The following is a 288358-nucleotide window of genomic DNA, read 5'->3' as shown; positions in this document are numbered from 1 at the left end:
TGCCAGGTATTATTTATATCTATGTTTTTAAATTTTGGTCCATGACTGTAGATTGCAATGAGCAATAAATAGGTTGTTTATTTGAGTATGTGTTCAATATAATGAACCTATTTGAGGTAATATCCCATTGGATGATTAAGTCAGATGGATTGTATTGCGATAGACATCACGATGGAGATGTTGCGACTTAGAGCCATTGAATCAGTGGGATGTATATAATGTGCAAGAAGAGAATATTGTATTCCTATATGCTATATTCTTGCTTTAAAATCAGTCTGCATATGTATTTAATGTTGTGTTTAGATATAAATGTTCGATGAATTATTTATTTAAATTATTCACTGGAATTACATAGTGCCCATATGAAGGTCTAGACTTAAGCAACATTTTGAGATGATTATGAATTCATTAAAAATACATTTCAAGGCTATTGGAGCCTATACAGGACATGGAATTCATTTTAAACTCCCTATTATTTTGTACCTTAAGATTGTTTTAGATTTAATTCATTTCATAATGCTGGTATGTTCCTCTTAAATTATCATTTATAAAATAGGACGAATAAATTATTTCGGTTTTAAAACACTGGTTGGTTTTGCTTCTTTCCGTTTTATATTTTAAGACCATAGAGACGTAACACCAGGGTACTCGAAGTACTCTCTGAGTTCAAAGGACAACAAGAGACCAAAATGGGCCTGATATTGCTCCCCCGGGTTGATGGTATATGTCAGGTTGTATATGCAGATTCATGTGTGAATTGAAACTGTAAAAGGGGAAATAAATGAAAGCTAGGGACACACTGTAGCTAAATGGTATATTAATGTTGCTCTCATTCATATATATATATATATATATATATATATATATATATATATATATATATATATATATATATATATATATATATATATATATATATATATATGTGTGTGTGTGTGTGTGTGTGTGTGTGTGTGTGTGCCTGCGTGCGTGCGTGTGTGTGTCTCATAACAGTCCTTTCAAGTGCATTGGATCCAGCAGGGGATCATGTGTCTCAGGGATTAATGAAATAAACTGACAATGAACAGTGGAAAACAAGTATATATATATATATATATATATATATATATATATATATATATATATATATATATATATATATATATATATATATATATATATATATATATATATATATATACAGGATCGGATCGCTTATTGGCATGAAAAGGGTATGTCATGTATTATACCAGCAGTTTCTTTTGGATATCTCCCTGACTCTTGGGAACTATACACTGATTTATAATTTATAATGGTTCATGCTCCTGTCTTCCTACCTTTTAAAGTCAATATCCTTAACTGACATTCCAAGAGGAGTTAATATGTGCAGGCAGCATCACTCCAGCAACTGTCCCTGCTTCTTTGGCCTCACTCATGGATTAAACTGAGCTTTCCACCAGAGGGAGCTGTGCTGACTCCAAATTTAAAACACTGAACTCTGACAAGACTGTTGTTTCTTTGCTTTTCGTAATTTTGTCTGAAAGTGTTTTCATACGAATGCACATTTGGTTATTGAATCCTTTATTATTTAATCTTTTTTAAAGCTAAAAATACAATATCACTGAATACAAAAAATGTCTTTAAATAATGCACAATGAATCATATAAATTACCATTTTAAAATACTATAATAGGGAAAAAAATAAACGGTCAAATTCTATTAAATAAACATACCAAGCATGCTTGAAAATAATTAAAAGGAAAAAGGTTTTTAGCAATATTTCCTTGTACATAAATCTATAAACATATACATCTGCTTTTTGCATGAAACGTGTTCTGTAAAAAAAACAAAATCTTTTTCTTCACATATTGCTGTGCATCAGAGACACACGAGGTTATTCTAGTATGTTGTTTTATCTAGAGGATATACTACGCAACATTTAACTTAACTCGCAGCTTTTTTTTTCCTTCTTGGAAATTATTTTTGTGCATTCAAAAGAGACATCAGCATTTCTGGTTTGGTTTAACTAAGTCAACTTTAGGGTGTTTGAAATAAAGACTTTAGTTAGCTTTTGTTTGGCAATAAGAGTACATTGTCTAGTCTAAGGACACAATTTAGCAGAATCCTCGCATTCTTCATCGAATCTGTCCAAGGTCTTGATGATGCAAAACATATATTCCAAATTTTATCAAAAATATATCAGATATATGGCTTCCAGAGCGGTCACATGCTCAGACAAGCAAATGAAGGTTAACCTCTTACTTTGCTCATCAGATGTATTGATATAAACCTATATGCCAAGTTTGATAAATACTGGACAAACAACATCGCCTCTAGAGTGGTGAAAGCAAATGATGGCAGATATACTGTGGACACCAGGCCATACTATAAGTTCACTTGGCCAGATGAGGTAATGAAACAAAATTCTAGAATGTTTTGTCCCTTTAGCAACAATCATTATATGTGTTGTCCCTTTAGTAACAATCATTATATGTGTTGTCCCTTTAGCAACAATCATTACATTTGTTGTCCCTTTCGTAACAATCTTATATATGTTGTCCCTTTAATAACAATCATTATATGTGTTGTTACTTTAGTAACAATCATTATATGTGTTATCCCTTTAGTAACAATCATTATATGTGTTGTCCCTTTAGTAAAAATCATTGTATTTGTTGGCCCTTTAGTAACAATCATTATATGTGTTGTCCCTTTAGCAACAATCATTACATTTGTTGTCCCTTTCGTAACAATCTTATATATGTTGTCCCTTTAGTAACAATCATTATATGTGTTGTCCCTTTAGCAACAATCATTGTATTTGTTGGCCCTTTAGTAACAATCATTATATGTGTTGTCCCTTTAGCAACAATCATTACATTTGTTGTCCCTTTCGTAACAATCTTATATATGTTGTCCCTTTAGTAACAATCATTATATGTGTTGTCCCTTTAGCAACAATCATTATATTTGTCATCCCTTTAGTAACAATCGTTATATTTGTTTACAGCTCAACATCATTTGTACAAACTGCAAGGCATCATGCAAGGTCGCTTTTCAAAGTTTGGACAATATTGGTTGTGTATTTTTCAGAATAATTAACTCATTAGGCCCAAGGGCCTAGTGATTTAGCAATTTAATGATTATAAATGCAAGACGTTTGTCACAGTTGCGTATTGTTAAAACACATGCATATCAAACCTGTAAATAAAAGCCATATCCTGCATCATTACCAGAAAAGCAAATAGTGTCAAAGAAATGGCATTCAATGCTCAACTTAATGCAATCACTTGAGTGTAAAATGTGTGTCACTGTAACCTACATGTACTTTTCATTAATACTGAGCAAAACACGAGTTAAATTATTCTGCGTACAACTTATGCCACAAAATGGTGACAGAAAATCGATACATGTCTCCTCCAAACTTTGCATGTAAGATCTTTGGCAAATAAAAAACATTTAAATCACCAGTGAAAAAGAATCCTGCTTCTGCCATTTGCTGAGGAGTCTGGTCCAAATATGGAGGCCAGCCATGACTAAAAGTCGCGATCCGACTGGGCAGTAGAACATGTTCTGCAAACTTAGGCCTGTTATCTGCTTCGGATTGTGCTGATTCCTCCACTGGATGCAAAAGCATGCTTGGATTTGTCTCCCCAGGTCCTGACTTGGGCTCATGCTGCAGTATTAATAGTGGTCCATTAAGTATGAATGATTATAGGAAATATAGTTCAGACTCTCATAATGATCACTCATTTTAAACAAAACCTCTCATATTCAGACATTCTTATCAATGTAGCTACATGTATGACCTATCATCTAGAGCCATATACAACCTTTACCCAGCCAAAACGTTTCCATCTCATCCACTGTATACGTTTCAATGCAAAATGTCTTCAAAAATATAACTGAATAAACAATAAAATACTCTAGCCTTGTTTATTTAATGATATAGATTATTAGTATTATCATAAAGTCATCATGAGTGATATTTATAAGATATTGGTGTTCTAGATTTTGTCCCAATTCATTAACCCTATCCTTCTTTGAAGCCTGGGCATAACAAATGTATGTATCTCTGTATACCTCAGCACAATAATGGCTATATAGTACCAATTAAAAACAGAGTTATAGAAATGTAAAAATTAAGAATTGCCCAAAAACTTCAGAAAGATAAATCCATCAAAAGAAATATAAAACAACAACTAAAGATTAAACATGTACAATCTCTAAAACATCGTGAACGATTTGCTTTGTAACTTATTTTCCCACAAAAGAGTTTCACAGGTGGTACTACATAATAAACATTCTTAACAGAATTCATATCAAAATACTTCTGTCTAAAAGTTGACATGCTCAACAAGAATAGTTTCCACTCTTTGTGGACACTGGCAGGTTAAAGACTCACGCTACAGGCTGAAATACTTTTTTTACCAGACGACGGCTGAGTAAAAGACTTACTGACAAAAGAAACTGTATGAGCTAAGGAATACTCGTCAGCAATACCAGTAGCATTTTCTAATGTTCGGACCGTGTGCTCTTCAAGATAAGTCTAAATGTCACTTTGGACGCATTTCATGAACTTTTCAACTAATATGAGTTGTCTGAGGTTTTCGTAATCTTTATACACTTTCTTGGCTAAGCTCCACCTATCAAATTGTCATGCTTTTTCCCATGCAAATTCAACATAGATTTGGTCAGTTGATATTTTACAATTTCTAAAACCTTGTCAATATGCCTGATGTACCAACTCATAACCCTTCAAGATATATGTCTTAACCACATCGTGATCAGCACTCTACTGACAGTGAAATGTAAATATCACGAGCTATGCCAGTAAGTACACACTGTAATAATAAGTCTAGTGCTGTCTCGGCCACTTCAAAATATTTCAGCAATTTTCTCATCATGAACAAAATATTGATCTACTTCTTTATCCTGAAAAGTGAGTGCTAACTTGATATTCCTGAAAACATCAAAACAATGTGGAGTGTTTTGCACTTGCCAGCTCTAATTCTTTTAATCTAATTTGAAATTCCCTTTCTTAATTTTCTCTTTGCATTAGCATTTGCATTAGCCTACCTTGTTTGTCTTTCTCAAAATGCATTTTTCTTTTATCTTTCTCTTGCAGCAGCTGCAATTGTCTTTCTTGAGGCTCAAGCTTTCTTAACTCAATTTTATTCTTATATTTTAATTTCAATTCCATAACTTATAAGTTAAAGGGGCATGGAGACTTACTAATTAAATCCAAAACACATTTATATAAAATATTCTTTACCACCAAAAATTGCACCAAAATATTTTTTATTTCTTGCTTTGTTAAAGAAGCCTTTCCCTCAGAAAGATAATATTTACTGGCAAGCTGAAGTAAAATCATTCTTTTTCAAGGAGTCTAACTATTCCTGGGTAGGACTTGAAATAAAGAACTCCACTTTAGATGACATTGTAAAACCGTGTTAGTTTCACTAAATATTTCTAAAATGTGAAATAATACCTGGGATTTCGGAAAATTTCAAAACAGGGTGAATTTAAGTTTTAAAAACAAATTTTTCTGAAATGTTTTAGAGAAGATAAATTCTCTGTCGAGCACCCAATTCTCTGTTACGAGTCTATGCTCTTAAAATAAATAACGGAAAAGATTGAAAAGCGACAAGGTTTGTGAATAAACCTATAGATGCTAAGGTCAAGGCTATCTATATTCCCTGTGCCTATCAGTAAAAAGCAACTGATGCGGTTTTGGGGTTTGGCTGGATATCTGAGGAAATTTTTTTCAATTTGTCCATAATTGCTGAACCAATGAAATGTTTATTGAGCAAGAAAACCAAGTTTTGTAGGTCTAAGAAATGACAGGAGGCTTTTGATAAGTAAAGTCCATACTTAAGAGTGCACCAATTCTTTCAGCTCCAAATTTCAGTCAATCGTTCAAAATGTTTGTTGAAGCAAGTGATAGGGTTGAAGCAGTTGATTCAAGAAGGAAACAATGCTGTAGATCATCCATTGTACTATTTTGCTGATAAATTAGCACCAGATAAATTATTTCACAACTGAGAAGGAATATTTGGCTCAGATATTGGCATTGAAATACTCTGGAGTGTATATTAATCCATGCTTCTTCTTAAATTTGTGTGCTTAATGACCACAACCCCCTTGCTTTCATTGGCAAGATGAAAAACTAAATCAAATATTATTAAGGTGGAGTTTGCTGTTACCAGAATAAAACATAGACATTAGGCATGTTAAGGGAAATTACAATTTAATAGCAGATGCACTTTCACGTGTTCAGAAATATATTGGTTATGTATAATTTGCGTCATTCATAAGAATTCATCTTTTGTCATCTTTTATCACATGTATATTTGACTACTAGTAAAAAAAAAGCTTTATTGTGTAAATCTTTTATTTATGAGAGGAAGCGTTAGGTTTATTTAATTTGCAATGCTTGTTTGTATGGTTTTTTGTATTTTATTTCATTACATGTTATTATAAAGTAACATTGTATATTGGACTTGACCTTGTCCAAAATTGAGTTCATTGCTGCTTGAACTGAACTGACTTTTTTTAATTGTATTCCGTAGACAACTAATGCATAGTTAAAATATTCTCTATGTGAATGGGCTTGATAGCAGGATCATTATTAATAGAAATAAATATGTTTATTTGGGTCTAGGTCAAGATTATTGGAATTTATCTGGTATACCTGACATAATCCAGGTTATATATTTTCATTTCAGTAATAGGTTTGTTAAACATCAGGATCATTCTAGAATGTTATTTTCCATTAGGAAAATGCTAATTGTGATAGAGATCAGGCAGAAGACTATATAATCTTTGACTGAAGGGAACATTCATTGGTGCTTTAAGATCTAACACAATCAAGTTGTTTTATATGCTGTGTCCAGTATTTCATTTCAGGCTGGAATCTATTTTTTCCAATTTTTGAATTCAAATGATCATTTTCTCTGAAAATACAAAAGTGCTCAGATAAAATTCTTGGATAGAGACATTCGTTGGAATTTACAGGAATTCAAACCTGAAATTATATTTACTGTGATTCAACGAAAGGATGTTGACACATCAGCCTTATACAGGTTATAACGGACACATCAACACCTTCAGCTTTAGATAATTTTAGACTTCTACTGAATTTTATGCAGGACTTTAAATTACTGGGACTTATTCTGTACTTCTATGATTATTTTGGGATTCAATTCGCAATACTGTAAGTTTTTTTCTCGTGTTCAATTTGTATTCTAGGGAATTAAATTATTTGTTGAATTTTACAAACCTTGTTGCTTTTCACTATTTTCTATTACTTATTTTAAGAGCATACACTAGAAACAATATAATGATTTGACTTCTGTATGGACGTAATTGAAAGAAACTTAATGAATCAGACTGACGGTTACATTTACTTAAAAAGATAGGAATAATTACACAACCTTCATAGTCAACATAGAACAACATAGGTCAGTTTCTCCAACTGAAATTGTTAACATGTAAGTTTTTGCTTTGAGCAAAGACATGATAATATAATGTAAATCATGACATTGAATAGCTAATAAGTGTAGCCATTTTCTTTCCTTGGAAAATAAGCCTAATTATGAAGGATATTAATTATTTCACCTTCCAAAGGGCACTTATTCAAAACTGGTTTTGGCAAGCTATACATATCAAGGGTTAATACAGTATGAACTAGATCAATAACATTTGGATACAGAAGATCACACATCCACAACCGACCCAAGTTTAATCCTCCTCTATGTTATAAATAAATGTTTTGTGTACAAAATCCGTTTGTCTACTTTCAGAGAAAATGACCTTGACCTCTGACCATTTGAACCCAAAATCATAAAGATGCCATAACTTCAAGCCACACACAAAAGTTAGGCCATGTCTGTGATGTAAAACTAATTAAACTGTACTGAAACCAATTTCATTACTTGACTTTACTTCCAAGAGAGTTAAAAACAAGACAAAATACTGTTTTAAGATATCTAGAACTATTCGGTCACATTAATTGCAAAGTTATTTATACCGCCCCCATCATATGCACAATATTGGGAACTTTGGTTTTAATTTAAAGACTATTGCAGTCATTTCCCAAATCTGGAAAAGTGTACCTTTTGGAAATCTATGAAGTAAAGACATTTCATGCAAAATCAAATATAGAAAATTGTTCAAACGTTGTAAATCTACAAGCATTGAACATTAAATAAATTCCATCACATTCGGACTGATTTTTGGCGAAAGCAATAACTTACCATTAGACTGTCATCTTCATTAATAGTTCTTGGCGTTTTTGTTGCTTCTCTAGACACAGCTCTACTTCCCTCAACCTGATTTGGACCTGTACCTGACATAGACAATGTGGTAACTGGAAGAGATGGAGGTGGTATTGAGTCCCTGTCTGCTCTGCCAACATTTCCCCTTCCATCAGGACTCATGGGGATGTTAACGTGCCCTTCTTGTCTGCCATTTAAAAACGGGCAATTGGGAGACAATCTCCGATGAACTTCAGAGGGGTTGTCGAAATAATTCCATTCACTATGTGTCACCCCACAGGAAAAGCATCTGGTCTGTGTCCCCTGTCCTGTATAATAGAACCCCTCTCTCGCAAGACGGTTCGGGCTACCACTAGCTGTAATGGGGTAGTTCTCGAAAGTCTGTAATCGCATCCATTCCACTGACATGCATTCCTCATCACCAGGTGGCGACTCTCTGCTTTTACAGCTAAAAAATTCATTCAAATTGGTAAATGGATATATCAGAATGGTTTGCAATCCCTGAAGAGCTCGTATTGTTACAGGTTGTAACTGAAACAACCATTTTAATGATTCCCCAATTGATAAAGCTGTCATAAGGGTAAAATATAACTGCATTACCTGATACCAATAGCAAACTCTATTCCTAACATGATTTTGTGTTCCTTTACCAACGATCGGTGGTCTTGTAAAGAAAGGTTTTTCATGAACACCAGGTTCTTTGGCGGCCGTATGAAATCTGCCAGCCACAAGACCAAATTCATATGCGCTGACATCAAAAAACTCTTTGGAATTTGACAACATATTCGCAGTAGTTGCGTTTGAGAAAGCAATACCATGTGACGTAGCTGATTTACTTGATAACTGACCTGAAATAATTGATCGGTCTTCCGACTGTCTTTGGTCACAGGGTAATAAGTAATGTCTGAAAGAGCTTGACACTAATTTGTTGTTAAACTGGGCAAACATTTTTGGCGTGACATATAAAGCCTCTCTTGACCTTTCGAGCAAGGAAGCCTCAGACTGGGTTGAATAATTCGATTCACTAGAACTATTAAGCCAAAACTGCTTGTAATCTTGTGAACCATGATACGTTCTGAGATTATCAGACAGGCATGATTCCAAGTGTGTTGAAAAACTTAATTCACTTTGACCTTTCGAGAGGGCTGCCTTTGAATCTTCTGTACATACCGTTGGGAATGAAATTAACTCTGTTGAAGATTGGGGTTTTTCTTTGGTGTCAGAATGGGAGGGTTCAGACTGCGATGAAAACTGACACTCACTCCAGCCATCAGAGAGGACTGGAATTGACTCTTTTAAACTGCAACAACGATATGGCATGGGCTCAGATATAATGATATGGCTAGATTCACTCTGGCTTTGTATATCAGACGGTGATGAATAGAAAGGGTCTTCAAGGCTGCTGGACTTGCATGACTTAAATAGTGATTCTGTAGAACTTGCAGACTCTCGTTCATGGTCTAACAGTTCTGATTCGAACCGAGAGTGACACATAACTTCACATTCAGAATTGGCAGAATCGGACTCTGCTACAAAGACAGAATGTATTTCACCGTTAGAATGTACAGATTCTGAATGCCTGGACTTGACCGATTTTCCTGAAATGTCATACTGCAATGACCTGGTGTTATTTGAATCTATACCTAACGAATCCGTGTTTCTTTTGATACTGTTGTCAGAAGGTGATGAAAATCTTCCAGATTCCTCTTTTTGCGAGGCATTTGTACAATCACAAGTATATTGGTAATCACGACTTGCATAGTTTGTGTTGAAGCAAATCTCTGCATCACTGGGTTTTAGATCACTGGTAACATTGTCAAAACATTCATCTGAAAATTGTGCTGGCAAATTGGTTGGTAATATTATTTCTACATGTTTGCTTGAACCGCTATTGGTATAAATACTAGAAAAAGAATCATTACCATTCCTTTCACAGCCACTGTTCTGAATAAATGGAAGTTCATTCTGTGGATATTGAAAACACCTGTCAGGTACGAGGTTACATTGTAATGCTGTATCCAGATAGCATTCAACAAATTTATCTTCCCGGTTCTTATCAACTTGCTCTGAAGCGGATGACTGGACGTTACAGGATTTATGTTGTTTACGTTTTATTTCTTGCTCTTTCTTTGCTATAAGAAAACCCTGTGAATTTTCATCTTCATGATTCTTAGAAGTAGCATTCCAGATACTCGCCTTACATTTTTCTGTAAGCGCTGACAATGTATTTCTGGATTGTCTGCTTGGTACGTTTTTCATACATGTTTGAACTTTCTTTGCATTCATGTTATCAACATTCAACAGTTCTAAACATTTTACCCTTGATGAATGTTTTCATGACATTTCGTATTCAACAATGCTTGACAAACATTCTGGCTCTTGGATATGACCGCAAGGACCCGTACATTTAAGCTCTGCTCAAACACTGCCTACTTGGTCCTTACAAGATTCTCGAGGATTTAATTCCATTCTGAACTGATTTCTTTTTGGAATCCAGCTAACTCGAAAGTTAGTCATGGGTTTTTTCCAAGTTTCTTTTCTCAAGAAGGGCAATCTTCAAAATTATGTCAATGGTAATAACATTCAAGCCTGTTTGAGAAAAATAATGAAGACAAAATTAGAAAGTAGGGAAATTACTATTTAATTTATTTATTTTTGGGTGGGGAGGAAGGCAGAATGACTTCAAAGAAAATACAAGGTCCCAAATTAGCTGGAAAACAATTTAGACATCACATGAAGGGAAACAAATTATATTGAGATAAAACAAAATTTAAAAAAATATCCTGGTTAAAAAATCTCAGCACTCCTCCCTCGTCTGAAAATTAAAATGCCTGTCTTTAATAAAGATGTCTTTGATTTAGTTATAACAATATATTTTTAAAAGATCCTCAATTTAAAACTCTAATATATAAACCCGGTTCAAATGAAACATTTTCCTCAATTTAAAATTCTAATATATGCAAACTGTTCAAATGAAACATTTTTCTTAATTTAAAATTGTTAAGTGTAGTAACACATTCCTGCACAAACGTCAGCAGGTAAATAGGAATAGATAGTAAAATCTATTATGGTATGTATTTTCGAATGGCATATACCAAAGTTGTATTCCCTCTAAATTACCCAAGTACTGGAAGAAGACAACACAAACAAAAATTCCATATTTTAGTGGGGAAATTCAAATAACCATGCCCCAGACACTAATAAACATGTTTACTTCTACTGATAATGATCCTAATTTTAAACCCACACTCCAATGCAAACATTAACAATGATTGATTTGTTTACCAAATAAGAATTACTGGTTATTTTGGACCTGGTCGAGTAAAAAATACAAATATAACTAATGATGATGTAGACAAACTAACAAGGAACGCGCGTTTATGGACTAAAATTCTCAATGTTTTAAGTGGGATTACACACGGACAACACTTATAAAATATTGCAATGAAATCAAAGCTGAAAGGGCAGAAATCCATAAATGACCCAGCTTTGTAGTTTTTGTAAATTAAAATAATGAAGTGACCACGTCAACGAGTACGAACCACGTAGACCAATGGTAAATATCGATGCATTAAATAGCAAAGACCTGTCTTGTAATGATGTCACTAATTCTTCCAATAAAAATTTGTTCCGCTAACGAGAAAGAACGAAAGCCCTCCCGGTCAATAAATTCCGGTCACTGGTTCAGAACATTTATATTCGAGATATATCAGATAATTAACACTTTTGCATATCAAAATTCATCAACACATGTATCTCCACTAGAAAAAAAAAAGAGTTACTGGAAGTGACTGTGCCACTGTTGGTCAGATGAGAATTGTAGCATTCCAAAAGAATTTAGTTTCATCTGAGATACCCTATGGGTTAGGGTTAGGGTTAGTTTCATCTGAGATACCCTATGGGTTAGGGTTAGGGTTAGTTTCATCTGAGATACCCTATGATAAAAGTACCGTTACTTTTAAGGATTAGCTACAAAATTTCAGCCTGATTGTCTTTGAAATTAATGAGCATTTTATTGATTAAAATAGATTTCTTCTACATCGTGTATTTATATATTCTGTTAAAAGAACACAGTATTTTTTTTTTTTTGCAATTGCTACCCAAATACTGAACAGTTTTGCCCTTGAAAGTGGTATCATATTCCTGCTTCATCTACCTACAGCATAAACAAATAATTATATCCCAGTTTCCACAGAGTAACTACACATTACCATAATGCAAGATCAAAGGGCAACTTATATTAGATATACAATTCATAGACAAAAGAAATACATGACAAAAGTTCACGGTAAAGTAAAGGTGATATATCACATATACAATATCCAATTTTACATCATATATCAATCAGTCAAATTATCTACAGATCCATTCTGAAATGACAAGCTTTTCATCTGGCTGCAGAACATTTGAGGCAACCTTGTTGCATGCATATTAGTGTACAGCAAGTTTCGCTAAATCGAGCTTAAACTATAGAATAGTGGGTTTAACAAGCGGTGTAATTTTCATATTCATGAGTGGAAAGAGATATAAAACTAAACTCTCAACATTATGGTCCAAATTATAGATACTACAGATGGTCCAAATTATGGATATAGATGGTCCAAATTATGGATACAGATGGTCCAAATTATGGACACAGATGGTCCAAATTATGGATAGAGATGGTCCAAATTATGGATACAGATTGTCCAAATTATGGATACAGATGGTTCAAATTTTGGATACTACAGATGATCCAAATTATGGACACAGATGGTCCAAATTATGGATAGAGATGGTCCAAATTATGGATACAGATTGTCCAAATTATGGATACAGATTGTCCAAATAATGGATACTACAGATTGTCCAAATTATGGATACAGATTGTCCAAATAATGGATACTACAGATTGTCCAAATAATGGATACTACAGATGATCCAAATTTTTGATACAGATGGTCCAAATTATGGATACAGATTGTCCAAATTATGGATACAAATGGTCCAAATTATGGATACAGACGGTCCAAATTATGGATACAGATGGTACAAATTATGGATACAGATGGTCCAAATTATGGATACAGATTGTCCAAATTATGGATACAAATGGTCCAAATTATGGATACAGACGGTCCAAATTATGGATACAGATGGTCCAAATTATGGATACAGATTGTCCAAATTATGGATACTACAGATGATCCAAATTATGGATATAGATGGTCCAAATTATGGATACAGATTGTCCAAATTATGGATACAGATTGTCCACATTATGGATACAGATGGTCCAAAAAATGCAATGTGGAATATTCCAAATAATGAATACAGATTAAATTACGTATGTGATGTGGAATATTCACAAATTTGCATCTTAATTTATAACATATCTTGAAGATCTTGTTATCTTTACTATGTTAAAATATATATTTACCTTAAAATATGAACAAAATCTTTGGAAAACAAATTTGGATTCAAAATAACATATGCTAACTTAGTGAACTGTGGGAACAAAATTAAATTAGCCAAAAATAATAATAAAAAATATACTGAACGAAACTAGCGGTAATGCAAACGTCTATATTTACATTGCCGAAGCCATCAAGAAAAGCAGCAGAGAGGGTGAACAGACCATAGAATTCCGACAAAACAAATAAAACAAACAAATAAATCATCTCGTAGAAAGGTCAAGATTTTACAAATGAACTTTCCTTGAGATGTTTATTTTTGCAATGACCGATTGTACTAATAAAACCTAAGTTCGAAATAGTAGCTGAAAAAATAAAGTACTCTACGTGTTTATTTATTTCTTGTTTATTTTTTTGACGACCAACGTTGGTAGGTACCCTCTCTGCTGCTATTAATTTACCACCATACCAAGTTTGATGAATATTTTTCAACGCGTTCTCGCTGTCCTTTCTCCTCATCTGTTTCATCTTCATCTGAATCTTCGGAATTTGTTCTATGTTTCAAGTAATATTCAAGTTCTGATGGTGGTTTTTCTATTTTGGGATTTATGTTCTTTCTGTGTTTATAATAGTTCATCAAACTTCGATATCGATCTCCACCGCAATTTTTGCAAATCTGATATAATCCTCTAACGCCGTTGTTACATCCAACACAACCTCGTGGACCAGCATGAAGGTTTTTCTTTATAAGATAATTATGTTTCTTGCAATATTCTCCACGGCAGCTTTTGTTGCATTTATCTGTTGTTCCTTGACGCAGCCACGCACAGTTGTTCATTATATTAATGATATCTGTTTAATTCAATTTAATTTTATCATCACCCCTGTTACCCAAATATTTTATCAATACCCACACGATATCTTGTTCTTGGATCATGTAAATTTATTGTTATAAATCCATGCGGGGTAGCTTGCGCTCGTGAGAAGAAATTTTTGAATTTAATTATATCCATGTCACCACCACACCAAGTTTGATGAATATTTCGCAACGTGTGTGTGTCTACGCCATTAAACACAACTAAAATGTTGCAGTTGTCTCTGATCACCTTCGGAATTTGTGTATATCGTTGAGTAACATAGATCACGTCTGTATTTTTGTGTCTACCTCGGGAAAATATTCTGGCTGGATTTGATTGTTTATCTAGCATCACATCGTCGTATACAACTAAATTATTAATAAATCCGTCTATGGAATCTACGGATGGTGCTTCATCAATATCGGTTATAAACTCTATAACATCATTATCTTCATCCAGTAATCGCGCGTTTTCATTGAAATCTTTAAGTACATCATAACATCGTTGATCATCAGCGGATGGTGCTACTAAATATAATTTATCCCATTTCAACCATCTCATTATCAGATTAAGTAATAATTGCGTCTTACCCGATCCAGATGGTCCTATGATAATCATTCTGATGGAGTTCGGTAGCGCAGGATGATGCTTAACTGGCTCTCGCTGCCGAGTTGCTGAGAAATCAATTATATCCATATATATTATAACATGAATTTATATTGTTTACGCTGTAAAGTTAAAACTCCAACTATTGATTTAGCTACAGTTACAACAAAAAACAAAAAAATAGCGTACGGTGGAAAATGTTCTATGTGCTGTAGAAAGAAATTTTCGTTTTTACCTAATAAGCGGGGTGGTGATATTGCTAATTTGATGTCAAAGTTTCCAGGTGCTCCATGGGCTAAATACAGCGGAGAAAAACATCTACCAGGATATAATTATTGCGGTCCTGGTACCAGACTTGATATCAGGCTCGATGATCAAGATCAACCAAAACCAGGCGAGGAACCAATAAACGCTATTGATCGAGCTTGTCATGCTCATGATGTAGCTTATAAAAGTAAAAATCTACAAGATAGGCATATTGCAGATGTAAAATTAATTCATTCATTAAATTCTATAAAAAATAAAAATATTAGAGAATCATTAGCTAATTGGTTAGTAAGATCCTCGATGAAAGGTAAATTAGCGATTGGGGCTGGTAATTAATAATGGAATCAATTTATTATTCACCGAGAGGATACTGGAGAGGCAAAGCAGCAATTGGTAAACTCGCTGATGCAGCGGCGGTTAAACATTCTACTGCTAGCGCGTGGTTATCTAAACAAGCAATATGGCAAATTTATCTACCACGTCCTAAACAAATTCAGTACGCGTATTTCGATGTCAGTGTTCCTAATGAAGTTCATCAAGCTGATATTCTGTTTTTACCGCATGATACTGTGCGTGGAAAAACGTACAAATACGCGCTAACCGTAGTTGATGTTGCAAGTAGATATAAAGAAGCAGAGCCGCTATCAGCGAAAACATCATCTGAAGTAGCCGATGCGTTTGAACGAATTTATCAACGAGGACTCGGACCACAAGGTGGTCTACGATGGCCACAGCTACTACAGGTTGATCCTGGTAAGGAATTTCTTGGTCCAGTATCATCGCTGATGAAACAACATAATACCAAAATACGACGAGGACATACTGCAATTCATCGTGATCAAGCAATTGTTGAGCGATTTAATCGAACACTTGCTGAACGGTTATTTGGATATCAATACGCGAGGGAATTTATTCAAGATAAAAGATCTCGCGAATGGGTGGCAAGATTACCAAACGTGATAGCTGCATTAAATAATGAGATCACACGAACAACCAACATGAAACACATTAGCGCGGTCACAAAAAAAAATATACCAACACAACGGAAAGATGCTGGAAAACAAAAAATATTAGGTGATGTCACAGTCAGATATTTATATGAGCCTGGTGAACTTGAAGGTGGTAAAGCGAGAGCAACTGATCCTATTTGGAGTGTTACCACACACAAAATATCTACCGTGACAAGATCCACTGGAAGAAATGTAGGCGTTTCCAGACCTGCAATCTACAGATTAGATTTGGCCGCTCCTCAACGTGGATTTACACGTGAACAACTACAAATAATTCCCGAGGATACACAACTACCACCGCGATCACTTCGGTGATTTCGATCACTTAACTGGCGCCTCTACGTCGATTACACTCAAGACAGGTTAACATGGTATTTTCTCGTGTATGACCGCGACTATTATCTTTTCTATCTACGGTAAATTGTCTTGAATCATTACTCGAATATCGCCATAACATTATACAATTACAACTGGTGCAATGATTGTTCTGCTGCTGTTTTAACTCAATAATAAATTCAACATCAAGATCAAAGTCACGTTTATTTTTTTTGTCAGATTGTTTGTATCCGATTAATTTTTTTCTTATTATATCATCATCGATGATGTTAAATTTATCAACGATTTCAGGAATTATGATTCTACGTAATTGAGATATATTTCTGACCCTCGATACCGCCAAATAAACTAAATTTGACCACTCGATGCGATCGTCTACAATCCAGACTCGTGTATCAGAAATAGTTAATCCCTGTGACGAGTGGATCGTCATAGCGTATCCCAACACCCATGGAGATTTGTCAGCGCGTAATGCATCTTCGACCACACTGATATCAACGGCGACAATATCATTTAATACGAGAATCTGTTTCCTTGACTCTGTCAAGGGTCCTGGAATATCAACATTAATATTCTGTTTTCGTGTATCTGATGGTCTATAACACAACGGTATGGGTAATTCTGAATATTGTTCTTTATGCAGTTGAAATAACTGTTGTTGTAAAGCGTCTCTGATTATTTTTCTACTTGCTACGATCAAATCGGTGGGTCTCCATGAGTTCAAAAAATCACTCATTGAGGTCTCTGAGATCACTCCACGTATTATTTCACACTGAATTTTGTTTGATTGTAATCTGATTAATTTTTTAAACTCCTTCAAATTTGCATCAAGAGCTCTATGATCATCATCTATTTCTTCGTAATAATCAACGAAATTTTTTAACCAATCATGTGGAGATGGTCCAACAAAAGGCGGAGGTTGACCATGATCGCCACACATTATTATGGCGGTATTTTTCGTCAACAACCAATCAAGAAACGTTTTTAATGTATCCAATGAGACCGTGCATATCTCGTCCCAAATAATTATTTTAGGTATATATTTTTCTCCCATTCGCTCAGGAGTCCATGTATCTCCGCGCCACCGAAAGAAACTATGATACGTACACGATTGTACTTGCCGCTGTTTCATCTCACGTGCGAGTCTATGTGTGGGTGTCAGCACGATCATATCTGAATTTCTAAAAACATTAATTGCTCGAGTCGTTTTGCCGCATCCACCAGGTCCATTGAGATATACTGTCTTATATCTGGTTATTGGATCACTCAACGATGGTGCCTTCGACATTTCTGATATTTTATTACCCTCACGATAAAAATCTCTCACTGGAACATCTGCTGATTCTACATAATTGTGTAATAGTTCCTTTTTTATTCTCCACGAACCTCATCGTTCATCATTACTTGTAAATTTCATAACAGGTTCTAAATATTTACTTGAAATATAAAACGAATCTGTTGCGACTCTGACTGCGGTCTCAGGAAATCTATTAATCATCGATAATAAATTTATAGAAACATAAGCCAACATGGAAGATCTTAGATGAGTATATTGCGGGGATACGTCATTTATGTAACTAACGATCGTACCTAATTTTGTTCCGTCGGATAAATAAACACTCTCTCGATTTACAAATGTATTTTTCGCCGTTGTATCAGCGATTATAAAATCGTACTCGGCATCATCTAAAATTAATCGTGCGTGATGTCTTTTATAATCATATGCACCACCTTGAGTAAATTTACCTATAATTTTTCTACCGAGATCTTTTGCGGTTTTGAGTTTATTAGGAATATCATCTTCGGAAATATCCTTAAACTCGCTAATAACTTCAGAATCTGACATGGGCAACCAAACTTTGGTCTGTGCATGATATGATATAATTGCCTCACTGACCACCAACGATGTCAGTATCGCACAATCTAGCATATATCGCAACAAAACTATAGGTGCCCAACGTTTTTCACAAAAATGTCTGCCAAACCAAACATAACAAATCTTGTGAAGATTTTCGTTAAACTCGAACGACTCAATACAGGCGAATCCAGTCAGATCAAAATCAGGTAATGGTCCATTAATTGCCACTCGCGTCATCTCGTTTGTAGGGTGACCAAATCTTTCAAAGTACACAGAACAATCTCCGTATCCCAGAAAACTTCCTGGATAACATGCAACCATATCAACCGAAATAACATTATTGTAATTGTATTTGGTATTCCATAATCCGCCATGTCCATATTCGACGCAACTTGCGCGTACGTCCTCGAGTAAATCAAATCGTGTTGGTTTCCATGAATTTCGTTCTCTGGCGAAATGAGCCGCAACAGATGGAACAGTAAAACAATTAGTTAGTAATTTGTCAGTATTTTCCGCGTGCTTGCACTGTAAAAACGTCGCAAGATTTTTCATCTCGTCATGGAGGGATTCTGTGCGATATATTTCACCGTTCGGTTTGACAAACTGATCAAATTCACCCTCCTCGTTACTTTTAAATAACCATACCGATACAGGATCGGTTTTACTTATTTCGTTGATAAAATCAAACATACTATCTGCCCCAGAATTATCTGGGGGGTAAAATCTAACAGTTCGATCACGTGGAAATATTGTTACCGCGTTAGTCCATGCGTGCGCGTTATGATCGATAATATTTATTGGAGCTCCTTTCGATTTATATTTCGACTGGTACAGTACTTCTCCCGTTATTGTCGCCACAGTTATTGGAAATTTTAATATTTTTCCTAACTCAGCAACATCTTTTATTGTAGCACCGGTATCCTTAACTGAATCAGCCCACGAGTTTATTTTTTCACGCCTTAAATCAGTTAATCCATTTCCACGCATCGCGTTTGTAAAGTGTTCTATTACTCGTTCAGCTACACAATTTAACCTTGAAAATTTCATCGGCGCTAGTTTATCAACGTTGGGTTTTTTATTTATCTCATAGATTCCATAAATAACTGCTGTTACAGGATATGCTCGCTCATAATACGGTTTATCAATACCAGTCAATAGACCCGGTCTGAAATTTTTACTTAATATGATAGTTTTATTATTACCAAGGACAGGATCATATTTGTCACGGATAATCCAACTATCTGTTTCTGTTAATACAATAAATTTTACTCTGAAGAAATATTTTTGATTGCCCTCGTATTCAGCGATGTAGTTAATGATAGTTGCCGCTCGCTTGTCGTTCATTGTGGCGTCCGTGACAGTGTTGCGTATAATCTTGAACGTTGACCATGTATGAGATGCACCATCCGCGTAAAATTCTTTCTTGGCGTCGTGAATTTTCGAGATCAAACTTTTATTTTTCGGATCAACCAGATCTCGTACTGGCAAGTCAGAAGATAATCTGTCAAGGTTGAATTTATACTTAACAGGCCTAGTTTGGGATAATCTCTCAAACTCGTTCATATAATTAAAACAAATATTTAAATAAAGAAAATTATATATATATATATACAATGTCCCAATGTAGATGGTTGATGATCGGCTCAGTAAATCGATGCAACAAATACTGTAGAAAGGAATTTTGTTGGATGCACTCACAAAACATACGACGAGGAAGTCTAGGACCAATACCATGTCTACGGTGTGGTATTGGAGTGCGAGGAAAGACAGAATTATGTGGAAAGTGTGGCGGGAAACGGTTCAGAGAGCTTAAAAGATATTATGACAAAAAAAATAATAGCGGTGAAAACGCTATAAAATCCGTGAGGGATTATATATCAAGATTTCAGACAAACAATGATTTAAACATATAATATTATTATAATGGAGCAAAATATATTTGTCCCACATCCTGTCAAAACAAACTATGAATCAAATATTAATGGTATCATCAGACACTGCAAGTTGAAGAAACAAGTTGGTTATATTACTAATCATGGTTATCTAATGTTTACTGCTGGGAGGAGAAAACATTGTTTGTGTCATAGATTTACGTACGAGTGTCACAAGGGTTTGATCAATGACGGTCTTGTTATTGATCATATTGACGGGGACACTCAAAACAATAATTTATCCAACCTTCGTGTTGTCACATACAGCGAGAATAATACATGTGGTAATACAGGCAGATGTAAGACAATCGGAAAGAGGGCGGTAATTTCCTCAAACATAGAAACCGGTAAAGTAATTATGTTTCAGTCTATGAACGCGGCTGCGACATATTTTGATATTCACCCGCATTCAGTACAAAAAGTAGCAGAAAATATGTATAAAACAGCTTTATCGAAAAAATATAAACAGAAAATTATCTTTAAGTATCAATAACTATCATCACCACATTATTAACTATCATCACCACATTATTAACTATCATCACCACATTGAATTAATTTTTTAATTTATGTCACAGTAGGTCCTCCATACACTACTGAATTTTTGATTACATAAGGGGAGATTACTTTGTAATATATAGTTTTCTTCGTAGATGGTTGGTTTTTTATGATCGTAATTAGTCAGTTTAACTAATTACATCGTAACTAATTACATCGTAACTAATTACTCGTAGAAGTATTATTTATGTTTTTTAAATATTTCCCCATCATACAACACATGATAATGTTATTGATCCGTAGGAAGCTGTGTGTGAAACAGAAACCGTTGCTCATTGTAATCGACCTGCAGTTGTGTGTTCACTGAACTTACATTCTGGAAAGTTCTTTGACTGGTGCATTAATTCCACTGTTATTATTGATTCTCAGTCTACTTAGGAAAACCGCTACAAATACAGAAACTGTTGTTTATTGATTCTCAGTCTACTTAGGAAAACCGCCACAAATACAGAAACTATTATTCAGAAACTGTTATAAATACAGAAACTGTTATTATTCAGAAACCGCTACAAATACAGAAACTGTTATTATTCAGAAACCGCTGTTTACTGTAAATATTGGTTCCTTAGCTATATATTAACTTCCGAAACATATGTTCGTAACAATGTTTGATAGCTCGATCAGTATGGTATTGGACTGTGACGCTCGCGGTCCAGGATCGAATCCCCATGGCTGACAATTTGTCGGTGGTGCGCATAATTGCGATTTTTATAATAGTGGGGGGAACCGCAAGAACCTCCCCGCTCAGCAAATTCCCAACCACAATATTGACTTGTGGTTGATACATATTTTCGTATCACCCACTGGATTAATTATTGTGGGTGTGATTTTGCTGAGCGTACATGTTTGTACTGTCCTTAGTTAGTGCCGTTTCATTCATAATCTGAGCTCGCTAATACACTCGATAGGGGCTCTTCATTCATTGTATATATGTTATATGTATATCCTCTAAGCTTGGTAGATTGCGGTGGCAAGCTACGAGTTTAATGAGGACTGTGCTGTCCTTGTGCTGTCCTTAGTTAGTGCCGTTTCATTCATAATCTGAGCTCGCTAATACACTCGATAGGGGCTCTTCATTCATTGTATATAACCATTTCATTGTATATATGTTATATGTATATCCTCTAAGCTTGGTAGATTGCGGTGGCAAGCTACGAGTTTAACGAGGACTGTGCTGTCCTTAGTTAGTTATATGTATATCCTCTAAACTTGGTAGATTGCGGTGGCAAGCTACGAGTTTAATGAGGACTGTGCTGTCCTTAGTTAGTTATATGTATATCCTCTAAACTTGGTAGATTGCGGTGGCAAGCTACGAGTTTAATGAGGACTGTGCTGTCCTTAGTTAGTTATATGTTATGTGTATATCCTCTAAACTTGGTAGATTGCGGTGGCAAGCTACGAGTTTAATGAGGACTGTGCCGTCCTCCCTCTTGGGCCTCTAGACCGTTGTTTGGCGGGTTAGGGGCTCTCGTAGAGGGAATATTTGCCTAATGAACTTGGTAGATTGCGGTGGCAAGCTACGAGTTCTTGGTTGTGCTGTCCCTGAAACACCCCGACGAACTCGCTAATACACTCGATAGGTGTTCTGGGATATTTTTTTTTTATTTTAAAGATTTATATATTATATAATGAACCATGAAAATATCAATGATGTAATTGTCGCTATTAAAAAATTAAAAAAAGATGGAATTAATATATCTGATGAACTTAATCCTGAAAAAATAGTTTCTGATTTTGAGATTTTACAAGAACGTAAAACCATGGGGACACACACACTATCATCTGAATACAGGCTCATGAAACGGATTCAATCGGCAATGTTTCAGTCGCTAGCTACCGTAGAAGATGATCATGTGAAGGAGTTCGTTCCTCTTTCTACCGCCGTAGAAAGAATTAAGTTGTTATTATCCCACGAGTATGAGGCAAAGAAAACGATTAGTACTCGCATAAGACTATTAAGAAAAATTATGTCAGAGAGTAACCTCGTTACTGGTGAAACGATCCAAAGTAACCTCGTTACTGGTGAAACGATCCAGAGTAACCTCGTTACTGGTGAAACGATCCAGAGTAACCTCGTTACTGGTGAAACGATCCAGAGTAACCTCATTACTGGTGATAATGAAAATGAAAGTTTTGGTAACTGGGGTCCATGTCAACGCTGACCACGTGTATTGGTAGTCAAAATCAAGAAAGTTCTAACCTTGTCAAATTTGTTCCTAATAAATTTTATTTATTATAAATTTTATTTATTATAAATTTTATTTATTATAAATTTTATTTATTATAAATTTTATTTATTAATAATATTATTTTTACTGAGGATTTACTTTTTTTTTACTAAAATCAAGAAAAATGCACGAATTACTTGATTCTGACGGGGTAGTTGGTAGTCAAAATCAAAGAAAAATGCACGAATTACTTGATTTCTGACGGGGTAGTTGGTAGTCAAAATCAGGAAAATTGAGCAATTTCGTTGTATTTTAGTTAAAAAAAAAAAAAATCTCAGTAAAAATAATATTATTAATAAATAAAATTAATTTATAATAAATAAAATTTGTTAGGAACAATTTGACAAGGTTAGAACTTTCTTGATTTTGACGGGGTAGTTGGTAGTCAAAATCAAGTAATTCGTGCATTTTTATGTTTCTGAGGGGGTAGTTGGTAGTCAAAATCAAGTAATTTGTACAATTTCAGTAAAAATCAGGAAAATTAATAAATCCTATTTTTTTTTGTGATAGAAATTTTAATTTTACTTTCATCGACCAGCTTTTTTAGTTGCCTGGGCCGATTAATTTGTACCAAACACAAATTTGTGCCAGTAATAATAAAATATTTTTTTAAGTTGATCGAATTTGATTCTGAAGATCTACGACAAAAGTCCTTAGACAGAAATCCTTACGACGGAAGTCCTTAGACAGAAATCCTTACGACGGAAGTCCTTACGACGGAAGTCTTACGACTTTACATGCAGATTTATTACAAGCTCTTCTTCACGTATGTCAATCAAGCGATTAAGGTGGTCTGTGAGTTTAAAATTTATTCGTGTTAACATATTATTGTGACACCGCAAATACACGGGATTAGTTGGTTCTTGCACGATTAAATTTCCAGGGGGAACTTGTGGTGTGAACGTGTACAGGATGTATCCTTGTTGAGCTTGATTTGATCTTCCGAGATCTATTTGATAGCTGCCATCGATTACGTCACAAACCAGATTGACCGCGACAGTCGGTGTTATATTAACGATCCGCGGAGATACGTGTCTTCCGCCGCCGTGTGGATCATTATCATGTCTAAGAACAGTTGGAGGTGGAATTAATTTTCTCCATGCATCGAGTAGTTTAGGAAAAAACTCATCAATGACATCATTGACAGATTTTCTTAACTCGGTTACACTATACCTGGGAAATTTATAATTTGGTACATCGGCTTCTGTTAATTTATATTTTTCTAACCATTTATATGGATCAGGATTTTTAGGTGATTCTAAAAGACTAAGCATCGCCTGAACTATTCGGTTATTAAAATATTCCATATCTGATATAAGCTGATTTAATATTTCCACACGCGTGATGATTTTTTCACGCGATGACGCTGATATGTCAAAAATATGTTCGTTAAAATATTGATTTAGTTGATCTAGTTGTTTTTTACATTCTTGATTGATTTCCTGAAAATATTTAATAATCGTTTCTCGATAAAAACCCCTAAAATGTCCTGTTTCTCCCGGATTTTTAAAAAACCATGCCTCAATTCCACCGAAGAAGGCAAAATTGTGAAGCATTGATTTATTTTTTATAATACGTAGTTGTTCCCCGTATGATGGATTAATTTCATGATATGATTGTCTATCCGTGACATAATCAGACTTTTTCGGTTCTGGTGGTATCGGTGTTATCGGTGGTGATATTTCAGGCCAACCTAGTACGGATCTTATCGTGGACTGATAAATATCAACGGCATAATCAGGCGAGTTTATTTCAACTGTCGAGGACAACGTCGGCTCATGAACATTAATTGATATTTTTAATTCTTTTCCTGTTATTGATTTTATTCTACGCGCAAATTCCTCACTGATCTCTTCAATCTCGTAACTGCCAGTTGGTATTCCAACAACAACCCAGTCAGGTGTTCCATCGGGTTTGTTGTTGTTAGTAAATACGAGCGAATTATTTGCTGGTGTACCATTAAATGATTTTGATCTGATATTTGGCCAGCTGTAATATACTCGTAATTGCGCTAGTGCTATTTCTTTTACTGGAATTGCAGTAGGAAAATTAACACTAAATTCAGGATTAATTGAACTTACCGAGATCATCGTTATCTTTGGCGGAGTTGTGTTGGTCACGATCTGCTGGAGTAATTCTGTCATTATTGATACTTGTATCTTTAATACCTTCATCGTATATTTTGGTTATCATTGAAAATTCGAAATCAGATATAATTCCATCACTGAGACTCGCTGATAACAACGAGGATAATTTCGAGTATGCTACCGTCGCTGTATGTAATTTTATTTTGTAATCGGATAATTTTTCGTTCGTACAAGTACATATTTTTTTTGTGACGATACCAAGCACACCTGCAATAGTTGTTGCTGCTGAAATACAAATAGTTACAGCTACTGGTGCCATCGTTGTCAACGCTGATAATATTACACCGGTTCCAGCAACAACAGCGGATACTGAATAAACAATCACATCAACGATAACCAATCGTCGTCGATATTTTTTTACTTTTACTGTATATTGATCAACTTGATCTTTTAGCGCAGCCTGCCATTCACGTGCTTGATTGTATCTGTATTGTGCACCGTCCATATATATTTTTATACAGTAACCAATTGAGGTGTTTCAGCTACAAATTCCAAACACCACCAGAAGGATGTTGCGGTTAATTTCTTATCATCTGCTTCCAGAATAAATATTTCTTCGGTTCCGCTATTTAATACAACAGATACAACCCCGGAAAACCTGTCGGTGGAATGACGCCATGGAAACGTTGTAAATATTTCAAATTTTGCAGCACTAAACACAGATAGCCTGTACACGCCAGTGACTGTTGCGGTATATTTGATAGTATTATTTTGCTGCGACCATGTTGCAAATCCCGATGATACCGTGCATACGATGTTTGTAATATGCCCGGGAGTTATTGCAGCTGGAATTTTAATCAAATTGGTTTTACTGACAATCTCAGGAATTCCCGCTACGACGTCTTGCTGTGTTTGTTTGATCGTGTCTAGGTTACTTTTGATATCAACGAGTTTCATGTCAATGGCGCGTGGAGTACCGAAGAATTTATCTATGGTATCATCGATTTTTTGAAAATTTCTTCGAAATCTTCCAAAAGCTCCTGCGTGAACGTCATACTCAGCCCGTAACGTGGATAATTTACCGTCTACGGTGCCATAGTTGACATCGACGTATTTTTTTGTTGCTGCGTCTTCGTCAGATGTTGGATCTTTTAAAACTACTATTTTGTTCCCGTTCATGCTGAGTTCACCCATCATTGTGTCACCTGTGTTTCTCACGCGATTAGCAACACTTTTTGCAATTTCATCTCTGATGGTTTTAAGTGACATACTTGAATCTCTGATTTTGCCGCTATCAGTAAACACGGGAATATTATCTGTAACTGCACCAAGTACTCGCCGGACTATATCATTCCATTTGATATTGCTGGTTTTTAGTTTACCATATCGATCTTGAAAAATAACAACCTCATCTGGATCAACTCCAGCAAGGTTCATAATATCAGCGAGGTCATCTTTAGTCGCATACTTTGACAGATCAACGTCGCCGGATGCTCTCTTAACACGTGAATAAGATCTTCCGTAAATGTCAACCATTATAATAAGATCCGTTGTTTAAAATGCTTTACGCGCAACAAATCGGTTGCTTGTATAATCGTGCACGACTTTATGTGGCGGCTTGGATGATTTTGATATAGCGTCGAGTACATTAATTACTTCACGGCCGCATATTGGCGGATCTGTCATTGTTTGTGTGGGTAGCGTTGAATACCAAACTTTGGAACCTCTAGTTGTTGCATGGAGTGGTGCGACATACTTGATAAATTCAACAGGTGGAGCTAACCCGTACGAATCAAAATAAACGATTCCACGTGGATCAACCGCGTATGATACCCAATGAGTACCAGGTCCGGAACGTTTGTCAAGATTAATAATACCTGTTTCTAGTTTGTTTGGTTGTTTCGGTAATTGATCTCGCATAAAAACACCTCTAAAGGCGGATATTTTTAATTTTTTAGCAGCATCAAGTAAATCAAAATTTGATGCTGGAACGTCTAACGAAATGATCCTGGAAGCCTTAGGCCTCTCCCCCAACGAGATCCCGGTAATCTTAGACCGCGTCCCTTTTTTTTTGTATCCCTTTCCTGCTGCTTTCTTTAGTGCCATTCCAGCGGCTGTTCCAACAGCACCTAACGCGGCCGCTTTTGCTACGGCTGGAGCAGCTGCAGCTATTAATGCCGGAATGGCCGCAAGTAGTGGAAATATACCACCCGTTTTAACCATGTCTTTGATGGCGCTCGGGGAGAGATGGAATTGAACTCCAGTTTTTGATTCTAGGGCTTTATTGAAATGTTTAATCTGATTATTTGTCAACGATAATTTGTTTGGACCACCACTAATATGATCTCGTTTTAGTGATATTTTAGTTCCGCATTTGTTGGCGGTTTTTGATTGAAGCTTTTTTACCTGACCAGGAGTCAGAGTAACATTAACATGACTATACGACATTTTTATATAAAATATATTTTTCTAAATAACACGATTAAAGATTTTCCACCGGTGCATCAACGATCCTCATTCGACCACTGCCACCTTCAAGTAACATGGCCTTGTCGCTAAGTATGACCGCGATCGCTCTGTAAAAGGCACCACCAGCTGGTGGGTTAGTAACATGAGCTCGAAAGTGTATATCAACAACAGATTGTTTGGATAAATCAAGATGTTCTAGTGAAAAATAATAAATCGGATATAGACCTGTAAAATCTAGTTGTGATATTTGCAACCCGGTATCTATATTTTGCTCACGTCCCATGAATGACATTAAACGATGATATGCGCGCGCTACATGATTTTGATCAAAATTTAGTTGTATATCCTCGGCTGGTTCTTGATGTCCATTTATCCGTAAGGAAACTTCATTAACTCCAAGGTTATCAAATATCATATGTGAACGTTGTTGATTATTCGTCCGAGCATTATCTTGTAGTGCAATAAAAATATGTCGTGGTGCAGAAACACCCTGTTGTGATGCTATATGCCATGTAAATAAACCATTAATATTGCTTTGAGCAGCATCTGTGGTTACTGTTAACCATGATAGCAATGATTTGCCGCCTTGATCCATAAAAGATAGTAATTTTTGTTCCTCAGTAATAGATGGAGTCATTACTGGCATCCATAGTGAAAGTTTTGATATATTTACTTTACCAGCATCAGCAACACCAGCACCTCGCCAGATTGCATCATTATCATCACCTTTTCTTACGAGCACAATTGTGTGTTTAGCTCCAAAGATGACTTTTCTAACATTTCTGCAAAATCCAAAGATGTGAGATAATGGAATTGCACACGAAAAATTTCTATCACCTCCCGACAGCGCTGCTTGGCGTGTTGGAAATCCTAAGTTGAAAGTCGCGCTATCACCTTTTACAATATCAAAAGCAGCAGCTGGTCTGGCTGCGTATTCAGGACCATCAGCAACCGGTTGTGGATCAGATGCAGTATTTTGTGGTGTCCGTATTTTAGCATACCTGATATGATCAGCGTTGTCAGTAATATCCTTAGCAAACATCATTGTTGGACCAGCTGATCTTGTAAAGTCGTCAGAATATCTGGCTAGACCAATTATTGTTGTAGCAACGTCGACATCATTCTGAACTGATTCAATATTTTTTCCATCAATCATATATGTGGCGCCACTAAATAATGCCATGATCCCGTTGTTGACAAAACCAACACGTAAATTAGCAGCATATGGCGTATTAGCTACAACATCCGTTACAAGTCTACCTTCTACTTCAATAAACGCTTCAGCGGGCAAGAAATATCTACTTGTATCATGAACCTGTAATTCGATTCTCCCCCGCTGATTTGGTAGTCTTGCGTCATAAGAATAAAATTGATAATCACGTACCGACTCGTACCGACTCGTACTTAAGGACAGGTGCCTCCATATCAAATGCTGGGTCTGATTCGCGCCTGAACATTTTTATTATAGTTACCATTTTTCCAAATGATGATCATCGTCGACGAAGACCGCTTCCTGCTATTAAATTTGCTGTTATATTTTTTCTGCTTCTTCAGATATCGCCGCTAGTTTTTGATTTGCAGCCTGATTTATTATTTTACTTACGTCTGAGGGCATCACCTCAGTACTTGCCAGTTTCACCGGTGGTTGTTGTTTTCGTCGCAATAATCGTGCTAGTCTTTCCTTGATCGCCGAGAACGCCTTACCAGCAACATTGACAATTGCACCAGGAGCTTTATCACGAACAATATCAATAGCCTTCATCGATAATTGTTTTGCAACAGGTGCTACTTTTGGAGCTATCCTCGTGAATAATCCCCGAATGACATCACCAAGTCCATTTCCGTAAATAACACTATAGATTGGTAATCGTGAGTTTACCGCTCTAACCTGTGTGGGTTTACGATGATTATCATGCACAATCATCTTATTTTATTTACCATTTATCTAACAACTAGTCATCAACGAGCTCATCAATAAGTTCTCGGTAAACGCCAATATCCATGATACCACCTTGAAATAGTCGCCGACAAATATCAGCTGCTTCATTGGTTATTTCTGGTGAATTATTTCCAGCACGTTTTCCTCCTATGAGGACTTCTAACCGTGACACGTCATTGATGATATTATCAGGACATAAACCACGTCCTGTTTTAGGTTCATCTTGAGGTGTTTTAAATACTGGTGGTTGCATTACCGGAGTAAGTACTTCAGTGGTGGCCGGGGGTGAGTCACCTTCTCGAAATCCATGTGGTGAACCTGTCGGTGTAAATGTCATTTTCGGTGCAGAAATTTTCTTCGAGGGGGGTGATTTAAGTGACTCTTTAGCCTTTTTAATTTCCGACATCAACCTTTGCTGTGGCGAAGAAGATTGTTGTTGTTGTTCTATTTGTTGCAGAGGTGGAGGAAGCTGATACTGGGAGAATTCTTCTTGTTCTAGTTGTTCCCGTCTCTCTCTATAAAGTCTTTTTACTTCTTCTTTAAGTCTTTCGTATTCTAGACCTCTAGCTTGTTTTTTGTTGTAATATACGCGATATATCCATTTAATGAAATTATCATCATTTGTTTTTTCATAACGGGGTTTTAAAATACTAGATTTATTAGATATACTATTTAATATTGCTTCAGGTAATCTCTCTCTTTCAGTTTTTCTAATTTCCTCAACAACTCCTTCGTTAAATTTTGCAATTAATTCTACGTTTTCTCCTGCTGGTTTGGATTTAGATGCAAGTTTTTTTCTCACATCGGCGACTTCAGTACGAAGTTCTTCAATACCTTCAAGTATTTCCTCACCAACAGGTGGAGGTTGAGCTGCAGCTATGTCAGTTGGAAGGTCTCGTAAAATCTTCTTTGTCTGTTTATTTCTTCTTGCTATTTTTTCTGATACCGGAAGAAGATCTTCTTTGATGACAGTTGCAACTTTCTCAGTAGCTGCAGTGACGGGCTTAAACAGTTTTTTAGTGTCCTCTTCATACTCAACTTTTGTTTCTTGCTGCGCTTGTAGATTTTTTCTAAATGAGTCTTTGACAGGAAGAAATTTTTTAATTGCTTCTAATCGTTCTCGAGCTGTTCTTGCAGTATGAGATTCTGGATGTACCATTTTTATTATAACATAATAATTTAATTAATATCAGCAAAAGAGGAATACAGAAGTTTGATGAACTATTATAAACACAGAAAGAACATAAATCCCAAAATAGAAAAACCACCATCAGAACTTGAATATTACTTGAAACATAGAACAAATTCCGAAGATTCAGATGAAGATGAAACAGATGAGGAGAAAGGACAGCGAGAACGCGTTGAAAAATATTCATCAAACTTGGTATGGTGGTAAATTAATAGCAGCAGAGAGGGTACCTACCAACGTTGGTCGTCAAAAAAATAAACAAGAAATAAATAAACACGTAGAGTACTTTATTTTTTCAGCTGCTATTTCGAACTGAGGTTTTATTAGTACAATCGGTCATTGCAAAAATAAACATCTCAAGGAAAGTTCATTTGTAAAATCTTGACCTTTCTACGAGATGATTTATTTGTTTGTTTTATTTGTTTTGTCGGAATTCTATGGTCTGTTCACCCTCTCTGCTGCTAGAAAATATTTTAATTCAAAACAGTCTTTGCTATTCATGCGCATAATAATTAGCAAACATGGGTCCAAAATGAATCTTGACACAAACAGGCAAAAAGAGATATGCACGGTGATTTCACGTTCATCTTCAAACAAACAAAGCACGGAAAGACAGAGTTGGATTCGGATAATAGTTTTACTACATAAAAATTTAGAATTTATTGGGGAAAGAAAGCAGCGAGAACTGTGCAGCCTACTTAGAAATAAGGGCATCAGTTGTTGAAAACAATTAACACAACTCTAAATACTGGAACGTGAACGTATTTCAATTAAACCAAAACAAAAAAGGTGTTTACGTTTTATTAAAGCTAATTACTGGATATAAAAATGTTTATTACACACAAACTGAAAGTTGAAACAAGTTAGGAAAAGGAAAACGGGCCAATGTATGCATCAATTTATTCCGAATTTTAACAACCGATACATATATATATATATATATATATATAAAACTTATTCCTGAAACACTTTTCGCGGATGACTGTGCTCTCATGGCACAAACGGAAGCAGATATCCAGATCATCTTTATTCGCTTCGCGGAAGCCTAGAGACTCTTCGGACTCACTATCAGTCTCAACAAGACAGATGTGCTTCACCAACCTGTCCCAGGCACCATAGCTCGCCCCCCCCCCCCCCCCCGATTGTGTCTATTGAAGACACCCAGCTGAAAGTTGTCGATTACTTCAAGTACCTTGGAAGCATCATATCTTCCGATGGATCGCTAAACAAAGAGATAACGGCACACATCATCAGTGCCAATCACTCGGACGTGTCCGCTCTCGCGTGTTGAGCCACAGGAATATCAAACTGTCCACCAAGATAAAGGTGTATAAAGCAGTTGTGCTAACAAGCCTACTATATCGATGTGAGACCTGGACAACATATAAGAAGCACATCAAGCAGCTTGAGCGCTTCCACACGAGAGCCCTTTGCTGGATTATGGGTGTCAGATGGCAAGACAGAGTGATGAACCTAGAAGTGCTGGATAGAGCTGGCTTAGCCAGTATAGAAGTGATGGTCATGAAAGTCCAACTCCGGTGGACTGGTCATGTCATCCGTATTTAGGAGTCTCGAATGCCACGTCATATTTTGTATGGGCACAGAAAAATTGGTCGCCCGAAGAAAAGATTCAAAGACTCCATTAAGGACAGCATGAGATGCTGCTCGATATATGCGACAGACCTCGAGTCCTGCACCAAGAATAGATCTGGATGGCGTGCAGCTGTTAGTAATGGGTGCAAAACCTTCGACGATGCCCGCAGAATGAAAGTCACCGACGCCAGGGATAGCAGGAAGGCCTCAGCGTCAAGAACCAACAAATGCTTTCAGTACACACACTGCTCCAGGACACGCGCATCTCGTATCGGACGCGAAGAGCAGCGCAAGATTGACTTCATCGAGCCCCGATGGTCAACCAAAACAAACAAACAACATATATATATATATATATATATATATATATATATATATATATATATATATATATATATATATATATATACAGAGAGAGAGAGAGAGAGAGAGAGAGAGAGAGAGAGAGAGAGAGAGAGAACCGATATATATATAGAATTTGAGAAGTAAAAAATTGATGAAACAACCAGAATTTCAAGATATACAATAGTTTTTGCAAAGTGCTACCTTCCCAACTTTACTGATAAAATATTCGAAATAATAAAAGCAATAGTATGTGATCAGGTTCCGGCAAACTAGAAGGGAAAGAATAAATAGGGTATATTTCACGGGCAAGAGCGATCATTATACGACAAATACGATGCCACAAAGTTGAAACTATTCTGAAGACAAAATCTATGGCAAAAAGACTTACGTACTTATGAAATGGAATGGATAAAACGAATTGTTTAACAACTGGGGACCCCTAGTAAACATTTATAAATTGCGCAATACTGTCTTCAAGGATGAAGTTGGCCATCCTTAATTATTTATTATCATTTGTTGTGCTCCTCAGTCTCTTCACTGGCTGGCATTTTAACAGTATAGGACATAACTTCACTGGCTAACGTGTATCTCGCATTTGACTAATGAAAACATTTTCTCAGTTGTTCAGGATCGGAAAAATAAAATGAGAACACATAGAATGAGGTGATAAATAAGAAAATCGTCATCACTTATACTTCAGGTTTAGTGAAGGTTAATTACTTTACATAGAATTTAACAAATTGGTCTGGTAAATCGATAAATTAAAGGCCATACTTAAATATTCAGCAGTTCTTTTAGCTCCAGATTTCAAGGAACCATTTAAGATGTCTGTTTATGCAGGTTATGTAGAGGCTGATGGCGTATTAATTCAAGAAGACATAATGGTGTGGATCATCCAGTGTGCTATTTCTCTCAAATTTAGACAAGCACCACAGAAAATATTCCACTATTATTGGATTTAAGTTTAACTTTAAAACATTTTCAAGTATATTAATTCAGCTTTTCCGATTATGCTATTCAATGATCACAACCCCTTACTTTCATCAACAAAATGAAAAGCTAAATCAGAGATTGTTTAGGTGAAGTTCGATGTTGCAAGAATACAACATCGATATTTGGCACATCAACTGAAGAGACAAACTGATCGCAGATGCACTTTCACGTGTATAGAAGTTCTTTATTGCTCCAGTTTGTATATATTTTATGTGGTAGTCATAAGATAGCTTCCTGTATAATTGTATTGTTATTATCATATGCTTATTGACTGATATGGAAAAAGAAAACTTTATGAAGGGATCTGTTATATCCAGATTTTATGTAACTCTTGGTACACGATTGTGTCTAAATTATGTGTAATTTTTGTCCATGACTGCAAATTGTAATGATCATCTATAATCAAGATATTAGATAATTAAATTTTGTACATGGGTAAAAAAAAAATCTATTTTAAGATATTAAGAGGGCAGAGTGTGTATGATCTATAAATAGTTGTTGCCGAAGGTGTTTACGATCATTAATAATATTAATAATAAAACCTATTGACAACTTTGGGGGTAATGTCTCATTGGCAGGCGGGTTCTTAGAAGAACTTGGTTATTTTTCCCTGGAAGGACTAGGTAAGGTGGGTTCTTTTACGATGTGGGATATTTGCAAAACGTCACGTAGCTACTAAGAGCAAAATGCATTTTCATCCCTTTTTCTTATATATAAGTCCGTGGACTGGACAATTTTTGTCAGTCTTATCTCTTATATAATTGTTGTAACATCATTCTGAAGACGTAGTTAATGTTGTGTTTAGATATTATTTGAGGGGAAACGATTGTCTGGATTATTCATTGGCACTACAAAATGCTCATTGAACCAAAATATTATTCCGGGACAATTGCTAATTATTCAAGGGACTTCTTGACAATGCCCTTTTAATACATCAGGGCTGTTGGCAGGCATTTGAGGATCTGAAATTCATTCAGAACATTCGATTCTTTTGGACTTGAATAGAACTTTTAAGGATTACTTTGGATTCAGTTCATAATAGTCTAAGTTCCTCTTATTTTCATTTTATAACTTTGATAACTAAATTATTTGCTAAATTTTACAAAACTTTTTTATTTTTCTTCTTTCTGCTACTTATTTTATGGCCATAGAAACATAACAATATTTATAAATAGTGCGTGGGGATTGTAATCAAACGTTGGTGCTGGATAGTTTGGTGTGTGCTGGATAATATATCAAAAACTGTTAGCATTACTTTTCCACTTATGTTCCAGAATACTGTACAATATTAAACCTAGACACATTTTAATATAGGACTTCTCTTATGCCTCAGACTGTCTCCCTCGTGTTAAATTCGCTTATGCCCCAGACTGTCTCCCTCGTATTAAATTCGTTTATGTCCCAGACTGTCTCCCTCGTGTTAAATTCGCGTATGCCTCAGACTGTCTCCCTCATGTTAAATTCGTTTATGCTACAGACTGTCTCCCACGTGTTAAATTCTCATATGCCTCATACTACCATACAATGTTAATTTTATTTTATGCCTCCATGTGTTTCCTACGTTTTAAATCTTTGAACATTTTTAAACTAGGATATTCCGTATTGCTCTAGAGTTGTGCCACGTGTAAACTTACGGCGTAATGTTACTTCCCGTTATGCCCCCGAATGTCTCAAGCAGCAGAGGGGCTGTACAGACCGAAACTTTTTGCACAATAAACCCCTCCAGGAAACTATTCCTCGATAGAGGGCTTATTTCGACGAAATAAACCCTTCTATTCAGAATACAGGACAAAAAAAAATGTCCCCCGAAAATTCGAAGAGTTTCCAGGGACAAACTCGTTGAGTTTGCACTGACAACTTGGGTTACTTCAATAAATCTGAAACAGTTTCCGTGGCGGGGTCGTTATTGAAAAATCCATGGGTCGGGTCCATCCCCTCTGCTGCTCTGGGAAATGAGTTTCCAAGGAAAAACATTTTTATGTTAGCGGAATTAAATCATTGACAAATAAATAATGGCAAATATTGGAGAAGCACATACGACTAGATTAGCTCGAGAACGTCTCGAAGCAATTCAGAAATTTCTTCCTGTCCGTGATAGTGTCAGACAAAAATTACAACTAAGACAGCAAGCACGGGAAGGCTTTGCAGAGACTACGGAGGAATTATTTAAACCCGTGACCAAAGCTACTGAAAAATCCGCAGCTGTTACCAAAGAGGCTTTAATAGAGCAAAGGAAAATTTTACAGGATATTTCAGCTGGACTTAAACCCCCGCCTCCACCCGATGAAGTTGTTGTGTCAGTACCTGCTGGTAAGCGAGTAACAGGGAGAATTACTGACCCCGCCAAAAGATTTACGCCGGATTATATTGAACTTCTTAAAAATGTACCAGAAGAGAAATTACCTGAGACAATACTGTTAGGATTGATTAGAAGAGATGTGTCTTTAAACCCAGAACACGGTTCTATGACAGATGATAATTTTATCAAATATTCGTATCGTATACGTGAAAATAAAAAACAAATCAGCAGGGACGATACAAAATACGATAGACTTGTAGATGCTATATGTAAACTTGAAATTCCACCATCGCAACCTCAAGAAGAAAAATCACCGTTGCAACACACAGAACGACAACAATATCCTTCACGGCGAAGAGCAATAGATCCTGACCTAACTCCGTTAAGTGAATACGAGGCTGCATCTGAAGGAAGTCCGCGGGGCCAAAAATTCAAACAAACTAGGTCGCCGATAATTAGCTTAACAACATCTTCTGAAAGTTTGCCTCAAGACATTTTATCCCCAAGAATTGTACCATCAACAGGGGAGGGTTTAGGATCCGGTTTTATTGCCTGCCCTAATAATATCATCGATGATGTATCACGGTTGGAAGTTCTCATCGGAGGAAGACGTGCCGGAAACAATTCTCCGGAAATTATAAATGAAGCCGCAGATATCTGTCAGAGACTATTTCAGCCTGGCATCATGGATATCAGCATCTACCGGGGGCTCATTGATGAACTCGCAGACGGTTACCACAGCGACTAATAATTAAATTTGCTAGCAAATTCAGTTAGATAAACAATAATTAAATAAAATGATACTACACGATTCTTTTCGCAGACCAAGAAGTGTCAGAGTAGTAAACTCACGATTACCAGTATACGAGGTTGTTTACGGAGATGGAGTCGGTGATGTTGTTAGGGATTTAGTCACAAGAATCGCTCCGAAAGCTGGACCGTTAGCAAAACAATTCGCGATGAAAGCCGCTGATGTTGTCAAGGATAAAGCCATTGGCACTGTTGGTAGTCTTGCCGGGAAAGCATTTCAATCAATCAAGGATCGACTAGCACAGCTGATACGAAAAAAAAACCCAGTCGAGAGGTTGGTGCCAGTAAAACTACCATCCACTGAAGCTATGCCGGCAAATGTTAGTAGCGTAGTAAATAAGGCCGTAAATCAGAAATTAGCTGAGATCGCAACAGCAGGAATTACCTCCAAAGCGTTGCAAGATAGTGTAACTGCTAATTTGATAGCTGGTAGTGGTTTCCGGTGACGATAACATTTTAATTAGATCATCACAAATAATAATAATGTTTGCACGAAAATCCAATGACGCGTTTGATATGTCCAAACCAGTACTTAAAGATGATTCTGTACGTGATTTTCAATATTATTCTTATGAAGCACGTGATCCTAACCAACGCGGAAGAATTGAACTACAGGTCCAGGATACAAGTAGATACTTCTTGCCCGCTGAGGCCTTCATCGAAGTTGAAGGTAGGCTTTTAAAGAATGATAACACTAACTACGGAATCGGCGACCGAGTTGGATTTGTTAACAACGGCATCATGGCGTTATTTAAATCCGCTATTTACATGATAGATGGAAAAGAAATTGAAACAATTCATGATAACGTCGACGTTGCCACAACAATTCTCGGGTTGGCGAGATACTCGGATGATTACACCAGATCAGCCGGACCATCAATGATGTTTGCAAAGGATATAACCGACAGCCCCGAGAACAGGAATGTAACAATGAATAATGCCGGTGACGCAGTTGCATCGATGAACGAAAATTTTAATTTGGGTTTTGCAACACGTAGATCGATGTTAAGTGGAGATGAAGAGTTCTCAGGTGTGATTCCATTGTCTCACATCTTTGGATTCTGCAGAGATGTCCACAAGGTCATATTCGGTGCCAAACACACAGTTGTACTTGTGCGAAAACCTGATGATAATGACGCTATCTGGCGAGATGCTGCTGTTGCCCCTGGTCAGGTAATACTAACTAAACTGTGGTTGTGGATGCCAGTGTTGTCTCCGTCAATCACCGAAGAACAACGACTGTTGTCTTTCATGGACACGGGCGGTAAATCACTGCTATCCTGGAAAACAACAACCACAGACGTTATTCAGGGTGATAATGGTGGGTTGTTTACATGGCATATATCATCGCAACAAGGAGTATCAGCACCACGACATATTTTCATTGCATTTCAATACCGTGCTAGAACAGATAGCCAGGAAAGAAATCCAATGGTATTTGATACACTTGGAGTTTCTGAAGTTTCGTTGAGAATAAATGGGCATCAGGAGCCATCTGAGGATATATTAATAGATTTCGAACATCATCGTGTCGCACGCGCGTATCATCGTCTGATGTCATTTATGGGGCGCGACCTTAATGTAGACACTGGCCTGCAAATATCACAGCGAGACTTTATGAGTTTATATCCGATTTATTACTTTTCGCTGGAACATCTTGATCTGGTTAAACAATCTGTTGTCGACCTACATTTCCGAGCTCGTGTAGGTGTTCCTGCTGGTGGTTACAGAGCGATTGCTGTCATACTCTCCGATAAAGCAATGCTGCTTGAAGGTGTTGGCGGACGAATGAGGGTCATCGACGCTCCAATCGAGAATATGTAACGCAATTAAAATCAAACTTAGGATATAATGTCATACAGTCATGTTAATGTCACCTTGACTTCCGGTCAAACGAAGAAATTGCAATCAAAGAACGCAAGCACGTGCGGGACATCAATAACACTAAAACGAGATCAGATTACTGGTGGTCCAAACAAATTGTCGTTGACTAATACTCAGCTTAAACATTTTAATAAGGCACTAACAGCAAAAACCGGTGTCCGACTTGATTTCTCTGCTGCAGCTATCAAGGACATGACTAAAACCGGTGGAATATTTCCTCTTCTCGCAGCAATACCGGCGTTGATTGCCGCGGCAGCACCAGCCGTAGCAAAAGCCGCAGCACTCGGTGCAGTTGGAACTGCAGCTGGAATGGCACTAAAAAAGGCAACGGGAAAAGGATACAAGAAAAAAAAGGGACGCGGTCTAAGACTACCAGGAACTCCACCATCATGGTATCCAAAAAAATTCTAACGCCGTTGAGCAATTTTGATTTACTCGATGCTGTTAAAAAATTGCGTGTAAAACATTTCAGAGGCGTATTTATGCGAGATCAATTACCGCAACGACCGAATAATCCAGAAACTGGCATTATCAATCTCGACAACAAAGATGGTCCGGGAACTCACTGGGTTGCTTACGCGATCGATCCACGTGGAATTATCTATTTTGATTCGTACGGTTTAGCACCGCCAGTTGAGTTTCTCAAGTATGTCAGCAGATTTTCTAATGTTCCAGTGTGGCAGTCGACGTTACCAACACAAACATTAATTGATCCGCCCATTTGTGGGAGGGAGGTTTTAAATGTTCTTGATGCAATCTCAAGAAATCCAGCAACTCCTCCTCATAAAGTAGTGTATGAATATACCGCATCGAGAAATGCTAGCATTTGAAAAACAGCAATAAGAATAATGGTGGATATTTACGGAAGACCTTTCACACGAGGAGGTAAACCAAGCACAGATGCTGATCTCTCAAAATATGCGACCAAAGATGAAGTCGATAATCTTTTGAATATAGCTGGAGTTGACCCAGATGAAGTTGCTATTTTCCATGACAGGCAAGGAAAACTAAGAACGAGCAACATTAAGTGGAATGATATAATTCGCAGAGTTCTTGGAGCTACCAAGGATAACTTCGTTGCATTTAGTGATGGCGGCCGGATCAAGGACTCGAATATATCAATCGCAAGCATCAAAGACAGTATTGATAAAGGTGTTGATAAATGTGTGAAAAAAGCCGGTGACACGATGACAGGCGAACTCAGCATGAGCGGCAACAAAATAACCGCGTTAGCGAATCCCGAATCCGACCAGGATGCGTCAAACAAACAATACGTGGACATCGTCAACGGTAAACTAAATACGCTGCGTGCAGAGCATGATGTTCACGTGGGCGCGTTTACAAGATTTCGAAGAAACTTCGTAAAAACTGATGAGGTCGTGGATAAGTTCTTTGGGACTCCTCCAGTCGTCGATGTAAAACTCGCTGATGTAAAGACCGACATTAACACGATCAAACAAACACAGCAGGATATCGTATCGGGTATTCCTGATATCGTTAACAAAACCAGTTTGATTAAAGTTCCCACTGGAGTTACTCCGGGGCATATCACCAACATCGTATTCACGGTATCATCGGGATTCGCAACATGGTCACGACAAAATAACACTATCAAATATACAGCAACAGCCACCGGTGTTTACAGGTTGTCTGTGTTTTCAGCCGCTAAATTTGAAATCTTCACAACATATCCTTGGAGACATTCCACCGATAAGTATTCCGGGGTTTGCACTGTAATACTAAACAGCGGAACCGAGGAAACATTTATGCTTGAAGCCGAGGACGATAGTTTAACAGCAACATCTTACTGGTTTTGTTTGGAATTCGTCGCTGCAACGCCTCAATTGGTTACCGCGTAATTGAATAATGTCAACGACGCCAGATGCTCAACAATATCGATACAATCAAGTCCGTGAGTGGCAATCTGAGTTAAAAACTGTCATCGAAGTAACTAGTCAAAAAGTAAAAAAATACAAGCGCCGCATAACAGTGCTGGATATTATGGTTTATTCAGTATCTGCCGTTGTTGCATCTGCCGGAGCAATACTATCAGCGGTCACTCCGGTAACTGCAGCAGTCGCCGCCACGATCTGTGTTTCCGCGGCCACAACAACAGCTGGAGTTTTCGGCATCATAGCAAAAAAAATATCATCATGTGCTAACACAAAATTACACGATTACACGACAAAATTAAATACAGCCACGACCGCATGTCAGAAATTATCATCGCTGATATCATCATCGTTAGACGTGCAAAGTAGCGACGCTACGATATCAGATTCTGAATTCAAACTAATGTCAGATGCGTACAATGACTATTTGAAAACTAAACAAATAAATAATGTCAATAGAACTGCTTCAACAAATAGTCACAAACACAACACCGGTAAGGACCACAATGATCTCAGTGTCCTCGACGACACCAGAATTCGGTATTAATTTTCGAACTCCAATTCCAGTGAGTGAAATCGCGTTAGCAAAGCTCAGTGTGTATCACAGCTGGCCCAATGTTAGGTCGGCATCATTTGGTGGTCTGCAGCCAAATAATTCATTCGTGTTCGGGAAAAGCAAAGCCGACTCCGGCGAACAGGGTGAACTTGACTGGAATACAATTACACTTCCCACTGGGAGTTATCAGATCGAAGAAATCAATAATGAGATACAACGCCAAATAAAACGAATCACCGGCAAGGAAGCCAAAATATCTATAACAGCTCATGAACCAACGCTGTCTGCGGTCATTGAAATCTCAACGCCAGGATACGCCGTGGATATTTATAACAGCTCAATCCGAACATTATTAGGATGGCCAAAGGCCCCCGAGGTTAAACCTCGTCCACCAAAACCTGAAAAATCGGATTTTATGACCTATAAAGAAGCACTACACGACCTCGAGTACAATTATTATTTACTCCTTGCAGATCAATTACTAGCAAGAAAAAGTACTTTAATGCCCGATACTTGGAGTATAGAAGCTCCACGTGTTAAGGGGGGGCAGGAGCTCCGTGTTTACCGTCTAGATGATATAGAATCTGAATTATTTATTCCGATCAATCTAGTACATAAACAACAGCTACAACTCCTGCGAGTATATTTCCAAGATTATATTTCTGATTTAACAAGTCCGCGTGATAATATTATCACAACCATAGAAAAACTAAACAAACTCGCATCGGCCATGGAAACTATAAATCTAAGAATAATTCAGGCTTTACTGGATCTTAAAGACTATATCGATGATAATTATAGACAGATAGCCAGAGCAGATTTTGCAATTAAATATGGTATTCAAGTGAATGATATTTCAGATTTTAAATTTCCTGGATATAACGTGCCCGAGCTGAGAAAATCAGTCTCTGATCTCATCGATCAATCTTTCGAAGATATTCTTGCCGCGTACGAACGAATAAAACCACAACCTGTTATTCTCAAGCACGACAACAGTACAGCATCCGATGGCAGACACATCTCACCCGGGATCGTAAATATCACAGATGTTATTGCGGTCAATCTTGTATGTGACGTCATCGATGGCAGTTACAGCGCATCAGATACTACGACGGCACAACAGGGGTTTATCCTGTATACGTTCACACCAAGAGACCCCCCTGGTTTTCTGATTGTGCAAGAACCAATCAATCCGGTCTATCTACGGTGTCATAACCCGTGGTTGTCAACGATAAATTTCAAACTCACCGACCAGAGGGGGAATTTGTTGGACCTGCGTGACGAGACTGTTAGTATAAACTTACTGGTGAAGTCCTAAGTCAAGGGATCCATAATATTTATAATAGTTTTTTTTTCTGCACTGATCCATTTTCGTCATTTTATCGTGCAAATACCCTATCAAAACCAGCATAAGTTATCGTTGAAAGTGCTAGCACGCATTTAAAAAAAAACGGTTGTGTATAATGTATCAACCCGAGTACATTCATGCACGAGTTCATATTCATGATAAGCAAATTCTTTACGAGGCAATAAAAACCGCATTTCAAATACAGACATTCCCAGAACAGTATTTCCCCGTTAAAATAGTTATTGACGTGTATGGTGACGAAGACTTCTTGTTAACTCCGTCACAATTAACAGAGCTACAGCAAAATCATATGATCATAGTTTGGTGTCAACGAGAACAGATTATGAACTATTCTCATTCCTGTATTGATGTTGAAACGCTTAAGCAAATCCTGAAAATCTGAAAGCGCCCTTCACTTGAGAAACTCTTTGAGTTTCCAAGGGCAAAAAAAATAATACACTTTTTTTTTTACCCGTGGAAATGTGCTTTACACTCCAAGCGGGGGGGGGGGGCGCTAGCGTTCTCAGGTTCTACTTTCACTTTGTGCTGTGAGTCACACGCTATGCGGTTTATACTTCCTTGTCGGCCTCGTAGTCAGAAACACTAGTATTTTTGTCAGAAATGCAAGGCATTTCCGTGTCTAGATTCTTTATATAACCTTTTAACCGTCTCACCCTGGTGCTAATTAATTTTCGAGTCTCATACTCTTGTGACAATCCAAGACGAATCTTCTCAACTGCACGGCACAGTGGAATAAATTCAGATACCTGATTTTCAGTTATCCCGGCAAGTGATCTGTAAACACGATCTTGCAAACCCTTAATGAACCTATAACGAGCAGGGAGATTGTTCTTCCCCAAGCGTGATAGCTCATTCAAGGATTCAAAATCTGACATAATTGTTTCAGTGTCTAGTAAAATATTAAAACCTCGCTGTTGTAATTCTTTAATTTCAACAAGTATGGTATTTATATTTTCGTGATTCATATTATTATATATTTTTATATTTTTAATAGAAACACTTTGCATGAGAAACGCTAGCTTTCCAAAACAAAACGAGACAGTCGGAAACATTTATCCCCTGCAAGGGCCTAGATCGTCAAATAACGTTCTAGAACCCCACGAGGACTGCTTCCGACATGACAATACAACATGTAACACGAAACACTTTATCCCCTGCAAGAGCCTCTAGATCGTCAAATAACGTTCTATAGGCTCAAGAGGACGTGTTTAGTGAATTGACAAGGACAAACATATAACACGTAACTTATCCTAAGGACGGACCCCTCTGACTGCCAAGTGACTCAGAGGCACATTTATTTACAAGACGAGACAGCCCTGGCTTCTAGGATCGAGTTCTCTAGCAGGCCCGGCAAACATTTATTTGACAACACAAACAACCTTTACCTCTGATTCGAGTATCACAGCAAGCAAAGGTACAATGAACATGTAATCTTATCCTAAGAGACGGTACAGAACAGACAACCTTTACCTCTGATTCGAGTATCACAGCAAGCAAAGGTACAATGAACATGTAATCTTATCCTAAGAGACGGTACAGAACAGACAACCTTTAACCTCTGATTCGAGTATGACAGCAAGTAAAGGCACAATGAACATGTAATCTTATCCTAACTTATCCTAAGACCTTATCCTATGACGACACAAACATACACAGGTGGGTCATTTTCTACGGTCAGCAGCAGAGCAAAACCATCCATTGAATCGACCATTGGATGGTGCACAAAAGACACCCGCCATTGGCGGATTAAATTTATGGTTTTGCTTGCGCGTGCTGACTTTCGATCGACCCAAAGGTCTTAGGGAGCGATTTCGTATATAACCCAACTGTTACTTGCGAGTTGGAAATTCGCTCTAGCAGTGGGCGGGACTTGTTTAAAATATTTTAATTGTATGTTTTCTTAAGCGCGGTCATATAACAAGCACAGAAGAGCAAAACAGTCGGATATATTCAGTAAAACGAGGATATTGTTTGTAAAAAAATATATATTCTACGGTAAATAAATGATTACATGTTATGAACTCGATAAAATATTTTATCAAGGTGGCTTTCTTAGGGGGAGCAAATCCTCTGACCAGCAACGACAACTCTGCAAAGCGTTACACACTCTCGGAGGAGTTATCGTCGTTTGTGTCAACGATAAGAGTTATATAACAGAATGAAATCTTCTGTTTGAGCTTCTTTGAAAATGCTGTTTTGTAGATCCCATCTGCGACATGCTGTACAGAAGGTGGACAAATACCGAAATACCTACCGGCTGCGCTCATTGATTGAAATATTATTTCTTCACGAGTCTCAACATTCACAGATTTCACTGCTCTTCTTATAGCTGTTTTACATTTAACTCTTCCTCGTATGGTATTCTTGCTCTGAGTGATCGCTTGAAGGTTTTCAATACTGTTATCAAGTCTGTTCCCGTTAATATGATCAATGACAAGGCCTTTAGGGATCTCACCGTTAAAAACCTCATAGACGAAACGATGACATAAATACCTCCCTTTCCTAACAGTAAATCTTAAATAACCAGCATTATCAACTGTACCAACTTGTTTCCTCAGCCTGTAGTTTCTCACTATGCCATCTCGGTTTGCCTCATAATTTGGAATAGTTGGATGTCGGACGAATTCTTGATTCATTATACTATAAGCAAATCATTGTCTAATTCATAATTTGTCTGAAAACTTATTTATGTAATCACGCTCGCATTTGAGAGCGTTATCACAGTCTGGATTTTTTTTATCATAATACCGTTTTAGTTCTCGATAGCGTTTTCCACCACACGCTGAACATAATTGCGTTTTTCCTCGTACTCCAATGCCGCATCTGATACACGGTATCGGTCCTAGACTCCCACCGCGGACCTGTTGAGCATGTTGTCCACAGTATTCGCCTCTGCAGGGTTTGCTACACGGCGCTGATGAATTTAGTTTGATCCACTTGCATTGGTTCATCATATAATATATTTGTCTATTTAAATATTTGTCTTAATTATAATAATGGGTTTTGAAAGACTATCCAGAATAAAACCCATATCAGGTTCTAGATTCGATCTTGACCGGTTAACCGCTGATCCACGACGAAGAGAGTTAGCAGAGGTAATTGGTGTTATCAAGAATGCCAAAGAAGAGTTTCGTCGTGATGGTGCCGCACACACGTGGTCTTCGTATAAAATTATCCTCGGAAACGCGAGCGTTTCTCGGGAAATGCAAAGCATTTCTCGTGACCGTATCATTGATGCTACCATGAACGATACAATCGCGCGTAACATAATTGGGTATCTCGACGATAGAAGATATTTCGTACAGATAAAATTTATTGTTGGAGTCGGCGAGGGAACGTGGATTATCATAGACAAACTAGACCCTGTTCTTGATGCCAGAGGCGTTCGTGGAAAAACCGTTCTGTTAAGTAAAGACTCAAAACCGGGAGTACTTGTTGGGATTGATATACCATATTATGCCAGAGCGTATCCTGTGACCGCAGTTGTTTATGGAATTTATCCGATGAAGAAACCACGCGTTGATAAACTCAAACCGATGAAGGTGTCGGTGTTGAATTGTGTAGCTGAGCGAGTAATGGAACATTTTAAAAATGCAATGCGAGGAAACGGCCTAACACCGCTAAGACAAACTAAAATAACAGCGTGGGCGACACGAGTAGCGGATAAAGGAGCGTCAATAAATGATGTTGCTGAGCTAGAGCGATTACTAAAATTTCCTATAACGGTTTCATCGTTAACCGGTGAGGTATTGTATGAGTGTAAATACAATTCCCGTGGAACACCAATAACTATTATCGATCATAACAGTCACGCCTGGACTGACTCGGTTAGGATATTTCCGCAAGACCGTGTTGTGAAGTATTATCCGGAATTGCAAAGCAATTCTGGGAGCATGTTTGATTTTATTTATCAGATAAGTAAAACCGATCCAGTGTCTGTGTGGTTATTCAGAAGTAGCGAAGATGGAGAATATGATCAGTTTGTGAGACCCAACGGGGAAATATACAGAACAATGGCGTTACAGCAGGAAATGAAAAAACTCGCAGAAAAATATCATGCTGGCAACACTGATACGTTACTGACACACTGTTTTACTGTCCCGGGTGTTGTCGCGCATGTAGCCCGGGAACGAAATTCATGGAGACCAACTCCGAAAAGTTTTCTTGCTGATATCCAGCAGAGCTGTGTCGAATACGGACACGGCGGTTTGTGGAATACTCAGTATGATCACCGCGGTATGATATCCGTGGACATGACGGCGTGTTATCCAGGAAGTTTCCTTGGGCGTGGAGAATGCAGCGAATATTTTAAACGGTTTGGCCACGCTGGCAATACCATGACAAGAGTAGCTGTCAACGGTGTTTTACCCGATTTTGACTTGACCGGATTTGCTTGTGTGTCGTCGTTTAAATTCGCTAAGGATTTACATCCTGTGTGTTATGTTTGGTTTGGCAGACATTTCGTTGAGAAGCGATGGGCACCGATAGTGTTATTGCGATACATGCTTGACAGTCGAATACTGTTGTCGCTGACGGTCAGCGAAGCGATTATATGTTATTGTCGTCAAACCGAAGTTTGGTTGCCAACTCCAACGCCGGTTACGTTAGAAGAAGTCATCGAAGATTGGTCACGAGAATATCCAGAAACTTCTATCGACGCTATCATCAAGAAAGCTCCTGAAGTACTTAAAAGCAAACTCAGAAATGATGAAAGCACAGCAAAAGATCTAGGACGAAGAATAATAGGGAAATTCACTCAAGGTGGAGCGTATGATCATAAACAACATCACAGTCGATTAATCATGGACAAGACTGAATTGGATCTTATTGTCGCTGATGCAGCCACGAACAACATGTTCTGTAACCGCAAAGATGTGTTTCTGTCAAACGGGGAAAAACTAGGGACTGTTTTTAGTTATATTGACGGAGAATCATCTCAGTACATACATTTGAGATCTTCGATGCTGGCTTATGTATCCATAAATTTGTTGTCGATGATCAATAGATTCCCTGTTGCCGCAGTGAGAGTTGCAACGGATTCATTTTATATTGATAAAAAACACTCAGCGCTGTTGGATAATGTTATATCGGATGATCCATCGTGGGGCTCGTGGAGAATAAAGAATGAAATGTTACACGGATATTGTAAATCGGCTGATGTTGAAATCGAGGATGAGTATCGCAGCGCAGAAATATCTTCGATGGTTTCGTCGGGGGCAACTTCGTTGTTGCCGCCGGTGCACGATCCTGTTACAAGACACAAAACAGTTTATCTGAACGGTCCTGGTGGTTCTGGTAAAACAACTCGAGCGATTGAATTATTTAGAAACTCTGACATGATTGTGCTAACACCCACACACAGACTTGCCAGGGAGATGAGACAACGGGATGTTAACGCGTGCACGTATCACAGTTTTTTCAAATACAGCGGCGGCACGTGGACACCTGAACGAATGGGAACGAAATATATTCCCGAGAAAATCATCTGGGATGAGATAGACACTGTGCCGTTGGATACATTAAAACAGTTTCTGGATTGGCTGCTAAAGAAAAATACCGCAGTGGTGATGTGCGGCGATCATGGTCAACCACCCCCATTTACAGGTGAATCTCCACACGAGTGGCTGAAAACTTTTGTAGATTATTATGAGGAAATAACTAACGATGTTAGAGCACTCGATGAAACGCTGAAAGAGTTTAAGGCACTGATCAGGCTACAAACCAATAAAGTCCAGTGTGAGATAATGCGTGAAATAATTCCAGAGACTTCGCTGAGCGACTTTTGGGAAACGTGGAAACCAGGTGATTTAATTGTGGCAAGTAGAAAGATAGTCAGGGACACACTTCAGCAGCGGTTATTTCAGTTACATCAGAAGAAATTTCCCATGTTGCCAGTGCCGTTGTGTTATAGACCAGCTGATACGCGATTGCAGAATATTGATGTTGATATTCCAGGGCGCCTGACTGCGTCGGGTCCGGAGAAACAGAATTTAGTATTAAATGATATTGTCACAGTTGATGTTGATGCTGTTGAACAGGCACTGAAAATGAGCAAATCCCCGTGGACGCTAGGATACGCTATGACCATCCACAGTTCGCAGGGACTAACTATTTCAGATACAACAGTTTGGATTGTTGATGATCGCATCGAGTGGTCAAATTTAGTTTATTTAGCCGTGTCAAGAGTAAGAAGGATAGGTCAGTTACGAAGAATTGTATTAGATGATGTTGTCAACGACAGCTCAATCGCTGATGACACAATAAGAAAGAAATTAGCCGGTTACAAACAGAGCGACAAAAAAAATGGTAGAGAGTTTGATCCCAAACAAAGTTTGGATGTTGAATTTGTAATACAATTACAACAACAGCAGAATAATCACTGTGCGAGTTGTAATTGTTTATTGCTGTGGCAGTATTCGAAAAACGACCCAAGGCAATTCACCGTAGATAGAATAGATAGCAGTCGCGGTCATACACGTGAAAATGTGATGTTGACCTGTCTTGAGTGTAACCGACGCAGAGGTGTTGCTGCAGTTATTTAAATGATTGAATCACTTCAGTGCGGATCACTTTAGTGATCGGGGTGGTAATTGTGTATCCTCGGGAATCACCTGAAGTTGCTCGCGTTTAAATCCGCGTTGAGGAGCAGTCGAATCTAATCTGTAGATTGCGTTTCTCCCAGTTGATCTGGTTATGCTGGATATCTTATGTGTAGTAACACTCCATGTGGGATCGGTTGCTCTTTTTTTTCCTCCTTCTAGTTCGCCTGGTTCGTATAAATACCTAACGGTGACATTACCCAGCAGTGGGGACGCTAGCGTCCCTGGCTGCGTTGAAACATTTTGTTGCTGTTGTCCGCGTTCACTGACGCGGGGTATATATTTTTTTGTGATTGCATTTACAGGTCTCATGTTTGTTGTTCTGGTAATTTCATTATTCAGTGCGGCTATCACGTTTGGCAGTCTTGCAACCCATTCACGAGATCTCGTATCGTAAATGAATTCCCTCGCGTACTGGTATCCGAATAATCTCTCAGCGAGTGTTCTATTAAATCGCTCAACAATTGCCTGATCCCGATGAATTTCAGTATGTCCTCGTCGTATGGTAACGTTATGCTGCTTTGTCAGTGATGACACCGCGCCCTGAAATTCCTTGCCAGGATCAACTTGTAATAATCGTGGCCAGTTTAGAGGTCCTCGTTGATAAATTCGTTTAAACGCAGAGGCGACTTCGGACGCTGTTTTAGTCGCTAACGGTTCTGCTTCTTTGTATCTACTGGCAACATCAACTACTGTTAGCGCGTATTTGTATATTTTTCTACGGACAGTATCATGAGGCAGGAATAGTATGTCAGCCTGATGAACTTCATTGGGCACACTAACATCAAAATGTGCAAAGTTGATTTGTCGAGGTGGTGGTAAGTAGATTTGCCATATTGCTTGTTTTGATAGCCAATTTTTGGCAACCTCGCATGTTACTGATGCCGCGTTGGCGAGTTTATTAATTGCTGAGTTACCTCTCCAGTATCCGATTGGGGAATAATAAATCGCTTGCATTTTTATTTAATTATCCAGCGCCTAATACTAATTTAGATTTCATCGCTGATCTTACTAACCAATTAGCGAGTGACTCCTTAAATGATTTATTTTTTATGGCGCTTAGTGCATGAATTAATTTCACATCCGCGATATGCCTGTCTTGTAGATCTTTACTTCGATAAGCAACATCATGTATGTGACACGCTGCGTCGATAGCGTTTATCGGATACTCTCCCGGTTTTGGTTTAGATTGTTCATCAAGTCTGATATCTAGTCGGGTCCCTGGACCGCAGTAATTGTATCCTGGGAGATGTTTTTCTCCGGGATACTTTGCCCAGGGAGTTCCGGGGAGCTTTCCAAGTTTGGCTGCAATGTCACCTCCGCTAAATTCTCGCTTTTTTTTTGAAATCTAAATTTTTTTGTGCCACATCGCGTACACTTACCAGAAAGTGCTTGTCTGTTATTTTTTGTTGTAATGGTTGTTAGATCATTCGTAGGGGTTCGTGCCTTACACTTCACACAATATAGATCCATAATTATTATTCTTTATATACAAATGGAAATTACAGATTTTTCTGCGACAAAAAAGAAAGAGCCAGTTAAGCATAATTCAGTGCTACCAAACTCTATCTGCGCGATTATAATTGGGCCATCCGGTTCAGGTAAAACACAGCTGTTGCTGAACTTGATAATGAAGTGGATGAAATGGGATAAACTGTATTTGATAGCTCCATCTGTAGATGATCAACGATGCTATAACGTTATAAAAGATTTTAATGAGAGTGCAAGCGCGCTGAGTAAAGACGGTGAGGATGTTGTTGAATTTATCACTGATATCGAAGAAGCCCCCAGCGTCGAGGATCTTGATGAATCAATTAACAACCTAGTAGTGTATGATGATGTTATGTTGGACAAGCAAAAAAATCCCGCAAGAATATTTTCCCGGGGACGTCACAAAAACACTGATGTGATTTATGTTACTCAGCGTTATACACAAATTCCTAAAGTAATCAGGGATAATTGTAATCTTCTTGCGATATTCAATGGAGTTGATACACATACACTGAGAAATATTCATCAAACCTGGTGTGGTGGCGATATGGATTTAAATAAATTTAAAAATTTCTTCAGTCATGCTCAAAGAAAACCTCACGGATTTGTGACAATAAATTTACACGATCCCAGAACAAGATACCGTATTGGACTTGATACACTATTTGCAACATAAAAATGTTTTTCCTTGGAAACTCATTTCCCAGAGCAGCAGAGGGGATGGACCCGACCCATGGATTTTTCAATAACGACCCCGCCACGGAAACTGTTTCAGATTTATTGAAGTAACCCAAGTTGTCAGTGCAAACTCAACGAGTTTGTCCCTGGAAACTCTTCGAGTTTTCGGGGGACATTTTTTTTGTCCTGTATTCTGAATAGAAGGGTTTATTTCGTCGAAATAAGCCCTCTATCGAGGAATAGTTTCCTGGAGGGGTTTATTGTGCAAAAAGTTTCGGTCTGTACAGCCCCTCTGCTGCTTCTCATGTAACTATTAATATATGTCCGCCTTAAATTTGATGTCTTCCATTTTAATGTGGAATGAAGCTGCTAGCACAGGAGAATATATTTCTTCTAAAGCGCTGACAGATGTAACATCTTGTAGTGTTCAGCATGATAGACAAATATATGTACTACAATTGCCGTGTTAATGGAGGGGACCGGAGGACTGTCAAGAACGCTGTGTAGAAAGCCATGCGAGGGAGCCATTCCGATTAAAATGAAAATCTTCGACATGACCGATATCTGACGGACAGCGATAAAAGGTTACGTTGTTGAGCTATCAATTCAACAATGCTATTACAGCTTTCACGTTTCTGAAAGAGAAGAAAGATTTATTCAGAAGATATCGTTTCTGACGATAACTCCCCGAACACAAAATGCACGCTTATTTCAATAGGTATCTAAAAATTTGTGGATTGGGTTTTCAAAGGTCGACAGAACACGAATCTTTATCAGTTCAGACCGTTTTTATTATAAAACCGAGCGAAACAACAAAATTGTTCTCCAGTGTTCTCTGGAAAAGAATGTTTTGTGGATTGTTTACATGAGGTGGTTAAATATTGATCCCATCCCTACAGTAAGCGTTTACATCATAGAGATTATGACGTTATAAAGTATACGATGCCAACATTTCGCTACTCAGTGCAAAACAAATATGAACCTACAATATTCTTTTAGAGGAACATTTGTATGACACTTTGTTTTAATCAAGAATAAATCTAACTTAATCTCAGTCAACGATGAAAGCTCCGTCGTACGTAACCAAAATTTGCAAGCTTTGCTTCGTCTTCACTAGTCAAGGTTCCAATAGCCCTGTCTACGGCTGGGTGGATCGAACAGCTATATCGGTGCTTTGTCCTTGCGACATCTATCGGATTTCATGTGTTGCCGCCCTTTGTGTGTAATGCCAACTAACCAGTAGCATGGTGCATTGCACATCGGCCGAGAATGGTGGTGACAATGGACCTAAAAAGGATACTTTGTAAGTTTAACATCGAAAGCATGACTATGTACAAGGGCGAAGCCATTACATGAGTACCTAAGTGAAAGGTATTTGTGCAAATACGGACTGGCACTGGAAAATTGCATATTTATCAGTCCATTCAAGTTGTGTGCACCCAAGGTCTCGATCACGTAGGAACATTGTTCAAATTTGAACAAATTTGCCGCCTCATCGACTGAAATTCACAGACCCGAAGCACGTAAATCTCTGCTCGATATGCCTATGTGTAGATAGGGCTGTCAGAATATTCGTTAGCGAAGATGGCTTCGCTTTCGTTGTACTTCGTTTGACCCTTGCTGTAGTTAAAAAAAGGGGATCCATAGACCTCGAAAGCGCATGACCAGTTTCTCAGACTTGTTGTTCTGTGTTTTGTCATACTCTTTCTCTCTCTCTCTCTCATAAAAGACGTCCTTACTAAGAATTCAATTTCATACATCCTGAATCAACTTTTGCTTTATATCCTGTACCCAGATTAGTTTCTCCACAAAATAGAAGGCAAGTACCAAGGGTGTCAACTAATAATAGCCTCTTATCACACACCCAGGGCCATCGCTACCATATAGGCAAACTAGGCAGCAGCCTAGGGCGCTGATTTCAGGGGGCGCATTTTTAAATTTATTTATTGTTTATAAATTTGGAAATTGATATTTTCGGGGGGGGGGCACCAGAATCTAACCCTGCCTAGGGTGCCAGATAGTCTGGCCGGGTCTGGCGCCGGCCCTGCACACACCCTATATAAATATTTCATTATCTTCATGTACCAATTCGTCATATAAATGTCATTCTATTTCTTACGATATTTGGATTCTCAGTTGTGAAATCAACTTAATCGGCCTTACATAAATAAAAGCTAAAGTGTGTGAGTCTCTTGTCTTCCTGTAATGTCAAAACTTAGCTCCACCCACCTCAAGCCAGATCTAGGCGAGTAACCTACATGACAGAGCATTTCAACTTCTTATGTTGCTATATTGCCCCCATTTGAGTCCCACAACCTTAAAGCCAGATCGAGGTGACCAATGTACGTGTCGGAGCATTCAACCTCTTATACTGCTGTAGTGCCCCAACTTGAACCTCACACCCCTCAAACAAGATCCAGATGAGCAACCTACGTGTTGGAGCTTTTACATCTCTTATCAGTGGACTAAGTAATATAAACTCTTTCCTGTAACTTGAACTGTATCTGCATTAATCTGCAAGGTGATATTATTTGCTATAATGTGTTACAAAGATGAGTAGATGAGAATGAAACTTTCATATCCTGCATTTACACATCCCATGGCCCCTACTCCTTTCCCCTTTTGTGGACTATCATGTTGGGGTCAAAGGAGCTGTCAAAGATAAATTTCAAGGATGAATTCCATCTACGCCAACTGAAGAAGGGCGACTATCTTTCGTATTTGGTATGATAGTTAAGGAGGACGACGAATTTACGACACAAAAGTTTATGATGCAAGCTCCAACTATAAGAGTGTATTGCTTGAAACAGGGGTGGTCCGGGGTAGGTAGTTGTTAAATGTATTCCATGGAAACGTTTAAAATGCAGGAGCTTGTGATGTCTAAGCCTGCAGGACCCCAACAGTTTTGTTCAATTCCACAAACCCCTAGACTATGGGACTATGCACCCCCAAATGCTAGTCTTGGGTCCGCCACACTCACTGAGAGAATGTTCTTAAACATGATGAAGGTTTTAGAAAACAACTAAAGCTTCTGATCCTGAATATGGCCGGGGTGGTGTAGATAGGGGTGTTAAACATAAAAACAGGTAGATATCTGCGGCGGCTTCCATCTTTAAATATTTATTTATTTATTTATTTCTCTATCCCCCAAATTGACCATATGAAAGCCTACTCATTTTACTCTGATATTATATATTCTCCAGAAACGCTAAGTGACATGTACCTATATATACAATGCATTCATTTAACACTATAATGCTAAACTTTGCACAAAAATGATACATTTCTTTCAAATATTGTAATAATTTTTAATCAGTCTTCCACAAACACTATGTTATCAATTTCCGACTCAAATGAACTGTATTTTCCTTTATTAATTTCGTGACATCTTAGTCCAGGAGACCGCTCCAGTGGCATAGTGGTTTGAGCGTCCGCCTCGGATGCGGGAGGTTCGAACCCAAGCTGAGTCATACCAATGACTGATAAAAATGGTACTAGCAGCTGCCTCGCTTGGTGCTCAGCATTAAGAGGTTAGTGCAAGGACTGGTCGGCCTGGTGTCAGGATAATGTGACTGGGTGGGACATGATGCTACATGTCTGCAGCGTGATGCCGCAGTGCTATAATACATCGCTATAAACTGTCACACTGCAGACATCGTAGCGATATGATTGAAAAATTGTTACAGCCACGTTAAAGATGCAAATCACACACACACACACACACACACACACACACACACACTTAACAAGATGGGTTGTTCCTATTTAACTTCCTTATTCTCAAACATAGACTCATCCAGTATCTCAACATGCATTTGGATGAACGTTAGTCAAAATTACAAAGAGGAATGTTTGTTCCAAATTCAGGCCACTGATTAACATTATCCAAGCCGCTCACTTGGGTGGCGCTCTACAATTTCGTATTTTGCACAGGGGTTCGAGTTTTAAAGAAAAAGAATTTACCCAGGTGTCCTTACTGGTTATACTGGGTATTTAAAAAAGACCTTGTATATCTCAGGTATAATGCAAAGAACCTTTAATTCCCTTTATTTTGGTGTATGATTGATGGGTGTAATAAGTGTTATAGAGTGTACAGCTTAGCCTTATTCCAGATGTGCACCTTTCAAAATCCTGCAATCTCCACTTGGTCATTTTCACTTCCTGTACTTAGAAATAAATTGTATTTTTCTTTTAAAACGATAACCTTTTTTTTTTACATTTTATATATTTGGTAATTCATCTATTGTACTTACATGAGCTGGTATTGTCTAGTTGGACAAAATTCATGTTCCCTTTTTAATAGGTGCTAAAGATAGTGTACTTTAGACTAATTCAGGCTCATTTGTTAGCATATGGGAGCAGTTATTTTAGTTACCAGTGTGCTAAGATCATGTACAATTTCCATAAGTACAATATTCAAAGAAATGTCAGCCACATTACATTAATATAGCAATGAGGTATGCCAACATTCACTCCATTGTGCATGTTTCAAGTGCAAACAACTTCACCTTGCATACGTCACTCTCTCAATAGTACATAATAACTAGTGAGCAACTCCTTGGAACTGGAACCAGGGGCGTATTAACCATTAAGCAGACTAAGCACGTGCTTAGGGCACCAGGGCCAAAGGGGGCACCACAAAGTTGAGAAAAGGGTGAAAAGAAAAAAAAAACGAATGAAGATTTGTATATAAAAAAAAATTGATAAAACTAGTGCAAATTGATCATAATGTTCTGTTTCTTGATCATGGTGCACCCTAGGGTTATCTTCCCAGGTGTACGTCGAAAGGAGAGGGGCACCAAAATTTGTCAGTGCTTAAGGCACCAATTAACCTTAATCCGCCCCTGACTGGAACGGATACAAAACTGTGTGCAGTAGGACAATTTAAAAATTCAAAATATTTGAAAGAAATTAATCATTTTCACACGAATTTTAGCAGTATTGTAGTTTTATTTAGTCAGGTAAAGAAATGGATTTAATGCGCAGATGTTGCCGGAGAAAACTATAGTAACAGGCTCTGGAAAAAGTGGCTCCAGGATCATGTTTCCTCTTTGAGAGAGAGAGAGAGAGAGAGAGAGAGAGCACTGTAATATGATAACAATATCACACTTATTTGTGGATATATTGATATTAATATAATGATACTTCTTCCTCTTTAGTATTGCACTGAATGCTTACAGGTTTTAAGTAACATAAAACTACTTACCTTTGTACAAGAAAACGAAGTTGCGATACGTAGAACTAAATTCATGACTCATAGCATGGTCTAAATACGTAGGAATGACGGTCGATATAACGCGCACCAACATTATGTAAAAATATCAATACCGCACTAAATAGTAACCCTGTTTACAAGTCCTAAGTACAAGGAACTAGTGTTGACATTCATTTGGTTTCTTTTTCTTTTGTAATATAGAAACAGACTGTGTTACTTGCATTATATTTAGCCTCTTTCTTAAATATATATTTATATAATATATATCAGACTGCTTTAGTTTTCCTTCGTCTCTCATTGATATGATTTTAAATAAAAGAACGACTGAGGATTGTGCATATATAATCACAGCCCTGCAGTATAAATATAATGCATATTGGAAATACGTGCACAGATGCACGTTCCTATATGTAAACAGTTATTGTGTCTATTCAGTAGTAAACAGACAATAAAGCTGGGGTGAAGATTGTATTTACGACGTAGATTGTGTTTATTATTTACCGTTTTTACGTTTGTTTTATATAGAATGGTTTATTCACATTTAAATATAAAAAAGGTTTGTCCTTAAAGGTTCACTTGAACGTATAACACAACAAAGACTCTTCCTTTGTTTGACAGTTCACGTGCACTAAGTAGGTTTGACGCACAATCATCAACTGAATCAGAAGCTATCCCTACTACTTACTACCAAAATAAATGTGCCTCTTTGTTAAACAGCCCAATATGAACTTGCGAGCTCGTTATGTCAGTGGAGAACTTCACAATATGCATTGCAGCGAACGGTATTTCCAATAAAACTTGATTTTTGTTTTGCACAATTTTTACATGTTGTGTATATTTCCATTAAATACGGTTTGTTTAGCAATGACCTGCTCGTCAAAATCTTGACAGAATCGTCACAAAAGTACAATGTATGTGTTTCTTAATAGTAATAGCAAATAAAGATATTCGTCTTCATGTCGAATATTATATTACACAATCCATCGGACATAGTATTGAACTGCCCCAATTGTAGCTCAGCAGTAAACGAACTTCGCACTTGAATGTTGTTGTTGTGGGGTTTAACGCCATATTTCAGGGTTAGCGCTTTAGACCACTCGGCCACTCGGAGCCCCCCCCCCCTTGAATGAATATTGCCCATAAAAAATAAAATAAAATTTATTGCTGAAATGAATAATAACGTAGAATAATTGTAATGATTCAAAGACAAGTAATAATAAAATCGATATTTTTTTATTATTTCATGTTCGTGATGATAAGACTGCGTGCACCTTCTCGTTCAGCTTTCTTCGATAATCCTTCTCTTTCGCTTTTTACCCCCTCCTTCTCTCTGTTATTCTGGCGGTCTGTTCACAATCGTGGTTAATTTGAAATAATAAAATTCACTTTTACCTGTAACGTGGTATCCTTCAACGCATTTTCGTGCGACTGATTACAACCTACCATATATTTCTCTCAGTGTCGTGACTTAAATTCGCGGTGTATTATTTTTTAAATATTTGTGTAAGTATATTAATATACGTGCATCTACGAATATCTTCGCCAACAATGGGACTTTAATACTGGTGTGCCTGCTTCAGACAGACGTGCTTGTGAAGAGAATCATAACGCATTCTCTGTAGAGAAAAAAAAAATTATGAAATATCATCTGCATTTGAAATTGTCTTATCCAATAAACGGTATTGTTTATATAACTTTGAGAGAAAATTCCATGTATTGTTAAAATATAATCACGGAAAATATAATTACGGACTCACGCATCTTCTGCTATTGTCTGGACATTCTTACATCAACGGGCTTGCTCTCTCACTCTGTCTGTCTGTTACACTGTTATGAGACTCTCTGACTCGTTGCATTTTCATTTCATGCTTAGCTGATAGCTAAGTAGACCAGCAAGTTGTTCTCCACCTTTTTTTGTTTTTTGTTTGCTTGTTTGCTTTTTTTGGTTTCATTTTGACTGGCGGCGGAGACCAACGTTATTCTGTTTAAAAAATTCCTGCATTATACTTTTATTGGTCCGTTTTTTGCGGTACTTACTGTTTGATTTAGGGTTACTGTACAAAAAGTATTAAAAAAGCAAGTCAAAATAAATTATAAAAGTTATGACAAGTGTTTAATTGGGTGTTAAAAAAGTTCCGCAGTAAAGATTATACCGGTTCATTTATAAAAAGTGGACCCAAAAAAGTATAATGCAGGAATGATTTAAAACTACTTTATGAACAAGCAAGCACTTAGTGGATTTTTCTTGTATGTGTTTTATCATGGATAACTATTTTGTTCTTTATAGTCGCTGGGAGAATGAACTAATATAGAATAATTACAGTAATAAAAGGCTTCAATGTAAGTAGTATATGGGGTCACCCTAGCGTCAAGTGGACTTACCATGCAAAAACAGTCGATTCACTCTGACGTCAAGGGGAATTTAACATGGGAAATTTTAACATGGATGGAACTGTAGAGCGTCAAGGGGAACTGAACATGGAAATTGAACAGGACCAGTACTTTAACGTCAATGGGACTTTAACGTTAAAATACGGGGTTTACACTTTGTCGTCAATGGAAATTGAACATGGGAATGTCACCTGGATGTCAATGGGAATTGAACTTTGGGTGACGTCATGAGGTTTATAGGGTCAAAACATTTTATAGGGATTTTAATGTATTTGTAAGGACAAAGGGTAGATAGGGACAAACATACAAATACACATTTAAACACACAGAAAAGACGACAGAAATGTTCTAAAACAAACCTCACAGAGCTCAAAAAATGGCTCAAAAAAGAAAAGTCTATTGTATGGGTTCAAAACATTTATTCAAGTATATACATGGGCTCTCTGGCCTGTGCTTTGGTCTAAGCACTATCCATTTAATACATAAACATTTCTACATCAAACAAACCTATTTACTAGTTATTTAGTTCTTGGCTCTAGTAAACCTGTTTACATTTAATGTTCATTTATAAGAAAAAACTAACACAAAACAAGTAACATGCAATCAAATAGGACAAAGTTCATGTTTCTCTCTCTCTATTCGTCTCACACGTTGTTAAAAATCTGGTCAGCTAGCACTTGTGTCCCAGCGTAGATATTTCCCATCACTTAATCCGTTTCATTCATAAATCGGCTGTTATATCCATCGTGCTAGGTACACTTATCAGTAAGCAGATCAAGTGCAGTCATCGTCTTCTTCCCATGGAGGTACAATGTATACCATATGAATGGTTACTTTTCCTTCGTTGATGTCAAATTTTCCTCTCATCGACTGCACGTCTTCAATAGCCCTAAAACGTTTGGACGAAGTTATTTCTGCAGGTGTGCTAAATCCGAGACATACAGGTGAGTTCAAACTGTCGCGATACATAGATAGGCTCAAACGACCTCGATCTTTGACTTGGCAATGACATTTGAGTTCCTCTAACAGTGAGTCAAGTAGGTCCGTAATGAAACCTGCTACTTCCTCGGCTGAAATGTCAGACGCGAAGTCTCTAAATTTCACCGTGTAGGTGTAAGTTGTCGTTCTAAATTTTCTTGAGGTCGCTGTCTGAGTCATTTGGATGCTAAAATACTCCTGTAGGTCTACTGAATCCTTTCCCTTCTTGGACGCACTTTACTGTGACGGTATGGTAGTGAAAGAGGTCAGTGATGTTTGTTCCTTCTCTTTTTTCATCTGCGTAGAGTGATTCATCTTTCTCGTTGCTTGTCCTCGCAATGAAGTGTCGTTCTTGGAAGTCGTCCCTTTTTATACTGGGTGATATCAGTATGTCCATAAGGTAAAGTTTTGTGGTCTGGAAGTTTCACTAGCTGCACGTAGTTTGTCATGGCGTTAGTACATAAATAACTAAGATGTGTTACTGCATTGGTGATGTGATAGTGAGGCAAAGAATCACACCTGAGTTTCTCGTTGGACTTGAGTCTTACGCTCTATACTTGCTGTTTGAAGGGATTCATTTTTTCTCAATTGGTCTTAGTAGTGACAATGAACTGTTGGTCTTGGACGTTGTCCTTTTTTATATGCTGACCAATATTGATGTGACCGTACGGCAAAGTAGAGTGGTTGGGAAGTCGCACTCGCTTCTGGTACACGATTTGATAGACTTTTTCCAAGGGTCGACTGACGATGTGGTGAGTGGGTAAACGTACAATCTTGTTCGGCTGGTAGGTGGTCACTTTAAAGTTTGCATCCTCTCCAGACTGCAATGCTTCTTTCAATACGCCAAAGTTGACCACACGAATGGTACGATAATTCAGAGTCAATCCTTTCACTTTACACTCTGTGTGCACTTCTCCTTGTGGGTCCCGGTATTCGTAGCCGTAATTTTTAGGACCGCCACTCGCGAAACTTAGAATCTTGTCGTCAGGATGTTCGTCTGTCCAGGCTCCTAAACGGTCTCCTTCGATGTTAGGGTGTTGCTGACCCGGTCGATCCATGTAGATGCAACTGTCCGTGTCAAAGTACAGGACGCGATCCCCTAACAGTTCTAAAGCTTCGTACAATTTTAAGCGAGCATGAGCTGTCATGTAAGCCGCAATGATGACATTTCCAAAAGGGTCGTCTTGTACAAAGTCCAGATCTTCTTCGTAATTCACCAAGATCAAATTCTCTCGAACGACGTCCACGTGTTTCATGTATTTGGTTTTGTCGTGAATCATCTGGAAGTAGCGGGAAGGTTCTGTCAAATATTCCGTCTTGGGTAAACACGGTCGTTGTGCCATTTTACCCCACAAGCAATTTAACATCACTTTGGCAAACGATCGCCTGCCTTCGTTTTTCTCGATGTGGTCTAAAGTGATGCCTTCCTGTTCCCGGTATTTCTCTTTGAATTTTTTTTGGTCTTCGGGAGTGTGACACCAGGAAGGATAGCCGCTGGCTTCTTGCTTCAGTTTCAAAAAGGCATCCACGTAGTCTGCGAAAATGCCTTTCTGAGTAGGGTCACCCTTGTGGTATTGTTGTGTCTTGGGAAAGTGGCAAATTTCGTACACTTCTAACAGTTGGTATCCCATGTCCATAGCTTTGAACAATTCTACGCTGACCCAGGTTCCCGTCAAGGCCCGTTCTTCCTGGGTGTGCTGACAAGGCTGATCTTGGTTGCACGTTTCGGCACAAGTACGGCACAAGGGAAACATCAGTTTGCCTTGACAATGGTGAGGTAAGACGGGATGGTATAGGTTCGTGGGAGGCAAAACTTTGCACTTGATCAAGCCTTCGTAATGTCGAATGTTGACCAGGTCGATGTGTTCTGTCAGCAATCGCGGGTGCCCTGTAGGAAAGCGACAATATTTGCACACGTAGGGATACAGCGAACACACATCCAAGTATTTGATTTCTTCTCCTTTCTCTTCGTCGGCTTGGTACAGCAAACAGGTGGCATTGGTCCTTCCTCCGTACAAACTATCCCTCGGGTTCAACGGGTCCATGAACTGGTAACTTTCCACGACACGTTTAAACTCGGGATCGATTTTCAAACGGTGATCGTATTCGTGTACCCACATTTCCACCACTTGGTATCCTTGCTGTTCTAACTTCAAGCGTCGCTGACAAGTGTCCTGGTACAGGTCTTCCATGGTCCGTTGTAAAAACTGATTTTTAGTGTCACGGTCAGGGTAGCAGACGGGACATCCGTGAAATAAGCAACCGTTAAACTCATACACGATCTTGGGGTTTTTTAAGTCCCAGCCATCGACCGAATACGTTCCGATGGTCCTTTCGCCTCCTCTGTTGCGGGCATGCTGAATCCATTTGCCTTCCTTGTCGCACAAGTAATGTAACCAGCGTAGGGCTTTGACCGAGTATTGACGCTTGACATAGTTGGTCGTTTGAGGACTGATGACAGCCACGGTCTTTTGAGGCATGAATCGTTGGCGGTACACTAAGGAACACGCTTTGGCAATGGTGCAAGCTTCTTTCAAAGGATCGACCCCTCCGTGTTCCATGAACAGTTCTCGAAATTTTCCACAGCAACGTCGTAAAATGTCCACGTCGGAACGACAATACTTTAACATTTCTTCCTGAAAGTCGAAGGGGTCAGAGGCATGAGCCTGGTACCAAGCGTAGAAGTCTTCTCGTTGTTCGGTACGCATGTTGTCGGGGTCGTAATAGTGAGCCTCAGGCAAATGGGGTAGAACGGCATGTTGATTGGCTTCCGTATTGAAAAAGTGTGGAAAGTACCCTTTAGCCATTTCTGTCATTCCAAACGTTTTAGGCATTCGACTCAAAGGCATGGCCAAGTAACTCATCGAATCTTTAAACTGCACTTGTCCCACTTGCATGAAAATGATTTTGGCTCCGTTCAAAGTGACTTTAGGACGTTCGGTGCCATGTTCCATATAGTACCTCAAAAGAAACTGTCCATCGTATCCGGAGAAATTGTGAGCCATCACTGTGGCATGGCGATGACAATCTCGGTAACGTTCGATGTCCTCTTTGCTCCATGTCTTGTCGATGGGGTCTAAGACCCATTTGGCAAAATCGTCTAGCGTCTTTGGTCCTCGAAAGATTTTTTCACGCCCTCCAGGAATTTTGCTGCAGTGAGGGCAATAACTGAAGATAGGTTCTTGAATACACATCTCGCACGCTCGATGAGCCACGCAGAAATTAGGAATGTGAATGCCAGTCTCTTGCATGCATTCGAAATCGAAAAAGATGAAATTGCCTTTCTTCTTGTGACCGTCCTCTTTCTCTGGTGGGGGTTGGTATTTTTGCACGTAACATTGGTGTTGCAAGTCCACGATGTGGTGACAAATGTGACATTTTTTCTTTCCTGAACATACGTGTGCCTTGACACTATTGGTACGTATGCCTTGTCCACACGCGGGGCACAATCTCAGCAGTTGACAAGCGCATTTCTTCTGTGAACCTTGCGTCTTCAAATGTTGGTAACAGGTAGGGCTGACAAACGTGCGCAGACAAGTTGAACAAGGCACTGGTTCTTCGCTCAGACAGGGTTGAGAGGCCAAACATCCTGAGCATTTCCATCCACAATGTTTGTGTTGCTCTCGATTATTATAACCATAGTCACATTTCTCACAATAATAAACATATCCCAGGAATCCAGTGATACTGGTAATGGTATCGAAATGTTCATCGTGATGATAAAGGTGAATGTATTTTCCGTCCTTAAAATGTTGGCCTCGAAACAACAGAGGCCCGCGCATTTCTTGAGGGTGCACTTTCAAGGTGTAGCGTGGAGCTAGGGCATCTTGCAATTTTTGCATCTCAGGAATGCCACAGGGTGTGTCTTTGGACAGTCCGGCTTGTTGTAACAGGAGTTCTGCTTCATTTCGTTGTTTGGCTCGGTCGGATTGTTGAATAGTTTTCCAGGTTCTTTTCCATTCTACCGCGTCGTTCTTGTTGGCATGGGTTCGTCCCACCACGATGGCACGGGCTAAACACATCTGGTCATGAGGGTTGTTAATTCGGACGAGACTTGTTTTGGTGTTGCGAAGGTCGTCCACCAATAAGACCTTTTTGCGTCCTGTCCCTTGAGGAAGAGAGACGTGAGCCATTTTCAGTGTGGCTTTACCATCGGTGATGTCAAACTTGTCATTGGATTGTTGCACCTGTTGTATCTTGTCCATGACTTTGGAAGGGGTCAGTTCTGCGGGTCTGCTAAACTCGATCCAAACAGGGGATTTCAAGCTGTCGTGTTGTATGGATAGTGACAAGCGATCGTCTTCTTTGGGTTGACATTGTCGCTTGAGTGTGGTGAGCAAAGAATCCCACATCTCGGTGATGAACCCTTCTGCTTTCTCCAACGGTACGTCGGACTTGAAATCTTTAAACTTCACCGTGTAGGTGTAAGCCGTGGTTCTAAATTTTCTAGAGGAGCGCTTTTCCGTCTCTCGAATGTGATAGTACTTTTCAGGGTTGACTGGTGAACTTTGGTTTGGAGTAGACTCTCTCTGTCTGGTCGCAGACGTGGAAGGTGTTGGTTCAGGTTCGCTCATGTCTTCTATTTGAGCGAACACTTCTTTTCGTGTGTGAGGCGATACGTCACTTCGCTGCCTCTTACGTTCTTCTTCTCTCTCACTGAAATCGTGTGATCGTTTCATCTCGATTGCTGATTCAGAAATGATTTAACCAAGTTCATTCTTTCCATATATACCCTCTCTACCTCTCGTTGTGACAATGACTTGGTATATTTCACAAGGCAAGTGAAAGCCAAGCATATAGGAACCCAACGACAGCGTTGCGTCTTAAACACCTCATGCATCTTGACGACCCTTCGATTCAAACCCTACCACGAAAGAAAATAGTTGCAAGAAAAATAAAACAGACAGTTGGTGTCTTCAAGAGAGCTAGAGACGGCACTGTGTCGCTGGGACACGTACGTACGTACTCCAGAAAACTACGCTACTCGACAACATGAGTGTGCTTGTCAAAAATGTTTGAATAAGATTAAAAATGTTTGTCAGTTTCAAAACGCGAACCAGTACTGTGTCCGTTTAATATTTGATGTGGCAAGAAGAAATGGTACAATACGCAAGAAAGGGTTTGTACGTTTGCACTCCAATCTGTCTGTACTGCAATGGTAACAGCGCTCTTGCGTTGCCATTATTTTGCCACACTACCTTTTAAATAAAACAATGCATCACTCATCATAAACGATTTCATTGGCTATACTTATTTTCTTACCGCTTTCGCTTCGAATTGACTTCAGTACCTTTTCGCACAGCGACAAGATCGGACGTGTTTTTTTATTCTGCGTCTGGTCGCTACACTACTTGCCCTGAATTTACAACCAAACAATGTGTTACACATTGTAATTGACTTCATTGGCTAACCGATATTTTCCACTTCTGTCTCTGTTGATGTGAGTGTGCTTGTCAAAATGTTTGAGTAAGATTAAAAATGTTTGTTACTTTCAAAACGCGAACCAGTACTGTGGCCGTTTAATATTTGATGTGGCAAGAAGAAATGGTACAATACGCAACAAAGGGTTTGTATGTTTACACTCCAATCTGTCTGTACTGCAATGGTAACAGCGCTCTTGCGTTGGCATTATTTTGCCACACTACCTTAAAAAAAAACCCAATGCATCACTCATCATAAACGATTTCATTGGCTAAACTTATTTTCTTACCGCTTTCGCTTCGAATTGACTTCAGTACCTTTTTGCACAGCGACAAGATCGGACGTGTTTTTTAAGATAAGAATTCTTTATTTCAGACTACATAGTCTATACATCTAAATTAAAATATAGATATAAAGTAAAATCACTGAAAACATAAAAGAACATATAGAACATAACACAATCACATCCATAGAAACAATACACCCTTTACAAAAAATATCACAAGAGTGAACTGAAGACGCATGTAATTAAAGAGTGACCACAGAAAAGTACATCCAAACAAGTCGTGCTATATTTCGTAACATGACTAACATAATTTCCATGAGCCGCTCATGGCGTGATCATTTGTGTTTTAGTTTTATTGTTTGTGAAGTGACTAATGGTCAGGTACAGAAAAACGTGTCTGATCATCTCACGGTGCGAATAACAAGTGAAACCAATTTGAAGCTAAGGCGGTGGAAAATATCGACTGACCAATGAAGTCACTTACAATGTGTAACACATTGTTTGATTGTAAATTCAGGGCAAGTAGAGTAGCGACCAGCCGCAGAATAAAAAAACACGTCCGATCTTGTCGCTGTGCGAAAAGGTACTGAAGTCAATTCGAAGCGAAAGCGGTAAGAAAATAAGTATAGCCAATGAAATCGTTTATGATGAGTGATGCATTGGGGTTTTATTAAAGGTAGTGTGGCAAAATAATACCAACGCAAGTGTGCTATTACCATTGCAGTGCAGACAGATTGGAGTGTAAACGTACAAACCCTTTGTTGCGTATTGTACCATTTCTTCTTGCCACGTCAAATATTAAACGGCCACAGTACTGGTTCGCGTTTTGAAACTGACAAACATTTTTAATCTTACTCAAACATTTTGACAAGCACACTCACATCAATAGAGACAGAATTGTAAAATATCGGTTAGCCAATGAAGTCACTTACAATGTGTAACACATTGTTTGGTTGTAAATTCAGGGCTTGTTGACAGTAGTGTAGCGACCAGCCGCAGAATAAAAAAAAACACGTCCGATCTTGTCGCTGTGTGAAAAGGTACTGAAGTCAATTCGAAGCGAAAGCGGTAAGAAAATAAGTTTAGCCAATGAAATCATTTATGATGAGTGATGCATTGGGGTTTTTTTTAAGGTAGTGTGGCAAAATAATGCCAACGCAAGAGCGCTGTTACCATTGCAGTACAGACAGATTGGAGTGTAAACATACAAACCCTTTGTTGCGTATTGTACCATTTCTTCTTGCCACATCAAATATTAAACGGCCACAGTACTGGTTCGCGTTTTGAAAGTAACAAACATTTTTAATCTTACTCAAACATTTTGACAAGCACACTCACATCAACAGAGACAGAAGTGGAAAATATCGGTTAGCCAATGAAGTCAATTACAATGTGTAACACATTGTTTGGTTGTAAATTCAGGGCAAGTAGTGTAGCGACCAGACGCAGAATAAAAAAACACGTCCGATCTTGTCGCTGTGCGAAAAGGTACTGAAGTCAATTCGAAGCGAAAGCGGTAAGAAAATAAGTATAGCCAATGAAATCGTTTATGATGAGTGATGCATTGTTTTATTTAAAAGGTAGTGTGGCAAAATAATGGCAACGCAAGAGCGCTGTTACCATTGCAGTACAGACAGATTGGAGTGCAAACGTACAAACCCTTTCTTGCGTATTGTACCATTTCTTCTTGCCACATCAAATATTAAACGGACACAGTACTGGTTCGCGTTTTGAAACTGACAAACATTTTTAATCTTATTCAAACATTTTGACAAGCACACTCACGTTGTCGAGTAGCGTAGTTTTCTGGAGTACGTACGTACGTGTCCCAGCGACACAGTGCCGTCTCTAGCTCTCTTGAAGACACCAACTGTCTGTTTTATTTTTCTTGCAACTATTTTCTTTCGTGGTAGGGTTTGAATCGAAGGGTCGTCAAGATGCATGAGGTGTTTAAGACGCAACGCTGTCGTTGGGTTCCTATATGCTTGGCTTTCACTTGCCTTGTGAAATATACCAAGTCATTGTCACAACGAGAGGTAGAGAGGGTATATATGGAAAGAATGAACTTGGTTAAATCATTTCTGAATCAGCAATCGAGATGAAACGATCGCACGATTTCAGTGAGAGAGAAGAAGAACGTAAGAGGCAGCGAAGTGACGTATCGCCTCACACACGAAAAGAAGTGTTCGCTCAAATAGAAGACATGAGCGAACCTGAACCAACACCTTCCACGTCTGCGACCAGACAGAGAGAGTCTACTCCAAACCAAAGTTCACCAGTCAACCCTGAAAAGTACTATCACATTCGAGAGACGGAAAAGCGCTCCTCTAGAAAATTTAGAACCACGGCTTACACCTACACGGTGAAGTTTAAAGATTTCAAGTCCGACGTACCGTTGGAGAAAGCAGAAGGGTTCATCACCGAGATGTGGGATTCTTTGCTCACCACACTCAAGCGACAATGTCAACCCAAAGAAGACGATCGCTTGTCACTATCCATACAACACGACAGCTTGAAATCCCCTGTTTGGATCGAGTTTAGCAGACCCGCAGAACTGACCCCTTCCAAAGTCATGGACAAGATACAACAGGTGCAACAATCCAATGACAAGTTTGACATCACCGATGGTAAAGCCACACTGAAAATGGCTCACGTCTCTCTTCCTCAAGGGACAGGACGCAAAAAGGTCTTATTGGTGGACGACCTTCGCAACACCAAAACAAGTCTCGTCCGAATTAACAACCCTCATGACCAGATGTGTTTAGCCCGTGCCATCGTGGTGGGACGAACCCATGCCAACAAGAACGACACGGTAGAATGGAAAAGAACCTGGAAAACTATTCAACAATCCGACCGAGCCAAACAACGAAATGAAGCAGAACTCCTGTTACAACAAGCCGGACTGTCCAAAGACACACCCTGTGGCATTCCTGAGATGCAAAAATTGCAAGATGCCCTAGCTCCACGCTACACCTTGAAAGTGCACCCTCAAGAAATGCGCGGGCCTCTGTTGTTTCGAGGCCAACATTTTAAGGACGGAAAATACATTCACCTTTATCATCACGATGAACATTTCGATACCATTACCAGTATCACTGGATTCCTGGGATATGTTTATTATTGTGAGAAATGTGACTATGGTTATAATAATCGAGAGCAACACAAACATTGTGGATGGAAATGCTCATGATGTTTGGCCTCTCAACCCTGTCTGAGCGAAGAACCAGTGCCTTGTTCAACTTGTCTGCGCACGTTTGTCAGCCCTACCTGTTACCAACAACATTTGAAGACGCAAGGTTCACAGAAGAAATGCGCATGTCAACTGCTGAGATTGTGCCCCGCGTGTGGACAAGGCATACGTACCAATAGTGTCAAGGCACACGTATGTTCAGGAAAGAAAAAATGTCACATTTGTCACCACATCGTGGACTTGGAACACCAATGTTACGTGCAAAAATACCAACCCCCACCAGAGAAAGAGGACGGTCACAAGAAGAAAGGCAATTTCATCTTTTTCGATTTCGAATGCATGCAAGAGACTGGCATTCACATTCCTAATTTCTGCGTGGCTCATCGAGCGTGCGAGATGTGTATTCAAGAACCTATCTTCAGTTATTGCCCTCACTGCAGCAAAATTCCTGGAGGGCGTGAAAAAATCTTTCGAGGACCAAAGACGCTAGACGATTTTGCCAAATGGGTCTTAGACCCCATCGACAAGACATGGAGCAAAGAGGACATCGAACGTTACCGAGATTGTCATCGCCATGCCACAGTGATGGCTCACAATTTCTCCGGATACGATGGACGGTTTCTTTTGAGGTACTATACGGAACATGGCACCGAACGTCCTAAAGTCACTTTGAAAGGAGCCAAAATCATTTTCATGCAAGTGGGACAAGTGCAGTTTAAAGATTCGATGAGTTACTTGGCCATGCCTTTGAGTCGAATGCCTAAAACGTTTGGAATGACAGAAATGGCTAAAGGGTACTTTCCACACTTTTTCAATACGGAAGCCAATCAACATGCCGTTCTACCCCATTTGCCTGAGGCTCACTATTACGACCCCGACAACATGCGTACCGAACAACGAGAAGATTTCTACGCTTGGTACCAGGCTCATGCCTCTGACCCCTTCGACTTTCAGGAAGAAATGTTAAAGTATTGTCGTTCCGACGTGGACATTTTACGACGTTGCTGTGGAAAATTTCGAGAACTGTTCATGGAACACGGAGGGGTCGATCCTTTGAAAGAAGCTTGCACCATTGCCAAAGCGTGTTCCTTAGTGTACCGCCAACGATTCATGCCTCAAAAGACCGTGGCTGTCATCAGTCCTCAAACGACCAACTATGTCAAGCGTCAATACTCGGTCAAAGCCCTACGCTGGTTACATTACTTGTGCGACAAGGAAAGCAAATGGATTCAGCATGCCCGCAACGGAGGAGGCGAAAGGACCATCGGAACGTATTCGGTCGATGGCTGGGACTTAAAAAACCCCAAGATCGTGTATGAGTTTAACGGTTGCTTATTTCACGGATGTCCCGTCTGCCACCCTGACCGTGACACTAAAAATCAGTTTTTACAACGGACCATGGAAGACCTGTACCAGGACACTTGTCAGCGACGCTTGAAGTTAGAACAGCAAGGATACCAAGTGGTGGAAATGTGGGAACACGAATACGATCACCGTTTGAAAATCGATCCCGTGTTTAAACGTGTCGTGGAAAGTTACCAGTTCATGGACCCGTTGAACCCGAGGGATAGTTTGTACGGAGGAAGGACCAATGCCACCTGTTTGCTGTACCAAGCCGACGAAGAGAAAGGAGAAGAAATCAAATACTTGGATGTGTGTTCGCTGTATCCCTACGTGTGCAAATATTGTCGCTTTCCTACTGGGCACCCGCGATTGCTGACGGAACACATCGACCTGAAAAACATTCGACAATACGAAGGCTTGATCAAGTGCAAAGTTTTGCCTCCCACGAACCTATACCATCCCGTCTTACCTCACCATTGTCAAGGCAAACTGATGTTTCGCTTGTGCCGTACTTGTGCCGAAACGTGCAACCAAGATCAGCCTTGTCAGCACACCCAGGAAGAACGGGCCTTGACGGGAACCTGGGTCAGCGTAGAATTGTTCAAAGCTATGGACATGGGATACCAACTGTTAGAAGTGTACGAAATTTGCCACTTTCCCAAGACACAACAATACCACAAGGGTGACCCTACTCAGAAAGGCATTTTCGCAGACTACGTGGATGCCTTTTTGAAACTGAAGCAAGAAGCCAGCGGCTATCCTTCCTGGTGTCACACTCCCGAAGACCAAAAAAAATTCAAAGAGAAATACCGGGAACAGGAAGGCATCACTTTAGACCACATCGAGAAAAACGAAGGCAGGCGATCGTTTGCCAAAGTGATGTTAAATTGCTTGTGAGGTAAAATGGCACAACGACCGTGTTTACCCAAGACGGAATATTTGACAGAACCTTCCCGCTACTTCCAGATGATTCACGACAAAACCAAATACATGAAACACGTGGACGTCGTTCGAGAGAATTTGCTCTTGGTCAATTACGAAGAAGATTTGGACTTTGTACAAGACGACCCTTTTGGAAATGTCATCATTGCGGCTTACGTGACAGCTCATGCTCGCTTAAAATTGTACGAAGCTTTAGAACTGTTAGGGGATCGCGTCCTGTACTTTGACACGGACAGTTGCATCTACATGGATCGACCGGGTCAGCAACACCCTAACATCGAAGGAGACCGTTTAGGAGCCTGGACAGACGAACATCCTGACGACAAGATTCTAAGTTTCGCGAGTGGCGGTCCTAAAAATTACGGCTACGAATACCGGGACCCACAAGGAGAAGTGCACACAGAGTGTAAAGTGAAAGGATTGACTCTGAATTATCGTACCATTCGCGTGGTCAACTTTGGCGTATTGAAAGAAGCATTGCAGTCTGGAGAGGATGCAAACTTTAAAGTGACCACCTACCAGCCGAACAAGATTGTACGTTTACCCACTCACCACATCGTCAGTCGACCCTTGGAAAAAGTCTATCAAATCGTGTACCAGAAGCGAGTGCGACTTCCCAACCACTTTACTTTGCCGTACGGTCACATCAATATTGGTCAGCATATAAAAAAGGACAACGTCCAAGACCAACAGTTCATTGTCACTACTAAGACCAATTGAGAAAAAATGAATCCCTTCAAACAGCAAGTATAGAGCGTAAGACTCAAGTCCAACGAGAAACTCAGGTGTGATTCTTTGCCTCACTATCACATCACCAATGCAGTAACACATCTTAGTTATTTATGTACTAACGCCATGACAAACTACGTGCAGCTAGTGAAACTTCCAGACCACAAAACTTTACCTTATGGACATACTGATATCACCCAGTATAAAAAGGACGACTTCCAAGAACGACACTTCATTGCGAGGACAAGCAACGAGAAAGATGAATCACTCTACGCAGATGAAAAAAGAGAAGGAACAAACATCACTGACCTCTTTCACTACCATACCGTCACAGCAAAGTGCGTCCAAGAAGGGAAAGGATTCAGTAGACCTACAGGAGTATTTTAGCATCCAAATGACTCAGACAGCGACCTCAAGAAAATTTAGAACGACAACTTACACCTACACGGTGAAATTTAGAGACTTCGCGTCTGACATTTCAGCCGAGGAAGTAGCAGGTTTCATTACGGACCTACTTGACTCACTGTTAGAGGAACTCAAATGTCATTGCCAAGTCAAAGATCGAGGTCGTTTGAGCCTATCTATGTATCGCGACAGTTTGAACTCACCTGTATGTCTCGGATTTAGCACACCTGCAGAAATAACTTCGTCCAAACTTTTTAGGGCTATTGAAGACGTGCAGTCGATGAGAGGAAAATTTGACATCAACGAAGGAAAAGTAACCATTCATATGGTATACATTGTACCTCCATGGGAAGAAGACGATGACTGCACTTGATCTGCTTACTGATAAGTGTACCTAGCACGATGGATATAACAGCCGATTTATGAATGAAACGGATTAAGTGATGGGAAATATCTACGCTGGGACACAAGTGCTAGCTGACCAGATTTTTAACAACGTGTGAGACGAATAGAGAGAGAGAAACATGAACTTTGTCCTATTTGATTGCATGTTACTTGTTTTGTGTTAGTTTTTTCTTATAAATGAACATTAAATGTAAACAGGTTTACTAGAGCCAAGAACTAAATAACTAGTAAATAGGTTTGTTTGATGTAGAAATGTTTATGTATTAAATGGATAGTGCTTAGACCAAAGCACAGGCCAGAGAGCCCATGTATATACTTGAATAAATGTTTTGAACCCATACAATAGACTTTTCTTTTTTGAGCCATTTTTTGAGCTCTGTGAGGTTTGTTTTAGAACATTTCTGTCGTCTTTTCTGTGTGTTTAAATGTGTATTTGTATGTTTGTCCCTATCTACCCTTTGTCCTTACAAATACATTAAAATCCCTATAAAATGTTTTGACCCTATAAACCTCATGACGTCACCCAAAGTTCAATTCCCATTGACATCCAGGTGACATTCCCATGTTCAATTTCCATTGACGACAAAGTGCAAACCCCATATTTTAACGTTAAAGTCCCATTGACGTTAAAGTACTGGTCCTGTTCAATTTCCATGTTCAATTCCCCTTGACGCTCTACAGTTCCATCCATGTTAAAATTTCCCATGTTAAATTCCCCTTGACGCCAGAGTGAATCGACTGTTTTTGCATGGTAAGTCCACTTGACGCTAGGGTGACCCCAGATACTACTAATGTAGGTTGTTCCTTCATAGATGTTAGATGGAGTTAGCTTGACCTAATTGACATATAAAGACATTAATGCTCTGAAACAAATATAACATGGCTTACTTGTAATTAGATTGTGCCCCAGGATAAAGTATTTTCTGTTGTTATTGTTGTGGAATTTGACCATGTCTTGCTGTCAAAAGGACACAATTGATGGGCCATCATTTTCTCTGACAACGTGTCTTCTTACTTTATCTTCCATCCCTCTGATGAGAATTGTCTTTGTATACTCGAATTTTCAGTCGACAGTCTTTTCACTTACAGTCTTTTTTGCTCTTCCCTTTCTTAGATTTCCTTCCTGATATCTTTTTGCAATTATAACAGACGTATATATGTATTACGCATGTATTTTTGTATTATTAATACTGGCCGCCATGTATAGCCGATCGTGTGCTGAAAAATGGCGTTAAACCTCACAACAACAACATTATTAAATACCACTGTAAATATTATTAATAAAGTTCTCATACTAATCATGTTATAAGTAGTGTTAAGTATTAACATGTATGTATGTATGTATGTATGTATGTATGTAACGACACAGCTCCCACCCAAGCGTCAGCAAGTTCCTAATGCTATATGCCTCGCAAGACCGTTTTCACGCGTTACTCTTACCTTGTGGTGATGCTGCTTTACACGCATGCGTGGGTAATTCAACTCTGAGGTCAACAGCCGATGAATACAGGTGTTCTGTTCTGACAGGGATTTGTACTAAAAAGTGTGTATTCTAAAGAATTTAACGCTGTGGATCATTAGAAGAGGGATTATACTTACCGTCTGGATACAAAGGTTAGTCTAAATAAATTTATTAATTAATAGCGCGCGGTCCGATCATCCGAAGATACATAGTGCGGACGGCTCAGCACGAGTGGTGCAGAATAACGTTGGTCTCCGCCGCCAGTCTAAAAAAAAAAAAAAACAGGTGGAGAACAACTTGCTAAGTATAACTGATTCATTATATTATTTTGTTCGGGATGCTGAAACGGCGAGGACTCGTACCAGGACCGGATCAGGTCAAATGGGGACGGGGTGTCCAAAATTTTAAAAGGCCCTGACTTTGCTCGAAAGGGCACCAAAGCAAAATGTATGTGTCTATTTACTCAAAGTGTGCATAATACCCAATAATCTTGCGCAAGAATAAAACGATGGTCCCACCCCACCCCCCACCCCCGATCCGGCCCTACATACTGCTACATCCACCAATGACACACATCCTTCCCATGCTGAATGTTACAAGCAGTCAGAAAATACTCCAGATAAGCTTCACACTCGACAACAGATGAACAATACTGATTCGCAATTAAGGGTTCCCTCATTAACGTCACAATCGCATGAACCTGAGTCACTGAAACTGACAAAGTAGTATATATACGTAGGGGAGGGGGATATTTTGACACGTACATTTAAATATCTCGCTAATATCTTATCGCACTGAGTCGACATTTTCAGATGTTGCATATATGTCCATATTTAATATTTTAGAGGTAACTGATATGGAGACATCACGTTTACCTTTAATAGAAACCGTGTTAGCATAATGCGATCATGCAATTAATGTTTTAATAATAATAATAATAATAATAATAATAATAATAATAATAATTATTATTATTATTATTATTATTATTATTATTATTTATTTATTTAACGAGGCTAACTCAATTAAAATATAGATGTATCCAGTCCCCAATGAGGCCCCTTGCTACATTCGTATAGCATACATACATGTATCTTGCTAACAAAACTTGTAGGAAATAGTGAAGTCGCAACATATGAAACGAAACAATTAAGTGATATGACTTTACTCTGCTGTCTAGAAGGAACTGAAACAAACTCATTTTGCTCAGAATTTTAGAATGCTCTATCAATCCGGATATAATGTTTACTAGAACAATTTAGTTCCCGGAGAACCGGTATTTTAAATTTATTATGGCATCACATTTTTGTTCTACCGTATTTTACTCGTTGATCTGCCTGTAATTGGTGTAAAACGTTCAATGAAATGCAAATTTGCCATGTAATTTACACTGAGATCTTTGCCATCTAATTGACACTGAGATCTTTGTCTTGTAATTGACACTAAGATCTTTGCCATGTAATTGACACTGAGATCTTTGCCTTGTAATTTACACTGAGATCTTTGCCATGTAATTGGCACTGAGATCTTTTCCATGTAATTGACACTGAGATCTTAACCTTGTAATTTACACTGACATCCTTGCCTTGTAATTGACACTGAGATCTTTGTCATGTAATTGACACTGAGATCTTTGCCATGTAATTTACTCTGAGATCTTTGCTTTGTAATTTACACTGAGATCTTTGCCATGTAATTTACACTGAGATCTTTTCCGTGTAATTGACACTGACATCTTTGCCTTGTAATTGACACTGACATCTTTGCCATGTAATTTACACTGAGATCTTTGCTATGTAATTTACACTGAGATCTTTACGCTTGAATGAACTCCATTAAATTTAGTGACGGTTTCCATTAGTAATTTACTTATCATTATTATTAACTTTTTTTTAGCTTTGTTTTCATTTGTAACATGCGTTACTGATTGGGGTTAAAACACTTCCCCCATAACTTCCCGATGATCCTTATTATAACTAAGTTAATATTTCCACTCCCTCTATAATGCTCCCACCCTTGCCTAGCCTCCTGAACTTTCGCGCGAAGTTGAACTGATTTTAGAGAGTAGTCTGGAATGAAGCGAAACCCCAATAAGCATGTCCTCCTGAATGATTGTCGTACGAAATGCCGTTGCTACTTTTTTTTTATAATACTTCGGTTTGCGCTGGTTCAGGTGAACTCCTGAAACGCGATATATATATATCCAGAACAGCATCAGTTACAAATTCTCTGTGAAGACTTAGCTGAACGACTCACACCCAACCAAAGACCATTGTTATGGTTGTTTGAAAGACTCACACACCCAACCAAAGACAACTGTTATGATTGTCTGAAATAATCACAGACCCAACCAAAAACCATTGTTATGGTTGTCTGAAAGAATCATACACCCAACCAAGGACCATTGTTATGGTTGTCTGAAAGAATCACACACCCAACCAAAGACCAGTGTTATGGTTATCTGAAAGAATCAAACATCCAACCAAAGACCACTGTTATGGTCGTCTGAAAGACTCACACCCAACCAAAGACCATTGTTATGGTTGTCTGAAAGACTCACACACCCAACCAAAGACCATTGTTATGGTTGTCTGAAAGAAGCATACACTAGCCAAAGACCATTGATATGGTTGTCTGAAATCACACACCTGACCAAAGAACATTGTTATGGTTGTCTGAAAGAATCATACACTAACCAAAGACCATTGTTATGGATGTCTGAAAGAATCATAAACTAACCAAAGACCGTTGTTATGGATGTCTGAAAGAATCACGCACCTAACCAAAGAACATTGTAATGGTTATCAAATCTTTCACCCTAGTCGATTGCAACACGACAAATGTTCATTATGAGTCAAGAAGAAAAACAAAAGAGTATCCGGACGATGTACGGAGCCTTACCTCAGAAGAGAAACTCTTACAAGTGTGGTAAAATGTTAAAAGTGACCATCCCCACCTTCCATTGAATTTTTGGGAAACGAACACATCGAGGATGTCTCCAAAAGAGTATGGAAAATGCACGTCCATCGACTATCCTGACAGAACTTTTCAAGGAGAAAGTCTAGTATGAAATAGTGACTTATCACTACCGGTGAAAAATGAACACGTGGGAACTTCATTACCATCTGACTCTCGTAAAATGACGCTGTACAAAACCCTCTGAATATAAGACAATATTTCAGGGTCATTCATGTCGTCTTTGAAATCGCTGGCATGGATTTGAGCCAACAGTTCCTCCCGTGTGTGAGGCGATATGTCACGTTGTGGCCTTTTATTTTCTTCTGGTTTCGCATTGAAATAGTGCGATCGTTTCGTCTTGATTGCAAAATTTCAGTTGACTAGATTTTACACGCAGGGGTCCTTATATATATGGTTAGTAGTCTTAGACGTCAGAATATTGAGTCAGTTCTCAGACAGTCATGATGGAAAAGCCAACACAGATCAAGCTTCTGGTCAGAGCTTTGAGAGGTATCATTGCGAAAGTTGTACTTCAAGAAAACGACGGACTACTTCTCCTCTTCGGATACTTTCTATATCTGTCAGAAAAAGAACATTGGACTCCAGAATGATCAAATCGTCAAAAACGACAGAAGAAAAGATAGACAGAATGAAGTCTAGATAACTGGTATCATTGTCAGAAGAAAGGGCATTGGTGTTCAGGGTGCCCTGAGAAAAAAAAAGAGAAACAACTAAAGAAACAACAGGATAAAGATGTGAGATTTTCCGAAAACTATAATCCCATGCCAGTCCAGAAAGAAAAGAAAATAATAAGAAAAGAAAGTTCAGCGACGAAGAACCTGTGCCAGTGAAGAAATTCAAATGGAAAAAGAAAGAGTGAAGAAAATAGTCTTATGGTGATGTGTTGTGAAATTTTATTGTGATTTTTAAATAAATATACCAAACGAAAACGTAAGTGGCTCATGATCTTGATTTGTATAATAGGGGCCTACACGCACGCACTCACACTAGCAACATATTCAATCATGATGGGAAAAGGGATTTAAGTTTGACATGATCTGGCAGTCTTTGAGTAGTACCTCTTTTCTAGAGTGATGGATGGTCCTTAAAAGGACTGTTGAGTGAGTTTTGTTTTTAACAAACTCATGGATGAACACGATTAGCTTTATCTGCCTTTTGCCCTTGCAGCGGCCAAGCCTTACTCCTGTTAATGTGGCTGATATGGTAGTTGTTGCTGCTGATGGTCGATCAATGATAGTAAGTGTAGAGGTGATGATAGTTGTGTTGGAATGTTTGATACGTAAGGGTCTTTTTCTCTCGAGTCGAGTTGAAGTCTGAAAGATTTGTCTCAGATACTTTAACTCATCCAAAATGTCTAGTAGCACCGTCAACGTTTGTCTTGCACCGTCCTTCTCTCCTCTTCTTCCTCTCGTTTTCCTCTTTCCTCTTCTTGCTGTTGTTGTTGAATGACAAAGGCTTGCTCTGCTTCTTTCTGTTAACATAATAATTTCTTTAGTTCTTCCTTCTGTCTGTCTAAAATCAGCTACCCTAGGTGAGGAAGAAGAAGGCAGCGAAGGTACTGTTACCAGTACAAATTCTTGCAAAAAGGAAAGAAAATTTACTAAATCCCAATTAAAATCATTTCTCTTCTGGAAGTATGGTTGCGGCTGTTTTAGTAGCTCCATGTCATCACTCCTTGTCTCCTCCCCAAGCGCGCCCCAATAAATCGTCATCTTAGCTTCCGCCATACTCAAACTATGTTGCATCGATTCACTGCGCACGAATGTTGGCACACCTATATTTTGCATGCGACGTCACACGCAGCTCTTTTCTGATTGGAAGAGAGACTCTTTATTCTATCTGAATTTTGTAGCACAGTTTTAGATTGGTGAAACATGTCAAACGTAGACTACAAATACCAATGGCTTGTCCAATGGTTTCGCATCTTCTCATGACAAGATGTGGACAAACGTTGACTCGTCTACCCTAATTTCGGGGATGCTGTTCAGCCTTGACTACCCAATGTGGACTATTGCGAAGGTTACATGTACGGCTATTTGGAAAAGAAAGATTTATGTGGAAAGTCAAGGGTGTCTGAATAGCGTCTTGATGTAAAGTCCCGCTGTGCGACGATGTTTAAGGAAGAGAAGAATTTCCAGCACGCTCTCGCGTATGTTAACTGTGATCGGTTAACAAGCCACAACGGCCCTTTTCAGATACCTGTCATTTTTTTTTTATAAAAAAAATGTTCTTCTATTATTGCACAAAATTATTGTCTTTGTGTTGTATAAGTATTGCCTCTGTTTGTTTACGTTGACCCTATAAACACTTTTGACCTTTAAGTGTCATTCTCATGATAAACATATTTAATCATCTGACATGGGGAAAGGGACAGCACGAATGAAGGGCACAAGTCAAACAATACGACTTGTAAAAACAAGTAATAGAAACATTCTCCCCGCAAAGCTGGCAAGCCTGGATGCCTGAAAGTCATCAATAGAATCAAAACTTGTACAACACTATTTGTCAGCAGTTTTAGAAGATTTATACCATGTATAACACAAGTAGGTCTCAACTGCCCTATCTGACACACCTGAGAGGAACCATTTAATCTCGGCTAGTGACCCATGCAACCAGCTTTCCAAATCTGCCTGGAACAGGAGAAAATAGGCTAGAGGCAATTGGGGAGACGACTGGTAATATCATTCCGCCCCTCCCCCCCCCCCCCGGGAAAATGGTGGTCAGGGTGTAAGCCAATTCCCGTCCTCATCGGTGGGAGCAATTGCACTCCTTTAAAGAGACAGTCAAAACAACTTAATATGCACCCCAGTCAAAGCAGAATTACATCAAACTGAGAGCAGAACTAAATTACAAACTCGCATCACACATTTAACTGACAATTGGTCACATCAGTCTAGAACAGGAGAGGAAAGGTTTTCAGCATTGGGGTGGGGGATTGATTATAGCAGTCCATCTCAAAGACATGGTTCCCAGGATGTTGGCCAATCTCCGTCCTCATCGGCAGAAGTAATTCTACCCCGATAAAGAGAAAGCCCTGATCGAATAATCCATAACCTGAAACAGGATTCAAAACAACAAAAAGGCAAATTAGACCTTAAACAACTACTAAAACACGACTCAATAACAAATCAATGCCAACCACCCCTTCCCCATTAACTTCTTCAACCTTTAATTATATAGTCTTATACTTCTGCTATTCTATTGTATTATATTTTGCATGCATCTCTATCCTACTATAGGAATAATTCTCTAGAAAATAAAATCTTACTTCTTTTCATGGTGACTGCACCCATCGAGATATCCAAGGAGGGAACACCATAAAAGTCAAACTCATGGACCCCATACATAAAACTTATATAATAGAAGGTCGTCCTAAGCCCAGACCATCGTGTACAGCCACACAAGGCGGCTATCTGAAAATTAGACGAAACTCATTTACCTGGCCCACACAAAATTAAGCATATAACGTGGTTCGAAGCCCAGGCCATTAGGGCTCCACTGCACAATGCAGCACCTTATTACTTAAAGACCCCTGATATTGAAGAAATGATAAATAGGCACTAAATGATAACAATAAGGATATTCTTTCTCTACTGTAAAAACGTATCCACTCTAACGTGGTCCTAAACCCAGACCAACAGGCCCAGCTACACAAGGTAGGGATAATTGGTTATTTAGATACATAGTTCTTTGACAGGACCTGAATTTCAAAGGTGGTCCTACACCCAGACCATCGGGGCCCTACTGTACAATGCAGCATCTGATTGCCCAAAACACTCCCTTACATTAGCGAAGCAATAAGATAAACTATAGGTACATATGCTTACATATTCAGGATAAAATAAGTATCTCAACCTTGGACAAAAAACTAAAATTTCTAACCTTTTTAACCACTCTATAACTAATCTCTGAATATTGTGGCACAGAGTTTGTATTCAACATTTATAATATAATCTAAATAGGAGTGCAAGACCCAATTTGTTTTACTTTTGTCAACTAAAATCAAAAACGATCATGGACCGATTGGAGCCCACCTGAGACATCGGGGGGCGCCTCCCACGATACTCTCCACCTTTTCCTCTACGCCAGACGCTTAACAGACGAACAGCTTAAATTTCTCTTCACCATTTTAATATTACATTTCCCGTGTCCAAATAAACACTTTTGTTCCCATAAACACGTTTGTCCCTATAATAACATTTCTATTTTAAGCCTATTGACCAATATACGGTATAATTTCCCTTTTTCGCCTTTATGCTTCCCGCTTATTGGCGCCGATATAATTACTCTATGCTGCCCTCCCCCCCCCCCTCCATCATAGAACTAATACTGTTAGAGGCCTCGACTTTTTGTATTACTAAACAAGCAAAATGATGTACCGAGATTATTGCGAGTATTAGAAGATATAACTATATTTATTCGCCATGCCACAATAATTACGACGCAAACTCTCCAGTGAGTCGAATTTCATCATATGCCGTTTTTCACTACCTTAGCCTTTTTCAATTTGAAATCACGCGACAAACAGACGATTACATAATTCTAAATAACAGCTGCTTTTACCTGAAGCTCACTGTTATCAGACGGACAACATCAATCCAGGGGCCCATGTGAGAGCATCTCCCGTCAACAACTTCAATTTCGTTGTTCAACGAAATGGATTTGTATTTTAATAACAATATAGCGATCAGCAGTATCAAACAGCATTTTGTTTAGTTATTTTGGTATTTGTCAGTAAAGGTGTAGTTGTTGGTCAGTAGATAGTGGTACTAGGCAGTTGGTGTATATACTGGTCAGTAGATAGTGGTGCTAGGCAGTTAGTGTATATACGGGTCAGTAGATAGTGGTGCTAGGCAGTTGGTATATATACTGGTCAGTGTTACGACTTGGTAGTCTTAAAATAAGCAATAGAAAAGAGCGAGAAGGAACGAGCTTTGAAAAATTCAGCAAATAACGTATTTCCCTATCATACGAAATAAAAATGAAAGAAAAGTAACATATGGTATTGCGAATTAAATCTCAAACAATCCTACAATTACAGAGACAAGTCCAAATTGTTAAAATTCTGAATAAACTTTAGTGGAAATCCAAATTAAATCCGAAGTATTCGTGTGCCTATAGTTACCCTTGAGGTGTTGTGCCAAAAGCCTTTTGTTTGATAACAATAATATACTTAGAAATATATCCTTATTTGAAATTTCACTGTAACCTCAAATATATATGTCCAAGAATATTATTTTTAAATGATGACATTGTATTTCCAGTGAACAAATACTTTGAATGAATAAATAAACTTCCAACCCAAATGAACTACTCGATACAAAAGTCATTTTTTAACAATTCTGCTCAGATCTTACAGCAAAAGTTTCTAGACAGATAAGATTGTATAGTCATCTACTTGACCTCATGTCACAATTAGCATTTTCTATAATAATAATAAAAATAGTACCTAAAAAAATAATTTCATCCCTGAAGGATCCAATTTTACAAGCTAAGATCTTAGTTATAATTAGAAGATCATATTAAAATTATAATAGAGAAAGGGAATACATCAGGTATGCCATGTATATTTAATGGGGATTTCTTATAACCTAGATCTAGACCCAAATAAATTGTTACGTATATCTGATTTAATTCATATTTATTTTAATTTAATTGTTTGTCAGTTTTAAATGTTTTATTCTATTATATGTTATTATAAAGCAAATTTATTCACTAGAGATGATACCTTTTCAGAAACCTGTTTGACCTTAACTGTTAGTTTATAAACACCAGGTGTTGATCTAAATTCTGACCTTGTTTCAGAACTTGTAGCTACTTTCATAAACAAGTTCTATTTTATTTTAAATTGATTGGTTGTTTCCAAGGTCATGCTGGGACTACATGATTTAAGATGTAAACATTTTTTTTTATTTTTCATTTCTTGGAGTAAAATGACTGGTTGTCGTCAGGGTCATTGTTGGTGTAAACACGATCACGTGACCCCCACTTTCGATTTCGCAATTCCGGTTTTTCCATTACGCACATTTGTTAGTTTTAATAGAGATGCTTTGAGAGAGCATTCTCAGTTTTGAGCTTATTATACTGAAGATAAATTATTTGTTAAATTTGTTGTTTCCCTCTTTCTGTGTTAGAGTTTATTAGAGCCTATACTCGTAAAAAATATGTTTGCTTCTATTAATAATAATCTTAATAGTAAACCCATCCTCATGGAGAAAATCTTGGCTATGTATTAGTTGTTTATTATATATATATATATATATATATATATATATATATATATATATATATATATATATATATATATATATATATATATATATATATTCAAATCAATGATTCAGGTCAAGAAGAAACTAAACCTTTTTTGACAGGGTAAAGTCCATAATAAAATTATCCTAGCATATAATTTTTTTTAAACAAATAACTAACAAACAATGCAAATTAAATAAGCATAACAAATAGTAGGTATATGTTAAATACGAACTGACCACATAATTTCCTTTGATCCTCTATTCGAAAAATGTCAATATAACTTATAATATTAATTTGCCTTTAAAGTAAATGTCACTATGTCATGTTAATTTCCCATTGACTCCTTACTCATTTGATAAATATGGCACTGTGAGGTGGTAATATTAAAACCCGATTGAAACACAAGTGCCATCATATACTACTGCCGTCATTCATGATGACTTAGTACAAGTTCGCCAACAAATAAAAAGAAACCACTTATAAATAGGATCTGTCTCCAACAACATCGAAAAATAAACAATCAAACGAACTTTAGGGTCAAACTTGAGAACGGCCGAACCGTCTATATGGCTGAACTTCAAAAGGGCCTCAAGATCTGGCAACCAAATATTTTAATCTACTGGTTTCCTACACGACTTAAATTTTTTAAAGGATTTTGTGTTAAAATCCGAAGGTCGATAAAGACCATCGAGAAAAACCTGTCGACCACTCCAGAATTTTCCATGTCAACACAAATACTATAGGCTCAAAGTTTCGTGTTATTGTTCGTGATGTGAAATAAAAGTCCCGGAAGTGACTTGTAACTAGTCTGGTTCTATAATGTTTCAATTGTTCAGGAAGTTGTTCACGTAATATGTAGGCAATGAATCAAATGTCGCTATCGTAAATAGAAGATATACTATCAACTGTCATGAAACGTAGTTTTAACTCCCTGAAAGGAAATCATCAGTAATAATCCATTGCTTCAATATATTTAGAATCACTGACATGGTATTTTAAAAATTGGAATGTTACAAGCCAAAAGACAAACGGTAAGTCTACTGTATGTTGTCAACAAGCTGTTGATGATGCATAACCCCGGGTGGTGTGACATATCTGTCCACTGCACCCATTGTCATTTGAATATTTCTCACATTAACGAAAGTGATGCACTGTCATTTAGAAGCGACGTTTGACTATTATCTGCTGGTATGTAACTATGTGAATTGCGATGCCCGAACCACCACAAAACAAGGCTTTGCAAATATTAAGCGGACGAAATGTTGGGTTCTAAATGTGCAAGATTTTGGGGATTGTAAGAATAGCAATTCAAGATACTAAAATTTTAGTTACATTTACTTTTACATCTGATATGATTCGAGAATGTACTATGCAAAATATCTTGGATGTGCCAACAAGAAATTATGTGTTTATGTTTTTACTCCAGTATACTCAAATGCATCATTTTGATATCTTAAAAGTACATGTATATTTATATTGGGTTATTATAATATTTTTTTTTAAAAATTGTTTTAGTTTGTGAAATATTATTAATATATGTGTTAATAATAGGAAGTGTATATTCGCATGATTGCCTTTAACTAACTTTTGAAAAGACTATTGCATGGTCCCCATGCAGCCAGAACAGAAAAGACTATATGTATGGCAGTAAGTAAATGCCTTAGAGATGAGACTGAAATAATCTGATTCAAGTCAGATTGCTAACCTGGTTCCCAACCCCTACACGAGGAAATGGATTTTGGTCAACATACAGCTTAATCCTTTGATTCCTGTATCCTATGCATAATAGATTGTTTGTTAGCAATAAATCACAATTTGGTTGTTAAAATTGGTTGTGCTATTTAAAACTGAATATTGCTATTTAAATTGTTTAGCTTGCTGTGAACATTATGAATTATACTATTTTAATGTCATCTCTTGGTTAGCTTGTGGTCTCCACTCCATTGCAAGCTTCATGACATTATTTATTGATTCAGTGTCATTATTTGTCTATCAACTTATCATTGTTTGCAAGTACACATAAACAGTAGAAATTCTCTCAAATTCAAAAGGATCACTGGCATTAACAAGCCCTTGGTCACCAAATAAATCATTGTACCGGTAGTAGACGTAATAGTGAAGATGGGAAGCTGTATGATGATGATGGTTTTATCTTTTACAGTGTCAGGCCCAACACTGGTAAGAGTCATTTGTCTCATCAGGAAACATAAAGGTCTCTCTTTACAGTTATTTACTGCTGTAATGAAACAATTTCTGTCAGGCCTCGCACAATACTATTATTATGGCATTCCCTTGCTTTCTCCACATGGCCAAAATGTTATCTTGGCTCGTTTGGGATAAGTCATTGTAATGGACTTGGTGAAAAATTTATATAACAGTGTTCAAGAAAAAGTTGACAGTTTGGGTATAAACCCTATCAGCTACATATTAATTACAGAATTAAGTTATTGCTTTGTAAACAGAATGAGCAATTAAGCAATGAAATATGCAAATCTTATTCGCAAGATAGGTCAGAATTTGCCAATAAAAATTGTCAGTACTACAAAGTTTCCACCATTCAGTTTAAGGAGTTAGAAGTAGAAATTAAGACTTTACTGACAATGCTTGACTAATCTAATAGTTACAAAAACATTCTGTTAAAGAAAGTTAAGGCAACAAACTCTTGTTCCAATTAACTGCATACATATTTTATAGGGGGCAGAGTGGTCTAAAGTGCTCTCCGTTACGGATCACTGCAATCTCACCTCTGTCCTTAGATGGATTTGGCTAATGTGGGTATGTGAGAAAGCCTGCCAGTAGCTTCTCGTGGGTCAGTGGTTCTTCCTGGGGTTTTCCCAGGTTCCTCCTCCACCATTATTACTGGCCGCCATGCATAGCCTATCGTGTGCTGAAAAATGGCGTTAAACCCCACAACAACAACAACACCATATTTTATAAGTATATAACAAACAGATGTCCCATTATTGTGGCCAGTTTATTTTATTGGACTTGTACTCAGAACAATAACAGTATTCTTCTGCCTCATTTTTTTAATTAATTTTGTGTTTTTATTTTTATGGTATAACATTAAATGATCAAAAATAAGAAGAAAACTCATTTAAAATATGTTTACGATATCAATTTTTCTCAACTCAGTTAAAGATTTGATGAATTCCAATTATTATTATAAACTAATGAACATTCAGTTATATTCTTTATTTCTTTTTTATGTTTCCAAGCCCCCATAAAAAGGATTTAAAAAATTGCCCAAGAAAAAATTGTATCCTTTGCTTCATCTTACTATTTATAGATCAACGGCATAAAGCATGTCCAGGTTATTAGATATGACACATGCTTGTAGTCAATAAAAGAATGGAAGCAGATCATGTCCTTATTCAATAACAGAGAGGCAGAGGCTTATAGTATTTACATAATTCAATTAACTATTAAGAATTATATATATATATTGTTATGAGTCTGTGCTCTTGAAATATGTAACAGTAAAGACTGAAGACAACAAGCTTTGTAAAATTAAACAAATATATTATTTCCCTAAAATACTGTGTGAAAAATGAGACAAAGGAACTTACGGTATTGCGAATTAGGTCCAAAAATAATCCAAGAATTAAAAACCACACGTCCTATCAACAAAAAGTTCTAAGTGAGTTCAAATCTTGATGGAAGGCGACGACGTCTGTAATAGTCAGCATTGTACTGATGTGTCAACAGTCCCTTTTTGAATCACAGAAAATATTATTCCAGTTTTTGAATTCTGTATAATTTCCAGGGAATGTATTTGTCCAAGAATTAACAGAACACTATGTATTTCCAAGGAAAATAAACACTTTAAATTCAATAATTTGAAGAAAATAAAAAACTCAGCCCAAACTGGACACAACATAAAACAATTGGACGTCTCAAGTGTTAAGGCACAACTAACAGAATTCTTATCATAACATCAGATATAAAACTGACTACAATGCAAAACAAATTCCTGGATAGGGGTCAAAAGTTCAACTTTCTGGAAGGAATGGAAGCTTGTTACATGATAAATATCATGTCAACCAGCTGTGACCTTGACTCAACTTAATTATTCTTACTCTGAGAAAGAATAAATAAAAACTAAAAAAAGTTGTTTACCAAAACTGTCACTGATTGTGAATCAAGGTCAGCAACTAGATACAGTCTTTCATTTATTTATTGTTTACGTCGAAATAATTTTTTTGTAAAAAAATCAGTCAGAACTGAAGTCTGTTCTGGTCAGTATCAAATCCAGTAAACAAAATTACATTACAGTAGTTTTCCACTGAGCCTGCTCATTATGTTATTTAATGCAGAAGATGAGCAGCTACAATATCTTCTAGGTAAAAGATTACCAACAGGTGTAATCTACAAAGAAAACTCCAAGCTATTTGTCCTGTATGCAGCATACTTTGTCATGCAGTGTGCAGCTATCTTCTGCAAATAAGTTACTGAAACTTGCAACTTATGCAGTTGACGAACACTTTGTTGATTGATATACTGTAAGAATTTGTATTCTATATTATGACTTTTTTTAATTATTTAAAAAAAATTTAAAATTTTTATTTTATTTATTTATTGATTGTATTTAGATGGTTTATTTTTATATCATGTAATCTTCTATGGAAGGAAATAAAGATGATGATGATGGTAAAACTATGGATTAAATGTTATACATTTTCACACACAGTGCTTGTATGGTAAAATTATGGATTAAAATGCTTTAAGTTTATCCTAATATCAATTCTTGTGCAAAACTTGCAATAGAAGGGTATCTTGTCTATCAGAATTATTCATATTTTGACAAATTGCCAACATGTACTGGTTACACTAAAAATAGTTTGTTGATATATTTATATATCTGTATACATTGATGAACTACATTATCACATTGTCTACCAGTACAATTTCTTTCCTATCTGTATTTTAGTAGTTAATTGTTATTTAGACTGCACATGGAATGATTTTCATTTATTCCGATTGTTAGTTGATATTATGAAATAGCACCTTCTCAAATGCATGGTTAGTATAGTCAGGCAGTGTCAGTTTTAGAGTAAGCGAGAACCAGTTCTTATACTCAATAATCATTTGGAATATCCTTGTCTTTTTTCTGATGGGAATCAAGTATCATTGATTCTCAGAAAGAGATGCTGAGGTGGCCATAGTGATACTTCCCAAAATTGGTAAGTTTTTGACACACAAGCTCCGAGGTTGATGTATAAAGAATAGATCTTATAAAATGATAGCTCTTACAACCATCATTAAAATACCTGCATTTTGTTTTGTTTTATTCCTACAACTTTGCAATGAAATGATGCAATAATTTGGTTTCATTGACCTGAAGCGCCTGCATTCATTGTTATAAATTTTGACTTATGATCAAATCTTTGTAATGTCAGTTTAATAGCAACCACAGGCTTGATAGCAGTTCATAATGGCCACTATTTACCCGTAATGTCTTTCTAATTTTAACAGGAAAATGAAAAGGCTGTATACATTGCATTGTTCTGAGTAATAGGCAAAATTCAGTTTGGACTCACTTTGATTTTAAATGCAAGGAAGATGTTGAAATGAATGTATCATTAGGTGTATTTTTCAAGAACCTGAGTTGTTTAGCTTTTGAGTGACTGCTGGTAATCTCGTCATGCCATTGTTTTGACATCCACCTGTGAAAGCTGGTCCTTATACTTAAATCACAAACTCATCTCTTGCCTGGTTATAGACAAAATCATTCTCTCTGTTTTTTTCCCCCAAAAAGTAACAAGAAACCCAGTTGGTAGAATGTGTTATTTATAAAATAAATCTTACAATGCTGACCATATGATTTTTGCAATACTGTTTAAGCTGTCATTACTTATCTTTAGTTTACACATGCTTCTAAACACATATATTTCAGAAAGAATGAGTGCTTTGTCAATTTTTACTGAGGAGTGTGAACTTCTAAATGACAGCAAGTACAGATCCTACATTACTCAGGTTGAGAAGGCATTGAAAAGTTTTGAATACACCAGTGAATGGGCGGATCTCATCTCAGCATTAGGAAAACTAAACAAGGTAAGAAACTAAAGTGTCAGCCAGTACTGTCTCATGTGCAAGTAGTGCCACTTGGTACTGTCTCATATGCATGCAGTACCACTCAGTAATATCTCAACTGCAAGTAGTGCTACTCATTACTGTCTCATCTGCAATTAGTGCCACTCAGTACTGTCTTATCTGCTGGGAGTGTCACACAGTATTATCTCAACTGCAGACAATGCCAAAATACTGTCTCTGCATTTCTATTCACACACAAAAATGTATGTGAATCCCATTTTAAAGGACTTTACGTGTCCTAAACATTGGTGTGATACATGCAGTTCGCATACAGAAATGTGTGTGGGACCGGAGCAGTCATACAGAAATTGAGTGTGTGTGGGACCGGAGCGGTCGTACAGAAATTGAGGCCTGGTGCATGCACTAAATTAAGTCTAAGAACTGTTTGCAGTTGGGGTTCACTGTTACCTGTTTCTCAGTGATAGCAAAGAAAACATGGTTAAATACAGCTGATGTATGCAATTTTTATGACATGTTTTATGATATAGATGATTGGTAACTCTTTTATGGGTGCCATAATAAACATGATTGTTAGACATTCATACATGCCAACCATTATGCTTTTGGTGTAATCATTATACTTTTTTTCACCAATTGCATCTCACTGTCACCTGTGCAATATATGGATTATGCCTTTCATGTACATTTAAAAATTATAAAGAAAAAAAATATATTTCTATTCACATAAATTAAAAGATTTTCAGAAAAGGATGGCTGCTCCGCAAGAAAAGCTTGCATGTTAGTTTGCACATCTGAGACATATATGGAGCTGAACAAATTCAGGAGTGGCATATGGGATTCCTGGTTTGCAAATTATTGGAGTTAATGGCGTCCCAAGAGGTTATTTTAATTAAAGAAAAAAAGAGAACAAAAAGCTTTTAAAATTAGAATTGCTGAATGCCTTACTAATTGAATCTTGGGGTTCTCAATAGATATTTGACCCTTTTCTGAGGCATGGAAATTCCATCCTTTCTATTTTTATGACGCACATTGATTTGGGCCATGGCATCAGTCGTAGTTACTCTTGTTTCACCTTGGGATAGTTTCCTACTGTCCAAGGCAACTCTGTTGGATGCGCCAAATTATCAACATTTGCTAAACTACGCCGTATCAAGCAGGATAATCGCAGTTATGTAAAGTCAGTATGATCTAGGCATGCAGAATTGGGTCAAGGTTTTGAGATTATCTTTGACAATTATGATATTTACATTTATGACTTGATTAGATTAACTTTTGATAACAAATATCATCATTTGTTTGATTGCCCCTCAAATTCTATTCAGTTAAGCAAAACTGGAAAATATGGCAGCTCATGAAGCCAGTTGTCAATGAGCTTGCTTCAGTTGGTAAAACACTTAAAACTTTGGGTGTTTTAATTAATATATCAGTAAATGAGAATTTACCAAATATTATACTCTGTGATTTATTTCATACTTTGGAATTACTTGAAATTGAATAATGAGATGGAATAATTTTGTTATATTTAGATGTATTTTTGAACTGTTAAGTCACAATGACTTATTAAAGTATACTTTCTTTTCTGTCTCGGTCTCATAGATGACCTGTTAGTCATACATAATTAGAAATATAAATATTTTCACAAAAATATGTAATGACCATGTCTGTCTCACTGTCTGCTTGCATGTTTAGGTTTTCTTTATTTAACATGAGACAAGAAATCTTAGCCATTAGTTTGCTTCACAAATAATGAATATTCCCAGCTATGAGCTCATGACTGTCAAATACAAATGACTCTCAAGATTTCAGTATGACTCTTGATATTTTCATTTTGAATCCTGAGATCTGGGGTCAGTAGACTCTTCAGTTTTTAAATCTATTGAGACCCCAACATATATATATTAGCTTTACATTTCTAAGTACTATATGCAGTCAGGTGATAAATATGTTTATTTATTTAGTTAGCTGTTTACTTTGTTGTGTTCCAGTGCAATAATACTGTTCCTTTTTCTTTTCTTTGTAATGCACATAGTGTGTGTTGTACTCCCATTTTAGCTACCATAGATTCTCACTCTGACACAGTAGTGGGAACACTGTCTCATCTGCAGACATTGTTACAACACTGTTTCATCTGTAGACTGTGCCAGACTGCTATCTTATCTGCAAACAGTGCCAAGGTAATGTATCATCTGCAAACATTGACACATCTCAGCATTAGGAAAACTGAACAAAGTAATATACAAAAGCATCACAGAGTGCTGTCTCATCTTCAAACAGCATCAAAATACTGTCTCATTTGCAAACAGAACCACACAGCACTGTGTCATCTGAAAATAGTGCCTCAGAGTACTGTCTCATTTGTGGACAGTAGCACAGTACAGTCTCATCTGAAACCAGTGCTGCATTATTTTCTCATCTGTTAACAGTACTTTGGTATAATTATGATGTTGAACAAAATAAACAAATAATATATAATTGACACAGGTCTCCACATCTTGATGATGAAAGTTGTCATTTAAGTCTTTCATTTTTGGAGTGACCATCTTCAGAACAAGGTAGTGCTCGTCATGTCAGGCAACTCCGCAGTGATGACAGGCCACTCAAATGGGGTTGGTACCAAATCACCCAACACTGCATTCTGGTCTGAGCATTCTGCCATTGGTGCACACAACATTGACATCCAGAGCAGACATATTCCCAGGAGATGCAGTGTCTTGGTTGATTCTTTTAAGCAGGGAGCAGATTCCCCATACAAAGTGGTCCCTCCATCCATAATTTGCCATATTTGCCAGTAATGGAGGCATCTGATGATTAATCATTTTACAGCCATGTGAAATCACAAACTGTCCACCTTCATTTTGCAGTACAGGATCACAAGGCTTGGTCCACTGACACTCTCTCTCTCAGCTGGGAAGATCTGAGGCCATTTACCTACATCCACTCCCAACAGTATTATTTCCTAAGATTATACAAAAATTGAGGGGCTATAAGTACACAGTGATTCTGATTGCCCCTCTCCACTGAGACAAATCCTGGATCAATGATCTTCTCAATCTTGTGATACATCTATGCAATAAGATTCTAGCCGGACCAAATCTTCTCAAACAGCCATGACCCAACATGTTCCATCCTTGCCTTCCACATGCTTAGCTCTTCTTGTCCAGAGAGCCTTGCAGCAGAAACAATTCAATTTTTCAGTCATGGAATGAATTGCATGAGCTGGAATGCCCTCTACTTTAAAGGCTTTTGAATGGAATTAGAAGTCCCATAACTGACTGTTTTTCTTTGCCTGATTACTATTAAGGGCACATAGAATCAGCATGGTAGGGAGGATTTTGGTCATAACAGTGACCAATTTGACTTGTCCAACTTTGACTTCATAAGGCCTAAATCACACATATTGTTTTCCAAAGTGAAATCCTCCCTGGGTTATGACTTGTCAGAATTCAAACAAATCTGAGCCTTTAGTCAGCTCCTTTCATACAAAACCAATTTCCTGATATCATTTTTTCAGCATGTAGAGTCATGCCCTTTCCATTGATGCAGCCTACCTTCACTCAGTGGTCCTTATGTCACAACCTGGTTTCATTGCCAGGAATCGGTTGTCAGTAATGGACAATCGTGGGATTCTAATACACAATAATACAACCTCTCTCCTGTATTGGCACAACCCAAAGGCCTTTCAAACAAGACCTGGTACATGTACTTTGAATTTATCTGAAGTGGCTTCAGCCATTTTGTGGAGCTTAAAGATGCCTTGTTCTCCTACATACAACTGCCCAGAAACTTTTTATGGTAAGATCTCATTACAGATTTAACCAAATTACCTCCAGTTGAACTGTTCGCAAGTTAGGAGAGTGGTTTAACCTTCATATGGGGAATCCAATATTTTTCCTTCAGAGATTAACTAAGGTATAGGTAGGATGATCAACATTCTCGTTGCCTATTACCTCTTCTACTAATGTTAATGTGGTCGGTGAAAGTATTCATTAAAAGAAACAAATTTTTCAGTAAAGTATGTCTCTTCTAAATTACTTATCTGATCACATTACTTTAATACCTCCCATCCTCCCAGCAATGCAGGCATCCAGTTACACGATGTTCCACTCAAGTCAAAACTAATGCCACCAGTAGACAGCAAGGGGAGGTAATGGGCAAGAGTTATTGCCAACTTTTCTATATAATATAGACAGAATGGATGAATTTTCATTTTTGGGAGGACTGGATATGGGAGGTAGTAGGGCTTATATTCCTAACATTAATGTGATCTGGTAAGTATTATAGGAGAAACATAATTTACTTAATAATTTGTTGTATATGAATATCATATGGGTGTTGATATATGATAAAAATTGATGCATGACTTTTGTTCCCACATCAGAAATTGCTCACAGTTTACATTGGGGGTTGGGGGTGTTTGGGCATTGTTTTTGTAATGGGTTGCACTATGAATGTTCTATTTCAGATCATGCCTTAATTTAACATTCCTCTTTAACTCCTGTCCACTAGTATTTTCTTGAATAACTTTTCTCATTCCTTGGCATTTGTCTTATATATGAAAAATTAATGTAATGCTGTACTGAAGATTTTTGCTCATTTCTTTCATAAGAAATGCATGTAAAATATTAATTGTAAAAGTTGTTTTTAAAATTTTGAATAAACGCTTTTCACTTGTGATTGGTAGTTCCTTTCACAGTGAAAATCAGTGGACAACAGAATAAAGCCATGAATATTTAAATGGACAGATTTTAAATTTTAATGGTAATGAATCTCTGCTTGCAATTTTTTACAGATCACATTTGGTGAGCATGAGAGAAAACATATAAACAGCTTTATTTGATACATGTACATGTATATATAAACAGTTTTATTTGATACATGTACATATATAAACGGTTTTATTTGATACATGTACATATATAAACAGTTTTATTTGATACATGTACATATATAAACAGTTTTATTTGATACATGTACATATATAAACAGTTTTTCATCAGTTGTAACTGTTAGAATCTTGCTTGGTTTTAAATGTACTCACTCTCAAGCCTTTCGTATGTATGCTAGACGTTGTTTGAAAACAAACAAAAGATGATTCCCGTTGCTAGCAACTTTGAATTGTGTAATAGTTATTGTATATAGTCATCTAATTATGACATGTATGAGAATATGGCAAGTTTACACATTTTCAAGACTTCTTGAAACGAAACTCATCTAATATTCCTGTGGAATTCACTCTGCATCATTGATCTGTCTGATGCATATTTTGCCTTTTCTAAATAATTGCTTTGCTGTTAATCTTAAATCACATGCTTTTAATTTTGAACAGGAAATGTACACAATATAATACACATTTTTTTAGGTTTTACTTGCTCATGTGAAGTATCGAGTCATCCCAAAAAGAGTTACCATTGGAAAACGGCTTGCCCAGTGTCTACATCCAGCTCTTCCCAGTGGCGTGCACCTTAAGGCCCTAGAGACATATGACATAATCTTTAAATGTATTGGAACCCAGCGATTAGCCCAAGACCTGTTTATTTACAGTGCTGGACTCTTTCCATTACTAAGCCATGCAGCCATGAATGTAAAGCCAGTTCTGTTGATGGTCTATGAGCGACATTTTCTTGGCCTTGGCAAACAGATCAAGCCTGCGCTAAATGGATTATTACTTGGACTTTTGCCAGGTCTAGAAGAGGGGTCAGAGTTTTATGATAGGTATTCAGATCTGTTTTTAAAATCATTGAATTAATGACAACCCTGCCATTTGACTGTCTTATTTTTAAAACTCATTGGTGGGTCTTTGTTTATGGTTGGATGTTGTTGGTGGGCCTTTTCTTTTAAATCATTACTTGTAATTTTATGTTTACTTTTCCTAAAAGAAAATTATTGAACTTTGTCATTTTTATTCAGTATAATGTGTCTTACTTTAAGTGTTTTATTAATTCAGATTTCTCAGTATCTAGTCATACAAATTTGACATCTTTGACAAAGTTAGAATATCATTATAACAGTAGGTCAAGATGGTTTCTCATGATATGTCACCACATTATATAATTTATAAATATGTGCATTGAGAATCTGGTCTTAAAGACAGGTGGTCTGTCATGATATGTCATCACATTATATAATTTATAAATATGTGCATTGAGAATCTGGTCTTAAAGACAGGTGGTCTGTCATGATATGTCATCACATTATATAATTTATAAATATGTGCATTGAGAATCTGGTCTTAAAGACAGGTGGTCTGTCATGATATGTCATCACATTATATAATTTATAAATATGTGCATTGAGAATCTGGTCTTAAAGACAGGTGGTCTGTCATGATATGTCATCACATTATATAATTTATAAATATGTGCATTGAGAATCTGGTCTTAAAGACAGGTGGTCTGTCATGATATGTCATCACATTATATAATTTATAAATATGTGCATTGAGAATCTGGTCTTAAAGACAGGTGGTCTGTCATGATATGTCATCACATTATATAATTTATAAATATGTGCATTGAGAATCTGGTCTTAAAGACAGGTGGTCTGTCATGACAAGTTTTACTTTAACACCATCCATGATCTGGCGAGCAAAAAGTTAATGTTTAGGATCAATATCACTACCTTTGTTGCAATTTAGACAGTAAATTTTACTATGGAACTTTAAAGAAAACAATAAGGCATGACAAAATGATTCTATTTTTATTTTGAAAACAGGAAGTTGTTGTGAATATTGGTCAGAATCAGAACTCTAAAATAAATAATGGAAAGTATCATCATTTTCAGAACCAATCTACTATTGGATGACTTTTGTGATAGTACAGAGCCAGAGTATTTCTACACTTGCCTGTGGGAATGTGTTTACTCATGCCCCAGTGTGAGGCTGCCAGCTGTCACATACCTCCTCAGTCACTACAACAAGAAACAGATCATGGAGGACCAGCTTTTCATGATTGGCCTTAATATCAACCTTATGGTAATTTTCTTTGCGTGCCTCATTTCATAATAATATCAACCTTATGGTAATTTTCTTTGAGTACCTCATCTCATAATAATATCAACCTTATGGTAATTTTCTTTGCGTGCCTCATCTCATAATAATATCAACATTATGGTAATTTTCTATGAGTGCCTCATCTCATAATAATATAAACCTTATGGTAATTTTCTATGAGTACCTGATCTCATAATAAAATCAACATTATGGTAATTTTCTTTGAGTGCCTGATCTCATAATAATATCAAAATTATGGTAATTTTCTATGAGTGCCTCACCTCATAAAATATTCATAAAGCTTCAGTATTGACCCTTTGGTAACTTTCTTTGTTAGTCTCAGTATTATTGATAATGTAACTATGGGCCTGAGTATCAACAGTATTATTGGTAATGTAACTATGGGCCTGAGTGTCAACATTATTATTGGTAGTGTAACTATGAGCCTGAGTATCAACAGTCTTATTGGTAGTGTAACTATGGGCCTGAGTATCAACAGTATTATTGGTAGTGTAACTATGGGTCTGAGTATCAACATTATTATTGGTAGTGTAACTATGGGCCTGAGTATCAACAGTATTATTGGTAGTGTATCTATGGGCCTGAGTATCAACATTATTATTGGTAGTGTAACTATGGGTCTGAGTATCAGCAGTATTATTGGTAGTGTAACTATGGGTCTGAGTATCAACATTATTATTGGTAGTGTAGCTATGGGCCTGAGTATCAACATTATTATTGGTAATGTAACTATGGGCCTGAGTATCAACAATATTATTGGTAATGTAGCAATGTGCCTGAGTATCAACAATATTATTGGTAATGTAACCATGGGCCTGAGTATCAACATTATTATTGGTAGTGTAACTATGGGTCTGAGTATCAACCTTATAATAAATATACCTTAAGCCACTTTGTTAGCCTAATTTTAATTTTCCTAAATATTCAGAATAAATGTCTTGTTCAGATACAGTACACATTGTTTAGGGCTCACTCTACTACCCTGCAAATCTAGAAAAGTGAATTCCATTTATTCATTCACTGATTTTTACTCTATCGTCAATGATAATAATTTTGCTTCTTAGTTTATTTCATGGTACAATGAATTAAACAGTGCTTCTTAATTCAGTATTGTGATGGTTAGTAGTACATCTCACTACTTTACTAAACTGCAGCTTATGATCATTTCATTAATTCTATATTGCATTCGCTTCATTTCTTAGCATCCACATCACTGTAAACATAGCACAATGCTTGATTGACTTTGCTTGAATATGCCATTGTTTTCTTCTCTCTAATTTCAAATAACAGCATGGAGGATTAGGTGTAGGGCTTGCAAAGAGTTGAAGTTGTCCAAGGATAATCACTTCACTTGCAGTGTGTACAGTCAGACTACACTTATGAAATCTGTACACATTTGTCAAAGGACAGATGGGCAATGATTTTGGCAAAACAATTGTGATGGGTCAGTGTGAGTGCTTGAAAACAGTCCAACAAGGATGCAGATGTTGTCAGTCTTGCTACTGATGACACCTTGCTAGCAAATTTCCTGATGCCAGAGTACCTCAAGGCTAAGAGGCTGCAGTAAGGAAGATAATTGAGCAATCCTTGCTACCTTGGGCCTCCCACACATCTCCAGTGTCAATTTTGCCCACATTATCATGACTCACTTCCAGTCATACTAACACTGGATAGAGTTCTGAGTCAGTGCTGTCATAGCATAAAAGCCCATGTGGACCAACTCGGAAGGCACAATACCACATGTATGCCCTGGTACAGGTATGGTGATCTGTCCCATGGTGCCACACCTAGGGACCTTATGCCAGATATCCTTATATCTCATCCAGTCTATTTCTGGCACGATCACACCTTATCCCAGCATACTGCTAACACACAGCCCCAGAGTCATAAAGTTGATGGCCTTTTACAACCAGCATTGCTTCTTTAGCCCTGGTTTTGTCACCAACACATTTCACCTTAGGAGACAAGCTGCAATTATGCCTAGTGTCCCAGAATCTTGGCTTTGGTTATTAAAAAGGACAAAAATTACAATCGTACTGATCTTTTATCAAATATGTGTATCACAGCAGCTGATTTGAAAATCTTTTAACGCCCATTCAAGGAACTCTCGTTAGTAATAAAAGTACTGACCCCCCCCCTTGGTAGGAGCTAGACAAGCTTGATCTCTACTTAGACAGAATTCTCCAACCCCCCTGATCTTCAAAGTCTTGCAAAAAGCAACGTAGTTAAAGTCATATCCTGAGTGCTCCCTGTAAGTGGGATAAACCATCAATAAATCTATGGAATGTGGCATTTGAAATTCCCAGTCAAATTTTGATCATTGACATACAAATGAAAATGGAGATTTCTCCCATTGGTGCAAGCAGAGACATCACCTCATTAAGATCCTCATCACCACAAGTAACAGACTTTCTCCTTTGACTCTTCTGAGAGAAGAAATTGGCTCAAATAAGGGGCCATCCATTTAGTACATATGCAAAAATCTGGCAAAGCTTGATGCATACCTTTTTACACACACACACCTGCATATGTATGCTTGACACACACACACCACACCCCTTGAATTCTATAGAATTGCCTATATTTAATCCAGGCAGAAATGATCAAGGATTAATAATCTTAACGTGTTTAATAAAACATAGTCCACCAACAATGAATGTCTGGCTGCATCAAAGAAATAAGCTGCATAACTTTAAAAAGTTTTTGTCTAGTTTCCACTAAAATTCAAACGCTGACTGAACTGTCGAACAGGTAACATATTAGACTAATTATTATCGAGGTTTCACACCCCACCCATCCACTCCATTTCCTGTGTGTATGTACATTATCAGTAGACCCCCTACATATGCAAGTGTATGCATTTGGGTTATATATAAAAAACCATGTGTACATACTAAATGGACGGCCCCTAACTATAAACCACATATGCAAGCATATGCATTAGGGTTATATATAAAAAACATGCGTACATACTAAATGGACGGCCCCTAACTATAAACCACATATGCAAGCATATGCATTAGGGTTATATATAAAAAACGTGTACATTCTAAATGGACGGCCCCTAACTATAAACCACATATGCAAGCATATGCATTAGGGTTATATATAAAAAACCACGTGTATGTACTAAATGGACGGCCCCTAACTATAAAGGTTACATATCCATGATCTCAGACATGTTTTGCCATCATGAAAGGGGAAGTAATAGATGAAACAAAGATCTCTCCAACCTTCTGACAAACTATGATTTGTCTTGACTGAGGACTTTTGTACTGTTTGTGAATGGAATCTACTTTGGGTTCTGGTATGGCAGATAAAAGAACATTTGGAACCACTGTTTAGGGCCTTATTGACTCACCTCTCATACAAACCTGAATCCAAGTCAGTGTAGCCACATCAGGCAGGACCATTTGATCAAAACTATCTACACTCTTGGGGCAATGTTTCAGTTTCACCTGTGAAAACAAATGTTTTCTTTCAGTATCTAAACACAACATTAAACTCATCTGCAGACTGATTTGAACACAAAGACATAAGAAATAAGAGTCCAAAATAGGAATTAATCCAAAATAGGAATGAATCCAAAATAGGAATTAATTAATTGCTCATGTCTATCCTTATATACATCTCCAAGAGTTTATTACAGCTACCCAATGTGACAGACCTTACTACTCAATCAAATATTTCACAATACATATGACACAATCACCTCATTTTAATTAGCTGACCATAAATAACTCCAAACTCAAAAACATGTTTATTATTAGAAATCTACAGGCACTGTTATATCTTAAATTAGAATCTATACCATTTACAAAATTAGCTGTGTAATATAGATAATTACTACAGTTTACAGTCATGAACAAGACTTGTACAAAAATATAGACATACAAAAGAATAACACCCTCTAACTCAAAAATAGGTGGTATATTTGAAAAAGAAACTAATTTTTGGAGTAAATTGCTAGTCTTGGATAATACTTACCTGATTATAATTCAGGCAGACACTCCCAACCTCCCCACAGTTACAGTTTAAAACCTGGCAGAACTTGATTTTTGATCCAGCAGTAACAGATGTGGATGGGATTCAGTACCAATTTATCCAGAGTGAGATAACTCTTTTTTGCACCCCCCACCTAGTTGGGCAGATGAATTTCAGTACTTTTATTGCTAACAAGAGTCTATTGAAGGAACTGGTGCTCGACTGGGCAAAAAGAATTTCCAGTAATTCACAATAAGACCCTTGCTTATAATTGCTACAAGTTAACTTGTTAGGGCTGGATTTGCATGGTAGTACACCATTTAGTCAATATAAAACTACACAATTCTGCCATGCTGCTATTGTTGGTTCTCATTCTGTAATACTTACTCCTACTGTGCTTTGTATTAGGTTCATTTTCCTAATATTTCTCAATATTGACTCCATGGATATGATTGTAATAGGATTTAACATTAGGCTCATCTAATGTTCCCTAATAGGCTTTAATATAAAAACCTTTGAAGCAAACTAGCCTTAATATAAACCTTATGGTAATTTGGCAAACAGACCTCATTTCACATGTATTGATAATTTGAGATTACAATTTTGTCAGTGGTAAGATTTCGTGGTAATTAAGAACTGTTTAGCAGAACGTTATGTCTCACATGTTAACAAGGTTATGGTGCCCATTGAATTATCTTCCAAAACCTTAACACAGAATCTTAACATATATGATGAGGGAGGAAGATGTTTCCAAATGCAAACTTGTATCTTAAGCTATTTTTCAGGGAGGAAGATGTTTCCAAATGCAAACTTGTATCTTAAGCTATTTTTCAGGGAGGAAGATATTTCCAAATGCAAACTTGTATCTTAAGCTATTTTTCAGGGAGGAAGATATTTCCAAATGCAAACTTGTATCTTAAGCTATTTTTCAGGGCGGAAGATGTTTCCAAATGCAAACTTGTATCTTAAGCTATTTTTCAGGGAGGAAGATGTTTCCAAATGCAAACTTGCATCTTAAGCTATTTTTCAGGGAGGAAGATGTTTCCAAATGCAAACTTGTATCTTAAGATATCTTTCTTTCAGTGCAGGTTTCAATTCTATTAAATCTGATTGTTCTTTTTTTCTTCCATTTTGATAAAGGTTGACGCACTATGCAGTGCAGTGCAAGACACTAGTGTTTTGGTCCAGCGTAGTTTCCTGGATTTCCTGCTCTTGGCATTTCCACTTCATAATGGTCAGCTTACGCGATCAGACATGAAGAAGATAGTTCAGGCAGCTATTAATGTCCTTCTGAGGCGAGACATGTCACTGAATCGGCGACTTTATGCATGGCTCTTGGGGACAATCTCAAGCAGTATGGGCATTGTCAAGCCATTAGAGCTGTCTTCCACAAATTATCAACAGCAAGATTGTGCCTCAGATTCTACAGACACCAATCTTTCATACTTCAACACATACTCACGAGACCTTTTGGTACAAGCACTGAAGATGCAGCTTGCTGAAAGTCATGAGGATGGGACAAGTATGCTTGACAAATCGTCAGTGTTGAAACCATTTAGAATTCTTATTAGTCTTCTGGACAAACCAGAAATTGGACCAGTCATTCTAGAAAGCGTGCTTCTAGGAATTGTGAAGTGTTTGTATAAAGAGTTCAGTAAATCTAAACTTAGGAAGGAGTCAGAAAAATCCAGTAAGAGGAACAGAATGGATGAATCAGGAAAAGAGGCAACAACCTATGGAGAATTGCTGAAAACTGCCAATTTGCTGTTTGGAACATTTGCACCATACTTCATCTGGGACTACATTGCAAGGATTTTTGACCTTGCATGCCAGTCGGGTTACATTCGTAGGTCAAATATTACCACAGTGTCTAGTTCCTCAGTTTCTAGGCAGTCCTCACTTCAGGATCAAACTGATCAGCCCTCCATACCTGAGCTATGTGAACTGGTCACATTTCTTCTGGACATCATGTCACTGGTAGGTCATTTATTAATTTATTAAAGCATATATCCCATTTAAGATAAGGAGGATCCACTCATGTCAGACTACTTTAACAAAACTTGGTCTCTTATAGTTATACTCTATGGATTATTGTGAAAAAGTTGATCCTTATTAAGATTTCTGGTAGTCTTGTGACTTAACAGGCTATCATACTCATACTTAATAGGCCATGATATTAATGCTTAATAGGTCATGATACTCATGCTCAGTAGGCCATGATACTCATACTTTACAGGCCATGACAATCATGCTTAATAGGCCATGATAGTAATGCTTAATAGGTCATGATACTCATGTTTAATAGGTAATGATACTCATAAATAATAGGTCATGATAATCATGCTTAATAGTCCATGATATTCATGCTCAGTAAGCCATGATATTCATACTGTATAGGCCATGATAATCATGCTCAATAGGTCATGATATTCATGCCTAATATTCCATGATATGCATGTTTAATAGGCCATGATACTCATGCTTAATAGGCCATGATACTCTTGCTCAATATACCATGATACTCATGCTCAGTAGGCCATGATATTAATACTTTATAGGTCATGATATTCATGCTTAATAGGCCATGATACTCGTGCTCAAAAATGTAAGTTATGTATATGGTTCTAGCTGTCATTCTCTTATTTGAAAAGTATCACTAGACCTTAATGGCTTTAGATGAAAGAACAACATGGGGCCATTTTCTTTACATGTAAAAACTAAATATGTTCAAATAGACAATTCATGTTGCATTTGTGATATGTATCACTTATTAAGTTCTGAGAATAAAGAACTGATACTCACTGGCTGCATAGTATATTTCAAGAGAAGAAACTTGGTACACCAGAAGTTTTCTATGGGTGGTACATATAAAATGTACATATGGACACCAGAAGTTTTCTATGGGTGGTACATATAAAATGTACATATGGACACCAGAAGTTTTCTATGGGTGGTACATATAAATTGTTCATATGGACACCAGAAGTTTTTTATGGGTGGTACATATTAAATGTTCAAAAAATCTCTAGGTTTGCTTTGCATTTTCAGGAAACCTTTCTGGAGACACAGACAGAGCACCTGCCTGACCTTCTGAATCGCATCATTATCAGTCTGACCAATCACTGTGATGTTGTCTTGGAAACAGAGATCACATGCACACTACAGCTGTGCACTAAAATCTTGTCGAAGGTTCAGCCTATAATGACTTCTGTCAAATCTAATAAATTGTTGGGGGAAGAGGTATGGCTAATGCTGCATGCGCTTTACTACTCATTGCTAACTTTTTTGGAATAATTAAACTTAGAGATCAGGTCATTATTGTCACTTATTTTTCTCATAATTCCTAATACCCATCAAAACATAATGGTCAGTAACAGAAGTTAGTGGCAAAAAGACTTATAGTCACATTGAATAGTTTAACTTTATTCCAGCTAGTTTGAAAAAAGGGGATATTTATTCCAAAATTATGATTCATACAAATAATTATTTGGTCTGTCAGTTCGTTTGTGATTGGGTAATTGTACATTTAATTTTTGCACTGCATCAATTTTTTTTGTGTGATTAAATTTGAAATATCTGTTGCTTGTCATTCAGGGTTTTAGCTAAGATGTATGATTTTGTAATTCCTGCAGAAATTGAAAATATGCTTTAAAATTGCACTCAAAAGGATGCAAAATATATGCATTGTTTATAAACTTATATCATGCACACCTTCTCATGTTATACATGGATACATAGAAGTCTATACTGGCCATGTCTAAAACAAATCAATACATGAGCCATTGATGTAGTTGTAGAATGCTGAGTTCTGATTGTTTGACTGATGCATGCCACGTTCCCCACACCTGTGTTGTGACAAGATGGAAAGACAGTCCAAACTTTGTACAGGTTTCTTTTAGAGATGATTTTAGAGAAATGACTGAAAATTTTCAGGAAGAATGTCAGGACAGTTTAGAAAGTAATGATGTTTTTCATTGTTTTTATACTAAACCATATGGAGTTGGCTGTGCCAATTTCCTGATGATTTATGGGCTAAACTGATTTGCAGGCTAAATAATGTCCAATATGGCTCCCACAGTGGTCATCCTAAAAAATGTGTTATCACTACTTCTGGTAAATGTTTTCCTTACATTGTCTACCTGGGCATAATTCAAATTTGATTGTGTTTTCCTTACATTGTCTACCTGGGCTTAATTTAAATTTGATTGTGTTTTCCTTACATTTCTACCTGGGCATAATTCAGAATGTTGTTGATTGATCTGATTTCCAATATTGCCACCACAATGGCCATCTTGAAAATATAACTACTTGTCTTTAATGACAGGTCATATTGACCTTGGGCTTTTACCAAAAGACTTCTTTTGTTGTCTAGTGGGTATTAAATGGAAATAGTTCCAATCAAATATGGCCATATCTATTTGTTTTGGTGGCTGAGCATCAGTCCCTTTGAGGGACTCTTGTTATAGGTATGTGTTGTATATTAATGTACTTCATTTTTTTACTAAAAATGCCAAAAGACCCATTCAAATCGATGACATTGTTTGACACTTATTCTGCTGATCTGTTAAAGTGCAAACATTTCAGTGACTAGGATGAAGTTGTCATGCTAATATGCTAAGCTATAAGTATTTCAGCGACCAAGATATTATTTATATAACGTGAAAGTGATGAATTTGTTGTTCACCATCCTGTGATTTATTTTTTTTAAATTGTTCCATACTTGATTTATCTTGGCAACAGTGTTTCATGGAGACTTCATTTATCTTGGCAACAGTGTTTCATAGAGACTGAAATATTTCTAATGAAGACAGAAACTGCCCCATAAATACTGTGTATATGCTATGGTCTTGAACTGCAAGCATTCATGTTTGTGCTTGAAAGATACTATTGATCCTGATATACACACAAATGTGTGTGAAAGTTTTGTTTTTTATCTAACTATTTTGATGCAGAGGATGTTATGAGTCATTTTAATGCTTTTGACTGCAGGCTTAGATGTAGTTAGGATAATAAGCATATTCAATGAGCAATGTCTGCAAAGTCACATAGCTGCGGAAGCTTAACGATTTCCTTTTCGTGATGCATGCTTTATATTTAGTAAGTTACCAGGAAGTTTATTGATTTATTTCTTCTTCAAATACATGATAATACCTCAGGAAAATTACTACTTCTAACTCACAAATCCAGCCCTCCCAGGCTAAACTGTTTATTAGAGCCTAAACAAGTAACATAAGAAAGACCATAGACCATAAGGCACCCATATTGGCATGTAACTTTTAGCTTCTAACACTAAAACCGAGTGGCCGAGTGGTCTAAAGCTCTCTTCGTTATGTATCACTGCCATCTCACCTCTGTCTGTGAGGGTTCGAGTCTTGGATTCAGCTAATGTGGGTATGTGAGAAAGCTTGCCAGTAGCTTCTCGTCGGTTGGTGGTTCTTTCCGGGGTTTTCCCAAGTTCTTCTTCCACCATTAATACTGGCCGCCATGTATAGCCTATCGTGTGCTGAAAAATGGCATTAAACCCTACAACAACAACAACTAAAACTAAGTTTAGTCAGGAAGGGCAAAGTAGTAGTAGTTCTCCTAAGGTATAATAGATCAAGTAAGTATCATTGAAGAAACATTTTACTTGGAAAAAAAAGTTTTCATGATACAGGCTTAATTTTAAATTAGTTACATGGATGTGGCAGCTTAATGATTTATTTTTCATTATATTACTTCATTTCTAACAAGTTTTTCAGATCTCTCAGGTGGCCTAAGTGTTTAGGGCATCCACCTCGGATGCAGAGGGTAGCAGGTTTGAATCGTGGCCAAGTCATACCAAAGACATAAAAATGGTATTGACAGCTGCCTTGCTTTCTGCTCATAGTTAAGAGGTTAGTCTTATGACTGGTCAGCCTGGTGTCAGGATAATATGACTGGGTGGGACATGATGCTACATGTCTACATAATAATTATCGAGTGCTATGCATCACTATAAACTGCCGCACTGCAGACATCATAGTGATATGACTGAATTATTGAAGCTATGTTAAAAATCCCCAAAATACACACCCATAAGTTTTTCATAATAAACACTGAACCACCATACCTCACTTGGTTGTTCCCATCCCTCTTTTCTGGAGGTAAAGGGGGGCACATGGCCCAGATTTGCACAAACCTAAATGGAACCCTAATAATATCAAACCATAAAGACTAAGGGCTACATTCAAGAATAAAATGTATGTGTTACATGCGAATTCATTATATTCAGTTGCAATTTATTAGGTTGGCTATCACCTGGTAGCTAATAGAACATCAGCTGTTGGGGGTGGGGGACAGTAGACTGCACAAAAAGCAACAGTAGTTGCACTTAAGAGTCTGCATGGGAAGGTAAATGTTAAATAAGCCTGGCTACCTTGCAACCTAAGTTTTGAAATAATATTCTTATTGAATGCAACCCTGGCTTAATGTTCATTCTAATAGAAAATTGGCCATTTTTTTCTTGTACTAACAGTTTGTTTACAATGTTAAGGTAATAATAGCATGAAGCTAATACAGTTTCTTTTGACTTATTAATTCAAGTTTTCTTAGATTGTAGTCATCACACACAATTGATGACTCCCGAAGCCACACCCACCTACCACCCCTGTCAGTCAAGCATTGTTTATTTAACATTCTACTGGATTGATTCTTCTTGCGACCTAGGCTCTGTTTGACTTATCGTGTATTAGTGTCTGAGGTGCTAAGCTTTTCAGACTTTAAAACATTTTGACTAACTGATAGTCTGCCATCTGGCCAGTTCGCAGCATGTATCAATTCACAGTTATAACTTTCAACCAATTTTCATTTGAACCAAAACTCACTTGCCATAAAGTAGTTCAATTTTCAAAAGAAAATCTTTGATTTTCAAGAAGTGCTGTGCCATTAGGTGTGGTTGTCTTTGATTTGGCAGTTCATCAGTTAGAACCAGAAAGAATTGATTTTTGTCCAGTCAGTCAACTAATCAAGTCACGTGACATTTCAAAAGTTACATTCTGCATAAGCATGCCCTGTTAATGTCCATTCTTTATCTTTGCAGAGTATCGTTGACATGTATTTTGTTTAGTGTTATATGTGGAACATGACATTATAATGAACATATTTTATATTCATGCATTATTCAAGTGGAAAAGAGTAAAACATGTAAGTTCAGCGATGTGTTTCATGGATGAACTCATTAAGCATGCCATGTTTCATTGAGGGGGAAAAATTATCATACATACAAATAGCATGGATTGGTAAAATCATTTCTATAGTAGACATTATATGTTAGTAACAATCTGCTTTGTGCATTCTGTCTGCATATATAGCAGAGTGCTTGGAAATGGGCTAGAAAAGTGCTTTGTGCATTCAGTCTGCATATATTGCAGAGTGCTTGGAAATGGGCTAGAAAAGTGCTTAGGAATTATAGAGAGCTGTGCTTCCAGCTTATGCTGCTGTCAGGGTAAAAACATGGTGGTGGCAAGAAAATAGTATACAGTGTCAAATATATATGATGTGCATTTCTCCAGCCATGTAATAAGTCAAAACAAAGCCTATATTTTCTATTTCCACATATTAATATACAAATCAAAGTGGATTATAAGATGAAATTATGAATAGTAGTAATTAATGACTATATGAGACCATCAACATTGCCTATTTGATGGCCAATCCTCCAAATAATCAAACTTATTGATGTACATTGATGGTTTTAAATAAGCTAAACACTTATGATTGTGGGCTTTTTCTTTATAGCTTTTTCTAAGTATGAATATTAAAAAAGTAGTCAATCATCTGAAGAAAAAAACAGAAATAGAAATTGTATCCTCAGCATTTTTAAATACATTCTCTACCAAGTCTTGGTTTGGTGGTATATATTTGATGTATTCAGGGCTTGAAATTAATTCTAATATGCTAATCCCAGTCATCACTTGTCCGTGGGCGTAATTAACATTTCTGGCAGTTACTATCATTGCAGTTAGCAGGTGGTAGATTATCAGATAAAATGTATGACACCATTCTGTGTGATGGTTAATTAATCTATTTATTGCATTGATTGAATACCTACTAACATCCAGCACTTGATGAGATACAAGAAATCCCTTGATGGAAATGGACATGGTGTTTTGCACTGAGTATTCAGAGAAATATGAAGCTGTGTGGTGTATATAAGTATGATTTATTGATGGTTGTAAAACTTGCTTAAATTGTACCTGAAATCACACTAATAATGATGTATCTTAACTCTGAAGTGCCTAAAGATGCTATCAAGCTGTGTCATGCTGTTGGATCAAAGAACAAGGCAAGAGACTACACCTTTTGGATCCAGATCTAGTGATTAATCAGAAGGCCAGAAACTAGGCCTGATGGATCCAGTTTTAAGTGATGAATCAGAAGGCCAGAGACAGCCTGATGGACCCAGATCTAGTAATTGATCAGAAGGTCAGAGACTAAGCCTTATGGATCCAGATCGAGTGATGAATCAGAAGGCCAGAAACTAAGCCTTATTGATCCAGACCTTGTGATGAATCAGAAGGCCAGAGACTTGGCTTTATGGATCTAGACCTAGTGATGAATGAGAAGGCCGGAGACTAGGCCTTATGGATCGAGACCTAGTGGTGAATCAGAAGGCCAGGGACTAGGCCTTATGGTTCTAGACCTAGTGCTGAATCAGAAGGCCAGAGACTAAGCCTTATTGATCCATACATAGTGATGAATCAGAAGGCCAGAGACTAGGCCTTATGGAGCCATATTTAGTGATGAATCAGAAGGCCAGAGACTAGGCCTTATGGAGGCATACCTAGTGATGAATCAGAAGGCCAGAGACTAGGCCTTCTGGTTCTAGATATAGTGATGAATCAGAATGACAGATACTAGGCCTTATGGAGCCATATTTAGTGATGAATCAGAAGGCCAGAGACTAGGCCTTATGGAGGCATACCTAGTGATGAATCAGAAGGCCAGAGACTAGGCCTTATGGATTCAGATATTGTAATGAATCAGAAGGCCAGAGACTAGGCCTTATGGATTCAGATATTGTGATGAATCAGAAGGCCAGAGACTAGGCCTTATGGATTCAGATATTGTGATGAATCAGAAGGCTAGAGTCTAGGCCTTATGGATTCAGATATTGTGATGAATCAGAAGGCCGGAGACTAGGCCTTATGAATCTACATCTAGTGATGAATTAAATACATAAAATGAAATGAACTTTCAATTTCCAATTTATATTGATTAGAAACTGAAATGACTTTTAATTTTGCAGGATCAGTCAAATTTAGGCAGACTCAGTAAAACATTATGTTATGGTGATCCATTGGGTTATTGAAATAAAATCCTAATTTCAAGCCCTGTGTATAGTTAAGTTGAATTATAAATTGTGTTATTTTTTAAAAGGCAAAAATAGTTCTGACTTGTACACTGAAAACTTTGCTTGTATATGCATGGATAATTTATTCCAGTATGATGTCTGATTTCCAGCATATATTAAAATGATTTGATGTTGACACAGAATTTAATACAATTGCAGTTGTGGTTCATAATTTTTTAATCATGTTTCGGACACATTGAATATGATCAGTTGCTGATTGCATTTAGAAATAATTCATTTAACTTAATATAGCACATGGTAATTGAATTTCTTTACAACAAACAAAATGACAATATTCATTGCCTATGCAAATATTTGTTTGAAGAAAAAATTTGAATCTGTTTTGCTTCTTTTATCAACTGCAATTAATTTGGCACAGCTGTAATAAAGTGCCTTCATTATTTTGGCACAATGCTAGTTGTAACGTCTCAGTTAATTTGGCCCAATGTTAGATGTAATAAACTCAGTTCATTTGGCATAATTCTGGTTGTAATGAATAGTGTTGATTAATTTGGCACAGTGCTAACTCTGATGAATAGACAGTTAATTTGGCACAGTTCTAACTGTAATGAATAGACAGTTAATTTGGCACAGTGATAACTGTAATGAATAGACAGACAATCTGGCACAGTGCTAACTGTAATGAATACAGAGTTAATATGGCACAGTGCTAACTGTAATGAATAGACAGTTAATTTGGCACAGTAATAACTGTAATGAATAGACAGTTAATCTGGCACAGTGATAACTGTAATGAATAGACAGTTAATTTGGCACAGTGATAACTGTAATGAATAGACAGTTAATCTGGCACAGTGCTAACTGTAATGAATAGACAGTTAATTTGGCACATGTTTTATAATTAAAAATTGCTGTCTGTAATGAGTGGTCTCTGCATTAAATGCTGGATCTAAACTTGTTAAAACTTGCAAACGATACATTCAGGACCTTAAAGGAAACAGTAGACTAAATATTATAAACGAAAATATTTTAATTTCATTGAAGTTTAGAAAATATTTAGCAAATAGTCATCATATATATTTATTCAGTAAATTTGCAAAACAATTTTCGGACAGCTCATCAGTATTGTTTTGAATAATTATATAATATTTTAGTAATTTCTTTTTATATGTGAATTTTTTTAAAAATATGCTTGCTAAAGTTTTGTGATGCTGACTATTTGGATTTATTTCTTTAGGTTCATATCCATGTTTCACATTCCACACAAGCCAGAAATAAGTCAGAAGATGGGATGAGCGTGAAATCAGAAGCTTGCGTGAAGAGGCAAAATTCAGCCAGCTCCATTACAAACTCTAAAACCACTGACTTTGATGAAGTTTTTACCATCACTGGGGAAAATATTATAGACAACAGTTTATTCAGTGAAGCAGTTCAGTGTAGCATCAATAAATCGGACAATGTTTCTGTATTGGAGAACAATTTTGAGAAAGAGAGTTCAAAAGGCCAATGTCCGACTCTGATGCAAACTTGCATTTTGAGTTTTGAAACCTTTTTCCATATTTTAATTTCAAAGAAAATCATCAGAAATCCAAAGCTGATTAGTAACTGCATATCAGCAATGACGGTTTCCAGAGAATGTAGTCAACAGTGTGACCTTAACTCTGACCTTGACCTTGGTAATGAGGTAAACAAAGAGGCACAGGAAGAGGAGGAAGAACATAAAGAACTTAAAGTCTCTGTTGATAATCTTGGAGAGGGAAGTCTGGAAATGTTTGGCTGTGCTTGTAAATTAATGGTGGATTTTGCTAGCTTTCCAATATACTGTACTGATGTTGACAGTTTACTGGATGAACGCTCACAGAAAGGTAAGTTCTGTCTTCTTGATGGCATATTTATCCATAAGTAATTTGTTTTATATTAATTAACACTGTTCTGTCTTCTTGATGGCATGTTTATCCATAAGTAATTTGTTTTATATTAATTAACACTGTTCTGTCTTCTTGATGGCATGTTTATCCATAAGTAATTTGTTTTATATTAATTAACACTGTTCTGTCTTCTTGATGGTATATAGGGTTAGGATTAGGGTTATATTAATTAACAATGTTCTGTCTTCTTGATGGTATGTTTATTCATAAGTAGTTTGTTTTATATTTCATTGCTGCTATTACTAACATTTATTAAACTCTGATGAATCCCTTTTTGTAAAGATATAGAGAAGTATAACGTCATCAGTTCACATTTTAGGACTAACTTGTAAAACCCATGTTGTAATGATATTGAGAACCATGAAGTTCACATTTTAGGACTATTGTATGAACTCGCTTTGAAATGTGTGTGTGTGTGATTTGGATTTTTAACATAGCTTTAACAATTTTTCAGTCATATCACTACTATGCCTGCATTGTGGCATTTTATAGTGATGTCTAGCACTGGGGCATCATGCCGCAGACATGTAGCATGATGTCCCACCCAGTCACATTATCCTGACAACAGGTCGACCAGTCCTTACACTAACCTCTGAGCGCCAAGTGAGGCAGCTGTTAGTCCCATTTATTTTTGGGCTACTAAAAGACAATTTCTCTTTGACCCATCTATAAGTCTGAATTAGTGACTTATCATCAGTTAGTCAGAGTTGCTTTTTTGAAAAAACAAGCAAGCCCAGCTAGATGGATGGAGAGATAGAGACAGATATGAAAGACAATGACAGAAACAATGTAAAATACAATTGTATTGTTGAATGGAACATGTCACAGATAAATTAAAAACTTAAAATCTTTCCAAATTAAATCCATTAAATTTCAATACTTTGCATTTTAAATCCATTTATATGATAAATCCATGAATTTAGGTCACATACTGGTATAAAAATAGTTCAGATTCAGCCGATTCACAATATCCCATACAATGGTAATACAACACATCTGACAAATAAACAATAAAAATTAATCCACATTTTTGTGATTCAAAGTCTCCTATAAATGTTACTATCAAATGTCATCTGATACAAAATCAAAAAAAATGTATCATTTGTCTAATAAAAATCCATCATTATCTATTGATTGTAGATTGTTGTGGTTTATTTATTAAATATCATCTGACTTCATTTCCTTGGCTTTACTGTCCTATGTGGGTGCTTCTATAGAGACTGAGCTGGGCTCTATCAGTAACACTTTGATTATACAGTCAGTGACAGAGATTTTGCTAGGATCTTAACACTAGGTTGACTCCTACTTTGGAAACAATAGAGTTCCATCAGCAAAAGTTGCAGTCCTCCCAGAAGCATAATGGACATACTTGAAGAGGTGAGATGTCCAGATGAGAAGAACCAGTGGTTGCCATTGAGTTCAATTTTTCTAAATTCTTTACACCACTGACAAGAGTTCTTGTTTGTCCATCAGAGAGTGACAGAATTTTGTCAGTCCAAGGAAAGGTCTTATTTCAAAAACTAAGGCATCACACACTTTCTTACACTTGGTTACTATTCCATCTGAGCTATCAATTCTAGCAACTTTAGCACTCTTCTGAATCTCATTACACTCTTCATCAATTTGCCATTTAACCCTTAAATACTTATCCAGATTTGCAAATGGCATTTTGTCTGAGTCTCTACATATCTTGATTTTGAAGTCACATACACTACTTATTTGGCTACACTCAGAAATAAAAACAATAATGAAAGCTAAAGTTGTACATTTGATGTACTCTTAAAATGACCACATGTACATCTCTGAGTCTTTCTGCCTCTGAATTCAGTCAATGTAAATGTCACATTTTCCACCACTCAGCGGCTGTTCAAGGCTATTGGGTTATGTTCGTTTGGTGTGTTCTTAAGAATGACAGCATACACATATGTGGGTCTTTCAGCAACTAAATTTTCTCATTGTAAATATCAGCACAGCTACAATGATACATATATCAAAACATTTTCCCACTCAAAAGGTGGTTGAAGCAGGACTGACAGTCCTTTGAATTTGCCACCCACCCATTACATGCATATGGAGGACTCCTGCATAAGTGATCTTCTGCATCCTAGATAAAAATTTAGCATACATCCAAATACATGCGATTAAGCATCTCCGAGATCTCTATGTGAATCAGCTAAATGCTGCAGCTGATCAGTTATGTGGCAAGATGATCGGGAGTTCAACTAACCACCCAACTTTCCTTGACACTGACAGTTATGTGGCAAGATGATAGGGAGAGTTCAACTAACCACCCTACTTTGCTTGACACTGACAGTTATGTGGCAAGATAGGGAGTTCAACTAACCACCCTACTTTGTTTGACACTGAAAAGGTGTCAGACTTGAGGCTCAATCAAGGGTTTGTCACATGGGAAAATAAGGAGAGTGATACCTTTACAAGCTAAAAGGGATTAAGGTCAGACATTCACTGGAAGATGTTGAACTCTACATGGCACTGAACAAGTACATGTACTAAGTTTGTGGCTCAATCAAGGATTGTCAACTCAAACCAAGCAAGGTTTGCCTTTGCAAGCCAATGGCTTATCAGGTCACTGGCAGAAAACTTTCAGTTGGAAATAAAAGATCTGACTTCAGAAAAAAGAAATACAACTTAAATCAAAATTTTTTGTATTGCATCAAACAGTGGTTATACAGCGAAACTCAAAATTAATACAAATACAGGTTGTTCTGACCTGCACAAAATATAGAAGCAATATACATGCTAGTAAACACCAATGGTAAATAGCATTGATTGATAGTTCACTGTGAGGTGGGTAGGGGTAGTATTTAATTTAAAATCCAGCTTTAATTTTAACATAGACTATACATTTTTTGCAAATATAAAAAATGTGTTTTTAAACATAAATTATAATTTGTGAATTCCACCAGATAGTTGTTAGTTACATTCTACTTTCTTGTGTATGTAAGAGTAGTGTCTGCATTCATGTTGCTACCACAGTGATCATAGCTAATAGATTGATCACAGTCATCATGGCAAGTAGATTGATCACAGTGATTGTGGCCAGTTGATTGATCATAGTGATCATGGCCAGTAGTTTTATCACAGTGATCATGGCCAGTAGGTTGATCACAGTGATCATAATCAGTCTATTGATCACAGTGATCATGGCCAGTCAGTTGATCACAGTGATCATAGCCAATAGATTGATCACAGTGACCATAATCAGTCTATTTGTCACAGTCATCATGTCCAGTTGATTGATCAGTCATCATGATCAGTTGATTGATCACAGTCATTATGGCCAGTAGATTGATTGCAGTGATCTAGCCAGTAGATTGATCATAGTGATTATGGCCAGTAGATTGATTGCAGTGATCCTAGCCAGTAGATTGATCATAGTGATTATGGCCAGTAGATTGATTGCAGTGATCCTAGCCAGTAGATTGATCATAGTGATTATGGCCAGTAGATTGATTGCAGTGATCCTAGCCAGTAGATTGATCATAGTGATTATGGCCAGTAGATTGATTGCAGTGATCCTAGCCAGTAGATTGATCATAGTGATTATGGCCAGTAGATTGATCACAGTCATTATGGCCAGTAGATTGATTGCAGTGATCCTAGCCAGTAGATTGATCATAGTGATTATGGCCAGTAGATTGATTGCAGTGATCCTGGCCAGTCAGAGCTTGTTGAGGTTAAGTTTGATATTGCAAGAATACAACATCAACATTAGGCACTTCAAGGAAAAAGAAAATTTAATCACAGATGCATTTTCTTGTGTATAGGAGTTTATATTGCATTATTCTGCATACTTTTTTGTACATTCATTATACATCTTCCTATGTAACTTCATTATTAGTATTTTTTTGTTTGCATAAATCTTTCTTTTCCTTATGATGGGAGTTGTTATGTATTCTATAATTTCTGTAAATTATATTCATGACTTTAAATTGTAGTGATTATCTTTAGTTGAAATTCCATACATACATACATAGGTTCTATTTTAAGACCTTAAGAGCACATGATCTATAGATTCTTTCTTATGTGTTTACATTTATAATAATATAATTATTAGTAAATATGTTGACAAGATTTGAGCTGTTTTCCATTGGACAGGTTGGTCAGGTAGGTTCTTAGAAGAATTAAGTTATTTTCCATTGGTTGGGTTACATAATTTGAGTTGTTTTATGATGTTGGATTTTTGCAATTGGTCACATAATAAGTTGGGCTAAAATGCTTGTTGTACCTTTTATGCCTGTATATAAGTACTTGTCATTGGACAATTTTCTCATTCTTACATCAAGTCTACCAACATATTTTTTAAAATTGTATTTAGATATTATTTGAGAGAAAGCATTTGTTTGGATTATTCACTGGAAATAGAAAGTGCTTATTGGACTATAATATTATTCAGGGACTATTGTGAATTATTCAGAAGGATTCTGTACAATGCCATTTTGACATGTTAGGACTGGGGGTAGACCATTATATTCTTGGATCTGAAATTTAAATGGAATATTTCATTCCTTTTGGGCATTAATATAATTTTTTTCTGGATTATTTTAGATTCAAACATACCATAAGTTCCTCTTAAATTTTCATATTTTTGATAATTAAATTGTTTATTAAGTTTTACAAAACTTGTTTGTGTTGCTTTTTTCTGTGCATTGTTTATGACCATAGAGGTGATTGTATGTTCACACTGATAATAACTGATAATGTCATATACCAGTGTCCTCAACTCAGGTAGGTACCTGCTGATAATGTCATATAACAGTGTCCCCAACACAGGTAGGTACATGCTGATAATGTCATATGACAGTGTCCTTTATACAGTTATGTACTCACTGATTATGTCATAAACATCATCCCAACACAGGTATGTACACAGGGATAATGTCATAAACAGTGTCCTCAGCATAGGTATGTACACACTGATAATGTCTTAAATGTATCCACAGCACAGGTATGTACACAGTGATAATGTCTTAAACAGTGTCCTCAGTATGGGCATGTACACATTGATAATATCAAACGCTGTTTCCATAGCTCATATATTTACACAATGATAATGTCTTAAACAGTGTCCTCAGCACATGTATGTACACACTGATAATGCTTTAAACGTGTCCTCTGCACATGTATGTATATGCTGATAATGTCTTAAATGTGTCTTCAGCACAAGTATGTAAACACTGATAATGCCTTAAACATGTCCTCAGCACAAGTATGTACACACTGGTAATGCCTTAAACATGTCCTCACCACATGTATGTACACACTGATAATGCCTTAAACATGGCCTCAGCATGTGTATGTACACCCTGATAATGCCTTAAACATATCCTCAGCACATGTATGTACACACTGATAATGCCTTAAACATGTCCTTAGCATGTGTATGTACGCACTGATAATGCCTTAAACAGTGTCATCAGCACATGTATGTAAACACTGATAATGCTTTAAATGCGTCCTCTGCACATGTATGTATACACTGATAATGTCTTAAACGTGTCCTAGGCACAAGTATGTACACACTGATAATTCCTTAAACATGTCCTCAGCCTGTGTATGTACACACTGATAATGCCTTAAACAGTGTCCTCAGGATGTGTATGTACACACTGGAAATGTCGAGAACTCTTCACTTTGGTGGTTCATTTTCTCTCTCCAAATATAGTCATACCCAATAAAGTACATATAAGGTCCATTTACTATTTATGAGAATGTTTTTTGTTGCCATTTGGCATGCTGGTATTAAGACGTGTGTTATGATGGAAAATTCTTTGTTAGTTTCATCCAAAACATGTGTGTGCTAATTGAGATATACATAGCAATATAATGTCTTGCTGAGTTTGCAAAGTCACATGTCACACTAGATAGAATCAACTTAATTTTGTCTTTCTGAGTTTGCAAAGTCACATGTCACACTAACTATAATCAACTTAATTTTGCCTTGCTTACTTTGCAAAGTCACATGTCACACTAGCTAAAATCAACTTAATTATGTCTTTCTGACTTTGCAAAATCACATTTGTCACACCAGATGTGACCACCTTAATTATGTTGACATTCTTTGTTTTATTCAATAGAGGACATCACAGTGCTGCCAAATTGGTTGGAGGATCTGCTGACCTGTAGTTGTTTTGTGGACAACTTTCAGATCCAGAGCTCTGCTATAACGACAACACTTGATCTCATCATTCTCACACAGTCCATACAGATGGAAAACAGCACCCCACCACCTCATGACCAGCGAATGTCCAGTAGTGGAGAAGGCACTGTGTCAGTTATGATCCTGCCTACTCTTCACCCAAAGCACCTCAAGTACCTTAGTGATCACATGATGTTTTTCAAGGTACAGTCTTTTTATGCAATATTTTGTATGTACAGTTTCATATTTTGGATTATGTTTTTATAATTTGACTTTAAGGTGTGAGATAAATAATTTCATCCAAATAACTGACTGCTCCGGGGGCCCAGAGTGGCTGAGTGGTCTAAAGCACTCTCCGTTACAGATCACTGCCATCTCACCTCTGTCTGCGTGGGTTCGAGTCTCGGATTCAGCTAATGTGGGTATGTGAGAAAGCTTGCCAGTAGCTTCTCATGGGTTGGTGGTTCTTTCCGGGTTTTCCCAGGTTCTTCCTCCACCATTAATATTATCCACCATGTGTAGCCTATCGTTGCTGAAAAATGGCGTTAAATCCTACAACAACAACAAAAACAACTGACTGCTCTGATGACCTAATGGTTAGAGCATCTGACTCAGATGCAGGAGGTCAGCGGGTTTGAAACCTGGCCAAGTCACACCAAAGACTTTTAAAAAATGGTACTAACAGCTGCCTCACTAGGCGCTCAGTATTAAGAGGTTAGTGTTAGGACTGGTTGACCTGGTATCAAGATAATGTAACTGGTGAGACATCATGCTGCAAGTCTGTGGCATGATGCCCCAGTGCTAGAGATCACTTTAAACTGCCACACTGCATATATTTTAGCGATATGACTGAAAAATTGTTAAAGCTACATGAAAAATCTAAACCACACATTCAACCAAATTACTGCATATTAAAAGAATTTCCGAGAATCACTTCAGGTAAATCATGTGAATTGAATTTAAGATCAGAATAAGATAGAATGCAAATATGATAACCATATTGAATGTTTTAAGTCTTTTCTACACATCAGATGTTTATTGTTTCATGTAAACATATTTCCTATCAGACTGATTCCTAATATAGACAGAATTATTTTGGTAACAATTCATTTCATCAGCACAGTATTTGTCATGCACTAGAAAATCCACGTTTCATCAGCACAGTGTTTATCATGCACTAGAAAATCCAGATTTCATCAGCACAGTGTTAGTCATGCACTAGAAAATCCACATTTCATCAGCACAGTGTTTGTCATGCACTAGAAAATCCACATTTCATCAGCACAGTATTTGTCATGCACTAGAAAATCCACATTTCATCAGCACAGTATTTGTCATGTGCTAGAAAATCCACATTTCATCAGCACAGTATTTGTCATGCACTAGAAAATCCATATTTCATCAGCACAGTGTTAGTCATGCACTAGAAAATCCACATTTCATCAGCACAGTGTTTGTCATGCACTAGAAAATCCACATTTCGTCAGCACAGTATTTGTCATGCACTAGAAAATCCACATTTCATCAGCACAGTATTTGTCATGCACTAGAAAATCCACATTTCATCAGCACAGTATTTGTCATGCACTAGAAAATCCACATTTCATCAGCACAGTATTTGTCATGCACTAGAAAATCCACATTTCATCAGCACAGTGTTTGTCATGCACAAGAAAGTATAGAGTAATTTTCCACATTTGGGTTTTAAAAAGTATTACATTCAGTAATTTAATTTAAAACAAAGTTTGTTCTAAATCCTATAATTAGGATTCCTAATTGGTCTCTTTTTGATATTATGTAGACAAATGTTGCATAAGGCAAGAAAGAGAGGTCTGTTTCCTCATTTGTCTGTTTTTGTCTGTCTATCCATAATTCCAGCAGGTATTAAGTTTTACTCATAGATTTTTTTTTGGGCAAGACCTCCTGTTTTTATTGCTGTAGCTTCATCATATTCGGCACACTTTTTCAAGTGAGCGGAGAGGGAGAGAATAAAGTGCAATGGAATACATCATTTTATAGTTGTGCTTGTGAACAGGGTCACTTTCCCTCAAGAATATGCCATGAAATCATCTCAATAGCACCTTCAGTCCTCTCACTGAGATCAGATAGCTTTTGGAAGAGCCTTCTTGCTTGGCTTATGGTGGGTGTTCCCTTGCATACATGAATGATGATTTGTACAGTTGCCAAAACAGCTGCTGAGGTGCTCACTACCTGTAAAGTACTCCTAGAAGCCAACCGTTTTTGACTTCCTCAGAATTGACTGTTACACTTCAAGCTCCTAGAGTGAATGCATGTCATTCATGGCAGGGGATGCTATCAGGAAAAGGCATAATCATTCTCTCCAATGCATCTCCACTGTTGCAAATTATTTCAATAGGAAGGTTGGGAGGGACAAATCTCCAGACCACAGACCTTTGCCTCCTTTCTGGAGATTTCTCAGGTGGTGTCATCAACATCAGATCCACATTCAAGTCTGTCACACTGGTAGATTTATTAGCAGACTAATTATCTTTCAGAATCAACAAATCCAAACTGAATGATTGAGTCACCCCTCTGTCAAATCTGTACCAGGTGTGGCTGACTGTCTGAGGATCTTTTGGTCACAGTGTGGAATGTAAAGCTGTAAACTTCTGTTTCACAAAGACCAGGGTAGTTGACACTTTTTCCTTATATTAGAATGCACCAACAACTCTTGATTCTAAAAATCATGAAGCATGTTTAGGTCATATGAAACAAGTCATTATGGGTAAACATTTCTTAGAAGTGATGGACATAATAGCTCAGGTGAAAAGCCTCAACACTCTAAAAGTGTATGAGAGAAAGTGGAAAGTTTTTACTCACAGTAGCGCAAGTGGGAACACATCAAACTCCACCAAGCCAAGATCACTATCTGCATCAATCTACTGGCCAAGGATCTCTCTCACCTTCTGGTGATCTTTTACCTATAATCATCGAACACTTTGGTCCAGTGCCTGAAAGGAATCAACTGCAGGTTATGACCTGGTTGAATGAGGCATTGTTAGTTCACCTCTGGCATAAAAATTGCTTCCGAGTCACTCCAGCCCAAAACAGTAGGTAGCATCAGTGAGATGCATGCCTTGTCAGTCAGTCTGAATTATATGTTAACTGTTGCAATGGTTTGATTTCACTCAGCCTCATCTCTCATGGCCAATGGAAGACCTCATTTATGTAAGTCTTTGAAAGGAGAATAGCAGGGATCAAGCTAGATTTGAATTTTAAGGAGAAGTGACTTTTTCCTTTTGTACAGAACAGGGAGAAGTGAGAGCTGAACAGAGAGGAGGGGGAGCAAAGCAAAGAACAATGCACTGTGTAGGTGTGGGGGTGGGGGCATTCTTTTATTTGAATTATGCTCTCTGTTTCCTAGTATGCATATTTGCATTTCACACTGGATTTAAGGAATGTTATTTTCAAGTAAAAAAGTTTCTGAGTTTAATGTATAAAAGAGAACAATAGAAGGTATGCATTGTAATGAATTTTAACAGTAACTAGATTTCATTATTGTAATTGCAAGTTAGTAAAAATGTTTAATCAACTACCCTTAATCAAGATTTTTTTTTCTTTCTGAAAGATTTCTTAACTTTTTAGAAACAACCCCAGTATGATGTACATGAGAGCAAATACACAAGTGTCTTCAGATCATACCATTTGTCCTAATTTCTTTGTTGGCAATAAAACATTTTCATAACTATTCATAGACAAAATGCTGCATAAAATTACAGACATTGCTCCTTTAATGTTGGTATTTAAACTAAAATGTCTTTGCAACTGAATCGACACAGACATGTGAATACATCTGTTTTTTAGAAAGAGGGGTTTTCATAGTGTAACCACTACTTTATAACTTCATTACAATGGTCCATTGATAGGATTGCAAATGTAAGGTTTTATTATTTGTCTACATACTTGTAGTAATGTTATGCATTGGTTAAATAGTATTTGCTTTGCTGCTTTTTTCTGTATTTTCACTAAAATGGGTTGTCAGATAACAACTTTGACCAGTTGGTGTCTAGGAAGATAGTTTGAAGTTTAACATGCATAAGCATTATTTATGGTAATGTTTCTGAATACAGGGTTATCAGAAAATAGGTAGGTAGTATTGACCAAGGGGGTGGGGTAACAGCAGTGTTCGGCAGAGGTTGAGAGAATTTGTGAAAGCCCTGATCAAGTTCATGTGGTAAATTTCCAAAAGCTTGTGAGGCAAATGTTTCCATGGGTCATAAAATATCCATAAAAAAAGAAAAGACAAAAGGTTAATGGCCAACAAGCCAGAATACAACAATATACATCATGAATGAGACAATACATTTTGTATTTTTTTAAAGTTATCAGCAAAGATCCTGTGGAACTATCTTGGAGATGAGACAGCTTTCTACCACCAGCAGACAGTTAAGCTTTTCCACACCCTTCATCAGGTGGTGCCACATGCATGGGTCTGTGAAAATGTCATTGGACAGTCATTGGTTTCAGAAAATGAAGTAAGTCCTAAATCACTTGAGAAGGACTTGAACTTTAATATCAGATGAAGATATAACTGTCATTTGGAAAAAAGAAGAATGATGAGAACTAACATTATTCTTATAAGTAAAATGTATGGCATACTTGAATACTAAGACTGTATTTTGTTATTACTATGACTATGATTTGTTACTAAGACTATATTTTGTTTATACGATGCCATTATTTTTTTCATACTACGCCATTATTTTTTTCATACTATGCCATTATTTTGTTATTGCTAGGCAGTTATTTAATTTATGCTATGTCATTATTTTGTTTATGCTAGGTCATTATTTGGTTTATGCTAAGTCATAATTTAGTTAAGACAAAGCACATGCAAGAAAACTGTTATCTGAACTAATTTTGGTAAATGTAAACAGTTTGACATTAATGCAGTTTATGAGTATACTGAATGAATAACTTGCATAATCCTAAAATTGACTTTGAAATTCAAGGCTATAAAAATAGAATAAAAGAATGTTTATGACTATACTTATTATTTCCATTGCTTCTTCAGGTTGAGAGAATAGAGTCTTTCAAGAAATTCACAATTCTTTGGCATCTTACCAGAGATATCAAAGCTGAGATCATACCAGGAAAACCACTGAGGACATATGAAAGGTAGGGTCAATAGGAAATCATACCAGGAAAACCACTGAGGACATATGAAAGGTAGGGTCAACAGGAAATCATACCAGGAAAACCACTGAGGATATATGAAAGGTAGGGTCAGTAGAAAATCATACCAGGAAAACCACTGAGGACATATGAAAGGTAGGGTCAATAGGAAATCATACAAGAAAAACCTCTTGGGCATGTGAAAAATAGAATTAAAAGATCTTGCCGCAAAAACCCATCTGGACATGTTAGAGGTAAGGTTATAAGTAGATATGGCAAGAAAACCCTTCTGTGCAGGTGAGAGAAAGGTTTAAAGAAAGTCTGACCAGGAAAATCCCTCAAGACATGCAATAGGCTGTGTTAAAAGATGTACAGTGATCCCTGTTTTGAATGGCCTCACCCACTTTTTACAGCCAGAACCCTTAGGTACTGAAAAGTTTTTGTTAAAAAGTACTTTAGTAGGATTACTAAATTCAACACATTGATGTTTGTTCCAACAGGACATATGAAAGGTAGAGTTAAAAGAGGATCATACCAGTAAATGCCTCCAAGGACATGAGAAAAGTGGAGTTAAAAAATCAAAACCTCTCAGGGCATGTGAAATACTGAGTTAAAAGATCAAAACCCCTCAGGGCATATGAAATACTGAGTTAAAAGATCAAAACCTTCAGGGCATATGAAATACTGAGTTAAAAGATCAAAACCTCTCAGGGCAAATTAAATACTGAGTTAAAAGATCAAAACCCCTCAGTGCATATGAAATACTGAGTTAAAAGTTCAAAACCCCTCAGTGCATATGAAATACTGAGTTAAAAGATCAAAACCCCTCAGGGCATATGAAATACTGAGTTAAAAGATCAAAACCTCTCAGGGCAAATGAAATACTGAGTTAAAAGTTCAAAATCCCTCAGTGCATATGAAATACTGAGTTAAAAGATCAAAACCCCTCAGGGCATATGAAATACTGAGTTAAAAGATCAAAACCTCTCAGGGCAAATGAAATACTGAGTTAAAAGTTCAAAACCCCTCAGTGCATATGAAATACTGAGTTAAAAGTCAAAATCCTTCAGGGCATCGGAAATACTGAGTTAAAGATCAAAACCCCTCAGTGCATATGAAATATTGAGCTAAAAGTTCAAAACCCCTCAGTGCATATGAAATACTGAGTTAAAAGATCAAAACCCTTCAGGGCATAGAAAATACTGAGTTAAAGATCAAAACCCCTCAGTGCATATGAAATACTGAGTTAAAAGATCAAAACCCCTCAGGGCATATGAAATACTGAGTTAAAAGTTCAAAACCCCTCAGTGCATATGAAATACTGAGTTAAAAGTTCAAAACCCCTCAGTGCAAATGAAATACTGAGTTAAAAGTTCAAAACCCCTCGGGGCAAATGAAATACTGAGTTAAAAGATCAAAACCCCTCAGGGCATATGAAATACTGAGTTAAAAGTTCAAAACCCCTCAGTGCATATGAAATACTGAGTTAAAAGATCAAAAACCCCCAGTGCATATGAAATACTGAATTAAAAGTTCAAAACCCCTAATACTGAGTTAAAAGATCAAAACCCCTAATACTGAGTTAAAAGGAAAAAAACAATCCTAGTCAAGGAAAACAAAAACTTTTGATGATGTTTTAGTTGCATCTGATGATTAAGATGTATCATACACCAAAGCTAGGTTTGTTTCTGCAGCCTACATTATTTGGTTAATTTATAACACTTAAAGGTAATTACTCAGGCCACAGAAAGGGAGAGAAGTCTCTTGTGAGCTCCAAAATTTTTTAAACTGAAGTTTTTCATAATATTTCAATTTTCATAAATTTTGTTACTGCCACATATCATGTAAGCTTATAGTATGGTCTTGCATCTGCCATGTGTAAGCTTGTGTTATGGTCCTGCATCAGCCATGTGTAAGCTTGTGGTATGGTCTTGCATCAGCCATGTGTAAGCTTGTGGTATGGTCCTGCATCAGCCATGTGTAAGCTTGTGGTATGGTCCTGCATCAGCCATGTGTAAGCTTGTGGTATGGTCCTGCATCAGCCATGTGTAAGCTTGTGGTATGGTCCTGCATCAGCCATGTGTAAGCTTGTGGTATGGTCCTGCATCTGTCGTGTAAGTTTATGATATGGTCTTGCATCTATCGTATGTCTTGTGTAAGCTTATGGTATGGTCTTGCATTTACCATGTGTCATGTGTAAGCTTATGGTATGGTCAAACTGAACATTATCAAATTTAACAGTAAATATCCTGATATGAAGGTCCTTTGTGTTTTTAAAAATGATGTTGAGTTGCCATCATAAAATGTCCTTTTGGTAATATAAATGGAAACAAAATGTTAAGCAGTCTCTTCTGCATAACAAAATTTGATAGAAAGCATTCAGATGGAAAGCATCCAGGTGGAAATCATTCATATGGAAAGCATTCAGGTGGAAAACATTTGGGTGGAAAGCATTCAGGTGGAAAACATTTGGGTGGATAGCATTCAGATGGAAAGCATTTGGGTGGAAAGCATTCAGATGGAAATCATTGAGGTGGAAAGCATTCAAATGGAAAACATTTGGGTGGATAGCATTCAGATGGAAAGCATTTGGGTGGAAAGCATTCAGATGGAAAGCATTCAGGTGGAAAGCATTCAGGTGGAAAGCATTTGGAAAGGATTGAGGTGGAAAGCATTTGGAAAGCATTCAGATGGAAAGCATTCAGGTGGAAAACATTTGGGTGGAAAGCATTCAGATGGAAAGCATTCAGATGGACCTATCAGAGATTACTTGTAAGACAATAGCTAGGCATACTAGTGTGATATATTGGGTCAAATTCTGCTGCTGGAGAGTTCATGTTGCTAATTTGCATAGATAAAGTACAGAAAGCCAAATCATAAGTACAGTACATCAAAGAGACATGCTGATGATATTACATCATTGTGTTGAATGAGACTGTTGGAGCTAACTTTCATAAAGTTTGTGATCAGCGGCAACATTATTTTAAAGTTCGGATTTTACTCCATATATAAAAAACGCAAAACATAATTATTTCATTTGTCAGTATAATGTTCAGTTGGGATTCATTTTTGAAGGGTGCATTTCAGGAAGCAATATGCTGTCGACAAAGCAAGCAAAGCCCTACAAAAATAAACTGTGAAACTGCAAACTCGAGATGTAGTTTTAGTTTGTGAAGCACAGCACCACTGGGAGCATTTAATTTATTGCACATTCTGCAGACATATTACATTACTCATTCTGAAGTATGCGACATCCGTCAAAATAGGGGCACCATCTTTATGTACCATATTCGACTGAATGTTCTGATTAGTTATCTTTGTTCTCAATTCGGTATCTTAATCTTTTTAAAATACTTTTAACTGACCCTTGCTTTTCAGGATGACTTTAGCTATGACAGAGATTGATTGAGAGACAATAATAAGCATATGCTCGTGTTTGCACAGTTGATTTATGTTGGTAAAGCATTAACACCTGAACTTGACAGACATTTATTACTGTTGTATTACCTACAAAGACCCTTTTAGTTCAATATAACATGTTCTCACCCTTCCCATAATGAAATAATGTTCAATTTTTTAAAAGAGGCAAACAAATCGCATGATCTAACTGCATGAGATACAGTTCTGACAATACTAACGTTATGTACAACAATTAAGTTCTGACCAGGATTCGCTCTGAAAATTCTACAAGTAAGTTTGGAAAACAGTACCATCCAGTCTCCATTTGGTGCAAAGATGAACACCAAGAACATTTGCATTACTCTCAAACTCCCTATGGAACTATTGAAAGCAGCAAAGACTGCATCATATTAAGCATATATTTTGCCATCCAATGGATTTTAAAAACAGAAACTTGATGTATATTTTTATTTAATTTATAAGTGTATTAAGTGCTTGATTAAACAAATTTTTTTAATATTCTGATTTGAATTTCCAGACATTTTCTATAGGCTTAAATGAAAAGATAGGGTGTTTGGATGTGGAAGCAAACCCTCCCATCTGTTGGTGTGTTCAAGTCACCTCCCGTCCCTGACCGGTTTTGTTACTATTGTAACTTATCAGAGGGGATACTATGGGTTGATTCATTTGTTTGGCTCATCACTTTGTTATGTCAGTGTGAGGTTTATGTAGCCCTTTGTTAGCGGTGATGTCGGTACAGCTGGTATAGCTTCTTGTAAGGTCATGTGACTAGTGTTGTTGTGACCTACAGTTGTAGCATCTGGGTTCCGAAATATGATTTAAAGAGGGATATGAATAAAGAAATGACTAGCAAACTCTTATGAATTTTTAATTTGATTTACAGAAGTTTTGTTCTATAAAGTTAATTTCTGTACTGCAAAACATAGTACTGCCATGCTGTTGTATTAGACAAAGAGCACTTCAGTTTATGATGAGATCGATCTTCTTTTTTCTGCTGTCACTTCAAGATATTCGGCTACCTAAATTTGTGATCTTGACATGTCGTGCTAAAGATTGGTGATGTTTAAATTTGAAATTGCAGTACATGCATTGGTTATTCATTTTTCTGTGTAGTGGTTGCATAGAAGAGCAATTGCATCATAATTTGTGATGCAATTTGAAGCTGGGGCAGTATCTTGATTTTCTCAGAAGAGTGGAATATTCCAGCATAATGATTGGTTTCCTCAGAAGAGTGGAATATTCCAGCATGAATATTGATTTCCTAAGAAGAGTGGAATATTCCAGCATAATGATTGGTTTTCTCAGAAGAGTGGAATATTCCAGCATAATGATTGATTTCCTAAGAAGAGTGGAATATACCAGCATGATGATTGATTTCCTAAGAAGAGTGGAATATTCCAGCTTAATGACTATGGGGCCAATACATCCTAGTTTGCATTAAGTTAAAAATGCCTGTACTGCTATTTAGATCAAGATGTTAATCCCTACTGGCTGTAGAGTATGTAATTGGTATTATATCCAGTAAAGTTCTGTAGAGTATGTAATTGGTATTATATCCAATAAAGTTCAGTAGAGTATGTAATTGGTATTATATCCAATAAAGTTCTCTATCTTACCTAAATGTAGTGCTACTGGAGAGGTCTGGATCATATTAAAAAATTTCTATTATCTGATATTTAACACTATCTATGTTGTAGTCAGATACCTTAAAATGCTTAAACACCAGGAATATTTATGATTATGGATATCCCTTGAGTGCTCTTTTATTCTCAATTGAAATTGCCTTTTAGTCTCACCTATATATATATATATATATATATATATATATATATATATATATATATATATATATTGCAAGTGAGTAAATAGATGACAATGCATGTGGTACAGTGTCCTCTTAGTTTTGAGGCTTCTAGAAGGATAGTGTTCCAATCACTGACGAAATCCAGATAATTAGTGAATCTCTGGCATAGATTAATTTCTAATCCTCTAGCATTTTTCCATTTAAGGCCACACTCTAGGAGGTAGTCAGACACCTTTTTTAATTTCACATGTTTGGAAAGAAGTTTTCTCGCTTCTTTATAAAGCGGAATTGATTGGGATGGTAGTAGCATATGCTTCACTTCTGGGCATTCTGTAAATAGTTCTTCCAGTTTTCTCTTTTTTGGTCACCTGAGACCTAATCAAAATATGTATATCTACTGTCCATATATGTTTACCTTATTTTGTACCATTTCTTTAGCAACTTCACAATACATGTAGTTATACCATCATTCATCAGAACTTTATCCAATTCTGTGCACCATGGTCAAGTTTGCCAAGTAACAAGGAATTCCCATGGTGATTTTGTCAGGATTGTTTTGAACAGAAGAAGTTTACAGTCATTGGCATTGTTCTGGAAAGTAACCCCTAATTGTTGAGAACTTTATGCTTTGATAGTGGTCTTTAAGAACACTTTAGTACCAAATTTAGTTATGATTAAAATAGTAGTATTAAATTTATTAACTCAGACATGTGTGGGGAAAGAAACTGAAATATATTTAACATTTGTGTCAGATAAATGTCATTATGGAAAGATTTTATTCTTTTACTGGATTGAAGTTATACACACAAAGAAAATCTGTTCTGATTGGGTATCTGTTGGTGATTTCAGGTCTATGTTTGTAGTGCTAGACAGTCTAAAAGTGGAGGCCAGTCCTGTAAAGATACTGGCGGCCACATGGTTAACACATGTAGTGCAACATGGAGACATCAGCAGAGTTATGGAACCATTCCTCCTGATGTTACTACACCCAGATACAGCAAGGTAACTATCGTTAACATTAAGTTACAGTTCTTTGGTCTCAAACAATATGTTGTTTTCCATATTACTTTTTTAAAATCAATTCCAGAATTTAAAAAATGAAAACACAAAATCTGAGTTCATATCTGTTACTGTGATGGTTTATTTTATTTCAAATAAACTTGATTGATGAAATGTTTGTTTGTTAGCTCTACTGGTCACACACCAGAAGAGCTTTTAAACTGACCTTTTGTCCATCATCTGCCATCCATCTGTCCATTAGCACATGTTAGTTATCTCTCCTCTTAAACTACTGGAAGGATTGTCATGTGAAACTTTACACACACATTCATCCTATGGTCTAGTTAGTCCTAAATGAAAATGGTGTTCAGACATTAAATATGGCCATCTTTGTAAATCATTTTATCACTAATCCTCCTAAATAAATGGTCATACTGAAATGTGTATTTTACTGAAAGACTTCTTATGATGTCTAGCTGGTCCTAAATGAAAATGGTGCTAATGTGAAGTCTAGTATGACTGCTACAGCAGGCATTTTGCAAATCTTGTTAACACCATTTCTCCTAAATGGAGAGTCCTGTTAGCATGGTGTTTTTACCAGAAGACTTCTTTTGATGCCCAGTTTTTGGTCCAAAATGAAAATAGATTGGATATGAGGTCTAATAATAATAAGTTTTAAAATGATATCTACTTTGTCCTAAATGAAAACATGTCCAAAATGAAAATGGTGCCAAGCTGACATTCACTATGACCACCACAGCAGCAAAAGTTTGGAATCTTGTTATCACTGAATATCAGAAATGGTTTCAGTACTCAGCAGTTAAAAGGAATGAATGGCCTTATCTTGAATTCTGGGAAATTCTTTTTGCCAAGTAGAGTGTCAGTCCTTTCAAGGGACTCTTGTCTTTAAGGTATATTTTACAGCTTTATCTGTATTGAATGTACGTGCATTAAAGTTTTCTATCTATGTCATCTATGGACCGCTCCGGTGGCCTAGTGGTTAGAGCATCTGCCTCGAATGCGGGAGGTCATGGGTTCGAACCCCAGCTGAGTCATACCAAAGACTTACAAAACTGGTACTAACAGCTGCCTCACTTGGCGCACAGCATTAAGAGGTTAGTGTTAGGACTGGTCGGCCCGGTGTCAGGATAATGTGACTGGGTGGGACATCATGCTACATGTCTGCGGCATGATGCCCCAGTGCTAGACACCACTATAAACTGCCACATTGCAGACATCATAGCGATATGACTGAAATGTTAAAGCTACGTTAAAAATCCAAATCACATCACATCACAACACACTATGCCATCTATACCCATTCTCAGCATTCAACATCTATACCCATTATCAGCATTCAACATCTATACCCATTATCAGCATTCATCATCTATACCCATTATCGGCATTCAACATCTATACCCATTATCAGCATTCAACATCTATACCCATTATCAGCATTCAACATTTATACCCATTATGAGCATTCAACGTCTATACCCATTATCAACATTCAGCATCTATACCCATTATCAACATTCATCATCTATACCCATTATCAGCATTCAGCATCTATACCCATTATCAGCATTCAGCATTTATACCCATTATCAGCATTCAACATCTATACCCATTATCAGCATTCATCATCTATACCCATTATCAGCATTCAACATCTATACCCATTATCAACATTCAGCATATATACCCATTATCAGCATTCAGCATCTATACCCATTATCAGCATTCATCATCTATACCCATTATCAGCATTCAACATCTATACCCATTATCAGCATTCAGCATCTATACCCATTATCAGCATTCAACATCTATACCCATTATCAGCATTCATCATCTATACCCATTATCAGCATTCATCATCTATACCCATTATCAGCATTCATCATCTATACCCATTATCAGCATTCATCATCTATACCCATTATCAGCATTCATCATCTATACCCATTATCAGCATTCATCATCTATACCCATTATCAGCATTCAACATTTATACCCATTATCAGCATTCAACATCTATACCCATTATCAGCATTCATCATCTATACCCATTATCAGCATTCATCATCTATACCCGTTATCAGCATTCATCATCAATACCCATTATCAGCATTCAGCATCTATACCCATTATCAGCATTCAACATCTATACCCATTATCAGCATTCAGCATCTATACCCATTATCAGCATTCAGCATCTATACCCATTATCAGCATTCATCATCTATACCCATTATCAGCATTCAACATCTATACCCATTATCAGCATTCATCATCTATACCCATTATCAGCATTCATCATCTATACCCATTATCAGCATTCATCATCTATACCCATTATCAGCATTCATCATCTATACCCATTATCAGCATTCAGCATCTATACCCATTATCAGCATTCAACATCTATACCCATTATCAGCATTCAACATCTATACCCATTATCAGCATTCAACATCTATACCCATTATCAGCATTCAACATTTATACCCATTATCAGCATTCAGCATATATACCCATTATCAGCATTCAACATCTATACCCATTATCAGCATTCAGCATATATACCCATTATCAGCATTCAGCATCTATACCCATTATCAGCATTCAGCATCTATACCCAATATCAGCATTCATCATCTATACCCATTATCAGCATTCAGCATCTATACCCATTATCAGCATTCAGCATATATACCCATTATCAGCATTCAGCATCTATACCCATTATCAGCATTCAACATCTATACCCATTATCAGCATTCAACATTTATACCCATTATCAGCATTCAGCATATATACCCATTATCAGCATTCAGCATCTATACCCATTATCAGCATTCAACATCTATACCCATTATGAGCATTCAACATTTATACCCATTATCAGCGTTCAACATCTATACCCATTATCAGCATTCAACATCTATACGCAATATCAGCATTCAACATTTATACCCATTATCAACATTCATCATTTATGTCCATTATCAACATTCATCATCTATACCCATTATCAGCATTCAGCATCTATACCCATTATCAACATTCATCATCTATACCCATTATCAGCATTCAGCATCTATACCCATTATCAGCATTCATCATCTTTACCCATTATCAGCATTCAACATTTATACCTGTTATCAGCACCATCTGGATCCTTCCATTGCACCTGAAAATCAGTATGAAAATTGGTAAAAGTTCAGGTGAAACATAAAGACATTCCAAAAAGCCTTAGGCAGTACAATGCAGCCTCTTTTCACTGGTCAGCCAAGAGATAGAACAATCAGGATTGCTCAAAAGGATGTGTCTTCAATTTGTTGGTCATTCATGTGAAGTTAATGTGTGATAGGTACATTTTTAATGATGGCTGTAGTTTACAGTTGATGGAATGTATTTATTATAAGAGAGTGGACTGTAAATGACTATTTTCTCTTGCAAGACTTAGGCACCAGCTATGATGGCCATGTCATCAGTTGGTCTTGTAGAAGAATTCTGTGAATAAAGATGGAAAATAACATACAGAGAAGATACACTACAGAATGGTTTTCAGATTAGATATTATGGGACAGGAAAATCCCACCCGAGTGTCAGAATTTGCTGGCAGGAATGAAGCCTTTCTGTGCTTTTGTCCACTGATTTGGATTCCAAAAGTTGAATCTCCCAAATGAATGCATCTCTTGTCAAAGTAAATAGTTTTGTGGGAAAAAGATGAAGTGTTACAGATATCATTAGAAATAATATAAAAAGTTTTGTAAGCGTCAAAGAATTGGTTGAAAAAACGGAATATTGTTTATTGACCAGAAAATATTATTTCAATAACAACCCGGCCACACACACACAAAAATTACAAAAGCTAATAATGTCATTTACTGTGCCAGTGAGTACACTTGTGACATTCTCCCATGAGCAACTTTATCACACATATACAGAAATCATAGAAAGTTTTCCATACAAACTTTGTTTATGTTATAAACTTTTTTAATTGCAGGGTTTCTATCCAGCATGTGAATATTCATCAGCCAAGGAAAGTGAGACTCTCAGAGTCAGAAGATGATTCCTCACAAGAAGCCAAAATCTATGCAATCAGCAGCGAAGGTGGAAATGTCATTTACCATGTCAGTACTAAAAGGAGAGAATTTGCCAAATCTTCCTTGGCAGATTTCAAATCATATGCACTTACAATTTTGAATGAGCAGGGAACAGCAGCCACTGCTCCAGTCAAAAGTAGATCCTTGCAGGAGCTGAACTTTGAAAAGGTCAACCCAAATGATCTTAACCTCAGAGTCAATCCATTTGGTGGTTCTGAGAACTCCTTAGACAGACTAATATTTGATGGACCAGACTTTCCTGCCACACCTTTGCAGCAAAAATTAAACAAAGCCAAAAGACTTGATAAAGAGACTTGTATAAAAGAGGGAATATCCTTTGAAACAGATGTCGTAAATGACCAGAGTGAAAAGACATTGGTAACAGAAGAATCATCTTTACTTAAAGATGTTAGAGGGGATTCTAGAGATAATAAAAGTGCTACTGAAATGAGTGCAGAGGAAATTGTGCAAGATATTATCAGTGACATTCTCACAGAAGCTTTTAGAGAATGTGAAACACCTGTTGATGGGAACAATAGCACAAAATCAAACAGAGATCATGTCTTGCTTAGGTCAGAGAGCATAACAAGCAGTAATTTGGATATTTCAAACTCTGTCAACAGGCATGGTGTACATACAGAGTCTCACACAAGTAGTGAGACTGATGCTCAGGAGGAGGACCAGACAGATAAATCTACAGAACTTCACCCCCTTCATATGCATGTTCTGCTTTATACACAGAAGTATGACTACCAGAGGACTCTGTATGCACTCTCTGCCCTCAAGTCAATGCTAGTCACCTGCCCAAGGCTATTAGTCACAGCTTTAGTCACGACTAGTATCAGTGCAGTAAGACCATCACAACTAGTCAAGTTGCAGCTACTTTTAGCCAGACACAGGAAATCAGTTTTTGGTAAAAATTTCTTTGGGGAAATTCCAGCAGATGTTATGTCTGCATATCGCAGCAGCATGTTTATTGAAATTCTTATTTCTGTTTGCTTGTACTTCATTAGAGGATATTATCCAAATTTGATGAGTAAATTGTCACATGATGAGTTATTAGGGAATAAAGAAGTTCATATCCTAGCAGCAGAGACCTTGACCTTGATAATCACAGAGGTCATCAGTATTATGAGAGACAGTGGAAAGAATTTTGTGTCCTACATAAGCGATCTGTTACAGAGATGCAAGGTTCAGAAAGCTTTATTCCATTGTATTCTTGCATCCATCCACAATTGCAGGAAAAGGAAATCTGATGAACACATGACTCACCACATAACAGAAGCGATTATTGCATTCAATGAGGAAAATTTAGATTCGTCTTTAAATGAAACTTTTCAAATAAAACTATTAAACTTTCTCTTGGTGATGATGATTCTAGAGAAGCAGATTCAGAAATTTGAGGGTGAGTCTGTTGATAGTACTGCACAGATAGATTTGAATCAATTACGCATCAACAGTCATGTCTCGCTGCTCAACCTAAAATATGCTCCAGGACAGCCGATTGTTCAGCAAATCATGTTTATCTCCAGTGTCATCAGTGCCCTCAAGCAGCTGCACATGTGCCACATGCACCGCCATTGGGTGGCACTAGTCACCAGTGGATTACTATATATGGGCAAACACCTGCCAAGCATTGTTCTCAGTGTTGTGTGGCAACTGTGCCGTAATCTGGAAGCTGTTGCCATTGAATACGAGGCCAGTGGAAAAGAAAGGTAAAAGCTTGCAAATGTTTTACTGAGTTTGTAACTGCAATGATAAGTAAATTATATTCATGTGGTATGATGTGATGGCTTGAATAGCACAATGGTAATAGGCTTGAATAGCACAATGGTAATAGGTTTGAATAGCACAATGGTAATAGGCTTGAAGGCTTGAATAGCACAATGGTAATAGGCTTGAATAGCACAATGGTAATAGGCTTGAATAGCACAATGGTAATAGGCTTGAAGGCTTGAATAGCACAATGGTAATAGGCTTGAATAGCACAATTGTAATAGGCTTGAATAGCACAATGGTAATAGGCTTGAAGGCTTGAATAGCACAATGGTAATAGGCTTAATTTCAGTACTTCTGTTCTTGGTTTAATTTCATGCAGGGCCAGTGTCCAGGATTTGTAGATTCTTAATGGATGCTTGAATAGCACAATGGTAATAGGCTTAATTTCAGTACTTCTGTTCTTGGTTTAATTTCATGCAGGGCCAGTGTCCAGGATTTGTAGATTCTTAATGGATGCTTGAATAGCACAATGATAATAGGGTTACTTTTCAGTACTTTTGTTCTTGGTTTAATTTTGTGCAGGGCCAGTATGCAGGGTTAGTAGATTCCTAATGGATCTCAGTTTTCTTCTTTAACTATATTACCAATCATAACACATTAGAATATATCCACTGCCTGACAAGTCCAACCCATGTAAGTGTTAGGACTGGTTTGCCTGGTGTCAGGATAATGTGACTGGGTGGGACATAATGCTACATGTCTGCAACATGATGCCCCAATGCTAGACATAACTATAAACTGCCATACTGCAGACATCATAATGATATAACTGAAAAATTATTAAACCTACGTTAAAAATCCAAATGACACACACACGCACACACACACACTCATTCCAGATCATTAGAAGAATGAACAAGTTAGATTCTGATCTGTTAGTTTCTTTCTCTCAAGTGATTTTGTAAGATCTCCACCATATGAGGGCTAGGTGGAATGGCTCATTGACCAATGTTACCAACAAAGGCACCTAAGTCACTGTTACCAATAGAAGGCACCTAGGTCACTGTTACCAATCGAAGGCACCTAGGTCATTGTTACCAATAGATACCACCTTTTGAATAATTCTTAGGCCCTGTCATGAAAGGATCATTCACTTTTTCAGTCTTCACAATCAAACATTAACAAATTCTGATTGCAGTGTGTGAATCCTTTGTGTCAAAAATAAAGCAGCAAAAAGTGTCAGATTTTGGACATGCATTTCTGATGCACAAATGTGCATAAAAGGAAACACTTATACATGGTGGCCAGTATATATGTTGGAGGAAGAGCCTTTGAAACCCCGCCCCCCCCCGGAAGAACCACCAACCACTGAGAAGCTACTGACAGGCTTTTTCTCATACCATGCTGGGGGGTAGCTTGAGACTCAAATCCACATGGACGGAGATGAGATGGCATTGATCTGTGAACACCAGTACCTTCAATAACATAACCATTCGATGCCCTTCGTTGAGTGTAGAGTAATGGAATTAGATGTGTTTTTATTTTGGAGGGTACTTGACACCATGGTTATATCACTATGGCCAAAATTTCAGGTTCTGTGAACTAAAGTTTATTCCATTTAGTTTAATTTCTCTGAAAATATTGTGTTAACAGTCATGAAACTTCATGAGTTCATTCTCACAGGGTAGTACTCACTGCCAGCAAAAGTATCGCCATGAGGATGTACTTTTTATGCTCCAGCATGTTCTCTCTTGTATCTAGCTCAGTTTCCCTGATGTTGTTGTATGCACAGTTATGAAACTTTTAATGTGTGTATTTATCCAGGTGGGTACTACTCACCACAAGCAACAGTAGGTCTCCTTGACATACTTTTCAAGCTCCACCAGTTACATTCAGTTTTTGCATTTAGCTCTGTTTTTTTGACATGGTTGTATGTTCAGTCATGAAACTTGGTGGGTATTGCTAACAAGGGCAAAAGTAGGTCACAGCGGCATCTTTTCATGCTCTAGTGATTATGATAAGTTTATTCATTTATCTCCATTCCTTACAGACTGTTGTGTGTATAGTCATGACATTTCATATATATATATATATATATATATATATATATATATATATATATATATTTATATTGGGGACATCAGTTACCACAATAACCTACTTTTGTGGTCAGAAGGACATGCATTTCTTATTGCATTGACTACAGTGCATGTGTATTATGCCAGAGTAGAACAGGCAAGATACAGCCTTCTTTAAATTTCTTATTTTTAACACTACTGCCTTCATCTAGCATAAATGTGGTTTTATGTTATGAGTCCATTAGCACAAGTTTATTAATCTTACTCTTCTAAAACTATTGGAAGCAAAATTTGCACATTCATCCCAGGGCCTAGTTGCTGCTTCTGATTGAATGATCATATCATCATGGAGTTTTCACTAAAATATTACTTATGGATTGAAAAAATATTGTGCGTGATTATAACTTGATATTGACTGAAAAAAGTGCAGTGGTCCATAATACAAGTTTCAGGCTCAATGGTCATGGCAGGAAATTTTGTACTACACTTACAGATATCTTACAAACATGTGAACTTTCAAAAATAAGATAGTTGTTGTTGACAAAGTTGGTAAGTTGGAATTTCTCAGGAATATATTATGGTTTAATTACCCTGCAGTTAAAATGAAAAATCAGACTTTATCTTGAATCCCTGGAACTTCATTTCATCCAGTAGAATTATCATGACTTTGAAACACAAAGATATCATTTACTTCTTATTTATGTATCAGGAAGGAATGGGATGAACTTTTTGCTTGGATTAATACACATTTTGACAGCAAATTCTCCACTGCCTGACGCAGTATTATCATCTGTTTTTTTCTTGCCCAGTGCTGTCAGTTTGAATAAAATTCCCCCAGACTATGCAGTGACTATGTTGAACGGATTGATGACAATATGCCATTACTGCCTCCTTGACAATGTCTCTCCAGTGTCCATTAACCAACCAGCTCCCACAAGCACCAGTATCACCATGGAAACAGTGGCTTCTGGAAACATCTTGGCCAATTTGTTACATGTCTTCAATCCAGTTGGAGGTGCAAGGGTAGGTTCATGGGAGACATCTTTTTGTACAAATACACTTCTTTCTCTTGTTCATAATAGCCATAAAAATGGCCTGCATGTTAAGTAGGAAGCTTTTGTACCATTTGATAATACACTTCTCTCTCTTGTTCATGATAGCCATAAAAATGGCCTGCATTTTAAGTAGGAAGCCTTATCCAGTTTTGGCCATTTCTCTGATCAGATTTTGATTAAACTTAGAATGTGTGTTTATATGATCCATATCTCAGGCAATTTCAGTAATGAGCTTGTGCCAGTTATTAATAAGGCTGATTACTGATAGCTGACCTTGCTACTAGTCTAGAAGCCTGATCAGATTATTTAGATCAAACTTTGAATGTTGCCTTATATGATACAGATTTTACATTGGCTCAATAATAAGATAGATTCACACACATTAATGAGGTAATCTTACATCTAATTGGTTGGAGACGATTGTTTATCCAATGTTGAGTTGGCTTGTAAATCATAAATATGTCCTGTTAGTTTTATTATTAGCCAGATATATTAATGAAATTTAGCCCTGTTTGAAATAGCTCAGATTAAATGCAGTAAAGTAATAGATTTTGTTTTCCACTAAATTATCTATTTTCTGTCTTGAACCCCAGCCAAGTCATACCAAAGACTTATAAAAATGGTACTAACAGCTGCCTCACTTGGCACTCAGCATTAAGAGGTCAATGTTAGGACTGGTTGGCCTGGTGTCAGGATAATGTGACTGGGCAGGACATGATGCTACATGTCTGTGGCATGATGCCCCAGTACTAGACATCATGATAAGCTGCCACACTGCAGACATCATAGCAATATGACTGAAACATTTTTAAAGCTACATTAAAAATCCAAATCACACACACACACTCTCTCAAGGAAAGGGAACTAAACCAGTATATTGAATATTGAGATTCACAGGTTCTTCCCCTGTAAAAAAAATTATGCAACCAGATAAAAGATGTATGTATTTTGGATTTTTAATGTAGCTTTAACACTTTTTCAGTCATATCAGATAAAAAAATAAATGTTAGAATACAGGATGGATAAATTTTGGTTGTACACTTTAATAATTTACAAAATAATACACATTAGGGTTTACAATGAATAATTTGTAATTTGTAACTAAAAAAGATGTATAAAATCAAATTTTAAAAAGTATAACAGTATAAAAAAAGAAGTATAATTTCAGAAAATGTACGGTAGCATAAACTGTGTGCTGAGTTGTAATTAGGATCACAATTTCTTTTAACACAGTTGTAAATAATTGTTTTCAAGTAATTGTTTTTGTTCTGATATTGATTTTGCTTCAGTAAGAGCATTTTTCATACAGAAGCCATGTCCCTGTTCTAAAATTTGTAAAGGGAATTATTTCTTAATAGTTTTCATTAGTTGAAAACAAGCTTGATATGTTTGACACTTGCTAGTATTGCCATTGTAGCATTGCACATGGCATGTTATGTAATCAATGCCATTGTAACATTGCTCATGGCATGTTATGTAATCAATGCCATTGTAACATTGCTCATGGCATGTTATGTAATCAATGCCATTGTAACATTGTTCATGGCATGTTATGTAATCAATGCCATTGTAACATTGCTCATGGCATGTTATGTAATTAATGCCATTGTAACATTGCTCATGGCATGTTATGTAATCAATGCCATTGTAACATTGTTCATGGCATGTTATGTAATCAATGCCATTGTAACATTGCTCATGGCATGTTATGTAATTAATGCCATTGTAACATTGCTCATGGCATGTTATGTAATCAATGCCATTGTAACATTGCTCATGGCATGTTATGTAATCAATGCCATTGTAACATTGCTCATGGCATGTTATGTAATCAATGCCATTGTAACATTGCTCATGGCATGTTATGTAATCAATGCCATTGTAACATTGCTCATGGCATGTTATGTAATCAATGCCATTGTAACATTGCTCATGGCATGTTATGTAATCAATGCCATTGTAACATTGCTCATGGCATGTTATGTAATCAATGCTATGTAACATTGCTCATGACATGTTATGTAATCAATGCCATTGTAACATTGCTCATGGCATGTTATGTAATCAATGCCATTGTAACATTGCTCATGGCATGTTATGTAATCAATGCCATTGTAACATTGCTCATGGCATGTTATGTAATCAATGCCATTTTAACATTGCTCATGGCATGTTATGTAATCAGTTCCTTTGCTCACCAATTATTTATATATATTATTTTTAATTTTAATACAAAAATATTGTAATATGCTTTTCCAGATTTAATTACTAAGAGTAAAGAAACTCAAGGACTTCAAAAAGAAAGAAGCAACACCTGTGAATTATAATTTTGATTAATGGGAAAGGCATATGACTCTGTAGACTACAAGTTAAAGCTTGGTTTTTGAATATAAATCTCTTGGATGACTTCAGTTTTGGGCAAGAGACTATGCATATTAATCATGCCTTTTTCTTGGGATTTTTTTTTCATCAGACGATAGTAAAATAGGTAAAATCAGCATGATATAAAGTCTGTCTGATGGTTTACATCGGTGGTCATCATGCATACTTAGGATTAGTGAAACAGTTCCAATTAAGGATAGAGACAAAAATAACAAAAATATAACCTGTGAAAAACTTACAATAGAATATTGCCACAATAAGTCTAAAGTAATTAGATATGCTTTAAATGGGATTTGTATCATCACTTTTTTTGTGCATACTTCTAGGAGACAAGTCCTCAGCGAGAATTAAGCAGTTCATCTCCTGTCCTGGAGGCACGAGGGGGCCTGTTGAGCATCTTGCCACGAATCATGGCCTGTATGACATCTCTGTGGAAGGCAATGAAAAATACTGACATGAATGATTACAACCCAGCCTTCACCATGGGAACACCTAAGGTTCTACTCAGAGTCAAGTTGGCTTAATCTTGTTTTTTTTTGAAGACCATTGAGCTCGGTGATAGATTGAATGTTAACAATGCATTTAAGGTCATTTATGGTCAGGTCAGACCTATTTAACAATACTGGAGAAATTAAATGGCTTGACTTACTGTCTTTATTTAGGTCAATTAAGTACAGTTCTTTTTCATTATATTCTTTTTCATTATATAAATCTCCTTTCACCTTTGAATATATTCCCCAATCACATTACCTTGCAAATCAAGCCCTACTAAAAGACAAAAATCATCTTTTCTTGTCTATCTCATATAGGCAAAAGGCAATAACTCTTGCCCATTAGTACCCCTTGCCACCACCAGGTTTCACTAGGTTTTAGCTTTGTTGCTGTACTGGTAACATCATACATTTATCCTCCAACAATTAAAGCCATTTTTGTGTTCCAACATTCCATTCGGATTTATTTTGGCGGTTAATCATTCTGCTGCAGGCTGTATACATTGTTGTACAGTTTCTGCCAATCCAAGTGATTTTGTCACCAAAACCACTTTTAGGGACTTTTAAAACCACATTACCCATGCTGTCTTTGATCTCTGCAAAGTCATTGCAGGTTAGCATGACTGACATTTTTGCTTCATTGTAATGGAGATGGTTCTAGTGAGTTATTTACATGCTGCATGTGTGTGTGTGTGTGTGTGTGTTAGTGAATTAATAAAATGATGAATTACTGATTTATTCTTTGCTTTGCTTTCTCTTCTTGTGTCTTTCAGCAGAATATCATCTGAATGCTTTAATGCAATTCAAAGCATGGAAGTCTGCTATGACTCTTGCTTTGTGTACATCATGTATAACATGCAGCATGTGTAATTCATGGTCAGAGAAAGTCATGGTTATGGTATTAGCTAGTTAGTCACATACTGATTTACTATTCTATTCTTTGTTTTCTCTTGTTTCATTTCAGGAGAAATGTCTACAAAGTGCATGAAATGCACATTCTCTTTTGTATGTTCACTGCTTTTCCATAAGGGAGAGCTAATGTTTTCATAGGAATGGAATCAAGTCTTCATGCCACATGGTATGTCTTCTCCAGAGCTTCACTTATACCCAGATTAGGTCATGACGCATAGTGAGTGTGATGAAACTCCTTTAAATCAACATTCTTCACGTCATGCTCAGATCTGACCTTGGAATAGACTGAAGTTTAGCTCTCAAGCCAATGTTGAGGACATTTTTAGGGTGTTGGCTACTTCAGAGTGCTGTCCACCCTCTATCACAGCTAAGAAATAATGCTAAAGGATTGATACATGTTGACAATGAGGAAGAGCCACTGTCCTTCTGGTTCCTTCCCCAGCTGGCTTGACTTAAGGTGACAGAAGGCAACAGATGCTTTCCGTACTGATCTCTCAGGTCTTGACAAGAATATAGCAGCTGTTCATATATCCACTTGCCTGTTTTATAAGGCAGACAAAATGTACTTCATGCCATGTCAGAGCTGGTGTGGGATGTCATTGCTCCTTCTTCAGTATTGGATTTGGGCCCGTTTTCACTTTTCAGACTCAAAGGAGACACTCAGCAATAGCCACACTTGAGAAGCAGTGGCCGAGATTGCTAGGGTCATTGACCAGAGCCCTACCATGAGTAATACTTTGACAGCTTCAGCCAGTTTACACCTGAAATGAAGTGTCACATGTCTGCAATCCATGTCACTCAAACCTCATCATACCCTTCCTTTTAGGACAACCCTGTCTGGGTCACCATTGTCAGTGGAGAAAGAATAGAGGAAGTTTAGAGACAGACAGCTCAGGATCTGCCTCTCCACCTCGCTGCCCAACCCTTATAAGTGTTTGGAACCACAGCCTCCAACATTGTGAAGGTATATTAAGCAGCCTTGGGATAGGGGATCTTCTCAGTCTCATGTGCACCAATATCGATCCCCAGGAAGAAACCAAATTTTTAGTTAAATGAATCTCCCTATTCCCTCTGAACTGGGGTGAAGGGAGTAATCCAGATCATTTTGAAAGGGCTTTGGGTTACATTCATCAACAATCCCCTCCCCTTACTTTCCCCTCCCCTCTTCATGGATGCACCATCAAGAAGCTGGCTTTTATACAACAAGAGATATGGCTGCTCATCAAAAAAAGAAAACAAAAAGGGATGGTGGCACTTGTACAAAGACCACAATCCCCAGGGTTTTATTCAAGCCTGTTTCATATTCAGAAAGCAAACAGCATGTTGAGACCCATCATCGACTTGAGTTGCATCAGCCAATCACTATCAAGTAAATTGCATGTGCAAATACCGCTTCCTTCCAGTGAGAGTCAGGACGCAGGATATCACTATTCAGGCCCTTGCTTTATGGCTGAAGTGGGTTGTATGCTGTGTACTTTGACATCTCACTAGATCAGAGTTGCCTCACAAGGGCTACAGCTGAGAATCTTTAAGCCATCTCTGTGAACCTCGCATTTGAATGTAACGTTTTGATGCAAGACAGAAGCTGTTGGGTGGTATGCAGAGTCAACCTTCCTGAGTTTGTTATCTGCAAGTTTTAGTGTCAGAGGAAAATCTTACATTTTAGTTGGTCTGATAGTGGCTGCACAGATGGCCACCAGACCTAACTAGATCAATGAACACAGCCTGTTAGCTTTGCTGGATTCACCAGTGAAATTTTATAGGTAAGAAGGTTGCAGTATTTACCTTCTTAACCATATATAAGGGTCACAGGTTAAGTGACCCCAGGCTGTATTGCTTATGTAGTTAGGAGAATGGCTTATCGTTCACAAGGGGGGCCAACCACATCATGCCCTAGAATGACACCTGAGGCAGAGGTTGGATGCTAAGCATCCCCTCCTCCTATTACCTTTTCTCCTAATGTGATGTGATTGGGTAATGTATTTAAAGAAGAAAGCACATTTTTAAGTAAATTATGTTTCTCAAAGAATACTTACCCAATCACATTACTTAAAAACCTTCTCATCCACCCCACCATACAAACATCCTCATTAGTATGTCAGTCATTTAAAAACTACCAACACATGGTGGTGGCAAGGGTTTAGTAATGGGTAAGAATTATTGTCCTTTGCCTACATGAGACAAGAAAAGCTGATTTTCGAGACCACTCTGGTGGCCTAGTGGTCAGGACATCTGCTTCGGATACAGGAGGTCATGGGTTTGAACCCCAGCCAAGTCATACCAAAGACTTACAAAAATGGTACTAACTGCTGCCTCGCTATGCACTCTGCATTAAAAGGTTAGTATTAGGACTGGTCAGCCTGGTGTCATGATAATGTGATTGGGTGGGACATGATGCTGCATGTCTGTGACCTGATGCCCCAGTGTTAGACATCATTATAAGCTGCCACATTGCAATACGACTGAAAATTATTTAGAGCTACATTAAAAATCCAAATCACAAACACTCTTTCATGATTTTCATCTTTTAGGAGGGCTGTATCCATGAAGTAGAAGGCTAATGTTCCTAACATAATGTGATTGGGGAAGATTTAACAGAGAAACATAAAATGTGATTGGGGAAGATTTACCAGAGAAACATAAAATGTGATTGGGGAAGGTTTAACAGAGAAACATAAAATGTGATTGGGGAAGATTTAACAGAGAAACATAAGAATTGATTGGGGAAGATTTAACAGAGAAACATAATGTGATTGGAGAAGATTTAACAGAGAAACATAATTTACTTAAACATTTGCTTTTTGTAAGTATTTACAATATTATTCATGTATATAGTAGTCAGCCCCCCAAAAATAGCAATACACAATTTGGTAATTATATGATTTGCCAGAAAAGACTAAACACTCAAGCTGAAACACTTTCTCATGCTAAGGCAAATTCTTGCAAATAATGAATCATGCGTTATTATACCTATTTTTTAATTTTTTTCTACATAGGTTGTGCGTCAGTGCATTCTGGAATTCATCAGCCCACTATCTAGGCCACATGGGTTACATCTTCTAGGGGCTATTGCCGTAGCTTGGAATGACAGACGGCCAAATGTCACCAGTAAAAATGGGAAAAAGGTATTATAAATGACTGAAATAATTACATTTATAGCCGTTTGTTTTTTTTTGCCTTTTGAGTTTTTCTTCCATGTTGTTTCTTGCTTAAATGAATCTTTTATTTTCTTTCTATATGAATTTTTGTACCTCTGCATAGTTATACAGTTGTTGTGGGTTTAATGCCATGTTTCAGCACATGATAGGCTATATATAGCAACCCATCTATTTGGCAGACAAAGAAACTGAGAAAACCCAGAGGCAAGCTTTTTCACATACCCATGTTGCCAGAGGTCAAGACTCAAACCCACATGGATAGAGGTGAGATGTCTGTGTCTTAGACCACTCTGTGCCTCTATATATATATATATATATATATATATATATATCAGTAGTATTTTTGGTGGTATAAACCCAAATTAGGTGGAGTGCAACCTTGTTCACTAAAGATTGTTGAGGTAAACAATTGATATGTCTACCCTACAGGTATTTGCCATATCTGTATGTGCCCCACAAGTATGTCCCTTAAAGGTATGTCCCCCACATGTGCAGATTTTTGGTTTAAGCTTGTTCTTCGAAATACCTCTTTGGATAAATGAGATTTTACTGTAGACCTTATGTAAAGTCAGGATTATTAATCATCATATTTGTTGCACCATTTGTACCTAACTCTTCAAAAGTGTGAAAACTTTATGCTGCTGGAACCATTATCAGCTAATGGATAATTCATGACCCGGTTATCTTTTCAGCATCTTTATACAGTACACAATGTAAAGGATGAACAAGAGAGAAAGTATTTATGATGACCATGCAATCAGTCTGACCACTCCGGTGTCCTAGTGGTTAGAGCATCTGCCTCGGATGTGGCAGGTCGTGGGTTCGATCCCTGGCTGAGTCATACCAAAGACTCACAAAAATGATACTAACAGCTGCCTCGCTTGGTGCTCAGCATTAAGAGTTAGTGTTAGGACTGGTCTTCCTGGTGTCAGGATAATGTGACTGGATGGGACATCATGCTACATGTCTGCAGTATGATGCCGCAGTGCTAGACATCACTATAAACTGTCACACTGCAGACACCGTAGTGATATGACTGAAAAATTCATGCCCTAATCACCTGGCATTTTGAAAGTTTCTTCAATTTGCTTACTGCAACAAAGTTAATTTTTATTACTTTTTCGGGGGGTTAAATATCAGCCTCTGTCTCTTCACCAAAATTATGAACCTTGTTCCGGTCGATATCCTCTATGGCAAACACCTAATGGGTAGAATGGAAAGTTAACCAGTAACTTGGTTAATACAATATATAGACAGAAAGAATGCTTTTATCTTTTGGGGTGGGCTGGATCCAGAGGTATATTTGAGAAACAATTTTCTAAAATATTTGCTTTTTTAAACAAATCTCTGTCTTCCAGGAAAATCATGCAAAGGCTGTAAAGAAAGAAAAAAGTAATACAATTATGTTATTATCTGACAAAATAAATTGCTTAAAAATGCTATTTTATTTCCAATTAAGAAAATTTTAATGGATTGTACTGTGATTACCATAGGTACTCCCTTCTGAGGCGAGTTCAGATGCAAACAACATCTTTTGTCACAGGGTGCACTGGCAGGTCACAGTTTGTTCTTTGTTTCACTGATTACTCAAACAAAACTACATAATCCCAGATCTGCAGGTGCATTATGCAATGGCAGATCTGGATCTGTGCAGTTTGCAGGTGGTCTTGACTTATGAGCAAGTTTATATGGTAATGTATTTCTGTGATTGTTTGGCTTTTAATAGCGTACTGAGTATTTTATCCATATTACCCTTCAAACAATACTTAACACAAAATCACCTGCAAATATTAACAGGTAGGAGGCATTCCTTGTAATGATCAACTATTACTGGTAGAGCTGGTTGGAGCAATCAAGGTGATGCCCATGGACACCCTGATACAGACAGTCAAACAAGTTCTGAAGCAGCCTCCACCCAGCGACCTTGGCAAAGGCAAGGTAAGAAATCCACCCTCTTTATCTATGTGTGATGGAACCTGAGATGCCAGCCACTCCATCTTTCTTTTAACATAGCTGTTGTTATCAAAGATATTGAAAAGCATACTCATACAATGTGAGAAATCTTAATTTGTTCAATAATAAATATGTTCTAACTCATTTGTGAGTGTAAAACACTTTCATGTTGATTGAAGTCAAATAAGCTATGGCAGTATAATCAATAAGGCTGACAATTTGACACTGTTGTGACCCAGTTACTCAGCCTATGACACATTGGCATCAACAGCTGTAATTTTAGCTTCTTTTCTTGTGCCACACAACAGTGTAAGAGTATGTAATGTTGTGTATGGTCAGTTTTCAAGCTAATTAATTGTCTTTAGAACATAATTTGTGACATTATTGCCACCAATTTGTATAACAACAATTCTATACAGAGACAGTTGTACGTTTTCCACTGCAAATACTGGTTGCCTTTAGAACATAATTTGTCACATTATTACCACCAATATATGTCAACAAATCTGGCCATTTCTTTTTGAGTTACAGTCTTTGTTAGACTCAAGAAATAAAATGATAATTAAATTGTTAAGTGTTTCTTCAGGAGACATAAAAAGAGATAAAATAAATTAAACCAAAAAGATGTCAGCATTTTTCAAAGGAGTTAGATATAGAACAAATTTTGTTGAATTTGTGTTGAATTTGTGTTGAACATGTGTTTAGTTATTGGCCGTCATTGACTTGGACTATGCATCTTTACAACTCTTGAAATTACTTTGCCATTTGTTGATGTGGACCATGCTAGTGGCGACTTGATTGGACCCCATATTATATATTTTTCTCTAACATCTCTTTGCAGAAGAACATTCCACTGGAGGTGAACCTACTGCAATTTTTCTATGCATATGTCCAGCAGGTTTCTTCAGGACAGCTAGTGGACAGTTGGACTGCTCTGCTAGCCTTATTGAAGGATGCCATGCAATTGAATCTGCAACCCCCGGGGATGTTCTTATTACTACAGTATAAATGATTTTTCGCTTTCCATTTGAAAAAGATATATCACCTTCAATCCCAGCATTGGCATCATCATCTGCACATGCAAAAGCGTATACATATGTACAACCTCACTACATCTTATACATATGTACAACCTCACTGCAACTTATACATATATACAACCTCACTACATCTTATACATATATACAACCTCACTGCAACTTATACATATGTACAACCTCACTGCATCTTATACATATGTACAACCTCACTACAACTTATACATATGTATAACCTCACTGCAACTTATACATATGTACAACCTCACTGCATCTTATACATATGTACAACCTCACTACATCTTATACATATATACAACCTCACTGCATCTTATATGTATAACCTCACTGCAACTTATGCATATGTACAACCTCACTGCATCTTATACATATGTACAACCTCACTACAACTTATACATATGTACAACCTCACTACATCTTATACATATGTACAACCTCACTACAACTTATACATATATACAACCTCACTACATCTTATACATATATACAACCTCACTGCATCTTATATGTATAACCTCACTGCATCTTATATGTATAACCTCACTGCAACTTATACATATGTACAACCTCACTGCATCTTATACATATGTACAACCTCACTACAACTTATACATATGTACAACCTCACTACAACTTATACATATGTACAACCTCACTACAACTTATACATATATACAACCTCACTACATCTTATACATATATACAGCCTCACTGCATCTTATATGTATAACCTCACTGCAACTTATACATATGTACAACCTCACTGCATCTTATACATATGTACAACCTCACTACAACTTATACATATATACAACCTCACTTCAACTTATATGTATGTACAACCTCAATGCAACTTATACATATATACAACCTCACTGCATCTTATTTGCATAACCTCACTGCAATTTATACATATGTACAACCTCACTACAACTTATACATATGTACAACCTCACTACAACTTATGCATATGTACAGCCACAGTGCATCTTATACATATTTTCAGCCTCACTGCATCTTATACATATGTACAACCTTGCTATAGATGATACATATGTACAACCTCACTACAACTTGTATACATATGTACAACCGCCCAACAACTTATATATATGTACAACCTCACTGCAACTTATGCATATTTTCAACCTCACTGCAACTTATACATATGTACAACCTTGCTACAGCTTATACATATGTACAACCTCACTACAACTTATATACATATGTACAACCGCCCAACAACTTATACATATGTACAACCACAGTGCATCTTATACATATTTTCAACCTCACTGGGGGCCCTGAGTGGCCGAGTGGTCTAAAGCGCTCTCCATTACAGATCACTGCCATCTCACCTCTGTCTGCGTAGGTTCGAGTCTCGGATTCAGCCAATGTGGGTATGTGAGAAAGCTTGCCAGTAGTTTCTCAAGGGTCGGTGGTTCTTTCCGGGGTTTTCCCAGGTTCTTCCTCCGCCATTAATACTGGCCACCATGTATAGCCTATCGTGTGCTGAACAATGGCGTTAAACCCTACAACAACAACATCAACCTCACTGCATCTTATACATATGCACAACTTCAGTACAGCTTAAACATATGTACAACATCAGTGCAACTTGTACATACATACAACCTCACTGCAACTTTTTACATAATTATGTACAACCTCACTACAACTTATACATATGCACAACCTCACTACAACTTATACATATGTATAACCTCACTACAACTTACACATACATACAACCTCACTGCAGCTTATGTATATGTACAACCTCACTGCATCTTCCATAGTCCTAGGCTGCAGTTTGGAGTGGACATCATAGTACCTACCTAATTTTGTACTTGTACATTTGTTTTGAATTCGTGATTAAGTTTGCATGTAGCTCATGACTGTATAATATTTTTGCACACTTTTAAATATTGTTATACCTGTATAAATGTGTAAAACACCAGTATTGCTAAACTAAGTCCTTGACATATAGTTTTGCTTCACTGACTTTGATTAAGCGTAGTTTTGTAAGTTTATATTTCAAGAACTGCTCATGCTAGAATCATTGAACTTGAAATTTTATTCATCATTTAATCTGTCTTAATAGAACACTTGTATGACAAAAAAAGGATGACTGTGACCCATGTTTTGCATTTTACCAGCTTATGTTAAGTGTTTGGCTTCACCTCGTGATCACATGGTTTTGCATGGTTGGTACATACTGTCCTATCTAAAAGGTCACTGTGACCTGCATTTGATACTTTACTGATGTATTTGTGTTTAGCTAATGACGATAGATTTGTTCTTGATATAGACATCCTAGCAGTTGCAGTTGAAAGTATGAAAATTAATGTTTTTTCAGTGGTGAACTCTGCATTTTAATGACTTTATATTGTGATTTTGTATCCAGTCAGAATTCTTACTTTGTTTCGGTCAAGATTTTGAAGTTTGTGCATTAGTCTTGACTAAAAATGTTGATCTTCAGAAAGTAATGACAGAAAATCAAAAAATGTAATCAAATATGAGGACAGTGTGGCAACATTAAATTTTTGCAGCTATTATGATCTGGCAATAATTCACTTACATTCACTGACATTCAGCCTTAAGAAAAACAGAATATCATTTGAAAATATGTGAACTTGCAAATATAAAGCAAAAATATTTCCCAACAAAATACTTTCACAGTGTGCAAATTTTATAATTTATCTCATCAGAATCCTCAGCTCTCTGCATCCCCAAACATATTTTAATTACAATAGAAAGAAAATGTTTAAGTAAATTATGTTTCTCCGAAAATACTTACACAATCACAGTTTGTTAGGAATAATAGCTACCTGCCTCACGAATCCAGCCCTACTAAGAGATGTAAATCATCTTTCCTGTCTATCTCATATAGACAAAAGGTAATAACTCTTACCCATTGCCTCCTTTTTCTGCTGCCAGGTGTCAGTAGTTCTTAGCTGAGTGATATGCTAACAAGGACGCTTGCATGGCAGGGTGGTTGGGAGGTATTTTTAGTAATGTATTGGGTAAGTATTCTTGAACAGACATAATTTACTCAAAATTTGCTTTCTCCTTCAAATACATTTCCCAATCACATTGCGTTAGAAGTATAGGTAATAGGAGGAGGGGATCCTGAGCATCCAACCTCTTCCTTGGGTAATTTCCTTGGGAAGGGTGACTGGATTCCCTATGCAAACAATAACGCATTCTCCTAATTACTTAATCAATACAGCCTTGGTTCACTTGAACCGTTACCCTTACATACAGTTAAGAAGATAAATATTGTAATCTTCTTACTTTTGAAAATTCACTGGTGAATCCAGAAAGCTGATAGGCTGTGTTGATCATTTTAATTGGGTCTGTTTGCCATCTGTGCTGCCTCCACTGGATCCACCAGATTCAGGGTTTGCCTCTTTGAAACTAAATCTCAGGCAAAAATTCAAGATGGTTGACTCTGCTTGCCAGCCAAAAGCTTCTAGTACAACTTGGATCGAAACATTATGTTTGAATACGAGGCTCACAAAGATGGCTCAAATCTCATGAGTGGTAATCTTCATGGGGCAATCCTGATCTTGTGAGATCTCAGAGTAAGCCAAATGTTTAACACATTTAAGCCAGGAAGCAAGAGCTTGAGGGGTGATGTTCTGTTTCCCAGCTTTCACCAGAAGGAAGAGTCATTTGTGTGTGCCATAACTTGTATCTGTGTTTCAGGTAGTGCTTGAGAGTGCAAACAGAATCTTGCATGGGTGCTGCTCTTGACCTAACAAAGAGAGGGAGCGAATGGCGACTCTTTGATTGACAATAGATAGTAACCTATTTTTGGCTACGAATCCTGGTTGTATCAAGATGACCACCAGACCATCCGATCTGAACTGAAAATAGTTTGAGTCTTTGTCATGCCCAATATTGCATCTGCCATGATGCAGGAATGTGTCCGAGATCATGGAACTGTAGCCTTTGATATTGATTGGGGCCAGCTGTTTCTCCTCGAGGAGCCAAAGAAAAAGTCAGCCAGTTGAGGACTTGAGGCACTTAAATGGATGATGTTATTGATTTAGAACCTGTCCTTCAAAACATGCCCTTTTCCCTCATAAGCCTTGAGTGAAGGGCTTTCTTGCTCTCAAGATTCTCTCCACAATCAAAGGATTGAATTAACTTGCAGGGCTGACCTGACAACAGCCAAACATGCAGAAGGAGACGGTCCAAGCAAGGAAGGAACACCTGTAACAATGGGAGCTTGAGATGATTCATGCTGGTTGGAATCTTCCTGGGTGGCTCTATTGCTAGATCAAGTAGATTTGCAACCCAGGACTTGTCCCATCAGAGCGGGGCTATCAGAATCATCTTAAATTGCTGACTGCGTAACTTCTGGATTACTTTTGGTGTCAGGACCATGGAAGGGAGGCAAAGGCTCACTACCTGTACCAACTGATTGACAGAGCATCCACAGCCTAGGCTGCCGGGTCTAGGACTGGAGGGATGAAGGTTGTGACTTGCAGTTCCACCTTGTTACAAAAAGATCAGTCATCGGACACCCCCAAAGCGTGCAGATCTCAGTGAAGACCAATTGATGGAGAGACCACTCCATGTGAAGGATTTGACCTTTCCTGGACAGAGTGTCTGCCAGGACATTGAGCCTACCATTGACGTGTCTGATTTGTTGATGTGGAAACTGTTGCACCAATGTAGGAACTGCCTAATCAGAATATACCAGTCATTAAATTGGTGCTTCCCTGTTTGAATAGATAGGTCACCGCAGCAGAGTTGTCAGACATAAAGAGGACCATTTTGCCAGAGAGTAAATTTTTCCATTAGTGAAAAGGTGTAGATGACAACCTTCATTTCTAGAATGTTGATGTTTAGAGGCCACTCCCCTAGTTCCCATGTGCTGCTAATGGTAATCTGGCAACAGGAAGGCACCCCAATCACACATACTGGCATCCGTACATACTGTTATTTCCAATTGGGGCTTCTCCATTATGATTCCCATGGTCAGCCAGCCTGGGTTGCCTGACTGACACAGGGATGATTGTATCTTGGGCATGATCATGACTGTTTGATCAAGGGTACAGGAAAAGGGGTGCCATTATGCTAGCAACGACATTTGTAAGGGGTGCATAATGCTTTGGGGGATTGAATCCACTGCAGTATTGAATAACCCAAGTAATTACAGGAACTCACTCAGTGAAATCCAAGTCCTGTTGGAAATGGACTTGATGAATTTGATGATTCTGTTCACACAAACATGAGGAAGCTGCACCACCTTCAGGTTGGTTAAGAAATCCATACCCAGATGGATAAAAGTCAGGGATGGATGGAGGTCTGACTTTTCCCAGTTTGCTAGAAAGCCTAGATGATCTAAAAGAGAGAGATAATTCCTGCATTGGATTAGGATTGAATGTACCATGTGTTTCTGGAGGATGTAGTCCAGGTATGCTGCCATCGTTGTAGATGAAGTCGATTTGAACTGGTTGATGATGCAGTCTATAATCTCAGTAAAACCCCAGTGGCTGATGTTGAGGCCAAAGGGAAGGACTTTGTACAGATAAACTGATAAACAGAGAAATTTTCATGACACTGAGTGTGTCACATCGATGTGAAATTATGCATCAGTCAGGTCAAGGCTGATGGCATAATCCCTCCAAAAGACAGATTGATTTCACTGTCTCCATCTGAAATTTTGTTGGTGCAATGAATTGGCTGAGGTGATTCAAATCAGTGATGGGTCTCAATTTGTCCTTCGCTTTCCAAATAAAAAAATAGCTCTGAATAAAACCCCAAGGACTGTGGTCTTTGCACAATCTTGACCGCCTGTTTTTTTATGAACAACCATATCACCTGTTGTAGAAAACTCCCCAATCTGATGGTATGTCCATGATGAACAAAATCTGAAGCCCCTCTGAAATGACCTGTATTACCCAACCAGTCTGAGGGAATAAGGAGATCCAGTGAGCTCAAAATTGCAGGAATCAGCTGCCCACAGGTAGGCTGTCTGCAGGCATTGGTGAGGATAGGTCATTGTTTACAGTTGGGAGGCTTGTAGGCAGAGAAATTTGCAGACATGATTTTTCTCCGTTTTAAAGCGGAGCAGCTTTTCATGAGTGTAAAATGCATGTTTGGCACTGCCTCTCGAAACCCCATTGGGGGAGGACCCCCAAACCTCTCTTTCATATTTTCAGCTTTTTTTATGGAAGACCAAAATCATGTCTGAATTTGGTTTCTTACTGCCTCTGTACAATTGCCTCCTAGGTTGATTAGACTGTTGTTTCCTGGCATTGGGTGGGATCAATATTAGTGTATATCTGACTGAAATGATCCCCTGTCCAAAATCAGCCTAATATCCCATCACATTAGTTGGTTCCAAACACTTGGTGGGTTAAGTGGCAAGTTGGAGGGCAGTTCCTGAGCTTCCTGCCTCTGAATTTCTCCTATTCTTCTTCCAAAAAGCCATTGGTGACCCAGATGGAGTCATCCGTAAGGCTAGGGTATTATGAGGTTTGAGCGATGTGGGACCACAGACATGAGTCCATCTTATTAGAGTCTAAGTTGGCCAAAGTCAACAAGACATTGGCCATGATATGGTGAGCTACTGGGTTAGGGCCATCACCTCCCAAGAAAGGCTCTTGTCAGATATTTCTGCAAGTCGCAAGATTGCCAATGAGGCCAGATCTAATACTGAGAACATCATGATGATGTTCCAAACTAGTGTGTACATGGTATGGAACACATTCTTGTACACCTTATAGCACAGTGGAGCTGACAAATTCTTGTCGAAGGCTGAGAGATACATACTGAACACATTGGAATGAGTATTATACCAGCAAGAGGAGAATGTTACTGGGACATGGCTCTCTAGAATTACCTGGCTATCTAATCCTTCCTCAAAGCCAGTTATTGATCTTTGCTGATTGGGGAAGGAGCCAGAAGGACATCCTCTCTTCCGCATAGAAATCTACTGATGCCTTGAATTTATAGTCTTATTTAGTGGTAGGGAATGGAGGTCATTCCAAAGTGGACAACACCCAATAAATTTCCTCTATTGTGACCTGAATGCTGAATTCAGTCCACACCATAGTGGGATCTGAATATGGTTTTATTTACACACACTGTCAGGTCCCCTTCTGGAACTTTTCATAGGCCATGCCAGTTGGCATCAATGACTCTGGCCAGTCATCTTTGAAGTTGTCACTAGCTCTCTCTTGATGGCAGGCAGTGAACATTCTGAAGTCCAGCATTGTTAGAACTGCCGGTGGTGTGCTTGGCATATGGATGGTCTGGCTATCACTGGTACTGGCCACTCCATAGTCCTTTCTTAAAGAGAGATTTGTTCCTGAAATCTCTTATACAAAAAATGGTAAGTTACCTACAATATTGCTAGACAGATATCTCTGTCACTAATATCCCCATACAATTTATTTGGCTGGATCATATCATCAAAAAGGTTCCCATGCTTGGACAGCTGGTGATGTTATAATGGCCAGTGATGGCTGGACAGCCTGTAATGGTGTGGCAGTAGTTTCCCATGCTTGGATGGCTGGTGATGTTATAATGGCCAGTGTTGGCTGGACAGCCTGTAATGGTGTGGCAGTAGTTTCCCATGCTTGGATGGCTGGTGATGTTATAATGGCTGTGATGGCTGGACAGCCAGTAATGGTGTGGCAGTAGTTTCCCATGCTTGGATGGCTGGTGATGTTATAATGGCTGTGATGGCTGGACAGCCAGTAATGGTGTGGCAGTAGTTTCCCATGCTTGGATGGCTGGTGATGTTATAATGGCCAGTGATGGCTGGACGGCCAGTAATGGTGTGGCAGTATTAAGAATTTAATCCACAGATGGATCTGTCACCAATATCCCAATAACATTTATTTGGCTGGACCATTTCAGCAAAATGGCCCCTGTGCTTGGATGGCTGGTGATGCTTGGATGGTTGGTGGTGGCTGGACAAACAGTAAGGGTGTGGCATTATGAAGAAATGGATCCAGTATGAACCACTTGCCCTGACTTACAGGCCCTAAGGCCATGATTGGACATGCGGGAGACTCCCCCAATGAGTCAGAAAAAGTCAAAAGGTACAAGAGCAAGCAAAGATAAAAATGGTAAATTTTGCCCTGATGTCAGGAGTCACTTTATCTCCTTACCAGACAATTGTACCCTTTCCACATCATCATCCTTCCCTGCTGCTGATGTGACTTTAGCTGATTGTTGCACCCAATGAACGTTGGAGGGGGGCAGTATCCCCAAACAAGACTCGCACTGGAGGTTGACTGGGATGAATACTGAGGATGTTGATGCTTTCCTTCCTTGATTTAGACTATCATTCCTTCCCCATAGCAACCGTTTAGATTACTAAGGCCCAAATTTCTTCTGATCACATATTACATACTCTTGGTAATGATGATGTAAGTTTTGTATGTACAATACAGACTTGTGGTTATCCTCCTTTGCTTTAAACTTTTTGCACTTTAAGCACTTGGTTGACATTCCCATTGAAACAACACAAGAAAAGAAAAGTAAAGCATAAATTAGTAATGCAGTTTTTTACTGACTTACTAAATCACTCTCATTACTTTTTGAAAAGTGAAAAGTGTCATTTTAGAAGTCTAATAGCCATTCTATGAACTAAGGCATAATGCCTAGTTAACAATTCTATCAAAACAACACAAAAGAAGAAGAAACCAAGCATAGATTAGCAATGCAGCATATTAAAGCTTGCTAACATTATTTCCATTACAGAGTTAGCAAAAATAGTCATAGTCTTTGTAACACGTAATGACCTTGCATTAGGTCAATGATAGCGTGGTATAACATGGTCTTAAATAGATGAAGTCCTTAAAGATGACAAAATTGCTCAGATTTCACAGAAATTGTGAAAATAATGTATACAACCTACAGCAGAATGATTAATTCACCCAATACATCCAGAATGAATTTTGGATGGTTCAGTTAAAACACGATAATGGCTTGGATTGTTGGATGTTAAACCACGTGATGTTACCAGTACATCAGCAAAGCTAACAGCTAGTGACACCTGACAGTAGCAAGGGAACGTAATGGGCAAGAGCTATTGCCCTTTGTCTATGTGAGAATGCCAGGAAAGGCGATTTTTGTCTTTTAGTAGGGTTGGATTCACAAGGTAACAGACTAATATTCCTAATGTACTGTGATTGGGAAATGTATTTGAAGGAGAAAAGAAATCAACTGCATTCAGTACAAAAGAAGTAAATTGGCAGTTTAACATTTACTCTTCAAGTACTGTTATTCTTCTTCATTCAGTGTTAATTATTTGACACCACAGCTTTATACCTATAGCTAATTAGCCTTAATTAGGTGAGAGATAATGATAACACTCCCTGTCCACTGTGCTGTGTATATGTGTCAGATATTATCATGACCTCAAAGCATATTAAAAGCCACTCACCCCATATTAGATTGTTGGAACAGTTAGGCCAGTGATAATTAATGTTGGATTACTGAATTATATACCTATAGTTTTAAGCAAGAAGGGGGCCATTTTGTAAAATGTATAAAATCAATGGTCAGATACCAAGTACATTCTATAGTCACTCCCAATGGTTTATAATGTCCATCAGCATTATAAAAAAAACTCATCAACAGTGTTATTAGTTTTGACTTTACTCATCAACAGTATTAGTAGTTTTGACTGAACTCGTCAACAGTATTAGTAATTTTGACTGAACTCATCAACAGTGTTATTAGTTTTGACTGAACTCATCAACAGTATTAGTAATTTTGACTTAACTCATCAACATTGTTAGTAATTTTGACATAACTCATCAACAGTGTTATTAGTTTTGACTGAACTCATCAACAGTGTTATTAGTTTTGACATAACTCATCAACAGTGTTATTAGTTTTGACTGAACTCATCAACAGTGTTATTAGTTTTGACTGAATTCATGAACAGTTTATTAGTTTTGACTGAACTCATCAACAGTGTTATTAGTTTTGACATAACTCGTCAACATTGATATTAGTTTTGACATAACTCATCAACAGTGTTATTAGTTTTGATGTAACTCATCAACAGTGTTATTAGTTTTGACATAACTCATCAACAGTGTTATTAGTTTTGATGTAACTCATCAACAGTGTTATTAGTTTTGACATAACTCATCAACATTGATATTAGTTTTGACATAACTCATCAACAGTGTTATTAGTTTTGACTGATCTCATCAACAGTATTATTACTTTTGATATATCAAAATGTATCTTAGAAATGCACTCAATGATTACTTTGTGAATATTAATGAAAAACTTGTGGATTTCACAACTCCTAAAAGATTCTCCAGTGATGAATTAAATGAACATATTCTTCAAAACTTAGCAAAGAAGAGTGCTTAAAAATCCCTAAAATAAGCCTTGAATTTATTTTAAATGAATTAGACCAGCTTGATGTCACAACAGCAACAGGTCTAGATAATATAATTGCTAAATTCCTAAAAGTCTCATCTCAGTTGATTGTACCTTCACTTATGTATATCTTCAATCTAAGTATTTCCACAGGTATCTTTCCAAACAGGCTAAAATGCAAAAGTAACTTGAATACATAAGAAGGAGATCTTTCTGATACGAATAACTATAGACCTATATCAGTTTTATCATCACTTTCAAAGATATTAGAAAGACATGGTTGTAATGAATTTAGAAACTACCTGGAATCATTTAATTTCCTACATTCATGACAATCAGGCTTCCATGAAGGACATTCATGCCAGACTACACTAACTTGAATGGTGGATGATTAGTTAACAGCAATAGATCAAGGAAACCTTGTAAGAACAGTGTTTCTTGACCTTTCAAAGGCTTTTGACCTTGTAAATCACAAAATCCTGCTGGAGAAGCTCAGCATATCAAGTTAACCATTAAAGCTTTTGGTTTCAATCTTATCTTGAAGGCAGACAACAAGAAGTTTCTATTTTAAATAAACTTTCAGATAAGCAACTGATAAAGTCAGGTGTTCCACAAGGATCAGTTCTTGGACCATTGCTTTTTTTGCTTTACATCAATGATTTACCACATCACATTGAGCTATCCACTACCAACATGTTCACAGATGATACATTATTATATAACATTGGATCAACAGGCAGTGAGATTAACTCAAAATTAAATAAAGATCTGGTATAAGTAAATAACTGGTGTGAGCACAGTGGTAGATTAATTCAGCCAAATCAAAAACCATGATCATAGGTAGTCGAGCAAGAGCAAAAGCTGAGAAAAATTATTTCAAAGTACATGTAGTTGTTGTTGTTTTACGCCATTTTTCAGCACATGATAGGCTATACATGGCGGCCAGTATTAATGGTGGAGGAAGAACCTGGGAAATCCCCAGAAAGAACCACCGACCCTCAAGAAGCTACTGGCAAGCTTTCTCACATACCCACATTGGCCGAATCCGAGACTCGAACCCACGCAGACAGAGGTGAGATGGCAGTGATCCGTAACGGAGAGCGCTTTAGACCACTCGGCCACTCGGGGCCCTCAAAGTACATTTAATGATAACAGGAATATATGTACAACAGTCTGAAAATGAAAAACTACCTGGTATGATGATAGACCATCTCTTGTGGTGGAAAATACAAGTTGATAAGTTTGTTAAAAAAAAAATTAATTCAGTACTTTATATAGTGAACAGAATAAAATCTTGTCTCCCCCACGAACAGAGAAAGATATTCTACAATGCATATATCATGCCACACCTAGAATATTGTTTTTCTCTCTTGAGTAATAGTGGTACAGAAAATCAGGAAAGAACTGAAATTTCAAAAAAGAGTAGCTGGAGTTATTCTTGAAGTTGATTTAGATACACCATCAACAAATCTTTTTAAAACCCTAAAGTGGCTTCCACTTCAGCAGAGAACCCAATTTCAGAAGGGTTTACTAGTCTATAAATCCTTACATGGTCTGGCTTCTGATTATCTTAAATGTAATTTTAAATTTGTTAAAAATGTACATGTGTATGAACTAAGATCCATCTCAAACAACAAGTTATATTTACCTAAACCAAATTCAGAGTTTTATAAGAAAAGTTTTGCTTTATCTGGAGCCAAACTGTGGAATTCCATGCCACCTTAAATAAAGTCAGTTGACTCATGCCAAACTTTTAAAAAGCTTCATAGTCAACATCTGCAGAAACAGTCATTTGTATGATTTGTTTAATTCATTATTATTATTTTGTACAACATTGTTATCATGTACTCACCTATAATGTTATACACATGTTCACTACTACTATTTGTATGAATCCTTTATACTACTATTTGTGTGAATCTTGTATGCTACTATTTGTATGAATCCTCTATGTACTCATGCTTTTAAACTTTGTGCATATATTATTGTAGCAGTCGATCAATTGGCAAGTTTTTTTTACAGCATTTGTTGTCTAAAGACACCTCATCTTGTAAAATTGTCCATCTATATATATATATATGTATATATTTGTACAAATGTCATTGTAGAATGCCTCATGGAAGATTGGTCATTTGACCAAATGAGCTTCTTCTTTAAATAAAGTTATTATTATTATTATTATTATTATTAAACACACTACTTTTTACTCCAGATGTTTTCAGGCGATCATATGTATGCATTATGGTCAGGTTCTCATTAGGGAAAAGTGAAACATGCCAGTCATATTTATGCATTTTGGTGAATCCCATGTTTGTGCAATGTGAACAGTGCTAGTGATTTTTCTACTGGCAAAAGTGACATTCATTGTCAACACTTCTGGTAAGGCTTTGAATAAAGTTTTATGGATAGTCATCATGTGATAAATGCTCTGGTCTTTTGAAATTTTGAAGCATCCTCCATCTTGGCTTTTCTGTATTAGATTGCAACCATCCAACAAATACTGGTATAATATCGCATTGGTCCTGATTGTCACACACAAAAGTTTTTGAATTTGTTGATTTTTAGCATTTATTAATTTTTCAGAAAGTTTATTTTGTTGTTCTAATTGCAGAATATTGTACGAGTTTGTCATGAAGACACCTGCAATGGAAGACAAGAAGAACCTAAAAGAATTGCAGGTAAAATGTTATGCATTAGGAAATATCACAAATCCTTGATAGCTTTGAGGTTACCTAAGCCAAGCGTAAACGTTGTTAGTACATTATTATGCTCAGAGTCAATTCTCTCTCAGATGTGATTGACTTTTGCTAAGATATCAGCCAATTAGTTGATCACAATTTTTATTTAGTCAGATTTGAGGCTGGATTGATTGAACGATTGATTGTTGTTGAATGGCATATCAGCATAAGCCAGTCTATCATGCAGGCTATCATGATGAGGCAATTGGAATAAAGAGTTTTGAACTGAGAGACACCATGGTGGCTGACCCAACCTGCTCTGGCCAAGATTCCAACCCAAACCCTATTTGTCCGACCACTGAGCTGTCACAGCTCCTCAGAATTTATTTTTTTGTAACCTCCCCATTGTTGGTCACTCACTTGATTGATGCTCAGAGTGGTTTCCATGATATGTAGCAACTTAGATTATGTGCCACAAGAATTGGATTGAGACTTAATTAGAAACCTGTGAGTCTCTGGATACCAATGACATTTTTTCAAATATGTATGATGAAGTAGTGTTAGAACTTATTCTAAAATTGTGGTGATTCTACTTTCATTTTGAATGAGAGGTTGATAAAAATCAAAATTGTTTGATATTAAGTTTTGGCTTAAGATATTTTCAATTACAAGATCTGCAACTCTTCATAAGTTAAGAAAAATGAAAGTGTATATTCTTCGATCATCAGACTCAACATTTTTTCATCTTTTGTTCACATTGCCAATATTAGGACATATTACCTTGGTTTTATATTGTATATTTCTGTCCTTTTTAGGAAATTTCCCAGAAGCTGCTGGAGGCAGTTGCCTTCATTGCAGGCTCTTCTCTGGAACAGACGACTTGGCTGAGGCGTAACTATGCTGTCAAGCCAGGCCCCCAGGCTGATATTACAGATCCTGATGACATGAACCCAATTGATGATGGTACTTTAATATTGTTACATCGCTTATGCATTTTCAGGCTTGGGCACTGTGCTTGCCGCACAGTCATAATAAAAATATATGTGATAAATATTTCACCCATTGATTGAAATGATTGGTACTTTGATTAATTGAATCATATTGCTGTAATTCTGTAATTTATTTCAGCAAATCAAATATTATTAACTTTTACATCATAATGACATACAACTGCTGTAGCTGTGACCATACTGATGCTGTAACTTTAGCTAATGCTCTAACTTTGAATCTGATGTTATAAGTTTGACGCTAATGTTATAACTTTGAAGCTAATCTTATAATATTGAATAACAAAAATTAGGTGAGGATTTATATCCACTTGAATATTGGTGCACACTGAATAACATGTTTATCAATCTGCTAAAAACCCAAGGCAGTGTTGCTTGGAACTAAGCAAGGATTATCAGTGAACATAAATCCAAACTGTATATCTTCAGTAATGAATTGAAACTGTTGCCACAGAAAAACTATTGGTAGTTTATTTTGATAAAATCTAGTGAAATACATTTTTAGTAAACTCAAGAACTTCTCTTTTACAGAAGATAAAATATTACCTAATGCTCAACTAATGGAAATTATTTTACAATGCATTTATTCTTCCTCTTTTGGACGACTGCTGCACAGTTTTGGGGAAATACAACTGATAGTAATGACTGCTCTGGTGGCCTTGTGGTTAGAGCATCTGCCTCAGATGTGGGAGGTCATTGGTTCGAACACCAGCCAAGTCATAACAGAGACATATAAAAAATGGTACTAGCAGCTGCCTTGCTTGGCACTCAGCATTAAGAGATTAGTGTTTTGACTGGTTGGGTTAGTGTCAGGATAATGTGACTGGATGGGACATGATACTATGTCTGTGACATCATGCTCCAGTGCTAGACATCACTATAAACTGCCACACTGCAGACATCGTAGCGATATAACTGAAAAATTGTTAAAGCTGCATTAAAAATCTAAATCACACACACACACTGATTGTAATATTGAAATGATCCACAAACATCAAAAAGGCAGCAATCCTACAATGTGATAACCATCCAGAATTGTATTATTACAGTTGAATGGATTATCCATATTTAATGTTCAAAGTAACGAATGAGTTTTGTCCACAATATTTCGATGCATGTTTCATTTTAAGTCAAAAAAACTGTATCAGGGACCTAAACTGGTATCAGTAACAAATGATCATTGCAAAACACCATTTCCAAAAACAAATACTTTTAAAAAAATTGTTTGCTTACTTCTGGGCGATTCTATGGAATGAACTCCTCAGAGCAATTAAATCAGACACAAATCTAAACGTGTTCAAATTAAGTCATATGATAACCATCTCATTGTAAATATTAAAATACATGCACTCCAATTCATTCAGTTAATGCATTCATATACAATTTGTCCTTTTATACTAAATACATTTAAGAATGCTTTACAATTTATTTTTTTTCCTTGCAATTCTTTGTTCATCCTGAAGGCCTCATGGAAGAATAGTATATTTTAACTGTTACCCACATTAAATAAAGTATTTATCATTATTATTATTACTGTTGTAGGAATTCCTTCTTTAACTTTTCAGATTCATGTATTTAGGTGTGTGAAATTAATGGCAATAAATCTGTCGATTATTTATTTATGCTGTATGTCAAGGCATAATACAAGCACACCCTCCCAAGCCCTCCCTGAAGTTACAACCTTCTAAAAGCATGCATTTTCCCTCCAGTAGTAACTGAAAAATATACAGGACTTGACTCCAATCCCTCTATTGAAGGGGAATCCACTCATCTGATTTCCATTGTTGGCAGGACTTTGGTTACTAATGCAGACCTGGGAAGGCTTGACTCACTTGGTAGTGGATATACTTCTAAATTATTATGATCCAGTAAGTAAACATATTTTACTCCAGAATTATTTTTCTCCAACAGGTGTTCAGGTAGCAACCAGGAGAGTAAAGGAGCCAGATCCTAGCACTAACTTGGACTCCAAATATAGCGTTCAGGCTTTGATGCTATTGGCTGAGGTAAAATGCTTTGTTACAGATGGACTTTATATGATAGCAGGATGCACATAAATATACACAAATTGATGTAGTTCCTCAAATAATGTTTCAGATATTAATATAATTTGTTTGATGTCATATAATGACAAGAAAAATTGGAATAATATGTATATAATAAATCTGAAGACTATATTTTATAAACAGTCTGACTGTTTACAAAAAGGTAAAATAACAAGAATAGCAATATATCTGATGTTTTGTTCTTCCATCGAAGCTATGTACATTACTTCTACTCTCCAAACGATCAGTATTTCAGCCAATACTTTGATTTGAATTTGGTAGGACAAGTACTTTGAATTTGGGTGGATCAAGTACTTTGATTTTAGTTTGGTCAGACAAGTAGTGTTACCCTTGTTTGTCTGTCCATCAGTCAAGTCATGGGGACATTTTTAGAAAACAGTCCAGTCAGCTAGGATTTACAGGAATCTTAATGACAGATCTGTCCATTTAGCCATGGCAATATATCTTTAATATGACAGAGATTTCAATGAGAAATCTGTCTGTCCAGACTGACCTTTAGATAGGGCAGTACTGGAGAAAGCTTTCCAAGCATGGGGACTTTTTTTTTTATCAAACAGTGTAGTCAACTAGGATTTACATGGATTTTAGTGACATATGATTCTGTTTAGCCATGCCATCAGCAACATACCCTTACTATGACAGAGATTTTAGAGAAATCTGTCCACCCAGCCAAGCCCTTGGAGCAGCCAGTACCAATGATAGCTGGACCATCTTCCATGCCACCACCATCCAGGCTGACCATATGCCAGGCAAACCAGCCATCCAGCTGTGCCAGAATTCCATATGTTCACTACTTATCCACATGAGTGCATTTTCAAAGAGGACAGAATTGAGACATTAATGCCATCAGTTATAGCTTATCCAGATCAGGATTCAACACAACAGTGAGTGTGATGAAGCTTCTACCAATCATCCATACTCAGATCCGACCATGGAATGGACTGAATTTAGCCTCTAGGATACAGGGCCTTCAACCATGGAATGGACTGAATTTAGCCTCTAGGATGCAGGGCCTTCAACCATGGAATGGACTGAATTTAGCCTCTAGGATGCAGGGCCTTCAACCATGGAATGGACTGAATTTAGCCTCTAGGATGCAGGGCCTTCAACCATGGAATGGACTGAATTTAGCCTCTAGGATGCAGGGCCTTCAACCATGGAATGAACTGAATTTAGCCTCTAGGATGCAGGGCCTTCAACCATGGAATGAACTGAATTTAGCCTCTAGGATGCAGGGCCTTCAACCATGGAATGGACTGAATTTAGCCTCTAGGATGCAGGGCCTTCAACCATGGAATGAACTGAATTTAGCCTCTAGGATGCAGGGCCTTCAACCATGGAATGGACTGAATTTAGCCTCTAGGATGCAGGGCCTTCAACCATGGAATGGACTGAATTTAGCCTCTAGGATGCAGGGCCTTCAACCATGGAATGGACTGAATTTAGCCTCTAGGATGCAGGGCCTTCAACCATGGAATGAACTGAATTTAGCCTCTAGGATGCAGGGCCTTCAACCATGGAATGGACTGAATTTAGCCTCTAGGATGCAGGGCTTTCAACCATGGAATGAACTGAATTTAGCCTCTAGGATGCAGGGCCTTCAACCATGGAATGGACTGAATTTAGCCTCTAGGATGCAGGGCCTTCAACCATGGAATGGACTGAATTTAGCCTCTAGGATGCAGGGCCTTCAACCATGGAATGAACTGAATTTAGCCTCTAGGATGCAGGGCCTTCAACCATGGAATGGACTGAATTTAGCCTCTAGGATGCAGGGCCTTCAACCATGGAATGAACTGAATTTAGCCTCTAGGATGCAGGGCCTTCAACCATGGAATGGACTGAATTTAGCCTCTAGGATGCAGGGCCTTCAACCATGGAATGAACTGAATTTAGCCTCTAGGATGCAGGGCCTTCAACCATGGAATGGACTGAATTTAGCCTCTATGATACAGGGCCTTCAACCATGGAATGAACTGAATTTAGCCTCTAGGATGTAGGGCCTTGGCACCTTAACCTCCTACTGCTACTCAAGAATATAAATACAGTATTGGTAGATTTTGACCAGGAGGATGAGATGCCATCCTTTCAGCTCCTTCCGCAGTCAGCTAAAATTAAGGAGTTAAATGACTGCCTGTCTCGGTAGAATTGCTGACCCGGAGAATTCTAAGGCTTTCTTTTCAGGAAGCCAAGTACCAGTGACATTCTCAGCTCACTGGTACAACACTCACTCAGATGCCTTCAGTACTGATTGCCCAGCCCTTGATTAAAATAAAAAAATAAGCAGCAGATCACATGTCTGCTGTTCCATGCTATGTCCAAGCTGTTTCAGAATGTAGTTACTACATCTGCAATGCCAGATTTAAAGGTCAATGCATTGACTGCTTTGGACAACTTCAAACTGATAGGATGTGATGTATGTCTGCAGTGCATGTCACTCAACCTCATCCTAAATAGGCTTTACAGCTGACCCTGTTTGGGTCACCATTACTCTTTGGAAGAAAAGTACAGAAATTTAGATGCAGGCAGCTCAAGAACTGCCCCCCTCCAACTTGTCACTCAATCCACACAGGCATTTCAAAACAATCAGACCCTGCCACTGCAGATGGACAATAAGTAGGCTAGGGACAAGGGATCTTTTCAGTCAAATGTGGGATTCAGATCTTGACCCAATGCCAGGAGACAACAGTCTAACCAAGCTAGAAGGCAACCATACATAGGTGGCAAGAAACCAAGTTTCTCAGCCTTCAAGCCTCCCAACTCTAGATGTTGACTTACCCTTCATCCTGTCAGATCAGGAGATGGATGCCTTTCTACAACAGGAGATATGGTCACTCATCAAAAACCAGTTGGTGGAGATTATGCAAGGACCACAATCTCCAGGGTTTTATTCCTGGCTGATTCTTATTCGGAAGGCAAACTCATCAACCTGAATCACCTCAAGCAATTCATTTCACCACCAAATATCAAGATGAAGATAGATCAGTCCATCTTTTTATGCGCCTCATACAAAATGACATTGCTTGTACAAGGGCACCCCTTCTCAAGTCCCCTTGATCAAACAGTCAACGATAATGCCTGAGATATGATCATTCCTGCATCTGTGAGAACCCAGATTAGTTGATCAATGGATCCCATTGGAGAAGCTCCAAGTGGACAATCAGATACATACGAGGCAGGCTCAATGTCTTGGCTGACACTCTATCCAGGAAAGGTCAAGTCCTTTCATCAGTCTTTACACAGATCTGTGCACTTTGGGGGCACTCGATGATTTATTTTTTTTGTTGCAACATATTGGAATCAAAAGTTCCCAGCCTTTGTCTCACCTGTCCCAGATCCGGAAGCTTGGGCTGTGGCTGTCTTGTCAGTCGGTTGGGTGGAGTTGTGGGAATTTGCCAACCAGCTTCCAAAAGGTTTTGGTACTAAAAATAATCCAGAAGTTACATGGTCAGAAATACAAGATGATTCTGATAGTCCCATTCAGATGGGACAAGTCCTGGGTTATCGATCTTCTCAATCTAGTGATAGGTTTTCCAAGGAGCATTCTGGTCAGCCCAATTCTTCTCAAGCCACCATGGTCATGGAAGTTCCATCCCTGCCTGGACCATCGTCTTCATCAAGCTTGGCTCTTACCTGGACTGCCTTGCAAGTCAGTTTAAACTATTGGTAATGAAGAGAATCTCAAGAGCCATATCAATAACATCATCCCTCTGATTGCCTCAGTCCCTCAATTAACCAATGTTTTTCTCTGGCTTTTCTAGGAGAGGAAGTGGGCTGCAATTACTATCAAAGACTACCACACCATGATATCAGACACATTCCAGCATCATGGTAAACATGATATCAGACACATTCCAGCATCATGGTAAACATGATATCAGACACATTCCAGCATCATGGTAAACATGATATCAGACATGATAAAGATCTATCAGATCTTTTAGCTAATTTTGATCTCTAGCAGCCAAATCCTTCTCTCTCTTCCAAAATGGAATCTGTCATGGGCTTTATTATGGCTCAGTTCAAGCCTTTATTCCACACTTTGCTAAAGTTACTATGATACAAAACATGTTTCCTGATAGATTTATCTTCAGCATGGTGGACGAATGAGCTACAATCATTTTCTGTTGATCCAAACTAGGTTCAGTTCAGATCGGATGGTTCAGTGGTTTTCGACACAACCAGGCTTCACAGCCAAAAATATGTTACCATCTGTCAGTAATCAAATCATTCAGTCGCTTTCTTCCTTAGTTAGGTCCAGAACAGTGGCCATGCAAGATCCTGTTTGCTTACTCAAGCCTTATTTGAAATACACAAAGACAAGCTGTGGCACACACATCTTTTTCTTTCAGTAAAAGCCAGGAGCCAGGATTTCATACCTGATGTCTTTGCTTCATGACTAAAATGGGTTATAAACTCCAGTGGTATGGCAGCCCAGATGAACACCAGACCTAATTCAAACAATCAGCACAGCCTATCAGTTTCGCTGGATTCACTAATGACATTTTATAAGTATGAAGATTTCAAAAATTATCTTCTTAACCAAATGTAGGGGTCACAGATCAATTGTTCCTAGGCCATGTGTGCTTATGTAATTAGGAGAACAGGTTATCATTTGCATGGGGTATCCAGCCATTATTACATAGAAGGAGGTAGAGGTCAGATATCCCTCCTCCTTACCTATTCTCCTAATGATATTTTATTGGGGAACATATTTGAAGGAGAAAGCAAATTTTTAAGTAAATTATGTTTCTTTGAGAATACTTACCAAATCGCATTACTTAATAAACCTCCCAACCACCCTAGCATGTGAGCATCCATGTTAGTACACATCTCAGCTAAAACACTTGAGACACCTGGTTGTGGCAAGAGGACAGAACTTGTAACACATGCTGACTATGGAGATTAACTCCCCTTAAAATGCAAGAAGATTAACTCCCCTTAAAATGCAAAATAAGTGTATATACTTTAACAGTGGATCATTTACAAGTCATAGTCTGGTCCTCCAAGGGAGAAAGCAGGTTCCATGAATGACTTGTTGAGAGAAAATGATGGTCTAGGGAAGAAGATAAATGACTGCAGCATTAGTAGACAGTGTTGTTGTCCATTCATTTAAGTTTGAAGATGACTATGACATCACAAACTAGTTTGCTTTCTGTGAATACACGAGTGACTGATCAAGCCAATTTGTGCTGTGTACATTTGACAGGAGATTCTGCTTCGGTTTGCTTGATCAGTAGAGGATGCGCTGAAGTTCTGAGACTTATTCTGATTGCACTCTTGTACGGCCTATGCAGATTCTCTTACTTTCTGTACCTCCAGTATGGATTTGATTGTACCAGGTGGAGTGATCCTGTGTGAGAGTTGAAGTGTTTCAAGGATGGCTTGAAAAAATCTTTGAAGAGTTTCTTCTGACACACTGAAATTGCTTTCCCTCTTTCAGCTTGCAATGGAAGATCATCAGAGATCCTGGTGATATGGCCTGCCCATCTCAACTGATTTCATGAGCAGAATTTGGATGCTTGGAATGCCTGCCCATGTGAGAACCTCAGAGTCTGAAATCATATTGTGCCATCAGTTTCCTTAGTCAGCCAATGTGAAAATGGTTCATCTTCTTGGCATTTATGTGTACTCTGTCAAAGGTCACACTTGGTTTAGCAATTCTTGCCTTGGTTTTCATCAATGTGGACTGCAATGACTTTGTGCTGCCAAGGTACGTGAACTTGTCCTTTGCCAGGATTGTTTGGCCATTTGCTGTGATGGTAGGCACTATGTAAGTTTTTCCTGTTGCGGATTGATGCATCCCCTTCATCTTCTTGATACTGACTGTGAGACCCAAATTGTCACAAGCTGAAGACAAATGGTCCATACTCTGTCATGGTCCAAATGGTCCATACTCTATGATGGTCCAAACGGTCCATACTCTTCATGGTCGAAATGGTCCCTACTCTGTCATGGTCGAAATGGTCCCTACTCTGTCATGGTCTAAATGGTCCATACTCTGTCATGGTCCAAATGGTCCCTACTCTGTCATGGTCCAAATGGTCCATACTCTTGTCATGGTCCAAATGGTCCATACTCTGTCATGGTCCAAATGGTCCATACTCTCTTGTATGTCAGACTCAGATCTGTCATTCAGTCATCAGGAAATAGAAGATTATGAACAGTCACTTCCAGCAGCTTCGTCTTTGCCAGTTGTCCCCACATTTTAAAGACCTTGCCATCAGTCCAGAATCTGATTTCAATACCGGTGTCATTGTCATAGAAGGCATCAGATACTATAGGCAATGTTTCTCATTCATAAGTCTCTATATGGCAGCATTGTTCTCATTAAATCAGTTGATGTTTATGTATGATAGGACTGAGGGTTTTGGATGCAGTTGAGAAAACTGAGCCTCTGACAGATGCTCAGTTTTCCTCGACAGTCTTGCAAACTTCTTCAACAAATGCTTGTTTCATATTCTTCTGTTTCAATTTGGAGACATTAAACTTTTTGGGCACTTATTGGCATTGGTGTAGACTGTTATTCTAATCCAGATGTTGAGCCTATGGTCTGTCCAGTGTTCTGCACTTCTCATGGCCTTCATCAATTGGACATCCTGCCTATGGTCTGTCCAGTATTCTGCACTTTTCGTGGCCTTCATCAATCAGATGTCCAGCCTATGGTCTGTCTAGTATTCTGCACTTCTCATGGCCTTCATCAGTCAGACGTCCTGGTCTGTCTAGTATTCTCCACTTCTCATGGCCTTCATCAATCCTACACCCTGGTCTTTCAAGTATTCTGCACTTCTCATGGCCTTCATCAATCGGACGTCCTGGTCTGTCTGTTATTCTGCACTTCTCATGGCCTTCATCAATCCTACATCCTGGTCTTTCTAGTATTCTGCACTTCTCATGGCCTTCATCAATCAGACGTCCTGGTCTGTCTAGTATTCTGCACTTCTCATGGCCTTCATCAATCCTACATCCTGTTCTGTCTAGTATTCTGCACTTCTCATGGCCTTCATCAATCGGACGTCCTGGTCTGTCTATTATTCTGCACATCTCATGGCCTTCATCAATCCTACATCCTGTTCTGTCTGTTATTCTGCACTTCTCATGGCCTTCATCAATCCTACATCCTGGTCTTTCTAGTATTCTGCACTTCTCATGGCCTTCATCAGCCAGACGTCCTGGTCTGTCTAGTATTCTGCACTTCTCATGGCCTTCATCAATCGGACGTCCTGGTCTGTCTATTATTCTGCACATCTCATGGCCTTCATCAATCGGACATCCTGGTCTGTCTAGTATTTTGCACTTCTCATGGCCTTCATCAATCCTACATCCTGGTCTTTTTAGTATTCTGCACTTCTCATGGCCTTCATCAATCAGACATCCTGGTCTGTCTAGTATTCTGCACTTCTCATGGCCTTCATCAATCGGACGTCCTGGTCTGTCTCTTCTCCTGATTATGACATAGTTAAAAAAGATGCCAGTGCTTGGAGCATGGGTGCATCCAAGATATATTTTTGTGGTTTAGCAGTCAGAAAACTGTGTTGGTGATTAGGAGGTCATGTTCAACACATTTCCACAGTAAGAAGAGTCTGTTGTTATTGCATTTGCCAAAGCTGTTTTGCCATTGACAGTTGGTTGTATCTGTAATCTGTGCTGACTCTAGCATTGAAGTCACCAAGGATGATGTCTGTAATAGGAGATGCCAAGTTATAAAACTTTTCCTTGATTTCATCTAAGTTGGTCAGGGTGTGTATATAGGCACTGATGATAGTTGCATGTCTTTTTCCAGACAGTGGTAGTCTCATTTGCTTTTGTCATTCATGCCCTTTGGGAATTTTCAGGTCACTCTTCTTCAGTTTAGCCACCCCAGAAGGAGGTGTATCAGGCTTCTACTTCAGTGAGTTGTCCTTCCGCAAATAGGTGAGTTGCACCTATGATCACTATCTGCAGTTGCAGTTGTACTGCCCATTATTGTGCATACATTCAAGGCACTTATGGTGTATTGTCACCTTTGTCTTCTTGTTAGGTTTTCATCTGCTTGGGAAGAGTATGCTGACCAGGGTTAAGATAAAGCTAGTTTCCTAGTCCCCTCCTCATGCTATGAAAGTGAGATCCTACAGATGGCTGCTCAGTCACCCAGAGTGGCTGCTGATTTCCACTACTGCTCAGTCCAGTGAAAAGTTACCCAGTGAGCACCTGTGTACAGATCTGCAACTACAATTCCCAGTACATCTGTATCTCCTGCTTTACTCATTGCCCATTGCCAGAGGACTTGAAGGTATCTGATGGCAGGGAGGGGAATAATGTCATTACTGGCATGTGAATTGGATTTAAGTCAGGGAAAGCTGCCCAGAGTTTCCCGCTCTCTCTCTCATCCAGGCCTGTCTGAATCCAGTGGCACAACAATGTTGAGATGTCTGGAGACAAGTCTGGATGCAGTGGATGGCCATAAATTGCAACTCCACATAATCGACCATAAATGACTTTCCAGAAGGAGCCAGGTGTAACTGTCCACTCTGTGTCAATAGTCACAGATAACACCATCTACTGTTACATTATCAGACTTAACCTGACCTGACATATGCAACAGTGTAACAACTATGTATTCCAAGTTTTCCTTAACCCCTATAGTTCCAGTACTTGTGTGAATTATTGTTCACCAGCTGACACTATGTCAACTACTGACCCTGTTTGACTCTTGCATTGAGCTCAGTTTTTCAGATGCAGACGTATGTATAGTCAAACAAATTAATGGGTGTATTCATTGTGCATGTCACAGGCAAAGGAGGAAACATTTGAGTATATCCATTATGAGAGGAGCTACTGATCAGTGGCAAAATTAATCATCTCATTTACTTGCTTTAATCATCTCATTTACTTGCTTTTTAAGCTCCAGTGGTTACATCAAGTTAACCTTGCATTTAGCTCAGTTTTGCTGATGTTTCATGTTCAGACATGAAAACTTGTTGGGTACTTTTATCTTAAGACATACTTCTCACCACAGGCAAAATTAGTTCACAGTGACTTACTTATTGCTCTGGGGCCCCGAATGACCAAGTGGTCTAAAGCGCTATCCATTACGGATCACTGATATCTCACCTCTATCTGTGTGGGTTCGAGTCTTGGATTCAGCCAATGTGGGTGTGTGAGAAAGCTTGCCAGTAGCTTCTCGTGGGTCGGTGGTTCTTTCCATGGTTTGGGGCCCTGAGTGGCCGAGTGGTCTAAAGCGCTCTTTGTTACAGATCACTGCCATGTCATCTCTGTCTGTGGCGGTTCGAGTCTAAGATTCAGCCAATGTGGGTATGTGAGAAAGCTTGCCAGTAGCTTCTCGTAGGTCGGTGGTTCTTTCCGGGGTTTTCTCTGGTTCTTCCTCCACCATTAATACTGGCCGCCATGTATAGCCTATCATGTGCTGCAAAATGGCATTAAACCCCACAACAACTACAACTTTCCGGGGTTTTCCTGTGTTGTTCCTCCACCATTAATACTGGCCGCCATGTATAGCCTATCATGTGCTGAAAAATGGCGTTAAACCCTACAACAACAACAACAACAACAACAACTTATTGCTCTAGTGACTTGGCAAAGTTTGTAAGTTATGCTGCAGCAGAACAGGTTAGACTTGGTGATTTTGTTCAGGTAATAATTTATTTCTAAGTATTCTAATGGAAGAAAGTTAAGGATTGCAGGTAACTAAAACTGATAAGTGACCTTTAACATACAAAATACAGTGAAAGAAGTCATTGATAATTAGGCTGAATAATGCTATATTTGCTGTGATATCTTTTGTCTACAGCTGATGGCACCACTCTTAGATGTAATCTACAGCAGTGACGAGAAAGACAAGGTGGCTCCTTTTCTTGCGACCATAATGTATAGTGTCTTCCCCTATCTGAGAAATCACAGGTACTGTATAGTGCTATATTCATCTAAGCAGTCAATATAGGGGAAAGAGATTATCATGTTCAGCATTTTACCCCACTTCAGAAATGGCAAGCACTGCATGCGGATCATACAACTCCTCTCAAACAAGACTTTATAATTTGAAATGTTTCATTTGTAGACCCACATTTCCTGTATTGTTTGCCTATTACTCTTGCTCTTTTTCATTAATAGCAAAATTATAGTTTTTAAATTTATGGTTGTCAGGTGATACAGTTACTTGGAAATATTGGAAAAGACTTTACTTGGTAGTATTATTTATACAGGTAATTTTAAGCTGTCCTAGTCTTAAGATCATATGGGATGGTCTGTTGTCCATTGTCTGTCTGTCATATGGGATGGTCTGTTGTCCATTGTCTGTCTGTCATATGGGATGGTCTGTTGTCCATTGTCTGTCTGTCATATGGGATGGTCTGTTGTCCATTGTCTGCCTGTCATATGGGATGGTCTGTTGTCCATTGTCTGTCTGTCATATGTTGTTGGTCAGTCTAGTAGCACAAGTTTGCATTTGCTTCTTCTCCATAACTACTTAGATTACAATGAAACTTGAGCAACAAATTCATCCTATGTTCTAGTTGGGTCTAAGTAAAAATGGGGCTGGTCTAAATGACTGTGATGCCACTCAAACATCCAATATGGCCACAGCAATGGCCTTCTTGAAAATCTGTGTGATTACTACAAAGAAATGGAAAGTTATATCAATATGGGGTTTCCACCAGGCTTCTTGGATGTCTTATTGGTGCCAATCTGACATCCAGTATGTCCACCACAGCAGCTAATTTGAAAATATTTGTATCCCTGAAGAATATCAGAAATGGTCTCAGCACTCTTCAGTTAGAAGGAATAAATGGTATCATCTTGAATTACTGGGGGAAAAATTAATTCAGTCAGTAGCGTATCAGTCAAGAGATTCTTGTTTTATTATTGTGGTGGGAATTTTATCTTTAAATTAAAAAATTTAGCACAACATTTATGAATGTGGGTAAAAGCAAAACTTATTTTAAAATGACAGTTAACCCATTTATATTTAACATCAAGAATCAATTAAACATGTTACAGTAAAAATTGTTATGAGCGACCTCTGCGATGAGCAGCCACCTGTCATTTCTGTCCACAACTGTAATGTATGGATCAATTTTATTATATAAATGCTCTGTCTCGAGCGACCACCTGCAGAATGCAACCAGCAACTGTGATGTCATGGCAAAATATGCATTTTGAATCTGCTGTGAATGACCGCATCGCAATAACAAGGATATAATCCAATGACCTTTATTTAATCCCTGCAACAATGACTGCTTATACCATTCAAAATAAAAATATAAGCTGGCTACCGATATCAGACATTTTGTAGGTATTCTTATAGTGTTTTATAGTTTCTGTTGTAAACCAGACTAAAGTACATATAGATTATTCCCTAGTCTGGTTCCCTGCTTTGTATGCTCCATGCGCTGTTCTCCACTATTCATATAGGATAGAGCAACACAGGGAACATAAGAAGCAGGGAACCAGACCAATTATTCTTGCACTTAGCCTGCTTCCTGGCCTTGTCATAGATCATATGTATGAGTAGGACCAAGTATCCCTATGAATGACCATATCACGAGAACATTGGCAGACACCACTGACCTAGAGAGAATCGTTTGCGGGATTCGATTGATAGTGTTCAGTACTTGTGATGTTTGTTGTCTTTTCTCCCAATATTAAGTGATTACATCCCAATCAAAGCTGTTGTTTATTCAAGTTGGTGTGACTGGGTTACACACTTTGTTTATCGAGTTAATCCCTGAATGTCTTGTTTGAATAAAACTGTTGACATTTGTCTCTGAGTAAATAGTTCTGTTTCTGGATGAGATAACTGTTTCTTTTTATTTCATTAATTGTTAAATATGCAATGCACATGCATAGATTTTTCATATTTTCCCAAAGCCCAGTCAAAGCCATCTATAATTTCGATATTACAAATGAGCACTGTTAATGTTAACACCTAGAACCTTAATAACAATGGACAAACTAAAAAGAGACAAACTTTAAGGCTGGAGAAAATATTTATTGTTACTGAAAAAAGTGAAAAAGAGCAGACCACTCGCAAAAAAGCAGTTTAAACGTTGGTAAAACAAATTTATGTTGTTATAAAGGAAAAGGAGTAAATCAGAAACAGTTTAATTTGCTAATATACGTGATCTTCAAATGTAAATGTGATTTCATGTTTAATGATAGAAGTATATCTTTATTGCTATATAATTCTGTTTTTAGAGGAATGCATACAATATTTTAGCAATAACTATTAATAAAGAATAGAATATATGTACAGTGATTGTGCTTATTTTTCTTTAAATTGTTCTGAAACTGGACCTTGGAAACTGGTCTTTTTGTACAAACCTGCTTTGAGAGACCACTTGTCTTTGAGAAACCATTTTTTTGTTGGCAGAAGGGGCAGTGTCTCGTAACAGGTTTTACTGTACTTTGTAAGATCCAACATTATATGTAAAAGAAGAATTGCATAAATCAGATTCAGTTGTTCAGTTTTAATACTAATTTATTATCAATGCAAATACTGGTGAATCTGATTTTGTAATGAACTGTTTCCATAATTACTGTGTGCTATTATCCAACATTGTTGAAAGATCCACCTTATTGTCATAGGAGTTCAACATCATTATCATATAAGATCCACATTGACGTCATAGCAGTTCCACTTTATTGTCATAGGAGTTCCACTTTATTGTCATACGAGATCCACATTATTTTCATATGAATTCACCATTATTGTCATAGGAATTCCACCTTATTGTCATAGGAGATTTACATTATTGTCATAGGAGTGCTATTAATTTGAAGAGTAAGATTAAGTTGCTCACTGTCCTAAATCTGGAATTTGCAGTACCCATAACCTACCAAGTCTACGTGCTAGTTCCCAGCTGTTAGCAACGATCAGCAGTTACCAGTTCACAAGGAAGGCCTGGAGAAAGGAGGCCTTAGAACTCCTTCTTGACCCCAGTTTCTTCCAGATGGATGTCCGATGTATCCAGTACTGGCACACTGTTATTGACAACCTCATGACCCATGACAAAACTACATTTAAGGAATTAATGGGTAATTTTGTAAATTATTTGCACTGATTTGTTGAAAGTTTGGTATAAGGAATTAAGGGGTAATTTTGTAAATTATTTGCACTGATTTGTTGAAAGTTTTGTATAAGGAATTAATGGGTAATTTTGTAAATTATTTGCACTGATTTGTTGAAAGTTTGGTATAAGGAATTAATGGGTAATTTTGTAAATTATTTGCACTGATTTGTTGAAAGTTTGGTATAAGGAATTAATGGGTAATTTTGTAAATTATTTGCACTGATTTGTTGAAAGTTCGGTATAAGGAATTAATGGGTAATTTTGTAAATTATTTGCACTGATTTGTTGAAAATTTTGTATAAGGAATTAATGGGTAATTTTGTAAATTATTTGCACTGATTTGTTGAAAGTTTGGTATAAGGAATTAATGGGTAATTTTGTAAATTATTTGCACTGATTTGTTGAAAGTTTTGTATAAAAGGCTTTTAAAAGCATCAAAAGCATGCTGTGTTTGTTGACATTATTTTGTCATGAATAAATTGCACCAAAATCAAGACAAACAAAATGGGTAAAGCTGTCAATGTAGTTATAATATGTCAAGGGACCAATATTGAATTTGCAAGATAATATACATTTAATATATTTTAAAGAAACAAGCAAAAACATATTTACACTCAACTCATTCCTTGACACTACCTTCCCCTTTAAAGAAAAGTATATGCACTTTTAGAATTTTAATGAAATAAGAGCAGAATTCATTTTACATGGAGAAAATGAAGAAAAACTTACCATGGCATGTTCAATTTACGGCCATACTTAATCTACACGTTTTTCTGACCCTCTCATTGCAACAATCCTAAAAGAATATGGCTGCAATGCCAGTACCCAAAAGAATCAATCTTACATCAGAAGCTTGGCCTCAGACAAATAAGAGGATGGTGGTTAGTCTTGCCACCAGTTTCCAATACTACTGTCAAGCACTTTCTCAACTTTATCCAGCTGCTGTCATGGTAAAAGTATGGTGAAGAGATGAACACTGAATTTGCATGAAAGTATATGTATAATATAAAACAAGAAGAAAAAACATAATTAAACACAACTCGTTCTATGACAGTCATAGTAGTCTATGTACCCATGATTTTAGTCCAGTAGTTTCTTTCATGCATCTTGGTGTACTGCAGTTTACATGTTCTATACAGGTTCCAGTTTTTGAAAATTTATTGTTTTTTTATTAACATTTCAATTCTTAGAATAGAACTTCAGACTGTGTGTAAAATAGATTGTCCCACAAGTCTAGATGGATGTATCTTTTAATCCACGCTGTCTGTTTTTCACCACAGCTCGAGTGTCATTGGTACAGACTGGTTCCCTGAGTATATTCAGCAACAAAGATCATGAGATGGACCAGAAAGCCCAGATGCTGCGGAGGATGGCCTTTTCAATCTTCTGTAGTGAGTCTGACCAGTACCAGAAATCTCTACCAGAAATACAAGGTAGCTGAGTATTCTGTGTATTGCATGATTTATCCTTTGGGGGGGAGATAAGTTGTCAGGATTTTACCTGTTACCTGTTCCCCTACATCAACACCTGACCAGGTGTATGGGGCATTACCTTAAGTTTATTTTCCATCATGATCTTTACTTATGTTCCTTTACTTGGACACAACACATACACATGCACATTCACACACAGGCACATTAACTCACAATTATTGTACAAAATAACCACTCATTTACAAACCCGAAGGCGTTTTACATTGACTGTTATTCCTTTGATGTGACAGTAAAGAAAAACTAAGAAACGAAACCAAAAATTGACATGAGGGTCCACTTTTTCTTAAACTCATTACTTCTGTTATTCACTTTGGCAGCATATTTATCCAGTTTTTTGTATGATAAAACACAATTTTTATAATAGGTGAGATTTTTGATTTTTTATGCACAATGTCATCTGTATATAACATATTTTGCAAGCAAGATTAGAAAGTTGGAAAGATCTTCAGATCTTTTGTGTAATTTTAAATTTTGAGTCATAAGTTTGATTACATTGTACAAATAATTTCCAAAAGTGATCAGTAACTGAACAGTCATACTATAAACACTCAGTTTGCTCTGTTCCCTCTTTACAGAAGGGTGGGTATGTGAGAAAGCTTGCCAATAGCTTCCTGTGGGTCGGTGGTTCTTCCTGGGGTTTTCCCAGGTTCTTCCTCCACCATTAATACTGGTCGCCATGCATAGACTATCGTGTGCTGAAAAATGATGTTAAACACCACAACAACAACAACAACTTTACAAAAGGTCCATTTATCATTACCACTTAAATTAATCTTTTTCAAAAACTGGTTTGTGGCATTAGTTTTATGTAGAAGTCTAAAATGACAGCTAATCAGTTTTGTGTACCAAGTGTAGCCAGAACAAAGAGTTGGACCATTCATTTACACCAATTGCACACTCTAGCTGCCTGGACCAAGTTTCATAATTATCATTTGACTTTTGTATCTTGCTTTTTATTAGATGTTTATAAATAAAATTTATTGTTTGCTCTTACCCAAAGGAGTGAAGTTATGTCGAGTATTACATGAAAAGTATTTCCACTCTAAGAAACAAATTTTTCCACTTCAAAGTACATTATAAAATTATTAGTTTGTGTTGTTTGCTTTATTGCATCAAAACTTAATAGATCCTTGTGTTTAATGGTACAACACCACATGTTCTCCACCTTGTGTATGATTTTTAGTTGTAGTTACTAAATTAAGAATATCTTGAGACGAGTATTCATGAACAGTTGATGGTTCATTTTTCCATTTAAATAAAGCAGAAATAACATCATACCAAAAGATATTTAATTACTTTACAGATTTCTTTCAATTTAGTTTTTCCTAATGTTAATAACAGTATACCTCCAAATTTTCCAAATATTTGTTCAGAACCCAGGTTTTGCCATAAACTATCTCCATTCAATATAAGTTGCCAAACCCAGGAAAGTTTTATATAACACATAAATGAGTGCAATCATTTTTACTCTAATCTCCTTAAAGGGGGCTATAAGAATAAATCTTTTCACCCAAATAAACCTGAAAAATAATGTATTCAGTTCCTTTTCTATGTGGGGTGGATGATTTGGTAGAGCAGCAAATAGATGAATACATTTTGGAAAAATCAATGATTTTATTAAAGTAATTTTTCCAATAAGGGACAAATTCCTTCTGCTCCATCTTTTCTTCCATCAGCTTCATCAACTAATTAAATTCAACCATATCCTCCAGATTCAAAGAGAAATCTACTCCCAGTTACCTTCAGAAATTAACTGACCAGTTAATATCAATTTTGGGATGTATTTTTTCATTAGAAAATGTCTTATTTCCAATCCAAATAACTTATGATTTAAAAACATTGCAGTGCAGACCTGATGCCAATGCCACCTGATGCCAGTGCCATCTGATGCCAATGCCAAATCATTTAAATTATGCACGGTTGTCTTCAGGGGCAAACATGAACCATTTAATAATAAAAAAATGTCATCAGCATACTGTCCTAATGTGAACTTCATTTCACTATAGAAAATGCCTGCAATATTTGTGCTCTATTTTAGTTCATCTGCAAGACGTTCAATTCCTATTATAAAGAAGTACAGTGCTAAAGGGTCCCCCTGGCGACAGCATCCCTCCAGATTGAAAAATTGGGATAAATGTGGCTTATTAATGACACAACATTTTGACTTATTAAAGAATGCTCTAAACCAATGACAATTAGATTCCCCATTGTTAAAAGATTTCAGGGCATTCTTAAGAAAGTCCCATTTGACAGAGTTTAAAGCTTTTTCAAAGTCTATCAACAAGAGAAGACCAGAGTTTCATTTTTTTCCTCAAGATACTGCATCAGGTAATACAAAATTTTGTATTTTCACAAATGAATGTCCCTTTTATAAAATCCTTTTGAATGTTGCTAATAATAAAAGGGAGGACTTTCTTGACCCTTGAAGCAACTGATGTAGAGACGGTCTTGTACTACATTAAGCAGCGAAAATGGTCTCCAATTTTTAATGAATGTCGTCTTTATCTTCCTTTGGAATGCAAGTAATGATCTCCTGAGACTGAAATTCTGAAAAATATTGTTTACCATTTCCAGCATTTAGAGATTTGTAGAATTAAACAGTAAATCTATTGAAACCAGGGTTAGTTTCATTTTTATTTTTCCATGCTAAACAACATTCTCCAAAAGTTAGTTTACCTTCACAAGAGCATCTTTCAAAATCTGAAAGTTTTTTATCATGATTTTAAAAACAATTAAGAGTTTGTAAATTTGTGTTGTTTCAGCTGTTGTATAATTTGTCATAAAAATCTGTCTGGTGATTTAATGTCTCTTTCTGGCCTGTTGCCCATGTTCCATCTTCCATAATGAACTCTTTTATTGTTTTGTTTATGTAATTTCTCTTTTCAAGGTTAAGGAAACATTTAGAATTTTTTTCACCAGACTTGTACCACGATGCTTATGATCCTATGATTGCACCTCTTTATCCTCATTTATTCTTTCTGTTTGTTTTTGTTCATTTCTCTCATAACAGTGGAGTTATCATTTCTCTCACAACAGTGGAGTTATCATTTCTCTCATAACAGTGAAGTTATCATTTCTCTCATAACAGTGGAGTTATCATTTCTCTCATAACAGTGAAGTTATCATTTCTCTCACAACAGTGGAGTTATCATTTCTCTCATAACAGTGGAGTTATTATTTCTCTCATAACTGGAGTTATCATTTCTCTCACAACAGTGGAGTTATCATTTCTCTCACAACAGTGGAGTTATCATTTCTCTCATAACTGTACAGTGGAGTTTATTATTTCTCTCATAACAGTTTATTATTTCTCTCATAACAGTGGAGGAGTTATCATTTCTCTCATAACAGTGGAGTTATCATTTCTCTCACAACAGTGGAATTATCATTTCTCTCACAACAGTGGAGTTATTATTTCTCTCATAACAGTGGAGTTGTCATTACTCTCACAACAGTTATCATTTCTCTCATAACAGTGGAATCATTTCTCTCATAACAGTGGAGTTATCATTTCTCTCACAACAGTTGAGTTATCATTTCTCTCATAACAGTGGAGTTATCATTTCTCTCACAGCAGTTGAGTTATCATTTCTCTCACAAAAGTTGAGTTATCATTTCTCACAAAAGTTGAGTTATCATTTCTCTCATAACAGTGGAGTTATCATTTCTCTCACAACAGTGGAGTTTTCATTTCTCTCATAACAGTGGAGTTATCATTTCTCTCACAGCAGTTGAGTTATCATTTCTCTCACAAAAGTTGAGTTATCATTTCTCACAAAAGTTGAGTTATCATTTCTCTCATAACAGTGGAGTTATCATTTCTCTCACAACAGTGGAGTTTTCATTTCTCTCATAACAGTGGAGTTATCGTTTCTCTCATAACAGTTGAGTTATCATTTCTCTCATAACAGTGGAGTTATCATTTCTCTCATAACAGTTGAGTTATTATTTCTTTCACAACAGTGGAGTTATTATTCTGATTCACTAAAGTATATAATGTCTGTATTTCAGCTTCAATTTTCTTTAAATTTTGTTTCTTAAGTTTTGCCTGAGCTTGAGAATAACTAATTGACTTAGATCTTGTAAACAGTTTTTGGATTTAAAAAAACAATAGTCTAAATATTATGTTATTGAAGATTAAGCTTTGTAATGCAGCTTTGTAGGTCAGAAACATACAGGACAGTGATATGGTGTGAAATCCAAGAGACACTGTATGGTTACGGTTGAGTTCAGAAGTTCACTCATTCTTGTCAAAATACAAAGAAAAGAAAAACAGTGAATCAAATACTATTTAACCAATGCCTAATATTACCACAAGCACGTAAACAAATAATAAAACCTTATATTTGCCATCCTATCAATGGACTGTTGTAACAAAGTTATTACATGTAAGTGAGTGGTTACATTAATAAAACCCCTCTTTCACAAAATACATGCACTTGCATGTTGGCTGTGTCTGTCGATTCAGTTGGAAAAAAAAGAGTTTAGTTCATTCATGTACTGACTTTAATTTTTCAGTGTGTTATCTATGAATAGTTATGGTAAAGTTTTATCAGCAATAAAGTTAAAGGATGAACAGTATGATATGAAAGACATATGTATTTTCTCTGATGTACATGGTACAGGGGTTGTTTCAAACAAGTTTAGACATCTTTCAACTGCCATTTTATAGTGAACTTTCAGAAGTAAAAAGAAAAATTCTTGATTAAGGGTAGTTGATTAAGCATTTGTAATTACTTGCAATTACAATACTGTAATCTAGTTACTCAGCTAAAATTCATTACAATATATAGCTTCTGTTGTTCTCTTTTTAAGTCATATTGCCAAAATACACTGAATGTGAATATGATAGTTTTTAAACATGCATCAAATGTGTTTATAACAAAGATAGAACTCAAAAAAATTTCTACTTGAAAATAAAGTACTGCTTAAAAGCAATGTTAAATGCAAATATGCATACTGGGAAATAGAGGTCATAGTTCAAATGAAAACACACACGTCTCTCTCCCTCTCTCTCGCTTTGCTCCCACTTCTCTGTGTTCTGTCCAAAAGGAGAAGTCATAATTCAAGTCTAGCTTGACCCCGGGACAAGGTCATGTGAAATTTCGTACCCATCATAGGCTTTGGCCTTCAGTTAAAGCCACTTTTCTGAACTCAAAATGGATACAATCGAGAATAAAAATTGTTCACATCTTTGGGTACAAAGTTATATGCTTCTAGTCGTATCCAGATCACTACGTAGACTTATTTCACTTCTTGATTGAGATTGATTGTTTTTTTTAATGTTATTAAAAGGTCAGATTTGTACATTTTACCAGCCTTTATTTGTATTTCTTATTGTATGCTTGTGTTTGGATTACATTCTTATAGCCGTTAATGTTCTGGGCTTACGAAAATACGTGCAGTTCAATGTCATTATTTTAGTCAAAGTGTCACCCATATGGTTACATAAATAAGTTGAATTTAATTAGTGTGATTCTATACATGTGTCACATTTATGCTCACTGCACACTTTCCCATCACAGAGGATATGTTTAATTTAATTAATGTGATTCTATAGACATGTGCCCCACCGGTATGCTCACTGCACACTTTCCAGTCGCAAAGGATACTTGGAGATTTATCAGATATCATTGCAATAAAATTTAATTTGTGTTCATTGGAGGTTTGTAATTTTCACTTTAATACACTGTACCATGTCAAAGTCTGTGATGTGTTTATTTACAAGATTTTATTTTCTCTATGTATATGAACTGAAGGAAATGTATAATTATTTTACAGGCTTATTTAACCCATGGGATTGATTTTTGCTTTAATCACAGTCAACTTTTTGTGATATAAGTTATTAGTAGTTAAAAATTACTGATATAACAGTTGTCATTAGTTAACAATTACCGATATAACAGTTGTCAGTAGTTAAAAAAATGCTGATGTAACAGGTCAGTAGTGAAAATTTCTGCTATAACAGTTGTCAGTCATTAAATATTTCTGATATAACAGTTGTCAATTTTTAAAAATTCATGATATAACAGTTGTCATTAGTTATGAATTACAGATATAACAGTTGTCAGTAGTTAAAAATTCCTGATATAACAGTTGTCAGTAGTTAAAATTCTTCAGTAAGATTATTATATTTCTTACTCCTTATTCTTTGCTAGGATGGTTAGATTAAGTACATCATCATTGCCTTGGTTGTCTGATGTGGACAGTACTATATACTGATCTTAAAGCCCTGCTCTCTTTTCCAGAGAGACTAGCAGAGAGCCTGAGAATGCTGCAGGTGCCCTCTGTGATTGCTCAGGTGTTCCTTTGTTTCCGGGTTCTAATTCTGAGGATTTCCCCACAACACCTGACCTCCATGTGGCCAACCATCATCACAGAAATGGTACATGCATATGACACTTTTTTCATCATTGGTCAAAATACTTTCTTTGAATCATAAGAGACCTACAATGAGTAGCTTTAGTTGGTTTAGTTAGTTTAAGTATGAATATTGTGGAAATAACTAATTCATGATGTTTTTGCCCGCCATTTCAAATACAATCTGATTGACAGGTTGATTGATGTAGTTCACTGATAAATATGAACTGAATTAAATATATTTGACTGCAGTTACTTAGAAGTAAACAACACTTACAAGTCGTGACAAAAATTACCAGTTTAAAAATGTTATTAAAACACTAAAATGCATCTGATTTTAAGTTACTCTTTTCCTATATACTCCAGGTCCATGTTTGTCTACAGATTGAGCAGGAACTTTCAGCAGAAACAGAGGAATATATGTAAGTATAGTGTCTTGTCTATATCTAACAAAATAATCTATAATTGGGTCAAAAATGACCAGTCAACAAAGCTTATGGCTGACATATTTACATGGCACCTATTCACATAGTAAGTATCAAAGATTGGGTTAGGTATTATAAATATCAAAGATTGGGTTAGGTATTATAAATATCAAAGATTGGGTTAGGTGTTATAAATATCAAAGATTGGGTTAGGTGTTATAAATATCAAAGATTGGGTTAGGTATTATAAATATCAAAGGTTGGGCTAGGTATTATAAATATCAAAGATTGGGTTAGGTATTATAAATATCAAAGATTGGGTTAGAAATGTAGATTATGATTTTATTGAAAAAAAAGTAGAAACATGGTATCTGCACAAAGTGTTCCATGTTTTTACCATTTAATATCACCAGAGTTTGTGGATGGCTTGCAAGCTGGGTAAGAAAGAAGCCTATTCATTTTTAAGGTCAACTCGTCAGAGGTCAGGGTCACAGGGTATGGTAAAAACCTTTAGATTCTTGGGTTACAGAGGTCAGAGGTCATGTTCATGGTAAGTATAATTAAGAAAATAATGGTTTATGAATATGAAGTTCAGTTCAAGACTATATACCCAGGCCAATGGTTCAGGTCCTTCAGACCAGTTGGTCAATATATTCCTGAATCAGCTATGCCCTATACTTGTTCCTACACAGAGAACTATTCAACATTCATGGTACTCTTGTTCTTACACTGAGAACTATTCAACATTTATGGTAGTCTTTTACCTACACAGAGAACTATTCAACATTTATGGTACTCTTGTTCCTACACAGAGAACTATTCAACATCCAGCATCCGTGGTACTCTTTTTCTTGGCTATAATGACATTCATTTCCAGAGACTAACTACTATCATTGCCAATCATAAATATCTGTGATTTCCAAACTTTGTTCAAAACCTGTTGATGGCCAATATATTCTTTGTGCTTTTGCATTGTTTACATCAAAATATTTCACGTTTTAAATGAATGAGTATTAAATTCAATAAAAACAAGATCACAAGAAGCTTATATAAATATTCTTGGATGTAATACATGTTTCTCATTGCCTTGAAGCATATATTATATTGAGTGACCAAAAAACGTTTGATTTTTAGAGCAAATATCTGGAATTACATCAGATGGATACAGCAAAAGTGGAGGGCTGTTTCCCGATTATTTATGTATAAGTGCCTACTTTGTAAGGGATTTGTTTTCTGTAACTGAATCATGCTTTTATCATTAACATTTTGCATACTGAATCGAAGTAGACATTAAAAGAATCTTAGATTGGTAAAATAATGTGATTTATTTTTTATATTTAAATTGTGCTCTATTTTTTTCAAAACCCATAAAGTGAACTCCACCAATTATTAATTAATGTATTAGTATTTAATGATAATTATAAGAAATTTATTGAATAATGAATTTGGTTTGATTGGTTGATTTTGTGGGGTTGAACACCATTTTTTCAGAACATGATAGCTATACTTGGTGGCCAGTATATTTGATGGAAGAAGGGATCTGGGAACACCCTGGGAAAAACTGCTGACACGAAGCTATGGCAAGCTGCCAAGACTTGAACTTGTGTGGATGTATGAGTGATCTATGAAGGAAAGCACCTTAAACCACACAGCCACCCACCTAGGGCTTGCAGTTATGAAGCTTTAAACCACTCAGCCACCCAGGGCTTGAAGTTATGAATCAATGCTTTAAACCACTCAGTCACCCAGGGCTTGAAGTTATGAAGCTTTAAACCACTCAGCCATCCAGGGCTTGAAGTTATGAAGCTTTAAACCACTTAGCCACCCAGGGCTTGAAGTTATGAATCAGTGCTTTAAACCACTCAGCCACCCAGGGCTTAAAGTTATTAAGCTTTAAACCACTCAGTCACCTAGGGCTTGAAGTTATGAAGCTTTAAACCACTCAAGTCACCCAGGGTTTGAAGTTATTAAGCTTTAAACCACTCAGCCACCCAGGGCTTGAAGTTATGAATCAGTGCTTTAAACCACTCAGTCACCTAGGGCTTGAAGTTATGAAGATTTAAACCACTCAGCCACCCAAGGCTTTAAGTTATGAATCAGTGCTTTAAACCACTCAGTCACCTAGGGCTTGAAGTTATGAAGCTTTAAACCACTCAGCCACCCAGGGCTTGAAGTTATTAAGCTTTAAACCACTCAGCCACCCAGGGTTTAAAGTTATTAAGCTTTAAACCACTCAGCCACCCAGGGCTTGAAGTTATGAAGCTTTAAACCACTCAGCCACCCAGGGCTTGAAGTTATTAAGCTTTAAACCACTCAGCCACCCAGGGCTTGAAGTTATGAATCAGTGCTTTAAACCACTCAATCACCCAGAGCTTGAAGTTATGAAGCTTTAAACCACTCAGTCACCTAGGGCTTGAAGTTATGAAGCTTTAAACCACTCAGCCACCCAGGGCTTGAAGTTATGAATCAGTGCTTTAAACCACTCAGTCACCTAGGGCTTGAAGTTATGAAGCTTTAAACCACTCAGCCACCCAGGATTTGAAGTTATTAAGCTTTAAACCACTCAGCCACCCAGGGCTTGAAGTTATGAATCAGTGCTTTAAACCACTCAATCACCCAGAGCTTGAAGTTATGAAGCTTTAAACCACTCAGTCACCTAGGGCTTGAAGTTATGAAGCTTTAAACCACTCAGCCACCCAGGGCTTGAAGTTATGAATCAGTGCTTTAAACCACTCAGTCACCTAGGGCTTGAAGTTATGAAGCTTTAAACCACTCAGCCACCCAGGGTTTGAAGTTATTAAGCTTTAAACCACTCAGCCACCCCGGGCTTGAAGTTATGAAACTTTAAACCACTCAGCCACCCAGGGCTTGAAGTTATGAATCAGTGCTTTAAACCACTCAGCCACCCAGGGTTTGAAGTTATTAAGCTTTAAACCACTCAGTCACCTAGGGCTTGAAGTTATGAAGCTTTAAACCACTTAGCCACCCAGGGCTTGAAGTTATGAAGCTTTAAACCACTCAGTCACCCATGGTTTGAAGTTATTAAGCTTTAAACCACTCAGCCACCCAGGGCTTGAAGTTATGAATCAGTGCTTTAAACCACTCAGCCACCCAGGGCTTGAAGTTATTAAGCTTTAAACCACTCAGTCACCTAGGGCTTGAAGTTATGAAGCTTTAAACCACTCAGCCACCCAGGGCTTGAAGTTATGAATCAGTGCTTTAAACTACTTAGTCACATAGGGCTTGAAGTTATGAAGCTTTAAACCACTCAGCCACCCAGGGCTTGAAATTATGAATCAGTGCCTTAAACCACTCAGTCACCTAGGGCTTGAAGTTATGAAGCTTTAAACCACTTAGCCACCCAGGGCTTGAAGTTATGAAGCTTTAAACCACTCAGTCACCCAGGCTTTGAAGTTATTAAGCTTTAAACCACTCAGCCACCCAGGGCTTGAAGTTATGAATCATTGCTTTAAACCACTCAGTCACCCAGGGCTTGAAGTTATGAAGATTTAAACCACTCAGCCACCCAGGGCTTGAAGTTATGAATCAGTGCTTTAAACCACTCAGTCACCTAGGGCTTGAAGTTATGAATCAGTGCTTTAAACCACTCAGCCACCAGGGGCTTGAAGTTATGAAGCTTTAAACCACTCAGCCACCTAGGGCTCCAAGTTATCAATTAGATACATTTATTTGCCACAATAAGTTCCAGTCTGGAATCACAGTTCAACACAGGCTCCCCTTCCATGACTTCGGCAGCTTCTCTTATTTTCCTCCTCAGGGTATTATTCTCTCTCTTGAGTACTGTAATGTTTTCCCAAGAAATTGTCACTATTTAGCTGGTCATGTGATTGCGGTCCAGAAGTCATTCCACTGATGAAGGCCTTGTGATAAGGTCCAGAAGTCATTCCTCTGATGAATGCCTTGTGCTAAGGTCCAGAAGTCATTCCACCAATGAAGGCCTTGTGATAAGGTCCAGAAGTCATTCCTCTGATGAAGGCCTTGTGATAAAGTTGAAAGCTATGGAGTCATGTGATTCCAGTCCAGAAATCATTCCTCTAATGAAGGCTTCATGATAAGGTTGAAAGCTAAGGAGTCATATGATTCCAGTCCAGAAGTCATTCCTCTGATGAAGGCCTTGTGATAAGGTTGAAAGCAAAGGATTCATGTGATTCCAGTCCAGAAGTCATTCCTCTGATGAAGGACTTGTGATAAGGTTGAAAGCTAAGGAGTCATGTGATTCCAGTCCAGAAGTCAGTCCTCTGATGAAGGCCATGTGATAAGGTTGAAAGCTAAGGAATCATGTGATTCTAGTCCAGAAGTCATTCCTCTGATGAAGGACATGTGATAAGGTTGAAAGCTAAGGAGTCATGTGATTCCAGTCCAGAAGTCATTCCTCTGATGAAGGCATCGTGATAAGGTTGAAAGCTAAGGAATCATGTGATTCCAGTCCAGAAGTCATTCCTCTAATGAAGGCCTTGTGATAAGGTTGAAAGCAAAGGATTCGTGTGATTCCAGTCCAGAAGTCATTCATCTGATGAAAGCCATGTGATAAGGTTGAAAGCTAAGGATTCATGTGATTCCAGTCCAGAAGTCATTCCTCTGATGAAAGCCAGGTGATAAGGTTGAAAGCTATGGAGTCATAACCTATTATGCTACAGAAAGGTGTCTTTTCTTGATTTCATTGACTGCAAACCACTGTAGCAAGTAACAATATTCATTCTACAACTCCTAATGTTTATATTCCAAATTTGGTCATGAAAACCAACAGCGACCTGCCTTAGACTTGAGCAGATTCACTTTATTACTGCCCCGTGAATGAGATGGCAAGGTCTATCTGTTTGTGCAACACAGCAAATATGCAGTCAGCCTGTGTGACATATTTCCATGTACCTATTCACATGGTATCATAAAATAACTTCACTTTGGCTACCACAAGTTAGTGTTCTAATTTTGCACCCATCATTTAGGCCCTCAGCCCTTGGGCCATCACCAAGATTTTGGACTGGACCATACCCACTTCAGGATGTCCAAGTCAGTGATATCAGCTTACCTGGATGATATTCTGCAAAGAACATTCGGTAAATTCAGTTTTGGTTCACAATATGAACAAGTTTCTCTTCTTTATTTGAAGTTTAGGTCAGATAGTCACTGTGATGATGTTGGATTTTGCCCCTTATCAACAGTTTGTTCCTCTAAAGATGGAGTTCTCCATCAGCTTGGTTCATCTTCCTACCAAATGCATTATAGTTTTACTCTTGCATCAAAGAAAGCATCCATCAGAATATTCATTTTGGCTTGGAAGTTTATTCAACTCCTCTGCCTGCTCAATGCCCCTCTGCCACAGTAACTCCCAGTCTTGGGTCATTCATATCACCCAATTATGATCCAGACCAAACATGGACACTTTCTGCTTGATTGACAAGAATATCTTTAAAAGTCCCACAGCTTGAAATCACAATCTCTACAGGGTTAGGGTTAGTTTGTCAGGATGTGGAGGCACACTTGTTGTGGGACTTACTAACGGTGTTATGAATATTTTTAATTTAATTTAATTTGTTTGTTAGTTGGGCTTAAAGCACATGACACGTTAAGTTGTATTACTGGTATGTTGTGTCCAGTTTGGGCTAAATTTTATTTTATTCAAGGGCTAAATTTTATTTTATTCAATTTATTGAATTCAAGTGATTATTTTCCCTGGAAATACAAAAGTGCTCTGACAAAATTCTTGGACAAAGACATTCACGGGATTTATACCGAATTCAAAACTGGAATAATATTTTCTGTGATTCAATAAAAGACTGTTGACACATCTGCACTTTGTAGGTTATTACAGATGTCATTGCCTTCAATTTCAAATCTCTGTGGGATTTGAACTTAGTTTCATTCAGGACTTTTTATTACTATGACTTGTGTTTTTAATTCTTGGATTGCAATTTGGATTTAAGTCAAAATACCATGTTTTTTTCTCATTTTTCACTTTGTATATCTTGGGAAATTAATTATTGTTAAATTTTTACAAAGCTCATTGTCTTCCATCTTTTCTGTTACTTATTTTAAGAGCATAGACTCAAAACAATGGTCAGTAGCAGATGTGGGACACATTTGTTATGGGACTTTGTAATGGTCAGTCGCAAATGACACAGCAAGAAAAGGCTAATTACATCATTTTCCTGGAAATCGTGGCCATTTTCAATGCTGCCCACACTGGAGTGGAATGCATTCAATGGAAAGCAGTTCCGATAACATTGGACAATTTGATTGTCGGTTGTCATGAAGGGGTGGGGATATTAAATAATGTGACTTTGCATTGGTCTGTCCAGTTTCATTTAAACATACAAGTCCAACACATTCCAATCAAACTCAGTGTTCTGGCTAACTCATTATGCCTTCCATCAGTTCAGATACCAAAACTAATCCAGAGGAAGAGAAGTCAAGCATGCAAGATACTTCCAGTTGCCCCTTTCAGATGTGACAGATCCTGGATCAAGAATCTGCTCAGTCTCGTGACAGATGTACCCAAGAATGACCCCCATTCTACTCAAGCAGCTGAAGTCACTGGTTACCATGACCTGTTCATTTTTTGTGGTTCTTTCTGGGGGGTTTCCGGGTTCTTCCTCCGCCATTAATACTGGCCGCCATGTATAGCCTATCTTATGTTGAAAATGGTGTTAAACCCTATTACAACAACAACAGTAGCCTGTTCACGAAAGCACAACCTCAGCCCCAGGCATGACCAAATAAGTTTCCCTAGACTGGTATAGAAATTATTTTAATGGCAACCTAGCAGGAATAAGGTCTTCAAGAAGGAGGGGTAATCTGTAAGAGTTATTTCCCATTGTATGATAGATGGATTGAAAGATGCTTTCTTGTCTTTAAGGGAGGGCAGGATTCAGGCATAGATAGTAATTTCCCAGTCTTAGTATGATTGGGTAGGTATTTTTAAAGAAACATAATTCACTTACCTCTGTTGACCCTGGAGTACACATAAATGATTTTATCATAGGCTTGACATGCAGTCCCTTGTCTTTGATATTTAATTGCCTGCTTGTCTAGTCCCTTGTCTAGTCCCTTAAAATATTTCTCACTCATCATTATGTATATATTTCTTGGTTCTATAATCTAAATATCAAATCAAGTAAAACTGTGTAGTATCTGTGTTGGACCACTGGAAGTAATATTTATTCAGCATAGTTCCAATTCTATATAAAAATGTTTCAAACTTTAGGTTCAATCATGGTGAAACTGCTCAAGACTGAAACCTCAGTAAACACAAATCCTCTTAAAACTTAAATTGTTTTATTGTCTTGAAATTCTTATCTTTTGATGAAATGAACTCATACTTCTGAAAACAACTAAAAAAGACAAATTTTACTTTTGTCAATGAGACTTTTAGTTTGAGAGGTTTCACTGTATAATCAGACAGAACAAATGCTGTACTTACTGTCAAATTAATCATTGCTACTATTTTCCTGCAGCCTGTCTCTTCAGCCTCAAGTCAGGTAGATTTAATCAGAAGCTGAGTGTTGTCCTTCCTAGTTACTATTTCCATGTTAGCAGTGATAAATGCCCTCCAGTTGTATAGACTTTCCTCACATCTTTCCCATTTGCCAATGTCAAACAAGCTAGTGAATAAATATGTATCTACCTGTTGAAACTTTGTTGACGATCCATTATCACCAGGAAAATATTTACACTGAATCCGTTAAATGCCTTTACATGTGCTTGTAACTACTGTTTATCTATGGTAGATATATATTGTATGAGAAAATTAACAGGTATATGGTACATGTATATTGTAGAAGTAAATTAACAGGTAAATAGTACATGTATATTGTAGGAGTAAATTTACAGGTAAATGGTACATGTATATGGTAGGAGTAAATTAACAGGTAAATGTTACATGTATATTGCATGTGGAAATTAACAGATAAATGGTGAATTGCATAGCATTTCATAATCAGCATAGCAGCTGATTACTGCCATTGTTCAGTAAAACAGTGCTCTTGTTTCTTTGTTATTTTGTGCATCCATAATATATCTTGAATATAGCTTGAATTTCCACATGCATTCTAGGTCCCAGGTCATATTGATATGTAAGAACTGTTTCTCAGTTTGTTATGGCAGTCTGTTGGATAACGATGAATCCGGTTTAACTGGTATAAAAGTTTACATTTTATAATTCTTTAATGATAAACTTCAGATTGTCAAGAAAATATTTGACTCCAGTAATAATACCCAACTTGGTGCTCGAACTTCATTGGGTATTTGATACCATACATACTTATAAGTATTTTCATGGTTTTTACACTAATGTGCGACATTGGCATGGGTTAGATGGTATGGTAATTTATTGTTGTTTTAAATATATTAGTTTTTAGTTCTGTTTATTAAAGATAATAGGACAGTAATGCAGAGCTTATTTAGCAATTAGCACAAATTTTTCATCGCAACTCCAGTCGAGCTTGTCTTAACAATCACCTTTATAAAGTGTTGCTTGGTCACAATTGCCCTTCTAATTCCCCACCTACCAGCAAATTTGCTATATAAAAATCAAGTATATATTAATCGCCTGCTTTTCACTGTTATGGGCCAGATGTTTTCCAACCAGATAATGCTTTCTCCCAGCTTTAAGTGGTCACTGTAACAGTGACTACTGTATATATGCAAGTACTGGTAATCAAATTATATATGTCGGTCTGGTTTCATTGAGAAAAAAAAATTAAAGTAGCTAGGTAAATACAAATTTTTTCTATAAACTGGAAAATAAGTGTTATTCACATTCTGAATTTATCTTTGATAAAATAGTTAATTTCTTTGTAATTTTGTTTTTCTTTTTCCCAAAATTAATGTAGGGTTGACAGGATAAATAATGTTGGTTGGATAACCAGAACCACACATAATTGTGTACAAATTTCTTAATTTCATTTTTCACTCACTGTAATCGAGTCACATTGTCAGCACATTACAAAGGTGTCTTTGTATCAGATTTGAAAGTGAGATGGTTTTTATCAAGCAGTTCATTTGCTGGATGGTGGGAAAAATAGTTGTCTAGTCACAACAGAAAGTGGAATCACCTTTTGTGCCAGTGTGACAGGTGTACTTTAGTATCTTCATCTGTTGTATTTCCCTGTGAATTAAAGCAATTCTGATTTGATTTTCAAAAATGTATCTTAGAGTTGAGATATGAGTTTATTACATTTCTTTGGGCTCTGGGGTCTTTCATTGTTTACAAAACTTGTCTGTAAAGGCAGGCCAAGTGTTAGTGCATGTCTTACTAATAAATCCCTCACAGTCCTTTCACATGAGCTTACTGTCTTATGATCTTGGAGGATTGAACAAATGATTGAAGAAATAAAGAGTCAGTTCTCTGTTCCACAGTCATATTAAAGATATCCAGTAGCAGTGACAGCAGTATTTTGTCATGTTTAAAAAAATATAAGATTAGTGATTATTTTGTAAGAGTCAGTAATGATTTAGTTTATCGGATTTATAAAAATGATTGGGATACAACAATAGAATATAGCTTTGGGAGAGTTTAACATGTACATGTATTTATGATGTGTTGATTAATACACTATGCTAGATCTTTTGATGATAATAATAATAATAATAATTCAGAAACCAAGTTTGGAAGGTAAACCTGCATTCTGAGGTCACTTGTATATAAAAGACCAGTTTTGCCTCTTCACACTGATTAGATCGCCGGCCGAGTCATACCAAAGACTTATAAAAATGGTACTAACAGCTACCTCACTTGGTGCTCAGCATTAAGAGGTTAGTGTTAGAACTGGTCAGCTTCATCGCAGGATAATGTAACTGGGTGGGACATGATGCAACATATCGGCAGCATGATGCCCCAGTGCTAGATATCACTATCAACTGCCACACTGCAGACATCTTAGCGATATGACTGAAAAATTATTAAAGATACGTTAACAATTCAATTTACACACACACTCTTCACACAGATGGCTGCTTTTGAGAGGTTTGACTGTACTTGAAGAAAAGTTGTGAAACCAACAAGTTTTATACTGAGTTATAGTTGGTTCTAAATGAAATTGTTATCCCTTGCACATCCAAAGTGGCCACCACAGTCATATCCTGAAAATCGGGAGGGGGGTACTCCTTGTAAAAGGAGGTCATGCTGACAAAGGATTTTCACTAAGACTTTTTATTAATATGTTGTCCATAAGAAAATGATGTGACTGACGACCATAATCAAAGCCATTGTAGACATCTTGAAATTCTTGTGATTGACATTCCTCTTAACTGGATGGTCATGTTGATACTAAAAGGCTTTTTATGATGTCTCAGAAGTCTTGACTAAAATCATGCTGACTTGACCCAGTATAACTGCTATTTAAGAGGGCCTCAAGGGAGAATAGTCCTTGACTAATGAGTCACCCTCTATAAATAAAGTATTATTATTATTATTATTATTATTATTAAATCTTGTTCTCATCACCGATTCTGAAAAAAATAGTCTTGGTAAAAATGGGCTGTTTTTGTCTTCAAGGCATTTTATGATATGTAGATGGTCCTAAATGAAAATGGTACCCATCTGATCTCAAATATGGCAACCATGGTGGCCATCTTGAAAATCTTGTTACTGCTTCTCCTGAACAGATCAGCACAGGGTTTTCAAATGACTTATGTATAAAATCTTTAAAGAAAACTTTGCCAATCGGACTTTCAGCATAATCACTGTGATATCAGTCTGGAAAGTCTTACTCTTCCTTACACAAAACAGCTTTCTGGTCCAAAATAAAAATTATGCCAGCCTAACTGCTAGTATGTCTACTCCTCCAGAACAGATGGTTATATGGACAGAGGGTGTTCACTAAAGGACTTACAATATCTATAGATGGCCCTAAATGAAAAATATTCCAGTCTGGCCTCCAACATGGCCACCATGCTTGTCATCTTGGAAACCTTGTTATCAGTACATCTTCTGAACAGATGGTCATACTGACATGGTGTTTTCACTACAAGACTTCTTGTTGGTCCTAAATGAAAATGTTTATGTCTACTTGAGTTTTTAGGTGAAATATTTCTTACTATATGCAGTTTTCTTGTTTAAAAATGGTGCTTTTCAAATCTTATAAAAATGCCTGCAATAGAGGCCATGTTATAAATCTTATCACTAATTCTTCTGGTTGTATTGACATGGGTTTTCCTCTGAAACATCCCAAATTTACAGCTGAAAAGGTTGCTTCATTGCTCTGGATAATTCATGATCATTAGTAATTTCCCATGCTTAAAGCATAAATATCTTAACAGTTCAAAATTGTTCCAAATATCACACTGCCTTCGTCAGCTAGTGATGTTGGTCATGTGACTTATTATGGTCATGTGATATGAGGAAACTGGTGCAGAAGGGAAGTAATTCAAGCCCCTTGTTCCTGTTTCATGTTGGCCCCTGCTGTAGTATATTTATTGCCTCCTTCACCTTCCTCTTCCACATATTGTCCTCCGATGTGATTACCATGGTTTGATTGGGAATGATGGAATGGACAACTGCGGAGGCCAACACTAAAGAGAGTTGTTTTACAATGCCACATAAGGCAGCTTAACAAAATTGTCAGCTGTTATTCAAGCCAGGTTAGATATATCAGACTCACTTGGGCCTAATGTTTTGTACTCTATGCAGATTATCTTGAAACATTTTTACTCAAACATAAAACAATATTTTTGTCACAAACTCTTGTATGTTGGAATTCCACAAGAATATCATAGATTGTTTTAATTTTCAGTAGCTTGAAAAAATAAAAGGAGGGAAAAAGACTTCTGTTGAATCCTACAGAATCATAGTGTCCAGTAGAGACTGGTCCTTTTGAGAGATTCTTGTTATTCATCATCTGACATAGAAGTAACTGCCCGCATTATAATACCAGTTTTTTTTCTTTCATTTCTTGAGTGTTAATATTCTTTCTTTCATTTCTTCATTGTTGCTTACAAATATGTTTATTATTTCTTATTATCCTGAAATTGTGATATGCATGATTTCATCATTCGAACCCATTAAATATATATATGAGATATTGAAATGTTTACTTATTGAGTCAGTATTTAATTTATTCTGTAAAACATCATGTTGTGTTATATCAAATAATTTTGTGGTTTATGTATTTACAAACTCATAAATTTTATTTGACCTAAATTGTAGCTATCTTAATAGCAACAATTGCTGAAGACAGTTATATCAAAGAAATAAATAATAATAATTTGGGGGAGTTTTATATCCATTTCTTATTAAGAATTGTACATTACTATACATGAAAACCATGACAGTCATGTAGAGCTAAGTTCAAGTCATCCATTATCCTGCTTTCCTTCCATTTTTCACTTCAATTTGCAATAATATATTTGAACGTTCTACATAATAGTAAGTAGCTTGGATCCACCACACAGAATAGTTGGTTAAGTACTTTGTAATCTTACTAAATAAATTTAATAAATAGTTAGTTAAGTACTTTGTAATCTTAATAAATAAATTCAGTAGAATAGTTGGTTAAGAACTTTGTAATCTTACTAAATAAATTTAATAAATAGTTTGTTAAGTACTTTGTAATCTTACTAAATGCATTTAATAGAATAGTTGGTTAAGTACTTTGTAATCTTACTAAATAAATGTAATAGAATAGTTGGTTAAGTACTTTGTAATCTTACTAAATAAATTTAATAAATAGTTGGTTGAGTACTTTGTAGTCTTACTAAATAAATTTAATAGAATAGTTGGTCAAGTACTTTGTAATCTTACTAAATAAATTTAATAAATAGTTGGTTGAGTACTTTGTACTCTTGCTAAATACATTTAATATAATGGTTGGTTAAGTACTTTGTAATCTTGCTAAATACATTTAATATAATGGTTAGTTAAGTACTTTGTAATCTTACTAAATAAATTTAATAGAATAGTTGGTTAAGTACTTTGTAATCTTACTAAATAAATTTAATAAATAGTTGGTCAAGTACTTTGTAATCTTACTAAATAAATTTAATAGAATAGTTGGTCAAGTACTTTGTAATCTTACTAAATAAATTTAATAGAATAGTTGGTTGAGTACTTTGTAATCTTACTAAATAAATTTAATAGAATAGTTGGTTAAGTACTTTGTAATCTTACTAAATAAATTTAATAAATAGTTGGTCAAGTACTTTGTAATCTTACTAAATAAATTAATAGAATAGTTGGTTGAGTACTTTGTAATCTTACTAAATAAATTTAATAAATAGTTGGTTGAGTACTTTGTAATCTTACTAAATAAATTTAATAGAATAGTTGGTTGAGTACTTTGTAATCTTACTAAATAAATTTAATAAATAGTTGGTTGAGTACTTTGTAATGTTACTAAATGAATTTAATAGAATAGTTGGTTAAGTACTTTGTAATCTTACTAAATAAATTTAATATAATGGTTAGTTAAGTACTTTGTAATCTTACTAAATACATTTAATAGAATAGTTGGTTAAGTACTTTGTAATCGTACTAAATAAATTTAATAGAATAGTTGGTTAAGTACTTTGTAATCTTACTAAATAAATTTAATAAATAGTTGGTCAAGTATTTTGTAATCTTACTAAATAAATTTAATAAAATAGTTGGTCAAGTACTTTGTAATGTTACTAAATAAATTTAATAGAATAGTTGGTCAAGTACTTTGTAATCTTACTAAATACATTTAATAGAATAGTTGGTCAAGTACTTTGTAATCTTACTAAATAAATTTAATAGAATAGTTGGTTAAGTACTTTGTAATCTTACTAAATAAATTTAATAAATAGTTGGTTAAGTACTTTGTAATCTTACTAAATAAATTTAATAGAATAGTTGGTCAAGTACTTTGTAATCTTACTAAATAAATTTAATAAATAGTTGGTTAAGTACTTTGTAATCTTACTAAATAAATTTAATAGAATAGTTGGTCAAGTACTTTGTAATCTTACTAAATACATTTAATAGAATAGTTGGTCAAGTACTTTGTAATCTTACTAAATAAATTTAATAGAATAGTTGGTTAAGTACTTTGTAATCTTACTAAATAAATTTAATAAATAGTTGGTTAAGTACTTTGTAATCTTACTAAATACATTTAATAGAATAGTTGGTCAAGTACTTTGTAATCTTACTAAATAAATTTAATAAATAGTTGGTTAAGTACTTTGTAATCTTACTAAATAAATTTAATAGAATAGTTGGTCAAGTACTTTGTAATCTTACTAAATACATTTAATAGAATAGTTGGTCAAGTACTTTGTAATCTTACTAAATAAATTTAATAGAATAGTTGGTTAAGTACTTTGTAATCTTACTAAATAAATTTAATAAATAGTTGGTTAAGTACTTTGTAATCGTACTAAATACATTTAATAGAATATTTGGTTAAGTACTTTGTAATCTTACTAAATACATTTAATAGAATCATTGGTTAAGTACTTTGTAATCTTACTAAATAAATTTAATATAATGGTTAGTTAAGTACTTTGTAATCTTACTAAATAAATTTAATAGAATATTTAGTTAAGTACTTTGTAATCTTACTAAAATAAATTTAATAGAATGGTTGGTTAAGTACTTTGTAATCTTGCTAAATAAATTTAATAGAATAGTTGGTTGAGTACTTTGTAATCTTACTAAATAAATTTAATAGAATAGTTGGTTAAGTACTTTGTAATCTTACTAAATAAATTTAATAAATACTTGGTCAAGTACTTTGTAATCTTGCTAAATAAATTTAATAGAATAGTTGGTCAAGTACTTTGTAATCTTACTAAATACATTTAATAGAATAGTTGGTTAAGTACTTTGTAATCTTACTAAATAAATTTAATAGAATAGTTGGTCAAGTACTTTGTAATCTTACTAAATACATTTAATAGAATAGTTGGTCAAGTACTTTGTAATCTTACTAAATAAATTTAATAGAATAGTTGGTTAAGTACTTTGTAATCTTACTAAATAAATTTAATAAATAGTTGGTTAAGTACTTTGTAATCTTACTAAATAAATTTAATAGAATAGTTGGTTAAGTACTTTGTAATCGTACTAAATACATTTAATAGAATATTTGGTTAAGTACTTTGTAATCTTACTAAATACATTTAATAGAATCATTGGTTAAGTACTTTGTAATCTTACTAAATAAATTTAATATAATGGTTAGTTAAGTACTTTGTAATCTTACTAAATGAATTTAATAGAATATTTAGTTAAGTACTTTGTAATCTTACTAAAATAAATTTAATAGAATGGTTGGTTAAGTACTTTGTAATCTTGCTAAATAAATTTAATAGAATAGTTGGTTGAGTACTTTGTAATCTTACTAAATAAATTTAATAGAATAGTTGGTTAAGTACTTTGTAATCTTACTAAATAAATTTAATAGAATAGTTGGTCAAGTACTTTGTAATCTTACTAAATAAATTTAATAGAATAGTTGGTTAAGTACTTTGTAATCTTACTAAATACATTTAATAGAATAGTTGGTTGAGTACTTTGTAATCTTACTAAATACATTTAATAGAATAGTTGGTTAAGTACCTTGTAATCTTACCAAATAAATTTAATAAATAGTTGGTCAAGTACTTTGTAATCTTACTAAATAAATTTAATAGAATAGTTGGTTGAGTACTTTGGAATCTTACTAAATAAATTTAATAAATAGTTGGTCAAGTACTTTGTAATCTTACTAAATAAATTTAATAGAATAGTTGGTCAAGTACTTTGTAATCTTACTAAATAAATTTAATAGAATAGTTGGTTAAGTACTTTGTATCTTTTAATAGAATAGTTGGTTGAGTACTTTGTAATCTTACTAAATACATCTAATAGAATAGTTGGTTAAGTACCTTGTAATCTTACCAAATAAATTTAATAGAATGGTTGTTTAAGTACTTTGTAATCTTACTAAATAAATTTTTACTAAATAAATTTAATATAATGGTTAGTTAAGTACTTTGTAATCTTACTAAATAAATTTAATAAATAGTTGGTTAAGTACTTTGTAATCTTAATAAATTTAATAGAATAGTTGGTTAAGTACTTTGTAATCTTACTAAATAAATTTAATAGAATAGTTGGTTAAGTACTTTGTACTTTGTAATCTTACTAAATAAATTTAATAGAATGGTTGAGTACTTTATAATCTTACTAAATAAATTTAATAGAATAGTTGGTTAAGTACTTTGTAATCTTACTAAATGAATTTAATAGAATAGTTGGTTGAGTACTTTGTAATCTTGCTAAATAAATTTAATAGAATAGTTGGTTGAGTACTTTGTAATCTTGCTAAATAAATTTAATAGAATAGTTGGTTGAGTACTTTGTAATCTTACTAAATAAATTTAATAGAATCGTTGGTTGAGTACTTTGTAATCTTACTAAATAAATTTAATATAATGGTTGGTTAAGTACTTTGTAATCTTAGTAAATAAATTTAATAGAATAGTTGGTTGAGTACTTTGTAATCTTACTAAATAAATTTAATAGAATAGTTACTTAAGTACTTTGTAATCTGACTAAATACATTTAATAGAATAGTTTGTTGAGTACTTTGTAATCTTATTAAATACATTTAATAGAATGGGTCTTTATACTTGTGTAAATTTTGATAAAGGAGTCTAACTGTAATTTCTGTAGATATTTTAGTAGGTTTGGGAAAACACATATGCACACACACATACACCACCAACACCGCCAACAACAACAACAACAAAAATTAAAAGACTAGTGAAGCATGATACATGTGACCTCTTTTATTATTTTCATTATACTTGATGTTTCATATTCAGACATGTGCTTGTGTCCATTATGTTTATTGTATTCATTTGAATGTCATTTTTCAATAGAATTATAACCTGGAATAATTTGAGGGTATATTTGGCTGGAAGTCAAAAGATACATGCATATATATGTATAAGAAACTTAATTTTGCCATTCTGAAATGCTAATGTGTTAACTCCAGTAAGTGATCACAAGTGTAGACTTGGTGTTGAAAACAATTCTTTTGTCTCAAATCCATGACCTATTTGAAAAATATGTTCAATATTTTGACACATTCTTTGGATCAAGTAAAAGGCTTTTGCCATGCACATGGCACAGAAAACAGTATATTCTTCTTCTTTTCTTTATTATAATAACATTGTAATACTGGCTTTTTATAAATTAATAAATAGAATTTCTTTTATATGTGTGTTTGTTTAATAGCAACAAGTAACAGGAAAAACTGAACATATGATGAGAAAAGTCTTTCCAGTGTCCCTGGTGTTTCCTACATTTTGGTCAAACCTCCCGTTTTTCTCTTCTTTTTCCAAATATGGACCTAGTATCTCTACATTTTGATACAGTAAATGTATTTTCAGTTTCTTAAGAAAGTTAACGTTATTATTCAGATCTATAGCTTATGTGAACCCTGTTTCCTTTGAGTATTATTAACCACCATTTGTACTGTCAGTCACTCATATTTATCTTTCATTATCTAAATACTTTTGAGTATTATTAACCACCATTTGTATTTAATCACTCAAATGTACCTTTCATTATCTAAATAACCTAATAAATGCATTTACATCCCCTGTTGATCAGGGACCTTCATGTATTTTCATCACATCTTTGTTGTCTTGTACTTTTATGGCTTGTTGGTAATAAAAGTTTTTGATACATACTTTTTTATCATGTAACCAGTTGTATGGTGCCATATAGCATACATTGCATGAGCACCATAAAATCCATAACCAACCAGCCATGGCCTGTTTGACATGTAGTTCATGTTTCAAAAGATAGAGGCAACCAGAATAGTATGTCAAAGTAAATTCAGACATGGCCTGTGTGATGTGTAGTTGGGTGTTTCAAAAGATAGAGGCAACCAGAATAGTATGTGACAGTTAATTCAGACATGGCCTGTGTCATGTGTAGTTGGGTGTTTCAGAAGATAGAGGCAACCAGAATAGTATGTCAAAGTAAATTCAGACATGGTCTGTGTGATGTGGAATTTATTGTTTTAAAAGATAGAGGCAACCAAGGCAGTTTATAAAAGCTAATTCAGACATGGTATGTATGTTGTGGAATTCAGTGTTTTAAAAGATACATGCAACCAAAACAGTTTATAAAAACATGATTTTGTTCATGAAAGTTAGTTAAGCAGTGATGCACATAGAAGCCCAAGGGTAGGGGGTAACAAACCACTTTATAGGTACCAGTGAAAATAATAGTACATGCACTAATAGTGCTATACAAATAAGATAATCTTGTTTGCTTTGACTGTTTTGCCAGCTTAACTTTGTGGTCAGCACAGTACCATTATTGTAATTTCCTTCAATACTTCCATTATTGCAATAAACGTTTTATCATGTAGCCAGCAATAATCAATCAGCAATAAAAAAAAACCACATTGCATTAGAAATTTCAGCTAATAAGTTAGACTGTAACAGATTGTTTTAAGTATGTTATGATGATTTGTGTAGAACTGCAAAATTAGTGTATGGAGAAGTAACACACAAAAATTACAAAATCTACCATGCTTACTTATGAAGTTGAACAACATTTTAATTTTATAAACATATTTCACATTTGTGAAGGAGACACTATAGAAGATTGTTGTCTCATTTACCTTTGGTGTACTCTTATTATGTACCAGCATTTATTATAATAAATATGTATGTTGTATAAACTTATTTTTGTTTCAGACTTTCAAATCATTATTTAAATGACAAATTGTATATTTTGCAGAAATTTGCCCTCTTTTGTCAACCTAAAAATATATGAACTCTTCCTTGCCAAATGAGTGACTGTAGCCTAAAAATTACATTACAGCTCTAATGGGCATCAACTGGATTATAAAAAATACATTACGACTCTAATGGGCATCAACTGGATTACAAAAATTACATTACGACTAATGGGCATCAACTGGATTACAAAAATTACATTACGACTAATGGGCATCAACTGGATTACAAAAATTACATTACGACTAATGGGCATCAACTGGATTACAAAAATTACATTACACCTCTAATGGGCATCAACTGGATTACAAAAATTACATTACGACTAATGGGCATCAACTGGATTACAAAAATTACATTACACCTCTAATGGGCATCAACTGGATTACAAAAATTACATTATGCCTCTAATGGGCATCAACTGGATTACAAAAATTACATTACGACTAATGGGCATCAACTGGATTACAAAAATTACATTACGACTAATGGGCATCAACTGGATTACAAAAATTACATTACACCTCTAATGGGCATCAACTGGATTACAAAAATTACATTACGACTAATGGGCATCAACTGGATTACAAAAATTACATTACGACTAATGGGCATCAACTGGATTACAAAAATTACATTACACCTCTAATGGGCATCAACTGGATTACAAAAATTACATTATGCCTCTAATGGGCATCAACTGGATTACAAAAATTACATTGTGCCTCTAAAGGGCATCAACTGGATTACATTACGGTTGTGCTAACTGCTGCAAATGTTTGATGATTTCATTGCCAGATACATTGTTTTAAAATATATATTCATTACCATCTTACAGCTTTATCAACTATTACTACCTTGGGCAATACTAGTGCAAACATAGACAGGTGTGTGTTGCTTTTTTTTTCTCTAATAAAAAAAAGCGTGCCTAGAGTCAAGATTTGAAGGACATGTGACAAAAATACTGCGGGAAACCTGATAAGCTTATGTTTAGTCTGCAACCATGGTTGAGCAAAAGTTTACATTCAGACTATTTTTCTTTGTAAAATATCTAGTTTACTTATCACGACTTTTTAAAAAAAAGAACCCAGACTTTATCCCTGTTTTTTTACAAATGGTTGCTGGAAAGACAGAATATACCATCAGGATCATTGAAGTGTTTGAATGATTAACACATGTATTTTAGAGCTTTTTCATGTTGAGAAATTTTACTGTTACTGTTGATAAGGCCTTGTACAGTAATTGTTTGTTATTGTAACCTTTTTCTGATATGAAGATCAACATGTGCTGGAGACTTGGGTCATGTTTGCCTTAAGGTAAAGCATTTAATTTAATGCAGCAGCTTTTTGTCAGAAATAAAAATCAGTGATATATGGTTTTTCAGGTCCCATGTGCAGAAGATAGCAGCCTTGGACTCCAGCTGGGCTCACTTGGGTAATGGGCTAAATGCACACAACAACCCTTCCTGGTTGCAGCTGTACCTCAATGTTGCCAAACTACTGGACCTGTGTTTAGCCCTGCCTGCTGATATGGTCCCCCAATTCCAGTTGTGAGTATTATAGAAGTACAGTATGCTGATATGGTCCCCCAGTTTTGCCTGGAAAATTATGAATCTTTTGAAAATAAATGTATCACTTACCCAGCAAGCTTTAACTGGAAAAAGTATGAATCTTTTGAAAATAAATGTATGACTTATCCAGCAAGCTTTTCCTGGGAAGAGTTTCAGCAATCTAATTTCATTGCTAATGCCTCAAATCCAATATTTTGCATATTTGTAAAAATCATTGTTTAAAATTTGGCAATGAATAAAAAAAAAAGAGGAAATTTGCCAGAAAATATTAATTAAAGTTGTGTGTGGTTTACTGAGTTATATGAAATTTCTTGTAATTATTGTGTCTCTGACATTTCCATATTTTGATTATTTATGTGAGGAGAAATGACACACTTTATTGCTTGCAATAAATTAAGCCCAGTAAGGTCACCTGAAATTCTCTATATCTGTTTATCGTCATATGAGCTGCTAAAAATAATTTCAGTTGGTATTTCTGTAATTTCTATAAACAGCAATCTTTCTGAAACCATGAAACCTGAGCTTAGCCCTTACTGTCCACTTAGTACTTTAATTCCAGCTGTGAGTTGTAGTTGTGTGTTTTCCAATCTGAGTTTAGTCCATACTGTCCACTGGGTACCTTGATTCCAGCTGTGAGTAGTAGTTGTGTGTGTTCCAGTCTGAGTTTTAGCCCTTACTGTCCACTTGGTACCTTAATTCCAGCTGTGAGTAGTAGCATACATGCCAACCATTACACTTTTGGCGTCAGCATTAAGCTTTTTTCACTAAATTACACCTTACGCGTAATTGTTTTCGGATTACGCATTTTTGGTATATCCTCCTCCCAAAACAACTTAATAATTTGTTTTTTTTTCATTTTTATTAACATCCCATTAATCCATCAGACCGTATTCTAGAACAGCCAGCTTCTATGTAACTATGACATAAGAGTACGCTTGTCTAGATACTTCCATGCACTTTCCTAACAGTATTATATTCTATTTATAGCAGTTGCCCTATTTCCAAGAAACATGCTGATTTCTACTTTCAGTTTTTGACCTCGGTTTCTATTTATAGCAATTGTATGGCTTAGTTAGGAGAGAACAGACTGGTTTTCTAACTTTTAATCTTTGCTTGCAGATTCTTTGTTCAAATTCATATTTGGTACAGAACCAGTCTGTAGTTATTTGGTGCCAAAAGTCAGATTTATTTTAGTTGATGCATGTGTTAGAGCAGAAATATTTTAAAAATAATTTCACAGATAGGTTAGGAAAAGATGAAAAACCGATTCAGAGATGAATACATGAATTATACAATGCAGAGTTCCATTCTAGGGCAGCTTCACACCCCTTGCAGGCTGCGTGGAAAGGATTTTAATATTGATCATGGTGGTAAAACAATGAAACCTTGACTTAGCTCCTTTTACTAACTCCAGTACTAAGGTAATTTCTTATTTACAGCAGAACTAAATTGTGGACATGAATTTTATAAATGCAGAGGCATTATCTGCCGAGTTCTTAATAGAACATGGACTACCCCTAGCGGTAGAAGACTACATTGGTCCTTTGTTCAAACGAATTTTTCCTGATTCCAGAATTGCAGAAAATATGCATGTGCATGAACAAAATCATCTAATATTGTTAGGTGTTTAGCAGAAGACACTTCACTTAAAATTGCAGAAGCCATGAAAATTGGTCCGTTTACTATTGCAACAGACAGAAGTGATTATGACAAAAAGTTGTACCCAATCTGTGTAAGAGACTTTGACAACGAAAAGAGTCAGGTCAGAGTGCTCTTCTTTCATTACCAGAATTAACAGTAGATTCCACTGGAGAAAACATTTTTTTTTATTTGCTTGATAATGCTTTGAATAAATATAAGTTGGCATAACTATATGGGGGTTTTCAGCTGATACTGCATCAGTGATGACTGAAATTCATAAAGGAGTTGCATTCTATATTTTGAAAAATGTCTCATTGTACGTATCAGGTTGTCTCTGTCATATGATGCACCATCCTACTGGAAAGGCTGCTGATAAATTAGAAGTAGAACTCCTGAAGTATCAAGTTGGCACTCTACCTAAAAATGTACTTCATGGGGACAGAGTTGATTTTTTCATCTTATTTCCCAGCTAAAAGAACAATTAACTGAAAGATATAAATTTCCTCATCTTTGTCAGATTATGAAAGGAATATTGGTTCTTCACCATTCTAATGCTGACTGTGAGAGATTGTTCAGCATTGTTAACAGAAGTAAAACTCAATTCAGATCCAGGCTCTGTAACCCAGCACTTAGTGCTCTACTGGTGTGCAAAATATTCATAGGCTCAGCTGGTACAAAGTGTTTTGAAATGCAGTATGAGAGTATCTTGCTTTTTAAAGCTCAAAGTGTTATATATGAAAACTTGAAGCAGTAATTGATTTTAAAAGACCTGTGGGATAAATAACTCATTTTGTGCATATACTAATTGATTTTTATCATCTTATATGTGGATTACTCTTTTTCTGATCAGATTACTCTTTTTGTCTACTTGGATTACACTTTTTCCTCATCAGGGGTTGGCATGTATGAAGTAGTTGTGTGTGTTTTAATCTATGTTAAGCCCATACTGTACACTTGGTACCTTAATCCCAGCTGTTAGTAGTACTTATGTGTATTCCAAGGGAGTTTGAGTGGAGGAGAAAAACTGGAGGGAGAGCTACAGCTTTGCCTGAATGCGAACAAGTTACTGGGTCTGTGTTAAAAGAGATGGTGTCAAAACTTGAATAAACACTTCCTGAACTTCAGAGGTAAATTGTATAAAAAAGAGCCAATAACATTTTTTTTACATTTTATATATTTGGTAATTCATTCATTGCATTTTCAGAAGCTGGTATTGTCTAGTCTGGCAAAATTCATTTTCCCTATTTTAATAGCTGCTATGTATAGTGTAGACTAATTCAGGCTGATTTTTTAACACAAGGGAGCAGTCATTTTAGTTAGCAGTGTGCTTAAATCATGTAAAATTTCCAAACGTACAACATCCAAAGAAATATCATCCACACTGCATTAATGTAGCATAGAGGTATGCCAACATTCTCTCCATTGTGCATGTTTTAAATGCAAACTACTTCACCTTACATACGTCACTCTCTCAAAAGTACATACTAACTAGTGAGCACCCCCATTGCACGTGTTGTTAAAGCATCTATTGTTCTTCCTTTCTGTGTATCTTCCATAAGCACTCTCATGTCCATTTTAGTGAGATTCCTTGCTTGACCCTGACCTTTCACAGCTGCTGGAACATGTTATTGATGTGAAATACAATAAATTCTGAAGATTGGCTTGTAAAGTCTACCATATGCCTTCTTCAGCAAATGAAGAGATTATTGGAGTGCTGGAAAGTCTGTGCAGTTGCATTGTTTTGACTTCCAATGGGTGATTTTCATCTGGGATTTGTAAACTTTGATAGGAAATCTCAGGGGAGGGGATGGGCTTGTTATTATTATGGGATAAGGCTTTGATGCAGATAAAACTTTACATAAAATTACATCGAAACAAGGAACCAAAAGTAGTGTGCAGAATTTATTAATGTGTACAAAATTCCAGATCAGTATCACATGACCATTTGCATCCAATCAAATTGTAGAACATGTCAATACATAAAATTGGAATTATATATATATACCCAGAACAACTTGAATTCATTATGTTCCTGTCATTTCAGATATCGCTGGGCATTTATTGGTGGAGCTGCAGCAGGAGAAATGGAAGAAGTGACAGAAGAGAAAAAGGATGAAAAAACTAAACCCAAACAGGCTGTTTTCACCCCCCATATCATCAGGCTATCCAGACTCTTCAACTCCAGGGTATATAATGTACTAATTAAATTTCACTGTTACCATATATGGTTTATTTCTTAAAATATTGTGATCCAGATGAAATTCACATAATTGGTTTCTGTCAAAAACAAATTTTGATACATTTTAGTTAGCATATTTGCCGACCTCCAAGTGGATGCATAGTATAATTCAAATTCACTGATTTTTTAAATTTTCCATCTTTCATCCATATTTAAGTAGCTGCTGAGTATAAGACAAGGCCAGATTAATACTTTGGTTTTGTCTTTTTCACTAGTAACTTCTAGTTTTATGAATATTAATGATATATCTGAATGCTATTCCAGAATACCTGCAATTTAAAAATTGCATCACCAGTGCTGACATACTTTCTTCACAGTTTTGTTTTGAGAGAGAGAGATAGATGCATAGGTATTCCATTACATTTGTTTTCCTGCGTCTTATGGTCAAAATAAAGTTTGCCCCAAAATGAGAGAGAGATTTCAGTCCTTCTTCATGCCATTTTGTCCTTTACTGCTACTGATTAGATAAGCTTTTGTCAAAGAGAGAAAGCATTAATAATAATTAGAAACTATTAAATACATAACATACTCTTTCAGTTTCAAAGATGTATCATTTATATTTAAATATTTACAATATAGATATCCATATAGACCCCACTGAGCTTAAATCTGAAGAATGACCATTTAGCATGTTGTATTATTTTCTTTGCAAGTATGACATCCTTTCCATTTCCTACAAATAAGATACCATTTTCTAAGTAAATGCATGTACACTTCCTGTAGTTAGGCAGTATTTGGTTTCATCTTTGCTCATGCTAGTTGTTACTTTGAATTGCTCTGACATTTCTGTCAGCAAGAACATATGGTGTCACTGGTTGAGAGACATACATGAGTAAGCACCTGGTATGTGCTGGCAATACACAGTACCGTTACTCACAACACGCTATGGGTAGCCTTATTTTCCAGCTGGTAGCCTCACTATTTTGATCTTGTTTACAGAATCATGCCCTCAAACAGGTGTCAGCTGGAATGACCTGGCCAAAGCAGTATCATATTTAATTAGTATGTAAATAACACTGCAAAGCCACATGATTTTGCGGTCAATGGATATTGTAATTATAACTAGAAGTAATTATCTATTCAGTGGTATTAATTGATAATGGAATATAGTATTGCTCTTGTACAATGAGTAAGATTACAATTGTCAGGTAACTGAACAGTTCAGATTACAATTGTCCTGAAACCTCTCTTTCCCTCTCCTTATCTCTCTCATATTGGTGCACATTTTATTTTGATCATAAGGTGCAAGAAGAAAATTGTGATGGAATATCTATGTCATTATCCTGGTTATTCATTTTCTAACTTGTCTATTCTAACACACATATATATAATTGAATTTAAACAACATGTATTACTAATGCATGATGCTTTAGTGCAATAACATCTGATGCACATGAATTTAATACTGACAATCATGTAAATATTTTAAAATCCTTCTCAGTGTGGGGTCCATTTTTATTCATTCATGATCTCTTCTCCAAAATGACAATAGTTTTCTTACACGTTTTTCATACTTTGGAAATATATATTTTTTGCATGCAAAAACTAGCATGACACAAAATAAATCAATTTGAATGCCATAATCCATATATAAGTCAATTTGAATGCCATAATCCATATATAAGTCAATTCAGAGTATAAGATGAAGCCCAGACTATCTTCTCAAAAAGTATTAACTTGCTGGCAAATATGGTATACAGTTTGCAGAGCTATTCTTGTCCCCTTTCTTTTAATGAAAAGTTAGGGACATGACATTTACATGTCTCCAGCCAATTATCCATATCTAATCCATTTTTATTTTGATGGAGTCATTTTTATTTTGATGGAGCCATTAGTGGTCATGTTCATCCATTAAAAACTTAGCTAATGCATTTAACTTCATTGGGAATTGTATAATTTTATATTGATGAGGCCTCAAAGGCAGTTTCCAACCCTCCGTGTCATTCTTTGGAGGAGTTATGGACCCTTATTGCCTTTCCTCATAAGTTTTGTTTTTATAGTCTAACTTTTCCAAGGATTTTGGATTGTAGCCAATTTGTAACGCAGCCATAAAGTTAGAGCACCTTGATTTTCAGCATTCTTTAACATGACAGGAGCTTTATATAGCCTTTGATTTCAACCATATTTGATGAGTGTTATGAATCTATGGTCACAAATTAAGTAATAGAAAGAAGCAAAACCAACAAGTTTGTAAACTTAACAAATAATTTAATTCTCAAAGACATAAATGAAAATGTGAGAGGAACAGACAGTATTGTGATGTGAATCCAGAATAATCCTGATCAAGTTGTATAAAAGTCCTAAATAAATAAAAATTTCCATATAAATTTCAAACCCGAAATTGTACTGGTCCATCAAGAATTATGACATTGTCAAGATGGTGTCATCCAGAACTCCTTTGAATAATTACATCAGTTCAGAAAAATATTATCCAAGTCCCAATTAATGAGTACTTTCTATTTCTGCTGAACAGTCCAAACAAATGTTTTTCCTCTCAAATAATATCTAAGTACAACATAAAAAATTTCTGCAGATTTACAACAGGAAGACAAGAAATGATGATGCCTCCAAAAATCAGAATGATTCTAATTGCTCAGTTCTTTCCTTTTATACATCTTCTGTTATGACTGGATTTCACAATAACAGATCCAGTTTGCCCCAAACTTGCATTTTTGTGTGAGCCAGTCCAGTCAGTGAGAAGTTACTGCATTCTTCTGGAAAGGTCTAAACCCCATCAGCCAATGAGAAATGAAGCCAAAAGTGTCATTAAGTCTTATTATTAAGATTATTATTATAAATTGTCAACACATACTATTTATAGAATCCTATGTAATTTTATGCTCTTAACAGATTCAGGTCATGTAGGCAAAATCAAACTAAAGCTGTTCTATACAATTTACAATCATGAACAGAAATGACAAAAGTTAAATAAAATCCACAACACTGTTTACAGGAGTTATGGCTTCTAACTTAGCATTCACCTTTACTTTATGTTATGGCTTCTAACTTAGTAATCACCTTTATTTTATAAAACCTTGAATGATTTCTGTTTTCTATATTTCCTCAACATCCATGACAGTAGCTATACCCCACTGATCTTCCATCCTCATAACATCGGTTGCTGCAACAATATTGAATTTCAATCACATTGCTACTCCATATTGATTAAACCTTGAAGGAGATGATTTTCAGCATTCCACATTATTAGCTCAAATCTGCTTAAGAGCTTATGGGATGGATGGTATGTTGTCCATTATCTGTAGTCTGTCATCGTTAACACTACTACTCCTAAATTACTTGGAGAATTGCTATGAAACTTTACAAAAAAATTCATCCCATGGACTAGTTTGATTAAAGAAATTGGTTCCATTCTGAAATCCAATGTGGTTGCCATAGGGGCCATCTTAAAAATTTTGCTATCACAATTTCTCTGAAATGGATGGTTATATTAAGATAGAATTTTCACTAAAAGACTTCTTATGATGTATGGTTGGTCATGAATGAAAATGGTGTTGATGTGATGTCCAATATGGCTGCCACTTTAGTCAGCTTGAAAATCTAGTTATTACAGCTTCTTCTGCATGAAAAGTCATATTGACATGGGGTTTCCACAAGAAAACTTCTTATGATATCTATTTGGTCCTAAATGAAATTCTGCTGAATGAAAAGTCATATTGACATGGGGTTTCCACAAGAAAACTTCTTATGATATCTATTTGGTCCTAAATGAAATTCTCCTGAATGAAAAGTCATATTGACATGGGGTTTCCACAAGAAAACTTCTTATGATATCTATTTGGTCCTAAATGAAATTCTCCCGAATGAAAAGTCATATTGACATGGGGTTTCCACAAGAAAACATCTTATGATATCTATTTGGTCCTAAATAAAATTTTCCTGAATGAAAAGTCATATTGACATGGGGTTTCCACAAGAAAACTTCTTATGATATCTGTTTGGTCCTAAATGAAATTCTCCTGAATGAAAAGTCATATTGACATGGGGTTTCCACAAGAAAACGTCTTATGATATCTATTTGGTCCTAAATGAAAATGGTTCCAGTCCAACTTTGAATATGGCCATCATAATGACCATGATGGAAATCTTATTCCTGATGGCTGGGCATATTGACAGTGCTTTCTCCAAAAGAATTTTTATGATGCCTAGTGGTCCTAGATGAAAATGGTGTGAATCTGATATCCAATATGGCCACCTAGGCAACTATCTTGAGATCTTGTTATTGTTACTTCTGCAAAACTGAAAATCATATCAAGATAGGGTTTTCATCAGAAGACTTCTTTTGATTTCTTATTGATCAACAAACTGAAATGGTGCTGATCTGATATCCAGTATGATCACCATGACTGCCACCTTGAAAATCTTGTTATCAATGCTGTTAAATGGAAAGTCATTACCAACATGGGATTTTCACTGTCAGACATGAGTGGGTCCTAAGTGGAAATGGCAGCAGTTGTACATCCAGTGTGACTGCCACAACAGCTGTCTTGAAAATCATGATGTCACTTAATGACTGATCATATCAACATGGGGTTTTCACAAGAAGGCTTGTTATAACATCTACTTGGTCTATATGAAAAGGGTGTCAATCTCACATCCAGTATGACCGCAACAGAAGTTAATTTGAAAATCTTGTTGTAACTGAAGTTATTGAGAGATGGTTTCAAGACTCAGCACTTGAAAGGAAAAAACAGGCTTATCTTGAATTCCTAGAAAAAAATCAGAGAATAAAGCATCAATCCCCTCAGTGGACTCATCTTTTAGAGACGTTATGGCCCCAGAATTCTCCAAAGCTTGGTCTTCCAACACTAGTTTCTCTGTTTAAGGCTCTGTGGAGCAAAGTTTAGTGAGAGGAGCCCATTTTAATCTATCCATAGCCCCAATCCACTGCATTGTATCCATAGCTCTAGTCCATTGCAATGTATCCATAGCTCTAGTCCATTGCAGTGTATCTGTATGTCTAATCCACTGCAGTGTATCCATTGTTTCTACCTATTGCAATGTATCCATAGCTCTAGCCCATTGCAATGTATCCATAGTTTCTACTCATTGCAATGTATCTGTATGTCTAATCCTCTGCAGTGTATCCATTGTTTATACCCATTGCAATATATCCATAGCTCTAGCCCATTGCAATATATCCATAGCTCAGCCCACTGCAATGTATCTGTATGTCTAGTCCATTGCAATGTATCCATAGCTCTAGCCCATTGCAATGTATCCATAGCTCTAGCCCATTACAATGTATCCGTATGTCTAGTCCATTGCAATGTATCCATAGCTCTAGCCCATTACAGTGTATCCATATGTTTAGTCCATTGCTATTTATCCATAGCTCTAGCCCATTGCAATGTATCCATTACTCCAGCCCATTGCAGTGTATCCATATCTCTAGCCCATTACAATGTATTCATATATTCATATGTTGTGTGCATTTCAGTGTATCCTTAGCTCTAGTCCATTGCAATGTATCCTTAGCTCCAGCTCATTGCAATGTATCCATATTTTCTACCCATTGCAATGTATCCATAGGTCTAGCCCATTGCAATATATCCATAGCTCAGCCTATTGCAATGTATCCATATTCCTAGTCCATTGCAATGTATCCATATCTCTTGTCCATTGCAATGTATCCAAGTTCCAGCCCATTTCATTGTATCCATAGTTTCTACCCATTGCAGTGTATTCATAGCTCAAGCCACATCTATAACTTTTCTAATTTCCATTCGTAACTTGATTGTATTATGAATATATGCTCTGAAACTTAGTAACAAAAAAGAGTGAAAAGCAACAGGCTTTGTACATTTCAATAAATAATTTATCTCCCTAGAATACAAAGTGAAAATAAATTAACATATGGTATTGCAAATTAAATCCCATAGAATCCTAGAATTACAGACACATGTCCTAATAATTCAAGTTCTGAATAAACTTTATTGGAAATACAAATTAAATTCAATGCTGAAAGTGTTGGTGTGTCTGTGGTGGCTCGTAAAGTGTTGATATGCTGTCTTTTGTTGAAACCCAGTAATATAATTCCAGATTTGAATTAACTGTAAATCACTGTGAATGTCTCTGTCCAAGTATATTGTATATTCATGAGCACTCTTTATTTCCAAAGAAAAATCAATTGAATGGAATAATCAGAAGAAATAAATTCTAGCCCAAATGAACTACTAGACACAACAATAATACAAATTGATTATGCTAGATCTTAAAGCACAAAGTCAAGATTACATAGTACTTTACTTGACCTCATGTCACAGTTAGCATTTTCTAATAAAAACTATTAGCTAATGGAAAATTTTAATATGGAAGGTTGTAAATGTTTACAAGATAAAATGGTAGTTATAATTCAAAGGTCTGTTACTAAAATTATAATACAGAACCTGGACTATGTTACGTATGCTAGGGGAATCCCAATAACCTATACCCAGACCCAAATAAATATTTACCTCTATTAATCATAATCTGAATATTAAACCTATACATGTAGAGAATATTTTAGCAATGTACTAGTGTTTACAGAATTAAAAAAATAACTAATTCAGGTCAAGTAGAAAATAAACTTGATTTTGGACAAGGTTAAGTCCAGCATGCAATGTTACATTACAGTAGCATATAATGAAACTTAAAAAACAAATTAAAGAAACTAATAAACAATGCAACATGATTGCCATTGAAAATGCATTCATTACAAAGTTTGATCTGATGCTGGAACACCTCACGGCTAAGGACAGAACCCATTTAAACAAAATGAGACTTTTACACTTCCAGCATGCAGTAATGAGCATGTTCCAATATACAAGGGCATATATATTAACCAAAGATAGGGACAAAGATAACATTTTCAGCAAACTGGATGGTGGTGTTGTAATTGCTTTAACCCTTTACCTCATAGAGCAAAGTTACCCAGTATAGTGAGCAATAAATAGAACACCTGTCACCTATTCGACTCCATATGCACAGGCCTGCCTGTTAACTGTTAAGCAATGTAGTGCATGTTATGTTTAACAGCAATTTAACCATTTTACACTTTTGGTACACATCTATTATATGTGGAAAAATTGAAGAGTAAATTCTGATTGTTATAGCTGTGTAATTATTTTTCATGGAAGAATCTGTTATATGCTGTAAAATCTTGAGAGAACTTGATCACCATCAAGTCAGTGAAGCCACGTGACCAACCATAGCTGCCATTTCTCATACTCGAAATTTACAAGTTTTTTGTCTGCGTCTACATCACTAAGTCATCTGAATTAGATAATTAATAAAAACTAATTGCTTCCTACATCAATATCAGAGCCTTTATCTAAGTTATTGAAGCTTTCATAGTTGTGATCCTGTGAAAACTTCGTAAGTACTGAATGAAATTCATGACCTCCATTTTGGTTGTTGTTGTTGTTGTTGTTGTAGGGATTAACACCATTTTTCAGCACACGATAGGCTATACATGGCGGCCAGTATTAATCGTGGAGGAAGAACCCGGGAAAACCCCGGAAAGAACCACCAACCCACGAGAAGCTACTGGCAAGCTTTCTCACATACCCACGTTAGCCGAATCCGAGACTCAGACCCATGCAGATAGAGGTGAGATAGCAGTGATCCATAACGGAGAGTGCTTTAGACCACTCGGCCACTTGGGGCCCCCCTCCATTTTGGAGAGTGGAGATTACAACCAGAGCATAAACAGTGACCACGTGATCTGACATAATTGTCATTTGCAGAAATGAATGTAGCATCTAATAGGGGTTTTCCCCGAAGATGGCGCTATCGCTATGAAAAGCCGCTTAACATGGCTGATGTTTACAGCAGAAGTCCAAAGGCACTTTCATGCAAATGGAGCAGAGGCATCCAAAGGCTCATGCATGAGGTAAAGGGTTAAAACAGGGCATGGCCTAGATTTATGCAGACATACAGGCAAAATTCAATGCCATGACTGTTTGGAGCAGGCAAAGCACTGAACTGTTTCACCCTAGTAACAGCTGCAAGGTTAATTGCTATAAAGATAAAGCCATGTTTAAGAGACATAATCTCTGCTCTCACATGACTAGACTTCTAGGTGATGGTGCTCATTTTGTTTCTTTTGGAACACTCAAACTGACAACAGTGGGAACTCTACTGGATGAAAATGCACATGTCTTGTTTGGGACACAACTGACAACAATGGGAATTCTACTGGATGAAAATGCCCATGTTTCATTTGGGACACAAACTGACAGAAATTGGAACTGTACTAGGTATGCCTATGTTGCTTCATTTGGGTCACTCAAACTTACAATTATGATGAATGTTTGGCATGCAGAAGTTCAATTAGTGTTTGTGACTGTTCTGTCTGTGACTCCATGAATACTTCAAGTTTTTTCAACTGTTCTGTCAGTGACTTCAGGTTTGACCTCTAAGTAATTTTTATTTTTTTTACTTTAGCTCTTGGAATTAAATCAAAGGTCTACACATCAGGCATATAAATATACAAGGTGTGCATTATAAGCTAGACCAACTGAATTTATTATTATCATCTAAGTCACTATGTCTATATTCTGGGTTAAACAGAAACATAGTCAAATGACTTGATGTTTATGGCACACCAATCAGAGGTGATATAAGTTCAGGGGATAGAGATGTTCTAATTTATGCAAGAAATGTATTATCGGTTGAAAGAAAAAATGATTTAGAATTGGATAGTATTCAAGCAATATTGATTCTAGTAAATTAAACAAACGCCAAGTCGTTCCCAATGGGCTTTGTCTTTAAGCCCCTATCTGTGAAGGTCAGCTGGAATGATCATTGTGAATAGCAACTAGATTGATGAACAAAAATAAATTTCAGCAGAGATCTTATGAACAATCAGATTAACAAAAAAGAAGTACAAGTAAACATTCTGTAAGGTCAACTTGGCCATAAAAGTCAGATCTTTATGAGGTTATTAAAGTAGTGTTAAGGTATTAAAAACATTTAACAAATGTTTGTCAGTGTAACATTCAAAATTTAGAATCCCATTATAAAATCCTGTTATGTGTATTTAATTTTTTGTCTGTTTAAAATTTTTTTATTTCATTATATGTCATTGTAATGTAACATTGTTTGATGAACTCAACCTTGTCCAAAATTGAGTTCATTTCCACTTTACCTGATTGAATTTTTTAAAATTTCTTTTTTATTTCATTTATGTAAACAACTAACAATAGCTTCATTATTCTCTGTGTGTATGAGCTTATTATCAGGATTATTATTCAGGTAAACAAAGGAGTAAATATGTTGATCAGGGTCAGGGTTTTGGAGATCCCTAAGTGAATTTTTTAGGCTATTGTGTTGTAAAACAAACCAAGGCTCACTAGATCATTCGAGAAGGTTATTTTCCATTACATAAAGGTTGTTTTTGGAAAATGCTAATTATGACCTGAAGTCAAACAGAACTATATTATATTGTGACTGAGGATTTTACTGGTCGTGCTTTAACATCTAGTACTGTAAGTTGTATTATGCTGTGACCAGTTTGGGCTGAATTTTATTTTCTTCAAATTACTGAATTCAAGTTATTAATTTCTCTGGAAATACAAAAATGCTCTGACAAAATTTTTTGATAAAGACATTCATTGGAATTTATACTGAATTCAAACCTGGAATAATATTTATATGATTCAACAAGAAACTGTTGACACATCAACACTCTGCAGGCCATAACAGACAGCCTTCAATTTTGGATCTCTTTGGGATATGAACTGAGATTATTCAGGACTTTTTATTACTAGGACTTGTGTCTTTAATTTTTGGTTTATTTTTGGATTTAATTTGCAATACGGTAAGTTCTTTTTTTTTCCTCATTTTTCACTTTGAATTGTAGGGAAATAAATTATTTGTTAAATTTTACAAAGCTTGTTGTCTTCACTCTTTTTCTGTTACTTATTTTAAGAGCATGGACTCGTAACACTCCAATCATATAGAACTAAGAAATTTATGTTGCATTAAAATTCCAGCCAAAACAAAATTTTCAGTCTCTGCAAACTAGTGAACCAATGAAATGGGCGAATCAGATAATATTGGACATCTCCTGAGGGAAACTGATGATACATGATTTGATATGTAAGTTAGGCATATCCACCTCAGTGTTTCCCCAGACATGGATGTTAGAAAAAGTTATCTCCATTCATAAATCAGGCAGAAAAAAGATATAAAAAATAACTACAGACCAGACATGTCCAGTAGATTAAAGCTTTTTACCAACACATACAGACATTTGTCATAGGAATTTTCAAATATCATTGTACCAGCTTGTCTTTGTTTATCCATTATACTGCCATTTAAACACCTTAACAAGTAAAATTCAGAGGTCACCTGGTCTGGTTTACAGACCGTTTCTTTCTTGCAACTAAGCTTAGTTTCTATTTTTGACGTGCAGGTCACAAGTCAACATTAATTGTTTTAATGTCAGGTCTATAATCCTAGCAAAATGAAACAGTAATGGTTAGTTTGTGTCTTGCACCACTTAAAACGACCTCTATTTAGGGTGAAGGTAACATCCCCCCCATGTACAGTTTGCAACCAAAGTTGGGAGAAAATACTGTTACACTCTGGTCTTTAAGTAACGGAAAAAAGTAAAACCAACAAGTTCTGTAAAACTTAACAAATAATATAATTCTCTAAGCATCAAAACAAAAATTTAAGGGGAACTGGCAGTGTTAAGAATTAAACCAAAATAATCCTGAAAGTTCAATCACAAGTCCAAAAGAAAAGTGTTCTGAATGAATACCAAGCCTCAGATGTGTTGATGTACCAGTCCTTATGTATGCTGAAGTGCCAGCAGTCTCAATGTATCACATTGGCATTGTCTAAAACTCCTTTGAATGAATTCACAATAATCCCGGAGTGTTGCTTTTGTCCAGACTATTAATATGAGAACTTCGTAATTCCATTCAATAATTTAAATAGATGACTCCTCTAAAACTAAATCTTCCATTGTCATCTAGTCATTGTAAATTGCTGTTGTCTGGTTATTGTAAATATCATCCAACTCATTTCACTGTCATATGTGGATGTTTATGCAGAGAATTTGCTTTGAGTTCTATAAGTAGCACTTTGATCATCAGTCTGTGAAATCTATTAAAGGCTGCAACTTGTGTTGTGCTGCAATATCACAGTGTTCAAGTAACTACCCTCTGTTACTTGGCACTGAGTAAGTATCATTACTTGCAGCTTGATCAAAGGTTTGTCACATGAGAAAACAAAGAGGGTGCTGCCTTTACAAGCAGTGGGATGCACTAGCAAAAAAACTTGGGAAATATCACTTGGGAATTAAATCTTACTTATGGATAAGGACAAAACAATTTAAATCAAAACTTTTATTGCATCCAACGAAGTGTTTATGTAGCAAACATAAACATTAATACATATATAGGTTGTTGGGATTTGCACAAAAATGGAAGCAATATACTTAATAGTAAACACCCTCGATAAACACTGGTTGTGGGTAATACTTAATTTGCCTGTTTGTATTTGTACTGCAAACATCTGGAGTTTCCAATACTGTCCTATGTTTATAAATTTTTTGTATGTCATGCATTGTAAGACAACCCTAACATACACAAATCAGATTTTCTGTATAAAAAAATGTCAGCTTATAAGTGAGTGTATGTGGTACTGTTATCATTGTCCTGTGTGCAAAGTCAAGGTCACAGCTATGGATTACTTGCTTGCTTGTGGCTGTGACTCTGAAGCCATTCAATTTAATGGTATTAACTGGATGTATACCACATTGCCTTGGCATTGGTATTAAATATAGTGCATACCACATTGCCTTGGCATTGGTATTAAATATAATGCAGTTTTACCTTAACTGGACTCTGAACCCATTCAATTTAGTGGTATTAACTAGATGCATACCACATTGCCTTGGCGTTGGTATTAACTGGATGCATACCACATTGCCCTGGCATTGGTATTAACTGGATGCATACCACATTGCCTTGACATTGGTATTAACTGGATGCATACCACATTGCCCTGGCATTGGTATTAACTGGATGCATACCACATTGCCTTGGCATTGGTATTAACTGGATGCATACCACATTGCCTTGGCATTGGTATTAACTGGATGCATACCACATTGCCTTGGCATTGGTATTAACTGGATGCATACCACATTGCCCTGGCATTGGTATTAAATATAATGCATACCACATTGCCTTGGTATTGGTATTAAATATAATGCAGTTTTACTTTAACTGGATGCATACCACATTGCCTTGGCATTGGTATTAAATATAATGCAGTTTTACTTTAACTGGACTCTGAAGCCATTCAATTTAGTGGTATTAAGTATAATGCAGTTTTGCTTTAACTGGATGCCTACCACATTGCCTTTGTATGGTTTAATTATTATCAAAATCAAGGTTACACGTAAATGTTGCTTATTTTTTATGCCCTACTATGACAAAGGTAGGGCATATAATGTCACCCTTGTCTATCAGTCTGTACAGTATACATATGTCTGTCCGGTTAGATTTTTCAATTAGGTGAGTTTCAGGCATTGCTATGGCATGTCTTCCTTGAATATATTTCTTGTTTGACATCTAGGCTGTGGTTAGGGTTAGGGACATGAACCATACAAATTCTATATCTGCTGGGGAAATTCTGTAAACTTCTGCTCACTTAAATATAGTTTTCCAGAATTTGTAATGATCTCGGCTTGAAAACTGTCAAATAGATAATGGAATTTGTAATGATCTCAGCTTGAAAACTGTCAAATAGATAATGGAATTTAGTATTGGAATGCTGAAGATGTTAAAATGAACAGTAAGTAATATTATCTTTCATATAATGCACATTACTGCACTCTTAAGAGGGCCTCAAGGGAGGATAGTTCATGTACTTCACTTAATGAGTCACCCTCTGTAAATAAAGTGTTATTATTATTATTATTATTATTATAATTATTATTATTAAAAGAAATGGTTTTTAATATCATAAGAAATTATTTACTAAACAGTTATCTAAATTCAAAGTCTCTTCAGAAGTTTACATTATCAGTATTTTGTACTTACTTTGACTCTCATTAATAAAGCAATTATTTATTCTGTCCATCAGATTCAAGGGGATGTGCCTGTCTTGAAGATGACCCATGGACGACCTCTTCTGACCTTAACTTACCTAAGGTCATTGTCCGAGCTGCAGCCCTTCTTTAACACACTGTGTATGGCTAGCCAGTCTGAGAACATTCACATAACTTCTAGAGGCCAAGGTCATAGTGGCGCTCGAAAGAATGGCAGAAGATTATTACCAAAGTCTAAATCAATACCATCAGTACTGGACCAGTCTGACACTAGTGTCCTTGACCTTCAACATAAGACAGACAGACAGTTCATAGAGGAACTTCTAGAAAGAGATTTCCTTGAACCCATGTCATGAATAATAGCTTTAATGCTAAGTGTCAACTGTAAACATCACTTCAGTATGTCATTTTAAGGCATTTCATATTCAAGGTCACAGGGGTGTATTTATAACATGTTACATGTGATCAAGATTTGTCAGTACATGCATTTGTTGTGATGGATCATGTTGCATCAAACAATGGCGTGGTTTAACTTTGAATTTAAAGAACAGAGTCATATTAACCTGGATATCTACAGCATATAATAATGTAGACTGCTAATGTATCGATGTTTGTTTGTAATGCTGAAGTATCTTTCAGATCGTTTTCATGTGTAATATTTTCAGGTAACGAAGAGAGATATCTATTTTTATAGTTTATTTTTTCTCAGAAATGCCATTATAGTTAACACTTTTCAAGCATTTTATAAGCATTTTCTTGTGCTGCCAAAAAAAACTAAAAACAGCTTTTATCAACTTCATACAAAGATTTCTGCCAAGTTTTGAGATATATGTGCACAGGACAAATAGATACTTGGGGTTTGGGTAGGAGAGGAATTTAGTACCCCTCTTGGTTTTTAATTGCTTATACATAGTTTCAGCTTTTTTCTTACACTGACTACAGTGATACATATACCATTTCAATTTTATTTTTGCAGATGAAGTAACCGTATGAGTCATGTCAAGGTCATTCATTTGAAAACTGTAGTGATGTTTTTTGTTGTGCAAAGTAATTAATTGATTTATCTTGAAACTGTTGATGATGCCAAGCTCTGTAACAGTTTTGCTTTGGGATTGTAGTTGATGTCTTTCATTAATACTGAGTTGAATCTATAAAGAGGGTGCATTACTGTTATTACAGAAAAACATTTCCATCTGCATGCCAATTAGCATTAGTGAAGAGACATCTTTTACTGCAAGAAAACTCACCATCTGTGAAATCATTATTGTTTATGAATTACCAATTTTTGTGGATGCTATCAACTATGAATTGAGCAATCTAACAAACAACTGGACACATCCATATTTTTGTATCGATCAAAATATAATTATCTGCAAAACCACAAAAACTACTACCCATGAAAGTAACAATTCAGAATATTTGCTTTTGGGGGCTCCAGGTGGCCAAGTGGTCTATAGCAAAAATTTTTGCCAATCACTGCCATCTCACCTCCATTCGCTTGTGTTTGAGTCTATGTGAGAAAGCTTGCCAGTATCTTCCATTGGGACAGTTGTTCTTACCAGGGTTTTCCTGGGTTCTTTCTCCACCAGTTATACAGGCCTGCATGTTTAGCCTATCTTGCACTGAGAAATGGAGTTAAACCCTAAAACAAATTATAGTAGAATCAGTCTTTTATCTAAGTAGAGAGTTTAAGCAGAATTACTTTTGGGAAATGTTTCAAAATCACAGATTCTGGTTTATTATTAACTAAATTTTCTATTGAAAAGGTATGTTTATATTAACTTTATATATTTTTGTTAACATAAGTAATTTGTCAGTGATGTGTATTCAGTGTTGCTGGAAGTTTCATGAAGATGAACGGATCATTATGGTCATCATGACAAAAAAGTGGAGGAGGATTAAATTAAAGGATTTGCTTACTGAAATAGAGTAAGAAGTAATGGATACAGGGTTTGTACATTGTGTTGAAATAATGTTTTATTTCTCCATTCAGGAAATGATCTTAGTCAGTGTTCAAAACTAAACAAAACACCCATTGGCTTTAAACTTCAGTAACTTTCAATAAGTACTGCTTCTGTTGTTCAATGTATTTTTAATGAACTGTGTTAATTAGGAAGAAAAAGGGAAGTCACATGTAATTAATAAGAATTACTTGCAATAAAATATATAAAATATAAAAACATTTTGTGTTTTGGGCCCAGCTGCTTAATTTTGAAATAGCAGCATAGAAATAACTCATTTCATTACCAGTCACCAGTTGAGTATAATGATATGTCAAAATGGCGTTTGTGTTACCAAGATACATTTATAGCTCAGAAAAAGTCAAAAAAAATGTCTTGAGGTTGCAGCTGCATGAACTTTATAAGCTTTGAACAAATCCATTAATGACTTGATTTTGAAATTGCCTGATGTTGCCGAATGATTCTCCAATCAAACTTACCAATAGAAACGATTCTGGTCAATTTAGTTGTTTGAAAAATGTCCAGGTAAATGCTGTGTAATTAAAGTAGAATTATTAATTATTTAAGGCATTGTTGTTCTTTCTGTATTGGTACATTAAAGTTTTATTTTCATTTATTTAGAGATTAGGTTTTACCCTTGGTATCCTGATTGAAAAGAACTACATGGTCATCATGGATGGTATGGCTGGATTATGGACATGTCATACAATTTATTAACAATAAATATATATTAAGACATTTATAAACTTGTCCAGCTTTAAATCTGGGCAGCTTGAGATCTGCTAACAAATTATGTCTATATGCGAAAATAAACTGGCAATAAATTCTCAGATAATTCATTGACAATACATGCAATGTAGGATGTTGTATTGCTGTTTAATTTCTGATTACACAAACATTTTATTGGCATACCCTGTCGTCAACCTTACTGATTGGCTGCCACAACCTTGTTCTACACAACAAGACAGTTTCATAGCTACTAAAGAAACCCAAACTTCTTGACTAGCCTACCGGTACATTTCCTAATCAATTTGTCAAGCACAGCCAGTTGATTTACCGTAGTTATTTTCAGTACATGTTTACTTTACATGTCATATATTTCTTAGTTTTTTTAATAATAGCCTCTCTACCACATACTTGTACCTGTTCTTTAAATTATTTTATTTCAGTTAGATTTACTGCTAATATCTGAACAGACTTTATATACTGGAAAAGGGGGAAAGCACACACTGTCTCTTCTAAAAAGTGTGATTCTTAAGCTTGTATTTGGCATAAGCGATGCTTTCTTGAACCATAAATCATCTGAATTTAAGAAACATCAGTTGAGCATAGAGATAATTTGTTCAATCAGATATGTTACAATTCCACCTAAGGGAGGGGAGTAACTATGCTGAATGGTAGCTATGGGTGATGACATCAATATAAGATGTAGAAACATCTAATTTAAAACAAGCATTTAATGATTTTGTATCACTTCTTTGACAATAAATGTACAAGGCATCTGCATACCTAATTGTTGCTCAACTGGCAAATATCTTTATTTGTTTCTTGTCACTGCTGACATTTTCTGTAATAGAGTTTCAAAGGTCTGTGGTTAGATTTTTCAAAGGTCTGTGGTTAGACTTTTCCTCTGAGAAGTGTGAATTCCGCTTTGAGAACTGAATCTCTTTTCACAATCAGCTTTTTATAAAGTAAAAACTGCTGCAATTATAGCCTGTCTGAATAGATTTGTGATCAGATTTTCAGGATATATATCCAAAAGCACAGTTTTCCATAATTTATGCATGCTGTTCCTAGGATATTTCTGTTGATGTGTCCGATTTTCTACAAGACCTAAATCTTAGTAAATAACCGTGCTGGTTATTTCTATATCACCGCTTTCTACACTATGTTCAGTTAGCAGCAAACCATCTGATATTTCATCCTTTCTAGTTGCATCCTAAGCAGATTATGTTTCCATACCACTGACTTTCCTTAAGAAATCAGTTATCTTTTGTTTCAACATGACACACTGCTGTTGCACTTTAGACATTTCCCTAATTGTTAATTAGTGGATCAGTTTACAATAACCCTCCATGAAACAAATCATTTGGAATACCTCCACAGTTTCTGCAATACCCAAACAGATCTCCATCATAAAGGTGCTTGTACTCAAACAGATTTCTTCATTGAAATTGGATTAAGATCATGGAGAAAAGACAAAAAAGATAAGATGAACATAACTTTTTTAATTTAAAAACTCATGCATTGGGTATGAGAAATTACGGGAACCACAGGTAACATGCATGATCTTTCCCTCATCGGATTTTAAAAGTTGAAAGATTTTAATTAATAATTTTTGCAAGAAACCAGTCGTCTCCTGGCCTGGAAGCATCTCTATAGATATATATAAGAATTATAATTCTGTTGATGACATATTTGCAGGGCAAGGCAGTTGTGCTGTTTATCAGTAGTTCCAATGCACCTTTTTAACATGTAAATTGCCTAATTATTAAAACCCAGTTCTCCCTCTCCTGAGGTTCTGATGACACAAATGTTGTGGTGAATGCAATCAACAACAAAAAGAATGAACATTTTACAAAATAATAATATCAGTATATAAAAAGAGAAGTTTATCTGATCACACAAATACCACCCTCCCACACACTTACTCTTTCCTCTTTTCGTTGTGGATGGAAAATAGCTGTACAAAGGTCTGACATGTGCAATGGGTTACAAATAACCAAATCCACTGGCTACAGTTGTTATGGGTTATGAATAACCAAATCCACTGGCTACAATTGTTATGGTTTATGAATAACCAAATCCATTGGCTACAATTGTTATGGACAAATTGACTGGAAAATGTTAAAGCTAATCAATATGTTTCTAAATGTATAGCTCACCTGGCCAAAAGGCTATTATAAGGTCCCTCATGCATCATCTGTTCACATTTGCTTGTATATAAGTCTCAAAAACAACTATAGTACAAATCACACAGCTCATGTACACACTCTAAATCACTTTTTGCAGATACATGTGTCATTTTGTAGAATTTGTTTTCACATACCTTTAAATTGTGTTTATTCACTTTATTTCACGCCTTGTCCTTCAAAATTCCTTTGAAGATTATTGTATAAATTCCTTTAAAAAAATGCTTAACGGCAAATTCAATAAACGTACTTGGACATTTTTTAGGCACAGTAAGAAAACGGTGATCTCATTTAAAACCAGATTTGTTGCACGCTGTGATGTAAGAGAATGCATCTGCAGTTAGGAAAAAGTTGTACTACAAATAGATATGCGACAATTTCATCATTTATAAACAAACTCTGGGAAAACACCAGCAGAAAAGAAAATCAGCACACAAGTCCAATAAATTGGAGGCAGTTATGTAACTTTGTGTATATCTTCTGTGCGGTATATCATGTCTTTTATTTCAGTTTGTATGTAATACCTATTTTTCCAGTACAAAAATATGTACTTTCATAGAAACACAGCTGTCAATTCAGATTTATTTTAGTTAGATAAATTATCATTTTGAAGAAATGTCATATGTACAAGCTAAGAATAAATTTAATTGTATGTTACTCCTCTATCTCTTTCACAGTTGAACATCCATGCTGAATATGAATGAAGATGCATGTAACTTCTTGTTCACACGATTGTACCTTGATCCCCCCAACACTAGTAATAGTTCAATCAAATATCGACTTTCTTAAGTCAGTGTAATGCTGAACTGCCATTATAAAAGTACATAGCAATTAATGTGTAGATCACTCAAAAATCATGATTAAATAAACTTCGTTATAACTATATTATGATTAAATTTTAAAAATAAAATTATTTTTTAAACTTTTTTCAGTAAATGCTTTTACATGACCTGTGTGACTTGTACAATAAATTTGATGTAGCATCCTGGCATGAAGCAGATTCATTCAAATAATGAGGATCTGCCTTCAGATATGGCTTTTGTTAAACATAATAAAACATCTGTTCATAACTTCTCAAGACCAACTCAACAGAATTTGACTAAATTTGAAAGAAAGCATCATAGTATTCCAGTTGATGCCAATCCATCCTCAAATATGGCCACTATTGCTAAGAAAACCATTGAATTTTTTTAAGAGCCACCCACCGGAATGTAACAGAAGTTTTTTTAAAAATGCATCCTGACATGAAGGCCTGTCACATCTGTTCAGACAGATTTGGTCACTGCTACTCAAAACAGAAAACCCTTTAAATGACTTCTCAAAACCACAAAACAGATTTTACCAAACTTATGGAAAAGTATCCTGGCATGAAAGTCATTCAGATCATGCAGATCTACCATCAAATCTGGCCACCATTACTAAAAATACAAAATCATTAAATGACTTATCTTTGAAAAGCCTAACCAACAGAATTTTACCAAATGTTACAGAAAACACTAAGGCATTGATGGCTTTCAAATTTTGTACACATGATGCCAATCCATCAAAAATAGACATTGCTACCAAAAATATAAATAACTTTAAATGACATCTTCAAAACCACTCAACAGAATTTGACCAAAATGTGACAGCATAATACTGTTGCATACCAAAATATGACAGCATAATACTGTTGCATACCAAAATGTGACAGCATACTACTGTTGCATACCAAAATATGACAGCATAAAACTGTTGCATACCAAAATGTGACAGCATACTACTGTTGTATACCAAAATGTGACAGCATACTACTCTTGTATAGATGGTTTTCAAATCTGTATAAATTATGCCAATCTGCAATAAAAAAAATCTCTAAACAGGTTCTTAAAAACCACTCAACATTACTAAATTTGACAGAATCATCTTGGCAGAAAGGCCTTTACATTTTTTTAAATACTGTCTGCCAGCAAATATTGCCTCCAGTACTAAAAATAAACAAAAAAATGAATCTTTTCCCTGAAATTGATCATATCTGACAAAAAAATAAGAAGAAAAAAGACAAATCTGGCCTGGGGGTTTTCAGATTTATACAAATGATTCTGTTCACCATTAATATGGCCACCATTACTCAAAATAATTCCTTTTGATGTTTTTTAAAACAACTCAGCAGAATTTAACAAAATTTAAAAGATGACATCTTGGCCTGAAGGGCTTCTAAGTTTGTGCCAATCTATGTTAAAATAAGGCTGTAAAAGTTAACCTGCACCATGATCTAAAAAATCCACTTTACTGAATTTAACCAAATTTGACAAACAAAAACATGTACAAGCTTTTTACATTTATAGAAATTATACCAATTGCCTGTTATTTATATTGTACATTACTAAATACAGAAAACATTTACAAAACGGTTATTAAAAAATGATACTGCTCTGACCAACTCAGAGTAAAATCATCCTGGCATACAGAAACCTTAAAACAATTTTTTTAACACATGCAATCAACAGCATTGGAAGAAATTTCTACAGAAGGCATCATACTTATCCAAACTACTTTGCCAATTTCTCTTGCATTTTTGTATTAGACAGGTGAGCAGTTTTAGTCCACTTGGGCCTCTTCTACTTATAAAGTTATGAACCCAACCCAACACCAACATCTCTCTCATGAAATTTTTTCTTCTTAAGTTTATACAGAGATTAGAGGCATATGTAAATCCAATCAGTTTTAGAAATATGTGGTATTGGTACTGATAACTACTGGTACTGATAATTACTAGTACTGATAATTATTGGTACTGATAATTACTGGTACCAATAATTACTGGTACTGATAATTATTGGTACTGATAATTACTGAAACAGCTAAGTAGAGCAATAGTTAACACCTTTAAATATTGGCTAAAGAGAATCAAATTTGCTGACTGCCCCTGGAGGAACAAATTAGGCAACATTCAGACTAGTTAATGGTGGGCATGGTCAGGGTTAGGCCACATTCAGACTAGTCAGTGGTGGGCAGGGTTAGGGTTAGGCGGCATTCAGACTAGTCATTGGTGGGCAGGGTTAGGGTTAGGCGACAAGGAGACTAGCCTGTTGTGGGCAGGGTTAGGGTTAGGCAACATTCAGACTAGTCAGTGGTGGGCAGAAGAATGCTGCATCACCCAGTCAGCAAGACTGATTTATCAGGAATGCCAGTAAAAAAGCTTGAGTATGTATGGTAAAGTAGAGTACAATGCAATATCATACATTGTTAGAAGCATCAGCATAATGTTAAAGCATTTATTGTCATACATCTATTAAATATTTCACCATAAATGAGTATGTTTTGTTGGGACTGGATGTTGAATTACTTATGAATTATTTGTACAAGTTTGAATTAAATGTGATGTTGGTATAATTTATTTTATAATGTAGTTATACATATTTACTTTCAAAGAACAATGATCATAGTGACATAGTCACACTGGCTATGACATGGACCCTATCTCTGTATTGATGCATAAATATATGTACAATATAAAGTAATTGCAGTGACCATTTTGAATGGTCTTTCCTTTTTAATATTTATTTGTTCACAGATCATGCTTGATAATGTTTTTTGCTATTCTATCATTTGCTTAATCATAGTTAAATTTAATTTTATGCTTGAGAATTAAAGTTCCATTTTGATGAAGAGTATGCAAAGCTTTCATATTAATTTTCATGTCATGAGTCAGATAGAAAAATCAACATTTGGGATTGTAATTTATTCAGAATTTTGTTTTAAATTATATGTATGGTTGTTATATGTATGGTTGTTGTTATAGGTATGGTTGTTGGTATAGATCTGGTTGTTGGTATATGTATAGTTGTTGGTATATGTATGGTTGTTGGTATAGATATGGTTGTTGATATAGGTATGGTTGTTGGTATAGGTGCTTCATTAAACATTAATATTTGAAATCAGATGAGTATTTAAAACCACAGTTCAACTTATGTTGAATTTTCAAATCTAAATTTATTTTACGGAAAACCTTAAAAGAACAGGTAAGAATTCCAGCAAAAGAAAATGATTTCTAAGATCATCTTCAGATTTTCAAGTATATTTTGAATGATTGTGTTTGCTAAATTCACACAGCCAGTTATTAGTTTCTCAGACTTGGATGCAAAATAGAAACTGCAGCATCTTTTTTCTAGCAACAACAGGAATGGAACCTTTTGAGCTGTTTTCACAGAGGTGGCTGTGAAAAGGGAAAAGAATTAATAAAGTGGAAAATAAGAGAAAATTCAATATATTTGCTGTATCTGAAAAGAGATTGTTTATGGAGGTTGGATTATATTCAGTTATACAAGTATAATATCCTGACAGCAGTTTAGAAATTGTATAATTTATTCCAAGATATGGTAAAATGGAATTCTGCTACTTCACATTCTGTTCTTTAGTTTACAATCAAACCCGTCAATAAGTCACCCAAGGGAAAAGGCAGAACTGTCCTTTGTACAAAGGTGACCTCTGTACACAGGTTCACCTTTTAAAATTGGTTATCTGTTGATAGCTTACATATGACTGTAAAAGAAAGGACTAATTATTTCATCAATAAAATTGTATAAACAGCTGATCACACTTTAAAATTAATATTTGGATTACCCAGTTGCTACATTAAACAAGATCAAAAGACTACTACCTTATGTGAGAAGGCTGTGAAGAATAGGAAATCGAAAAAAAAGCTGTATATGACTTTCCTTTGTGAACCAAATCTTCACCAGCCTTTACAGACATGTTTTAAATACTGAATGACCCCTGAGCATAATGAAAAGGAATGTAACTTGCATTTCTTCTCAGTGAATAACTTTGTTCTTCAGAAATGCATTAATTCACAGACATGTAAACAAAGATCTCAGACTATACCAGTCACTGACGCAAAAGGCAACTTCCATTTCTGTTGTGATAAGACAACTACTTTTCTCACCATCCTTCGAAGAAATTGCTTTGACCATCTCCCCTAATAATAAAAACTACCATGCTTTTGAATTTGACATATAGACACCTTTGAATAATATTGTCAATATGACTGGAGTATGGTGAATAAAAGCAAGATAAGAAATATATCAACTTACATGTTATTTATCTAAATAATGCCTTCCTCATGAAGCAAAATTTAGGCTGCATAGATTCAGTAGTACCTGCAGTATTGAACCAGTGACCACTTAAACATGGAGAAACCAGTTCATAAGGCATGGAGAAACCAGTTTTTAAGGCATGGAGAAACCAATTCTTAAGGCATGGAGAAACCAGTTCATAAGGCATAGAGAAAACAGTTCATAAAGCATGGAGAAACCAGTTCTTAAGGCATAGAGAAACCAGTTCATAAGGCATGGACAAACCAGTTCTTAAGGCATGGAGAAAACAGATTGGTTAGTAAACACCTGTCTGCTAATCACAGAAAGCAAGTGACCATTACATGCAGGATATTTACATAAGAAAATCTACCCTGGGGAAATTATAATGCCAATTGTAAACACTGAATGAAGGTGACTGTTAGGGCAGTGTGTGTGTGTGTGTATATATATGATAACAAGCATTCCCACAGTAGCATCATCTGTAATTACAGTATAAGTGATACTGTACACTTAGTTTTATCTGGTGCACATAACACTGGTCAAGTTGAATCCTATCGGGTAGATTTTTCACCACAAAATCCATATATCTGCTGTTAACATCGTTCTATTGCATGTTGATGGTCATAGTTACATTATTGAAGGTAAATAAAGTCACACATTTAAGAACTTTCATGTTGTCCTTTTTACTACTGTACTTGAACAAAATAAATTTTGTCTTGGCTGCAAAGATGTACAGAGGACAAAGTCTATTGAACATCACTATGCTATGGTCTTAAATTATGTGAGAGAAGAAGCAAAACTAACAAATTTTGTAAAATGAGAAATAATTAATTTCTCTAAGTTACAAAGTGAAAATTTAAGAGACACAGTATGGTGAATTAAATCACAAATAATCCTAAATATCCTAACAAATCCAAATGTATAAAATGTTCCAAATGAATTCAATCTTGAATGTCTTGATGTACCACAATGATACAGTCTAGAACACCTCTGAATACGTTCTCAAAAATCCCAACATAGTGTTTCAAACAAAAATGTTAATGAGCACTTTGTAATTCCAAAGAATAATATTAATCATACTTCTATAATTACACAGAGATGCCAACTTTTATGGTAATGAAAGTGAGGCTGATGGTCATTTAAAGTGGAAGACTGCATTTGTAAAGTGGAATTTTTAGTGTCTTTACAAGTACTTCTCTGTAAATATGAAGAAAAGCAAGAAATTTTTATTGGTCCATACAATGTATGTCCTGTTACTGACTGTCAGCTCGGATAGACCCAGAAAATATGAAGGAAAAAAAACGAGATATTCAATTTGTTCATACAATGTTTGTCTGGTTCCTTTCTATTAACTCAGAACAACTCAGAAATATGAAGAAAAAAAAATAAAATATTTCAGTTTGTTTTTACAGTGATTGCCCTGTTACTTCCTGTTGACTCGCAACATTGTTTTACTGCCACTCAGTACTGTCAGGTTTTCTATGCATAACTGGAGGGGCCCTGAGTAGCTGAGTGGTCTAACGCACTCTCTGTTACGGATCACTGCCATCTCACCTCTGTCTGTGTGGGTTCAAGTCTCGGATTCAGCCAATGTGGGTATGTGAGAAAGCTTGTCAGTAGCTTCTCGTGGGTCGGTGGTTCTTTCTGGGGTTTTCCCAGGTTCTTCCTCCACCATTAATACTGGCCGCCATGTATAGCCTATTGTAAACTGAAAAATGGTGTTAAACCCTACAACAACAACAACAACATAATTGGAAGACACAATTAAGTCAGGAGAGTTGGCATGTCTGAATTATATCTGACCACAACTACAACCTCGGAACATAGATTCCCAAAGACTGATATGAAACAGGAATTTACCAAACCTCTATATATACAAATATCCACTTGACCTATGATGAATAGATTTACAATGGGAAAACCCAATAACTCATAAACTATGTCAGGCTTTAAACTAAAATTCAAGGAGGGGTCTGAGTGGTCTAAAGCGCTTTTCATTACAGATCACTGCCATCTCACCTGTCTGTGTTGGTTAAAGTCTCAGATTCGGCTAATGTGGGTATGTGAGAAAGCTTGCCAGTAGCTTCTCATGGATCACGGTTCTTTCTGGCGTTTTCCCGGGTTCTTCCTCCACCATTAATACTGGCTGCCATGTATAACCTATCGTGTGCTGAAAAATGGCGTTAAACCCTACCACAACAACAACAACAAATTCAAGTAAACATCTTCTTTACTTCTTGTAATCATGACAACACTTGTAATCATGACAACAGTGAGGAAAGCAAAACTTCCAACCCTCAATTATGGACAAAACTTAAGCACACAACATAGCTATACATAACAAATATGTTCAAGTGTTGCTTCAGAGCTCAGACTGGAGGAGAGCAGTCAAACTTTTTGTAACTATAAGAGTGGAATTAACCAAGGTGGACAATGATTGGCTCCATGACCTTTCTTTGTGGTCAAATTTATACTTAAGAGAATAAAGAGATTTATAAAACAGTAACCCTAGTAAACTCGCATTCCAATTAAAGTCAACCAGAGTGGCTGGAAGACACAGGATTGGTAGTGGATCATTATAATTTGTTTAGCCCTTTGTTCCCAGGCGAAATCAAAATTGATCCAATTGTTCTTTTAAAAAATGCCATGTAACTCAGCCCATATGAAAGAATTAGGCAGATTCCACCTGGAACTTAAGCAGACTCCAGGCGGAATCTGCCTAAAATGTTAAAAATCTGGTTAATACAAAGGCGGACATGGAAAATTTGAGAAGTCAAAGATGAATCCATCTAGAGTCTGTCTAACTCTAAGATGGACTTTTGTCAAATTCCTCCTATAAATACATCTTTAAGCATAATTTTGGACTTGGTTGATTTTCCACCCACCATCTAGGTGGAATTAGGAACTTAGTCACTGGCATCTATTATATGAAAGGAGGAATCTGGACTTAGTTTATTTTCTAACCAACATCTAGGCAGAATGAAGAACTTAGTCATTTACATCAGTTAAATAAGGCATAATTAGGACTTGGCTTTTGTGTGTCTGTAAAGTTAAATGACTGAAAATATAGTGATACTTTGTGATTGTAATATCACTGACAATTCAATAAAAATATCAATAAGATATAATAACATTTATTGTTTCTTGTACAATTTGAATGATTTTCAGCAGCATTTATATTTCCTGTATCTGATAGCTGTAATTTTATTGTTTATTTTGGGCACAATTTATAACTTCTTTCCACAGCTTTCCTTGTTAAATTTCTTTTTCAAATTTGTTGTTGTTGTTGTATTTTTGTTTAACTTCAATTGGATTTAACTGCCCTCAAACAAGTTTTCATCTTGTTTTCCGTTTTAAAACATAATTTGGCTTTTCTCCTGACCTGAATTTCCTCGATATGGACCCATTTTTTAATATCGTCTCCGAAACTTTTGTTAAATAATGCTCTATCCGGTCCCATTCCACAACGATCTTTCAAAGAAGTATTTGTTCGTTTATTGTTTAACTGAGGATCGTTGTATAAAGCTTTCTGATTGGTCATAATTTTGTAATTGCCCAATGAATCGTCGCGTAACAGAAACTGATGGGAAAGAGCATGTTTGCTAAACATGGCGATTCGAATTTTCGAGCGGGACGAGAGATTGAATAACCATTTGAAAAATGTGCGGTAATGAGAATACCCTGAACGCAAATTTGATGGGAACATAATTGGTCAGTCTGTATGAAAACTGAACGCCAAGACAAGCATTTTGCTTTTTGTGCCATAAAGAGCTTTACAGTAGCGGCTAACGTGGTAAATAGGACAAGGAATGGAATCAGGATGATTTCGAAGTTATACAACTCCAAACTGATTAACTTCAGAATTTAAGAGGGACAACGTGTAGATCACTGGTGGGAATTGTTGCCAGATATCCATGTCTATCAAAGATAGTCATATCTTTGCGGAATTTTCTTGGTTGAAAAGTAGAATCTACTTTCAATCTAGTGAGGCACATTATCAACATATTCTTGGTGTAAAATAAGAGCAATTATATCGTGATAAATGTTTGTCATGGCTGCTTATGGAACAAGGACGAATTCAAGAGACCACAACAGCATCATAGTTTGTGCAATCAAAAATCCAGTCTACAGTACAAGTGACATAAGGCAGGCTCCTGGCTTTTCTTCTTCGCATAATCAAATTGTCTCAAATGGATGCTTTTCTGTAATTTTGCATTATTTTCACGGCTGAATTTTTCAATGCAGATTAATATTTTATATTTTATATATGTTTATGTGTTCACAAATGCCTGTGCATAGGTTCCAGGCTTGATACTTTGATTTTTAAAACCACTTAATTATTTAGTGTCAGATACTTCAAGTCATATTGTATATACTGTATATGTTGTACATCACAGATAGAAGGCCTCAAGGTAGATTAGTTCTGTAACTAATTGAATTACCTTCTGTAAATAAAGTCATTATCATTATTATTATTATTATTATTAACTCCCATTTCTCTTGCCTTGGATGTCATATAATTACAACATTAGTATAATTGTTTTCATGCACACTTAAATATCACCTTGGTTAATAAAGTCCTGTTTAATTCATATCCATTATTTCTTTGAAACCTGCTGAAATGTCTGAAGCACTAAAAAAAAACTTCAGTAAAATACTGTACAATGATCAAAATTTAAGTGGAATCTTAAAAACGTTTTAGTCAATTTTTTTGTGAAACCTCACAAATATTTCAAAGAAATTTGAGTGAGACCTCAACATAATTTCAATGAAAGTATTGGTCAAAATATGTGAAATCTCACTAAACTTTAAAGTGAAATTAAAAGTACTTAAGTGTTGCCATGTTGGATTAGATTTTGTATGCAAGAAAGAAAATGGCATTGCCCCTTAGGACAAGAAAAACCTAAAACTTATTTGATAATGTCTGTCAAAATAAAATTTATGATCCATTTTAAATATTACTGTGAATATTTATCATTGATTCCCAATAATGTCTAAAAATCATTAGGCAGTTTAATAGAAATCTGAAGTATATATTTTATGGTTTAGGCAGAAATTGCTTTAAAAAAAACCCCGTCTGAAATCCACCTTGACATTTTCATTATTGGATGGGGTTTCTGCAGGTATTTCCATCTAATTAGGCAGGAGTAAAAAATTCCACCTAGTAGGCGGAGAAAACTAATTCTGCCTAGTAGGCGGAATAAACAAATTCCACCTAGTAATAGATGGACTAATTTGCATATTTCGGGCTGTATTCCACCCTGAACCCACCTAAAATTTATAATAAGCGGAATCTAGGCTTTAAGTGAAATCCGCTTTAAAATTCCACCTGGAATCTGGTTAAAGTCAGGGCGGAAGTTTTGCCCTAATCATTTTTAGTACCAGTGGCCATATTTTATGGGGCCTATTTCTGATGATCTCAAACATATATCAGAATGTTCTTCATGCCTGGCAAATATGAGAAATGAAAAGTCCACAAACAAGCTTCATAACATCAGACCTTCCAACTACATATAGGACATGTATCTGATTTATGCATGAAGAGTAGGGTGCATTGACAGCAGAACACATTCTTGAGAAGTGTATTGACTTCCATACTGAGAACACACTGGATCAGAACTATGGCTTCCTTAGAATGATTTGACCATTTATGTCGTACATGTGTACAACATTACCTAGGGTGGATAATTGTTTGTCTAGTTAAGTGACTGAGCTAGCATGCATCTCGTCGTAAATTGCTTGCAGCGAGAGACACACTCTCTAATTGACACATTGGTCTTTTGGATCTTGTCAAGGAGTGTACATTATCTATTTTTGTTCTCCAGCCGTTGGGGTGAGTGTTAAATTTGTATGTTATTTAATATGTGAAGCATATTCAGTTTTAATGTTGTAGTGTGAAATGTTGCCTTTACCATTATGCGAATTTGAAACGTCGTGAACTTTTGATTGTTACAAGTTGCTATTGGGAGTTTAATTTAGTAGCATGTATCTGTTGATTTTAATTCCATACCTGTTATTATGACCAGTGGTTTTATTGTAGCTATCTGTGCATATGCGTGTGCGGGTATATTAGGCTGTCGGTCTGGCCGTCTGTATGGGGATGGAAGGAGGTGTGACCATCAAGGCCATACAAGGATGGAACTACTGATTTGTAAACTTGTGTGCATGGTGGATCCATGAAGGGTGTGTGTGGCCAATACAAGTGTGAGCCAACACAAGAATTCAAGAGAACTGAGTGGTTTGTAAATGGACACGTGAACCAGGTCAATATGACTCATCTGCAAGTTTTTACAAGTATTTATGAGTCATGCATGATTGTGAATCATATGGGCTGTATTAATGACTAAGTCATGGGTCTTATGTTTGGTACAATTGGTACATTGATTACAATTGAACATATTTGTTTCTATAGATGATGTTTCAGTTGAGTCACTTTCATTGCATGAGATTATTTGAATCTAACTTTCATTACATGAGATTATTTGAATCTCACTTTCATTACATGAGATAATTTGAATCTTATCTTCATTACATGAGATTGTATGAATCTTACCTTTATATTTGAATATATGAATCACATTTTTGTTTTCCCATTTGTGAATGTTTGTGTAAAGTAATTGAATGAGTCATATGTTTGGAGCGTGAAAGAATCACTGTATTTGTAGGGTATATACATATTTTTATTAATTCATTTCATAATCTTCCATCTTTCATCTGTGTTGTAATTTAATCCAAGCATCCATTCAGGTCAAATCCTGTTACACACACATAACATGACCATCCATTCAGGTCAAATTCTGTTACACACATAACATGACCATCCATTCAGGTCAAATTCTGTTACACACACATAACATGACCATCCATTCACGGGAAGTAGCGACAGCATGATTTTCAAGACAGATGTCAAGGCAGCCATATTAGATGTATGACTGGCACCATTTTCATGGAGGACTAACCAGGTATCAAAAGTCATCTGAAGGTGAAAACCCCATGTTGATAGGACTTTAAGGAGAATGAGCAATAAAAAATTTGAAGATGGTTGCCATGGTGGCCATGCTAGATTTCATGCAGGAACCGTTTTTGTTTAGGACCAACTAGACATGGTAAGATGTCTTTTGTGAAAACCCCATGTACATGTGACCAACAATCTAGGAGCAGTGATAATAAGATTGTCAAGATGGCAACCATATTTAATATCAGCTCAGCACTATTTTCATTTAGTATCAACTAGATATCATTAGAATTCTTTGGGTGAAAACTCCATATCAATATGATCATCCATCCAAGAAGAGAAATCAGAAGATTTTCAAGATGGTAGCCATAATGGCAGTCAGATCAGCACCATTTTCATTTAAGACAAACAAGACCTGTGGTGAAACCCCCCATGTCGATACTAGTGATAGCAAAATTTTCAAGATGACTGCCATAGTGGCCATACTGGGAGTCACACCAGTATTTTTATTTAGGAACAACTAAATATCATAAGGAATCTTTTGTGAAAACCCAAAGATGATATGACCATACATTTATTAGGAGTAGCAACAAGAATACTTTCAGCACAAACACTCTGGTAGCTATAGTGGTTGTCCAAGTTTCATGGCAATCCAACAGGTAGTTTAGGAGGAGTCAAGATAACTGGTGCTAATTTGAACCAATGGACAAAACATATCGGGTCACCCAATAAGCTCCTCATATTTACAACCAGTAGAGCTAAAATGAGCATGTAATTCATGATCTTTTCAACATTTCCAGTCACTTCTTCCACTCTGTGAGCCAGCAAACACAAACAACTCCATAACCATGTTATGTATAATACATGTACTTATATGTAGTTTTAAATAATATAATATTGTTACCTGTGATCATGTTTTACATCTGCTAAATTATTTAATCATTATAAATCCATGCAGGCTATCGAGGAAATGTGCTTATTTTTAGCTCTTGTTTCTGTTTTTAGCCAATCTTGAAATCAGATTACTGATTTGGTGTTGAAGATTGGAATATGCGACATATTCCAAGCTTCAACATCCGATCTAAAATCAGACTTCAAGACTAGTAATAGGGTTAGAAAATATCCAATCTAAAATCAGACTTCAAGGCTAGTAATAGGGCTAGACAACATCCAATCTAAAATCAGACTTCAAGACTAGTAATAGGGTTAGACAACATCCAATCTAAAATCAGACTTCAAGACTAGTAATACGGTTAGACAACATCCAATCTAAAATCAGACTTCAAGACTAGTAATAGGGCTAGACAAGATCCAATCTAAAATCAGACTTCAAGGCTAGTAATAGGGTTAGACAACATCCAATCTAAAATCAGACTTCAAGACTAGTAATAGGGCTAGACAATATCCAATCTAAAATCAGACTTCAAGGCTAGTAATAGGGTTAGACAACATCCAATCTAAAATCACACTTCAAGGCTAGTAATAGGGTTAGAGTTAGCCAGTCAGATACATCATCTTAATATGCATGGATGTTGCTCATTATCTAAATTTTTGATGATCTTGATGACGTAAGCATAATATTCCAAATTTTATCACAAATATGAGAAGCGGTAACAAGTTCAGTCACTTGCAATATTACCTCATTTTTATGCATGAATCTCATTAATGAACCCATCCAAGATTTGGATTATATACAACCATATTTCAAGCCTGGTTAAAACCTGATAATCAGATAAATGGCTTTCATAGTATCAACATGATCACCCAATATGTCAGATCACCTCATTAATATGAGTGCATCTCACTGTTATGTTTATTTAATTTGCATTGTTTGTTAGGTTTTTGGACCTGACCTTGTCTAAAATTAAGTTCATTTTCTACCTGAGCGGAGTCACTGATTTTGGTTTTGTAAAAATGTTTCTCAGAGTCCACAACTTTGGAAAATCTATATGAAATACCAGGTCTATCTGTTGTTTGGCACATTTTATGTTATAATTTTAGTAACACACCTTCTAAGATTTTATCTTGCAAACATCTGGAACCTTCAATAATGAAATTTTCCATTAGATAAGAGTTTGTTTTTAAAAAAATGCTAATTGTGACCGGAGGTCATGTTGAAGACTATAAAAACTTGTTTATCAAGAAATAATTCATTCATGCTGTAAGATCTGAGCAGAATCAATTGTATTATTGCTGTGTCCTGTATTTAGTTTGGGCTGGAATTTATACAAATTATTTAATCAAATTATTCTTCTCTGGAAATACAGAGTGCTCAAAAATAACATTCTGGGAAATAGAGACTTGGATTTATAGTACAATTCAAATAAGGATTCTTGGATTGTATTATTGTGATTCAACAAAAGATTGTTCACAAACACTACAACAGAGCCCATCACAAGCACATCAACACTTCCAGCATGGGTTTTATTTTGGAATACCACTAAAGTTTATTCAGAACTTAACTCATTAGGACTTGTGTTAGAAATTGTTAGGATTATTTGGAATTTAATTCACAATACCGTAAGTTCTTTATGCATTTTACACTTTGTATTCACGGAAATAAATTATTTGTTGAATTTTACAAAACTTTTCACTTTTTTCATTTACTTTGTTTAAGACTTTGGAGATGTAACAGTTGCTTATTATTAAGTACAAGGTTTTGATGATATACACATGAATTTCAGATTTGATAAAAATCAGAGAAGTACAGCTCCATGGCTTCCAGAGTGGTGGCAAGATTAGCCAATTAGATGCAAACTCATCTCATTAATATGCATGGCTCTTGCACATAATCAAACTCAATGAGGCCACTGGATATCTAATTATTCTCCCTATACTTGGCTGATGAGACAAGAAGAAATGATGGCTCAGGAATAGACATTCAGACATCATTAACATGAAAAATAAAATAAATACAAAAATTACACTCTGAATATGTTTATCTGTAAATACAAAGCTGTGACGATCATGCACATTAGAAACATTACCTCATAACATGGTAATAAAACATTATGTAAATATAGCACACAAATTTTACAAATGAACAGAACAGCACTTTGTTTCACGCTATCAAGATTGTCAGATGAAATAATTCCACTGTTACAAATAATTCCACTGTTACAAAATACAAAATCCATAAAGATGAAGACATAATCATCAATACTCTACGATAACCAGTTAAACTGTTGAGAAATGCAAACATAAGCGATGCAAAGTTTCCATTTAGCTGTTGTCTCGGGCCATTTCATGACGCAAGAACTCATACCCCGAGACAACATTCCTGTAAGGACTTGGATTCAATAACACATACCACAAGCAAGCTGGCACACTATCTAACTGATGAATTTATGGAAAAGAAGTTGGATTCAATAATGAATGTCACAAGCTGGTACACTATTTGTGAAATTATGGTAAGGACTTGGATTCAATAATTTATGAATGCCACAAGCTGGCATCCTAATTGTAAATTTATGGTAAGGACTTGGATTCAATAATAATTATTACCACAAGCTGGCATACTATGAATTTACAGCAGATGTTTCTAAGTACAGTATTTGGTCTCTCCCTTTAATTGGTTAGGGAATCATAATGACAGGCAGATTATATCTCGATATAAGAACTTATGGGCTAATTTTTCCTCCATCATCTGTCCACCAATTTGCACAAGTTTGATATTGCTACTCCTCCTAAACTACTTACAGAATTGCCATGAAACTTTACACACACACAATCGTCACATAGTCTAGTTTGTCCTAAATGAAACTGTTTCCTCTCAGACATCCAATACATGCACACATTCGTCACATAGTCTAGTTTGTCCTAAATGAAACCGTTTCCTTGTAGACATTCAATACACGCATACATTTGTCACATGGTCTAGTTTGTCCTAAATGAAACTGTTTCCTTGCAGACATCCAATACAACAGCCATCTTGAAAATCTTGTTATTGCTATTCCTCTGAATAGAAAGTCAGACTGACAAAGGATTTTAACAGGCAGACTTGTCTAGTTGATCCTAAATAAAAATGGTACCTATATGATGTCCAAAATGGTCTCCACATAAAGTATTTTGAAAATTGCTTTAGCTACTCCTCCTGAACAAAAAGTCATGTTGATAGGGTATTCAGCCAGCCTTCTTATAATGTACTGTTGGTCCTAAATAAAAATGGTACTGCACTCTTACATCTGCTATCTTGAGAATATTATTACTACTACTCCAGAATGGATGACGATATAAACATGGGGATTTTACTGAGGCTTCTTATATTCAATTGGTCCTAAATTAAAATTGTGCCTGCCATCCAGTATGGTCACCACAGTGGCAACATAAATAATCCTATCACAATTCTGGGTTTTCACTAAGAGTCTTCTAATGTCAAGTTGGTTGTAAATGAAAATGGTGCCAATCTGACAAACCAATATGGCCACCACAATGGCCATCTGGAAATTCCTATTATTGCTATTTCTCCTGGATGGCTGGTCATATCATTGTGCTTTCACCAAAAGACTTCTTATGATTCTAGTTGATCCTACTAAATGGAAATGGTGTGCATGATATCCAATATGGCCACCATAACAGCCATCTTGAAAATTTTGTCACTGAACTTCTCAAAACTAATCTTATCACAACTTTTACAAATGTTATGTAGATTCATATTTATTGTGCCTAGTTAGTCCGAAATGAAAAAATGACGCAAACTGACATTTAACACGGCCACCAGCTTAAAAATATTGTTATCTCCTGCCAAATGGATGCTTTTATGAAGATGGGTGTTTTCAGGGCAATACCAAGCTGGTCCTAATGGATGGTTTAAAGAAGATGGGTGTTTTCAGGGCAATACCAAGCTGGTCCGTCCTAGTGTTGCCAATATGGCTACCATGATGGCCTTCATGCAAATCTTGCTTTCCTTTCCCTACTCCTACTGAATGGATGGTCAAACTTACCTGAGGGTTGTCATAAAAAAATTTCTAACAATGTCTACTTTGTCCAAAATGAAAATGGTAACAATCTGACATCCAATATGTCCACAATAGCACGCAAATTTTAAAATCTTGTTGTCAGTGAAGAGTATCAGATACTTTCACACTCAGCAGCTAAAAGGAAGAAATGGTCTTATCTTGAATTCCTGTAAATTCTATTCATCTAATAGAGCAAAAGCCCCTTCATGGAATTATTGCTATCATCTGAGACAGACCAGAAAAGAACAGTATATATTTATATTATGATTTTGTTGAATAGTGCTCAACACTATTCAGAGAATAATAATAATAATAGTATTCAGTACATGGTTACACTGGTATCAAGACCAGTTGGACTTTTACCCATGGGTGGCTGAAATTGACAGGTTCATGTTTTCATGCTTGAACATCTGAAAATGTCGTAATAAAAAACTTTAAAAAAGGGGTCCAAGTTGGCTTGAAACGACTCGCATGGGTCGAGTTGACATGTCAGCTTTTCGCACATAGAGGACAGGTCATTAACACAGTCACTATATTCTCCTGGATCCTGTCCTGGGGACCAGACCCATCGTTCATAGCTTTCCTAACCCCACCTTCCTGCCATTAGAAATGGGAGTCGGCATGGATTACTATATCTCTCCTCACCATCATGGAGTTGCAACCTGGAAACCATTGAAATTTCCATGCAGAGAACTTGTGGTGGGTCCACACTTAGAACATTAGACTTGGGACTAGAAGGTTGCAGGTTAAATTCCGACTATCTATCAGTCTGGACACTCAATAATCAGTCTCATCTAAGAGCTCAATTATACAGCTTACATAGCACGTCTGATCAAAATCTATTCGCAAATAAGATTGTAGAGTGTTCAAAAACTCATTAATACACACATACCTATCTTGTTATTTAAATTCATCTGAGGTATTCATGATACAAGCATATATCCAAGTATGACTAAAATCGGATCAGGAATATGGTTCAGCATGATAATAATGTTAGCCATTTGGATGCAAAATCACTTCATTAATATGTGTCATTCATAATAAAACTCCACAGAGAGCTTGATAATATGAGCTTTCATAACAAATATGATTAAACTATAAGAAGAAATATGGCCTATCAAGTGTTCAGAAGCTCAGCTAATCAGTTGCAATACCACTCATTAATATGCAAGTGTGTCACTCATAATAAAATATGCCCAAGATCTTGATATAAGCTCATACACCAAGTCTTATCAAAACATAGTCTCTAAGTGTTCACAAGCCTAACCAAACAGATGCTAGATCACATACCACAAGTGCACTGATCCGTTGGCCATGAGAGTAAAGGAGTCTGATGCCAAACCCAACAGAAAAAAAAATTAAATTGTACTTCTTCCTGATGTCACACATTTTAGGAAAAGATATGGACAATACTGGAAAGCCGCATAGACAAGCTGGTCCACACTGCCATTATGGAACATGAACATGAACTTTTTTCAATATTGTATATTAAGGTATACTAAATAGAAGATAAATACTTTCCTGCTGTATAGGGTCACAATTGGTAACTACCAGGAAGTTTTATCTCGTTAATTTGGGAAAATCAGCAAATAACACAAATTCAAGATTTTAAAATTTGCATATTTTATTCACTTTAAACTTGTGTACTCCCTAAGATAAATTCAAGGAGATTTTTTTAAAAAATTGAAAAGTTTTCAATATAACCCATCAAATTCAATGAATTCTCTAGGTTGTACAAACCATGGATATCAAAAATACCCACTTTACACTAAAATACTGGGATAAAAACTGAAGCCAGGTTGAGAATACTATTACTATATATGTGTGTGTGCTTATTTGCTTATCAGTCATGTCCAACTGCAAACTGCACAGACCCAGACCTATCATGGCATAATATGATGTTGCATGTGGGTTTATGACACTTGTTACGAGTAATTATTAGAATGAAGAAAAGGGACCCTTACCTGCTTTCGCATTATGTGACGGCAGATCATGGTCAACATTGTTTGAAGTTTGACTTCTATGGAAGCTGCAGATTCTACCAAAAGCATACAGGATTGAATTATCAAGGCAATTTTCCATAAGGTGAAGGTTACAAAACGTAGAATACAAAATGGTGGTGTATTCTTAAAGAGTAAACTACAGTGATGACCTTGGCATTAACTTTTTGGGAAAAATGCACTAAAAATCCATATTACAAAATGTATACGACAAACCCTACAGCAAACTTGTATTTTACAGATGGCTGTATAAAAACATCTATGTTCAGGCATTGATGAAAGGTAAAAATGTACATGACATATTTGAAAAATTGTGGACAGAAATGTTGACAGAATATAATATATAATGTCAACATTATTGTTAACAATATTTTTTTTTACTTTTCAAAATACTAAAGGTTCATAACTGTCAACATTAATTAATGACATCTGGAAACATGACCAGAGCACTTTAGGTATAGTATAGAAAGCCTGAGGGAAAGTATGTAATACATAAATATAAACAACTGCAAGTGTGATTTAAATTTCTGACAAAGAATAAATTCTGATGACATTAGAAATAAATCATTGTGCAAAAGTCCTGTATTCACAGTAACAAATGTAACTACTTGCACAAGATACCTAATATGTAAATGCTTGATTCAAAAAGGGATTTACCATGTCTGCCAACAGCACAGACCCATATCTTTCCTAATGTAGCTGTGGGTCTAAAGTATTCACTACATAGCACCTCAATATTACATGGTCTGTGACGTGACATGGCCAAGATTATGGACTGAATTCAACTGGTTGATTTATGTTCTACATAATGCACCCCCACACAAGGCAACCTTACCAATATCGCTAGAACAGAATTATAGGGAGTTTCCACTGTTATTTTCAAAACTGTGTGCACTGCTATATTTCATTCAGCTCAACATCACAAAAGTCTGCATTTGCAGTTCCATGAAGTTTCACATGAGCATCTCAAAATGTAGATTAAATTACCTAATTCGTTTCATGCATTAATGATTTCAACATCAACATGTACAGCAACACCTCTCATTCGATACATACTGGAAAAGAATGGTCCGAGAACGTGTAATCCGCCATGTTGGTTCTGGAGTTATTGAAGAGTCCATTTTTTATAGAGGACTAAGCAATCATTGGGGTCATAGTGTGCAACTGGTAAACAATGTCTGCATCATCTAGTTTTGATTAAACTAGTTTACATTTTGTCTGGTTATGGTCCAATGAGTAGATGATGTTTGGATACCTTTGGTACACAATGGCTAAGATAACCTTTGGTACACAATGGCCAAGATAACCTTTGGTACACAATGGCTAAGATAACCTTTGGTACACAATGGCTAAGATAACCTTTCAGCACTGTCATCAAAGATGGCAGATTACATGTAGAAAGATCACTTTTCTTGAGCACATATAGAATGAGTGGTGTTACTCTGAATGTTGACACAAATTGTGCTGAAATTATTCATATGCAAAATTTGCTAATGTTAGGTACATTTGAAGATGCTCATTTGAAAATTCATCAAGCCACAGACTTGTATAACTTTCATGATGCTCAGCTCATTTAACTCTCTTTCCTGAGAGTATTTGTTACAGAAATTATCATTTAGCATCAACTCTACAAAAATACAAAGTATACTGACCATTTTCCACTGATGAGTGTGTGGCTGATACTCATTTGCTCCCCACTACACTATGTAATACTGGTTAGTATATGCTGAGTAAAACAAAATTTGCAATGTGATGTGAAAACATTAGACTTTGATTTGCAACCCATGGAGTTACCATCTACTTCAAGTCATTTGGGATGGAGACGAATATAAACAAGTCCATAAATTTGCCAACCGCACTCTACTCTTGCCTGAATGTAATATACACCTGGTGAAAGCAACACATCCAGATTCAAAACATTCAATGAGAATGTGTCACTTAACTACACTCTACTGTACCCTACACCACCTGCACAAGCGTGATATCTATATTGGTGCTAGCAATAAAAAAAATTACCAAACAGATCAAAATCTTGGGATGCCAATTAATTTCAATAAAATCAGCATATCTGTCAATTGAAATTTTATAAACTTTTGTTAAATGTGTCTCAAAAATTTCTACTAGTGTAATATATTTTTGAGGGTATATAACTGATGTAGGGGAAAACATGTTTGTAAACAAAGTTATATGTAAAATTGCATAACTGAGCAAATAAATCAATACAGCTTAAAACAGGTAATGACTCGAGCTAAATAGGTGTCAGATTCAGAACAGAAAACTAAAGCATCCATTCTGGTATTATAAATAATTGAAATTGTCAATATTTGGGGAGGGGGCAAAATCTGGCAGCAAAGTGACAAATTCTAGATCCAACCTAGAATATGGTCAATCCACTTTGTGTGTACTTAAAATGATGACTGGCAAAACATAAGCCAAATGCAAAGTTTCGTGTTCAAATGAAAATCAACAATTACATACTACAAGACTTAAAAAGTAATGTCATTATCTTAAATTATACTTACAAGAAGTTGGAAAGACAAGATACTTTAATGCCTACTAGACCCTGCATCTTGAAAAAAAATATACATCTAAACAAATAACAGTTATGTTTCATTTCAAATCAGCAAATCAATAACTCATAAAATTATTTGTCAAGTACGTTCCTATTCTGTTGAAAGTAAACATTACTATCTTCTTCTTCTGGGCTCGCATGCTCTCCTGGAATGTTTATGTGGGGAAAGATTTTTCTGGCTAGACCCAGAGAATCTCACTAGGGATTTACCCCTGAAAGACGACATTTCTTTAGATTTTCTCCATCCGGGTGTCCGTCTTTCTGGAGTCAAAACCCTATGTTGTGGGGAATCTCTAGATCGACGTCTCCTTGACCTTCTGGACCTTGGTGAAATGCGCTCCTTCTGGGACCCTAACATACATCTTTCCCTTGACCGATGTCTATCTTTTGACCTTGATCTAGAGGATAAAGAACGTCTATCAAGAACTTCACTTGATCGAGATTTAGATTTTGAGGACTGGGATAACCTTCGTTGTGGAGACCTTGACTTTGATCTTGACCTTCTTTGTGAGTATTTTTTTCCACTTGATGGAGACTTTGATTTTGAAAGGGATGATCTCTGTTTTGGAGATCTTGATTTTGACCTTCTCTGTGAGTATTTTTTTCCACTTGATGGAGACTCTGATTTTGAAAGGGATGATCTCTGTTTTGGAGATCTTGATTTTGACCTTCTCTGTGAATTTTTTCTCTCAGATTTAGTTAATCTAACTGATGATTTTAATCTCTTATCCACAATAATAGACTCTTGTTTCCTATTTGAATAATCATCCTTCCTTTCCTGTTTGCTTCTCTGATATGAATCCTTGTTTGAAATAAGAGACAGGTGAACAAGATTCTTTCTTTCTCTATCTTCTCTTGCCAAATCTCCATTGCTTGCACTATTTTGGTGTGTTGCTTGTTTTTTCCTAGGCATTTTATAAGTAATATCTGATCCATCAGCATATGCATCTTTGTCTGGTTGTAGTGTTTCATTCAGAGTATCAGAGTCTAAACCTATTTCACCTTCCTCCAAGTCATCCAATTCATCCGAATTATCATCATAAGGATCACCATAAAATTCTTTTCCTTCACCCAAGTTCACTCTTTCACTCTCTTTGTTGTCATAAAAATTATTATAATAATCATTATCACTTTCACTTTCCTTTTCACTAGTATCGGGGGAATTATTCTCATCTGTCTCAACAGAATCATTCATCTCCTTGTGCTGATCTTTATCTTTCTTCATGTCCTCTTCATCACCAATGGAGTCCCAGTCATCTTCTACATCAGTCCTCTCATCCTGCCCAAGTACTAATTTCTCTTCTCTTAGTAACGCTTTAACACCATCAATCTCTCTGCCAAATTCATTCTCAGCTTGGCCACCTGAATCATACACCTCATTTTCCACTCTGTCCACACTGTATGAGCCAATATGTCTCTTCCTCACTGAATCAACTATCCTTTTCTTTGGACTTTCAATTTTCTTAGCTCTTGATGGGGTTTTTAATTGTTTTTCATTGTACTTTGAATCATTTTCTGTATGGAGCATAATTTTGTCCAATTTTTCAGCAGCATCATCATAATTCATCTCTACATACAATGTATTATTTGTTAAAGCAATTTCATGAATTGTATATTCAGTTTCAGCTTCTTGTGGAACAATGTTGCATACCATAATGGAACATCTTTCAAGTTTTCTCTTTTTCTTCGCTGGTTCTAGTAGCTCATGTTCCCTGACAGTGCTGGATGGAACTGGTTGCATTTGGGATGCAGTAATTTGGGCTTCCATTTCAGTATTTTTGTCATCCTTTACGGTTACTGGTATACTGATCGTCCTTGGCATAGAGTCTGCTGAATTCAGCTGTTCCAAATTTGCAAATACAGATATCTGATGGCTAGCAGCAGTCAAAACTGACTCTGTAATTACAGGGATTGGGATCACTCTTTTTGGTTGGGGTGTTTCATCTTTCTTTATTATTTCTGCAAACCTGTTCAGAGTCAATTTTTTCTTACTAGATGATTTTTGAAGACCAGACCTTGTTCTATTTTCTCCATCTTGGTCTTGCGCAGCACAAAATTCATTATTTTCCTGTACCTTTTCATTCTTCCTATTAGGAGGAAGATTCTTTCTTGGTGACCTTGAGTCTCCTGATTTTAAAACTTCCTCTAACAGCTTCGTCTTTTTCATCCTTGGAGATGTCCAGCACTGCATGCCAGAAGTCAGTGATGTTGAAAATGTACTACTCTTCTTATAAGGAGAAACTTTAGATCTGCCAGCTCTGAACTGGTCTGATGCTTCCAAGTCATTGCCCATATTTCCAGACTGAGGTGAATTCTTCATCATTTTAGTGCAACTTGTATTTTTAGGCAAATTACTCTTCTTCTTTAGAGAAATATCGGCAACTGTATTATCAGCCTTTTTTTCTGCAGATCTTTCTTTATTCTTAGGAGAAGTCTTGGCTCTTTTACTATTAGAAAGTTTGTCTGGTGACTGTAGAATCCTCTTTCTTGCTGAAGATGTCCCTACAACCTGGTCTCTACATGTCTGTGGAGATAACTGAATTTGGGATCTTCTTGGTGAGCTTCTCAGCTCTTTCCAAGGTGATGTCAAGCTAACTTGCAAGTCTTTTTTGGAATTTGACTTTCTTCTCTTAATGAATGTTTTTCTTGAATTATTTTCCATTTCAGGTGATACTTTACTTGAATTTACTTTACTGTATTTTTTATCTCTAACTGTTCGTCTTTTTTGGGAAATAGTATCTGGAATTGATTCTGTATTTGGACCTTTATCAGCCTGCTTTGACAGTCTCGTCTTTGAATCTCTTTCAGGATGTATTTTCTCTATTTCAGGATCCACAAGATTTAATAATGACTCCTCTGATGCATGAAGACTAAGTTCATTTCCAAATATTACAACACTTTCCTTTCTCATTCTCTGCAGTGAACTTGTGTGAGGAATTGGTGCAGAAATGTCAGCATTAGTAAATGTCTTTTCAGGTGCTTTGGATCTATTTTCCATTGCACATGTCTCTCCTTTAGTTTTTGATTCTGAATTTATTGTTTTACTCCTAATTCTTAACTTATTCTCTGTGTAAACATTCACTTGCAATTCACAAATATCATTAACACTGTTCATTAAAAACTGTGGAAAACTCTCTGCAGGCTTATCTAATGAATGTCTCAAATTCTCAGTGCATTCTAAGATATCTGCTGATGAAATGTTTCCTTTAGGCGATCTACTACCAAACTCATTTCTTTTTGTATGTCTTTCATTTCTACATGATTGTTCTATCTTTTCTATGTCATTTTCAACTGAGCTTTGTTTCCTGTTAGATTTCTTGCTCTTTTTCTTTGATGAAGCCATATTAGGCTCAGTTTTGTTTTCAGGGTTATTTATTAAGAAGCACTGAGTGCTTTCCATCATTTCTTTGTTTTGAAAAGACATGTGACAAACTTTCACAGGACTATGATTTTTCTGCATATGTAGCACATCAGACACTATCACATTATTTGTTTCCATTGTCCTTGAAGATTTTGCTTTAGTTCTCCTCTCTGAATGAAATTCTCTTGGTGTACCTGGCTTAACTGAAGTGTTGTTTATGGCTTCCATCAGAGATGTCACAGATTTTGATGGACTAGGATTATGTCGTATATGAGATTTTCTGGTAATTACTGGGTGACCATTTTTGCTGAATTTGTCTCCAGTGGCACTTTTCACAAACTCTCTGCTCTTCCCAGTACAAGTATTTGATGAATTAGCTTTTCTAGGAGTATATTCCTCATTGTTCTTCTCAGGCAAGCTGGAGATATCACCAATGATTGAACTCGGCATCAGAGCACCAAATGTCTGACTGTGCTGGACTAGGCTGTTACCTGGTATCACCACTTTGTCTTCATTTCTCACACCCAAGTGATCATTAACGCCACAGTGTTCAGAAATAGGTTTCTTATTTGAACAAGTATTCTCTCTTTCCATACTGAAGTTACATTTTGCACTGCTGCTTTTTCCAGGAGAAATAATGTCAATGTGGGAGTGAAGTATCACATTTCCTGAGTTCTCATGTTCTGCTACTAACTGAGCAGAACCCAATGCTGGTAAAACACTGAAATTTTTCACTACAATGTTTTCAATGACTGGGCTGTTAGGTTTTTGTGGTGATATGACTCCATGTAAGCAATCTAAGGAATAATTGACTGGCTTCATGGGAGATTTCATACTGAGTAGGTTGCACTGTTTTTCTGATGACTGTGCACATGGCTTACCAGGACTGACACCTTGGGATGATACAGTCCTTAAGAATGGATATTCTGTGTTTTGGTTCTTGTTATCATTCAACTTCTGCTGTCTCCTAGGACTGAAAGAAGCTTTTTCAAATTTAGCTGAAAGATCCTCAGTAACTGACTTATGCTCCTCAACTGGGCTAGGGGTCAACAGTATGTTTCTTTCCATGTCCTTCACAACATTATTACTGTGAGACCCCTCTGCATTCTGCTGTAAAGTTGGGACCATGTTAGTTAATCTGCTGCCTCCTTCCACTGGTGATTCTTCGATACTTGCCTCCATCAAATGTTCTTCTAATGCTACACTTCTCTTCAGTGGAGAGTCATCTCTGATCTGACATGCAGAGTCTTTTTCACTTAAAGGGAATTCCACTGCAGTGGATTTATCTCCCTCTGGTCCATCTGAGAAAATGCCCATTGCGTGTTCGACAGCATGTGACTGAGATTGGTCTGGAATGTCAAATGTTAGCATCTCATCTTCAATTATATAGGGATGCCCTTTTAACAGGTTTGCACTTGTATTGGAGATTGAACCATACATATCAAAACTAGAATCATCCCTAGATGTAGACATAATCATATTTTTCTCTTCTGAACTGAATTTACTAAAGCTGATTCCGAAGTTACACTGATCTAACGAGTTTACATCACTTATCTCAGCATTACTCAGCATTTTTTCCTCTAACTCTACACTTGACTGAAGCTGTGGAGTACTGCTTTCAAGTGGAGCTGCATTTTTGTCAACTGTGGTGAATCCTTTATCTCCCTGTTCACATTTCATGTCAGTTAATTGAGAAAACTGAGAGTCTTCTGAACTTGAGCTCACATTTCCAAATAAACAGGTTTCTAGGTCTCTTGTAACTGTTTCTGAACACGACCCATTTTCAGGTTGGAGAGATGATGTCATTGGACTGGAATTTTTCTTGGTATTTTCTGATTTCACAGATTTTACATCAAAATCAACTTCCTTCTCTAACTGAAATTGTTCATGTGAGGTGGTTTTGTTTACACTGGACCCATCATCAAGATCCTCATACAGGAAAGTAAGTCCGCTAATTCTAGAAATGGACTCAGAAGGTTCTAATTCACAGTCTGTCCCTGAGGATTTGTCAGGACTATGAGACTCATCCAGAGAAGTTGATGCTGAATAACAACTACAATCACATGATGATTGCAAGCTAGATAACGCCTTATCGCTCTTGCCATTACTAAGCAAATAATCGCAATGTGTTTCCTCTTTTGACTTCTTTATCATCATTTTCTCCCTAGCTTTTTTCTTTGATGACTCAAGGTAAATTATTTCTTGTGACACTTCTCCGAGAAGATCACGAAGTAAGCCAGATCTATTAGATGTCTGTGATATGTTTGAAGTCCTTGACACACTAAGAACAGGGCTTTCCATAGAAGCGTCAGCAGAGTGAGAATTGATAACAGGTGAATTTTGAAATGTACTTGTCTCCCTTGGTCTTTCAAACTTTTTCGCTTTCTCACTTTTTTCCTCTAAATCTACACTTGACTGAAGCTGTGGAGTACTGCTTTCAAGTGGAGAATAGTTCTGTGTGCCCTCCATCTGTTTTCTTTTACAATCAAGAGTCTCATGAGGTAGAGATTCACTCTCAGTGGCTTTGGAATCAGGCTTTTCCAAAGACAATGCAGTAGAGGTATTTGTGCAAGTTTTAGTGTTAAATTGATTCACGGAACCATGAATATCTGTTGTTTTATTAAATGATCTCTTTCCAGCATTTGTACCTAACTTTCGCTCTGTGAATTTTTCAAAAGGTTTTCCAAATGTATTTTTAGTATTTGGCTTTGCCTCTTCTTTTGAAGGATCATAATTCTTTTCACCACAACCTGAATTTTTTGGGAAGTAACCTTCCATATTGCCAACAGCTGTGTGATCAAACACAACCTCTTCATATTTGTTGGTCTTGTTGCTGCCAGGTTTCTTAACTTTCCTAGGGAGATCAGGTCTCTTAGTAGAGTCTATTCTATTCTGCTTGCTTTGCATTGGCAAGACTGGAAGTAATACAACTGGAGATTTGTTTATCTCCACCTCTATCTGCTTGGATACATAATCAATTAAATCAATTGAATGGCTACTTTCAACATCTTCTGACATTACAATCGCCTGAGAATTCAATTTATCACCACTTTGTCCTGAATCAGTCCTATCACTTTTTTCCACATCAGTCTCTGAACTGCAAATCTTGGCAAAGGAACTAGGTTTGCTGCTGATCAGACTTCGCGTAGTTGTACCACTCCTGTTGACAGACAACTGCCTGTTAAACCTGGATCCAGGGCTGTCGGCGTAGATTACTTGATGAGGACTCTGATTGTCAGAATCAAATTCATACTCCGTCTCACTTGTGACAAAACATCTCTGGCTGCCCCAGGTTGCTGGGATGCTCCCTCCAATCAGGATCCTGTCTGTTTTATCACTCTCACCTAACACTGGAGAAGAAGTGTATCTGTTATTGCTCGTTGACTTCTGTACCTCACTCTCTTCTAATATTTCTTTTTGATTAATATCAGAACTTGAAATGACAAAAATTGTTTCAGCGATCTTAGCAGCCTCACTCACAACAGAATTATCTGCACTGGGCCTCTCTTTCAAAGAACTCTGCAACATCAAGGCTGAATTCTCCACCAAGTTTCTTTCATTGCTGCATTCATCAGTATTTGAATTCCTATTAAATAATGAATCCTCCAATGTTGTAGATATTATATCCATATTATCTTTTAAAGTGATTTTGTTTGCTTGTTTTTTCTTGACGTTGTCCCCTCCCATTCTACAATCTAAGTAAATATTCGAAGACTTGCCTCCCTTTTCTTTGTTCTTGTTTTCTCCTTTTCTGTCTTTTCCATTCATATTAGTAGATTTTTCTGTGATGTCCAGTTTCTTAATTACCTTTCCCTGAGGCTCAAAACATTTTTCTGTGTTTTTTGCTGATATTCTCAATTGCACTGACTCAGCACAATTATCTGGTGAACTAGTTCCATCATTTGACAGCTTTCCTTTTTTACATTCCACATTAACATCAGCAGAATTCACAACGAAATTCACTACAGTGGTAGGTTTCTTCCTTGTACTGGTTCTTCTTTCCAATTCCCCCACTATATTCTTTTTCTTCGTCTTATACAAAGTCTCCTTCCCAGAAGTGGAATCTTTGATGCTCAAATTCTCAGTGTCAAAAGATGTAACTTCTTGTACAGCAGGAGACACAACTGTACCTAAATGTGTCCCTCTTGATGCTTTATCTGTTTTGCTTGAAACATTATGGAGAGGTTTCTCACAATCATGTTGACATTCTATAGCAGCATCCTGACAATGCTCTAGTGTTGGATACATTTCTTTTAAACTTCCACAAGTTTGTTCAGAATGATCTAGTTTTGCAGCACGTTTTGATTTTGCATCAGCAAGTTTCTTAAATCTCCCTTTTGCAATACTGGCCTTTTCTTTCTTAGCAGTACCAAACTGTTCCTTATCTTGACTGTGCTCTATGTTAGCAGTACTAGTACCAAACTGCTCCCTAGCTTGACCGTACTCTTTGTTAGCAGTACTAGTACCAAACTGTTCTCTAGCTTGACCGTATTCTTTGTTAGCAGTACTAGTACCAAACTGTTCCCTAGCTTGACCGTGCTCTTTGTTAGCAGTACTAGTACCAAACTGTTCTCTAGCTTGAACGTATTCTTTGTTAGCAGTACTAGTATCAAACTGTTCCCTATCTTGACTGTACTCTTTGTTAGCAGTACTAGTACCAAACTGTTCCCTAGCTTGACCGTATTCTTTGTTAGCAGTACTAGTACCAAACTGTTCCCTAGCTTGACTGTACTCTTTGTTAGCAGTACTAGTACCAAACTGTTCCCTAGCTTGACCATGCTCTTTGTTAGCAGTACTAGTACCAAACTGTTCCCTAGCTTGACCGTGCTCTTTGTTAGCAGTACTAGTACCAAACTGTTCTCTAGCTTGACCGTATTCTTTGTTAGCAGTACTAGTATCAAACTGTTTCTTATCTTGACTGTACTCTTTGTTAGCAGTACTAGTACCAAACTGTTCCCTAGCTTGACCGTATTCTTTGTTAGCAGTACTAGTACCAAACTGTTCCCTAGCTTGACTGTACTCTTTGTTAGCAGTACTAGTACCAAACTGTTCCCTAGCTTGACCATGCTCTTTGTTAGCAGTACTAGTACCAAACTGTTCCCTAGCTTGACCGTGCTCTTTGTTAGCAGTACTAGTACCAAACTGTTCTCTAGCTTGACCGTATTCTTTGTTAGCAGTACTAGTATCAAACTGTTTCTTATCTTGACTGTACTCTTTGTTAGCAGTACTAGTACCAAACTGTTCCCTAGCTTGACTGTACTCTCTGTTAGCAGTACTAGTATCGAACTGTTCCTTATCTTGACTGTACTCTTTGTAAGCAGTACTAGTACCTAACTGTTCACTAGCTTGACTGTACTCTTTGTTAGCAGTACTAGTACTGAACTGTTCCTTATCTTGACTGTACTCTTTGCTATTCAACAGTTTCTCTCCCTGATCTTTCTTATGTGACTGCTGTTCAAATGAAGCAGCTTCAACATTCCTGGAAACATCATTTGTACTTAGCTTTTTCACAGTCTGCTTTTGTTTATCATTACTTAAACCTATTTTGTTTTCATGGTACATATCTGAATCAGTCTTGTTTAGATTTCCTCTATATGTCTTGTCTTTCTTCTTTTTACCTGAATCAGACTTTTCTTTATTTTGCATAAGTGATTCTGTACTGCACTTTTTCTCCTTAACGGAATATGTAATGCCTTTATTTTCTAGATCTGAATGTGTGGTGTCTTTATTCTCCTTACTTGAATACATGTCTTTATTGTCCCTATGTAAATCTGTGGTGTCTTTATTCTTATTTGCAGTTTCTTTATTCCCCTTATATGACTTTGTGATGTCTTTCGTCCCCTTACACGTATCTGTTTTGTCTTTATTCTCCTTGTATGAATCTGTGATGTCTTTATTCTCCTTACTTGAATCTGTGGTGTCTTTATTCTTCTTATTTGAATATGTGGTGCCTTTATTCTTCTTACTTGCATATGTGGTATGTTTATTCTCCTTATTTAAATCTTGTGTGTCTTCATCCTCTTTACTGAAATCTGTGGTGTCCATATTCTCTTTATCTGAATATGTGATGTTTTTATTCTCCTTATTTGAATATGTGGTGTCTTCATTCTCCTTACTTGAATCTGTGGTATGTTTATTCTCCTTATTTGAATATGTGGTGTCTTCATTCTCCTTAATTGAATCTGTGGTATGTTTATTCTCCTTATTTAAATCTTGTGTGTCTTCATCCTCTTTACTGAAATCTGTGGTGTCCATATTCTCTGTATCTGAATATGTGATGTTTTTATTCTCCTTATTTGAATATGTGGTGTCTTCATTCTCCTTACTGAAATCTGTAGTGTCTTTATTCTCCTTATCTGAATATGAGGTGTCTTCATTCTCATCTGAAGTCTTGCTAATTTCATGCGATGTAATCACACTCACCTGATCATTTACAGATTCTGATTGCACTGCCAAAAGCTGTTCTATCTTATTATATTCTTCTCCAATAACTTCATCAGTATTATCAGCACTAACACAATCAGAACTAAAGCAAGCCTCCTTCAAACTTTCTCTAATGGGTTCTAAACTGGGATTATATTCAAGCTGAAATGTCTTCAATCCATGAATCTCTGTTCCTTTCAAATTTTGTGCATCTTTATGACTGTCAGGAAAATCTTTTTCTTTCTGATGAATAATATGTTTTTCACAAGTTGTCTCAGCAGCATAGTCCTTCTCAACATTAACCAATTGTTTATTTATCACACACTGGTATGCATTGTTTAAAGAATCCAATTTGTTTGCATTCTCAAACTGACTTGACAAGACATCATCTCCTAATCTCTTAGCATTGTAATCTTTACAAGTTACACTGATCTTTACACTATCATCATTTCGTTCTGAGTTATCTATCAACTCCTCTGTATCTACTTCAGAACTGTTACAATTTCTTGTTGTTCTAAGTGGATAATCATCCTTTTGATCATCCACATTTCTGGACTTTCTCTTAACAGTAACAAAATCACCTGACAACTTGCTTTCCTCAAACATTGTCTTATTTGTTTCAGCTAATTCATTTGCATCACTCTTCTGATTTCTTCCTCTATAATCTTTATCAGGTGTTTGTACGAGTTTTTTGATTGTATCTCGGTCAATATTTTTCACCACCCTTTCTTTCTGCTGTCTAGTTGATCTAAGTTTTTCTCTTAGGTCAACAACTATTGAAGGTTCGATTTCTGGTAACCTATCAGATTTTCTATGACTCTGAATCTGATCTTTGCTGCACTTTGATTCATCCCTTCTTATTTTTCTGTCTCTATCTCTATTAGATATCCTATCTTCCTTCCTATGGTAGTGTCGATCTGAGTCTGTATCCGAGTTTCTTGTTTTGTGTTTGTTCTCCTGTTCTAAATCTCTTGCTCTTTGCACATTTGCTCTAATACTTGATAGGGACCTTTCAACTGATTCACGTCTACGAGTGATGTCTTTCTTACTTCTTTCAACAAGCTTTCTTGCACAATCATACTTGGCATCTCTTGAAGATTCATACCTGAAGCGTTTACTTCTGTCTTGTATGTCTTCATCTGATAACCTTCTCTTAACCCTGGATTTTACTCTGCCTGAGCTAGAACTATCACACACTTCATTACACTCATCTGTCCTAAGGGTCCTATCACGTGAACGATGTTTTCCACTATCTTTGGTTTCTCGCCTACATGATCTGTTCTCTCTATTGAAAGGGCCAGATGACAGGATATGGTCAGTTTTGCAGACCTCCTGACTCAAGACTCTAAGTCTGTAGGAGATAGGAGACTGTGCATCATCACAAGCTTGTGGTTTATTTGCTTGTGAAGAAAATATGGCAGCATCATTTTCAGAATCCAAAGTCAACCTAGCACTTTTTCCTCCATGAAATGAAAATTCTTTAACTGGTGGGCTTGTGCCATTCCAATGTCTTCGTGGTGTAGAATTCCTGAAAAAGAGAAAAATTCAATTTTTTATTTGTACTATATGTATGCCACCACTGCAGACAAAATAGCCACAGTCAAGACAAGATAATCCAACAAGTGTGCCTCAAAGAAACCAATACTCTACTGGTCACAAAGAATTTCTAGGAATCAAGAAGTCTGATTCTTCTGTCCTTTATTGTTTTACTGATAAGTATTAAAACCATCTGATATTCTGACACTACAGATTCATATGTCAAGCTATACCTATTTGCTACAATTGGTCAGATCTATAATTATTATATTTTTAAAAAAATAAACATATAATTGAACTTGAATCATTGCAGTTTTTGTTCAGATATATCCCAAACTTGATTTTGATAAAATCCTTTCATACTTCTTATCATGATCAAAAGCCAGTACAGATAAAGATCTTTGATAGGTAGTTTTTGTGGAGAGTAAAACTAATTTTAATGATACAATACCTGTTGCTATTGGATAACTAATACTTCTCTGGTAGAAAAATACCTGAGACAATTACAAAAATTCTCTCCTTCCATTTCTGAGAACCAGAATCTTCTAAAACAATGGGTCAACCAAGTGGGAGAACCCCACACATTCCAAGCATGTGTAAAGGCCCTTATCATTGTTTTGAGGTAGCAGCCTAACTTAGTGGGAAATTAGTGCAGGGATGGAGGAGGGAATCAGACAATAACAGCAGGAAGTAATATATCATCAAAATGGTGGAAGCTGAAATATCAGCTGAACCTTTAACGAGTAGGAAAAGACATTTCCTACCTTCCTTCTCACTTCTGATGCTGCCAAGTAAAAACATATAGTCCTAACTGGAAATAAAAGCTTATTTTGGTAATTACCATCACAGATACAACTGAGACAGGAGATCTCAGACTGTAGCAACCAAAGGAAGCTGGGGTTTTTGCTAAAAAAAAACACTGTTGGCAAACAACAGAAACTGACTAATAATTCCCACTGAACATTACACAGAACATGGACAGAGCATGGAGCTTGTTCCTTTGTCTCAGGCAAGCAAGAATGTCATCATGAGGGTTAGGTTCTCAAAGAATGTTTCACCCAAAGGATCATGGACCAGTGGGTATTTAGAGATGACAAGACAAAAGAGATTCCATTTAGGCAGTAGGTTAAATCCCAAGAACGACCATTTTGCATACTGTCTATTTTCTTTGCAAGTATAACAACCTCTCTATTTCCAACAATTAAGATTTTGTTTAAAGTGCATATACTCTTCCTGTACTTAGGCGGCAATTGTTTTTGATCTTTGCCCATGCTAGATGTACTTTAAATTGCTGTCGGTTCTGTTGGCAAGTTCAAAAATGTCACTGGCTGAGAAATGTACAATAGTAACCACATGGCATTGCCCTTAACTATATGGTACGGTACTCATAATACCCATGGGTAGCCTCATTTCCCTATTAGTAGCCTCACTAATCTGATCTGGTCTGCAGAATCTTGACCTCAGACAAGTGTAATTTTGGAATGACTGAGTAAAGCCGCAGCATATTTAATGAACATGTAAATACCACTTCAAAGCCATGTGATTCTCATAATAATGAAAGTGGAAGCACAAATTAGAAGGAATTGCTTACCTAGTGGTATTAATTGATAATGGAATATGGTACTGCACTTGTACACAAGTAAAATCAGTCATCAGGTAATACAGATTAACAATTGCGATGGAATATGTCATTGTCATGATTATTCATTTTCTAACTTGTAAATTCTAATGCACATATATGTAATTAAATTTAAACAACACATATTAAAATGTAGATTACTGAAGCATTCTGCTTTAGCGCAACTACATCAGATCTATGTTAATTTTTAATACTGATGATCATGTAATTGTTTAAAATACTCACTGTGGGATCCTATATTTGTTTATACACGATCTCTTCCCCAAAATAAAATATTTTTTACCCAAAAATTTTCATACTCTTGGAGAATTATTTTCCAGACGAAAAATATGATAAAGCGATTTGGATGACATGATCCATATACAAGTTGATTCAGACTATAAGATGAAGCTAAGATTGTCTGGTAAAAAAAGTATCATCTTATAGGCCAGCAACTACAGTACCTAAGTGGAGGATAGATTCTTCACCATGAAACTGAAGAATCATTCCCAACTGCTCTAGATTAGCACCCCACCCTGAATCTGACATGTCTCTGAACATGTAAGAGTGGTGGCGTGTGCACGGAACTCTGGCAAGAAGCCGGTACAATTTGTCCAATAATTTAGATGGTGGTGGAAATCCCAAACCAGAGCAATCTGAAAATTCAAGGAGGGGTCCCTGTGTGGTTTCCAAGCTGCTAAAAGTAAAAGCTGGAGTGGATGCAAGTGAAGCCTGCCTAAGGGAACCAGGTCCACTGTGACATTCAAGGTCCCCAGCAAAGAGAGACAAAGACAAGATGACAAGCTAAGCAATGAGCAGCTCATTACCTGGTATTCAATATGGTGAGTACCTGGATGTTCACAGGCATGGACTCAAATTAAAAGTTGTATGGAATTTTTAAATTGGAAAAACTAGCCTGCAACATGTGTACTAATGCTGTGATTATTCCTAACAATCTCCCAATTTAAATATTTAAATATAACCAGTGATCTAACTGAATCAGTTTGCTTCAACTGCATCCAATCAGACAGCAGTGCAGCAGATACTGTTTCTACTAGCTAAAGATACCAAGGGTTGATATGGAACAAAGCAGACTGATGACCCTTGACTAGCAAAGAAAAGATGGAAGGAGTTGCAATATTTTCAAAATGACTGCCAGGGTGGCCATATTTTAGGTAGGCGCATCATTATCATTTTGGGCCGATATCACTGGTAGTCTTCAAGTGAAAGCCCAATGCTGATATTGCTTTCCAGCTAGAAGCAGCATTGATAGCAAGAGTTTCAAGATGGCCACCATGGTTGCCATATTGGCTGTGAGATAGTCACCATTTCATTTAGGACAAACTAGACATCATCTGAAGTCTCCCACTTAAAACCTCATATTGACAAGACTTTCTGGTTTATACTTTTTTTGAGGGTCAAATAAGTATCATAATATTGTATATGCATCGTGTTTTATGGCAAATCAACATCACCACTGTGGACCTTAATCCTTTCATGCTGTTTACATCAAGGACTGGACAAATTGGTCATCATGGATTGTCAACGCTGTGGCTCATAGTGGACAGATCAAGTTCAACTACCCCAGTACACCAATTAGAAAATTGCAGCAACATAATTATGTAATAGTGAACATCACTACACTGCATGGAATTTAACTAATGGTTCAGTTACAGTATACAACACCATTTAATATTCAAAGACTCATCCACTAAATCTCATATATATATATATATATATATATATATATATATATATATATATATATAGTGACAGTATGTAGCTTTTTTTGGGGGGGGGGATAAAACTTATTATGCAATACTTACCTGTCACTATTGCTTAGCTATCTATTTTCATGCTAGAAATATACCATCCGTACGATGTCAATACATCCACCTAGAGTGGAGAAAAAGTCAGTATGACCCTTTGACCTTTTGCACACCACTCTGCCACATGCGATGCACAGAAGGTAGATATACCTATATGTCATCTTTTTACACACAACAATTATGCAAGACATCAGAACGGGGTGGGCGGAGGGGAATTGTCAGTCAGGTGGGTAGGCTGATGTCAAATTGATCAAAAACAGAAATTAACTGTATTCACCATAGAGGGAGAGGTCCACAGAATATTCTCGTCTCTCTGAGTAACACGCAGTGCCGTTGAGAAAAGATGCCTGCACTGTTGTGCTAATGAGTTGAGATAAAAAGAGGAAAAGATAGTATGGGAGTGCCAAAATGCTGCTCTCATAACATCCTCCAGAGAGGAATGATTAAAGTAAGTCCATGACATAGCAATGGCTCAAACTTCATGGGCTTTAATTTTCATACAGGTGAGGCTTCAATTGGTTAGAGACTCATACACTCATTTGATTGCCTTGACAATCCACCAAGAGATGGTGGCAGCTGAAATGTCTATGGAGCCCTTAATAGGGAAAAAGAAACATTTCCTACCCTTTTTTTTTTGTTGCTTTGGAGACATTAAGATAAAAGCAAAGAGCACGCACAGGGCATAAAAGTCTATCTTGATCATCCCCTGCACATATTTTACTGAGACCGGGAATCTCTATGGGTAAGGGGGCTACTGAAGGTAACTGATTTTTTTTACAAGAAAACCAGGATGGCAGAGAAGGGAAACAGAGTCATAGTTCCCATTAAACCTAAGACAGCCAGAGTCAATGGACAAGGCATGAATTTCACTTCTTCATCTCGCTGAGCCACGGGTAAGAAGGAACAGTTTAGAGTGTTAGATCCAAAAAGGAAGCTTCAGTCAATGGTTCAAAAGGGAGACCAGTCTCTGAGGCTCAAAAAACTTTATACGATCGACAAGATGCACATCTGAACTGATGTCTGTGCCCTGTGAGAATTTAATTGTGCTGGAGATGGCAGCTCGATAGTCTTTGATAGTGGATACTGTACATTTTTTGGTCTCAAAGAGGAACAAAATGAAATCAGCAATGGAAGTTACAGAAGGCTGGATAGGATCAACATGTTTCCTACTCTCCACATGGCATCATAATCTTTGGATACAGAAGCTCTCCTGGCTTGGACGATGCAACTGGTGACCCTATCCGAAAATTTATTCTGGCAGAGAGATCATCTGAGATGAGCCAGGCGTGAAGGTGGAAAATGTCTGGTCTGTTGTGGAGATGGGATCCCTCCTGTGTGGTACAGACCTCTTTTATTCCACCTCCTTTTTTTATTATTCAAAAGACATAATTAACGTGACAATATAAAGGAGGACAACTTTTAATTCAGTGCAACAATTCAACAAATACTTCTGCAAGTCAGTTATCAAAACACGGTCAGCACTTAATTAGGTTCTCTGAGAAATGCTCACGGACAAAGCTGTTATGGTAGATTGATGCATTTTACGTTTAATTACAAGAGGACACATTGCACTTATGACTATTACACTTAAAAGGAACTAAAAGATAGAAACAGAACACAAATTTCAATTGAAAAAAAATTATTTAATTTGTATTTATTTATTAAAGTACTGCCTCCACTTGATCAAAATTTCCTTACATATCGTTAATTGCAGTGTACTAGGAATGTCGTTTGGAAAGAAAATAAAAAAACTGTATGAGTTATTTTTAAATTTGATATTTCACAGTGTTGATTACAATTTTCAGGTCCTATCTACCGTTTTCAACAATAAAACGAGCGATAGATCAAAGTTTCTGTTACCAATTCTGATTGCGATTTTCTTCAAGTTCAACAAATAGGGATACATTTTTGGGGTATTTTCGGGTTTTAAAAAATGGGATCCACGCCTGACACTGTGTTATAAGTGGGTTCACGAGTTATCGAGGGAATGGTGTACTCTCTAATAAACAATGTTATTTTCAAAGTTTACGGTTAAAGTACAGAAAAAAAAGATTCATAGATTAGCTTGCTTGTGTATCTTTATTTCAATCTATGATGCCATTTTATTCTTTGTGGAATAAACAAATAGAAAACATTATAACAAGCATGTCAAAATGTTGCAGTGTTCTTGATTGTACACACCCATGATAAATAGTATGGCGTTCATTTATAACCTATTTTCAAGTTTTATATGTATTACTGCTGCCAATAATTTCTTTAAAGTGGATTTCAGAAATAATATGGAAAAAAGAGAAACTATGATAAATTAATTGATAAAGACATCAAGAAATGTTATCAAGGTATAGTTTTTACAGGTAAAGGTATAAAACTGAATCATGACAGGGTCAGGTTTATGGTGTTGGGGTTTCTCCCATCTGTTTGTTCAGTGCACCAAGTTGCAAAGCAAATACAACAGAATCTATAAGAGATGCAATAAAACCCATTATGGCTGCAAAAAAATCTGTAATGGACCACCAACAGATTGAGTGGATTTCCACTTTTCAGTGGGCACTTAATCCCCCGACCCTCCTTCCACATCCACTGGATTGAGTGGGCAATCTGTAAAACATGATGCATGTACTAAGTCTTTTAGTGAAAAACTCGGGTTAATATTGTTCTCCGTTTATAAAGAAGTGGCAATAACAGGATTTTCAAGATGGTGGCCATATTGGATGTCCAAGCCACAGCATGTTATGACAACTAGACATCATAAAACATTTCACGGACACGATTTTCCAAATGGCTGCTGCGACCAGCTAAATTAGACACCCTAGGATATCTTTCCGTGAAAACACCATGCTGATATGACCATACATTCAGGAAGAGTAGCAATATCTAGATATTTAAGATAACTGTGGAGGCCATACTGGATGTCCAAGTAGCACCACTCTCATTTAGGACCTATGGTTGAACGTGCATATAAGCTTTCGAAGCAGTTTAGTATGAGCAGCAATGACAAAGTTGCACTTATTGATGGACAGTTAATGGACCATCCCATAAGGTCTTCTGGTCTATGATCACCAGAGCTTAAAACTACTTAAAAATCTAAACAGGTCATTTATATATGAACATAAAAATGCATGCCTATCATAATTTATGTAGGTCAAGGGAATTTTGGATAACTGTTCTCACAAGATTTCTCCTTCAACTCTTTTCTATAGGGTATATTACAACAAATATTTTTCAATATGGACTTCTAAATTTGAGAAGCAAGAAGGGTTGAGATGCATTTGTGTTTCTTGTGTGAGAGTTTTGTTTCATTTTTAATGTATCTTTAACAATCTGAGTCATACTGCTATATGCCTGCAGTGTGGCCGTGTACAGTGATGCCTAGAGCTGGAGGCCTCATGCTGCAGATATGTAGCATCATGACACACCCAGCCACATTATCCTGACACCAGGCTGACAAATCCTAACACTAGCCTCTTCTGCTAGTACCACTTTGACTAGTCTGGTATAACCTGTAGGGTTCAAACACACGACCTAATACATCAGAGGTGGACACTCTTACTATTTAGGCCACTGGAGCAGTCAATGAGAATGTACCAATTTCTATGCTTTTTACACTGCTGAATATATGAATGTAAATATAAGGTATGAAAGAATAGAACACATTATTAAAGAAATTACAGAAAAAAAATTCTCATGTATAAACAGATCCCTCTTAACAACATTAATACTGAAATAAATGTTAAAGTTTAAAATGATGATGAGTGACACAAGAAAGGCAAACCACTGTATTTCTATGTAGCCAGAGTGCCTACCTAAGTTCCTTAATTTCACTCTCCTTTCTGCGGAGTTCCCTTCTGGCAGTGATGAAAAGACTGGAAATGTTGGACTGAAGTGTGCAGTTCTTTTTCAAGTACTCATGAACCAGGGTCTGCTGGGTGGCCAATTCATTCTCAAGATTGGCAATCTTCTTTTGTGCCTCCTCAAATTTGTTCTGCAGCTGCATAGATAGTAAATAAATAAATAAACTAGATCTACTTCCATGGCTCACTCTGGTAAGAGTCCAAAATTTTAGAACCAAGCCCATCCATCAACCCACCCAACCACAAATGTAGCCAAAGGATCATACTCAAAAAACATAATACATATGTTGTCTTCCTTCTATGCTTGCATGTACAAAATCCGACAAATAACCTTGGATAAACATTACTGTGACTGACATTCAGAATGTTACATATTTGGCCAGGAACATTTACCTGCTCTGAAGGTTACTGTCTATTGCTAATAATGAAGTTCTGCAGCAGTTTTTGAAGATTTTAAAAAAATATATAATTTCAAAAAGTTTAATTGGCAGTTTGAGTACTTGAATACAATTCAACTTGCAGAGCCAATAAAAATATAGTTATGGACAAACTTTTTGGGGCCATAACAAACCCCTCCCAGTATAATGTCAAAGATTATATCTTCTTTTGCTGATGGTTAACACATAGGCAAGATTACGAGGTCTGGTAAATTTTCACCAAGTTACTAGAAGATGAGGAAAGACCAAGGGCATCCATGTATCTTAACATCATCATAATACTAATGCTGGCATTGCTCGAAAAAGGGACAGACAACTGTTTTTCCTTATCTTACAGCAGATGAGCCAAGAAATTTAGACAAAACTCAAAATGTGTTGACCCTGATGTACTTTAATCTAGTACACAATACATACATAAGTCACAGCCCTGTAGCCTCCAAGTCACAAGTCTCCAAACTCATCCAGCAATTGATTTATGCGCTTAAACTACTTAAATGTCAGAATTTAAGAGACGCCACTTCTCCCTCTGAGACCCCATTGTGAGCCCCTCTGCCTTCTTTAACTGTACAATTAGCAACACTCATCTTTCATATGGCTTGCTTGATAAAAGTTCTACTTATCAATATCAAACAGATGGGAATTTATACAATGTCACTTAATTTTGCTGGTCTGTTTAAGCTAACTGCCCATGCTGCTACAAAGTGGTCTCTGTAAAAATCCATGCTTTTGAGAGAGAATCACAAATCTTTTGGAACCTAGGCAGCCTAAACATTATGGATACACATTCATTAAAAGAAACATTTCTAGAACAAAGCTGCCTTAGCTGCCCTGCAGTTACAGTAGCCACCATGTATTATCTTGTGTTGAGAAAGGAAATTTTTCAGTATATTACGAATCTTCTAGAATATTTTTTCAGTATATTATGAATCTCCTAGAATATTTACTCAATTACATTAATGTTAGGAATATATGCCCTACTGCCTCCTGCCCTCCCAGAAATGAAAACTAGTCTTTCTTGTCTATAGTATATAAACATAGGGCAATAACTCTTGCCAATTATCTCTCCTTGCTTGAAACATAACAACCAATATACAGAGAGATTCATGAGATGAATCATTAAGTTTGCTGGAGTATTCTGCTACAAAAAATTACATCATGCTAATGAAGGTAGGAAACATTATTAGGTCTTTAAGTTTGTTCTTACAGTCGAAATAAGTCAGTTTTACGAGCACTCTTGAAGTTCAATGGGCATTTCATTCCACGTTGCTGGGCCCTGGCTTGCAAAAGAACGTTATCCATATGACTTCGTTTTCATAGTGGGAATAATGAGTATATGATTGTCAGAAGAGGAGCGTAAGTATCTTGCTGGTGTGTACACAGGGGTGAGGTCGGATGGTATGCTGGACTGGAGACGTCAGTGAAACGAAGCACAGAGAATAAATTTTGTGTTTGATTCTGGATCGAAAGGATAGCCAGTGTAGGGTACAGAGCAGCAGGGAGGTGTGCTCTGACTGTGGTACTCTAAGGATGATCCGAGCAGCTGTGTTTTGAACTTTTTGAAGTTTCTGGAGTAGATATTGAGATGAACCAGACATAATTGAGTTACAATAGTCCAGTCTTGAAAGTACTAATGAACACACAAGTGTTTTAGTGGCATCAACTGAAAGATATTTGCGAATTGAGCTGATGCGTCTCAGCTCAAGATATGCAGCCTTGCATATGTTCATGACATGTTGGTGCAATGTGAGAGAACTGTCCAGAGTAACACCTAGGTTTTGTACTGACTGAATTTAATGTTGGTGTTGCTGATATTTATTGCTTGAGGTAAAGGATGTGAATGAGAAAGTCTCTGTGTTGTGATCAGAATGGCCTCAGTTTTATCATCATTCATCTGCAGCTTGTTACACATTATCCATGATTTCACATCAGAAATGCACCTCTTTACACCTGGGATGGTAGCACCAACTTCAGTTGGGTGGCTAGATTTTTATATTTGGGTGTCATCAGCATACATTTGGTGAGACACTGGATGATGATCTACGACACTTGAGAGTGGCTGAGTGTATAGAATGAAGAGAACAGGTCCAAGAACAGACCACTGTGAAACAACACAACATAGATTAACTGGACTGGAGTGTATTCCATTTGCAGACACAATTTGTGTCCTGTTGACCAAGTAGGACTTGAACCACAGTAAGGCTGTATCATGAATGCCAAATACATGCTGGAGACGGTGAATATATCATGGTCTATTGTGTCAAATGCTGCAGACAAATCAAGGAGGGTGAGGACTGTAATCTTTCCGCTATCCAACGCAGAGAGAATGTCATTAACTACTTTTAGAAGAGTAGTTTCAGTACTGTGGCACGGGCAATATGCAGACTGTACATTGCTAAAAAGACTGTTTGAATTTAGATGAGATACAAGCTGGGATAGAACAACCTTTTCTAAGATTTTTTATATGAATGGGAGATTAGAAACTGGGCGGAAGTTCTTTAAATCATTATGGTCTAGTGTTGGTTTCTTCAGCAGAGGCTTTACAATGGCAGTTTTGAAAAATGATGGGAATTCCCCGGATGAGAGAGAGGTATTAATAACATCAGTTAGTGAAGGCAATACTGGATCTAAGCACTCAAGCAGCAGTGATGTTGGGATTGGATCAAGTTCACATGACTCTGGTGCACTCTTCATCAGGATTGTACGTACGAAATCCATAGAGACAGGTTCAAATGCTGCTGATGGTTGCCACTCAAATTCTGTATCCCACTATATGGTGACGAGTCAATTGAAATTGTGGTGTCAAGCTTATCATTAATGGTTTGTACTTTGTCACGGAAGAAATTGGCAAACATGTCTGGAAGGTCAACTGGAGAGAAGGTAGTTGGTAGTAGTGTAGATTTGTTCCTTGACATTAGCTTGTTAGTAATCTCAAAGAGCTCTTTGCAGCTGGAACTTTCCATGATTTTAGTACTGTAGTGGGCTAATTTCGCTGCATGGACTATATTTGTGACATTCTTCTTAGCGGCTTCATAGATTTGCTTATGAATAGTGAGTTTGGTGGAAAGCCATAGCCTCTCAGCTTTACGACAGTCTCTTTTAGCAGTGTGAAGCTGGTGCCTAACGCTGCTATACCATGGAGAACACTTTTGAGTTGATACTCTGCACTTAGTAGTTGGGGCATGTTTGTCGAGCAATGAACGCAGGCAGTTATTGAGTTGTTCTGCTGTAGGAGGTAATCAACTCATTAGGTTTGCTTCGATGTCATCCATTAGTTTGGTTCTATTTATCATACGGAGGTTTCTCTTAGTAGCAGATAAAGGTGGAGGGTTAGGGACTGATACGTCAAGATGGCATATAATGCAGAAGTGATCTGATGCAAGTTCATGGGATACCAGGGAGGACCTTAGAATGTTATCATCAGGTCTATAAAAAATTCAGTCTAAAATGTGACCATATTAATGGGTGGGTTGGTTAAGTGACTGAGGTTGAAAACATGTATGGAATCTAGGAGTTTTTACATGTTTGGGTTTCCAGGACAGTCAAAGTGAAAGAATAATCAGGTTGCCACCTATCAAATTTCCTTACACCAGGAGATTCGGAAACTGCTCCAAAAAGAGAGATTCAGTCAGCTTGTTTTTTTCTACTAGGAGAAGGGCGGTATAGGCAGAAAAAATGGACTGACCTTTGCTCCAGTGTGAGTGTGGTTTGGACTATTTCAAACGATGTGTGGTCGAAACTGAATGTTTTTTGTGGTTAAGACATTTGATCATGGAGTTCTTTGTGATGACAACAATTCCGCCTCAGCAAGAATGGCGGGGGAACAACTTGATGGAGTAACCAGTGGGTGTTATATCCGTGCACTTGGGTACATCGCCTGATGTTTTTTTAGCCATGTTTCTGTCAGGAAAAAGACGTTGATATTCTGGTCATTGATAAAATTAACCATTTCTGTACGGTTTTCCAATGGTCCTACTGATTAGGCACTGAATAATGCAATACGCAGAGGTATCTCCTGGATAGTTGACACAAAGTTTGACAAAATAATAGGGATCTGAATTAGGTTATCTAAATTAACAGTCAAATCTTTAAACTGTTGAGCCAGAAAGGGCATAATCCTGGGAGATAACTGGAATTCTTCCTGTTCTACGCTGGCCAGCTTTGAAACATTTCTTTTTTTGCTTATGTTTACATTTAAGTAATGACAAATGTAGTCCCAGTTCGTTTAGTCCAGAGCACAATAGTGTGGAGAGCCAGGGAGTGGTCATTTAAAGCATTTAATGAGGGTCCATCATAGCAGAAACGGGTTGACTGGTGAGTATCACATGATGGCTGTTTGTTCAACAACAAAGAAGTTGTAGCAGTGGAGCAAGACAGCGGAGAAAAAGTCTAATTGTTCTCGTTTCCAAAACAAGGAGATGAAGAAACACATGCGCACTGAACAGCCAATACATGATGAACACAATAACGTAGACGAAGACAGGCAACAAGCACATATATGATGAAAAAGGCACAGCTGCTTCAAACCGGTTAAGCGATACGGCCATCTTGAACATCCAATTGCCTTTGATTTTCATTCTTGTACAATAATAATAACACTTAATAATAATACTAAACATTTCACAATGAATGAACTGAACAGTAGCAATCTGATGACATATTGGCAACACAAAAGTACATAATTCACTGAATAACTGCAAAGGAAATATGTACCTCATCAAATGTGTGCTCTCTATGTTTAACATCCTCTGTCAAGATATCTGAATATAAATCAAGGCCCACAGACATGCTACAATTACTCTCTTCCTGGAGATGCTCCATCATCACTTCTGGGGGAAAAAAAAAAATCATGATTAGCTCGATGGAAGACAAAATGAAAAAATTATTCTGAACTGGTTTCAACGCACCTTTTTACCTCATGTTTTTTTTATAGGAAAAGAACAATTTTAATTATGCAAAACTTGCATAGCTTTTACTATGATGAGAGCCTCATCCATTCAATGTGAACACATCCTCCCCTAGAGTGGAGAACTGTCAAGATGAGACATTCTAGTCTTGTGTATCACATGTCGTTGCACAGAACAGTCATTTCACAGATGGATGGAAGGAAGGCATATAGCAACAGCAATGGCTAAGTACTGCATAGTTAAAATTCACTTTATCCCCCACACACAGGGTTCAACACTGACATTTTTAAGTAGAAAGCCCACAGGACTTTCTGCTTTTGAAAACTGGTGATCCTTGCACTCGAAAGATAAATGAATGTATAATTTCTGCCTCTGGAAGATGTATCAGTGCAGCCATCACTAACTGACAAAAACTGACTGGAGAAAATGATAAGATCCTGTTCTGACTTACAAGTATAGCCAACAGCCTAATAAATTTCTGACAGTAATTGTCCATCAGGTAGGTACTGCCTATTTACAAACATTTTGCCTTGTCTAACATAACGTCACATAGAATACGGGCCAAAGGTCATGCTACAAGGCAAAGTGGGCGACTAAGTCACCTAAAAATATGTAAACTTCGCCTTCTTCTATTAGGAAAGCAAATATGACCTTGCCCTGTGATTTTTTTTAGAGGAACATTGCATGACTGTACTTTAATGCTTGCTACCGGTCCAACTGTACGAATCGGCTCTAGTTCTACTAATATCACGACTAACAGAAGACCGTTTCGGCAACTGACAACATCACAGCTAGAACTTAATGGGAAAATTTAAAATTATAATTGAAAATTGGAGAATTTGTGACTTTTTGGCATGCAGCATGATTCCATGAATCGCTTTAGAAAGTTGTGAAATTCACACCAAAATCTCAAGAGTTGGCAGCTGGTTGAACCAGTGTATGATTTTCATTTAATACTTTTTTATTTTTTTCTCAACAACATTTAAAAATGTGGGTTGTCAGATTTCTGAGAAAATAAGTAATTTTCATATCCATTTCATACAAGTATCACTTGATCTAACAACTTTTAAGGTTTGCTTGGCCATCCGGTAAACGGTTATGCTTTGCCACCACGATGTTTGCCTCTTGTGATGCTAGAGTGGTTTTCATACCTTAAACTTAAGGTAAGATACAGATATCGAGCTGACTTTGAAAATAAAAGTCTACTAGACGAATCTAATCCACCGAGTGTTTGGATTGACTCAGCGTAGATGTTTATTGCAAGCACCCAAATGATCCACACTGCACCCTCCAAATACTCTGGTTAGAACTCGATAAAGTTAACTCACAATCAGTTTAGTTACGACTCAATTATGTGATTGTTTCGGGCATCAAGTGGTGGCAGAAAATTCCCGGGTTTTTCCTGACTGTCATCAATATTTACAAAATTCCAGGACTTCTCACGGTCGGGAAAAAATTATAATTTCTCGCAAGTTTTTCCTGATAGTGTGGGAACCCTGAAATTCATTTGGAATAATTGGTGAAAATTTCGTGGATTTTTACTGGATATAAGAAGAGAAATTAAGGTAAGAGTGAATGCATGTGCATGATGTTTACAAAATTTCCAAACAAGTAAAAACTCTCTGGGGCACAAGCAGCTAGTCACAGCTTAGCGTTGCTGGGGCACAAGCAGCTAGTCACAGCTTAGTGTTGCTGAGGCATAGCAGCAGTGATACTAAGTATTATTTTATTAAAGATTTAACTTTAAAATGCAAATTAAGTAGGTCAGAAACGTATGGGACAATGCTATGTTGTGGAATTCGCGAGATACACTGTGTAGCATGTTTTGATGTCCACTAACAGTGTAACAAAAGTCAAATTTTCAGGAATATCACACACAACTGGCAACCAAAAACGATACTTTTCTACAAAGTAAAGTTATAATGTTTTTATCAGACTTTACTTACCCTGATGTCTTTTCTCTAATAAATTCAAATTCTCACAAAAGACTCAGACCTCTTTTCAGGTTTCGTTGGCCTACATTTTGTTTGGCTGGAAAGCGATGAAAACCAGGAATGCCGAAATCGGGTTAAGTTGAAATATTATTCTTTAATGAATTAAAATAATGGCACTTTTCTATAAAGTAAAATCATAATGTTTTAGTCAGACTTTACTTACTCTGATGTCTTTTCTCTAATAAATTCAAATTCTCACAAAAGAAATGGACCTATTTTTAAGTTTTGTTGGCCTACATTTCAGCTGATTGGAAAGTAATGAAAGCCGGGAATGCCGAAATCAGGTTAAGATGCAATATGATTCTTTAACGAAACAAATAAAAATATATTATGCCTATTGGAACTGTAAAGCAACGTTTCGTTTCATTCAAGAAACATATCCGTCACATGAACCAACTTATGCATACTTCGGCATACCTCGACTAAGTCAGAGTTTCCTCTGACCCTTGCCACCCCATTTTTGATATTTGGACTTTTATGTTGGGGTGTAGGGTCAGAGTCAATTCCTTATCAAAAAGTTGGAATTTGCCATCACTGTGCTATACCTGCATGAAATCAATAGGAATATGATTTATTTTCTGAAAAATAGCAAATATAGCATTCATTATATCTTTAATCCGCTGACAGACGAGATGTAACTAGTGTTGGTTAAATTTGACCTGGAACTCGCCATTTGCATCTCGAGTCACAAGACTACACAAATCTCGCAACCTACATGTCAATGACATGTAGGGAACTGACTGTGACCCTACATCCAAACATAAATGTCCAAATATCAAAAAAGGAGTGGCAAGGTTCAGAGGAAACTCGGACTAACTTCGAGTACTGTCGCACTGCAACAAATTCAAATGTATGTCAAAGGAACATGAAAATGCATACATTTGCTAGTGTCATATTTTCATTCTGCCAGGATAAAGACAGCACAGTAAGTATATTAATTACACATAAATTAGTGGATGAGTGTTGATATATGCTGCCAAATGTGTGAGATATTCCTGAAACTTTGACCACTCATTCGGATGTCAATGTCATCGAAACATGCTATACAAGGCTGTTATTTGGATAGTAAGACAGAGCACTAAAACAAAACCAACAAGCGCTATGTATTATACTGTAGGACTATCAACGGAACATGAAAATGCGTCTATTTGCTAGTGTCATATTTTCATTCCGCCAGGATAAGACAGCACAGTAACTATATTACACATAAATTAGTGGAAGAGTGTCGATAAAGGCGGCCAATTGAGATATTCCCGAAACTTTGACTACTCATTCCGATGTCAACCGACATCGGAACACGCTATACAAGGCCGTTATTTGGGTAGTAAGATATAGCACTAAAACAAAAACATTAGCTATTTTTTTACACTGTAAGACTAATCTCCAAACCAGCAAAGTGGCCGGAACTGATATAAGGGGAACTGTGCATCATGACAGCTAAACATCGATATAAGGGGAACTGTGACACCCACATCGTAATTATCAGGATCGAGACCAGTGTCCTGGTCTTGCATTGTAGGACAACTATACCAACTTCTTAACTCTCCTTTCCTGCAAGCAGACGCAGCCTTCGGTTTGTTTAGCAAAACTTTCGTATTCCAAGGTCGCCAGTTGGAAAATTCCAAAACTATGTCTTCGAATGAAGAGAGAAACTATCAATGAAATGTATATATACACGTAAAATTACATATTTCACTACTGTAGCATCAAAAGTAGCGAAAAAGTTCTGCTGTTCCCGCCGCAGATGAGACACTGGTACTCATTCGGAATCCTTTCGTTGATCATCTAAGAAACATGCGCAGCAAAAACCGGAACTGAAACTGTAGCATCGACAGTGAAAAACAAACGAATCCGGAATCATTTGAACTGATCAAATTCATTTTGTCTTCTATAATGTTGAAATATGTCCTCTCAGTTATTAAGATCCATCCTAAAGCAAATTCAGAGTTATACAAGAAGAGGTCTGCTTTGTCGTCAGCCAATCTATGGAATGCCACACCACCGTATATCAAGTCAGCAGACTGATGCCAAGCGTTCAAAAAGCTTCTTTGTCAACATCTAAAAAAACACTAATTTGTATCATTTTGTTTAATTCAATGCTGCTACATTTTACAACACTGTTGTCATGTATTCACCTATTACGTTTTACACATGTATTGCTATTTGTATGTACTAATCCTTAAAGCTTTGTCCATATTTTATTGTAGCAGTAGATCAGTTGTCCAGTTTTTAATAGCACGTGTTGTCTGAAGACACCTCATCTTGTGTGTGTGTGTGTATATATATATATATATAGACACACACACGTGTGTGTGTGTGTGTGTGTGTGTGTGTACAAATATCATTTTTGAAGACATGGAAACTTGGTAAGGACCAAATGAGCATCTTTAAATAAAGTAAATAGTAGTAGTAATGATAGTACGACTTTTTTTAAATTGACGAAATGTCTGATAATTGTACCTGTTTTTTTTTTTTGTTTTTTTTTTTTTTTGCATAGTGAAAGGTGTTGTAGCAGTAGTGGCGAGGGTTTACAGTCAGAAGGTACCAAAATCAAAACGTATTAAAGTCAAAAGGTACTCAAGTCAAAACGTACCAAATTCGAAAGGTACATATCAAAGCAGCAACGTATCCAAGTCAAAACGTAGTCATATGTCATAACGTTACCATACCAAAATTTGACTAATTTCTCCGATGTATTATAAAATATTACGATTCTATGGTCTTTGAAATAAGCAGTAAAAAAGAGTGAGAACAAACAAGTTTTGCAAAAGTTAACAAATAATTTATCTCGAGACCTCACAAGTAAAAAAAAAAAAATATATATATATATATATAAGAACATACGATATTGCGAATAATATTATAAATAATCCTAAAATTTCTAACACAAGTCATAATGATTAAAGTTCTGAATAAACGCTAGTCGTATTCCAAAAAAAAATCCAACTCTGAAAGTGTTCACGTGCCTTTGATAACCTGAGTCGCAGTAATGGGTCATCAATATTTTGCCCATACACTCTAGAGAGCCTTATAGTCCCATTATGGTCAACAAGTATTGGCTACCTGACTCGGTCTTTGGTAAGGGACCTACACAGTCTACCATTGGTCTGCTAAATGGTTCGTCAAATGAAGGAACAGGTTGCAGATGAGCCTTATGTATCGTCTAACTGGGTAGTCCTGACATTGGACAATTATCACAAGATCCATAGTATTTACAAACATCACTTTTAATTTTTGGCCAATAAAAGTGATTCAAGATCTTATGATACGTCTTATTAATCCCAAAATGGCCAGCAAAAGGATTTTCACGGGCTAGACTAAGAATTTCCTGTCTATACGATTTGAGAACAACAATTTGATAGTTCGCTGACCGCTCATCACCAGCAGGTACCTCAGGTAGTCTCCATTTTCTCATAAGGACCCCATTTGTGACAAAATAACAAACAGGTACTTCTGTGGCTTCAGTTTCATTAATGGCCTTATGAAACAAGCAGATCTCATAATCTTTGCCTGTTCGACGACAAGTAAATTGCCATGTCACCCTGTTTGGAATCAAGAGAATGAGTAGTTAAAAGAGGATCACTGTGATCAATACCTTTTGATTCATCCAAATGAGGAGTAAAAGTGGCCTGATCAAAAGTCTTACCCATACATGTGTCAGCTAAAAGAATACTTTTCTTATCAACATCATTCTCAAGCGTTTTACTTGCCATAGCCCTAGTAACTGCACAAACTGGGTATAAATCAGGGATTTCTTTTTCAATACCATATATTTTTTTTATTCAAAGAAGGCTTGTCAGTTACAAGTGGATTAACCACAACCTTCTCTTCAGCTAGGTCATTGCCTAGTAATAAATGAATATCCTCAATGGGTAAAGACGACACTGGCACGGGTCCTGAGGATAAGCCTGATGAGAGATGTACACAATGTAAAGGAACATTAACAAAGCCGCACTCTACTCCCTGAATAAGAAATCTTTCATTAGAGAAGACTTCTCGGAAAAAGGCAAAGAACCTGATAATAAAGGACTCTGAGAACCTCCCGTGTCCCTTCAAGTTTTAATAGGGATAGGATTGGCCGAATCACCCATGAGTGATATAAAAACATTCAACGTGAATAAGTTCATAATTCTACATCATAAAATCAGACTGGCGTTTGTTTGACTCAACGAATGTATTGCTTTCAATTCATGACAGTGACCTTGGCCTCTTAGAAATAAGAGCATTTGGAATAGGTCTGTTTTGATTCTGATGCTTATTTTTCAGTTTGTAGCAATCAGAAACAACTTGCCCTTTCGTCTTGCAATAGGTACACTTTGGAAGAGATAAGAACTTCTGATCAGTCTTATCAGAAACTTGATTTTTAAACGTTGCGCCACATTGAAATTTAGAAGTACTCGTATTAGATTAAAATAGCTTTTTACTAGAAGACTGCTGTGTGGAAGACATACTGACAAAAGAAAAGTTAAGAGCTGGGGAATACTTGTCAGCAGTACGAACATCGATTTCTAAAGTTTCGACCTTGTGTACATTAAGGTAAGTCTTAACTATACTATGGACGAAATTCTTGAACTTTGTGATCAGTTCGTGTGGACAACAACGCACTCGAAGACATCAATGAAGCCGCATCGATTTGTCAACGACTGCTTACTGATGACCTCATGAACAGATACACATATGGTGCCTTGATGCATGGACTTGTTCAAGATATTCATGATATATACAACGGAGATTTATAGGTTACTGCATTTGTATCGGAAAATATGAACGAGTTTTTGGATGGATACTGCACGAACTTGTGAGTGCAGTATATCCTTCCGACAAAACGAGTTCATATTTTCCCATACAAATGCAGTAACCTTTTCTATTATATGCTCATTTTTTTTATTCTACCTAAGGTTTAATTATGTAAACAAAATACACTACAAGAAACAAGGTAAATGAATGAATGCCGTATTCCAAACTAAATACACAAGTGCAGATGTGACATTATAAAATGACATCATTATTAATGCGCACATACCTCCACCCAGATAAATTTGAACTTAGTCGCGCGGTCGACATAACTTTCGAAAGAAAATGGCGTGTCTAGTTAAAATTGAAATTTACAGTCATATTGTGAATGAATACGCATTGCAACGACTTTTCCATTTGATCTGGAGTGAATATATTTTGGTATTTTGTTTCGATTCGACGAAAGTTTATGTTTTGGACTGGATTCATCTGTGCAAATTATACATGAAATACATCGGATTGAAGTGGCGCGGGAGAAGCTTGTTTACGTCAGCAATTGTGTTTCTGTTTCTGTCAATGAATGTTTGAAATCATAGCGTGGGGAAAATATTAAGTCTTTCAATTGCAATTTTCAAAAAGACGCTATGGAATTTAATGTGCATTTCATTTTGAGTGCAGTAAGGAGGATGCAATTGCACTTATCGTCGAAATTACAGCACACTTTCGAAATGTGTAATCCAGATTGAAAACCTATGACATAGCTGATGTAATTCGGATTTGCAGAATTAAGAAAAAACATTTTGAGGAAATTCAGGATTTAAAACTAAGTATATTTTATTTTTCCATTCTTATCACCAGATAAAAATACATTATATTCCTTGCCACTTGTATGTTATTGGTAAGGACATAATCGTTCGTCTTTTATATAATGTAGCTAGTCTAAATCCGTAACATTGTATCAACGCGGAATGTGCCAAAACAGCTGTTTTTGTTTTTGTTTTTTTTTTGCAGTCCACGAAACATGTTTTAGTTCATTCAGAAACAAATTAAAATGACGACAACATAAAGAGCCTCTTACGCGAGTGTATATGATTGGTTTACAAATCAAAAGTGCTGGTGTCTGCGTCATTGTTTGTTTACAATAGAAAGTAGTTCATTTATTCACGTGAATGCTATATGTGTATTGTTGCGAGCGTTCAGTATCGGGGAATACTGAACGATTCCGACAATGTAAAGTTAACGGGGAAAAAAATGAGCATATAATAAGATGAGTTCTGGAACGATTGATACGGTTGGTGACTTTTTCTGCACCTGTAACTGCTGCGATTGTATAAAAGTTGGCGTAATATTCGATTCCAACCGTTCGCTGGTCTGCCTCCAAATAGCACATTTGTGTTTTCGTCATATAATGGTACCACCTGGCATACTGCGGAACGTCTCTCTGGCTCGTATGATATTACCTCAATCAATTATGAGGTCCGACGCAAAACTTCAGTGTTGACTGGGAAGAACCACACAATTTCTATTCGGGACACGAGCCCACACTCAGCTCCGTTATTGCCATTTTGACTCCACAATATCAGGTTAACATTGGACAGTCGTCGTTGAAAACAGTGCTCTGTTGGCCGCAAGATCTCTCCAAACGTATGCACATTTTGTGTGCAGGACCTAAAGGGACTGGACTGGGCCTGACATTATAAGAATTACCTCAATGACGCAGTTCATTTTAACTTGTGACGAATCAGTGGTAGCTATGAAAGTAAGTCTTAAACAACAGGCGTAGATGTAAAGCGAGCAGCAGAGAGGGTGAACAGACCATAGAATTCCGACAAAACAAATAAAACAAACAAATAAAATCATCTCGTAGAAAGGTCAAGATTTTACAAATGAACTTTTCCTTGAGATGTTTTATTTCTGTAATGGACGATTATACTAATAAAACCTCAGTTCGAAATAGTAGCTGAAAAAATAAAGTACTCTACGTGTTTATTTATTTCTTGTTTATTTTTTTGACGACCAACGTTGGTAGGTACCCTCTCTGCTGCTATTAATTTACCACCATACCAAGTTTGATGAATATTTTTCAACGCGTTCTCGCTGTCCTTTCTCCTCATCTGTTTCATCTTCATCTGAATCTTCGGAATTTGTTCTATGTTTCAAGTAATATTCAAGTTCTGATGGTGGTTTTTCTATTTTTGGATTTATGTTCTTTCTTTTTCTGTAATAGTTCATCAAACTTCGATATCGATCTCCACCGCAATTTTTGCAAATCTGATATAATCCTCTAACACCGTTGTTACAACCAACACAACTTCGTGGACCAGCATGAAGGTTTTTCTTTATAAGATAATTATGTTTCTTGCAATATTCTCCACGGCACCTTTTGTTGCATTTATCTGTTGTTCCTTGACGTAGCCACGCACACTTGTTCATTATCTGTTTAATTAAATTTAATTTTATCATCACCCTTGTTACCCAAATATTTTATCAATACCCACACGATATCTTGTTCTTGGATCATGTAAATTTATTGTTATAAATCCATGCGGAGTAGCTTGCGCTCGTGAGAAGAAATTTTTGAATTTAATTATATCCATGTCACCACCACACCAGGTTTGATGAATATTTCGCAACGTGTGTGTGTCTACGCCATTAAACACAACTAAAATGTTGCAGTTGTCCCTGATCACTTTTGGTATTTGTGTATATCGTTGAGTAACATAGATCACGTCTGTATTTTTGTGTCTCCCTCGGGAAAATATTCTGGCTGGATTTGATTGTTTATCTAGCATCACATCGTCGTATACAACTAAATTATTAATAAATCCGTCTATGGAATCTACGGATGGTGCTTCATCAATATCGGTTATAAACTCTATAACATCATTATCTTCATCCAGTAATCGCGCGTTTTCATTGAAATCTTTAAGTACATCATAACATCGCTGATCATCAACGGATGGTGCTACTAAATATAATTTATCCCATTTCAACCATCTCATTATCAGATTAAGTAATAATTGCGTCTTACCCGATCCAGATGGTCCTATGATAATCATTCTGATGGAGTTCGGTAGCGCAGGATGGTGTTTAACTGGCTCTCGTTGCCGAGTTGCTGAGAAATCAATTATATCCATATATATTATAACATGAATTTATATTGTTTACGCTGTAGAGTTAAAACTCCAACTACTGATTTAGCCACAGTTATAACAAAAAATAAAAAAATAGCGTATGGTGGAAAATGTTCTATATGCGGTAGAAAGAAATTTTCGTTTTTACCTAATAAGCGTGGTGGTGATATTGCTAATTTGATGTCAAAGTTTCCAGGCGCTCCATGGGCTAAATACAGTGGAGAAAAACATCTACCAGGATATAATTATTGCGGTCCTGGTACTCGACTCGATATCAGGCTCGATGATCAAGATCAACCAAAACCAGGCGAGGAACCAATAAACGCTATTGATCGAGCTTGTCATACTCATGATGTAGCTTATAAAAGTCAAAATCTACAACATAGGCATATTGCAGATGTGAAATTAATTCATTCATTAAATTCTATAAAAAATAAAAATATTAGAGAATCATTAGCTAATTGGTTAGTAAGATCCTCGATGAAAGGTAAATTAGCGATTGGGGCTGGTAATTAATAATGGAATCAATTTATTATTCACCGAGAGGATACTGGAGAGGCAAAGCAGCAATTGGTAAACTTGCTGATGCAGCGGCGGTTAAACATTCTACTGCTAAAACGTGGTTGTCCAGGCAGGCAATATGGCAAATTTATCTACCACGTCCTAAACAAATTCAGTACGCGTATTTCGATGTCAGTGTTCCTAATGAAGTTCATCAAGCTGATATTCTCTTTTTACCGCATGATACTGTGCGTGGAAAAACGTACAAGTACGCGTTAACTGTAGTTGATGTTGCAAGTAGATATAAAGAGGCAGAGCCGCTATCAGCGAAAACATCATCTGAAGTAGCCGATGCGTTTGAACGAATTTATCAACGAGGACTCGGACCACAAGGTGGTCTGCAATGGCCACAGCTACTACAGGTTGATCCTGGTAAGGAATTTCTTGGTCCAGTATCATCGCTGATGAAACAACATAATACCAAAATACGACGAGGACATACTGCAATTCACCGTGATCAAGCAATTGTTGAGCGATTTAATCGAACACTTGCTGAACGGTTATTTGGATATCAATACGCGAGGGAATTTATTCAGGATAAAAGATCTCGCGAATGGGTTGCAAGATTACCAGGCGTGATAGCTGCATTAAATAATGAGATCACACGAACAACCAACATGAAACCCATTAGCGCGGTCACAAAAATAAATATACCAACACAACGAAAAGATGCTGGAAAACAAAAAATATTAGGTGATGTCACAGTCAGATATTTATATGAGCCTGGTGAACTTGAAGGTGGTAAAGCGAGAGTAACTGATCCTATTTGGAGTGTTACCACACACAAAATATCTACCGTGACAAGATCCACTGGAAGAAACGTAGGCGTTTCCAGACCTGCAATCTACAGATTAGATTCGGCCGCTCCTCAACGTGGATTTACACGTGAACAACTACAAATAATTCCCGCGGATACACAACTACCACCAAAATCACTCCGGTGATTTCGATCACTTAACTAGCACTAGTGCCAGCGCTAAGGGTGCCTGCACCCCGACGTCGATTACACTCAAGACAGGTTAACATGGTATTTTCTCGTGTATGACCGCGACTATTATCTTTTCTATCTACGGTAAATTGTCTTGAATCATTACTCGAATACCGCCATAACATTATACAATTACAACTGGTGCAATGATTGTTCTGGTGCTGTTTTAACTCAATAATAAATTCAACATCAAGATCAAAGTCACGTTTATTTTTTTTATCAGATTGTTTGTATCCGATTAATTTTTTTCTTATTATATCATCATCGATGATGTTAAATTTATCAACGATTTCAGGAATTATAATTCTACGTAATTGAGATATATTTCTGACCCTCGATACCGCCAAATAAACTAAATTTGACCACTCGATGCGATCGTCTACAATCCAGACTCGTGTATCAGAAATAGTTAATCCCTGAGACGAGTGGATCGTCATGGCGTATCCCAACACCCATGGAGATTTGTCAGCGCGTAATGCATCTTCAACCACATTGATATCAACGGCGACAATATCATTTAATACGAGATTCTGTTTCCTTGACTCTGTCAAGGGTCCTGGAATATCAACATTAATATTCTGTTTTCGTGTATCTGATGGTCTATAACACAACGGTACGGGTAATTATGAGTGTTTTTCTTTATGCAGCTGAAATAACTGTTGTTGTAAAGCGTCTCTGATTATTTTTCTACTTGCTACGATCAAATCGGTGGGTCTCCATGAGTTCAAAAAATCACTCATTGAGGTCTCTGAGATCACTCCACGTATTATTTCACACTGAATTTTGTTTGATTGTAATCTGATTAATTTTTTAAACTCCTTCAAATTTGCATCAAGAGCTCTATGATCATCATCTATTTCTTCGTAATAATCAACGAAATTTTTTAACCAATCATGTGGAGATGGTCCAACAAAAGGCGGAGGTTGACCATGATCGCCACACATTATTATGGCGGTATTTTTCGTCAACAACCAATCAAGAAACATTTTTAATGTATCCAATGAGACCGTACATATCTCATCCCAAATAATTATTTTAGGTATATATTTTTCTCCCATCCGTTCAGGAGTCCATGTATCTCCGCGCCATCGAAAGAAACTATGATACGTACACGATTGTACTTGCCGCTGTTTCATCTCACGTGCAAGTCTATGTGTGGGTGTCAGCACGATTATATCTGAATTTCTAAAAACATTAATCGTTCGAGTTGTTTTGCCGCATCCACCAGGTCCATTGAGATATACTGTCTTATATCTGGTTATTGGATCACTCAACGATGGTGCTTTCGACATTTCTGATATTGTATTACCCTCACGATAAAAATCTCTCACTGGAACATCTGCTGATTCTACATAATTGTGTAATAGTTCCTTTTTTATTCTCCACGAACCCCATCGTTCATCATTACTTGTAAATTTCATAACAGGTTCTAAATATTTACTCGAAATATAAAACGAATCTGTTGCGACTCTGACTGCGGTCTCAGGAAATCTATTAATCATCGATAATAAATTTATAGAAACATAAGCCAACATGGAAGATCTTAGATGAGTATATTGCGGGGATACGTCATTTATGTAACTAACGATCGTACCTAATTTTGTTCCGTCGGATAAATAAACACTTTCTCGATTTACAAATGTATTTTTCGCCGTTGTATCAGCGATTATAAAATCGTACTCGGCATCATCTAAAATTAATCGTGCGTGATGTCTTTTATAATCATATGCACCACCTTGAGTAAATTTTCCTATAATTTTTCTACCGAGATCTTTTGCGGTTTTGAGTTTATTAGGAATATCATCTTCGGAAACATCAGGACATTTTTCCTTAAACTCGCTAATAACTTCAGAATCTGACATGGGCAACCAAACTTTGGTCTGTGCATGATATGATATAATTGCCTCACTGACCACCAACGATGTCAGTATCATACAATCTAGCATATATCGCAACAAAACTATAGGTGCCCAACGTTTTTCACAAAAATGTCTGCCAAACCAAACATAACAAATCTTGTGAAGATTTTCGTTAAACTCGAACGATTCAATACAGGCGAATCCAGTCAGATCAAAATCAGGTAATGGTCCATTAATTGCCACTCGCGTCATCTCGTTTGTTGGGTGACCAAATCTTTCAAAGTACACAGAACAATCTCCGTATCCCAGAAAACTTCCTGGATAACATGCAGCAGCAGAGGGGGCGAACAGACCAAAACAGTTTTACAAGTAACCCCTTCCAGGAAACTATTCCTCGATAGAGGGCTTATTTCGACGAAATAAACCCTTCTATTCAGATCATAGAATAAAAAAAAATGTCCCCAAAAATTCGGAGAGTCTCTCCTCGAGAAATTTTTCGAATTTCCAGGGGAAAATGCAATACATTTCCGCTGGCAACTTGGTTTACTTCAATAAATCTGAAACAGTTTCCGTGGCGGGGTCGTCATTGAAAAATCCATGGTCGGTCCAGCCCCCCCCCTCTGCTGCTGTGAGAAAACATTTTTATGTTAGCGGAATTAAATCATTGACAAATAAATAATGGCAAATATCGGAGAAGCACTTACTACTAGATTAGCTCGAAAACGTCTCGAAGCAATTCAGAAATTTCTTCCTGTCCGTGATAGTGTCAGACAAAAATTACAACTAAGACAGCAAGCACGGGAAGGCTTTGCAGAATCCGCGGAGGAATTATTTAAACCCGTGACCAAAGCTACTGAAAAATCCGCAGCTGTTACCAAAGAGGCTTTAATAGAGCAAAGGAAAATTTTACAGGATATTTCAGCTGGACTTAAACCCGGGGCTCCACCTGATGAAGAAATTGTTATGTCAGTACCTGTTGGTAAGCGAGCAACACAGAGAATTACTGACCCCGCCGAAAGATTTACGCCGGATTATATTAAACTTCTTAAAAGTGTACCAGAAGAGAAATTACCTGAGACAATACTGTTAGGATTGATTCAAAGAAATGTGTCTTTAAAACCAAAACACGGTTCTATGACAGATGATAATTTTATCAAATATTCGTATCGTATACGCGAAAATAAAAAACAAATCAACAGAGATGATACAAAGTATGATAGACTTGTAGATGATATACGTAAACTTGAAATTCCACCATCGCAACCTCAAGAAGAAAAATCACCGTTGCAACACACACAACGACAACAATATCCTTCACGGCAAAGAGCAATAGATCCTGACCTAACTCCGCTAGGTGAATACGAGGCTGCATCTGAAGGAAGTCAACGCGGCCAAAAATCCAAACAAACTAGGTCGCCGATAATTGACCTAACAACGTCTCCTGAAAGTTTGCCGCAAGACATTTTATCCCCAAGAATTGTGCCACCAACGATGACAGGAAAGGGTTTAGGATCCGGTTTTATTGCTTGTCCTGACAATATCGTCAATGACGTATCACGGTTGGAAGTTCTCATCGGAGGAAGACGTGCCGGAAACAACTCTCCGGAAATTATAAATGAAGCCGCAGATATCTGTCAGAGACTATTTCAGCGTGGCATTATGGATATCGGCATCTACCGGGGGCTCATTGATGAACTCGCGGATGGTTACTACAGCGACTAGCAAATTT

General features: G+C 36.6%; 3 protein-coding genes across 7 annotated transcripts in view; 1 reads left to right on the top strand and 2 right to left on the bottom strand.

The window, feature by feature from the left end:
• The window catches only part of LOC149786007 (inhibitor of apoptosis protein-like), a 101831-nt gene extending 44802 nt beyond the window's left edge, over window positions 1–57029 (bottom strand). The window contains exons 1-4 of one of the 2 annotated variants that reach the window (XM_089976296.1): window positions 56702–57029; window positions 52541–52782; window positions 8238–8706; window positions 3448–3655 (exon numbers count right to left, since the gene is read on the bottom strand). In XM_089976296.1, the coding sequence (XP_089832422.1) occupies window positions 3448–3655; window positions 8238–8666 (637 nt within the window). In that variant the 5' untranslated portion in view covers window positions 8667–8706; window positions 52541–52782; window positions 56702–57029. The remainder of the gene's footprint in view (window positions 1–3447; window positions 3656–8237; window positions 8707–52540; window positions 52783–56701) is intronic. The other variant, XM_089976297.1, reaches the window with a different exon arrangement.
• A 27313-nt stretch (window positions 57030–84342) lies between these two features.
• LOC149786006 (protein DOP1A-like) lies at window positions 84343–237387 on the top strand. Of its 4 annotated transcripts, XR_016424855.1 has the most exons (30): window positions 84343–84528; window positions 89394–89551; window positions 94911–95263; window positions 96332–96521; window positions 101685–102521; window positions 103593–103784; window positions 111116–111743; window positions 117905–118170; window positions 122310–122462; window positions 123002–123105; window positions 129176–129328; window positions 133344–135158; window positions 138050–138263; window positions 141004–141174; window positions 145077–145205; window positions 147036–147176; window positions 148033–148193; window positions 161235–161301; window positions 162117–162264; window positions 164220–164314; window positions 174165–174274; window positions 177195–177406; window positions 178722–178874; window positions 185183–185319; window positions 185661–185716; window positions 193195–193218; window positions 205830–205994; window positions 209701–209842; window positions 223000–230846; window positions 230889–237387. XR_016424855.1 is itself a non-coding variant. In XM_089976295.1 (29 exons), exons 2-29 carry the CDS (start codon window positions 89399–89401, stop codon window positions 223318–223320), a joined length of 7239 nt encoding a protein of 2412 aa, XP_089832421.1. In that variant the 5' UTR covers window positions 84343–84528; window positions 89394–89398; the 3' UTR covers window positions 223321–237387. The 4 variants fall into 4 exon arrangements, 3 of the variants coding, with proteins under 3 accessions (XP_089832421.1, XP_089832419.1, XP_089832420.1); XM_089976295.1 differs by having other exon boundaries at window positions 103593–103733; window positions 223000–237387; XM_089976293.1 differs by having other exon boundaries at window positions 223000–237387.
• A 9040-nt stretch (window positions 237388–246427) lies between these two features.
• LOC149786005 (uncharacterized) lies at window positions 246428–277101 on the bottom strand. Its single transcript, XM_089976292.1, has 4 exons — window positions 276888–277101; window positions 273166–273281; window positions 267971–268155; window positions 246428–260712 (listed from the first exon to the last, which is right to left on the bottom strand). Exons 2-4 carry the CDS (start codon window positions 273274–273276, stop codon window positions 249516–249518), a joined length of 11493 nt encoding a protein of 3830 aa, XP_089832418.1. The 5' UTR covers window positions 273277–273281; window positions 276888–277101; the 3' UTR covers window positions 246428–249515.
• Between the last annotated feature and the right edge of the window lie 11257 nt (window positions 277102–288358).

The sequence above is a fragment of the Sinohyriopsis cumingii genome, chromosome 12, assembly GCF_028554795.1.
Source record: "Sinohyriopsis cumingii isolate HCF-2022 chromosome 12, ASM2855479v2, whole genome shotgun sequence".
Lineage (NCBI taxonomy): Eukaryota > Metazoa > Mollusca > Bivalvia > Unionida > Unionidae > Sinohyriopsis > Sinohyriopsis cumingii.
This window is presented reverse-complemented; position numbering and strand designations above follow the sequence as displayed.

Bases quoted from the DNA above. Each gene is read 5' to 3' on its own strand.
- LOC149786005 (XM_089976292.1), bottom strand. From the start codon at position 273,276: ATGATGGAGCATCTCCAGGAAGAGAGTAATTGTAGCATGTCTGTGGGC. The intron at 268,156-273,165 runs GTACATATTTCC...CTATCTATGCAG, and splicing joins GAGAGCACACATTTGATGAG to CTGCAGAACAAATTTGAGGA. The intron at 260,713-267,970 runs GTAGGCACTCTG...TCTCTTTTTCAG, and splicing joins AGTGAAATTAAGGAACTTAG to GAATTCTACACCACGAAGAC.
- LOC149786006 (XM_089976293.1), top strand. From the start codon at position 89,399: ATGAGTGCTTTGTCAATTTTTACTGAGGAGTGTGAACTTCTAAATGAC. The intron at 103,785-111,115 runs GTATGGCTAATG...TTATTTCTTTAG, and splicing joins ATAAATTGTTGGGGGAAGAG to GTTCATATCCATGTTTCACA. The intron at 162,265-164,219 runs GTACTTTAATAT...TTTCTCCAACAG, and splicing joins CATGAACCCAATTGATGATG to GTGTTCAGGTAGCAACCAGG.